This window comes from Cervus elaphus, unplaced genomic scaffold (assembly GCF_910594005.1).
Source record: "Cervus elaphus unplaced genomic scaffold, mCerEla1.1, whole genome shotgun sequence".
NCBI classification, from domain to species: Eukaryota; Metazoa; Chordata; class Mammalia; order Artiodactyla; family Cervidae; genus Cervus; species Cervus elaphus.
This window is the reverse complement of record NW_025316782.1, coordinates 3,061,837-3,350,194: the sequence shown is the minus strand read 5'-3', so window position 1 is coordinate 3,350,194 and position 288,358 is coordinate 3,061,837.

The window sequence follows — 288,358 nt, the reverse complement described above, 5'->3', positions numbered from 1 at the left end:
AGGCCCGATTCCCCTGCACTGCATGCACAGCAATTCCGTCTTGCACATCACACATGAAAGGAGCCTTGATTTCCTTGATGGCCCTCCAGAGAAACCCCAAGAACACTGTTTCAAGGCTAGAGGGATCCTGAGGTCACTGTAGCAACACGAAAGAGCTCCGTGGGCCAAAAATCAACTCGAGATGAGAGGTTAGTCCCTGGCTTCGACTCCAGAGGAATACCACCTTACCACAAGCACCTCAAGAGGAGGCTTCTCTCAGCTCTAGGTATGTGAGAGGGACCCTGAGTTTGCGGCCTCAAGTGGAATGGACACCGCGATGCCCTGACGCGAAATAAGGCCGGATATCCCTGCAGTGACTTGAATGCAGGCTCGTCTTGCATCTCCCAAGATGAAAGGATGTCTGAATCCCCTGTGGAGACCACAGAGAAAGACCTAGTTCCCCACCTCATCGCGACCGGAGGCCTCACATCCTTTGAAAACTCCAGAGGTACGCGGAGATCAGTGCCTCCAAAGGAGACGATGCCTGACTCCTTGTGAAACTTGATAGGAGTCCCAGGATTCCTGTGGCACGTGGAAAGGGACCCTTGGTCTCCCGCCTCAGCTGGAGAGGCGTCCCAATTGCCTTGCCAAGCCTCGAGGAGAATCCCGAGTTGTGTCTCGCAACTAGGCAAGAGTCCTGACGAGGCTGAACACACACGTGTGTGGAAGGGCCATCCCCGTCGTAACTCGAGAATATACCCCAGGTTCCCGCCGCAACTCGAGAAACACCATGAGACTTCCCCCTCGCCGCGAGATGAGGCCCGATTCCCCTGCACTGCGTGCAGAGCAATTCTGTGTTGCACATCACACATGAAAGGAGCCTTGATTTCCTTCATGGCACTCCAGAGAAACCCCAAGAACACTGTTTCAAGGCTAGAGGGATCCTGAGGTCACTGTAGCAACACGAAAGAGCTCCGTGGACCAAAAATCAACTCGAGATGAGAGGTTAGTCCCTGGCTTCGACTCCAGAGGAATACCACCTTACCACAAGCACCTCAAGAGGAGGCTTCTCTGAGCTCGAGGTATGTGAGAGGGACCCTGAGTTTGCGGCCTCAAGTGGAATGGACACCGCGATGCCCTGACTCGAAATAAGGCCGGATATCCCTGCAGTGACTGGAATGCAGGCTCGTCTTGCATCTCCCAAGACGAAAGGGTGTCTGAATCCCCTGTGGAGACCACAGAGAAAGACCTAGTTCCCCACCTCATCGCGACAGGAGGCCTCAAATCCTTTGAAAACTCCAGAGGTACGCGGAGATCAGTGCCTCCAAAGGAGACGATGCCTGACTCCTCGTGAAACTTGATAGGAGACTCAGGATTCCTGTGGCACGTGGAAAGGGACCCTTGGTCTTCCGTCTCAGCTGGAGAGGCGTCCCAATTGCCCTGCAAAGCCTCGAGGAGAATCCCGAGTTGTCCCTCGCAACTAGGCAGGAGTCCTGACATGGCTGAACACACACGTGTGTGGAAGGGCCATCCCCGTCGTAACTCGAGAATATACCCCAGGTTCCCGCCGCAACTCGAGAAAAACCATGAGACTTCCCCCTCGCCGCGAGATGAGGCCCGATTCCACTGCACTGCGTGCAGAGCAATTCCGTGTTGCACATCACACATGAAAGGAGCCTTGATTTCCTTGATGGCACTCCAGAGAAACCCCAAGAACACTGTTTCAAGGCTAGAGGGATCCTGAGGTCACTGTAGCAACACGAAAGAGCTCCGTGGACCAAGAATCAACACGAGATGAGAGGTTAGTCCCTGGCTTCGACTCCTCAGGAATACCACCTTACCACAAGCACCTCAAGAAGAGGCTTCTCTCAGCTCTAGGTATGTGAGAGGGATCCTGAGTTTGCGGCCTCAAGTGGAATGGACACCGCGATGCCCTGACTCGAAATAAGGCCGGATATCCCTGCAGTGACTTGAATGCAGGCTCGTCTTGCATCTCCCAAGAAGAAAGGATGTCTGAATCCCCTGTGGAGACCACAGAGAAAGACCTAGTTCCCCACCTCATCGCGACCGGAGACCTCACATCCTTTGAAAACTCCAGAGGTACGCGGAGATCAGTGCCTCCAAAGGAGACGATGCCTGACTCCTCGTGAAACTTGATAGGAGTCCCAGGATTCTTGTGGCACGTGGAAAGGGACCCTTGGTCTCCCGCCTCAGCTGGAGAGGCGTTCCAATTGCCCTGCCAAGCCTCGAGGAGAATCCCGAGTTGTCCCTCGCAACTAGGCAGGAGTCCTGACGTCGCTGAAGAAACATGTGGGTGGAAGGGCCATCCCCGTCGTAACTCGAGAATATACCCCAGATTCCCGCCGCAACTCGAGAAAAACCATGAGACTTCCGCCTCGATGCGAGATGAGGCCCGATTCCCCTGTACTGCGTGCAGAGCAATTCCGTCTTGCACATCACACATGAAAGGAGCCTTGATTTCCTTGATGGCACTCCAGAGAAACCCCAAGAACACTGTTTCAAGGATAGAGGGATCCTGAGGTCACTGTAGCAACACGAAAGAACTCTGTGGACCAAAAATCAACTCGAAAAGAGAGGTTAGTCCCTGGATTCGTCTCCAGAGGCATACCACCTTACCACAAGCACCTCAAGAGGAGGCTTCTCTCAGCTCTAGGTATGTGAGAGGGACCCTGAGTTTGCGGCCTCAAGTGGAATGGACACCGCGATGCCCTGACTCGAAATAAGGCCGGATATCCCTGCAGTGACTTCAATGCAGGCTCGTCTTGCATCTCCCAGGACGAAAGAATGTCTGAATCCCCTGTGGAAAGCACAGAGAAAGACTTAGTTCCCCACCTCATCGCGACCGATAGCCTCACATCCTTTGAAAACTCCAGAGGTACACGGAGATCAGTGCCTCCAAAGGAGACGATGCCTGACTCCTCGTGAAACTTGATAGGAGTCCCAGGATTCCTGTGGCACTTGGAAAGGGACCCTTGGTCTCCCGCCTCAGCTGGAGAGGCGTCCCAATTGCCCTGCCAAGCCTCGAGGAGAATCCAGAGTTGTCCCTCGCAACTAGGCAGGAGTCCTGACATGGCTGAACAAACACGTGTGTGGAAGGGCCATCCCCGTCGTAACTCGAGAATATACCCCAGGTTCCCGCCGCAACTCGAGAAAAACCATGAGACTTCCCCCTCGCCGCGAGATGAGGCCCGATTCCCCTGCACTGTGTGCAGAGCAATTCCGTCTTGCACATCACACATGAAAGGAGCCTTGATTTCCTTGATGGCACTCCAGAGAAACCCCAAGAACACTGTTTCAAGGCTAGAGGGATCCTGAGGTCACTGTAGCAACACGAAAGAGCTCCGTGGGCCAAAAATCAACTCGAGATGAGAGGTTAGTCCCTGGCTTCGACTCCAGAGGAATACCACCTTACCACAAGCACCTCAAGAGGAGGCTTCTCTCAGCTCTAGGTATGTGAGAGGGACCCTGAGTTTGCGGCCTCAAGTGGAATGGACACCGCGATGCCCTGACGCGAAATAAGCCTGGATATCCCTGCAGTGACTTGAATGCAGGCTCGTCTTGCATCTCCCAAGACGAAAGGGTGTCTGAATCCCCTGTGGAGACCACAGAGAAAGACCTAGTTCCCCACCTCATCGCGACAGGAGGCCTCAAATCCTTTGAAAACTCCAGAGGTATGCGGAGATCAGTGCCTCCAAAGGAGACGATGCCTGACTCCTCGTGAAACTTGATAGGAGACCCAGGATTCCTGTGGCACGTGGAAAGGGACCCTTGGTCTCCCGTCTCAGATGGAGAGGCGTCCCAATTGCCCTGCAAAGCCTCGAGGAGAATCCTGAGTTGTCCCTCGCAACTAGGCAGGAGTCCTGACATGGCTGAACACACACGTGTGTGGAAGGGCCATCCCCGTCATAACTCGAGAATATACCCCAGGTTCCCGCCGCAACTCGAGAAAAACCATGAGACTTCCCCCTCGCCGCGAGATGAGGCCCGATTCCCCTGCACTGCGTGCAGAGCAATTCCGTGTTGCACATCACACATGAAAGGAGCCTTGATTTCCTTGATGGCACTCCAGAGAAACCCCAAGAACACTGTTTCAAGGATAGAGGGATCCTGAGGTCACTGTAGCAACACGATAGAGCTCCGTGGACCAAAAATCAGCTCGAGATGAGAGGTTAGTCCCTGGCTACGACTCCAGAGGAATACCACCTTACCACAAGCACCTCAAGAGGAGGCTTCTCTCAGCTCTAGGTATGTGAGAGGGACCCTGAGTTTGCGGCCTCAAGTGGAATGGACACCGCGATGCCCTGACTCGAAATAAGGCCGGATATCCCTGCAGTGACTTGAATGCAGGCTCGTCTTGCATCTCCCAAGAAGAAAGGATGTCTGAATCCCCTGTGGAGACCACAGAGAAACACCTAGTTCCCCACCTCATCGCGACCGGAGGCCTCACATCCTTTGAAAACTCCAGAGGTACGCGGAGATCAGTGCCTCCAAAGGAGACGATGCCTGACTCCTCGTGAAACTTGATAGGAGTCCCAGGATTCTTGTGGCACGTGGAAAGGGACCCTTGGTCTCCCGCCTCAGCTGGAGAGGCGTTCCAATTGCCCTGCCAAGCCTCGAGGAGAATCCCGAGTTGTCCCTCGCAACTAGGCATTAGTCCTGACGTCGCTGAACAAACACGTGGGTGGAAGGGCCATCCCCGTCGTAACTCGAGAATATACCCCAGGTTCCCGCCGCAACTCGAGAAAAACCATGAGACTTCCCCCTCGATGCGAGATGAGGCCCGATTCCCCTGTACTGCGTGCAGAGCAATTCCGTGTTGCACATCACACATGAAAGGAGCCTTGATTTCCTTGATGGCACTCCAGAGAAACCCCAAGAACACTGTTTCAAGGATAGAGGGATCCTGAGGTCACTGTAGCAACAGGAAAGAACTCTGTGGACCAAAAATCAACTCGAAAAGAGAGGTTAGTCCCTGGATTCGTCTCCAGAGGAATACCACCTTACCACAAGCACCTCAAGAGGAGGCTTCTCTCAGCTCTAGGTATGTGAGAGGGACCCTGAGTTTGCGGCCTCAAGTGGAATGGACACCGCGATGCCCTGACTCGAAATAAGGCCGGATATCCCTGCAGTGACTTCAATGCTTGCTCGTCTTGCATCTCCCAGGACGAAAGGATGTCTGAATCCCCTGTGGAAAGCACAGAGAAAGACTTAGTTCCCCACCTCATCGCGACCGATAGCCTCACATCCTTTGAAAACTCCAGAGGTACGCAGAGATCAGTGCCTCCAAAGGAGACGATGCCTGACTCCTCGTGAAACTTGATAGGAGTCCCAGGATTCCTGTGGCACTTGGAAAGGGACCCTTGGTCTCCCGCCTCAGCTGGAGAGGCGTCCCAATTGCCCTGCCAAGCCTCGAGGAGAATCCCGAGTTGTCCCTCGCAACTAGGCAGGAGTCCTGACGTCGCTGAAGAAACACGTGGGTGGAAGGGCCATCCCCGATGTAACTCGAGAATATACCCCAGGTTCCCGCCGCAACTCGAGAAAAACCATGAGACTTCCCCCTCGCCGCGAGATGAGGCCCGATTCCCCTGCACTGCGTGCAGAGCAATTCCGTGTTGCACATCACACATGAAAGGAGCCTTGATTTCCTTGATGGCACTCCAGAGAAACCCCAAGAACACTGTTTCAAGGCTAGAGGGATCCTGAGGTCACTGGAGCAACACGAAAGAGCTCCGAGGACCAAGAATCAACACGAGATGAGAGGTTAGTCCCTGGCTTCGACTCCAGAGGAATACCACCTTACCACAAGCACCTCAAGAGGAGGCTTCTCTCAGCTCTAGGTATGTGAGAGGGACCCTGAGTTTGCGGCCTCAAGTGGAATGGACACCGCGATGCCCTGACTCGAAATAAGGCCGGATATCCCTGCAGTGACTTGAATGCAGGCTCGTCTTGCATCTCCCAAGAAGAAAGGATGTCTGAATCCCCTGTGGAGACCACAGAGAAACACCTAGTTCCCCACCTCATCGCGACCGGAGGCCTCACATCCTTTGAAAACTCCAGAGGTACGCGGAGATCAGTGCCTCCAAAGGAGACGATGCCTGACTCCTCGTGAAACTTGATAGGAGTCCCAGGATTCTTGTGGCACGTGGAAAGGGACCCTTGGTCTCCCGCCTCAGCTGGAGAGGCGTTCCAATTGCCCTGCCAAGCCTCGAGGAGAATCCCGAGTTGTCCCTCGCAACTAGGCAGGAGTCCTGACGTCGCTGAACAAACACGTGGGTGGAAGGGCCATCCCCGTCGTAACTCGAGAATATACCCCAGGTTCCCGCCGCAACTCGAGAAAAACCATGAGACTTCCCCCTCGATGCGAGATGAGGCCCGATTCCCCTGTACTGCGTGCAGAGCAATTCCGTGTTGCACATCACACATGAAAGGAGCCTTGATTTCCTTGATGGCACTCCAGAGAAACCCCAAGAACACTGTTTCAAGGATAGAGGGATCCTGAGGTCACTGTAGCAACAGGAAAGAACTCTGTGGACCAAAAATCAACTCGAAACGAGAGGTTAGTCCCTGGATTCGTCTCCAGAGGAATACCACCTTACCACAAGCACCTCAAGAGGAGGCTTCTCTCAGCTCTAGGTTTGTGAGAGGGACCCTGAGTTTGCGGCCTCAAGTGGAATGGACACCGCGATGCCCTGACTCGAAATAAGGCCGGATATCCCTGCAGTGACTTCAATGCAGGCTCGTCTTGCATCTCCCAGGACGAAAGGATGTCTGAATCCCCTGTGGAAAGCACAAAGAAAGACTTAGTTCCCCACCTCATCGCGACCGATAGCCTCACATCCTTTGAAAACTCCAGAGGTATGCGGAGATCAGTGCCTCCAAAGGAGACGATGCCTGACTCCTCGTGAAACTTGATAGGAGTCCCAGGATTCCTGTGGCACTTGGAAAGGGACCCTTGGTCTCCCGCCTCAGCTGGAGAGGCGTCCCAATTGCCCTGCCAAGCCTCGAGGAGAATCCAGAGTTGTCCCTCGCAACTAGGCAGGAGTCCTGACGTCGCTGAAGAAACACGTGGGTGGAAGGGCGATCCCCGATGTAACTCGAGAATATACCCCAGGTTCCCGCCGCAACTCGAGAAAAACCATGAGACTTCCCATTCGCCGCGAGATGAGGCCCGATTCCCCTGCACTGCGTGCAGAGCAATTCCGTGTTGCACATCACACATGAAAGGAGCCTTGATTTCCTTGATGGCACTCCAGAGAAACCCCAAGAACACTGTTTCAAGGCTAGAGGGATCCTGAGGTCACTGTAGCAACACGAAAGAGCTCCGAGGACCAAGAATCAACACGAGATGAGAGGTTAGTCCCTGGCTTCGACTCCAGAGGAATACCACCTTACCACAAGCACCTCAAGAGGAGGCTTCTCTCAGCTCTAGGTATGTGAGAGGGACCCTGAGTTTGCGGCCTCAAGTGGAATGGACACCGCGATGCCCTGACGCGAAATAAGGCTGGATATCCCTGCAGTGACTTGAATGCAGGCTCGTCTTGCATCTCCCAAGAAGAATGGATGTCTGAATCCCCTGTGGAGACCACAGAGAAACACCTAGTTCCCCACCTCATCGCGACCGGAGGCCTCACATCCTTTGAAAACTTCAGAGGTACGCGGAGATCAGTGCCTCCAAAGGAGACGATGCCTGACTCCTCGTGAAACTTGATAGGAGTCCCAGGATTCCTGTGGCACGTGGAAAGGGACCCTTGGTCTCCCGCCTCAGCTGGAGAGGCGTTCCAATTGCCCTGCCAAGCCTCGAGGAGAATCCCGAGCTGTGTCTCGCAACTAGGCAGGAGTCCTGACGTGGCTGAACAAACACGTGTGTGGAAGGGCCATCCCCGTCGTAACTCGAGAATATACCCCAGGTTCCCGCCGCAACTCGAGAAAAACCATGAGACTTCCCCCTCGATGCGAGATGAGGCCCGATTCCCCTGTACTGCGTGCAGAGCAATTCCGTGTTGCACATCACACATGAAAGGAGCCTTGATTTCCTTGATGGCACTCCAGAGAAACCCCAAGAACACTGTTTCAAGGCTAGAGGGATCCTGAGGTCACTGTAGCAACACGAAAGAACTCTGTGGACCAAAAATCAACTCGAAAAGAGAGGTTAGTCCCTGGATTCGTCTCCAGAGGAATACCACCTTACCACAAGCACCTCAAGAGGAGGCTTCTCTCAGCTCTAGGTATGTGAGAGGGACCCTGAGTTTGCGGCCTCAAGTGGAATGGACACTGCGATGCCCTGACTCGAAATAAGGCCGGATATCCCTGCAGTGACTTCAATGCAGGCTCGTCTTGCATCTCCCAGGACGAAAGGATGTCTGAATCCCCTGTGGAGACCACAGAGAAAGACCTAGTTCCCCACCTCATCGCGACCGGAGGCCTCACATCCTTTGAAAACTCCAGAGGTACGCGGAGATCAGTGCCTCCAAAGGAGACGATGCCTGACTCCTCGTGAAACTTGATAGGAGTCCCAGGATTCCTGTGGCATGTGGAAAGGGACCCTTGGTCTCCCGCCTCAGCTGGAGAGGCGTCCCAATTGCCTTGCCAAGCCTCGAGGAGAATCCCGAGTTGTGTCTCGCAACTAGGCAAGAGTCCTGACGTGGCTGAACAAACACGTGTGTGGAAGGGCCATCCCCGTCGTAACTCGAGAATATACCCCAGGTTCCCGCCGCAACTCGAGAAAAACCATGAGACTTCCCCCTCGCCGCGAGATGAGGCCCGATTCCCCTGCACTGCGTGCAGAGCAATTCTGTGTTGCACATCACACATGAAAGGAGCCTTGATTTCCTTCATGGCACTCCAGAGAAACCCCAAGAACACTGTTTCAAGGCTAGAGGGATCCTGAGGTCACTGTAGCAGCACGAAAGAGCTCCGTGGACCAAAAATCAACTCGAGATGAGAGGTTAGTCCCTGGCTTCGACTCCAGAGGAATACCACCTTACCACAAGCACCTCAAGAGGAGGCTTCTCTCAGCTCTAGGTATGTGAGAGGGACCCTGAGTTTGCGGCCTCAAGTGGAATGGACACCGCGATGCCCTGACTCGAAATAAGGCCGGATATCCCTGCAGTGACTTGAATGCAGGATCGTCTTGCATCTCCCAAGATGAAAGGATGTCTGAATCCCCTGTGGAGACCACAGAGAAAGACATAGTTCCCCACCTCATCGCGACCGGAGGCCTCACATCCTTTGAAAACTCCAGAGGTACGCGGAGATCAGTGCCTCCAAAGGAGACGATGCCTGACTCCTCGTGAAACTTGATAGGAGTCCCAGGATTCCTGTGGCACGTGGAAAGGGACCCTTGGTCTCCCGCCTCAGCTGGAGAGGCGTCCCAATTGCCTTGCCAAGCCTCGAGGAGAATCCCGAGTTGTGTCTTGCAACTAGGCAAGAGTCCTGACGTGGCTGAAGAAACCCGTGTGTGGAAGGGCCATCCCCGTCGTAACTCGAGAATATACCGCAGGTTCCCGCCGCAACTCGAGAAAAACCATGAGACTTCCCCCTCGCCGCGAGATGAGGCCCGATTCCCCTGCACTGCGTGCAGAGCAATTCCGTGTTGCACATCACACATGAAAGGAGCCTTGATTTCCTTGATGGCACTCCAGAGAAACCCCAAGAACACTGTTTCAAGGCTAGAGGGATCCTGAGGTCACTGTAGCAACACGAAAGGGCTCCGTGGACCAAAAATCAACTCGAGATGAGAGGATAGTCCCTGGCTTCGACTCCAGAGGAATACCACCTTACCACAAGCACCTTAAGAGGAGGCTTCTCTCAGCTCTAGGTATGTGAGAGGGACCCTGAGTTTGCGGCCTCAAGTGGAATGGACACCGCGATGCCCTGACTCGAAATAAGGCCGGATATCCCTGCAGTGACTTCAATGCAGGCTCGTCTTGCATCTCCCAAGACGAAAGGGTGTCTGAATCCCCTGTGGAGACCACAGAGAAAGACCTAGTTCCCCACCTCATCGCGACAGGAGGCCTCAAATCCTTTGAAAACTCCAGAGGTATGCGGAGATCAGTGCCTCCAAAGGAGACGATGCCTGACTCCTTGTGAAACTTGATAGGAGACCCAGGATTCCTGTGGCACGTGGAAAGGGACCCTTGGTCTCCCGTCTCAGATGTAGAGGCGTCCCAATTGCCCTGCAAAGCCTCGAGGAGAATCCTGAGTTGTCCCTCGCAACTAGGCAGGAGTCCTGACATGGCTGAACACACACGTGTGTGGAAGGGCCATCCCCGTCGTAACTCGAGAATATACCCCAGGTTCCCGCCGCAACTCGAGAAAAACCATGAGACTTCCCCCTCGCCGCGAGATGAGGCCCGATTCCCCTGCACTGCGTGCAGAGCAATTCCGTGTTGCACATCACACAGGAAAGGAGCCTTGATTTCCTTGATGGCACTCCAGAGAAACCCCAAGAACACTGTTTCAAGGCTAGAGGGATCCTGAGGTCACTGTAGCAACACGAAAGAGCTCCGTGGACCAAAAATCAGCTCGAGATGAGAGGTTAGTACCTGGCTTCGACTCCAGAGGAATACCACCTTACCACAAGCACCTCAAGAGGAGGCTTCTCTCAGCTCTAGGTATGTGAGAGGGACCCTGAGTTTGCGGCCTCAAGTGGAATGGGCACCGCGATGCCCTGACTCGAAATAAGGCCGGATATCCCTGCAGTGACTTGAATGCAGGCTCGTCTTGCATCTCCCAAGAAGAAAGGATGTCTGAATCCCCTGTGGAGACCACAGAGAAAGACCTAGTTCCCCACCTCATCGCGACCGGAGGCCTCACATCCTTTGAAAACTCCAGAGGTACGCGGAGATCAGTGCCTCCAAAGGAGACGATGCCTGACTCCTCGTGAAACTTGATAGGAGTCCCAGGATTCTTGTGGCACGTGGAAAGGGACCCTTGGTCTCCCGCCTCAGCTGGAGAGGCGTTCCAATTGCCCTGCCAAGCCTCGAGGAGAATCCCGAGTTGTCCCTCGCAACTAGGCAGGAGTCCTGACGTCGCTGAACAAACACGTGGGTGGAAGGGCCATCCCCGTCGTAACTCGAGAATATACCCCAGGTTCCCGCCGCAACTCGAGAAAAACCATGAGACTTCCCCCTCGATGCGAGATGAGGCCCGATTCCCCTGTACTGCGTGCAGAGCAATTCCGTCTTGCACATCACACATGAAAGGAGCCTTGATTTCCTTGATGGCACTCCAGAGAAACCCCAAGAACACTGTTTCAAGGATAGAGGGATCCTGAGGTCACTGTAGCAACAGGAAAGAACTCTGTGGACCAAAAATCAACTCGAAACGAGAGGTTAGTCCCTGGATTCGTCTCCAGAGGAATACCACCTTACCACAAGCACCTCAAGAGGAGGCTTCTCTCAGCTCTAGGTTTGTGAGAGGGACCCTGAGTTTGCGGCCTCAAGTGGAATGGACACCGCGATGCCCTGACTCGAAATAAGGCCGGATATCCCTGCAGTGACTTCAATGCAGGCTCGTCTTGCATCTCCCAGGACGAAAGGATGTCTGAATCCCCTGTGGAAAGCACAGAGAAAGACTTAGTTCCCCACCTCATCGCGACCGATAGCCTCACATCCTTTGAAAACTCCAGAGGTATGCGGAGATCAGTGCCTCCAAAGGAGACGATGCCTGACTCCTCGTGAAACTTGATAGGAGTCCCAGGATTCCTGTGGCACTTGGAAAGGGACCCTTGGTCTCCCGCCTCAGCTGGAGAGGCGTCCCAATTGCCCTGCCAAGCCTCGAGGAGAATCCAGAGTTGTCCCTCGCAACTAGGCAGGAGTCCTGACGTCGCTGAAGAAACACGTGGGTGGAAGGGCGATCCCCGATGTAACTCGAGAATATACCCCAGGTTCCCGCCGCAACTCGAGAAAAACCATGAGACTTCCCATTCGCCGCGAGATGAGGCCCGATTCCCCTGCACTGCGTGCAGAGCAATTCCGTGTTGCACATCACACATGAAAGGAGCCTTGATTTCCTTGATGGCACTCCAGAGAAACCCCAAGAACACTGTTTCAAGGCTAGAGGGATCCTGAGGTCACTGTAGCAACACGAAAGAGCTCCGAGGACCAAGAATCAACACGAGATGAGAGGTTAGTCCCTGGCTTCGACTCCAGAGGAATACCACCTTACCACAAGCACCTCAAGAGGAGGCTTCTCTCAGCTCTAGGTATGTGAGAGGGACCCTGAGTTTGCGGCCTCAAGTGGAATGGACACCGCGATGCCCTGACGCGAAATAAGGCTGGATATCCCTGCAGTGACTTGAATGCAGGCTCGTCTTGCATCTCCCAAGAAGAATGGATGTCTGAATCTCCTGTGGAGACCACAGAGAAACACCTAGTTCCCCACCTCATCGCGACCGGAGGCCTCACATCCTTTGAAAACTTCAGAGGTACGCGGAGATCAGTGCCTCCAAAGGAGACGATGCCTGACTCCTCGTGAAACTTGATAGGAGTCCCAGGATTCCTGTGGCACGTGGAAAGGGACCCTTGGTCTCCCGCCTCAGCTGGAGAGGCGTTCCAATTGCCCTGCCAAGCCTCGAGGAGAATCCCGAGCTGTGTCTCGCAACTAGGCAGGAGTCCTGACGTGGCTGAACAAACACGTGTGTGGAAGGGCCATCCCCGTCGTAACTCGAGAATATACCCCAGGTTCCCGCCGCAACTCGAGAAAAACCATGAGACTTCCCCCTCGATGCGAGATGAGGCCCGATTCCCCTGTACTGCGTGCAGAGCAATTCCGTGTTGCACATCACACATGAAAGGAGCCTTGATTTCCTTGATGGCACTCCAGAGAAACCCCAAGAACACTGTTTCAAGGCTAGAGGGATCCTGAGGTCACTGTAGCAACACGAAAGAACTCTGTGGACCAAAAATCAACTCGAAAAGAGAGGTTAGTCCCTGGATTCGTCTCCAGAGGAATACCACCTTACCACAAGCACCTCAAGAGGAGGCTTCTCTCAGCTCTAGGTATGTGAGAGGGACCCTGAGTTTGCGGCCTCAAGTGGAATGGACACCGCGATGCCCTGACTCGAAATAAGGCCGGATATCCCTGCAGTGACTTCAATGCAGGCTCGTCTTGCATCTCCCAAGAAGAAAGGATGTCTGAATCCCCTGTGGAGACCACAGAGAAAGACCTAGTTCCCCACCTCATCGCGACCGGAGGCCTCACATCCTTTGAAAACTCCAGAGGTACGCGGAGATCAGTGCCTCCAAAGGAGACGATGCCTGACTCCTCGTGAAACTTGATAGGAGTCCCAGGATTCCTGTGGCACGTGGAAAGGGACCCTTGGTCTCCCGCCTCAGCTGGAGAGGCGTCCCAATTGCCTTGCCAAGCCTCGAGGAGAATCCCGAGTTGTGTCTTGCAACTAGGCAAGAGTCCTGACGTGGCTGAAGAAACCCGTGTGTGGAAGGGCCATCCCCGTCGTAACTCGAGAATATACCGCAGGTTCCCGCCGCAACTCGAGAAAAACCATGAGACTTCCCCCTCGATGCGAGATGAGGCCCGATTCCCCTGTACTGCGTGCAGAGCAATTCCGTCTTGCACATCACACATGAAAGGAGCCTTGATTTCCTTGATGGCACTCCAGAGAAACCCCAAGAACACTGTTTCAAGGCTAGAGGGATCCTGAGGTCACTGTAGCAACACGAAAGAACTCTGTGGACCAAAAATCAACTCGAAAAGAGAGGTTAGTCCCTGGATTTGTCTCCAGAGGAATACCACCTTACCACAAGCACCTCAAGAGGAGGCTTCTCTCAGCTCTAGGTATGTGAGAGGGACCCTGAGTTTGCGGCCTCAAGTGGAATGGACACCGCGATGCCCTGACTCGAAATAAGGCCGGATATCCCTGCAGTGACTTCAATGCAGGCTCGTCTTGCATCTCCCAAGAAGAAAGGATGTCTGAATCCCCTGTGGAGACCACAGAGAAAGACCTAGTTCCCCACCTCATCGCGACCGGAGGCCTCACATCCTTTGAAAACTCCAGAGGTACGCGGAGATCAGTGCCTCCAAAGGAGACGATGCCTGACTCCTCGTGAAACTTGATAGGAGTCCCAGGATTCCTGTGGCACGTGGAAAGGGACCCTTGGTCTCCCGCCTCAGCTGGAGAGGCGTCCCAATTGCCTTGCCAAGCCTCGAGGAGAATCCCGAGTTGTGTCTTGCAACTAGGCAAGAGTCCTGACGTGGCTGAAGAAACCCGTGTGTGGAAGGGCCATCCCCGTCGTAACTCGAGAATATACCGCAGGTTCCCGCCGCAACTCGAGAAAAACCATGAGACTTCCCCCTCGCCGCGAGATGAGGCCCGATTCCCCTGCACTGCGTGCAGAGCAATTCCGTGTTGCACATCACACATGAAAGGAGCCTTGATTTCCTTGATGGCACTCCAGAGAAACCCCAAGAACACTGTTTCAAGGCTAGAGGGATCCTGAGGTCAGTGTAGCAACACGAAAGAGCTCCGTGGACCAAAAATCAACTCGAGATGAGAGGATAGTCCCTGGCTTCGACTCCAGAGGAATACCACCTTACCACAAGCACCTTAAGAGGAGGCTTCTCTCAGCTCTAGGTATGTGAGAGGGACCCTGAGTTTGCGGCCTCAAGTGGAATGGACACCGCGATGCCCTGACTCGAAATAAGGCCGGATATCCCTGCAGTGACTGGAATGCAGGCTCGTCTTGCATCTCCCAAGACGAAAGAGTGTCTGAATCCCCTGTGGAGACCACAGAGAAAGACCTAGTTCCCCACCTCATCGCGACCGGAGGCCTCAAATCCTTTGAAAACTCCAGAGGTATGCGGAGATCAGTGCCTCCAAAGGAGACGATGCCTGACTCCTCGTGAAACTTGATAGGAGACCCAGGATTCCTGTGGCACGTGGAAAGGGACCCTTGGTCTCCCGTCTCAGATGTAGAGGCGTCCCAATTGCCCTGCAAATCCTCGAGGAGAATCCTGAGTTGTCCCTCGCAACTAGGCAGGAGTCCTGACATGGCTGAACACACACGTGTGTGGAAGGGCCATCCCCGTCGTAACTCGAGAATATACCCCAGGTTCCCGCCGCAACTCGAGAAAAACCATGAGACTTCCCCCTCGCCGCGAGATGAGGCCCGATTCCCCTGCACTGCGTGCAGAGCAATTCTGTGTTGCACATCACACATGAAAGGAGCCTTGATTTCCTTGATGGCACTCCAGAGAAACCCCAAGAACACTGTTTCAAGGATAGAGGGATCCTGAGGTCACTGTAGCAACACGATAGAGCTCCGTGGACCAAAAATCAGCTCGAGATGAGAGGTTAGTACCTGGCTTCGACTCCAGAGGAATACCACCTTACCACAAGCACCTCAAGAGGAGGCTTCTCTCAGCTCTAGGTATGTGAGAGGGACCCTGAGTTTGCGGCCTCAAGTGGAATGGGCACCGCGATGCCCTGACTCGAAATAAGGCCGGATATCCCTGCAGTGACTTGAATGCAGGCTCGTCTTGCATCTCCCAAGAAGAAAGGATGTCTGAATCCCCTGTGGAGACCACAGAGAAAGACCTAGTTCCCCACCTCATCGCGACCGGAGGCCTCACATCCTTTGAAAACTCCAGAGGTACGCGGAGATCAGTGCCTCCAAAGGAGACGATGCCTGACTCCTCGTGAAACTTGATAGGAGTCCCAGGATTCTTGTGGCACGTGGAAAGGGACCCTTGGTCTCCCGCCTCAGCTGGAGAGGCGTTCCAATTGCCCTGCCAAGCCTCGAGGAGAATCCCGAGTTGTCCCTCGCAACTAGGCAGGAGTCCTGACGTCGCTGAACAAACACGTGGGTGGAAGGGCCATCCCCGTCGTAACTCGAGAATATACCCCAGGTTCCCGCCACAACTCGAGAAAAACCATGAGACTTCCCCCTCGATGCGAGATGAGGCCCGATTCCCCTGTACTGCGTGCAGAGCAATTCCGTCTTGCACATCACACATGAAAGGAGCCTTGATTTCCTTGATGGCACTCCAGAGAAACCCCAAGAACACTGTTTCAAGGATAGAGGGATCCTGAGGTCACTGTAGCAACAGGAAAGAACTCTGTGGACCAAAAATCAACTCGAAAAGAGAGGTTAGTCCCTGGATTCGTCTCCAGAGGAATACCACCTTACCACAAGCACCTCAAGAGGAGGCTTCTCTCAGCTCTAGGTATGTGAGAGGGACCCTGAGTTTGCGGCCTCAAGTGGAATGGACACCGCGATGCCCTGACTCGAAATAAGGCCGGATATCCCTGCAGTGACTTCAATGCAGGCTCGTCTTGCATCTCCCAGGACGAAAGGATGTCTGAATCCCCTGTGGAAAGCACAGAGAAAGACTTAGTTCCCCACCTCATCGCGACCGATAGCCTCACATCCTTTGAAAACTCCAGAGGTATGCAGAGATCAGTGCCTCCAAAGGAGACGATGCCTGACTCCTCGTGAAACTTGATAGGAGTCCCAGGATTCCTGTGGCACTTGGAAAGGGACCCTTGGTCTCCCGCCTCAGCTGGAGAGGTGTCCCAATTGCCCTGCCAAGCCTAGAGGAGAATCCCGAGTTGTCCCTCGCAACTAGGCAGGAGTCCTGACGTCGCTGAAGAAACACGTGGGTGGAAGGGCCATCCCCGATGTAACTCGAGAATATACCCCAGGTTCCCGCCGCAACTCGAGAAAAACCATGAGACTTCCCCCTCGCCGCGAGATGAGGCCCGATTCCCCTGCACTGCGTGCAGAGCAATTCCGTGTTGCACATCACACATGAAAGGAGCCTTGATTTCCTTGATGGCACTCCAGAGAAACCCCAAGAACACTGTTTCAAGGCTAGAGGGATCCTGAGGTCACTGTAGCAACACGAAAGAGCTCCGAGGACCAAGAATCAACACGAGATGAGAGGTTAGTCCCTGGCTTCGACTCCAGAGGAATACCACCTTACCACAAGCACCTCAAGAGGAGGCTTCTCTCAGCTCTAGGTATGTGAGAGGGACCCTGAGTTTGCGGCCTCAAGTGGAATGGACACCGCGATGCCCTGACGCGAAATAAGGCTGGATATCCCTGCAGTGACTTGAATGCAGGCTCGTCTTGCATCTCCCAAGAAGAATGGATGTCTGAATCCCCTGTGGAGACCACAGAGAAACACCTAGTTCCCCACCTCATCGCGACCGGAGGCCTCACATCCTTTGAAAACTTCAGAGGTACGCGGAGATCAGTGCCTCCAAAGGAGACGATGCCTGACTCCTCGTGAAACTTGATAGGAGTCCCAGGATTCCTGTGGCACTTGGAAAGGGACCCTTGGTCTCCCGCCTCAGCTGGAGAGGCATTCCAATTGCCCTGCCAAGCCTCGAGGAGAATCCCGAGCTGTGTCTCGCAACTAGGCAGGAGTCCTGACGTGGCTGAACAAACACGTGTGTGGAAGGGCCATCCCCGTCGTAACTCGAGAATATACCCCAGGTTCCCGCCGCAACTCGAGAAAAACCATGAGACTTCCCCCTCGATGCGAGATGAGGCCCGATTCCCCTGTACTGCGTGCAGAGCAATTCCGTCTTGCACATCACACATGAAAGGAGCCTTGATTTCCTTGATGGCACTCCAGAGAAACCCCAAGAACACTGTTTCAAGGCTAGAGGGATCCTGAGGTCACTGTAGCAACACGAAAGAACACGGTGGACCAAAAATCAACTCGAAAAGAGAGGTTAGTCCCTGGATTCGTCTCCAGAGGAATACCACCTTACCACAAGCACCTCAAGAGGAGGCTTCTCTCAGCTCTAGGTATGTGAGAGGGACCCTGAGTTTGCGGCCTCAAGTGGAATGGACACCGCGATGCCCTGACTCGAAATAAGGCCGGATATCCCTGCAGTGACTGGAATGCAGGCTCGTCTTGCATCTCCCAAGACGAAAGGGTGTCTGAATCCCCTGTGGAGACCACAGAGAAAGACCTAGTTCCCCACCTCATCGCGACAGGAGGCCTCAAATCCTTTGAAAACACCAGAGATATGCGGAGATCAGTGCCTCCAAAGGAGACGATGCCTGACTCCTCGTGAAACTTGATAGGAGACCCAGGATTCCTGTGGCACGTGGAAAGGGACCCTTGGTCTCCCGTCTCAGCTGGAGAGGCGTCCCAATTGCCCTGCACAGCCTCGAGGAGAATCCTGAGTTGTCCCTCGCAACTAGGCAGGAGTCCTGACATGGCTGAACACACACGTGTGTGGAAGGGCCATCCCCGTCGTAACTCAAGAATATACCCCAGGTTCCCGCCGCAACTCGAGAAAAACCATGAGACTTCCCCCTCGCCGCGAGATGAGGCCCGATTCCCCTGCACTGCGTGCAGAGCAATTCCGTGTTGCACATCACACATGAAAGGAGCCTTGATTTCCTTGATGGCACTCCAGAGAAACCCCAAGAACACTGTTTCAAGGCTAGAGGGATCCTGAGGTCACTGTAGCAACACGAAAGAGCTCCGTGGACCAAGAATCAACACGAGATGAGAGGTTAGTCCCTGGCTTCGACTCCTGAGGAATACCACCTTACCACAAGCACCTCAAGAGGAGGCTTCTCTCAGCTCTAGGTATGTGAGAGGGATCCTGAATTTGCGGCCTCAAGTGGAATGGACACCGCGATGCCCTGACTCGAAATAAGGCCGGATATCCCTGCAGTGACTTCAATGCAGGCTCGTCTTGCATCTCCCAGGACGAAAGGATGTCTGAATCCCCTGTGGAAAGCACAGAGAAAGACTTAGTTCCCCACCTCATCGCGACCGATAGCCTCACATCCTTTGAAAACTCCAGAGGTACGCGGAGATCAGTGCCTCCAAAGGAGACGATGCCTGACTCCTCGTGAAACTTGATAGGAGTCCCAGGATTCCTGTGTCATGTGGAAAGGGACCCTTGGTCTCCCGCCTCAGCTGGAGAGGCGTCCCAATTGCCTTGCCAAGCCTCGAGGAGAATCCCGAGTTGTGTCTCGCAACTAGGCAAGAGTCCTGACGTGGCTGAACAAACACGTGTGTGGAAGGGCCATCCCCGTCGTAACTCGAGAATATACCCCAGGTTCCCGCCGCAACTCGAGAAAAACCATGAGACTTCCCCCTCGCCGCGAGATGAGGCCCGATTCCCCTGCACTGCGTGCAGAGCAATTCTGTGTTGCACATCACACATGAAAGGAGCCTTGATTTCCTTCATGGCACTCCAGAGAAACCCCAAGAACACTGTTTCAAGGCTAGAGGGATCCTGAGGTCACTGTAGCAGCACGATAGAGCTCCGTGGACCAAAAATCAACTCGAGATGAGAGGTTAGTCCCTGGCTTCGACTCCAGAGGAATACCACCTTACCACAAGCACCTCAAGAGGAGGCTTCTCTCAGCTCTAGGTATGTGAGAGGGACCCTGAGTTTGCGGCCTCAAGTGGAATGGACACCGCGATGCCCTGACTCGAAATAAGGCCGGATATCCCTGCAGTGACTGGAATGCAGGCTCGTCTTGCATCTCCCAAGACGAAAGGGTGTCTGAATCCCCTGTGGAGACCACAGAGAAAGACCTAGTTCCCCACCTCATCGCGACAGGAGGCCTCAAATCCTTTGAAAACTCCAGAGGTATGCGGAGATCAGTGCCTCCAAAGGAGACGATGCCTGACTCCTCGTGAAACTTGATAGGAGACCCAGGATTCCTGTGGCACGTGGAAAGGGACCCTTGGTCTCCCGTCTCAGCTGGAGAGGCGTCCCAATTGCCCTGCACAGCCTCGAGGAGAATCCCGAGTTGTCCCTCGCAACTAGGCAGGAGTCCTGACATGGCTGAACACACACGTGTGTGGAAGGGCCATCCCCGTCGTAACTCAAGAATATACCCCAGGTTCCCGCCGCAACTCGAGAAAAACCATGAGACTTCCCCCTCGCCGCGAGATGAGGCCCGATTCCCCTGCACTGCGTGCAGAGCAATTCCGTGTTGCACATCACACATGAAAGGAGCCTTGATTTCCTTGATGGCACTCCAGAGAAACCCCAAGAACAGTGTTTCAAGGCTAGAGGGATCCTGAGGTCACTGTAGCAACACGAAAGAGCTCCGTGGACCAAGAATCAACACGAGATGAGAGGTTAGTCCCTGGCTTCGACTCCTGAGGAATACCACCTTACCACAAGCACCTCAAGAGGAGGCTTCTCTCAGCTCTAGGTATGTGAGAGGGATCCTGAATTTGCGGCCTCAAGTGGAATGGACACCGCGATGCCCTGACTCGAAATAAGGCCGGATATCCCTGCAGTGACTTCAATGCAGGCTCGTCTTGCATCTCCCAGGACGAAAGGATGTCTGAATCCCCTGTGGAAAGCACAGAGAAAGACTTAGTTCCCCACCTCATCGCGACCGATAGCCTCACATCCTTTGAAAACTCCAGAGGTACGCGGAGATCAGTGCCTCCAAAGGAGACGATGCCTGACTCCTCGTGAAACTTGATAGGAGTCCCAGGATTCCTGTGGCACGTGGAAAGGGACCCTTGGTCTCCCGCCTCTGCTGGAGAGGCCTCCCAATTGCCCTGCCATGCCTCGAGGAGAATCCAGAGTTGTCCCTCGCAACTAGGCAGGAGTCCTGACGTCGCTGAAGAAACACGTGTGTGGAAGGGCCATCCCCGTCGTAACTCGAGAATATACCCCAGGTTCCAGCCACAACTCGAGAAAAACCATGAGACTTCCCCCTCGATGCGAGATGAGGCCCGATTCCCCTGTACTGCGTGCAGAGCAATTCCGTCTTGCACATCACACATGAAAGGAGCCTTGATTTCCTTGATGGCACTCCAGAGAAACCCCAAGAACACTGTTTCAAGGATAGAGGGATCCTGAGGTCACTGTAGCAACAGGAAAGAACTCTGTGGACCAAATATCAACTCGAAAAGAGAGGTTAGTCCCTGGATTCGTCTCCAGAGGAATACCACCTTACCACAAGCACCTCAAGAGGAGGCTTCTCTCAGCTCTAGGTATGTGAGAGGGACCCTAAGTTTGCGGCCTCAAGTGGAATGGACACCGCGATGCCCTGACTCGAAATAAGGCCGGATATCCCTGCAGTGACTGGAATGCAGGCTCGTCTTGCATCTCCCAAGACGAAAGGGTGTCTGAATCCCCTGTGGAGACCACAGAGAAAGACCTAGTTCCCCACCTCATCGCGACAGGCGGCCTCAAATCCTTTGAAAACTCCAGAGGTATGCGGAGATCAGTGCCTCCAAAGGAGACGATGCCTGACTCCTCGTGAAACTTGATAGGAGACCCAGGATTCCTGTGGCACTTGGAAAGGGACCCTTGGTCTCCCGTCTCAGCTGGAGAGGCATCCCAATTGCCCTGCAAAGCCTCGAGGAGAATCCCGAGTTGTCCCTCGCAACTAGGCAGGAGTCCTGACATGGATGAACACACACGTGTGTGGAAGGGCCATCCCCGTCGTAACTCGAGAATATACCCCAGGTTCCCGCCGCAACTCGAGAAAAACCATGAGACTTCCCCCTCGCCGCGAGATGAGGCCCGATTCCCCTGCACTGCGTGCAGAGCAATTCCGTGTTGCACATGACACATGAAAGGAGCCTTGATTTCCTTGATGGCACTCCAGGGAAACCCCAAGAACACTGTTTCAAGGCTAGAGGGATCCTGAGGTCACTGTAGCAACACGAAAGAGCTCCGTGGACCAAGAATCAATACGAGATGAGAGGTTAGTCCCTGGCTTCGACTCCAGAGGAATACCACCTTACCACAAGCACCTCAAGAGGAGGCTTCTCTCAGCTCTAGGTATGTGAGAGGGACCCCGAGTTTGCGGCTTGAAGTGGAATGGACACCGCGATGCCCTGACGCGAAATAAGGCTGGATATCCCTGCAGTGACTTGAATGCAGGCTCGTCTTGCATCTCCCAAGAAGAAAGGATGTCTGAATCCCCTGTGGAGACCACAGAGAAACACCTAGTTCCCCACCTCATCGCGACCGGAGGCCTCACATCCTTTGAAAACTCCAGAGGTACGCGGAGATCAGTGCCTCCAAAGGAGACGATGCCTGACTCCTCGTGAAACTTGATAGGAGTCCCAGGATTCCTGTGGCACGTGGAAAGGGACCCTTGGTCTCCCGCCTCAGCTGGAGAGGCGTTCCAATTGCCCTGCCAAGCCTCGAGGAGAATCCCGAGTTGTCCCTCGCAACTAGGCAGGAGTCCTGACGTGGCTGAACAAACACGTGTGTGGAAGGGCCATCCCCGTCGTAACTGGAGAATATACCCCAGGTTCTCGCTGCAACTCGAGAAAAACCATGAGAATTCCCCCTCGATGCGAGATGAGGCCCGATTCCCCTGTACTGCGTGCAGAGCAATTCCGTCTTGCACATCACACATGAAAGGAGCCTTGATTTCCTTGATGGCACTCCAGAGAAACCCCAAGAACACTGTTTCAAGGCTAGAGGGATCCTGAGGTCACTGTAGCAACACGAAAGAACTCTGTGGACCAAAAATCAACTCGAAAAGAGAGGTTAGTCCCTGGATTCGTCTCCAGAGGAATACCACCTTACCACAAGCACCTCAAGAGGAGGCTTCTCTCAGCTCTAGGTATGTGAGAGGGATCCTGAGTTTGCGGCCTCAAGTGGAATGGACACCGCGATGCCCTGACTCGAAATAAGGCCGGATATCCCTGCAGTGACTGGAATGCAGGCTCGTCTTGCATCTCCCAGGACGAAAGGATGTCTGAATCCCCTGTGGAAAGCACAGAGAAAGACTTAGTTCCCCACCTCATCGCGACCGATAGCCTCACATCCTTTGAAAACTCCAGAGGTACGCGGAGATCAGTGCCTCCAAAGGAGACGATGCCTGACTCCTCGTGAAACTTGATAGGAGTCCCAGGATTCCTGTGGCACGTGGAAAGGGACCCTTGGTCTCCCGCCTCAGCTGGAGAGGCGTCCCAATTGCCTTGCCAAGCCTCGAGGAGAAATCCGAGTTGTGTCTCGCAACTAGGCAAGAGTCCTGACGAGGCTGAACACACACGTGTGTGGAAGGGCCATCCCCATCGTAACTCGAGAATATACCCCAGGTTCCCGCCGCAACTCGAGAAAAACCATGAGACTTCCCCCTCGCCGCGAGATGAGGCCCGATTCCCCTGCACTGCGTGCAGAGCAATTCTGTGTTGCACATCACACATGAAAGGAGCCTTGATTTCCTTCATGGCACTCCAGAGAAACCCCAAGAACACTGTTTCAAGGCTAGAGGGATCCTGAGGTCACTGTAGTAACACGAAAGAGCTCCGTGGACCAAAAATCAACTCGAGATGAGAGGTTAGTCCCTGGCTTCGACTCCAGAGGAATACCACCTTACCACAAGCACCTCAAGAGGAGGCTTCTCTCAGCTCGAGGTATGTGAGAGGGACCCTGAGTTTGCGCCCTCAAGTGGAATGGACACCGCGATGCCCTGACTCGAAATAAGGCCGGATATCCCTGCAGTGACTGGAATGCAGGCTCGTCTTGCATCTCCCAAGACGAAAGGGTGTCTGAATCCCCTGTGGAGACCACAGAGAAAGACCTAGTTCCCCACCTCATCGCGGCAGGAGGCCTCAAATCCTTTGAAAACTCCAGAGGTATGCGGAGATCAGTGCCTCCAAAGGAGACGATGCCTGACTCCTCGTGAAACTTGATAGGAGTCCCAGGATTCCTGTGGCACTTGGAAAGGGACCCTTGGTCTCCCGCCTCAGCTGGAGAGGCGTCCCAATTGCCCTGCCAAGCCTCGAGGAGAATCCAGAGTTGTCCCTCGCAACTAGGCAGGAGTCCTGACGTCGCTGAAGAAACACGTGGGTGGAAGGGCCATCCCCGTCGTAACTCGAGAATATACCGCAGGTTCCCGCCGCAACTCGAGAAAAACCATGAGACTTCCCCCTCGCCGCGAGATGAGGCCCGATTCCCCTGCACTGCGTGCAGAGCAATTCCGTGTTGCACATCACACATGAAAGGAGCCTTGATTTCCTTGATGGCACTCCAGAGAAACCCCAAGAACACTGTTTCAAGGCTAGAGGGATCCTGAGGTCACTGTAGAAACACGAAAGAGCTCCGTGGAACAAGAATCAACACGAGATGAGAGGTTAGTCCCTGGCTTCGACTCCAGAGGAATACCACCTTACCACAAGCACCTCAAGAGGAGGCTTCTCTCAGCTCTAGGTATGTGAGAGGGACCCTGAGTTTGCGGCCTCAAGTGGAATGGACACCGCGATGCCCTGACGCGAAATAAGGCTGGATATCCCTGCAGTGACTTGAATGCAGGCTCGTCTTGCATCTCCCAAGAAGAATAGATGTCTGAATCCCCTGTGGAGACCACAGAGAAACACCTAGTTCCCCACCTCATCGCGACCGGAGGCCTCACATCCTTTGAAAACTCCAGAGGTACGCGGAGATCAGTGCCTCCAAAGGAGACGATGCCTGACTCCTCGTGAAACTTGATAGGAGTCCCAGGATTCCTGTGGCACGTGGAAAGGGACCCTTGGTCTCCCGCCTCAGCTGGAGAGGCGTTCCAATTGCCCTGCCAAGCCTCGAGGAGAATCCCGAGTTGTCCCTCGCAACTAGGCAGGAGTCCTGACGTCGCTGAACAAACACGTGTGTGGAAGGGCCATCCCCGTCGTAACTCGAGAATATAGCCCAGGTTCCCGCCGCAACTCGAGAGAAACCATGAGACTTCCCCCTCGATGGGAGATGAGGCCCGATTCCCCTGTACTGCGTGCAGAGCAATTCCGTCTTGCACATCACACATGAAAGGAGCCTTGATTTCCTTGATGGCACTCCAGAGAAACCCCAAGAACACTGTTTCAAGGCTAGAGGGATCCTGAGGTCACTGTAGCAACACGAAAGAACTCTGTGGACCAAAAATCAACTCGAAAAGAGAGGTTAGTCCCTGGATTCGTCTCCAGAGGAATACCACCTTACCACAAGCACCTCAAGAGGAGGCTTCTCTCAGCTCTAGGTATGTGAGAGGGACCCTGAGTTTGCGGCCTCAAGTGGAATGGACACCGCGATGCCCTGACTCGAAATAAGGCCGGATATCCCTGCAGTGACTTCAATGCAGGCTCGTCTTGCATCTCCCAAGAAGAAAGGATGTCTGAATCCCCTGTGGAGACCACAGAGAAAAACCTAGTTCCCCACCTCATCGCGACAGGAGGCCTCACATCCTTTGAAAACTCCAGAGGTACGCGGAGATCAGTGCCTCCAAAGGAGACGATGCCTGACTCCTCGTGAAACTTGATAGGAGTCCTAGGATTCCTGTGGCATGTGGAAAGGGACCCTTGGTTTCCCGCCTCAGCTGGAGAGGCGTCCCAATTGCCTTGCCAAGCCTCGAGGAGAATCCTGAGTTGTGTCTCGCAACTAGGCAAGAGTCCTGACGTGGCTGAACAAACACGTGTGTGGAAGGGCCATCCCCGTCGTAACTCGAGAATATACCCCAGGTTCCCGCCGCAACTCGAGAAAAACCATGAGACTTCCCCCTCGCCGCGAGATGAGGCCCGATTCCCCTGCACTGCGTGCAGAGCAATTCTGTGTTGCACATCACACATGAAAGGAGCCTTGATTTCCTTCATGGCACTCCAGAGAAACCCCAAGAACACTGTTTCAAGGCTAGAGGGATCCTGAGGTCACTGTAGCAGCACGAAAGAGCTCCGTGGACCAAAAATCAACTCGAGATGAGAGGTTAGTCCCTGGCTTCGGCTTCAGAGGAATACCACCTTACCACAAGCACCTCAAGAGGAGGCTTCTCTCAGCTCTAGGTATGTGAGAGGGACCCTGAGTTTGCGGCCTCAAGTGGAATGGACACCGCGATGCCCTGACTCGAAATAAGGCCGGATATCCCTGCAGTGACTGGAATGCAGGCTCGTCTTGTATCTCCCAAGACGAAAGGGTGTCTGAATCCCCTGTGGAGACCACAGAGAAAGACCTAGTTCCCCACCACATCGCGACAGGAGGCCTCAAATCCTTTGAAAACTCCAGAGGTATGCGGAGATCAGTGCCTCCAAAGGAGACGATGCCTGACTCCTCGTGAAACTTGATAGGAGACCCAGGATTCCTGTGGCACGTGGAAAGGGACCCTTGGTCTCCCGTCTCAGCTGGAGAGGCGTCCCAATTGCCCTGCACAGCCTCGAGGAGAATCCCGAGTTGTCCCTCGCAACTAGGCAGGAGTCCTGACATGGCTGAACACACACGTGTGTGGAAGGGCCATCCCCGTCGTAACTCGAGAATATACCCCAGGATCCCGCCGCAACTCGAGAAAAACCATGAGACTTCCCCCTCGCCGCGAGATGAGGCCCGATTCCCCTGCACTGCGTGCAGAGCAATTCCGTGTTGCACATCACACATGAAAGGAGCCTTGATTTCCTTGATGGCACTCCAGAGAAACCCCAAGAACACTGTTTCAAGGCTAGAGGGATCCTGAGGTCACTGTAGCAACACGAAAGAGCTCCGTGGACCAAGAATCAACACGAGATGAGAGGTTAGTCCCTGGCTTCGACTCCTGAGGAATACCACCTTACCACAAGCACCTCAAGAGGAGGCTTCTCTCAGCTCTAGGTATGTGAGAGGGATCCTGAATTTGCGGCCTCAAGTGGAATGGACACTGCGATGCCCTGACTCGAAATAAGGCCGGATATCCCTGCAGTGACTTCAATGCAGGCTCGTCTTGCATCTCCCAGGACGAAAGGATGTCTGAATCCCCTGTGGAAAGCACAGAGAAAGACTTAGTTCCCCACCTCATCGCGACCAATAGCCTCACATCCTTTGAAAACTCCAGAGGTACGCGGAGATCAGTGCCTCCAAAGGAGACGATGCCTGACTCCTCGTGAAACTTGATAGGAGTCCCAGGATTCCTGTGGCAGTTGGAAAGGGACCCTTGGTCTCCCGCCTCAGCTGGAGAGGCGTCCCAATTGCCCTGCCAAGCCTCGAGGAGAATCCAGAGTTGTCCCTCGCAATTAGGCAGGAGTCCTGACGTCGCTGAAGAAACACGTGGGTGGAAGGGCCATCCCCGTCGTAACTCGAGAATATACCCCAGGTTCCCGCCGCAACTCGAGAAAAACCATGAGACTTCCCCCTCGCCGCGAGATGAGGCCCGATTCCCCTGCACTGCGTGCAGAGCAATTCCGTGTTGCACATCACACATGAAAGGAGCCTTGATTTCCTTGATGGCACTCCAGAGAAACCCCAAGAACACTGTTTCAAGGCTAGAGGGATCCTGAGGTCACTGTAGAAACACGAAAGAGCTCCGTGGAACAAGAATCAACACGAGATGAGAGGTTAGTCCCTGGCTTCGACTCCAGAGGAATACCACCTTACCACAAGCACCTCAAGAGGAGGCTTCTCTCAGCTCTAGGTATGTGAGAGGGACCCTGAGTTTGCGGCCTCAAGTGGAATGGACACCGCGATGCCCTGACGCGAAATAAGGCTGAATATCCCTGCAGTGACTTGAATGCAGGCTCGTCTTGCATCTCCCAAGAAGAATAGATGTCTGAATCCCCTGTGGAGACCACAGAGAAACACCTAGTTCCCCACCTCATCGCGACCGGAGGCCTCACATCCTTTGAAAACTCCAGAGGTACGCGGAGATCAGTGCCTCCAAAGGAGACGATGCCTGACTCCTCGTGAAACTTGATAGGAGTCCCAGGATTCCTGTGGCACGTGGAAAGGGACCCTTGGTCTCCCGCCTCAGCTGGAGAGGCGTTCCAATTGCCCTGCCAAGCCTCGAGGAGAATCCCGAGTTGTCCCTCGCAACTAGGCAGGAGTCCTGACGTGGCTGAACAAACACGTGTGTGGAAGGGCCATCCCCGTCGTAACTCGAGAATATAGCCCAGGTTCCCGCCGCAACTCGAGAGAAACCATGAGACTTCCCCCTCGATGGGAGATGAGGCCCGATTCCCCTGTACTGCGTGCAGAGCAATTCCGTCTTGCACATCACACATGAAAGGAGCCTTGATTTCCTTGATGGCACTCCAGAGAAACCCCAAGAACACTGTTTCAAGGCTAGAGGGATCCTGAGGTCACTGTAGCAACACGAAAGAACTCTGTGGACCAAAAATCAACTCGAAAAGAGAGGTTAGTCCCTGGATTCGTCTCCAGAGGAATACCACCTTACCACAAGCACCTCAAGAGGAGGCTTCTCTCAGCTCTAGGTATGTGAGAGGGACCCTGAGTTTGCGGCCTCAAGTGGAATGGACACCGCGATGCCCTGACTCGAAATAAGGCCGGATATCCCTGCAGTGACTTCAATGCAGGCTCGTCTTGCATCTCCCAAGAAGAAAGGATGTCTGAATCCCCTGTGGAGACCACAGAGAAAAACCTAGTTCCCCACCTCATCGCGACAGGAGGCCTCACATCCTTTGAAAACTCCAGAGGTACGCGGAGATCAGTGCCTCCAAAGGAGACGATGCCTGACTCCTCGTGAAACTTGATAGGAGTCCTAGGATTCCTGTGGCATGTGGAAAGGGACCCTTGGTTTCCCGCCTCAGCTGGAGAGGCGTCCCAATTGCCTTGCCAAGCCTCGAGGAGAATCCTGAGTTGTGTCTCGCAACTAGGCAAGAGTCCTGACGTGGCTGAACAAACACGTGTGTGGAAGGGCCATCCCCGTCGTAACTCGAGAATATACCCCAGGTTCCCGCCGCAACTCGAGAAAAACCATGAGACTTCCCCCTCGCCGCGAGATGAGGCCCGATTCCCCTGCACTGCGTGGAGAGCAATTCTGTGTTGCACATCACACATGAAAGGAGCCTTGATTTCCTTCATGGCACTCCAGAGAAACCCCAAGAACACTGTTTCAAGGCTAGAGGGATCCTGAGGTCACTGTAGCAGCACGAAAGAGCTCCGTGGACCAAAAATCAACTCGAGATGAGAGGTTAGTCCCTGGCTTCGGCTCCAGAGGAATACCACCTTACCACAAGCACCTCAAGAGGAGGCTTCTCTCAGCTCTAGGTATGTGAGAGGGACCCTGAGTTTGCGGCCTCAAGTGGAATGGACACCGCGATGCCCTGACTCGAAATAAGGCCGGATATCCCTGCAGTGACTGGAATGCAGGCTCGTCTTGTATCTCCCAAGACGAAAGGGTGTCTGAATCCCCTGTGGAGACCACAGAGAAAGACCTAGTTCCCCACCACATCGCGACAGGAGGCCTCAAATCCTTTGAAAACTCCAGAGGTATGCGGAGATCAGTGCCTCCAAAGGAGACGATGCCTGACTCCTCGTGAAACTTGATAGGAGACCCAGGATTCCTGTGGCACGTGGAAAGGGACCCTTGGTCTCCCGTCTCAGCTGGAGAGGCGTCCCAATTGCCCTGCACAGCCTCGAGGAGAATCCCGAGTTGTCCCTCGCAACTAGGCAGGAGTCCTGACATGGCTGAACACACACGTGTCTGGAAGGGCCATCCCCGTCGTAACTCGAGAATATACCCCAGGATCCCGCCGCAACTCGAGAAAAACCATGAGACTTCCCCCTCGCCGCGAGATGAGGCCCGATTCCCCTGCACTGCGTGCAGAGCAATTCCGTGTTGCACATCACACATGAAAGGAGCCTTGATTTCCTTGATGGCACTCCAGAGAAACCCCAAGAACACTGTTTCAAGGCTAGAGGGATCCTGAGGTCACTGTAGCAACACGAAAGAGCTCCGTGGACCAAGAATCAACACGAGATGAGAGGTTAGTCCCTGGCTTCGACTCCTGAGGAATACCACCTTACCACAAGCACCTCAAGAGGAGGCTTCTCTCAGCTCTAGGTATGTGAGAGGGATCCTGAATTTGCGGCCTCAAGTGGAATGGACACTGCGATGCCCTGACTCGAAATAAGGCCGGATATCCCTGCAGTGACTTCAATGCAGGCTCGTCTTGCATCTCCCAGGACGAAAGGATGTCTGAATCCCCTGTGGAAAGCACAGAGAAAGACTTAGTTCCCCACCTCATCGCGACCAATAGCCTCACATCCTTTGAAAACTCCAGAGGTACGCGGAGATCAGTGCCTCCAAAGGAGACGATGCCTGACTCCTCGTGAAACTTGATAGGAGTCCCAGGATTCCTGTGGCACTTGGAAAGGGACCCTTGGTCTCCCGCCTCAGCTGGAGAGGCGTCCCAATTGCCCTGCCATGCCTCGAGGAGAATCCAGAGTTGTCCCTCGCAACTAGGCAGGAGTCCTGACGTGGCTGAACACACACGTGTGTGGAAGGGCCATCCCCGTCGTAACTCGAGAATATACCCCAGGTTCCCGCCACAAGTCGAGAAAAACCATGAGACTTCCCCCTCGATGTGAGATGAGGCCCGATTCCCCTGTACTGCGTGCAGAGCAATTCCGTCTTGCACATCACACATGAAAGGAGCCTTGATTTCCTTGATGGCACTCCAGAGAAACCCCAAGAACACTGTTTCAAGGATAGAGGGATCCTGAGGTCACTGTAGCAACACGAAAGAACTCTGTGGACCAAAAATCAACTCGAAAAGAGAGGTTAGTCCCTGGATTCGTCTCCAGAGGAATACCACCTTACCACAAGCACCTCAAGAGGAGCCTTCTCTCAGCTCTAGGTATGTGAGAGGGACCCTGAGTTTGCGGCCTCAAGTGGAATGGACACCGCGATGCCCTGACGCGAAATAAGGCTGGATATCCCTGCAGTGACTTGAATGCAGGCTCGTCTTGCATCTCCCAAGATGAAAGGATGTCTGAATCCCCTGTGGAGACCACAGAGAAAGACCTAGTTCCCCACCTCATCGCGACCGGAGGCCTCACATCCTTTGAAAACTCCAGAGGTACGCGGAGATCAGTGCCTCCAAAAGAGACGATGCCTGACTCCTCGTGAAACTTGATAGGAGTCCCAGGATTCCTGTGGCACGTGGAAAGGGACCCTTGGTCTCCCGCCTCAGCTGGAGAGGCGTCCCAATTGCCTTGCCCAGCCTCGAGGAGAATCACGAGTTGTGTCTCGCAACTAGGCAAGAGTCCTGACGTGGCTGAACAAACACATGTGTGGAAGGGCCATCCCCGTCGTAACTCGAGAATATACCCCAGGTTCCCGCCGCAACTTGAGAAAAACCATGAGACTTCCCCCTCGCCGCGAGATGAGGCCCGATTCCCCTGCACTGCGTGCAGAGCAATTCTGTGTTGCACATCACACATGAAAGGAGCCTTGATTTCCTTCATGGCACTCCAGAGAAACCCCAAGAACACTGTTTCAAGGCTAGAGGGATCCTGAGGTCACTGTAGCAACATGAAAGAGCTCCGTGGACCAAAAATCAACTCGAGATGAGAGGTTAGTCCCTGGCTTCGACTCCAGAGGAATACCACCTTACCACAAGCACCTCAAGAGGAGGCTTCTCTCAGCTCTAGGTATGTGAGAGGGACCCTGAGTTTGCGGCCTCAAGTGGAATGGACACCGCGATGCCCTGACTCGAAATAAGGCCGGATATCCCTGCAGTGACTTCAATGCAGGCTCGTCTTGCATCTCCCAAGACGAAAGGGTGTCTGAATCCACTGTGGAGGCCACAGAGAAAGACCTAGTTCCCCACCTCACCGCGACCGGAGTCCTCAAATCCTTTGAAAACTCCAGAGGTATGCGGAGATCAGTGCCTCCAAAGGAGACGATGCCTGACTCCTCGTGAAACTTGATAGGAGACCCAGGATTCCTGTGGCACGTGGAAAGGGACCCTTGGTCTCCCGCCTCAGCTGGAGAGGCGTCCCAATTGCCCTGCAAAGCCTCGAGGAGAATCCCGAGTTGTCCCTCGCAACTAGGCAGGAGTCCTGACATGGCTGAACACACACGTGTGTGGAAGGGCCATCCCCGTCGTAACTCGAGAATATACCCCAGGTTCCCGCCGCAACTCGAGAAAAACCATGAGACTTCCCCCTCGCCGCGAGATGAGGCCCGATTCCCCTGCACTGCGTGCAGAGCAATTCCGTCTTGCACATCACACATGAAAGGAGCCTTGATTTCCTTGATGGCACTCCAGAGAAACCCCAAGAACACTGTTTCAAGGCTAGAGGGATCCTGAGGTCACTGTAGCAACACGAAAGAGCTCCGTGGACAAAGAATCAACACGAGATGAGAGGTTAGTCCCTGGCTTCGACTCCTCAGGAATACCACCTTACCACAAGCACCTCAAGAGGAGGCTTCTCTCAGCTCTAGGTATGTGAGAGGGATCCTGAGTTTGCGGCCTCAAGTGGAATGGACACCGCGATGCCCTGACTCGAAATAAGGCCGGATATCCCTGCAGTGACTTGAATGAAGGCTCATCTTGCATCTCCCAAGAAGAAAGGATGTCTGAATCCCCTCTGGAGACCACAGAGAAACACCTAGTTCCCCACCTCATCGCGAGCGGAGGCCTCACATCCTTTGTAAACTCCAGAGGTACGCGGAGATCAGTGCCTCCAAAGGAGACGATGCCTGACTCCTCGTGAAACTTGATAGGAGTCCCAGGATTCCTGTGGCACTTGGAAAGGGACCCTTGGTCTCCCGCCTCAGCTGGAGAGGCGTCCCAATTGCCCTGCCAAGCCTCGAGGAGAATCCAGAGTTGTCCCTCGCAACTAGGCAGGAGTCCTGACGTGGCTGATCAAACACGTGGGTGGAAGGGCCATCCCCGTCGTAACTCGAGAATATACCCCAGGTTCCCGCCGCAACTCGAGAAAAAACATTAGACTTCCCCCTCGATGCGAGATGAGGCCCGATTTCCCTGTACTGCGTGCAGAGCAATTCCGTCTTGCACATCACACATGAAAGGCGCCTTGATTTCCTTGATGGCACTCCAGAGAAACCCCAAGAACACTGTTTCAAGGATAGAGGGATCCTGAGGTCACTGTAGCAACACGAAAGAACTCTGTGGACCAAAAATCAACTCGAAAAGAGAGGTTAGTCCCTGGATTCGTCTCCAGAGGAATACCACCTTACCACAAGCACCTCAAGAGGAGGCTTCTCTCAGCTCTAGGTATGTGAGAGGGACCCTGAGTTTGCGGCCTCAAGTGGAATGGACACCGCGATGCCCTGACTCGAAATAAGGCCGGATATCCCTGCAGTGACTTCAATGCAGGCTCGTCTTGCATCTCCCAGGACGAAAGGATGTCTGAATCCCCTGTGGAAAGCACAGAGAAAGACTTAGTTCTCCACCTCATCGCGACCGATAGCCTCACATCCTTTGAAAACTCCAGAGGTACGCGGAGATCAGTGCCTCCAAAGGAGACGATGCCTGACTCCTCGTGAAACTTGATAGGAGTCCCAGGATTCCTGTGGCACTTGGAAAGGGACCCTTGGTCACCCGTCTCAGCTGGAGAGGCGTCCCAATTGCCCTGCCAAGCCTCGAGGAGAATCCAGAGTTGTCCCTCGCAACTAGGCAGGAGTCCTGACGTCGCTGAAGAAACACGTGGGTGGAAGGGCCATCCCCGTCGTAACTCGAGAATATACCCCAGGTTCCCGCCGCAACTCGAGAAAAACCATGAGACTTCCCCCTCGCCGCGAGATGAGGCCCGATTCCCCTGCACTGCGTGCAGAGCAATTCCGTGTTGCACATCACACATGAAAGGAGCCTTGATTTCCTTGATGGCACTCCAGAGAAACCCCAAGAACACTGTTTCAAGGCTAGAGGGATCCTGAGGTCACTGTAGCAACAAGAAAGAGCTCCGTGGGCCAAAAATCAACTCGAGATGAGAGGTTAGTCCCTGGCTTCGACTCCAGAGGAATACCACCTTACCACAAGCACCTCAAGAGGAGGCTTCTCTCAGCTCTAGGTATGTGAGAGGGACCCTGAGTTTGCGGCCTCAAGTGGAATGGACACCGCGATGCCCTGACTCGAAATAAGGCCGGATATCCCTGCAGTGACTGGAATGCAGGCTCGTCTTGCATCTCCCAAGACGAAAGGGTGTCTGAATCCCCTGTGGAGGCCACAGAGAAAGACCTAGTTCCCCACCTCACCGCGACCGGAGGCCTCAAATTCTTTGAAAACTCCAGAGGTATGCGGAGATCAGTGCCTCCAAAGGAGACGATGCCTGACTCCTCGTGAAACTTGATAGGAGACCCAGGATTCCTGTGGCACGTGGAAAGGGACCCTTGGTCTCCCGTCTCAGCTGGAGAGGCGTCCCAATTGCCCTGCAAAGCCTCGAGGAGAATCCCGAGTTGTCCCTCGCAACTAGGCAGGAGTCCTGACATGGCTGAACACACACGTGTGTGGAAGGGCCATCCCCGGCGTAACTCGAGAATATACCCCAGGTTCCCGCCGCAACTCGAGAAAAACCATGAGACTTCCCCCTCGCCGCGAGATGAGGCCCGATTCCCCTGCACTGCGTGCAGAGCAATTCTGTGTTGCACATCACACATGATAGGAGCCTTGATTTCCTTCATGGCACTCCAGAGAAACCCCAAGAACACTGTTTCAAGGCTAGAGGGATCCTGAGGTCACTGTAGCAACACGAAAGAACTCCGTGGACCAAAAATCAACTCGAGATGAGAGGTTAGTCCCTGGCTTCGACTCCAGAGGAATACCACCTTACACAAGCACCTCAAAAGGAGGCTTCTCTCAGCTCTAGGTATGTGAGAGGGACCCTGAGTTTGCGGCCTCAAGTGGAATGGACACCGCGATGCCCTGACTCGAAATAAGGCCGGATATCCCTGCAGTGACTGGAATGCAGGCTCGTCTTGCATCTCCCAAGACGAAAGGGTGTCTGAATCCCCTGTGGAGACCACAGAGAAAGACCTAGTTCCCCACCTCATCGCGACAGGATGCCTCAAATCCTTTGAAAACTCCAGAGGTATGCGGAGATCAGTGCCTCCAAAGGAGACGATGCCTGACTCCTCGTGAAACTTGATAGGAGACCCAGGATTCCTGTGGCACGTGGAAAGGGACCCTTGGTCTCCCGTCTCAGCTGGAGAGGCGTCCCAATTGCCCTGCAAAGCCTCGAGGAGAAACCCGAGTTGTCCCTCGCAACTAGGCAGGAGTCCTGACATGGCTGAACACACACGTGTGTGGAAGGGCCATCCCCGTCGTAACTCGAGAATATACCCCAGGTTCCCGCCGCAACTCGAGAAAAACCATGAGACTTCCCCCTCGCCGCGAGATGAGGCCCGATTCCCCTGCACTGCGTGCAGAGCAATTCCGTGTTGCACATCACACATGAAAGGAGCCTTGATTTCCTTGATGGCACTCCAGAGAAACCCCAAGAACACTGTTTCAAGGCTAGAGGGATCCTGAGGTCACTGTAGCAACACGAAAGAGCTCTGTGGACCAAGAATCAACACGAGATGAGAGGTTAGTCCCTGGCTTCGACTCCTCAGGAATACCACCTTACCACAAGCACCTCAAGAGGAGGCTTCTCTCAGCTCTATGTATGTGAGAGGGATCCTGAGTTTGCGGCCTCAAGTGGAATGGACACCGCGATGCCCTGACGCGAAATAAGGCGGGTATCCCTGCAGTGACTTGAATGCAGGCTCGTCTTGCATCTCCCAAGAAGAAAGGATGTCTGAATCCCCTGTGAAGACCACAGAGAAACACCTAGTTCCCCACCTCATCGCGACCGGAGGCCTCACATACTTTGAAAACTCCAGAGGTACGCGGAGATCAGTGCCTCCAAAGGAGACGATGCCTGACTCCTCGTGAAACTTGATAGGAGTCCCAGGATTCTTGTGGCACGTGGAAAGGCACCCTTGGTCTCCCGCCTCAGCTGGAGAGGCGTTCCAATTGCCCTGCCAAGCCTCGAGGAGAATCCCGAATTGTCCCTCGCAACTAGGCAGGAGTCCTGACGTCGCTGAAGAAACACGTGGGTGGAAGGGCCATCCCCGTCGTAACTCGAGAATATACCGCAGGTTCCCGCCGCAACTCGAGAAAAACCATGAGACTTCCCCCTCGATGCGAGATGAGGCCCGATTCCCCTGTACTGCATGCAGAGCAATTCCGTCTTGCACATCACACATGAAAGGAGCCTTGATTTCCTTGATGGCACTCCAGAGAAACCCCAAGAACACTGTTTCAAGGATAGAGGGATCCTGAGGTCACTGTAGCAACACGAAAGAGCTCCGTGCGCCAAAAATCAACTCGAGATGAGAGGTTAGTCCCTGGCTTCGACTCCTGAGGAATACCACCTTACCACAAGCACCTCAAGAGGAGGCTTCTCTCAGCTCTAGGTATGTGAGAGGGACCCTGAGTTTGCGGCCTCAAGTGGAATGGACACCGCGATGCCCTGACTCGAAATAAGGCCGGATATCCCTGCAGTGTCTTGAATGCAGGCTCGTCTTGCATCTCCCAAGATGATAGGATGTCTGAATCCCCTGTGGAGACCACAGAGAAAGACCTAGTTCCCCACATCATCGCGACCGGAGGCCTCACATCCTTTGAAAACTCCAGAGGTACGCGGAGATCAGTGCCTCCAAAGGAGACGATGCCTGACTCCTCGTGAAACTTGATAGGAGTCCCAGGATTCTTGTGGCACGTGGAAAGGGACTCTTGGTCTCCCGCCTCAGCTGGAGAGGCGTTCCAATTGCCCTGCCAAGCCTCGAGGAGAATCCCGAGTTGTCCCTCGCAACTAGGCAGGAGTCCTGACGTGGCTGAACAAACACGTGTGTGGAAGGGCCATCCCCGTCGTAACTCGAGAATATACCCCAGGTTCCCGCCGCAACTCGATAAAAACCATGAGACTTCCCCCTCGCCGCGAGATGAGGCCCGATTCCCCTGTACTGCGTGCAGAGCAATTCTGTGTTGCACATCACACATGAAAGGAGCCTTGATTTCCTTGATGGCACTCCAGAGAAACCCCAAGAACACTGTTTCAAGGCTAGAGGGATCCTGAGGTCACTGTAGCAACACGAAAGAGCTCCGTGGGCCAAAAATCAACTCGAGATGAGAGGTTAGTCCCTGGCTTCGACTCCAGAGGAATACCACCTTACCACAAGCACCTCAAGAGGAGGCTTCTCTCAGCTCTAGGTATGTGAGAGGGACCCTGAGTTTGCGGCCTCAAGTGGAATGGACACCGCGATGCCCTGACGCGAAATAAGGCTGGATATCCCTGCAGTGACTTGAATGCAGGCTCATCTTGCATCTCCCAAGATGAAAGGATGTCTGAATCCCCTGTGGAGACCACAGAGAAAGACCTAGTTCCCCACCTCATCGCGACCGGAGGCCTCACATCCTTTGAAAACTCCAGAGGTACGCGGAAATCAGTGCCTCCAAAGAGACGATGCCTGACTCCTCGTGAAAATTGATAGGAGTCCCAGGATTCCTGTGGCACGTGGAAAGGGACCCTTGGTCTCCCGCCTCAGCTGGAGAGGCGTCCCAATTGCCTTGCCAAGCCTCGTGGAGAATCCCGAGTTGTGTCTCGCAACTAGGCAAGAGTCCTGACGTGGCTGAACAAAAACGTGTGTGGAAGGGCCATCCCCGACGTAACTCGAGAATATACCCCAGGTTCCCGCCGCAACTCGAGAAAAACCATGAGACTTCCCCCTTGCCGCGAGATGAGGCCCGATTCCCCTGCACTGCGTGCAGAGCAATTCTGTGTTGCACATCACACATGAAAGGAGCCTTGATTTCCTTCATGGCACTCCAGAGAAACCCCAAGAACACTGTTTCAAGGCTAGAGGGATCCTGAGGTCACTGTAGCAACACGAAAGAGCTCCGTGGACCAAAAATCAACTCGAGATGAGAGGTTAGTCCCTGGCTTCGACTCCAGAGAAATACCACCTTACCACAAGCACCTCAAGAGGAGGCTTCTCTCAGCTCTAGGTATGTGAGAGGGACCCTGAGTTTGCGGCCTCAAGTGGAATGGACACCGCGATGCCCTGACTCGAAATAAGGCCGGATATCCCTGCAGTGACTTGAATGCAGGCTCGTCTTGCATCTCCCAAGACGAAAGGGTGTCTGAATCCCCTGTGGAGACCACAGAGAAAGACCTAGTTCCCCACCTCATCGCGACAGGAGGCCTCAAATCCTTTGAAAACTCCAGAGGTACGCGGAGATCAGTGCCTCCAAAGGAGACGATGCCTGACTCCTCGTGAAACTTGATAGAAGTCCCAGGATTCTTGTGGCACGTGGAAAGGGACCCTTGGTCTCCCGCCTCAGCTGGAGAGGCGTTCCAATTGCCCTGCCAAGCCTCGAGGAGAATCCCGAGTTGTCCCTCGCAACTAGACAGGAGTCCTGACGTGGCTGAACAAACACGTGGGTGGAAGGGCCATCCCCGTCGTAACTCGAGAATATACCCCAGGGTCCCGCCGCAACTCGAGAAAAACCATGAGACTTTCCCCTCGATGCGAGATGAGGCCCGATTCCCCTGTACTGCGTGCAGAGCAATTCCGTCTTGCACATCACACATGAAAGGAGCCTTGATTTCCTTGATTGGCACTCCAGAGAAACCCCAAGAACACTGTTTCAAGGATAGAGGGATCCTGAGGTCACTGTAGCAACACGAAAGAACTCTGTGGACCAAAAATCAAATCGAAAAGAGAGGTTAGTCCCTGGATTCGTCTCAAGAGGAATACCACCTTACCACAAGCACCTCAAGAGGAGGCTTCTCTCAGCTCTAGGTATGTGAGAGGGACCCTGAGTTTGCGGCCTCAAGTGGAATGGACACCGCGATGCCCTGACTCGAAATAAGGCCGGATATCCCTGCAGTGACTGGAATGCAGGCTCGTCTTGCATCTCCCAAGACGAAAGGGTGTCTGAATCCCCTGTGGAGACCACAGAGAAAGACCTAGTTCCCCACCTCATCGCGACAGGAGGCCTCAAATCCTTTGAAAACTCCAGAGGTATGCGGAGATCAGTGCCTCCAAAGGAGACGATGCCTGACTCCTCGTGAAACTTGATAGGAGACCCAGGATTCCTGTGGCCCGTGGAAAGGGACGCTTGGTGTCCCGTCTCAGCTGGAGAGGCGTTCTAATTGCCCTGCCAAGCCTCGAGGAGAATCCCGAGTTGTCCCTCGCAACTAGGCAGGAGTCCTGACGTGGCTGAACACACACGTGTGTGGAAGGGCCATCCCCGTCGTAACTCGAGAATATACCCCAGGTTCCCGCCGCAACTCGAGAAAAACCATGAGACTTCCCCCTCGATGCGAGATGAGGCCCGATTCCCCTGTACTGCGTGCAGAGCAATTCCGTCTTGCAGATCACACATGAAAGGAGCCTTGATTTCCTTGATTGGCACTCCAGAGAAACCCCAAGAACACTGTTTCAAGGATAGAGGGATCCTGAGGTCACTGTAGCAACACGAAAGAACTCTGTGGACCAAAAATCAACTCGAAAAGAGAGGTTAGTCCCTGGATTCGTCTCTAGAGGAATACCACCTTACCACAAGCACCCCAAGAGGAGGCTTCTCTCAGCTCTAGGTATGTGAGAGGGACCCTGAGTTTGCGGCCTCAAGTGGAATGGACACCGCGATGCCCTGACTCGAAATAAGGCCGGATATCCCTACAGTGACTGGAATGCAGGCTCGTCTTGCATCTCCCAAGACGAAAGGGTGTCTGAATCCCCTGTGGAGACCACAGAGAAAGACCTAGTTCCCCACCTCATCGCGACAGGAGGCCTCAAATCCTTTGAAAACTCCAGAGGTATGCGGAGATCAGTGCCTCCAAAGGAGACGATGCCTGACTCCTCGTGAAACTTGATAGGAGACCCAGGATTCCTGTGGCCCGTGGAAAGGGACGCTTGGTGTCCCGTCTCAGCTGGAGAGGCGTCCCAATTGCCCTGCAAAGCCTCGAGGAGAATCCCGAGTTGTCCGTCGCAACTAGGCAGGAGTCCTGACATGGCTGAACACACACGTGTGTGGAAGGGCCATCCCCGGCGTAACTCGAGAATATACCCCAGGTTCCCGCCGCAACTCAAGAAAAACCATGAGACTTCCCCCTCGATGCGAGATGAGGCCCGATTCCCCTGTACTGCGTGCAGAGCAATTCCGTCTTGCACATCACACATGAAAGGAGCCTTGATTTCCTTGATGGCACTCCAGAGAAACCCCAAGAACACTGTTTCAAGGCTAGAGGGATCCTGAGGTCACTGTAGCAACACGAAAGAACTCTGTGGACCAAAAATCAACTCGAAAAGAGAGGTTAGTCCCTGGATTCGTCTCCAGAGGAATACCACCTTACCACAAGCACCTCAAGAGGAGGCTTCTCTCAGCTCTAGGTATGTGAGAGGGATCCTGAGTTTGCGGCCTCAAGTGGAATGGACACCGCGATGCCCTGACTCGAAATAAGGCCGGATATCCCTGCAGTGACTTCAATGCAGGCTCGTCTTGCATCTCCCAAGAAGAAAGGATGTCTGAATCCCCTGTGGAAAGCACAGAGAAAGACTTAGTTCCCCACCTCATTGCGACCGATAGCCTCACATCCTTTGAAAACTCCAGAGGTACGCGGAGATCAGTGCCTCCAAAGGAGAGGATGCCTGACTCCTCGTGAAACTTGATAGGAGTCCCAGGATTCTTGTGGCACGTGGAAAGGGACCCTTGGTCTCCCGCCTCAGCTGGAGAGGCGTTCCAATTGCCCTGCCAAGCCTCGAGGAGAATCCCGAGTTGTCCCTCGCAACTAGGCAAGAGTCCTGACGTGGCTGAACAAACACGTGTGTGGAAGGGCCATCCCCGTCGTAACTCGAGAATATACCCCAGGTTCCCGCCGCAACTCGAGAAAAACCATGAGACTTCCCCCTCGATGCGAGATGAGGCCCGATTCCCCTGCACTGCGTGCAGAGCAATTCCGTGTTGCACATCACACATGAAAGGAGCCTTGATTTCCTTGATGGCACTCCAGAGAAACCCCAAGAACACTGTTTCAAGGCTAGAGGGATCCTGAGGTCACTGTAGCAACACGAAAGAGCTCCGTGGGCCAAAAATCAACTCGAGATGAGAGGTTAGTCCCTGGCTTCGACTCCAGAGGAATACCACCTTACCACAAGCACCTCAAGAGGAGGCTTCTCTCAGCTCTAGGTATGTGAGAGGGACCCTGAGTTTGCCCCCTCAAGTGGAATGGACACCGCGATGACTTGTCGCGAAATAAGGCTGGATATTCCTGCAGTGACTTGAATGCAGGCTCGTCTTGCATCTCCCAAGATGAAAGGATGTCTGAATCCCCTGTGGAGACCACAGAGAAAGACCTAGTTCCCCACCTCATCGCGACCGGAGGCCTCACATCCTTTGAAAACTCCAGAGGTACGCGGAGATCAGTGCCTCCAAAGGAGACGATGCCTGACTCCTCGTGAAACTTGATAGGAGTCCCAGGATTCCTGTGGAACTTGGAAAGGGACCCTTGGTCTCCCGCCTCAGCTGGAGAGGCGTCCCAATTGCCCTGCCAAGCCTCGAGGAGAATCCAGAGTTGTCCCTCGCAACTAGGCAGGAGTCCTGACGTCGCTGAAGAAACACGTGGGTGGAAGGGCCATCCCCGTCGTAACTCGAAAATATACCCCAGGTTCCCGCCGCAACTCGAGAAAAACCATGAGACTTCCCCCTCGCCGCGAGATGAGGCCCGATTCCCCTGCACTGCGTGCAGAGCAATTCCGTCTTGCACATCACACATGAAAGGAGCCTTGATTTCCTTCATGGCACTCCAGAGAAACCCCAAGAACACTGTTTCAAGGCTAGAGGGATCCTGAGGTCACTGTAGCAACACGAAAGAGCTCCGTGGACCAAAAATCAACTCTAGATGAGAGGTTAGTCCCTGGCTTCGACTCCAGAGGAATACCACCTTACCACAAGCACCTCAAGAGGAGGCTTCTCTCAGCTCTAGGTATGTGAGAGGGACCCTGAGTTTGCGGCCTCAAGTGGAATGGACACCGCGATGCCCTGACGCGAAATAAGGCTGGATATCCCTGCAGTGACTTGAATGCAGGCTCGTCTTGCATCTCCCAAGATGAAAGGATGTCTGAATCCCCTGTGGAGACCACAGAGAAAGTCCTAGTTCCCCACCTCATCGCGACCGGAGGCCTCACATCCTTTGAAAACTCCAGAGGTACGCGGAGATCAGTGCCTCCAAAGGAGACGATGCCTGACTCCTCGTGAAACTTGATAGGAGTCCCAGGATTCCTGTGGCACGTGGAAAGGGACCCTTGGTCTCCCGCCTCAGCTGGAGAGGCGTCCCAATTGCCTTGCCAAGCCTCGAGGAGAATCCTGAGTTGTGTCTCGCAACTAGGCAAGAGTCCTGACGTGGCTGAACAAACACGTGTGTGGAAGGGCCATCCCCGTCGTAACTCGAGAATATACCCCTGGTTCCCGCCGCAACTCGAGAAAAACCATGAGACTTCCCCCTCGCCGCGAGATGAGGCCCGATTCCCCTGCACTGCGTGCAGAGCAATTCTGTGTTGCACATCACACATGAAAGGAGCCTTGATTTCCTTCATGGCACTCCAGAGAAACCCCAAGAACACTGTTTCAAGGCTAGAGGGATCCTGAGGTCACTGTAGCAGCACGAAAGAGCTCCGTGGACCAAAAATCAACTCGAGATGAGAGGTTAGTCCCTGGCTTCGGCTCCAGAGGAATACCACCTTACCACAAGCACCTCAAGAGGAGGCTTCTCTCAGCTCTAGGTATGTGAGAGGGACCCTGAGTTTGCGGCCTCAAGTGGAATGGACACCGCGATGCCCTGACTCGAAATAAGGCCGGATATCCCTGCAGTGACTGGAATGCAGGCTCGTCTTGTATCTCCCAAGACGAAAGGGTGTCTGAATCCCCTGTGGAGACCACAGAGAAAGACCTAGTTCCCCACCACATCGCGACAGGAGGCCTCAAATCCTTTGAAAACTCCAGAGGTATGCGGAGATCAGTGCCTCCAAAGGAGACGATGCCTGACTCCTCGTGAAACTTGATAGGAGACCCAGGATTCCTGTGGCACGTGGAAAGGGACCCTTGGTCTCCCGTCTCAGCTGGAGAGGCGTCCCAATTGCCCTGCACAGCCTCGAGGAGAATCCCGAGTTGTCCCTCGCAACTAGGCAGGAGTCCTGACATGGCTGAACACACACGTGTGTGGAAGGGCCATCCCCGTCGTAACTCGAGAATATACCCCAGGATCCCGCCGCAACTCGAGAAAAACCATGAGACTTCCCCCTCGCCGCGAGATGAGGCCCGATTCCCCTGCACTGCGTGCAGAGCAATTCCGTGTTGCACATCACACATGAAAGGAGCCTTGATTTCCTTCATGGCACTCCAGAGAAACCCCAAGAACACTGTTTCAAGGCTAGAGGGATCCTGAGGTCACTGTAGCAACACGAAAGAGCTCCGTGGACCAAGAATCAACACGAGATGAGAGGTTAGTCCCTGGCTTCGACTCCTGAGGAATACCACCTTACCACAAGCACCTCAAGAGGAGGCTTCTCTCAGCTCTAGGTATGTGAGAGGGATCCTGAATTTGCGGCCTCAAGTGGAATGGACACTGCGATGCCCTGACTCGAAATAAGGCCGGATATTCCTGCAGTGACTTCAATGCAGGCTCGTCTTGCATCTCCCAGGACGAAAGGATGTCTGAATCCCCTGTGGAAAGCACAGAGAAAGACTTAGTTCCCCACCTCATCGCGACCAATAGCCTCACATCCTTTGAAAACTCCAGAGGTACGCGGAGATCAGTGCCTCCAAAGGAGACGATGCCTGACTCCTCGTGAAACTTGATAGGAGTCCCAGGATTCCTGTGGCACTTGGAAAGGGACCCTTGGTCTCCCGCCTCAGCTGGAGAGGCGTCCCAATTGCCCTGCCATGCCTCGAGGAGAATCCAGAGTTGTCCCTCGCAACTAGGCAGGAGTCCTGACGTGGCTGAACACACACGTGTGTGGAAGGGCCATCCCCGTCGTAACTCGAGAATATACCCCAGGTTCCCGCCACAACTCGAGAAAAACCATGAGACTTCCCCCTCGATGTGAGATGAGGCCCGATTCCCCTGTACTGCGTGCAGAGCAATTCCGTCTTGCACATCACACATGAAAGGAGCCTTGATTTCCTTGATGGCACTCCAGAGAAACCCCAAGAACACTGTTTCAAGGATAGAGGGATCCTGAGGTCACTGTAGCAACACGAAAGAACTCTGTGGACCAAAAATCAACTCGAAAAGAGAGGTTAGTCCCTGGATTCCTCTCCAGAGGAATACCACCTTACCACAAGCACCTCAAGAGGAGGCTTCTCTCAGCTCTAGGTATGTGAGAGGGACCCTGAGTTTGCGGCCTCAAGTGGAATGGACACCGCGATGCCCTGACTCGAAATAAGGCCGGATATCCCTGCAGTGACTTCAATGCAGGCCCGTCTTGCATCTCCCAGGACGAAAGGATGTCTGAATCCCCTGTGGAAAGCACAGAGAAAGACTTAGTTCCCCACCTCATCGCGACCGATAGCCTCACATCCTTTGAAAACTCCAGAGGTACGCGGAGATCAGTGCCTCCAAAGGAGACGATGCCTGACTCCTCGTGAAACTTGATAGGAGTCCCAGGATTCCTGTGGCACTTGGAAAGGGACCCTTGGTCTCCCGCCTCAGCTGGAGAGGCGTCCCAATTGCCCTGCCAAGCCTCGAGGAGAATCCAGAGTTGTCCCTCGCAACTACGCAGGAGTCCTGACGTCGCTGAAGAAACACGTGGGTGGAAGGGCCATCCCCGTCGTAACTCGAGAATATACCCCAGGTTCCCGCCGCAACTCGAGAAAAACCATGAGACTTCCCCCTCGCCGCGAGATGAGGCCCGATTCCCCTGCACTGCGTGCAGAGCAATTCCGTGTTGCACATCACACATGAAAGGAGCCTTGATTTCCTTGATGGCACTCCAGAGAAACCCCAAGAACACTGTTTCAAGGCTAGAGGGATCCTGAGGTCACTGTAGCAACACGAAAGAGCTCCGTGGACCAAGAATCAACACGAGATGAGAGGTTAGTCCCTGGCTTCGACTCCAGAGGAATACCACCTTACCACAAGCACCTCAAGAGGAGGCTTCTCTCAGCTCTAGGTATGTGAGAGGGACCCTGAGTTTGCGGCCTGAAGTGGAATGGACACCGCGATGCCCTGACGCGAAATAAGGCTGGATATCCCTGCAGTGACTTGAATGCAGGCTCGTCTTGCATGTCCCAAGAAGAAAGGATGTCTGAATCTCCTGTGGAGACCACAGAGAAACACCTAGTTCCCCACCTCATCGCGACCGGAGGCCTCACATCCTTTGAAAACTCCAGAGGTACGCGGAGATCAGTGCCTCCAAAGGAGACGATGCCTGACTCCTCGTGAAACTTGATAGGAGTCCCAGGATTCCTGTGGCACGTGGAAAGGGACCCTTGGTCTCCCGCCTCAGCTGGAGAGGCGTTCCAATTGCCCTGCCAAGCCTCGAGGAGAATCCCGAGTTTTCCCTCGCAACTAGGCAGGAGTCCTGACGTGGCTGAACAAACACGTGTGTGGAAGGGCCATCCCCGTCGTAACTCGAGAATATTCCCAAGGTTCCGGCTGCAACTCGAGAAAAACCATGAGACTTCCCCCTCGATGCGAGATGAGGCCCGATTCCCCTGTACTGCGTGCAGAGCAATTCCGTCTTGCACATCACACATGAAAGGAGCCTTGATTTCCTTGATGGCACTCCAGAGAAACCCCAAGAACACTGTTTCAAGGCTAGAGGGATCCTGAGGTCACTGTAGCAACACGAAAGAACTCTGTGGACCAAAAATCAACTGGAAAAGAGAGGTTAGTCCCTGGATTCGTCTCCAGAGGAATACCACCTTACCACAAGCACCTCAAGAGGAGGCTTCTCTCAGCTCTAGGTATGTGAGAGGGATCCTGAGTTTGCGGCCTCAAGTGGAATGGACACCGCGATGCCCTGACTCGAAATAAGGCCGGATATCCCTGCAGTGACTGGAATGCAGGCTCGTCTTGCATCTCCCAGGACGAAAGGATGTCTGAATCCCCTGTGGAAAGCACAGAGAAAGACTTAGTTCCCCACCTCATCGCGACCGATAGCCTCACATCCTTTGAAAACTCCAGAGGTACGCGGAGATCAGTGCCTCCAAAGGAGACGATGCCTGACTCCTCGTGAAACTTGATAGGAGTCCCAGGATTCCTGTGGCACTTGGAAAGGGACCCTTGGTCTCCCGCCTCAGCTGGAGAGGCGTCCCAATTGCCCTGCCAAGCCTCGAGGAGAATCCAGAGTTGTCCCTCGCAACTAGGCAGGAGTCCTGACGTCGCTGAAGAAACACGTGGGTGGAAGGGCCATCCCCGTCGTAACTCGAGAATATACCCCAGGTTCCCGCCGCAACTCGAGAAAAACCATGAGACTTCCCCCTCGATGCGAGATGAGGCCCGATTCCCCTGCACTGCGTGCAGAGCAATTCCGTGTTGCACATCACACATGAAAGGAGCCTTGATTTCCTTGATGGCACTCCAGAGAAACCCCAAGAACACTGTTTCAAGGCTAGAGGGATCCTGAGGTCACTGTAGCAACACGAAAGAGCTCCGTGGGCCAAAAATCAACTCGAGATGAGAGGTTAGTCCCTGGCTTCGACTCCAGAGGAATACCACCTTACCACAAGCACCTCAAGAGGAGGCTTCTCTCAGCTCTAGGTATGTGAGAGGGACCCTGAGTTTGCGGCCTCAAGTGGAATGGACACCGCGATGCCCTGACGCGAAATAAGGCTGGATATCCCTGCAGTGACTTGAATGCAGGCTCGTCTTGCATCTCCCAAGATGAAAGGATGTCTGAATCCCCTGTGGAGACCACAGAGAAAGACCTAGTTCCCCACCTCATCGCGACCGGAGGCCTCACATCCTTTGAAAACTCCAGAGGTACGCGGAGATCAGTGCCTCCAAAAGAGACGATGCCTGACTCCTCGTGAAACTTGATAGGAGTCCCAGGATTAGTGTGGCACGTGGAAAGGGACCCTTGGTCTCCCGTCTCAGCTGGAGAGGCGTCCCAATTGCCTTGCCCAGCCTCGAGGAGAATCACGAGTTGTGTCTCGCAACTAGGCAAGAGTCCTGACGTGGCTGAACAAACACATGTGTGGAAGGGCCATCCCCGTCGTAACTCGAGAATATACCCCAGGTTCCCGCCGCAACTTGAGAAAAACCATGAGACTTCCCCCTCGCCGCGAGATGAGGCCCGATTCCCCTGCACTGCGTGCAGAGCAATTCTGTGTTGCACATCACACATGAAAGGAGCCTTGATTTCCTTCATGGCACTCCAGAAAAACCCCAAGAACACTGTTTCAAGGCTAGAGGGATCCTGAGGTCACTGTAGCAACATGAAAGAGCTCCGTGGACCAAAAATCAACTCGAGATGAGAGGTTAGTCCCTGGCTTCGACTCCAGAGGAATACCACCTTACCACAAGCACCTCAAGAGGAGGCTTCTCTCAGCTCTAGGTATGTGAGAGGGACCCTGAGTTTGCGGCCTCAAGTGGAATGGACACCGCGATGCCCTGACTCGAAATAAGGCCGGATATCCCTGCAGTGACTGGAATGCAGGCTCGTCTTGCATCTCCCAAGACGAAAGGGTGTCTGAATCCCCTGTGGAGGCCACAGAGAAAGACCTAGTTCCCCACCTCACCGCGACCGGAGTCCTCAAATCGTTTGAAAACTCCAGAGGTATGCGGAGATCAGTGCCTCCAAAGGAGACGATGCCTGACTCCTCGTGAAACTTGATAGGAGACCCAGGATTCCTGTGGCACGTGGAAAGGGACCCTTGGTCTCCCGCCTCAGCTGGAGAGGCGTCCCAATTGCCCTGCAAAGCCTCGAGGAGAATCCCGAGTTGTCCCTCGCAACTAGGCAGGAGTCCTGACATGGCTGAACACACACGTGTGTGGAAGGGCCATCCCCGTCGTAACTCGAGAATATACCCCAGGTTCCCGCCGCAACTCGAGAAAAACCATGAGACTTCCCCCTCGCCGCGAGATGAGGCCCGATTCCCCTGCACTGCGTGCAGAGCAATTCCGTCTTGCACATCACACATGAAAGGAGCCTTGATTTCCTTGATGGCACTCCAGAGAAACCCCAAGAACACTGTTTCAAGGCTAGAGGGATCCTGAGGTCACTGTAGCAACAGGAAAGAGCTCCGTGGACAAAGAATCAACACGAGATGAGAGGTTAGTCCCTGGCTTCGACTCCTCAGGAATACCACCTTACCACAAGCACCTCAAGAGGAGGCTTCTCTCAGCTCTAGGTATGTGAGAGGGATCCTGAGTTTGCGGCCTCAAGTGGAATGGACACCGCGATGCCCTGACTCGAAATAAGGCCGGATATCCCTGCAGTGACTTGAATGAAGGCTCATCTTGCATCTCCCAAGAAGAAAGGATGTCTGAATCCCCTCTGGAGACCACAGAGAAACACCTAGTTCCCCACCTCATCGCGACCGGAGGCCTCACATCCTTTGTAAACTCCAGAGGTACGCGGAGATCAGTGCCTCCAAAGGAGAGGATGCCTGACTCCTCGTGAAACTTGGTAGGAGTCCCAGGATTCTTGTGGCACGTGGAAAGGGACCCTTGGTCTCCCGCCTCAGCTGGAGAGGCGTTCCAATTGCCCTGCCAAGCCTCGAGGAGAATCCCGAGTTGTCCCTCTCAACTAGGCAGGAGTCCTGACGTGGCTGAACAAACACGTGGGTGGAAGGGCCATCCCCGTCGTAACTCGAGAATATACCCCAGGTTCCCGCCGCAACTCGAGAAAACCATGAGACTTCCCCCTCGATGCGAGATGAGACCCGATTCCCCTGTACTGCGTGCAGAGCAATTCCGTCTTGCACATCACACATGAAAGGAGCCTTGATTTTCTTGATGGCACTCCAGAGAAACCCCAAGAACACTGTTTCAAGGATAGAGGGATCCTGAGGTCACTGTAGCAACACGAAAGAACTCTGTGGACCAAAAATCAACTCGAAAAGAGAGGTTAGTCCCTGGATTCGTCTCCAGAGGAATACCACCTTACCACAAGCACCTCAAGAGGAGCCTTCTCTCAGCTCTAGGTATGTGAGAGGGACCCTGAGTTTGCGGCCTCAAGTGGAATGGACACCGCGATGCCCTGACTCGAAATAAGGCCGGATATCCCTGCAGTGACTGGAATGCAGGCTCGTCTTGCATCTCCCAAGATGAAAGGGTGTCTGAGTCCCCTGTGGAGACCACAGAGAAAGACCTAGTTCCCCACCTCTTCGCGACAGGAGGCCTCAAATCCTTTGAAAACTCCAGAGGTATGCGGAGATCAGTGCCTCCAAAGGAGACGATGCCTGACTCCTCGTGAAACTTGATAGGAGACCCAGGATTCCTGTGGCACGTGGAAAGGGACCCTTGGTCTCCCGTCTCAGCTGGAGAGGCGTCCCAATTGCCCTGCAAAGCCTCGAGGAGAATCCCGAGTTGTCCCTCGCAACTAGGCAGGAGTCCTGACATGGCTGAACACACACGTGTGTGGAAGGGCCATCCCCGTCGTAACTCGAGAATATACCCCAGGTTCCCGCCGCAACTCGAGAAAAACCATGAGACTTCCCCCTCGCCGCGAGATGAGGCCCGATTCCCCTGCACTGCGTGCAGAGCAATTCCGTGTTGCACATCACACATGAAAGGAGCCTTGATTTCCTTGATGGCACTCCAGAGAAACCCCAAGAACACTGTTTCAAGGATAGAGGGATCCTGTGGTCACTGTAGCAACACGAAAGAACTCTGTGGACCAAAAATCAACTCGAAAAGAGACGTTAGTCCCTGGCTTCGTCTCCAGAGGAATACCACCTTACCACAAGCACCTCAAGAGGAGGCTTCTCTCAGCTCTAGGTATGTGAGAGGGACCCTGAGTTTGCGGCCTCAAGTGGAATGGACACCGCGATGCCCTGACTCGAAATAAGGCCGGATATTCCTGCAGTGACTTCAATGCAGGCTCGTCTTGCATCTCCCAGGACGAAAGGATGTCTGAATCCCCTGTGGAAAGCACAGAGAAAGACTTAGTTCCCCACCTCATCGCGACCGATAGCCTCACATCCTTTGAAAACTCCAGAGGTATGAGGAGATCAGTGCCTCCAAAGGAGACGATGCCTGACTCCTCGTGAAACTTGATAGGAGTCCCAGGATTCCTGTGGCACTTGGAAAGGGACCCTTGGTCTCCCGCCTCAGCTGGAGAGGCGTCCCAATTGCCCTGCCAAGCCTCGAGGAGAATCCAGAGTTGTCCCTCGCAACTAGGCAGGAGTCCAGACGTGGCTGATCAAACACGTGGGTGGAAGGGCCATCCCCGTCGTAACTCGAGAATATACCCCAGGTTCCCGCCGCAACTCGAGAAAAAACATTAGACTTCCCCCTCGATGCGAGATGAGGCCCGATTTCCCTGTACTGCGTGCAGAGCAATTCCGTCTTGCACATCACACATGAAAGGCGCCTTGATTTCCTTGATGGCACTCCAGAGAAACCCCAAGAACACTGTTTCAAGGATAGAGGGATCCTGAGGTCACTGTAGCAACACGAAAGAACTCTGTGGACCAAAAATCAACTCGAAAAGAGAGGTTAGTCCCTGGATTCGTCTCCAGAGGAATACCACCTTACCACAAGCACCTCAAGAGGAGGCTTCTCTCAGCTCTAGGTATGTGAGAGGGACCCTGAGTTTGCGGCCTCAAGTGGAATGGACACCGCGATGCCCTGACTCGAAATAAGGCCGGATATCCCTGCAGTGACTTCAATGCAGGCTCGTCTTGCATCTCCCAGGACGAAAGGATGTCTGAATCCCCTGTGGAAAGCACAGAGAAAGACTTAGTTCCCCACCTCATCGCGACCGATAGCCTCACATCCTTTGAAAACTCCAGAGGTACGCGGAGATCAGTGCCTCCAAAGGAGACGATGCCTGACTCCTCGTGAAACTTGATAGGAGTCCCAGGATTCCTGTGGCACTTGGAAAGGGACCCTTGGTCACCCGCCTCAGCTGGAGAGGCGTCCCAATTGCCCTGCCAAGCCTCGAGGAGAATCCAGAGTTGTCCCTCGCAACTAGGCAGGAGTCCTGACGTCGCTGAAGAAACACGTGGGTGGAAGGGCCATCCCCGTCGTAACTCGAGAATATACCCCAGGTTCCCGCTGCAACTCGAGAAAAACCATGAGACTTCCCCCTCGCCGCGAGATGAGGCCCGATTCCCCTGCACTGCGTGCAGAGCAATTCCGTGTTGCACATCACACATGAAAGGAGCCTTGATTTCCTTGATGGCACTCCAGAGAAACCCCAAGAACACTGTTTCAAGGCTAGAGGGATCCTGAGGTCACTGTAGCAACAAGAAAGAGCTCCGTGGGCCAAAAATCAACTCGAGATGAGAGGTTAGTCCCTGGCTTCGACTCCAGAGGAATACCACCTTACCACAAGCACCTCAAGAGGAGGCTTCTCTCAGCTCTAGGTATGTGAGAGGGACCCTGAGTTTGCGGCCTCAAGTGGAATGGACACCGCGATGCCCTGACTCGAAATAAGGCCGGATATCCCTGCAGTGACTGGAATGCAGGCTCGTCTTGCATCTCCCAAGACGAAAGGGTGTCTGAATCCCCTGTGGAGGCCACAGAGAAAGACCTAGTTCCCCACCTCACCGCGACCGGAGGCCTCAAATTCTTTGAAAACTCCAGAGGTATGCGGAGATCAGTGCCTCCAAAGGAGACGATGCCTGACTCCTCGTGAAACTTGATAGGAGACCCAGGATTCCTGTGGCACGAGGAAAGGGACCCTTGGTCTCCCGTCTCAGCTGGAGAGGCGTCCCAATTGCCCTGCAAAGCCTCGAGGAGAATCCCGAGTTGTCCCTCGCAACTAGGCAGGAGTCCTGACATGGCTGAACACACACGTGTGTGGAAGGGCCATCCCCGTCGTAACTCGAGAATATACCCCAGGTTCCCGCCGCAACTCGAGAAAAACCATGAGACTTCCCCCTCGCCGCGAGATGAGGCCCGATTCCCCTGCACTGCGTGCAGAGCAATTCTGTGTTGCACATCACACATGATAGGAGCCTTGATTTCCTTCATGGCACTCCAGAGAAACCCCAAGAACACTGTTTCAAGGCTAGAGGGATCCTGAGGTCACTGTAGCAACACGAAAGAACTCCGTGGACCAAAAATCAACTCGAGATGAGAGGTTAGTCCCTGGCTTCGACTCCAGAGGAATACCACCTTACACAAGCACCTCAAAAGGAGGCTTCTCTCAGCTCTAGGTATGTGAGAGGGACCCTGAGTTTGCGGCCTCAAGTGGAATGGACACCGCGATGCCCTGACTCGAAATAAGGCCGGATATCCCTGCAGTGACTGGAATGCAGGCTCGTCTTGCATCTCCCAAGACGAAAGGGTGTCTGAATCCCCTGTGGAGACCACAGAGAAAGACCTAGTTCCCCACCTCATCGCGACAGGATGCCTCAAATCCTTTGAAAACTCCAGAGGTATGCGGAGATCAGTGCCTCCAAAGGAGACGATGCCTGACTCCTCGTGAAACTTGATAGGAGACCCAGGATTCCTGTGGCACGTGGAAAGGGACCCTTGGTCTCCCGTCTCAGCTGGAGAGGCGTCCCAATTGCCCTGCAAAGCCTCGAGGAGAATCCCGAGTTGTCCCTCGCAACTAGGCAGGAGTCCTGACGTGGCTGAACACACACGTGTGTGGAAGGGCCATCCCCGTCGTAACTCGAGAATATACCCCAGGTTCCCGCCGCAACTCGAGAAAAACCATGAGACTTCCCCCTCGCCGCGAGATGAGGCCCGATTCCCCTGCACTGCGTGCAGAGCAATTCCGTGTTGCACATCACACATGAAAGGAGCCTTGATTTCCTTGATGGCACTCCAGAGAAACCCCAAGAACACTGTTTCAAGGCTAGAGGGATCCTGTGGTCACTATAGCAACACGAAAGAGCTCCGTGGACCAAGAATCAACACGAGATGAGAGGTTAGTCCCTGGCTTCGACTCCTGAGGAATACCACCTTACCACAAGCACCTCAAGAGGAGGCTTCTCTCAGCTCTAGGTATGTGAGAGGGACCCTGAGTTTGCGGCCTCAAGTGGAATGGACACCGCGATGCCCTGACTCGAAATAAGGCTGGATATTCCTGCAGTGACTTCAATGCAGGCTCGTCTTGCATCTCCCAGGATGAAAGGATGTCTGAATCCCGTGTGGAAAGCACAGAGAAAGACTTAGTTCCCCACCTCATCGCGACCGATAGCCTCACATCCTTTGAAAACTCCAGAGGTACGCGGAGATCAGTGCCTCCAAAGGAGACGATGCCTGACTCCTCGTGAAACCTGATAGGAGTCCCAGGATTCCTGTGGCACGTGGAAAGGGACCGTTGGTCTCCCGCCTCAGCTGGATAGGCGTCCCAATTGCCTTGCCAAGCCTCGAGGAGAATCCCGAGTTGTCCCTCGCAACTAGGCAGGAGTCCTGACGTGGCTGAACACACACGTGGGTGGAAGGCCCATCCCCGTCGTAACTCGAGAATATACCCCAGGTTCCCGCCGCAACTCGAGAAAAACCATGAGAGTTCGCCCTCGATGCGAGATGAGGCCCGATTCCCCTGCACTGCGTGCAGAGCAATTCCGTGTTGCACATCACACATGAAAGGAGCCTTGATTTCCTTGATGGCACTCCAGAGAAACCCCAAGAACACTGTTTCAAGGCTAGAGGGATCCTGAGGTCACTGTAGCAACACGAAAGAGCTCTGTGGACCAAGAATCAACACGAGATGAGAGGTTAGTCCCTGGCTTCAACTCCTCAGGAATACCACCTTACCACAAGCACCTCAAGAGGAGGCTTCTCTCAGCTCTATGTATGTGAGAGGGATCCTGAGTTTGCGGCCTCAAGTGGAATGGACACCGCGATGCCCTGACGCGAAATAAGGCGGGTATCCCTGCAGTGACTTGAATGCAGGCTCGTCTTGCATCTCCCAAGAAGAAAGGATGTCTGAATCCCCTGTGAAGACCACAGAGAAACACCTAGTTGCCCACCTCATCGCGACCGGAGGCCTCACATCCTTTGAAAACTCCAGAGGTACGCGGAGATCAGTGCCTCCAAAGGAGACGATGCCTGACTCCTCGTGAAACTTGATAGGAGTCCCAGGATTCTTGTGGCACGTGGAAAGGCACCCTTGGTCTCCCGCCTCAGCTGGAGAGGCGTTCCAATTGCCCTGCCAAGCCTCGAGGAGAATCCCGAATTGTCCCTCGCAACTAGGCAGGAGTCCTGACGTGGCTGAACAAACACGTGGGTGGAAGGGCCATCCCCGTCGTAACTCGAGAATATACCCCAGGTTCCCGCCGCAACTCGAGAAAAACCATGAGACTTCCCCCTCGATGCGAGATGAGGCCCGATTCCCCTGTACTGCATGCAGAGCAATTCCGTCTTGCACATCACACATGAAAGGAGCCTTGATTTCCTTGATGGCACTCCAGAGAAACCCCAAGAACACTGTTTCAAGGATAGAGGGATCCTGAGGTCACTGTAGCAACACGAAAGAGCTCCGTGCGCCAAAAATCAACTCGAGATGAGAGGTTAGTCCCTGGCTTCGACTCCAGAGGAATACCACCTTACCACAAGCACCTCAAGAGGAGGCTTCTCTCAGCTCTAGGTATGTGAGAGGGACCCTGAGTTTGCGGCCTCAAGTGGAATGGACACCGCGATGCCCTGACTCGAAATAAGGCCGGATATCCCTGCAGTGTCTTGAATGCAGGCTCGTCTTGCATCTCCCAAGATGATAGGATGTCTGAATCCCCTGTGGAGACCACAGAGAAAGACCTAGTTCCCCACATCATCGCGACCGGAGGCCTCACATCCTTTGAAAACTCCAGAGGTACGCGGAGATCAGTGCCTCCAAAGGAGACGATGCCTGACTCCTCGTGAAACTTGATAGGAGTCCCAGGATTCTTGTGGCACGTGGAAAGGGACTCTTGGTCTCCCGCCTCAGCTGGAGAGGCGTTCCAATGGCCCTGCCAAGCCTCGAGGAGAATCCCGAGTTGTCCCTCGCAACTAGGCAGGAGTCCTGACGTGGCTGAACAAACACGTGTGTGGAAGGGCCATCCCCGTCGTAACTCGAGAATATACCCCAGGTTCCCGCCGCAACTCGAGAAAAACCATGAGACTTCCCCCTCGCCGCGAGATGAGGCCCGATTCCCCTGTACTGCGTGCAGAGCAATTCTGTGTTGCACATCACACATGAAAGGAGCCTTGATTTCCTTGATGGCACTCCAGAGAAACCCCAGAACACTGTTTCAAGGCTAGAGGGATCCTGAGGTCACTGTAGCAACACGAAAGAGCTCCGTGGGCCAAAAATCAACTCGAGATGAGAGGTTAGTCCCTGGCTTCGACTCCAGAGGAATACCACCTTACCACAAGCACCTCAAGAGGAGGCTTCTCTCAGCTCTAGGTATGTGAGAGGGACCCTGAGTTTGCGGCCTCAAGTGGAATGGACACCGCGATGCCCTGACGCGAAATAAGGCTGGATATCCCTGCAGTGACTTGAATGCAGGCTCATCTTGCATCTCCCAAGATGAAAGGATGTCTGAATCCCCTGTGGAGACCACAGAGAAAGACCTAGTTCCCCACCTCATCGCGACCGGAGGCCTCACATCCTTTGAAAACTCCAGAGGTACGCGGAAATCAGTGCCTCCAAAGAGACGATGCCTGACTCCTCGTGAAACTTGATAGGAGTCCCAGGATTCCTGTGGCACGTGGAAAGGGACCGTTGGTCTCCCGCCTCAGCTGGATAGGCGTCCCAATTGCCTTGCCAAGCCTCGAGGAGAATCCCGAGTTGTCCCTCGCAACTAGGCAGGAGTCCTGACGTGGCTGAACACACACGTGGGTGGAAGGCCCATCCCCGTCGTAACTCGAGAATATACCCCAGGTTCCCGCCGCAACTCGAGAAAAACCATGAGAGTTCGCCCTCGATGCGAGATGAGGCCCGATTCCCCTGCACTGCGTGCAGAGCAATTCCGTGTTGCACATCACACATGAAAGGAGCCTTGATTTCCTTGATGGCACTCCAGAGAAACCCCAAGAACACTGTTTCAAGGCTAGAGGGATCCTGAGGTCACTGTAGCAACACGAAAGAGCTCTGTGGACCAAGAATCAACACGAGATGAGAGGTTAGTCCCTGGCTTCAACTCCTCAGGAATACCACCTTACCACAAGCACCTCAAGAGGAGGCTTCTCTCAGCTCTATGTATGTGAGAGGGATCCTGAGTTTGCGGCCTCAAGTGGAATGGACACCGCGATGCCCTGACGCGAAATAAGGCGGGTATCCCTGCAGTGACTTGAATGCAGGCTCGTCTTGCATCTCCCAAGAAGAAAGGATGTCTGAATCCCCTGTGAAGACCACAGAGAAACACCTAGTTGCCCACCTCATCGCGACCGGAGGCCTCACATCCTTTGAAAACTCCAGAGGTACGCGGAGATCAGTGCCTCCAAAGGAGACGATGCCTGACTCCTCGTGAAACTTGATAGGAGTCCCAGGATTCTTGTGGCACGTGGAAAGGCACCCTTGGTCTCCCGCCTCAGCTGGAGAGGCGTTCCAATTGCCCTGCCAAGCCTCGAGGAGAATCCCGAATTGTCCCTCGCAACTAGGCAGGAGTCCTGACGTGGCTGAACAAACACGTGGGTGGAAGGGCCATCCCCGTCGTAACTCGAGAATATACCCCAGGTTCCCGCCGCAACTCGAGAAAAACCATGAGACTTCCCCCTCGATGCGAGATGAGGCCCGATTCCCCTGTACTGCATGCAGAGCAATTCCGTCTTGCACATCACACATGAAAGGAGCCTTGATTTCCTTGATGGCACTCCAGAGAAACCCCAAGAACACTGTTTCAAGGATAGAGGGATCCTGAGGTCACTGTAGCAACACGAAAGAGCTCCGTGCGCCAAAAATCAACTCGAGATGAGAGGTTAGTCCCTGGCTTCGACTCCAGAGGAATACCACCTTACCACAAGCACCTCAAGAGGAGGCTTCTCTCAGCTCTAGGTATGTGAGAGGGACCCTGAGTTTGCGGCCTCAAGTGGAATGGACACCGCGATGCCCTGACTCGAAATAAGGCCGGATATCCCTGCAGTGTCTTGAATGCAGGCTCGTCTTGCATCTCCCAAGATGATAGGATGTCTGAATCCCCTGTGGAGACCACAGAGAAAGACCTAGTTCCCCACATCATCGCGACCGGAGGCCTCACATCCTTTGAAAACTCCAGAGGTACGCGGAGATCAGTGCCTCCAAAGGAGACGATGCCTGACTCCTCGTGAAACTTGATAGGAGTCCCAGGATTCTTGTGGCACGTGGAAAGGGACTCTTGGTCTCCCGCCTCAGCTGGAGAGGCGTTCCAATGGCCCTGCCAAGCCTCGAGGAGAATCCCGAGTTGTCCCTCGCAACTAGGCAGGAGTCCTGACGTGGCTGAACAAACACGTGTGTGGAAGGGCCATCCCCGTCGTAACTCGAGAATATACCCCAGGTTCCCGCCGCAACTCGAGAAAAACCATGAGACTTCCCCCTCGCCGCGAGATGAGGCCCGATTCCCCTGTACTGCGTGCAGAGCAATTCTGTGTTGCACATCACACATGAAAGGAGCCTTGATTTCCTTGATGGCACTCCAGAGAAACCCCAGAACACTGTTTCAAGGCTAGAGGGATCCTGAGGTCACTGTAGCAACACGAAAGAGCTCCGTGGGCCAAAAATCAACTCGAGATGAGAGGTTAGTCCCTGGCTTCGACTCCAGAGGAATACCACCTTACCACAAGCACCTCAAGAGGAGGCTTCTCTCAGCTCTAGGTATGTGAGAGGGACCCTGAGTTTGCGGCCTCAAGTGGAATGGACACCGCGATGCCCTGACGCGAAATAAGGCTGGATATCCCTGCAGTGACTTGAATGCAGGCTCATCTTGCATCTCCCAAGATGAAAGGATGTCTGAATCCCCTGTGGAGACCACAGAGAAAGACCTAGTTCCCCACCTCATCGCGACCGGAGGCCTCACATCCTTTGAAAACTCCAGAGGTACGCGGAAATCAGTGCCTCCAAAGAGACGATGCCTGACTCCTCGTGAAAATTGATAGGAGTCCCAGGATTCCTGTGGCACGTGGAAAGGGACCCTTGGTCTCCCGCCTCAGCTGGAGAGGCGTCCCAATTGCCTTGCCAAGCCTCGTGGAGAATCCCGAGTTGTGTCTCGCAACTAGGCAAGAGTCCTGACGTGGCTGAACAAAAACGTGTGTGGAAGGGCCATCCCCGACGTAACTCGAGAATATACCCCAGGTTCCCGCCGCAACTCGAGAAAAACCATGAGACTTCCCCCTTGCCGCGAGATGAGGCCCGATTCCCCTGCACTGCGTGCAGAGCAATTCTGTGTTGCACATCACACATGAAAGGAGCCTTGATTTCCTTCATGGCACTCCAGAGAAACCCCAAGAACACTGTTTCAAGGCTAGAGGGATCCTGAGGTCACTGTAGCAACACGAAAGAGCTCCGTGGACCAAAAATCAACTCGAGATGAGAGGTTAGTCCCTGGCTTCGACTCCAGAGAAATACCACCTTACCACAAGCACCTCAAGAGGAGGCTTCTCTCAGCTCTAGGTATGTGAGAGGGACCCTGAGTTTGCGGCCTCAAGTGGAATGGACACCGCGATGCCCTGACTCGAAATAAGGCCGGATATCCCTGCAGTGACTTGAATGCAGGCTCGTCTTGCATCTCCCAAGACGAAAGGGTGTCTGAATCCCCTGTGGAGACCACAGAGAAAGACCTAGTTCCCCACCTCATCGCGACAGGAGGCCTCAAATCCTTTGAAAACTCCAGAGGTACGCGGAGATCAGTGCCTCCAAAGGAGACGATGCCTGACTCCTCGTGAAACTTGATAGAAGTCCCAGGATTCTTGTGGCACGTGGAAAGGGACCCTTGGTCTCCCGCCTCAGCTGGAGAGGCGTTCCAATTGCCCTGCCAAGCCTCGAGGAGAATCACGAGTTGTCCCTCGCAACTAGGCAGGAGTCCTGACGTGGCTGAACAAACACGTGGGTGGAAGGGCCATCCCCGTCGTAACTCGAGAATATACCCCAGGGTCCCGCCGCAACTCGAGAAAAACCATGAGACTTCCCCCTCGATGCGAGATGAGGCCCGATTCCCCTGTACTGCGTGCAGAGCAATTCCGTCTTGCACATCACAAATGAAAGGAGCCTTGATTTCCTTGATTGGCACTCCAGAGAAACCCCAAGAACACTGTTTCAAGGCTAGAGGGATCCTGAGGTCACTGTAGCAACACGAAAGAACTCTGTGGACCAAAAATCAAATCGAAAAGAGAGGTTAGTCCCTGGATTCGTCTCAAGAGGAATACCACCTTACCACAAGCACCTCAAGAGGAGGCTTCTCTCAGCTCTAGGTATGTGAGAGGGACCCTGAGTTTGCGGCCTCAAGTGGAATGGACACCGCGATGCCCTGACTCGAAATAAGGCCGGATATCCCTGCAGTGACTTGAATGCAGGCTCGTCTTGCATCTCCCAAGACGAAAGGGTGTCTGAATCCCCTGTGGAGACCACAGAGAAAGACCTAGTTCCCCACCTCTTCGCGACAGGAGGCCTCAAATCCTTTGAAAACTCCAGAGGTATGCGGAGATCAGTGCCTCCAAAGGAGACGATGCCTGACTCCTCGTGAAACTTGATAGGAGACCCAGGATTCCTGTGGCCCGTGGAAAGGGACGCTTGGTGTCCCGTCTCAGCTGGAGAGGCGTCCCAATTGCCCTGCAAAGCCTCGAGGAGAATCCCGAGTTGTCCGTCGCAACTAGGCAGGAGTCCTGACATGGCTGAACACACACGTGTGTGGAAGGGCCATCCCCGTCGTAACTCGAGAATATACCCAAGGTTCCCGCTGCAACTCGAGAAAAACCATGAGACTTCCCCCTCGCCGCGAGATGAGGCCCGATTCCCCTGCACTGCGTGCAGAGCAATTCCGTGTTGCACATCACACATGAAAGGAGCCTTGATTTCCTTGATGGCACTCCAGAGAAACCCCAAGAACACTGTTTCAAGGCTAGAGGGATCCTGAGGTCACTGTAGCAACACGAAAGAGCTCCGTGGACCAAGAATCAACACGAGATGAGAGGTTAGTCCCTGGCTTCGACTCCTGAGGAATACCACCTTACCACAAGCACCTCAAGAGGAGGCTTCTCTCAGCTCTAGGTATGTGAGAGGGATCCTGAGTTTGCGGCCTCAAGTGGAATGGACTCCGCGATGGCCTGACTCGAAATAAGGCCGGATATCCCTGCAGTGACTTGAATGCAGGCTCGTCTTGCATCTGCCAAGAAGAAAGGATGTCTGAATCCCCTGTGGAGACCACAGAGAAACACCTAGTTGCCCACCTCATCGCGACCGGAGGCCTCACATCCTTTGAAAACTCCAGAGGTACGCGCAGATCAGTGCCTCCAAAGGAGACGATGCCTGACTGCTCGTGAAACTTGATAGGAGTCCCAGGATTCTTGTGGCACGTGGAAAGGGACCCTTGGTCTCCCGCCTCAGCTGGAGAGGCGTTCTAATTGCCCTGCCAAGCCTCGAGGAGAATCCCGAGTTGTCCCTCGCAACTAGGCAGGAGTCCTGACGTGGCTGAACAAACACGTGGGTGGAAGGGCCATCCCCATCGTAACTCGAGAATATACCCCAGGTTCCCGCCGCAACTCAAGAAAAACCATGAGACTTCCCCCTCGATGCGAGATGAGGCCCGATTCCCCTGTACTGCGTGCAGAGCAATTCCGTCTTGCACATCACACATGAAAGGAGCCTTGATTTCCTTGATGGCACTCCAGAGAAACCCCAAGAACACTGTTTCAAGGATAGAGGGATCCTGAGGTCACTGTAGCAACACGAAAGAACTCTGTGGACCAAAAATCAACTCGAAAAGAGAGGTTAGTCCCTGGATTCGTCTCCAGAGGAATACCACCTTACCACAAGCACCTCAAGAGGAGGCTTCTCTCAGCTCTAGGTATGTGAGAGGGATCCTGAGTTTGCGGCCTCAAGTGGAATGGACACCGCGATGCCCTGACTCGAAATAAGGCCGGATATCCCTGCAGTGACTTCAATGCAGGCTCGTCTTGCATCTCCCAAGAAGAAAGGATGTCTGAATCCCCTGTGGAAAGCACAGAGAAAGACTTAGCTCCCCACCTCATTGCGACCGATAGCCTCACATCCTTTGAAAACTCCAGAGGTACGCGGAGATCAGTGCCTCCAAAGGAGAGGATGCCTGACTCCTCGTGAAACTTGATAGGAGTCCCAGGATTCTTGTGGCACGTGGAAAGGGACCCTTGGTCTCCCGCCTCAGCTGGAGAGGCGTTCCAATTGCCCTGCCAAGCCTCGAGGAGAATCCCGAGTTGTCCCTCGCAACTAGGCAAGAGTCCTGACGTGGCTGAACAAACATGTGTGTGGAAGGGCCATCCCCGTCGTAACTCGAGAATATACCCCAGGTTCCCGCCGCAACTCGAGAAAAACCATGAGACTTCCCCCTCGATGCGAGATGAGGCCCGATTCCCCTGCACTGCGTGCAGAGCAATTCCGTGTTGCACATCACACATGAAAGGAGCCTTGATTTCCTTGATGGCACTCCAGAGAAACCCCAAGAACACTGTTTCAAGGCTAGAGGGATCCTGAGGTCACTGTAGCAACACGAAAGAGCTCCGTGGGCCAAAAATCAACTCGAGATGAGAGGTTAGTCCCTGGCTTCGACTCCAGAGGAATACCACCTTACCACAAGCACCTCAAGAGGAGGCTTCTCTCAGCTCTAGGTATGTGAGAGGGACCCTGAGTTTGCCCCCTCAAGTGGAATGGACACCGCGATGACTTGTCGCGAAATAAGGCTGGATATTCCTGCAGTGACTTGAATGCAGGCTCATCTTGCATCTCCCAAGATGAAAGGATGTCTGAATCCCCTGTGGAGACCACAGAGAAAGACCTAGTTCCCCACCTCATCGCGACCGGAGGCCTCACATCCTTTGAAAACTCCAGAGGTACGCGGAGATCAGTGCCTCCAAAGGAGACGATGCCTGACTCCTCGTGAAACTTGATAGGAGTCAGAGGATTCCTGTGGAACTTGGAAAGGGACCCTTGGTCTCCCGCCTCAGCTGGAGAGGCGTCCCAATTGCCCTGCCAAGCCTCGAGGAGAATCCAGAGTTGTCCCTCGCAACTAGGCAGGAGTCCTGACGTCGCTGAAGAAACACGTGGGTGGAAGGGCCATCCCCGTCGTAACTCGAAAATATACCCCAGGTTCCCGCCGCAACTCGAGAAAAACCATGAGACTTCCCCCTCGCCGCGAGATGAGGCCCGATTCCCCTGCACTGCGTGCAGAGCAATTCCGTCTTGCACATCACACATGAAAGGAGCCTTGATTTCCTTCATGGCACTCCAGAGAAACCCCAAGAACACTGTTTCAAGGCTAGAGGGATCCTGAGGTCACTGTAGCAACACGAAAGAGCTCCGTGGACCAAAAATCAACTCTAGATGAGAGGTTAGTCCCTGGCTTCGACTCCAGAGGAATACCACCTTACCACAAGCACCTCAAGAGGAGGCTTCTCTCAGCTCTAGGTATGTGAGAGGGACCCTGAGTTTGCGGCCTCAAGTGGAATGGACACCGCGATGCCCTGACGCGAAATAAGGCTGGATATCCCTGCAGTGACTTGAATGCAGGCTCGTCTTGCATCTCCCAAGATGAAAGGATGTCTGAATCCCCTGTGGAGACCACAGAGAAAGTCCTAGTTCCCCACCTCATCGCGACCGGAGACCTCACATCCTTTGAAAACTCCAGAGGTACGCGGAGATCAGTGCCTCCAAAGGAGACGATGCCTGACTCCTCGTGAAACTTGATAGGAGTCCCAGGATTCCTGTGGCACGTGGAAAGGGACCCTTGGTCTCCCGCCTCAGCTGGAGAGGCGTCCCAATTGCCTTGCCAAGCCTCGAGGAGAATCCTGAGTTGTGTCTCGCAACTAGGCAAGAGTCCTGACGTGGCTGAACAAACACGTGTGTGGAAGGGCCATCCCCGTCATAACTCGAGAATATACCCCAGGTTCCCGCCGCAACTCGAGAAAAACCATGAGACTTCCCCCTCGCCGCGAGATGAGGCCCGATTCCCCTGCACTGCGTGCACAGCAATTCTGTGTTGCACATCACACATGAAAGGAGCCTTGATTTCCTTGATGGCACTCCAGAGAAACCCCAAGAACACTGTTTCAAGGCTAGAGGGATCCTGAGGTCACTGTAGCAACAAGAAAGAGCTCCGTGGACCAAAAATCAACTCGAGATGAGAGGTTAGTCCCTGGCTTCGACTCCAGAGGAATACCACCTTACCACAAGCACCTCAAGAGGAGGCTTCTCTCAGCTCTAGGTATGTGAGAGGACCCTGAGTTTGCGGCCTCAAGTGGAATGGACACCGCGATGCCCTGACGTGAAATAAGGCTGGATATCCCTGCAGTGACTTGAATGCAGGCTCGTCTTGCATCTCCCAAGATGAAAGGATGTCTGAATCCCCTGTGGAGACCACAGAGAAAGACCTAGTTCCCCACCTCATCGCGACCGGAGGCCTCACATCCTTTGAAAACTCCAGAGGTACGCGGAGATCAGTGCCTCCAAAGGAGACGATGCCTGACTCCTCGTGAAACTTGATAGAAGTCCCAGGATTCTTGTGGCACGTGGAAAGGGACCCTTGGTCTCCCGCCTCAGCTGGAGAGGCGTCCCAATTGCCCTGCCAAGCCTCGAGGATAATCTAGAGTTGTCCCTCGCAACTAGGCAGGAGTCCTGACGTCGCTGAAGAAACACGTGGCTGGAAGGGCCATCCCCGTTGTAACTCGAGAATATACCCCAGGTTCCCGCCGCAACTCGAGAAAAACCATGAGACTTCCCCCTCGCCGCGAGATGAGGCCCGATTCCCCTGCACTGCGTGCAGAGCAATTCCGTCTTGCACATCACACATGAAAGGAGCCTTGATTTCCTTGATGGCACTCCAGAAAAACCCCAAGAACACTGTTTCAAGGATAGAGGGATCCTGAGGTCACTGTAGCAACAGGAAAGAACTCCGTGGGCCAAAAATCAACTCGAGATGAGAGGTTAGTCCCTGGCTTCGACTCCAGAGGAATACCACCTTACCACAAGCACCTCAAGAGGAGGCTTCTCTCAGCTCTAGGTATGTGAGAGGGACCCTGAGTTTGCGGCCTTAAGTGGAATGGACACCGCGATGCCCTGACTCGAAATAAGGCCGGATATCCCTGCAGTGTCTTCAATGCAGGCTCGTCTTGCATCTCCCAGGACGAAAGGATGTCTGAATCCCCTGTGGAAATCATAGAGAAAGACTTAGTTCCCCACCTCATCGCGACCGACAGCCTCACATCCTTTGAAAACTCCAGAGGTATGCGGAGATCAGTGCCTCCAAAGGAGACGATGCCTGACTCCTCGTGAAACTTGATAGGAGTCCCAGGATTCCTGTGGCACTTGGAAAGGGACCCTTGGTCTCCCGCCTCAGCTGGAGAGGCGTCCCAATTGCCCTGCCAAGCCTCGAGGAGAATCCCGAGTTGTCCCTCGCAACTAGGCAGGAGTCCTGACGTCGCTGAAGAAACACGTGTGTGGAAGGGCCATCCCCGTCGTAACTCGAGAATATACCCCAGGTTCCCGCCGCAACTCGAGAAAAACCATGAGACTTCCCCCTCGCCGCGAGATGAGGCCCGATTCACCTGCACTGCGTGCAGAGCAATTCCGTGTTGCACATCACACATGAAAGGAGCCTTGATTTCCTTGATGGCACTCCAGAGAAACCCCAAGAACACTGTTTCAAGGCTAGAGGGATCCTGAGGTCACTGTAGCAACACTAAAGAGCTCCGAGGGCCAAAAATCAACTCGAGATGAGAGGTTAGTCCCTGGCTTCGACTCCAGAACAATACCACCTTACCACAAGCACCTCAAGAGTAGGCTTCTCTCAGCTCTAGGTATGTGAGAGGGACCCTGAGTTTGCGGCCTCAAGTGGAATGGACACCGCGATGCCCTGACTCGAAATAAGGCCGGATATCCCTGCAGTGACTTCAATGCAGGCTCGTCTTGCATCTCCCAAGAAGAAAGGATGTCTGAATCCCCTGTGGAGACCACAGAGAAAGACCTAGTTCCCCACCTCATCGCGACCGGAGGCCTCACATCCTTTGAAAACTCCAGAGGTACGCGGAGATCACTGCCTCCAAAGGAGACGATGCCTGACTCCTCGTGAAACTTGATAGGAGTCCCAGGATTCCTTTGGCACGTGGAAAGGGACCCTTGGTCTCCCGCCTCAGCTGGAGAGACATTCCAATTGCCCTGCCAAGCCTCGAGGAGAATCCCGAATTGTCCCTCGCAACTAGGCAGGAGTCCTGACGTGGCTGAACAAACACGTGGGTGGAAGGGCCATCCCCGTCGTAACTCGAGAATATACCCCAGGTTCCCGCCGCAACTCGAGAAAAACCATGAGACTTCCCCCTCGATGCGAGATGAGGCCCGATTCCCCTGTACTGCGTGCAGAGCAATTCCGTCTTGCGCATCACACATGAAAGGAGCCTTGATTTCCTTGATGGCATTCCAGAGAAAACCCAAGAACAATGTTTCAAGGATAGAGTGATCCTGAGGTCACTGTAGCAATACGAAAGTACTCTGTGGACCAAACATCAACTCGAAAAGAGAGGTTAGTCCCTGGCTTCGTCTCCAGAGGAATACCACCTTACCACAAGCACCTCAAGAGGAGGCTTCTCTCAGCTCTAGGTATGTGAGAGGGACCCTGAGTTTGCGGCCTCAGGTGGAATGGACACCGCGATGCCCTGACTCGAAATAAGGCCGGATATCCCTGCAGTGACTTTAATGCAGGCTCGTCTTGCATCTCCCAGGACGAAAGGATGTCTGAATCCCCTGTGGAAAGCACAGAGAAAGACTTAGTTCCCCACCTCATCGCGACCGATAGCCTCACATCCTTTGAAAACTCCAGAGGTACGCGGAGATCAGTGCCTCCAAAGGAGACGATGCCTGACTCCTCGTGAAACTTGATAGGAGTCCCAGGATTCCTGTGGCACTTGGAAAGGGACATTGGGTCTCCCGCCTCAGCTGGAGAGGCGTCCCAATTGCCCTGCCAAGCCTCGAGGAGAATCCAGAGTTGTCCCTCGCAACTAGGCAGGAGTCCTGACGTCGCTGAAGAAACACGTGGGTGGAAGGGCCATCCCCGTCGTAACTCGAGAATATATCCCAGGTTCCCGCCGCAACTCGAGAAAAACCATGAGACTTCCCCCTCGCCGCGAGATGAGGCCCGATTCACCTGCACTGCGTGCAGAGCAATTCCGTGTTGCACATCACACATGAAAGGAGCCTTGATTTCCTTGATGGCACTCCAGAGAAACCCCAAGAACACTGTTTCAATGCTAGAGGGATTCTGAGGTCACTGTAGCAACACGAAAGAGCTCCGTGGGCCAAAATTCAACTCGAGATGAGAGGTTAGTCCCTGGCTTCGACTCCAGAGGAATACCACCTTACCACAAGCACCTCAAGAGGAGGCTTCTCTCAGCTCTAGGTATGTGAGAGGGACCCTGAGTTTGCGGCCTCAAGTGGAATGGACCCCGCGATGCCCTGACGCGAAATAAGGCTGGATATCCCTGCAGTGACTTGAATGCAGGCTCGTCTTGCATCTCCCAAGATGAAAGGATGTCTGAATCCCCTGTGGAGACCACAGAGAAACACCTAGTTCCCCACCTCATCGTGACCGGAGGCCTCACATCCTTTGAAAACTCCAGAGGTACGCGGAGATCAGTGCCTCCAAAGGAGACGATGCCTGACTCCTCGTGAAACTTGATAGGAGTCCCAGGATTCTTGTGGCACGTGGAAAGGGACCCTTGGTCTCCCGCCTCAGCTGGAGAGGCGTCCCAATTGCCCTGCCAAGCCTCGAGGAGAATCCCGAGTTGTCCCTCGCAACTAGGCAGGAGTCCTGACGTGGCTGAACAAACACTTGGGTGGAAGGGCCATCCCCGTCGTAACTCGAGAATATACCCCAGGTTCCCGCCGCAACTCGAGAAAAACCATGAGACTTCCCCCTCGCCGCGAGATGAGGCCCGATTCCCCTGTACTGCGTGCAGAGCAATTTTGTCTTGCACATCACACATGAAAGGAGCCTTGATTTCCTTGATGGCACTCCAGAGAAACCCCAAGAACACTGTTTCAAGGCTAGAGGGATCCTGAGGTCACTGTAGCAACACGAAAGAACTCTGTGGACCAAAAATCAACTCGAAAAGAGGGGTTAGTCCCTGGATTCGTCTCCAGAGGAATACCACCTTACCACAAGCACCTCAAGAGGAGGCTTCTCTCAGCTCTAGGTATGTGAGAGGGACCCTGAGTTTGCGGCCTCAAGTGGAATGGACACCGCGATGCCCTGACTCGAAATAAGGCCGGATATCCCTGCAGTGACTGGAATGCAGGCTCGTCTTGCATCTCCCAGGACGAAAGGATGTCTGAATCCCCTGTGGAGACCACAGAGAAAGACCTAGTTCCCCACCTCATCGCGACCGGAGGCCTCACATCCTTTGAAAACTCCAGAGGTACGCGGAGATCAGTGCCTCCAAAGGAGACGATGCCTGACTCCTCGTGAAACTTGATAGGAGACCCAGGATTCCTGTGGCACCTGGAAAGGGACCCTTGGTCTCCCGCCTCAGCTGGAGAGGCGTCCCAATTGCCTTGCCAAGCCTCGAGGAGAATTCCGAGTTGTGTCTCGCAACTAGGCAAGAGTCCTGACGTGGCTGAACACACACGTGTGTGGAAGGGCCATCCCCGTCGTAACTCGAGAATATACCCCAGGTTCCCGCCGCAACTCGAGAAAAACCATGAAACTTCCCCCTCGCCGCGAGATGAGGCCCGATTCCCCTGCACTGCGTGCAGAGCAATTCTGTGTTGCACATCACACATGAAAGGAGCCTTGATTTCCTTCATGGCACTCCAGAGAAACCCCAAGAACACTGTTTCAAGGATAGAGGGATCCTGAGGTCACTGTAGCAACACGAAAGAGCTTCGTGGACCAAAAATCAACTCAAGATGAGAGGTTAGTCCCTGGCTTCGACTCCAGAGAAATACCACCTTACCACAAGCACCTCAAGAGGAGGCTTCTCTCAGCTCTAGGTATGTGAGAGGGACCCTGAGTTTGCGGCCTCAAGTGGAATGGACACCGCGATGCCCTGACTCGAAATAAGGCCGGATATCCCTGCAGTGACTTCAATGCAGGCTCGTCTTGCATCTCCCAAGACGAAAGGGTGTCTGAATCCCCTGTGGAGACCACAGAGAAAGACCTAGTTCCCCACCTCATCGCGACAGGAGGCCTCAAATCCTTTGAAAACTCCAGAGGTATGCGGAGATCAGTGCCTCCAAAGGAGACGATGCCTGACTCCTCGTGAAACTTGATAGGAGACCCAGGATTCCTGTGGCACGTGGAAAGGGACCCTTGGTCTCCCGTCTCAGCTGGAGAGGCGTCCCAATTGCCCTGCCAAGCCTCGAGGAGAATACCGAGTTGTCCCTCGCAACTAGGCAGGAGTCCTGACATGGCTGAACACACACGTGTGTGGAAGGGCCATCCCCGTCGTAACTCGAGAATATACCCCAGGTTCCCGCCGCAACTCGAGAAAAACCATGAGACTTCCCCCTCGCCGCGAGATGAGGCCCGATTCCCCTGCACTGCGTGCAGAGCAATTCCGTGTTGCACGTCACACATGAAAGGAGCCTTGATTTCCTTGATGGCACTCCAGAGAAACCCCAAGAACACTGTTTCAAGGATAGAGGGATCCTGAGGTCACTGTAGCAACACGAAAGAACTCCGTGGACCAAGAATCAACACGAGATGAGAGGTTAGTCCCTGGTTTTGAATCCTGAGGAATACCACCGTACCACAAGCACCGCAAGAGGAGGCTTCTCTCAGCTCTAGGAATGTGAGAGGGACCCTGAGTTTGCGGCCTCAAGTGGAATGGACACCGCGATGCCCTGACTCGAAATAAGGCCGGATATCCCTGCAGTGACTTCAATGCAGGCTCGTCTTGCATCTCCCAGGACGAAAGGATGTCTGAATCCCCTGTGGAAAGCACAGAGAAAGACTTAGTTCCCCACCTCATCGCGACCGATAGCCTCACATCCTTTGAAAACTCCAGAGGTACGCGGAGATCAGTGCCTCCAAAGGAGACGATGCCTGACTCCTCGTGAAACTTGATAGGAGTCCCAGGATTCCTGTGGCACTTGGAAAGGGACCCTTGGTCTCCCGCCTCAGCTGGAGAGGCGTCCCAATTGCCCTGCCAAGCCTCGAGGAGAATCCAGAGTTGTCCCTCGCAACTAGGCAGGAGTCCTGACGTCGCTGAAGAAACACGTGGGTGGAAGGGCCATCCCCGTCGTAACTCGAGAATATACCCCAGGTTCCCGCCGCAACTCGAGAAAAACCATGAGACTTCCCCCTCGCCGCGAGATGAGGCCCGATTCCCCTGCACTGCGTGCAGAGCAATTCCGTGTTGCACATCACACATGAAAGGAGCCTTGATTTCCTTGATGGCACTCCAGAGAAACCCCAAGAACACTGTTTCAAGGATAGAGGGATCCTGAGGTCACTGTAGCAACACGAAAGAGCTCCGTGGGCCAAAAATCAACTCGAGATGAGAGGTTAGTCCCTGGCTTCGACTCCAGAGGAATACCACCTTACCACAAGCACCTCAAGAGGAGGCTTCTCTCAGCTCTAGGTATGTGAGAGGGACCCTGAGTTTGCGGCCTCAAGTGGAATGGACACCGCGATGCCCTGACTCGAAATAAGGCCGGATATCCCTGCAGTGACTGGAATGCAGGTTCGTCTTGCATCTCCCAAAAGAAAGGGTGTCTGAATCCCCTGTGGAGACCACAGAGAAAGACCTAGTTCCCCACCTCATCGCGACAGGAGGCCTCAAATCCTTTGAAAACTCCAGAGGTATGCGGAGATCAGTGCCTCCAAAGGAGACGATGCCTGACTCCTCGTGAAACTTGATAGGAGACCCAGGATTCCTGTGGCACGTGGAAAGGGACCCTTGGTCTCCCGTCTCAGCTGGAGAGGCGTCCCAATTGCCCTGCAAAGCCTCGAGGAGAATCCCGAGTTGTCCCTCGCAACTAGGCAGGAGTCCTGACATGGCTGAACACTCACGTGTGTGGAAGGGCCATCCCCGTCGTAACTCGAGAATATACCCCAGGTTCCCGCCGCAACTCGAGAAAAACCATGAGACTTCCCCCTCGCCGCGAGATGAGGCCCGATTCCCCTGCACTGCGTGCAGAGCAATTCCGTGTTGCACATCACACATGAAAGGAGCCTTGATTTCCTTGATGGCACTCCAGAGAAACCCCAAGAACACTGTTTCAAGGCTAGAGGGATCCTGAGGTCACTGTAGCAACACGAAAGAGCTCCGTGGACCAAGAATCAACTCGAAATGAGAGGTTAGTCCCTGGCTTCGACTCCTGAGGAATACCACCTTACCACAAGCACCTCAAGAGGAGGCTTCTCTCAGCTCTAGGTATGTGAGAGGGATCCTGAGTTTGCGGCCTCAAGTGGAATGGACACCGCGATGCCCTGACTCGAAATAAGGCCGGATATCCCTGCAGTGACTTGAATGCAGGCTCGTCTTGCATCTCCCAAGAAGAAAGGATGTCTGAATCCCCTGTGGAGACCACAGAGAAAGACCTAGTTCCCCACCTCATCGCGACCGGAGGCCTCACATCCTTTGAAAACTCCAGAGGTACGCGGAGATCAGTGCCTCCAAAGGAGACGATGCCTGACTCCTCGTGAAACTTGATAGGAGTCCCAGGATTCTTGTGGCACGTGGAAAGGGACCCTTGGTCTCCCGCCTCAGCTGGAGAGGCGTTCCAATTGCCCTGCCAAGCCTCGAGGAGAATCCCGAGTTGTCCCTCGCAACTAGGCAGGAGTCCTGACGTGGCTGAACAAACACGTGGGTGGAAGGGCCATCCCCGTCGAAACTCGAGAGTATACCCCAGGTTCCCGCCGCAACTCGAGAAAAACCATGAGACTTCCCCCTCGATGCGAGATGAGGCCCGATTCCCCTGTACTGCGTGCAGAGCAATTCCGTCTTGCACATCACACATGAAAGGAGCCTTGATTTCCTTGATGGCACTCCAGAGAAACCCCAAGAACACTGTTTCAAGGATAGAGGGATCCTGAGGTCACTGTAGCAACACGAAAAAACTCTGTGGACCAAAAATCAACTGGAAAAGAGAGATTAGTCCCTGGATTCCTCTCCAGAGGAATACCACCTTACCACAAGCACCTCAAGAGGAGGCTTCTCTCAGCTCTAGGTATGTGAGAGGGACCCTGAGTTTGCGGCCTCAAGTGGAATGGACACCGTGATGCCCTGACTCGAAATAAGGCCGGATATCCCTGCAGTGACTTCAATGCAGGCTCGTCTTGCATCTCCCAGGACGAAAGGATGTCTGAATCCCCTGTGGAAAGCACAGAGAAGACTTAGTTCCCCACCTCATCGCGACCGATAGCCTCACATCCTTTGAAAACTCCAGAGGTACGCGGAGATCAGTGCCTCCAAAGGAGACGATGCCTGACTCCTCGTGAAACTTGATAGGAGTCCCAGGATTCCTGTGGCACTTGGAAAGGGACCCTTGGTCTCCCGCCTCAGCTGGAGAGGCGTCCCAATTGCCCTGCCAAGCCTCGAGGAGAATCCAGAGTTGTCCCTCGCAACTAGGCAGGAGTCCTGACGTCGCTGAAGAAACACGTGGCTGGAAGGGCCATCCCCGTTGTAACTCGAGAATATACCCCAGGTTCCCGCCGCAACTCGAGAAAAACCATGAGACTTCCCCCTCGCCGCGAGATGAGGCCCGATTCCCCTGCACTGCGTGCAGAGCAATTCCGTGTTGCACATCACACATGAAAGGAGCCTTGATTTCCTTGATGGCACTCCAGAAAAACCCCAAGAAGACTGTTTCAAGGATAGAGGGATCCTGAAGTCACTGTAGCAACAGGAAAGAACTCCGTGGGCCAAAAATCAACTCGAGATGAGAGGTTAGTCCCTGGCTTCGACTCCAGAGGAATACCACCTTACCACAAGCACCTCAAGAGGAGGCTTCTCTCAGCTCTAGGTATGTGAGAGGGACCCTGAGTTTGCGGCCTTAAGTGGAATGGACACCGCGATGCCCTGACTCGAAATAAGGCCGGATATCCCTGCAGTGTCTTCAATGCAGGCTCGTCTTGCATCTCCCAGGACGAAAGGATGTCTGAATCCCCTGTGGAAAGCATAGAGAAAGACTTAGTTCCCCACCTCATCGCGACCGACAGCCTCACATCCTTTGAAAACTCCAGAGGTATGCGGAGATCAGTGCCTCCAAAGGAGACGATGCCTGACTCCTCGTGAAACTTGATAGGAGTCCCAGGATTCCTGTGGCACTTGGAAAGGGACCCTTGGTCTCCCGCCTCAGCTGGAGAGGCGTCCCAATTGCCCTGCCAAGCCTCGAGGAGAATCCCGAGTTGTCCCTCGCAACTAGGCAGGAGTCCTGACGTCGCTGAAGAAACACGTGTGTGGAAGGGCCATCCCCGTCGTAACTCGAGAATATACCCCAGGTTCCCGCCGCAACTCGAGAAAAACCATGAGACTTCGCCCTCGCCGCGAGATGAGGCCCGATTCACCTGCACTGCGTGCAGAGCAATTCCGTGTTGCACATCACACATGAAAGGAGCCTTGATTTCCTTGATGGCACTCCAGAGAAACCCCAAGAACACTGTTTCAAGGCTAGAGGGATCCTGAGGTCACTGTAGCAACACTAAAGAGCTCCGAGGGCCAAAAATCAACTCGAGATGAGAGGTTAGTCCCTGGCTTCGACTCCAGAACAATACCACCTTACCACAAGCACCTCAAGAGTAGGCTTCTCTCAGCTCTAGGTATGTGAGAGGGACCCTGAGTTTGCGGCCTCAAGTGGAATGGACACCGCGATGCCCTGACTCGAAATAAGGCCGGATATCCCTGCAGTGACTTCAATGCAGGCTCGTCTTGCATCTCCCAAGAAGAAAGGATGTCTGAATCCCCTGTGGAGACCACAGAGAAAGACCTAGTTCCCCACCTCATCGCGACCGGAGGCCTCACATCCTTTGAAAACTCCAGAGGTACGCGGAGATCACTGCCTCCAAAGGAGACGATGCCTGACTCCTCGTGAAACTTGATAGGAGTCCCAGGATTCCTTTGGCACGTGGAAAGGGACCCTTGGTCTCCCGCCTCAGCTGGAGAGACATTCCAATTGCCCTGCCAAGCCTCGAGGAGAATCCCGAATTGTCCCTCGCAACTAGGCAGGAGTCCTGACGTGGCTGAACAAACACGTGGGTGGAAGGGCCATCCCCGTCGTAACTCGAGAATATACCCCAGGTTCCCGCCGCAACTCAAGAAAAACCATGAGACTTCCCCCTCGATGCGAGATGAGGCCCGATTCCCCTGTACTGCGTGCAGAGCAATTCCGTCTTGCGCATCACACATGAAAGGAGCCTTGATTTCCTTGATGGCATTCCAGAGAAAACCCAAGAACAATGTTTCAAGGATAGAGTGATCCTGAGGTCACTGAAGCAATACGAAAGTACTCTGTGGACCAAACATCAACTCGAAAAGAGAGGTTAGTCCCTGGCTTCGTCTCCAGAGGAATACCACCTTACCACAAGCACCTCAAGAGGAGGCTTCTCTCAGCTCTAGGTATGTGAGAGGGACCCTGAGTTTGCGGCCTCAAGTGGAATGGACACCGCGATGCCCTGACTCGAAATAAGGCCGGATATCCCTGCAGTGACTTTAATGCAGGCTCGTCTTGCATCTCCCAGGACGAAAGGATGTCTGAATCCCCTGTGGAAAGCACAGAGAAAGACTTAGTTCCCCACCTCATCGCGACCGATAGCCTCACATCCTTTGAAAACTCCAGAGGTACGCGGAGATCAGTGCCTCCAAAGGAGACGATGCCTGACTCCTCGTGAAACTTGATAGGAGTCCCAGGATTCCTGTGGCACTTGGAAAGGGACATTGGGTCTCCCGCCTCAGCTGGAGAGGCGTCCCAATTGCCCTGCCAAGCCTCGAGGAGAATCCAGAGTTGTCCCTCGCAACTAGGCAGGAGTCCTGACGTCGCTGAAGAAACACGTGTGTGGAAGGGCCATCCCTGTCGTAACTCGAGAATAAACCCCAGGTTCCCGCCGCAACTCGAGAAAAACCATGAAACTTCCCCCTCGCCGCGAGATGAGGCCCGATTCCCCTGCACTGCGTGCAGAGCAATTCTGTGTTGCACATCACACATGAAAGAAGCCTTGATTTCCTTCATGGCACTCCAGAGAAACCCCAAGAACACTGTTTCAAGGATAGAGGGATCCTGAGGTCACTGTAGCAACACGAAAGAGCTCCGTGGACCAAAAATCAACTCAAGATGAGAGGTTAGTCCCTGGCTTCGACTCCAGAGAAATACCACCTTACCACAAGCACCTCAAGAGGAGGCTTCTCTCAGCTCTAGGTATGTGAGAGGGACCCTGAGATTGCGGCCTCAAGTGGAATGGACACCGCGATGCCCTGACTCGAAATAAGGCCGGATATCCCTGCAGTGACTGGAATGCAGGCTCGTCTTGCATCTCCCAAGACGAAAGGGTGTCTGAATCCCCTGTGGAGACCACAGAGAAAGACCTAGTTCCCCACCTCATCGCGACAGGAGGCCTCAAATCCTTTGAAAACTCCAGAGGTATGCGGAGATCAGTGCCTCCAAAGGAGACGATGCCTGACTCCTCGTGAAACTTGATAGGAGACCCAGGATTCCTGTGGCACGTGGAAAGGGACCCTTGGTCTCCCGTCTCAGCTGGAGAGGCGTCCCAATTGCCCTGCCAAGCCTCGAGGAGAATACCGAGTTGTCCCTCGCAACTAGGCAGGAGTCCTGACATGGCTGAACACACACGTGTGTGGAAGGGCCATCCCCGTCGTAACTCGAGAATATACCCCAGGTTCCCGCCGCAACTCGAGAAAAACCATGAGACTTCCCCCTCGCCGCGAGATGAGGCCCGATTCCCCTGCACTGCGTGCAGAGCAATTCCGTGTTGCACGTCACACATGAAAGGAGCCTTGATTTCCTTGATGGCACTCCAGAGAAACCCCAAGAACACTGTTTCAAGGATAGAGGGATCCTGAGGTCACTGTAGTAACACGAAAGAACTCCGTGGACCAAGAATCAACACGAGATGAGAGGTTAGTCCCTGGTTTTGAATCCTGAGGAATACCACCGTACCACAAGCACCTCAAGAGGAGGCTTCTCTCAGCTCTAGGAATGTGAGAGGGACCCTGAGTTTGCGGCCTCAAGTGGAATGGACAACGCGATGCCCTGACTCGAAATAAGGCCGGATATCCCTGCAGTGACTTCAATGCAGGCTCGTCTTGCATCTCCCAGGACGAAAGGATGTCTGAATCCCCTGTGGAAAGCACAGAGAAAGACTTAGTTCCCCACCTCATCGCGACCGATAGCCTCACATCCTTTGAAAACTCCAGAGGTACGCGGAGATCAGTGCCTCCAAAGGAGACGATGCCTGACTCCTCGTGAAACTTGATAGGAGTCCCAGGATTCCTGTGGCACTTGGAAAGGGACCCTTGGTCTCCCGCCTCAGCTGGAGAGGCGTCCCAATTGCCCTGCCAAGCCTCGAGGAGAATCCAGAGTTGTCCCTCGCAACTAGGCAGGAGTCCTGACGTCGCTGAAGAAACACGTGGGTGGAAGGGCCATCCCCGTCGTAACTCGAGAATATACCCCAGGTTCCCGCCGCAACTCGAGAAAAACCATGAGACTTCCCCCTCGCCGCGAGATGAGGCCCGATTCCCCTGCACTGCGTGCAGAGCAATTCCGTGTTGCACATCACACATGAAAGGAGCCTTGATTTCCTTGATGGCACTCCAGAGAAACCCCAAGAACACTGTTTCAAGGCTAGAGGGATCCTGAGGTCACTGTAGCAACACGAAAGAGCTCCGTGGGCCAAAAATCAACTCGAGATGAGAGGTTAGTCCCTGGCTTCGACTCCAGAGGAATACCACCTTACCACAAGCACCTCAAGAGGAGGCTTCTCTCAGCTCTCGGTATGTGAGAGGGACCCTGAGTTTGCGGCCTCAAGTGGAATGGACACCGCGATGCCCTGACGCGAAATAAGGCTGGATATCCCTGCAGTGACTTGAATGCAGGCTCGTCTTGCATCTCCCAAGATGAAAGGATGTCTGAATCCCCTGTGGAGACCACAGAGAAAGACCTAGTTCCCCACCTCATCGCGACCAGAGGCCTCACATCCTTTGAAAACTCCAGAGGTACGCGGAGATCAGTGCCTCCAAAGGAGACGATGCCTGACTCCTCGTGAAACTTGATAGGAGTCCCAGGATTCCTGTGGCACGTGGAAAGGGATCCTTGGTCTCCCGCCTCAGCTGGAGAGGCGTCCCACTTGCCTTGCCAAGCCTCGAGGAGAATCCTGAGTTGTGTCTCGCAACTAGGCAAGAGTCCTGACGTGGCTGAACAAACACGTGTGTGGAAGGGCCATCCCCATCGTAACTCGAGAATATACCCCAGGTTCCCGCCGCAACTCGAGAAAAACCATGAGACTTCCCCCTCGCCGCGAGATGAGGCCCGATTCCCCTGCACTGCGTGCAGAGCAATTCTGTGTTGCACATCACACATGAAAGGAGCCTTGATTTCCTTCATGGCACTCCAGAGAAACCCCAAGAACACTGTTTCAAGGCTAGAGGGATCCTGAGGTCACTGTGGCAACACGAAAGAGCTCCGTGGACCAAGAATAAACACGAGATGAGAGGTTAGTCCCTGGCTTCGACTCCTGAGGAATACCACCTTACCACAAGCACCTCAAGAGGAGGCGTCTCTCAGCTCTAGGTATGTGAGAGGGATCCTGAGTTTGCGGCCTCCCGTGGAATGGACACCGCGATGCCCTGACTCGAAATAAGGCCGGATATCCCTGCAGTGACTGGAATGCAGGCTCGTCTTGCATCTCCCAAGAAGAAAGGATGTCTGAATCCCCTGTGGAGACCACAGAGAAAGACCTAGTTCCCCACCTCATCGCGACCGGAGGCCTCACATCCTTTGAAAACTCCAGAGGTACGCGGAGATCAGTGCCTCCAAAGGAGACGATGCCTGACTCCTCGTGAAACTTGATAGGAGTCCCAGGATTCTTGTGGCACGTGGAAAGGGACCCTTGGTCTCCCGCCTCAGCTGGAGAGGCGTTCCAATTGCCCTGCGAAGCCTCGAGGAGAATCCCGAGTTGTCCCTCGCAACTAGGCAGGAGTCCTGACGTGGCTGAACAGACACGTGGGTGGAAGGGCCATCCCCGTCGTAACTCAAGAATATATCCCAGGTTCCCGCCGCAACTCGAGAAAAACCATGAGACTTCCCCCTCGCCGCGAGATGAGGCCCGATTCCCCTGTACTGCGTGCAGAGCAATTCCGTCTTGCACATCACACATGAAAGGAGCCTTGATTTCCTTGATGGCACTCCAGAGAAACCCCACGAACACTGTTTCAAGGCTTGAGGGATCCTGAGGTCACTGTAGCAACACGAAAGAACTCTGTGGACCAAAAATCAACTCGAAAAGAGAGGTTAGTCCCTGGATTCGTCTCCAGAGGAATACCACCTTACCACAAGCACCTCAAGAGGAGGCTTCTCTCAGCTCTAGGTATGTGAGAGGGACCCTGAGTTTGCGGCCTCAAGTGGAATGGACACCGCGATGCCCTGACTCGAAATAAGGCCGGATATCCCTGCAGTGACTTCAATGCAGGCTCGTCTTGCATCTCCCAGGACGAAAGGATGTCTGAATCCCCTGTGGAAAGCACAGAGAAAGACTTAGTTCCCCACCTCATCGCGACCGATAGCCTCACATCCTTTGAAAACTCCAGAGGTACGCGGAGATCAGTGCCTCCAAAGGAGACGATGCCTGACTCCTCGTGAAACTTGATAGGAGTCCCAGGATTCCTGTGGCACTTGGAAAGGGACACTTGGTCTCCCGCCTCAGCTGGAGAGGCGTCCCAATTGCCCTGCCAAGCCTCGAGGAGAATCCAGAGTTGTCCCTCGCAACTAGGCAGGAGTCCTGACGTCGCTGAAGAAACACGTGGGTGGAAGGGCCATCCCCGTCGTAACTCGAGAATATACCCCAGGTTCCCGCCGCAACTCGAGAAAAACCATGAGACTTCGCCCTCGCCGCGAGATGAGGCCCGATTCCCCTGCACTGCGTGCAGAGCAATTCCGTGTTGCACATCACACATGAAAGGAGCCTTGATTTCCTTCATGGCACTCCAGAGAAACCCCAAGAACACTGTTTCAAGGCTAGAGGGATCCTGAGGTCACTGTAGCAACACGAAAGAGCTCCGTGGGCCAAAAGTCAACTCGAGATGAGAGGTTAGTCCCTGGCTTCGACTCCAGAGGAATACCACCTTACCACAAGCACCTCAAGAGGAGGCTTCTCTCAGCTCTAGGTTTGTGAGAGGGACCCTGAGTTTGCGGCCTCAAGTGGAATGGACACCGCGATGCCCTGAGGCGAAATAAGGCTGGATATCCCTGCAGTGACTTGAATGCAGGCTCGTCTTGCATTTCCCAAGATGAAAGGATGTCTGAATCCCCTGTGGAGACCACAGAGAAAGACCTAGTTCCCCACCTCATCGCGACCGGAGGCCTCACATCCTTTGAAAACTCCAGAGGTACGCGGAGATCAGTGCCTGCAAAGGAGACGATGCCTGACTCCTCGTGAAACTTGATAGGAGTCCCAGGATTCCTGTGGCACTTGGAAAGGGACCCTTGGTCTCCCGCCTCAGCTGGAGAGGCGTCCCAATTGCCCTGCCAAGCCTCGAGGAGAATCCCGAGTTGTCCCTCGCAACTAGGCAGGAGTCCTGACGTCGCTGAAGAAACACGTGGGTGGAAGGGCCATCCCCGTCGTAACTCGAGAATATTCCCCAGGTTCCCGCCGCAACTCGAGAAAAACCATGAGACTTCCCCCTCGCCGCGAGATGAGGCCCGATTCCCCTGCACTGCGTGCAGAGCAATTCCGTGTTGAACATCACACATGAAAGGACCCTTGATTTCCTTCATGGCACTCCAGAGAAACCCCAAGAACACTGTTTCAAGGCTAGAGGGATCCTGAGGTCACTGTAGCAACACGAAAGAGGTCCGTGGGCCAAAAATCAACTCGAGATGAGAGGTTAGTCCCTGGCTTCGACTCCAGAGGAATACCACCTTACCACAAGCACCTCAAGAGGAGGCTTCTCTCAGCTCTAGGTATGTGATTGGGACCCTGAGTTTGCGGCCTCAAGTGGAATGGACACCGCGATGCCCTGACGCGAAATAAGGCTGGATATCCCTGCAGTGACTTGAATGCAGGCTCGTCTTGCATCTCCCAAGATGAAAGGATGTCTGAATCCCCTGTGGAGACCACAGAGAAACACCTAGTTCCCCACCTCATCGCGACAGGAGGCCTCACATCCTTTGAAAACTCCAGAGGTACGCGGAGATCAGTGCCTCCAAAGAGACGATGCCTGACTCCTCGTGAAACTTGATAGGAGTCCCAGGATTCCTGTGGCACGTGGAAAGGGACCCTTGGTCTCGCGCCTCAGCTGTAGAGGCGTCCCAATTGCCTTGCCAAGCCTCGAGGAGAATCCCGAGTTGTGTCTCGCAACTAGGCAAGAGTCCTGACGTGGCTGAACAAACACGTGTGTGGAAGGGCCATCCCCGTCGTAACTCGAGAATATACCCCAGGTTCCCGCCGCAACTCGAGAAAAACCATGAGACTTCACCCTCGCCGCGAGACGAGGCCCGATTCCCCCGCACTGCGTGCAGAGCAATTCCGTCTTGCACATCACACGTGAAAGGAGCCTTGATTTCCTTCATGGCACTCCAGAGAAACCCCAAGAACACTGTTTCAAGGCTAGAGGGATCCTGAGGTCACTGTAGCAACAAGAAAGAGCTCCGTGGACCAAAAATCAACTCGAGATGAGAGGTTAGTCCCTGGCTTCGACTCCAGAGGAATACCACCTTACCACAAGCACCTCAAGAGGAGGCTTCTCTCACCTCTAGGTATGTGAGAGGGACCCTGAGATTGCGACCTCAAGTGGAATGGACACCGCGATGCCCTGACTCGAAATAAGGCCGGATATTCCAGCAGTGACTGGAATGCAGGCTCGTCTTGCATCTCCCAAGACGAAAGGGTGTCTGAATCCCCTGTGGAGACCACAGAGAAAGACCTAGTTCCCCACCTCATCGCGACAGGAGGCCTCAAATCCTTTGAAAACTCCAGAGGTATGCGGAGATCAGTGCCTCCAAAGGAGACGATGCCTGACTCCTCGTGAAACTTGATAGGAGACCCAGGATTCCTGTGGCACGTGGAAAGGGACCCTTGGTCTCCCGTCTCAGCTGGAGAGGCGTCCCAATTGCCCTGCAAAGCCTCGAGGAGAATCCCGAGTTGTCCCTCGCAACTAGGCAGGAGTCCTGACATGGCTGAACACACACGTGTGTGGAAGGGCCATCCCCGTCGTAACTCGAGAATATACCCCAGGTTCCCGCCACAACTCGAGAAAAACCATGAGACTTCCCCCTCGCCGCGAGATGAGGCCCGATTCCCCTGCACTGCGTGCAGAGCAATTCCGTGTTGCACATCACACATGAAAGGAGCCTTGATTTCCTTGATGGCACTCCAGAGAAACCCCAAGAACACTGTTTCAAGGCTAGAGGGATCCTGAGGTCACTGTAGCAACACGAAAGAGCTCCGTGGACCAAGAATCAACACGAGATGAGAGGTTAGTCCCTGGCTTCGACTCCAGAGGAATACCACCTTACCACAAGCACCTCAAGAGGAGGCTTCTCTCAGCTCTAGGTATGTGAGAGGGATCCTGAGTTTGCGGCCTCAAGTGGAATGGACACCGCGATGCCCTGACGCGAAATAAGGCCGGATATCCCTGCAGTGACTTGAATGCAGGCTCGTCTTGCATCTCCCAAGAAGAAAGGATGTCTGAATCCCCTGTGGAGACCTCCGAGAAATACCTCGTTCCCCACCTCATCGCGACCGGAGGCCTCACATCCTTTGAAAACTCCAGAGGTACGCGGAGATCAGTGCCTCCAAAGGAGACGATGCCTGACTCCTCGTGAAACTTGATAGGAGTCCCAGGATTCTTGTGGCACGTGGAAAGGGACCCTTGGTCTCTCGCCTCAGCTGGAGAGGCGTTCCAATTGCCCTGCCAAGCCTCGAGGAGAATCCCGAGTTTTCCCTCGCAACTAGGCAGGAGTCCTGACGTGGCTGAACAAACACGTGGGTGGAAGGGCCATCCCCGTCGTAACTCGAGAATATACCCCAGGTTCCCGCCGCAACTCGAGAAAAACCATGAGACTTCCCCCTCGATGCGAGATGAGGCCCGATTCCCCTGTAATGTGTGCAGAGCAATTCCGTCTTGCACATCACACATGAAAGGAGCCTTGATTTCCTTGATGGCACTCCAGAGAAACCCCAAGAACACTGTTTCAAGGCTAGAGGGATCCTGAGGTCACTGTAGCAACACGAAAGAACTCTGTGGACCAAAAATCAACTCGAAAAGAGAGGTTAGTCCCTGGATTCGTCTCCAGAGGAATACCACCTTACCACAAGCACTTCAAGAGGAGGCTTCTCTCAGCTCTAGGTATGTGAGAGGGACCCTGAGTGTGTGGCCTCGAGTGAAATGGACACCGCGTTGCCCTGACTCGAAATAAGGCCGGATATCCCTGCAGTGACTTCAATGCAGGCTCGTCTTGCATCTCCCAGGACGAAAGGATGTCTGAATCCTCTGTGGAAAGCACAGAGAAAGACTTAGTTTCCCACCTCATCGCGACCGACAGCCTCACATCCTTTGAAAACTCCAGAGGTACGCGGAGATCAGTGCCTCCAAAGGAGACGATGCCTGACTCCTCGTGAAACTTGATAGGAGTCCCAGGATTCCTGTGGCACTTGGAAAGGGACACTTGGTCTCCCGCCTCAGCTGGAGAGGCGTCCCAATTGCCCTGCCAAGCCTCGAGGAGAATCCAGAGTTGTCCCTCGCAACTAGGCAGGAGTCCTGACGTCGCTGAAGAAACACGTGGGTGGAAGGGCCATCCCCGTCGTAACTCGAGAATATACCCCAGGTTCCCGCCGCAACTCGAGAAAAACCATGAGACTTCCCCCTCGCCGCGAGATGAGGCCCGATTCCCCTGCACTGCGTGCAGAGCAATTCCGTGTTGCACATCACACATGAAAGGAGCCTTGATTTCCTTGATGGCACTCCAGAGAAACCCCAAGAACACTGTTTCAAGGCTAGAGGGATCCTGAGGTCACTGTAGCAACACGAAAGAGCTCCGTGGGCCAAAAATCAACTCGAGATGAGAGGTTAGTCCCTGGCTTCGACTCCAGAGGAATACCACCTTACCACAAGCACCTCAAGAGGAGGCTTCTCTCAGCTCTAGGTATGAGAGAGGGACCCTGAGTTTGCGGCCTCAAGTGGAATGGACACCGCGATGCCCTGACTCGAAATAAGGCCGGATATCCCTGCAGTGACTTCAATGCAGGCTCGTCTTGCATCTCCCAGGACGAAAGGATGTCTGAATCCCCTGTGGAAAGCACAGAGAAAGACTTAGTTCCCCACCTCATCGCGACCGATAGCCTCACATCCTTTGAAAACTCCAGAGGTACGCGGAGATCAGTGCCTCCAAAGGAGACGATGCCTGACTCCTCGTGAAACTTGATAGGAGTCCCAGGATTCTTGTGGCACGTGGAAAGGGACCCTTGGTCTCCCGCCTCAGCTGGAGAGGCGTCCCAATTGCCCTGCCAAGCCTCGAGGAGAATCCCGAGTTGTCCCTCGCAACTAGGCAGGAGTCCTGTCGTGGCTGAACAAACACTTGGGTGGAAGGGCCATCCCCGTCTTAACTCCAGAATATACCCCAGGTTCCCGCCGCAACTCGAGAAAAACCATGAGACTTCCCCCTCGATGCGAGATGAGGCCCGATTTCCCTGCACTGCGTGCAGAGCAATTCCGTCTTGCACATCACACATGAAAGGAGCCTTGATTTCCTTGATGGCACTCCAGAGAAACCCCAAGAACACTGTTTCAAGGATAGAGGGATCCTGAGGTCACTGTAGCAACACGAAAGAACTCTGTGGACCAAAAATCAACTCGAAAAGAGGGGTTAGTCCCTGGATTCGTCTCCAGAGGAATACCACCTTACCACAAGCACCTCAAGAGGAGGCTTCTCTCAGCTCTAGGTATGTGAGAGGGACCCTGAGTTCGCGGCCTCAAGTGGAATGGACACCGCGATGCCCTGACTCGAAATAAGGCCGGATATCCCTGCAGTGACTGGAATGCAGGCTCGTCTTGCATCTCCCAGGACGAAAGGATGTCTGAATCCCCTGTGGAGACCACAGAGAAAGACCTAGTTCCCCACCTCATCGCGACCGGAGGCCTCACATCCTTTGAAAACTCCAGAGGTACGCGGAGATCAGTGCCTCCAAAGGAGACGATGCCTGACTCCTCGTGAAACTTGATAGGAGTCCCAGGATTCCTGTGGCACGTGGAAAGGGATCCTTGGTCTCCCGCCTCAGCTGGAGATGCGTCCCAATTGCCTTGCCAAGCCTCGAGGAGAATTCCGAGTTGTGTCTCGCAACTAGGCAAGAGTCCTGACGTGGCTGAACAAACACGTGTGTGGAAGGGCCATCCCCGTCGTAACTCGAGAATATACCCCAGGTTCCCGCCGCAACTCGAGAAAAACCATGAGACTTCCCCCTCGCCGCGAGATGAGGCCCGATTCCCCTGCACTGCGTGCAGAGCAATTCTGTGTTGCACATCACACATGAAAGGAGCCTTGATTTCCTTCATGGCACTCCAGAGAAACCCCAAGAACACTGTTTCAAGGATAGAGGGATCCTGAGGTCACTGTAGCAACACGAAAGAGCTCCGTGGACCAAAAATCAACTCGAGATGAGAGGTTAGTCCCTGGCTTCGACTCCAGAGGAATACCACCTTACCACAAGCACCTCAAGAGGAGGCTTCTCTCAGCTCTAGGTATGTGAGAGGGACCCTGAGTTTGCGGCCTCAAGTGGAATGGACACTGCGATGCCCTGACTCGAAATAAGGCCGGATATCCCTGCAGTGACTGGAATGCAGGCTCGTCTTGCATCTCCTAAGACGAAAGGGTGTCTGAATCCCCTGTGGAGACCACAGAGAAAGACCTAGTTCCCCACCTCATCGCGACAGGAGGCCTCAAATCCTTTGAAAACTCCAGAGGTATGCGGAGATCAGTGCCTCCAAAGGAGACGATGCCTGACTCCTCGTGAAACTTGATAGGAGACCCAGGAGTCCTGTGGCACGTGGAAAGGGACCCTTGGTCTCCCGTCTCAGCTGGAGAGGCGTCCTAATTGCCCTGCAAAGCCTCGAGGAGAATACCGAGTTGTCCCTCGCAACTAGGCAGGAGTCCTGACATGGCTGAACACACACGTGTGTGGAAGGGCCATCCCCGTCGTAACTCGAGAATATACCCCAGGTTCCCGCCGCAACTCGAGAAAAACCATGAGACTTCCCCCTCGCCGCGAGATGAGGCCCGATTCCCCTGCACTGCGTGCAGAGCAATTCCGTGTTGCACATCACACATGAAAGGAGCCTTGATTTCCTTGATGGCACTCCAGAGAAACCCCAAGAACACTGTTTCAAGGCTAGAGGGATCCTGAGGTCACTGTAGCAACACGAAAGAGCTCCGTGGACCAAGAATCAACACGAGATGAGAGGTTAGTCCCTGGCTTCGACTCCTGAGGAATACCACCGTACCACAAGCACCTCAAGAGGAGGCTTCTCTCAGCTCTAGGAATGTGAGAGGGACCCTGAGTTTGCGGCCTCAAGTGGAATGGACACCGCGATGCCCTGACTCGAAATAAGGCCGGATATCCCTGCAGTGACTTCAATGCAGGCTCGTCTTGCATCTCCCAGGACGAAAGGATGTCTGAATCCCCTGTGGAAAGCACAGAGAAAGACTTAGTTCCCCACCTCATCGCGACCGATAGCCTCACATCCTTTGAAAACTCCAGAGGTACGCGGAGATCAGTGCCTCCAAAGGAGACGATGCCTGACTCCTCGTGAAACTTGATAGGAGTCCCAGGATTCCTGTGGCACTTGGAAAGGGACCATTGGTCTCCCGCCTCAGCTGGAGAGGCGTCCCAATTGCCCTGCCAAGCCTCGAGGAGAATCCAGAGTTGTCCCTCGCAACTAGGCAGGAGTCCTGACGTCGCTGAAGAAACACGTGTGTGGAAGGGCCATCCCCGTCGTAACTCGAGAATATACCCCAGGTTCCCGCCGCAACTCGAGAAAAACCATGAGACTTCCCCCTCGCCGCGAGATGAGGCCCGATTCCCCTGCACTGCGTGCAGAGCAATTCCGTGTTGCACATCACACATTAAAGGAGCCTTGATTTCCTTGATGGCACTCCAGAGAAACCCCAAGAACACTGTTTCAAGGCTAGAGGGATCCTGAGGTCACTGTAGCAACACGAAAGAGCTCCGTGGGCCAAAAATCAACTCGAGATGAGAGGTTAGTCCCTGGCTTCGACTCCAGAGGAATACCACCTTACCACAAGCACCTCAAGAGGAGGCTTCTCTCAGCTCTCGGTATGTGAGAGGGACCCTGAGTTTGCGGCCTCAAGTGGAATGGACACCGCGATGCCCTGACGCGAAATAAGGCTGGATATCCCTGCAGTGACTTGAATGCAGGCTCGTCTTGCATCTCCCAAGATGAAAGGATGTCTGAATCCCCTGTGGAGACCACAGAGAAAGACCTAGTTCCCCACCTCATCGCGACCGGAGGCCTCACATCCTTTGAAAACTCCAGAGGTACGCGGAGATCAGTGCCTCCAAAGGAGACGATGCCTGACTCCTCGTGAAACTTGATAGGAGTCCCAGGATTCCTGTGGCACGTGGAAAGGGACACTTGGTCTCCCGCCTCAGCTGGAGAGGCGTCCCAATTGCCTTGCCAAGCCTCGAGGAGAATCCTGAGTTGTGTCTCGCAACTAGGCAAGAGTCCTGACGTGGCTGAACAAACACGTGTGTGGAAGGGCCATCCCCGTCGTAACTCGAGAATACACCCCAGGTTCCCGCCGCAACTCGAGAAAAACCATGAGACTTCCCCCTCGATGCGAGATGAGGCCCGATTCCCCTGTACTGCGTGCAGAGCAATTCCGTCTTGCACATCACACATGAAAGGAGCCTTGATTTCCTTGATGGCACTCCAGAGAAACCCCAAGAACACTGTTTCAAGGATAGAGGGATCCTGAGGTCACTGTAGCAACACGAAAGAACTCTGTGGACCAAAAATCAACCCGAAAAGAGGGGTTAGTCGCTGGATTCGTCTCCAGAGGAATACCACCTTACCACAAGCACCTCAAGAGGAGGCTTCTCTCAGCTCTAGGTATGTGAGAGGGACCCTGAGTTCGCGGCCTCAAGTGGAATGGACACCGCGATGCCCTGACTCGAAATAAGGCCGGATATCCCTGCAGTGACTGGAATGCAGGCTCGTCTTGCATCTCCCAGGACGAAAGGATGTCTGAATCCCCTGTGGAGACCACAGAGAAAGACCTAGTTCCCCACCTCATCGCGACCGGAGGCCTCACATCCTTTGAAAACTCCAGAGGTACGCGGAGATCAGTGCCTCCAAAGGAGACGATGCCTGACTCCTCGTGAAACTTGATAGGAGTCCCAGGATTCCTGTGGCACGTGGAAAGGGATCCTTGGTCTCCCGCCTCAGCTGGAGATGCGTCCCAATTGCCTTGCCAAGCCTCGAGGAGAATTCCGAGTTGTGTCTCGCAACTAGGCAAGAGTCCTGACGTGGCTGAACAAACACGTGTGTGGAAGGGCCATCCCCGTCGTAACTCGAGAATATACCCCAGGTTCCCGCCGCAACTCGAGAAAAACCATGAGACTTCCCCCTCGCCGCGAGATGAGGCCCGATTCCCCTGCACTGCATGCAGAGCAATTCTGTGTTGCACATCACACATGAAAGGAGCCTTGATTTCCTTCATGGCACTCCAGAGAAACCCCAAGAACACTGTTTCAAGGATAGAGGGATCCTGAGGTCACTGTAGCAACAAGAAAGAGCTCCGTGGACCAAAAATCAACTCGAGATGAGAGGTTAGTCCCTGGCTTCGACTCCAGAGGAATACCACCTTACCACAAGCACCTCAAGAGGAGGCTTCTCTCAGCTCTAGGTATGTGAGAGGGACCCTGAGTTTGCGGCCTCAAGTGGAATGGACACTGCGATGCCCTGACTCGAAATAAGGCCGGATATCCCTGCAGTGACTGGAATGCAGGCTCGTCTTGCATCTCCCAAGACGAAAGGGTGTCTGAATCCCCTGTGGAGACCACAGAGAAAGACCTAGTTCCCCACCTCATCGCGACAGGAGGCCTCAAATCCTTTGAAAACTCCAGAGGTATGCGGAGATCAGTGCCTCCAAAGGAGACGATGCCTGACTCCTCGTGAAACTTGATAGGAGACCCAGGAGTCCTGTGGCACGTGGAAAGGGACCCTTGGTCTCCCGTCTCAGCTGGAGAGGCGTCCCAATTGCCCTGGCAAGCCTCGAGGAGAATACCGAGTTGTCCCTCGCAACTAGGCAGGAGTCCTGACATGGCTGAACACACACGTGTGTGGAAGGGCCATCCCCGTCGTAACTCGAGAATATACCCCAGGTTCCCGCCGCAACTCGAGAAAAACCATGAGACTTCCCCCTCGCCGCGAAATGAGGCCCGATTCCCCTGCACTGCGTGCAGAGCAATTCCGTGTTGCACATCACACATGAAAGGAGCCTTGATTTCCTTGATGGCACTCCAGAGAAACCCCAAGAACACTGTTTCAAGGCTAGAGGGATCCTGAGGTCACTGTAGCAACACGAAAGAGCTCCGTGGACCAAGAATCAACACGAGATGAGAGGTTAGTCCCTGGCTTCGACTCCTGAGGAATACCACCGTACCACAAGCACCTCAAGAGGAGGCTTCTCTCAGCTCTAGGAATGTGAGAGGGACCCTGAGTTTGCGGCCTCAAGTGGAATGGACACCGCGATGCCCTGACTCGAAATAAGGCCGGATATCCCTGCAGTGACTTCAATGCAGGCTCGTCTTGCATCTCCCAGGACGAAAGGATGTCTGAATCCCCTGTGGAAAGCACAGAGAAAGACTTAGTTCCCCACCTCATCGCGACCGATAGCCTCACATCCTTTGAAAACTCCAGAGGTACGCGGAGATCAGTGCCTCCAAAGGAGACGATGCCTGACTCCTCGTGAAACTTGATAGGAGTCCCAGGATTCCTGTGGCACTTGGAAAGGGACCATTGGTCTCCCGCCTCAGCTGGAGAGGCGTCCCAATTGCCCTGCCAAGCCTCGAGGAGAATCCAGAGTTGTCCCTCGCAACTAGGCAGGAGTCCTGACGTCGCTGAAGAAACACGTGTGTGGAAGGGCCATCCCCGTCGTAACTCGAGAATATACCCCAGGTTCCCGCCGCAACTCGAGAAAAACCATGAGACTTCCCCCTCGCCGCGAGATGAGGCCCGATTCCCCTGCACTGCGTGCAGAGCAATTCCGTGTTGCACATCACACATGAAAGGAGCCTTGATTTCCTTGATGGCACTCCAGAGAAACCCCAAGAACACTGTTTCAAGGCTAGAGGGATCCTGAGGTCACTGTAGCAACACGAAAGAGCTCCGTGGGCCAAAAATCAACTCGAGATGAGAGGTTAGTCCCTGGCTTCGACTCCAGAGGAATACCACCTTACCACAAGCACCTCAAGAGGAGGCTTCTCTCAGCTCTCGGTATGTGAGAGGGACCCTGAGTTTGCGGCCTCAAGTGGAATGGACACCGCGATGCCCTGACGCGAAATAAGGCTGGATATCCCTGCAGTGACTTGAATGCAGGCTCGTCTTGCATCTCCCAAGATGAAAGGATGTCTGAATCCCCTGTGGAGACCACAGAGAAAGACCTAGTTCCCCACCTCATCGCGACCAGAGGCCTCACATCCTTTGAAAACTCCAGAGGTACGCGGAGATCAGTGCCTCCAAAGGAGACGATGCCTGACTCCTCGTGAAACTTGATAGGAGTCCCAGGATTCCTGTGGCACGTGGAAAGGGACACTTGGTCTCCCGCCTCAGCTGGAGAGGCGTCCCAATTGCCTTGCCAAGCCTCGAGGAGAATCCTGAGTTGTGTCTCGCAACTAGGCAAGAGTTCTGACGTGGCTGAACAAACACGTGTGTGGAAGGGCCATCCCCGTCGTAACTCGAGAATATACCCCAGGTTCCCGCCGCAACTCGAGAAAAACCATGAGACTTCCCCCTCGCCGCGAGATGAGGCCCGATTCCCCTGCACTGCGTGCAGAGCAATTCTGTGTTGCACATCACACATGAAAGGAGCCTTGATTTCCTTCATGGCACTCCAGAGAAACCCCAAGAACACTGTTTCAAGGCTAGAGGGATCCTGAGGTCACTGTAGCAACACGAAAGAGCTCCGTGGACCAAGAATAAACACGAGATGAGAGGTTAGTCCCTGGCTTCGACTCCTGAGGAATACCACCTTACCACAAGCACCTCAAGAGGAGGCGTCTCTAAGCTCTAGGTATGTGAGAGGGATCCTGAGTTTGCGGCCTCCCGTGGAATGGACACCGCGATGCCCTGACTCGAAATAAGGCCGGATATCCCTGCAGTGACTTGAATGCAGGCTCGTCTTACATCTCCCAAGAAGAAAGGATGTCTGAATCCCCTGTGGAGACCACAGAGAAAGACCTAGTTCCCCACCTCATCGCGACCGGAGGCCTCACATCCTTTGAAAACTCCAGAGGTACGCGGAGATCAGTGCCTCCAAAGGAGACGATGCCTGACTCCTCGTGAAACTTGATAGGAGTCCCAGGATTCTTGTGGCACGTGGAAAGGGACCCTTGGTCTCCCGCCTCAGCTGGAGAGGCGTTCCAATTGCCCTGCGAAGCCTCGAGGAGAATCCCGAGTTGTCGCTCGCAACTAGGCAGGAGTCCTGACGTCGCTGAACAGACACGTGGGTGGAAGGGCCATCCCCGTCGTAACTCGAGAATATATCCCAGGTTCCCGCCGCAACTCGAGAAAAACCATGAGACTTCCCCCTCGCCGCGAGATGAGGCCCCATTCCCCTGTACTGCGTGCAGAGCAATTCCGTCTTGCACATCACACATGAAAGGAGCCTTGATTTCCTTGATGGCACTCCAGAGAAACCCCAAGAACACTGTTTCAAGGATAGAGGGATCCTGAGGTCACTGTAGCAACACGAAAGAACTCTGTGGACCAAAAATCAACTCGAAAAGAGAGGTTAGTCCCTGGATTCGTCTCCAGAGGAATACCACCTTACCACAAGCACCTCAAGAGGAGGCTTCTCTCAGCTCTAGGTATGTGAGAGGGACCCTGAGTTTGCGGCCTCAAGTGGAATGGACACCGCGATGCCCTGACTCGAAATAAGGCCGGATATCCCTGCAGCGACTTCAATGCAGGCTCGTCTTGCATCTCCCAGGACGAAAGGATGTCTGAATCCCCTGTGGAAAGCACAGAGAAAGACTTAGTTCCCCACCTCATCGCGACCGATAGCCTCACATCCTTTGAAAACTCCAGAGGTACGCGGAGATCAGTGCCTCCAAAGGAGACGATGCCTGACTCCTCGTGAAACTTGATAGGAGTCCCAGGATTCCTGTGGCACTTGGAAAGGGACACTTGGTCTCCCGCCTCAGCTGGAGAGGCGTCCCAATTGCCCTGCCAAGCCTCGAGGAGAATCCAGAGTTGTCCCTCGCAACTAGGCAGGAGTCCTGACGTCGCTGAAGAAACACGTGGGTGGAAGGGCCATCCCCGTCGTAACTCGAGATTATACCCCAGGTTCCCGCCGGAACTCGAGAAAAACCATGAGACTTCCCCCTCGCCGCGAGATGAGGCCCGATTCCCCTGCACTGCGTGCAGAGCAATTCCGTGTTGCACATCACACATGAAAGGAGCCTTGATTTCCTTGATGGCACTCCAGAGAAACCCCAAGAACACTGTTTCAAGGCTAGAGGGATCCTGAGGTCACTGTAGCAACACGAAAGAGCTCCGTGGGCCAAAAGTCAACTCGAGATGAGAGGTTAGTCCCTGGCTTCGACTCCAGAGGAATACCACCTTACCACAAGCACCTCAAGAGGAGGCTTCTCTCAGCTCTAGGTTTGTGAGAGGGACCCTGAGTTTGCGGCCTCAAGTGGAATGGACACCGCGATGCCCTGACTCGAAATAAGGCTGGATATCCCTGCAGTGACTTGAATGCAGGCTCGTCTTGCATTTCCCAAGATGAAAGGATGTCTGAATCCCCTGTGGAGACCACAGAGAAAGACCTAGTTCCCCACCTCATCGCGACCGGAGGCCTCACATCCTTTGAAAACTCCAGAGGTACGCGGAGATCAGTGCCTCCAAAGGAGACGATGCCTGACTCCTCGTGAAACTTGATAGGAGTCCCAGGATTCCTGTGGCACGTGGAAAGGGACCCTTGGTCTCCCGCCTCAGCTGGAGAGGCGTCCCAATTGCCTTGCCAAGCCTCGAGGAGAATTCCGAGTTGTGTCTCGCAACTAGGCGAGAGTCCTGACGTGGCTGAACAAACACGTGTGTGGAAGGGCCATCCCCGTCGTAACTCGAGAATATACCCCAGGTTCCCGCCGCAACTCGAGAAAAACCATGAGACTTCCCCCTCGCCGCGAGATGAGGCCCGATTCCCCTGCACTGCGTGCAGAGCAATTCCGTGTTGCACATCACACATGAAAGGAGCCTTGATTTCCTTGATGGCACTCCAGAGAAACCCCAAGAACACTGTTTCAAGGCTAGAGGGATCCTGAGGTCACTGTAGCAACACGAAAGAGCTCCGTGGACCAAAAATCAACTCGAGATGAGAGGTTAGTCCCTGGCTTCGACTCCAGAGGAATACCACCTTACCACAAGCACCTCAAGAGGAGGCTTCTCTCAGCTCTAGGTATGAGAGAGGGACCCTGAGTTTGCGGCCTCAAGTGGAATGGACACCGCGATGCCCTGACTCGAAATAAGGCCGGATATCCCTGCAGTGACTTCAATGCAGGCTCGTCTTGCATCTCCCAGGACGAAAGGATGTCTGAATCCCCTGTGGAAAGCACAGAGAAAGACTTAGTTCCCCACCTCATCGCGACCGATAGCCTCACATCCTTTGAAAACTCCAGAGGTACGCGGAGATCAGTGCCTCCAAAGGAGACGATGCCTGACTCCTCGTGAAACTTGATAGGAGTCCCAGGATTCTTGTGGCACGTGGAAAGGGACCCTTGGTCTCCCGCCTCAGCTGGAGAGGCGTCCCAATTGCCCTGCAAAGCCTCGAGGAGAATCCCGAGTTGTCCCTCGCAACTAGGCAGGAGTCCTGTCGTGGCTGAACAAACACGTGTGTGGAAGGGCCATATCCGTCGTAACTCGAGAATATACCCCAGGTTCCCGCCGCAACTCGAGAAAAACCATGAGACTTCCCCCTCGATGCGAGATGAGGCCCGATTCCCCTGTACTGCGTGCAGAGCAATTCCGTCTTGCACATCACACATGAAAGGAGCCTTGATTTCCTTGATGGCACTCCAGAGAAACCCCAAGAACACTGTTTCAAGGCTAGAGGGATCCTGAGGTCACTGTAGCAACACGAAAGAACTCTGTGGACCAAAAATCAACTCGAAAAGAGGGGTTAGTCCCTGGATTCGTCTCCAGAGGAATACCACCTTACCACAAGCACCTCAAGAGGAGGCTTCTCTCAGCTCTAGGTATGTGAGAGGGACCCTGAGTTCGCGGCCTCAAGTGGAATGGACACCGTGATGCCCTGACTCGAAATAAGGCCGGATATCCCTGCAGTGACTGGAATGCAGGCTCGTCTTGCATCTCCCAGGACGAAAGGATGTCTGAATCCCCTGTGGAGACCACAGAGAAAGACCTAGTTCCCCACCTCATCGCGACCGGAGGCCTCACATCCTTTGAAAACTCCAGAGGTACGCGGAGATCAGTGCCTCCAAAGGAGACGATGCCTGACTCCTCGTGAAACTTGATAGGAGTCCCAGGATTCCTGTGGCACGTGGAAAGGGATCCTTGGTCTCCCGCCTCAGCTGGAGATGCGTCCCAATTGCCTTGCCAAGCCTCGAGGAGAATTCCGAGTTGTGTCTCGCAACTAGGCAAGAGTCCTGACGTGGCTGAACAAACACGAGTGTGGAAGGGCCATCCCCGTCGTAACTCGAAAATATACCCCAGGTTCCCGCCGCAATTCGAGAAAAACCATGAGACTTCCCCCTCGCCGCGAGATGAGGCCCGATTCCCCTGCACTGCGTGCAGAGCAATTCTGTGTTGCACATCACACATGAAAGGAGCCTTGATTTCCTTCATGGCACTCCAGAGAAACCCCAAGAACGCTGTTTCAAGGATAGAGGGATCCTGAGGTCACTGTAGCAACACGAAAGAGCTCCGTGGACCAAAAATCAACTCGAGATGAGAGGTTAGTCCCTGGCTTCGACTCCAGAGGAATACCACCTTACCACAAGCACCTCAAGAGGAGGCTTCTCTCAGCTCTAGGTATGTGAGAGGGACCCTGAGTTTGCGGCCTCAAGTGCAATGGACACTGCGATGCCCTGACTCGAAATAAGGCCGGATATCCCTGCAGTGACTGGAATGCAGGCTCGTCTTGCATCTCCCAAGACGAAAGGGTGTCTGAATCCCCTGTGGAGACCACAGAGAAAGACCTAGTTTCCCACCTCATCCCGACAGGAGGCCTCAAATCCTTTGAAAACTCCAGAGGTATGCGGAGATCAGTGCCTCCAAAGGAGACGATGCCTGACTCCTCGTGAAACTTGATAGGAGACCCAGGAGTCCTGTGGCACGTGGAAAGGGACCCTTGGTCTCCCGTCTCAGCTGGAGAGGCGTCCCAATTGCCCTGCCAAGCCTCGAGGAGAATACCGAGTTGTCCCTCGCAACTAGGCAGGAGTCCTGACATGGCTGAACACACACGTGTGTGGAAGGGCCATCCCCGTCGTAACTCGAGAATATACCCCAGGTTCCCGCCGCAACTCGAGAAAAACCATGAGACTTCCCCCTCGCCGCGAGATGAGGCCCGATTCCCCTGCACTGCGTGCAGAGCAATTCCGTGTTGCACATCACACATGAAAGGAGCCTTGATTTCCTTGATGGCACTCCAGAGAAACCCCAAGAACACTGTTTCAAGGCTAGAGGGATCCTGAGGTCACTGTAGCAACACGAAAGAGCTCCGTGGACCAAGAATCAACACGAGATGAGAGGTTAGTCCCTGGCTTCGACTCCTGAGGAATACCACCGTACCACAAGCACCTCAAGAGGAGGCTTCTCTCAGCTCTAGGAATGTGAGAGGGACCCTGAGTTTGCGGCCTCAAGTGGAATGGACACCGCGATGCCCTGACTCGAAATAAGGCCGGATATCCCTGCAGTGACTTGAATGCAGGCTCGTCTTGCATCTCCCAGGACGAAAGGATGTCTGAATCCCCTGTGGAAAGCACAGAGAAAGACTTAGTTCCCCACCTCATCGCGACCGATAGCCTCACATCCTTTGAAAACTCCAGAGGTACGCGGAGATCAGTGCCTCCAAAGGAGACGATGCCTGACTCCTCGTGAAACTTGATAGGAGTCCCAGGATTCCTGTGGCACTTGGGAAGGGACCCTTGGTCTCCCGCCTCAGCTGGAGAGGCGTCCCAATTGCCCTGCCAAGCCTCGAGGAGAATCCAGAGTTGTCCCTCGCAACTAGGCAGGAGTCCTGACGTCGCTGAAGAAACACGTGTGTGGAAGGGCCATCCCCGTCGTAACTCGAGAATATACCCCAGGTTCCCGCCGCAACTCGAGAAAAACCATGAGACTTCCCCCTCGCCGCGAGATGAGGCCCGATTCCCCTGCACTGCGTGCAGAGCAATTCTGTGTTGCACATCACACATGAAAGGAGCCTTGATTTCCTTGATGGCACTCCAGAGAAACCCCAAGAACACTGTTTCAAGGCTAGAGGGATCCTGAGGTCACTGTAGCAACACGAAAGAGCTCCGTGGACCAAGAATAAACACGAGATGAGAGGTTAGTCCCTGGCTTCGACTCCTGAGGAATACCACCTTACCACAAGCACCTCAAGAGGAGGCGTCTCTCAGCTCTAGGTATGTGAGAGGGATCCTGAGTTTGCGGCCTCCCGTGGAATGGACACCGCGATGCCCTGACTCGAAATAAGGCCGGATATCCCTGCAGTGACTTGAATGCAGGCTCGTCTTGCATCTCCCAAGAAGAAAGGATGTCTGAATCCCCTGTGGAGACCACAGAGAAAGACCTAGTTCCCCACCTCATCGCGACCGGAGGCCTCACATCCTTTGAAAACTCCAGAGGTACGCGGAGATCAGTGCCTCCAAAGGAGACGATGCCTGACTCCTCGTGAAACTTGATAGGAGTCCCAGGATTCTTGTGGCACGTGGAAAGGGACCCTTGGTCTCCCGCCTCAGCTGGAGAGGCGTTCCAATTGCCCTGCGAAGCCTCGAGGAGAATCCCGAGTTGTCCCTCGCAACTAGGCAGGAGTCCTGACGTGGCTGAACAGACACGTGGGTGGAAGGGCCATCCCCGTCGTAACTCGAGAATATACCCCAGGTTCCCGCCGCAACTCGAGAAAAACCATGAGACTTCCCCCTCGCCGCGAGATGAGGCCCGATTCCCCTGCACTGCGTGCAGAGCAATTCCGTGTTGCACATCACACATGAAAGGAGCCTTGATTTCCTTGATGGCACTCCAGAGAAACCCCAAGAACACTGTTTCAAGGCTAGAGGGATCCTGAGGTCACTGTAGCAACACGAAAGAGCTCCGTGGGCCAAAAATCAACTCGAGATGAGAGGTTAGTCCCTGGCTTCGACTCCAGAGGAATACCACCTTACCACAAGCACCTCAAGAGGAGGCTTCTCTCAGCTCTAGGTATGAGAGAGGGACCCTGAGTTTGCGGCCTCAAGTGGAATGGACACCGCGATGCCCTGACTCGAAATAAGGCCGGATATCCCTGCAGTGACTTCAATGCAGGCTCGTCTTGCATCTCCCAGGATGAAAGGATGTCTGAATCCCCTGTGGAAAGCACAGAGAAAGACTTAGTTCCCCACCTCATCGCGACCGATAGCCTCACATCCTTTGAAAACTCCAGAGGTACGCGGAGATCAGTGCCTCCAAAGGAGACGATGCCTGACTCCTCGTGAAACTTGATAGGAGTCCCAGGATTCTTGTGGCACGTGGAAAGGGACCCTTGGTCTCCCGCCTCAGCTGGAGAGGCGTCCCAATTGCCCTGCAAAGCCTCGAGGAGAATCCCGAGTTGTCCCTCGCAACTAGGCAGGAGTCCTGTCGTGGCTGAACAAACACTTGGGTGGAAGGGCCATCCCCGTCTTAACTCCAGAATATACCCCAGGTTCCCGCCGCAACTCGAGAAAAACCATGAGACTTCCCCCTCGATGCGAGATGAGGCCCGATTCCCCTGTACTGCGTGCAGAGCAATTCCGTCTTGCACATCACACATGAAAGGAGCCTTGATTTCCTTGATGGCACTCCAGAGAAACCCCAAGAACACTGTTTCAAGGCTAGAGGGATCCTGAGGTCACTGTAGCAACACGAAAGAACTCTGTGGACCAAAAATCAACTCGAAAAGAGGGGTTAGTCCCTGGATTCGTCTCCAGAGGAATACCACCTTACCACAAGCACCTCAAGAGGAGGCTTCTCTCAGCTCTAGGTATGTGAGAGGGACCCTGAGTTCGCGGCCTCAAGTGGAATGGACACCGTGATGCCCTGACTCGAAATAAGGCCGGATATCCCTGCAGTGACTGGAATGCAGGCTCGTCTTGCATCTCCCAGGACGAAAGGATGTCTGAATCCCCTGTGGAGACCACAGAGAAAGACCTAGTTCCCCACCTCATCGCGACCGGAGGCCTCACATCCTTTGAAAACTCCAGAGGTACGCGGAGATCAGTGCCTCCAAAGGAGACGATGCCTGACTCCTCGTGAAACTTGATAGGAGTCCCAGGATTCCTGTGGCACGTGGAAAGGGATCCTTGGTCTCCCGCCTCAGCTGGAGATGCGTCCCAATTGCCTTGCCAAGCCTCGAGGAGAATTCCGAGTTGTGTCTCGCAACTAGGCAAGAGTCCTGACGTGGCTGAACAAACACGTGTGTGGAAGGGCCATCCCCGTCGTAACTCGAGAATATACCCCAGGTTCCCGCTGCAACTCGAGAAAAACCATGAGACTTCCCCCTCGCCGCGAGATGAGGCCCGATTCCCCTGCACTGCGTGCAGAGCAATTCTGTGTTGCACATCACACATGAAAGGAGCCTTGATTTCCTTCATGGCACTCCAGAGAAACCCCAAGAACGCTGTTTCAAGGATAGAGGGATCCTGAGGTCACTGTAGCAACACGAAAGAGCTCCGTGGACCAAAAATCAACTCGAGATGAGAGGTTAGTCCCTGGCTTCGACTCCAGAGGAATACCACCTTACCACAAGCACCTCAAGAGGAGGCTTCTCTCAGCTCTAGGTATGTGAGAGGGACCCTGAGTTTGCGGCCTCAAGTGCAATGGACACTGCGATGCCCTGACTCGAAATAAGGCCGGATATCCCTGCAGTGACTGGAATGCAGGCTCGTCTTGCATCTCCCAAGACGAAAGGGTGTCTGAATCCCCTGTGGAGACCACAGAGAAAGACCTAGTTTCCCACCTCATCCCGACAGGAGGCCTCAAATCCTTTGAAAACTCCAGAGGTATGCGGAGATCAGTGCCTCCAAAGGAGACGATGCCTGACTCCTCGTGAAACTTGATAGGAGACCCAGGAGTCCTGTGGCACGTGGAAAGGGACCCTTGGTCTCCCGTCTCAGCTGGAGAGGCGTCCCAATTGCCCTGCCAAGCCTCGAGGAGAATACCGAGTTGTCCCTCGCAACTAGGCAGGAGTCCTGACATGGCTGAACACACACGTGTGTGGAAGGGCCATCCCCGTCGTAACTCGAGAATATACCCCAGGTTCCCGCCGCAACTCGAGAAAAACCATGAGACTTCCCCCTCGCCGCGAGATGAGGCCCGATTCCCCTGCACTGCGTGCAGAGCAATTCCGTGTTGCACATCACACATGAAAGGAGCCTTGATTTCCTTGATGGCACTCCAGAGAAACCCCAAGAACACTGTTTCAAGGCTAGAGGGATCCTGAGGTCACTGTAGCAACACGAAAGAGCTCCGTGGACCAAGAATCAACACGAGATGAGAGGTTAGTCCCTGGCTTCGACTCCTGAGGAATACCACCGTACCACAAGCACCTCAAGAGGAGGCTTCTCTCAGCTCTAGGAATGTGAGAGGGACCCTGAGTTTGCGGCCTCAAGTGGAATGGACACCGCGATGCCCTGACTCGAAATAAGGCCGGATATCCCTGCAGTGACTTCAATGCAGGCTCGTCTTGCATCTCCCAGGACGAAAGGATGTCTGAATCCCCTGTGGAAAGCACAGAGAAAGACTTAGTTCCCCACCTCATCGCGACCGATAGCCTCACATCCTTTGAAAACTCCAGAGGTACGCGGAGATCAGTGCCTCCAAAGGAGACGATGCCTGACTCCTCGTGAAACTTGATAGGAGTCCCAGGATTCCTGTGGCACTTGGGAAGGGACCCTTGGTCTCCCGCCTCAGCTGGAGAGGCGTCCCAATTGCCCTGCCAAGCCTCGAGGAGAATCCAGAGTTGTCCCTCGCAACTAGGCAGGAGTCCTGACGTCGATGAAGAAACACGTGTGTGGAAGGGCCATCCCCGTCGTAACTCGAGAATATACCCCAGGTTCCCGCCGCAACTCGAGAAAAACCATGAGACTTCCCCCTCGCCGCGAGATGAGGCCCGATTCCCCTGCACTGCATGCAGAGCAATTCTGTGTTGCACATCACACATGAAAGGAGCCTTGATTTCCTTCATGGCACTCCAGAGAAACCCCAAGAACACTGTTTCAAGGCTAGAGGGATCCTGAGGTCACTGTAGCAACACGAAAGAGCTCCGTGGACCAAGAATAAACACGAGATGAGAGGTTAGTCCCTGGCTTCGACTCCTGAGGAATACCACCTTACCACAAGCACCTCAAGAGGAGGCGTCTCTCAGCTCTAGGTATGTGAGAGGGATCCTGAGTTTGCGGCCTCCCGTGGAATGGACACCGCGATGCCCTGACTCGAAATAAGGCCGGATATCCCTGCAGTGACTTGAATGCAGGCTCGTCTTGCATCTCCCAAGAAGAAAGGATGTCTGAATCCCCTGTGGAGACCACAGAGAAAGACCTAGTTCCCCACCTCATCGCGACCGGAGGCCTCACATCCTTTGAAAACTCCAGAGGTACGCGGAGATCAGTGCCTCCAAAGGAGACGATGCCTGACTCCTCGTGAAACTTGATAGGAGTCCCAGGATTCTTGTGGCACGTGGAAAGGGACCCTTGGTCTCCCGCCTCAGCTGGAGAGGCGTTCCAATTGCCCTGCGAAGCCTCGAGGAGAATCCCGAGTTGTCCCTCGCAACTAGGCAGGAGTCCTGACGTGGCTGAACAGACACGTGGGTGGAAGGGCCATCCCCGTCGTAACTCGAGAATATATCCCAGGTTCCCGCCGCAACTCGAGAAAAACCATGGGACTTCCCCCTCGCCGCGAGATGAGGCCCCATTCCCCTGTACTGCGTGCAGAGCAATTCCGTCTTGCACATCACACATGAAAGGAGCCTTGATTTCCTTCATGGCACTCCAGAGAAACCCCAAGAACACTGTTTCAAGGATAGAGGGATCCTGAGGTCACTGTAGCAACACGAAAGAACTCTGTGGACCAAAAATCAACTCGAAAAGAGAGGTTAGTCCCTGGATTCGTCTCCAGAGGAATACCACCTTACCACAAGCACCTCAAGAGGAGGCTTCTCTCAGCTCTAGGTATGTGAGAGGGACCCTGAGTTTGCGGCCTCAAGTGGAATGGACACCGCGATGCCCTGACTCGAAATAAGGCCGGATATCCCTGCAGCGACTTCAATGCAGGCTCGTCTTGCATCTCCCAGGACGAAAGGATGTCTGAATCCCCTGTGGAAAGCACAGAGAAAGACTTAGTTCCCCAACTCATCGCGACCGATAGCCTCACATCCTTTGAAAACTCCAGAGGTACGCGGAGATCAGTGCCTCCAAAGGAGACGATGCCTGACTCCTCGTGAAACTTGATAGGAGTCCCAGGATTCCTGTGGCACTTGGAAAGGGACACTTGGTCTCCCGCCTCAGCTGGAGAGGCGTCCCAATTGCCCTGCCAAGCCTCGAGGAGAATCCAGAGTTGTCCCTCGCAACTAGGCAGGAGTCCTGACGTCGCTGAAGAAACACGTGGGTGGAAGGGCCATCCCCGTCGTAACTCGAGATTATACCCCAGGTTCCCGCCGCAACTCGAGAAAAACCATGAGACTTCCCCCCGCCGCGAGATGAGGCCCGATTCCCCTGCACTGCGTGCAGAGCAATTCCGTGTTGCACATCACACATGAAAGGAGCCTTGATTTCCTTGATGGCACTCCAGAGAAACCCCAAGAACACTGTTTCAAGGCTAGAGGGATCCTGAGGTCACTGTAGCAACACGAAAGAGCTCCGTGGACCAAAAATCAACTCGAGATGAGAGGTTAGTCCCTGGCTTCGACTCCAGAGGAATACCACCTTACCACAAGCACCTCAAGAGGAGGCTTCTCTCAGCTCTAGGTATGTGAGAGGGACCCTGAGTTTGCGGCCTCAAGTGGAATGGACACCGCGATGCCCTGACTTGAAATAAGGCCGGATATCCCTGCAGTGACTTCAATGCAGGCTCGTCTTGCATCTCCCAGGATGAAAGGATGTCTGAATCCCCTGTGGAAAGCACAGAGAAAGACTTAGTTCCCCACCTCATCGCGACCGGAGGCCTCACATCCTTTGAAAACTCCAGAGGTACGCGGAGATCAGTGCCTCCAAAGGAGACGATGCCTGACTCCTCGTGAAACTTGATAGGAGTCCCAGGATTCCTGTGGCACTTGGAAAGGGACACTTGGTCTCCCGCCTCAGCTGGAGAGGCATCCCAATTGCCCTGCCAAGCCTCGAGGAGAATCCAGAGTTGTCCCTCGCAACTAGGCAGGAGTCCTGACGTCGCTGAAGAAACACGTGGGTGGAAGGGCCATCCCCGTCGTAACTCGAGATTATACCCCAGGTTCCCGCCGCAACTCGAGAAAAACCATGAGACTTCCCCCTCGCCGCGAGATGAGGCCCGATTCCCCTGCACTGCGTGCAGAGCAATTCCGTGTTGCACATCACACATGAAAGGAGCCTTGATTTCCTTGATGGCACTCCAGAGAAACCCCAAGAACACTGTTTCAAGGCTAGAGGGATCCTGAGGTCACTGTAGCAACACGAAAGAGCTCCGTGGGCCAAAAGTCAACTCGAGATGAGAGGTTAGTCCCTGGATTCGACTCCAGAGGAAGACCACCTTACCACAAGCACCTCAAGAGGAGGCTTCTCTCAGCTCTAGGTTTGTGAGAGGGACCCTGAGTTTGCGGCCTCAAGTGGAATGGACACCGCGATGCCCTGACGCGAAATAAGGCTGGATATCCCTGCAGTGACTTGAATGCAGGCTCGTCTTGCATTTCCCAAGATGAAAGGATGTCTGAATCCCCTGTGGAGACCACAGAGAAAGACCTAGTTCCCCACCTCATCGCGACCGGAGGCCTCACATCCTTTGAAAACTCCAGAGGTACGCGGAGATCAGTGCCTCCAAAGGAGACGATGCCTGACTCCTCGTGAAACTTGATAGGAGTCCCAGGATTCCTGTGGCACGTGGAAAGGGACCCTTGGTCTCCCGCCTCAGCTGGAGAGGCGTCCCAATTGCCTTGCCAAGCCTCGAGGAGAATTCCGAGTTGTGTCTCGCAACTAGGCAAGAGTCCTGACGTGGCTGAACAAACACGTGTGTGGAAGGGCCATCCCCGTCGTAACTCGAGAATATACCCCAGGTTCCCGCCGCAACTCGAGAAAAACCATGAGACTTCCCCCTCGCCGCGAGATGAGGCCCGATTCCCCTGCACTGCGTGCAGAGCAATTCTGTGTTGCACATCACACATGAAAGGAGCCTTGATTTCCTTCATGGCACTCCAGAGAAACCCCAAGAACACTGTTTCAAGGCTAGAGGGATCCTGAGGTCACTGTAGCAACACGAAAGAGCTCCGTGGACCAAAAATCAACTCGAGATGAGAGGTTAGTCCCTGGCTTCGACTCCAGAGGAATACCACCTTACCACAAGCACCTCAAGAGGAGGCTTCTCTCAGCTCTAGGTATGTGAGAGGGACCCTGAGTTTGCGGCCTCAAGTGGAATGGACACCGCGATGCCCTGACTTGAAATAAGGCCGGATATCCCTGCAGTGACTTCAATGCAGGCTCGTCTTGCATCTCCCAGGACGAAAGGATGTCTGAATCCCCTGTGGAAAGCACAGAGAAAGACTTAGTTCCCCACCTCATCGCGACTGGAGGCCTCACATCCTTTGAAAACTCCAGAGGTACGCGGAGATCAGTGCCTCCAAAGGAGACGATGCCTGACTCCTCGTGAAACTTGATAGAAGTCCCAGGATTCTTGTGGCACGTGGAAAGGGACCCTTGGTCTCCCGCCTCAGCTGGAGAGGCGTTCCAATTGCCCTGCGAAGCCTCGAGGAGAATCCCGAGTTGTCCCTCGCAACTAGGCAGGAGTCCTGACGTGGCTGAACAGACACGTGGGTGGAAGGGCCATCCCCGTCGTAACTCGAGAATATATCCCAGGTTCCCGCCGCAACTCGAGAAAAACCATGAGACTTCCCCCTCGCCGCGAGATGAGGCCCCATTCCCCTGTACTGCGTGCAGAGCAATTCCGTCTTGCACATCACACATGAAAGGAGCCTTGATTTCCTTGATGGCACTCCAGAGAAACCCCAAGAACACTGTTTCAAGGATAGAGGGATCCTGAGGTCACTGTAGCAACACGAAAGAACTCTGTGGACCAAAAATCAACTCGAAAAGAGAGGTTAGTCCCTGGATTCGTCTCCAGAGGAATACCACCTTACCACAAGCACCTCAAGAGGAGGCTTCTCTCAGCTCTAGGTATGTGAGAGGGACCCTGAGTTTGCGCCCTCAAGTGGAATGGACACCGCGATGCCCTGACTCGAAATAAGGCCGGATATCCCTGCAGCGACTTCAATGCAGGCTCGTCTTGCATCTCCCAGGACGAAAGGATGTCTGAATCCCCTGTGGAAAGCACAGAGAAAGACTTAGTTCCCCACCTCATCGCGACCGATAGCCTCACATCCTTTGAAAACTCCAGAGGTACGCGGAGATCAGTGCCTCCAAAGGAGACGATGCCTGACTCCTCGTGAAACTTGATAGGAGTCCCAGGATTCCTGTGGCACTTGGAAAGGGACACTTGGTCTCCCGCCTCAGCTGGAGAGGCGTCCCAATTGCCCTGCCAAGCCTCGAGGAGAATCCAGAGTTGTCCCTCGCAACTAGGCAGGAGTCCTGACGTCGCTGAAGAAACACGTGGGTGGAAGGGCCATCCCCGTCGTAACTCGAGATTATACCCCAGTTTCCCGCCGCAACTCGAGAAAAACCATGAGACTTCCCCCTCGCCGCGAGATGAGGCCCGATTCCCCTGCACTGCGTGCAGAGCAATTCTGTGTTGCACATCACACATGAAAGGAGCCTTGATTTCCTTGATGGCACTCCAGAGAAACCCCAAGAACACTGTTTCAAGGCTAGAGGGATCCTGAGGTCACTGTAGCAACACGAAAGAGCTCCGTGGGCCAAAAGTCAACTCGAGATGAGAGGTTAGTCCCTGGCTTCGACTCCAGAGGAATACCACCTTACCACAAGCACCTCAAGAGGAGGCTTCTCTCAGCTCTAGGTTTGTGAGAGGGACCCTGAGTTTGCGGCCTCAAGTGGAATGGACACCGCGATGCCCTGACGCGAAATAAGGCTGGATATCCCTGCAGTGACTTGAATGCAGGCTCGTCTTGCATTTCCCAAGATGAAAGGATGTCTGAATCCCCTGTGGAGACCACAGAGAAAGACCTAGTTCCCCACCTCATCGCGACCGGAGGCCTCACATCCTTTGAAAACTCCAGAGGTACGCGGAGATCAGTGCCTCCAAAGGAGACGATGCCTGACTCCTCGTGAAACTTGATAGGAGTCCCAGGATTCCTGTGGCACGTGGAAAGGGACCCTTGGTCTCCCGCCTCAGCTGGAGAGGCGTCCCAATTGCCTTGCCAAGCCTCGAGGAGAATTCCGAGTTGTGTCTCGCAACTAGGCAAGAGTCCTGACGTGGCTGAACAAACACGTGTGTGGAAGGGCCATCCCCGTCGTAACTCGAGAATATACCCCAGGTTCCCGCCGCAACTCGAGAAAAACCATGAGACTTCCCCCTCGCCGCAAGATGAGGCCCGATTCCCCTGCACTGCGTGCAGAGCAATTCTGTGTTGCACATCACACATGAAAGGAGCCTTGATTTCCTTCATGGCACTCCAGAGAAACCCCAAGAACACTGTTTCAAGGCTAGAGGGATCCTGAGGTCACTGTAGCAACACGAAAGAGCTCCGTGGACCAAAAATCAACTCGAGATGAGAGGTTAGTCCCTGGCTTCGACTCCAGAGGAATACCACCTTACCACAAGCACCTCAAGAGGAGGCTTCTCTCAGCTCTAGGTATGTGAGAGGGACCCTGAGTTTGCGGCCTCAAGTGGAATGGACACCGCGATGCCCTGACTTGAAATAAGGCCGGATATCCCTGCAGTGACTTCAATGCAGGCTCGTCTTGCATCTCCCAGGATGAAAGGATGTCTGAATCCCCTGTGGAAAGCACAGAGAAAGACTTAGTTCCCCACTTCATCGCGACCGGAGGCCTCACATCCTTTGAAAACTCCAGAGGTACGCGGAGATCAGTGCCTCCAAAGGAGACGATGCCTGACTCCTCGTGAAACTTGATAGGAGTCCCAGGATTCCTGTGGCACTTGGAAAGGGACACTTGGTCTCCCGCCTCAGCTGGAGAGGCGTCCCAATTGCCCTGCCAAGCCTCGAGGAGAATCCAGAGTTGTCCCTCGCAACTAGGCAGGAGTCCTGACGTCGCTGAAGAAACACGTGGGTGGAAGGGCCATCCCCGTCGTAACTCGAGATTATACCCCAGGTTCCCGCCGCAACTCGAGAAAAACCATGAGACTTCCCCCTCGCCGCGAGATGAGGCCCGATTCCCCTGCACTGCGTGCAGAGCAATTCCGTGTTGCACATCACACATGAAAGGAGCCTTGATTTCCTTGATGGCACTCCAGAGAAACCCCAAGAACACTGTTTCAAGGCTAGAGGGATCCTGAGGTCACTGTAGCAACACGAAAGAGCTCCGTGGGCCAAAAGTCAACTCGAGATGAGAGGTTAGTCCCTGGATTCGACTCCAGAGGAAGACCACCTTACCACAAGCATCTCAAGAGGAGGCTTCTCTCAGCTCTAGGTTTGTGAGAGGGACCCTGAGTTTGCGGCCTCAAGTGGAATGGACACCGCGATGCCCTGACGCGAAATAAGGCTGGATATCCCTGCAGTGACTTGAATGCAGGCTCGTCTTGCATTTCCCAAGATGAAAGGATGTCTGAATCCCCTGTGGAGACCACAGAGAAAGACCTAGTTCCCCACCTCATCGCGACCGGAGGCCTCACATCCTTTGAAAACTCCAGAGGTACGCGGAGATCAGTGCCTCCAAAGGAGACGATGCCTGACTCCTCGTGAAACTTGATAGGAGTCCCAGGATTCCTGTGGCACGTGGAAAGGGACCCTTGGTCTCCCGCCTCAGCTGGAGAGGCGTCCCAATTGCCTTGCCAAGCCTCGAGGAGAATTCCGAGTTGTGTCTCGCAACTAGGCAAGAGTCCTGACGTGGCTGAACAAACACGTGTGTGGAAGGGCCATCCCCGTCGTAACTCGAGAATATACCCCAGGTTCCCGCCGCAACTCGAGAAAAACCATGAGACTTCCCCCTCGCCGCGAGATGAGGCCCGATTCCCCTGCACTGCGTGCAGAGCAATTCTGTGTTGCACATCACACATGAAAGGAGCCTTGATTTCCTTCATGGCACTCCAGAGAAACCCCAAGAACACTGTTTCAAGGCTAGAGGGATCCTGAGGTCACTGTAGCAACACGAAAGAGCTCCGTGGACCAAAAATCAACTCGAGATGAGAGGTTAGTCCCTGGCTTCGACTCCAGAGGAATACCACCTTACCACAAGCACCTCAAGAGGAGGCTTCTCTCAGCTCTAGGTATGTGAGAGGGACCCTGAGTTTGCGGCCTCAAGTGGAATGGACACCGCGATGCCCTGACTTGAAATAAGGCCGGATATCCCTGCAGTGACTTCAATGCAGGCTCGTCTTGCATCTCCCAGGACGAAAGGATGTCTGAATCCCCTGTGGAAAGCACAGAGAAAGACTTAGTTCCCCACCTCATCGCGACTGGAGGCCTCACATCCTTTGAAAACTCCAGAGGTACGCGGAGATCAGTGCCTCCACAGGAGACGATGCCTGACTCCTCGTGAAACTTGATAGAAGTCCCAGGATTCTTGTGGCACGTGGAAAGGGACCCTTGGTCTCCCGCCTCAGCTGGAGAGGCGTTCCAATTGCCCTGCGAAGCCTCGAGGAGAATCACGAGTTGTCCCTCGCAACTAGGCAGGAGTCCTGACGTGGCTGAACAGACACGTGGGTGGAAGGGCCATCCCCGTCGTAACTCGAGAATATATCCCAGGTTCCCGCCGCAACTCGAGAAAAACCATGAGACTTCCCCCTCGCCGCGAGATGAGGCCCCATTCCCCTGTACTGCGTGCAGAGCAATTCCGTCTTGCACATCACACATGAAAGGAGCCTTGATTTCCTTGATGGCACTGCAGAGAAACCCCAAGAACACTGTTTCAAGGATAGAGGGATCCTGAGGTCACTGTAGCAACACGAAAGAACTCTGTGGACCAAAAATCAACTCGAAAAGAGAGGTTAGTCCCTGGATTCGTCTCCAGAGGAATACCACCTTACCACAAGCACCTCAAGAGGAGGCTTCTCTCAGCTCTAGGTATGTGAGAGGGACCCTGAGTTTGCGGCCTCAAGTGGAATGGACACCGCGATGCCCTGACTCGAAATAAGGCCGGATATCCCTGCAGCGACTTCAATGCAGGCTCGTCTTGCATCTCCCAGGACGAAAGGATGTCTGAATCCCCTGTGGAAAGCACAGAGAAAGACTTAGTTCCCCACCTCATCGCGACCGATAGCCTCACATCCTTTGAAAACTCCAGAGGTACGCGGAGATCAGTGCCTCCAAAGGAGACGATGCCTGACTCCTCGTGAAACTTGATAGGAGTCCCAGGATTCCTGTGGCACTTGGAAAGGGACACTTGGTCTCCCGCCTCAGCTGGAGAGGCGTCCCAATTGCCCTGCCAAGCCTCGAGGAGAATCCAGAGTTGTCCCTCGCAACTAGGCAGGAGTCCTGACGTGGCTGAACAAACACGTGGGTGGAAGGGCCATCCCCGTCGTAACTCGAGATTATACCCCAGGTTCCCTCCGCAACTCGAGAAAAACCATGAGACTTCCCCCTCGCCGCGAGATGAGGCCCGATTCCCCTGCACTGCGTGCAGAGCAATTCCGTGTTGCACATCACACATGAAAGGAGCCTTGATTTCCTTGATGGCACTCCAGAGAAACCCCAAGAACACTGTTTCAAGGCTAGAGGGATCCTGAGGTCACTGTAGCAACACGAAAGAGCTCCGTGGGCCAAAAGTCAACTCGAGATGAGAGGTTAGTCCCTGGATTCGACTCCAGAGGAAGACCACCTTACCACAAGCACCTCAAGAGGAGGCTTCTCTCAGCTCTAGGTTTGTGAGAGGGACCCTGAGTTTGCGGCCTCAAGTGGAATGGACACCGCGATGCCCTGACGCGAAATAAGGCTGGATATCCCTGCAGTGACTTGAATGCAGGCTCGTCTTGCATTTCCCAAGATGAAAGGATGTCTGAATCCCCTGTGGAGACCACAGAGAAAGACCTAGTTCCCCACCTCATCGCGACCGGAGGCCTCACATCCTTTGAAAACTCCAGAGGTACGCGGAGATCAGTGCCTCCAAAGGAGACGATGCCTGACTCCTCGTGAAACTTGATAGGAGTCCCAGGATTCCTGTGGCACGTGGAAAGGGACCCTTGGTCTCCCGCCTCAGCTGAAGAGGCGTCCCAATTGCCTTGCCAAGCCTCGAGGAGAATTCCGAGTTGTGTCTCGCAACTAGGCAAGAGTCCTGACGTGGCTGAACAAACACGTGTGTGGAAGGGCCATCCCCGTCGTAACTCGAGAATATACCCCAGGTTCCCGCCGCAACTCGAGAAAAACCATGAGACTTCCCCCTCGCCGCGAGATGAGGCCCGATTCCCCTGCACTGCGTGCAGAGCAATTCCGTGTTGCACATCACACATGAAAGGAGCCTTGATTTCCTTGATGGCACTCCAGAGAAACCCCAAGAACACTGTTTCAAGGCTAGAGGGATCCTGAGGTCACTGTAGCAACACGAAAGAGCTCCGTGGACCAAAAATCAACTCGAGATGAGAGGTTAGTCCCTGGCTTCGACTCCAGAGGAATACCACCTTACCACAAGCACCTCAAGAGGAGGCTTCTCTCAGCTCTAGGTATGAGAGAGGGACCCTGAGTTTGCGGCCTCAAGTGGAATGGACACCGCGATGCCCTGACTCGAAATAAGGCCGGATATCCCTGCAGTGACTTCAATGCAGGCTCGTCTTGCATCTCCCAGGACGAAAGGATGTCTGAATCCCCTGTGGAGACCACAGAGAAAGACCTAGTTCCCCACCTCATCGCGACCGGAGGCCTCACATCCTTTGAAAACTCCAGAGGTACGCGGAGATCAGTGCCTCCAAAGGAGACGATGCCTGACTCCTCGTGAAACTTGATAGGAGTCCCAGGATTCTTGTGGCACGTGGAAAGGGACCCTTGGTCTCCCGCCTCAGCTGGAGAGGCGTTCCAATTGCCCTGCGAAGCCTCGAGGAGAATCCCGAGTTGTCCCTCGCAACTAGGCAGGAGTCCTGACGTGGCTGAACAGACACGTGGGTGGAAGGGCCATCCCCGTCGTAACTCGAGAATATATCCCAGGTTCCCGCCGCAACTCGAGAAAAACCATGAGACTTCCCCCTCGCCGCGAGATGAGGCCCCATTCCCCTGTACTGCGTGCAGAGCAATTCCGTCTTGCACATCACACATGAAAGGAGCCTTGATTTCCTTGATGGCACTCCAGAGAAACCCCAAGAACACTGTTTCAAGGATAGAGGGATCCTGAGGTCACTGTAGCAACACGAAAGAACTCTGTGGACCAAAAATCAACTCGAAAAGAGAGGTTAGTCCCTGGATTCGTCTCCAGAGGAATACCACCTTACCACAAGCACCTCAAGAGGAGGCTTCTCTCAGCTCTAGGTATGTGAGAGGGACCCTGAGTTTGCGGCCTCAAGTGGAATGGACACCGCGATGCCCTGACTCGAAATAAGGCCGGATATCCCTGCAGCGACTTCAATGCAGGCTCGTCTTGCATCTCCCAGGACGAAAGGATGTCTGAATCCCCTGTGGAAAGCACAGAGAAAGACTTAGTTCCCCACCTCATCGCGACCGATAGCCTCACATCCTTTGAAAATTCCAGAGGTACGCGGAGATCAGTGCCTCCAAAGGAGACGATGCCTGACTCCTCGTGAAACTTGATAGGAGTCCCAGGATTCCTGTGGCACTTGGAAAGGGACCCTTGGACTCCCGCCTCAGCTGGAGAGGCGTCCCAATTGCCCTGCCAAGCCTCGAGGAGAATCCAGAGTTGTCCCTCGCAACTAAGCAGGAGTCCTGACGTGGCTGAACAAACACGTGTGTGGAAGGGCCATCCCCGTCGTAACTCGAGAATATACCCCAGGTTCCCGCCGCAACTCGAGAAAAACCATGAGCCTTCCCCCTCGCCGCGAGATGAGGCCCGATTCCCCTGCACTGCGTGCAGAGCAATTCCGTGTTGCACATCACACATGAAAGGAGCCTTGATTTCCTTGATGGCACTCCAGAGAAAACCCAAGAACACTGTTTCAAGGATAGAGGGATCCTGAGGTCACTGTAGCAACACGAAAGAGCTCCGAGGGCCAAAAATCAACTCGAGATGAGAGGTTAGTCCCTGGCTTCGACTCCAGAGGAATACCACCTTACCACAAGCACCTCAAGAGGAGGCTTCTCTCAGCTCTAGGTATGTGAGAGGGACCCTGAGTTTGCGGCCTCAAGTGAAATGGACACCGCGATGCCCTGACTCGAAATAAGGCCGGATATCCCTGCAGTGACTTCAATGCAGGCTCGTCTTGCATCTCCCAAGAAGAAAGGATGTCTGAATCCCCTGTGGAGACCACAGAGAAAGACCTAGTTCCCCACCTCATCGCGACCGGAGGCCTCACATCCTTTGAAAACTCCAGAGGTACGCGGAGATCACTACCTCCAAAGGAGACGATGCCTGACTCCTCGTGAAACTTGATAGGAGTCCCAGGATTCTTGTGGCACGTGGAAAGGGACACTTGGTCTCCCGCCTCAGCTGGAGAGACATTCCAATTGCCCTGCCAAGCCTCGAGGAGAATCCCGAGTTGTCCCTCGCAACTAGGCAGGAGTCCTGACGTGGCTGAACAAACACGTGTGTGGAAGGGCCATCCCCGTCGTAACTCGAGAATATACCCCAGGTTCCCGCCGCAACTCGAGAAAAACCATGAGACTTCCCCCTCGCCGCGAGATGAAGCCCGATTCCTCTGCACTGCGTGCAGAGCAATTCTGTGTTGCACATCACACATGAAAGGAGGCTTGATTTCCTTCATGGCACTCCAGAGAAAACCCAAGAACACTGTTTCAAGGATAGAGGGATCCTGAGGTCACTGTAGCAACACGAAAGTACTCTGTGGACCAAAAATCAACTCGAAAAGAGAGGTTAGTCCCTGGCTTCGTCTCCAGAGGAATACCACCTTACCACAAGCACCTCAAGAGGAGGCTTCTCTCAGCTCTAGGTATGTGAGAGGGACCCTGAGTTTGCGGCCTCAAGTGGAATGGACACCGCGATGCCCTGACGCGAAATAAGGCTGGATATCCCTGCAGTGACTTCAATGCAGGCTCGTCTTGCATCTCCCAGGACGAAAGGATGTCTGAATCCCCTGTGGAGACCACAGAGAAAGACCTACTTCCCCACCTCATCGCGACCGGAGGCCTCACATCCTTTGAAAACTCCAGAGGTACGCGGAGATCAGTGCCTCCAAAGGAGACGATGCCTGACTCCTCGTGAAACTTGATAGGAGTCCCAGGATTCTTGTGGCACGTGGAAAGGGACCCTTGGTCTCCCGCCTCAGCTGGAGAGGCGTTCCAATTGCCCTGCCAAGCCTCGAGGAGACTCCCGAGTTGTCCCTCGCAACTAGGCAGGAGTCCTGACGTGGCTGAACAAACACGTGGGTGGAAGGGCCATCCCCGTCGTAACTCGAGAATATACCCCAGGTTCCCGCCGCAACTCGAGAAAAACCATGAGACTTCCCCCTCGCCGCGAGATGAGGCCCGATTCCCCTGTACTGCGTGCAGAGCAATTCCGTCTTGCACATCACACATGAAAGGAGCCTTGATTTCCTTGATGGCACTCCAGAGAAACCCCAAGAACACTGTTTCAAGGATAGAGGGATCCTGAGGTCACTGTAGCAACACGAAAGAACTCTGTGGACCAAAAATCAACTCGAAAAGAGAGGTTAGTCCCTGGATTCGTCTCCAGAGGAATACCACCTTACCACAAGCACCTCAAGAGGAGGCTTCTCTCAGCTCTAGGTATGTGAGAGGGACCCTGAGTTTGCGGCCTCAAGTGGAATGGACACCGCGATGCCCTGACGCGAAATAAGGCCGGATATCCCTGCAGTGACTGGAATGCAGGCTCGTCTTGCATCTCCCAGGACGAAAGGATGTCTGAATCCCCTGTGGAAAGCACAGAGAAAGACTTAGTTCCCCACCTCATCGCGACCGATAGACTCACATCCTTTGAAAACTCCAGAGGTACGCGGAGATCAGTGCCTCCAAAGGAGACGATGCCTGACTCCTCGTGAAAGTTGATAGGAGTCCCAGGATTCCTGTGGCACTTGGAAAGGGACCCTTGGTCTCCCGCCTCAGCTGGAGAGGCGTCCCAATTGCCCTGCCAAGCCTCGAGGAGAATCCAGAGTTGTCCCTCGCAACTAGGCAGGAGTCCTGACGTCGCTGAAGAAACACGTGGGTGGAAGGGCCATCCCCGTCGTAACTCGAGAATATACCCCAGGTTCCCGCCGCAACTCGAGAAAAACCATGAGACTTCCCCCTCGCCGCGAGATGAGGCCCGATTCCCCTGCACTGCGTGCAGAGCAATTCTGTGTTGCACATCACACATGAAAGGAGCCTTGATTTCCTTCATGGCACTCCAGAGAAATCCCAAGAACACTGTTTCAAGGATAGAGGGATCCTGAGGTCACTGTAGCAACACGAAAGTACTCTGTGGACCAAAAATCAACTCGAAAAGAGAGGTTAGTCCCTGGCTTCGTCTCCAGAGGAATACCACCTTACCACAAGCACCTCAAGAGGAGGCTTCTCTCAGCTCTAGGTATGTGAGCGGGACCCTGAGTTTGCGGCCTCAAGTGGAATGGACACCGCGATGCCCTGACGCGAAATAAGGCTGGATATCCCTGCAGTGACTTCAATGCAGGCTCGTCTTGCATCTCCCAGGACGAAAGGATGTCTGAATCCCCTGTGGAGACCACAGAGAAAGACCTAGTTCCCCACCTCATCGCGACCGGAGGCCTCACATCCTTTGAAAACTCCAGAGGTACGCGGAGATCAGTGCCTCCAAAGGAGACGATGCCTGACTCCTCGTGAAACTTGATAGGAGTCCCAGGATTCCTGTGGCACTTGGAAAGGGACACTTGGTCTCCCGCCTCAGCTGGAGAGGCATCCAAATTGCCCTGCCAAGCCTCGAGGAGAATCCAGAGTTGTCCCTCGCAACTAGGCAGGAGTCCTGACGTCGCTGAAGAAACACGTGGGTGGAAGGGCCATCCCCGTCGTAACTCGAAAATATACCCCAGGTTCCCGCCGCAACTCGAGAAAAACCATGAGACTTCCCCCTCGCCGCGAGATGAGGCCCGATTCCCCTGCACTGCGTGCAGAGCAATTCCGTGTTGCACATCACACATGAAAGGAGCCTTGATTTCCTTGATGACACTCCAGAGAAACCCCAAGAACACTGTTTCAAGGCTAGAGGGATCCTGAGGTCACTGTAGCAACACGAAAGTGCTCCGTGGGCCAAAAATCAACACGAGATGAGAGGTTAGTCCCTGGTTTCGACTCCAGAGGTATACCACCTTACCACAAGCACCTCAAGAGGAGGCTTCTCTCAGCTCTAGGTATGTGAGAGGGACCCTGAGTTTGCGGCCTCAAGTGGAATGGACACCGCGATGCCCTGACGCGAAATAAGGCTGGATATCCCTGCAGTGACTTGAATGCAGGCTCGTCTTGCATCTCCCAAGATGAAAGGATGTCTGAATCCCCTGTGGAGACCACAGAGAAAGACCTAGTTCCCCACCTCATCGCGACCGGAGGCCTCACATCCTTTGAAAACTCCAGAGGTACGCGGAGATCAGTGCCTCCAAAGGAGACGATGCCTGACTCCTCGTGAAACTTGATAGGAGTCCCAGGATTCCTGTGGCACGTGGAAAGGGACCCTTGGTCTCCCGCCTCAGCTGGAGAGGCGTCCCAATTGCCTTGCCAAGCTTCGAGGAGAATTCCGAGTTGTGTCTCGCAACTAGGCAAGAGTCCTGAGGTGGCTGAACAAACACGTGTGTGGAAGGGCCATCCCCGTCGTAACTCGAGAATATACCCCAGGTTCCCGCCGCAACTCGAGAAAAACCATGAGACTTCCCCCTCGCCGCGAGATGAGGCCCGATTCCCCTGCACTGCGTGCAGAGCAATTCTGTGTTGCACATCACACATGAAAGGAGCCTTGATTTCCTTCATGGCACTCCAGAGAAACCCCAAGAACACTGTTTCAAGGCTGGAGGGATCCTGAGGTCACTGTAGCAACACGAAAGAGCTCCGTGGACCAAAAATCAACTCGAGATGAGAGGTTAGTCCCTGGCTTCGACTCCAGAGGAATACCACCTTACCACAAGCACCTCAAGAGGAGGCTTCTCTCAGCTCTAGGTATGTGAGAGGGACCCTGAGTTTGCGGCCTCAAGTGGAATGGACACCGCGATGCCCTGACGCGAAATAAGGCCGGATATCCCTGCAGGGACTAGAATGCAGGCTCGTCTTGCATCTCCCAAGACGAAAGGGTGTCTGAATCCCCTGTGGAGACCACAGAGAAAGACCTAGTTCCCCACCTCATCGCGACAGGAGGCCTCAAATCCTTTGAAAACTCCAGGTGTATGCGGAGATCAGTGCCTCCAAAGGAGACGATGCCTGACTCCTCGTGAAACTTGATAGGAGATCCAGGATTCCTGTGGCACGTGGAAAGGGACCCTTGGTCTCCCGCCTCAGCTGGAGAGGCGTCCCAATTGCCCTGCAAAGCCTCGAGGAGAATCCCGAGTTGTCCCTCGCAACTAGGCAGGAGTCCTGACATGGCTGAACACACACGTGTGTGGAAGGGCCATCCCCGTCGTAACTCGAGAATATACCCCAGGTTCCCGCCGCAACTCGAGAAAAACCATGAGACTTCCCCCTCGCCGCAAGATGAGGCCCGATTCCCCTGCACTGCGTGCAGAGCAATTCTGTGTTGCACATCACACATGAAAGGAGCCTTGATTTCCTTCATGGCACTCCAGAGAAACCCCAAGAACACTGTTTCAAGGCTAGAGGGATCCTGAGGTCACTGTAGCAACACGAAAGAGCTCCGTGGACCAAGAATAAACACGAGATGAGAGGTTAGTCCCTGGCTTCGACTCCTGAGGAATACCACCTTACCACAAGCACCTCAAGAGGAGGCGTCTCTCAGCTCTAGGTATGTTAGAGGGATCCTGAGTTTGCGGCCTCACGTGGATTGGACACCGCGATGCCCTGACTCGAAATAAGGCCGGATATCCCTGCAGTGACTTGAATGCAGGCTCGTCTTGAATCTCCCAAGAAGAAAGGATGTCTGAGTCCCCTGTGGAGACCACAGAGAAAGACCTAGTTCCCCACCTCATCGCGACCAGAGGCCTCACATCCTTTGAAAACTCCAGAGGTACGCGGAGATCAGTGCCTCCAAAGGAGACGATGCCTGACTCCTCGTGAAACTTGATAGGAGTCCCAGGATTCTTGTGGCACGTGGAAAGGGACCCTTGGTCTCCCGCCTCAGCTGGAGAGGCGTTCCAATTGCCCTGCCAAGCCTCGAGGAGAATCCCGAGTTGTCCCTCGCAACTAGGCAGGAGTCCTGACGTGGCTGAACAAACACGTGGGTGGAAGGGCCATCCCCGTCGTAACTCGAGAATATACTCCAGGTTCCCGCCGCAACTCGAGAAAAACCATGAGACTTCCCCCTCACCGCGAGATGAGGCCCGATTCCCCTGTACTGCGTGCAGAGCAATTCCGTCTTGCACATCACACATGAAAGGAGCCTTGATTTCCTTGATGGCACTCCAGAGAAACCCCAAGAACACTGTTTCAAGGATAGAGGTATCCTGAGGTCACTGTAGCAACACGAAAGAACTCTGTGGACCAAAAATCAACTCGAAAAGAGAGGTTAGTCCCTGGATTCGTCTCCAGAGGAATACCACCTTACTACAAGCACCTCAAGAGGAGGCTTCTCTCAGCTCTAGGTATGTGAGAGGGACCCTGAGTTTGCGGCCTCAAGTGGAATGGACACCGCGATGCCCTGACGCGAAATAAGGCCGGATATCCCTGCAGTGACTGGAATGCAGGCTCGTCTTGCATCTCCCAGGACGAAAGGATGTCTGAATCCCCTGTGGAAAGCACAGAGAAAGACTTAGTTCCCCACCTCATCGCGACCGATAGACTCACATCCTTTGAAAACTCCAGAGGTACGCGGAGATCAGTGCCTCCAAAGGAGACGATGCCTGACTCCTCGTGAAAGTTGATAGGAGTCCCAGGATTCCTGTGGCACTTGGAAAGGGACCCTTGGTCTCCCGCCTCAGCTGGAGAGGCGTCCCAATTGCCCTGCCAAGCCTCGAGGAGAATCCAGAGTTGTCCCTCGCAACTAGGCAGGAGTCCTGACGTCGCTGCAGAAACACGTGGGTGGAAGGGCCATCCCCGTCGTAACTCGAGAATATACCCCAGGTTCCCGCCGCAACTCGAGAAAAACCATGAGACTTCCCCCTCGCCGCGAGATGAGGCCCGATTCCCCTGCACTGCGTGCAGAGCAATTCCGTGTTGCACATCACACATGAAAGGAGCCTTGATTTCCTTGATGGCACTCCAGAGAAACCCCAAGAACACTGTTTCAAGGCTAGAGGGATCCTGAGGTCACTGTAGCAACACGAAAGAGCTCCGTGGGCCAAAAATCAACTCGAGATGAGAGGTTAGTCCCTGGCTTCGACTCCAGAGGAATACCACCTTACCACAAGCACCTCAAGAGGAGGCTTCTCTCAGCTCTAGGTATGTGAGAGGGACCCTGAGTTTGCGGCCTCAAGTGGAATGGACACCGCGATGCCCTGACGCGAAATAAGGCTGGATATCCCTGCAGTGACTTGAATGCAGGCTCGTCTTGCATCTCCCAAGATGAAAGGATGTCTGAATCCCCTGTGGAGACCACAGAGAAAGACCTAGTTCCCCACCTCATCGCGACCGGAGGCCTCACATCCTTTGAAAACTCCAGAGGTACGCGGAGATCAGTGCCTCCAAAGGAGACGATGCCTGACTCCTCGTGAAACTTGATAGGAGTCCGAGGATTCCTGTGGCACGTGGAAAGGGACTCTTGGTCTCCCGCCTCAGCTGGAGAGGCGTCCCAATTGCCTTGCCAAGCCTCGAGGAGAATCCCGAGTTGTGTCTCGCAACTAGGCAAGAGTCCTGACGTGGCTGAACAAACACGTGTGTGGAAGGGCCATCCCCGTCGTAACTCGAGAATATACCCCAGGTTCCCGCCGCAACTCGAGAAAAACCATGAGACTTCCCCCTCGCCGCGAGATGAGGCCCGAATCCCCTGCACTGCGTGCAGAACAATTCTGTGTTGCACATCACACATGAAAGGAGCCTTGATTTCCTTGATGGCACTCCAGAGAAACCCCAAGAACACTGTTTCAAGGATAGAGGGATCCTGAGGTTACTGTAGCAACACGAAAGAGCTCCGTGGACCAAAAATCAACTCGAGATGAGAGGTTAGTCCCTGGCTTCGACTCCAGAGGAATACCACCTTACCACAAGCACCTCAAGAGGAGGCTTCTCTCAGCTCTAGGTATGTGAGAGGGACCCTGAGTTTGCGGCCTCAAGTGGAATGGACACCGCGATGCCCTGACTCGAAATAAGGCCGGATATCCCTGCAGTGACTTCAATGCAGGCTCGTCTTGCATCTCCCAGGACGAAAGGATGTCTGAATCCCCTGTGGAAAGCACAGAGAAAGACTTAGTTCCCCACCTCATCGCGACCGACAGCCTCACATCCTTTGAAAACTCCAGAGGTACGCGGAGATCAGTGCCTCCAAAGGAGACGATGCCTGACTCCTCGTGAAACTTGATAGGAGTCCCAGGATTCCTGTGGCACTTGGAAAGGGACCCTTGGTCTCCCGCCTCAGCTGGAGAGGCGTCCCAATTGCCCTGCCAAGCCTCGAGGAGAATCCAGAGTTGTCCCTCGCAACTAGGCAGGAGTCCTGACGTCGCTGAAGAAACACGTGTGTGGAAGGGCCATCCCCGTCGTAACTCAAGAATATACCCCAGGTTCCCGCCGCAACTCGAGAAAAACCATGAGACTTCCCCCTCGCCGCGAGATGAGGCCCGATTCCCCTGCACTGCGTGCAGAGCAATTCCGTGTTGCACATCACACATGAAAGGAGCCTTGATTTCCTTGATGGCACTCCAGAGAAACCCCAAGAACACTGTTTCAAGGCTAGAGGGATCCTGAGGTCACTGTAGCAACACGAAAGAGCTCCGAGGGCCAAAAATCAACTCGAGATGAGAGGTTAGTCCCTGGCTTCGACTCCAGAGGAATACCACCTTACCACAAGCACCTCAAGAGGAGGCTTCTCTCAGCTCTAGGTATGTGAGAGGGACCCTGAGTTTGCGGCCTCAAGTGGAATGGACACCGCGATGCCCTGACTCGAAATAAGGCCGGATATCCCTGCAGTGACTTCAATGCAGGCTCGTCTTGCATCTCCCAAGAAGAAAGGATGTCTGAATCCCCTGTGGAGACCACAGAGAAAGACCTAGTTCCCCACCTCATCGCGACCGGAGGCCTCACATCCTTTGAAAACTCCAGAGGTACGCGGAGATCAGTGCCTCCAAAGGAGACGATGCCTGACTCCTCGTGAAACTTGATAGGAGTCCCAGGATTCCTGTGGCACGTGGAAAGGGACCCTTGGTCTCCCGCCTCAGCTGGAGAGACATTCCAATTGCCCTGCCAAGCCTCGAGGAGAATCCCGAGTTGTCCCTCGCAACTAGGCAGGAGTCCTGACGTGGCTGAACAAACACGTGGGTGGAAGGGCCATCCCCGTCGTAACTCGAGAATATACCCCAGGTTCCCGCCGCAACTCGAGAAAAACCATGAGACTTCCCCCTCGATGCGAGATGAGGCCCAATTCCCCTGTACTGCGTGCAGAGCAATTCCGTCTTGCGCATCACACATGAAAGGAGCCTTGATTTCCTTCATGGCACTCCAGAGAAAACCCAAGAACACTGTTTCAAGGATAGAGGGATCCTGAGGTCACTGTAGCAACACGAAAGTACTCTGTGGACCAAAAATCAACTCGAAAAGAGAGGTTAGTCCCTGGCTTCGTCTCCAGAGGAATACCACCTTACCACAAGCACCTCAAGAGGAGGCTTCTCTCAGCTCTAGGTATGTGAGAGGGACCCTGAGTTTGCGGCCTCAAGTGGAATGGATACCGCGATGCCCTGACTCGAAATAAGGCCGGATATCCCTGCAGTGACTTGAATGCAGGCTCGTTTTGCATCTCCCAGGACGAAAGGTTGTCTGAATCCCCTGTGGACAGCACAGAGAAAGACTTAGTTCCCCACCTCATCGCGACCGATAGCCTCACATCCTTTGAAAACTCCAGAGGTACGCGGAGATCAGTGCCTCCAAAGGAGACGATGCCTGACTCCTCGTGAAACTTGATAGGAGTCCCAGGATTCCTGTGGCACTTGGAAAGGGACACTTGGTCTCCCGCCTCAGCTGGAGAGGCGTCCCAATTGCCCTGCCAAGCCTCGAGGAGAATCCAGAGTGGTCCCTCGCAACTAGGCAGGAGTCCTGACGTCGCTGAAGAAACACGTGGGTGGAAGGGCCATCCCCGTCGTAACTCGAGAATATATCCCAGGTTCCTGCCGCAACTCGAGAAAAACCATGAGACTTCCCCCTCGCCGCGAGATGAGGCCCGATTCCCCTGCACTGCGTGCAGAGCAATTCCGTGTTGTACATCACACATGAAAGGAGCCTTGATTTCCTTGATGGCACTCCAGAGAAACCCCAAGAACACTGTTTCAATGCTAGAGGGATCCTGAGGTCACTGTAGCAACACGAAAGAGCTCCGTGGGCCAAAAATCAACTCGAGATGAGAGGTTAGTCCCTGGCTTCGACTCCAGAGGAATACCACCTTACCACAAGCACCTCAAGAGGAGGCTTCTCTCAGCTCTAGGTATGTGAGAGGGACCCTGAGTTTGCGGCCTCAAGTGGAATGGACACCGCGATGCCCTGACGCGAAATAAGGCTGGATATCCCTGCAGTGACTTGAATGCAGGCTCGTCTTGCATCTCCCAAGATGAAAGGATGTCTGAATCCCCTGTGGAGACCACAGAGAAACACCTAGTTCCCCACCTCATCGTGACCGGAGGCCTCACATCCTTTGAAAACTCCAGAGGTACGCGGAGATCAGTGCCTCCAAAGGAGACGATGCCTGACTCCTCGTGAAACTTGATAGGAGTCCCAGGATTCTTGTGGCACGTGGAAAGGGACCCTTGGTCTCCCGCCTCAGCTGGAGAGGCGTCCCAATTGCCTTGCCAAGCCTCGAGGAGAATCCCGAGTTGTGTCTCGCAACTAGGCAAGAGTCCTGACATGGCTGAACAAACACGAGTGTGGAAGGGCCATCCCCGTCGTAACTCGAGAATATACCCCTGGTTCCCGCCGCAACTCGAGAAAAACCATGAAACTTCCCCCTCGCCGCGAGATGAGGCCCGATTCCCCTGCACTGTGTGCAGAGCAATTCCGTGTTGCACATCACACATGAAAGGAGCCTTGATTTCCTTGATGGCACTCCAGAGAAACCTCAAGAACACTGTTTCAAGGCTAGAGGGATCCTGAGGTCACTGTAGCAACACGAAAGAGCTCCGTGGACCAAAAATCAACTCGAGATGAGAGGTTAGTCCCTGGCTTCGACTCCAGAGGAATACCACCTTACCACAAGCACCTCAAGAGGAGGCTTCTCAACTCTAGGTATGTGAGAGGGACCCTGAGTTTGCAGCCTCAAGTGGAATGGACACCGCGATGCCCTGACTCGAAATAAGGCCGGATATCCCTGCAGTGACTGGAATGCAGGATCGTCTTGCATCTCCCAAGACGAAAGGGTGTCTGAATCCCCTGTGGAGACCACAGAGAAAGACCTAGTTCCCCACCTCATCGCGACAGGAGGCCTCAAATCCTTTGAAAACTCCAGAGGTATGCGGAGATCAGTGCCTCCAAAGGAGACGATGCCTGACTCCTCGTGAAACTTGATAGGAGACCCAGGATTCCTGTGGCACGTGGAAAGGGACCCTTGGTCTCCCGTCTCAGCTGGAGAGGCGTCCCAATTGCCCTGCAAAGCCTCGAGGAGAATCCCGAGTTGTCCCTCGCAACTAGGCAGGAGTCCTGACATGGCTGAACACACACGTGTGTGGAAGGGCCATCCCCGTCGTAACTCGAGAATATACCCCAGGTTCCCGCCGCAACTCGAGAAAAACCATGAGACTTCCCCCTCGCCGCGAGATGAGGCCCAATTCCCCTGCACTGCGTGCAGAGCAATTCCGTGTTGCACATCACACATGAAAGGAGCCTTGATTTCCTTGATGGCACTCCAGAGAAACCCGAAGAACACTGTTTCAAGGCTAGAGGGATCCTGAGGTCACTGTAGCAACAGGAAAGAGCTTCGTGGACCAAGAATCAACACGAGATGAGAGGTTAGTCCCTGGCTTCGACTCCTGAGGAATACCACCTTACCACAAGCACCTCAAGAAGAGGCTTCTCTCAGCTCTAGGTATGTGAGAGGGATCCTGAGTTTGCGGCCTCAAGTGGAATGGACACCGCGATGCCCTGACTCGAAATAAGGCCGGAAATCCCTGCAGTGACTTGAATGCAGGCTCGTCTTGCATCTCCCAAGAAGAAAGGATGTCTGAATCCCCTGTGGAAAGCACAGAGAAAGACTTAGTTCCCCACCTCATCGCGACCGATAGCCTCACATCCTTTGAAAACTCCAGAGGTACGCGGAGATCAGTGCCTCCAAAGGAAACGATGCCTGACTCCTCGTGAAACTTGATAGGAGTCCCAGGATTCCTGTGGCACTTGGAAAGGGACACTTGGTCTCCCGCCTCAGCTGGAGAGGCGTCCCAATTGCCCTGCCAAGCCTCGAGGAGAATCCAGAGTTGTCCCTCGCAACTAGGCAGGAGTCCTGACGTAACTGAACAAACACGTGTGTGGAAGGGCCATCCCCGTCGTAACTCGAGAATATACCCCCGGTTCCCGCCGCAACTCGAGAAAAACCATGAGACTTCCCCCTCGCCGCGAGATGAGGCCCGATTCCCCTGCACTGCGTGCAGAGCAATTCTGTGTTGCACATCACACGTGAAAGGAGCCTTGATTTCCTACATGGCACTCCAGAGAAACCCCAAGAACACTGTTTCAAGGCTAGAGGGATCCTGAGGTCACTGTAGCAACACGAAAGCGCTCCGTGGACCAAAAATCAACTCGAGATGAGAGGTTAGTCCCTGGCTTCGACTCCAGAACAATACCACCTTACCACAAGCACCTCAAGAGGAGGCTTCTCTCAGCTCTAGGTATGTGAGAGGGACCCTGAGTTTGCGGCCTCAAGTGGAATGGACACCGCGATGCCCTGACTCGAAATAAGGCCGGATATCCCTGCAGTGACTGGAATGCAGGCTCGTCTTGCATCTCCCAAGACGAAAGGGTGTCTGAATCCCCTGTGGAGACCACAGAGAAAGACCTAGTTCCCCACCTCATCGCGACAGGAGGCCTCAAATCCTTTGAAAACTCCAGAGGTATGCGGAGATCAGTGCCTCCAAAGGAGACGATGCCTGACTCCTCGTGAAACTTGATAGGAGACCCAGGATTCCTGTGGCATGTGGAAAGGGACCCTTGGTCTCCTGCCTCAGCTGGAGAGGCGTTCCAATTGCCCTGCCAAGCCTCGAGGGGAATCCCGAGTTGTCCCTCGCAATTAGGCAGGAGTCCTGACGTGGCTGAACAAACACGTGTGTGGAAGGGCCATCCCCGTCGTAACTCGAGAATATACCCCAGGTTCCCGCCGCAACTCGAGAAAAACCATGAGACTTCCCCCTCGCCGCGAGATGAGGCCCGATTCCCCTGCACTGCGTGCAGAGCAATTCTGTGTTGCACATCACACATGAAAGGAGCCTTGATTTCCTTCATGGCACTCCAGAGAAACCCCAAGAACACTGTTTCAAGGCTAGAGGGATCCTGAGGTCACTGTAGCAACACGAAAGCGCTCCGTGGACCAAAACTCAACTCGAGATGAGAGGTTAGTCCCTGGCTTCGACTCCAGAACAATACCACCTTACCACAAGCACCTCAAGAGGAGGCTTCTCTCAGCTCTAGGTATGTGAGAGGGACCCTGAGTTTGCGGCCTCAAGTGGAATGGACACCGCGATGCCCTGACTCGAAATAAGGCCGGATATCCCTGCAGTGACTGGAATGCAGGCTCGTCTTGCATCTCCCAAGACGAAAGGGTGTCTGAATCCCCTGTGGAGACCACAGAGAAAGACCTAGTTCCCCACCTCATCGCGACAGGAGGCCTCAAATCCTTTGAAAACTCCAGAGGTATGCGGAGATCAGTGCCTCCAAAGGAGACGATGCCTGACTCCTCGTGAAACTTGATAGGAGACCCAGGATTCCTGTGGCACGTGGAAAGGGAGCCTTGGTCTCCCGTCTCAGCTGGGGAGGCGTCCCAATTGCCCTGCAAAGCCTCGAGGAGAATCCCGAGTTGTCCCTCGCAACTAGGCAGGAGTCCTGACATGGCTGAACACACACGTGTGTGGAAGGGCCATCCCCGTCGTAACTCGAGAATATACCCCAGGTTCCCGCTGCAACTCGAGAAAAACCATGAGACTTCCCCCTCGCCGCGAGATGAGGCCCAATTCCCCTGCACTGCGTGCAGAGAAATTCCGTGTTGCACATCACACATGAAAGGAGCCTTGATTTCCTTGATGGCACTCCAGAGAAACCCCAAGAACACTGTTTCAAGGCTAGAGGGATCCTGAGGTCACTGTAGCAACAGGAAAGAGCTCCGTGGACCAAGAATCAACACGAGATGAGAGGTTAGTCCCTGACTTCGACTCCTGAGGAATACCACCTTACCACAAGCACCTCAAGAAGAGGCTTCTCTCAGCTCTAGGTATGTGAGAGGGATCCTGAGTTTGCGGCCTCAAGTGGAATGGACACCGCGATGCCCTGACTCGAAATAAGGCCGGATATCCCTGCAGTGACTTGAATGCAGGCTCGTCTTGCATCTCCCAAGAAGAAAGGATGTCTGAATCCCCTGTGGAGACCACAGAGAAACACCTAGTTCCCCAATTCATCGCGACCGGAGGCCTCCCATCCTTTGAAAACTACAGAGGTACGTGGAGATCAGTGCCTCCAAAGGAGACGATGCCTGACTCCTCGTGAAACTTGATAGGAGTCCCAGGATTCTTGTGGCACGTGGAAAGGGACCCTTGGTCTCCCGCCTCAGCTGGAGAGGCGTTCCAATTGCCCTGCCAAGCCTCGAGGAGAATCCCGAGTTGTCCCTCGCAACTAGGCAGGAGTCCTGACGTGGCTGAACAAACACGTGGGTGGAAGGGCCATCCCCGTCGTAACTCGAGAATATACCCCAGGTTCCCGCCGCAACTCGAGAAAAACCATGAGACTTCCCCCTCGCCGCGAGATGAGGCCCGATTCCCCTGTACTGCGTGCAGAGCAATTCCGTCTTGCACATCACACATGAAAGGAGCCTTGATTTCCTTGATGGCACTCCAGAGAAACCCCAAGAACACTGTTTCAAGGATAGAGGTATCCTGAGGTCACTGTAGCAACACGAAAGAACTCTGTGGACCAAAAATCAACTCGAAAAGAGAGGTTAGTCCCTGGATTCGTCTCCAGAGGAATACCACCTTACTACAAGCACCTCAAGAGGAGGCTTCTCTCAGCTCTAGGTATGTGAGAGGGACCCTGAGTTTGCGGCCTCAAGTGGAATGGACACCGCGATGCCCTGACGCGAAATAAGGCCGGATATCCCTGCAGTGACTGGAATGTAGGCTCGTCTTGCATCTCCCAGGACGAAAGGATGTCTGAATCCCCTGTGGAAAGCACAGAGAAAGACTTAGTTCCCCACCTCATCGCGACCGATAGACTCACATCCTTTGAAAACTCCAGAGGTACGCGGAGATCAGTGCCTCCAAAGGAGACGATACCTGACTCCTCGTGAAAGTTGATAGGAGTCCCAGGATTCCTGTGGCACTTGGAAAGGGACACTTGGTCTCCCGCCTCAGCTGGAGAGGCGTCCCAATTGCCCTGCCAAGCCTCGAGGAGAATCCAGAGTTGTCCCTCGCAACTAGGCAGGAGTCCTGACGTCGCTGAAGAAACACGTGGGTGGAAGGGCCATCCCCGTCGTAACTCGAGAATATACCCCCGGTTCCCGCCGCAACTCGAGAAAAACCATGAGACTTCCCCCTCGCCGCGAGATGAGGCCCGATTCCCCTGCACTGCGTGCAGAGCAATTCCGTGTTGCACATCACACATGAAAGGAGCCTTGATTTCCTTGATGGCACTCCAGAGAAACCCCAAGAACACTGTTTCAAGGCTAGAGGGATCCTGAGGTCACTGTAGCAACACGAAAGAGCTCCGTGGGCCAAAAATCAACTCGAGATGAGAGGTTAGTCCCTGGCTTCGACTCCAGAGGAATATCACCTTACCACAAGCACCTCAAGAGGAGGCTTCTCTCAGCTCTAGGTATGTGAGAGGGACCCTGAGTTTGCGGCCTCAAGTAGAATGGACACCGCGATGCCCTGACGCGAAATAAGGCTGGATATCTCTGCAGTGACTTGAATGCAGGCTCGTCTTGCATCTCCCAAGATGAAAGGATGTCTGAATCCCCTGTGGAGACCACAGAGAAAGACCTAGTTCCCCACCTCATCGCGACCGGAGGCCTCACATCCTTTGAAAACTCCAGAGGTACGCGGAGATCAGTGCCTCCAAAGGAGACGATGCCTGACTCCTCGTGAAACTTGATAGGAGTCCCAGGATTCCTGTGGCACGTGGAAAGGGACTCTTGGTCTCCCGCCTCAGCTGGAGAGGCGTCCCAATTGCCTTGCCAAGCCTCGAGGAGAATCCCGAGTTGTGTCTCGCAACTAGGCAAGAGTCCTGACGTGGCTGAACAAACACGTGTGTGAAAGGGCCATCCCCGTCGTAACTCGAGAATATACCCCAGGTTCCCGCCGCAACTCGAGAAAAACCATGAGACTTCCCCCTCGCCGCGAGATGAGGCCCGATTCCCCTGCACTGCGTGCAGAGCAATTCTGTGTTGCACATCACACATGAAAGGAGCCTTGATTTCCTTGATGGCACTCCAGAGAAACCCCAAGAACACTGTTTCAAGGATAGAGGGATCCTGAGGTCACCGTAGCAACAGGAAAGAGCTCCGTGGACCAAAAACCAACTCGAGATGAGAGGTTAGTCCCTGGCTTCGACTCCAGAGGAATACCACCTTACCACAAGCACCTCAAGAGGAGGCTTCTCTCAGCTCTAGGTATGTGAGAGGGACCCTGAGTTTGCGGCCTCAAGTGGAATGGACACCGCGATGCCCTGACTCGAAATAAGGCCGGATATCCCTGCAGTGACTTCAATGCAGGCTCGTCTTGCATCTCCCAGGACGAAAGGATGTCTGAATCCCCTGTGGAAAGCACAGAGAAAGACTTAGTTCCCCACCTCATCGCGACCGACAGCCTCACATCCTTTGAAAACTCCAGAGGTACGCGGAGATCAGTGCCTCCAAAGGAGACGATGCCTGACTCCTCGTGAAACTTGATAGGAGTCCCAGGATTCCTGTGGCACTTGGAAAGGGACCCTTAGTTTCCCGCCTCAGCTGGAGAGGCGTCCCAATTGCCCTGCCAAGCCTCGAGGAGAATCCCGAGTTGTCCCTCGCAACTAGGCAGGAGTCCTGACGTCGCTGAAGAAACACGTGTGTGGAAGGTCCATCCCCGTCGTAACTCGAGAATATACCCCAGGTTCCCGCCGCAACTCGAGAAAAACCATGAGACTTCCCCCTCGCCGCGAGATGAGGCCCGATTCCCCTGCACTGCGTGCAGAGCAATTCCGTTTTGCACATCACACATGAAAGGAGCCTTGATTTCCTTGATGGCACTCCAGAGAAACCCCAAGAACACTGTTTCAAGGCTAGAGGGATCCTGAGGTCACTGTAGCAACACGAAAGAGCTCCGAGGGCCAAAAATCAACTCGAGATGAGAGGTTAGTCCCTGGCTTCGACTCCAGAGGAATACCACCTTACCACAAGCACCTCAAGAGGAGGCTTCTCTCAGCTCTAGGTATGTGAGAGGGACCCTGAGTTTGCGGCCTCAAGTGGAATGGACACCGCGATGCCCTGACTCGAAATAAGGCCGGATATCCCTGCAGTGACTGGAATGCAGGCTCGTCTTGCATCTCCCAAGAAGAAAGGATGTCTGAATCCCCTGTGGAGACCACAGAGAAAGACCTAGTTCCCCACCTCATCGCGACCGGAGGCCTCACATCCTTTGAAAACTCCAGAGGTACGCGGAGATCAGTGCCTCCAAAGGAGACGATGCCTGACTCCTCGTGAAACTTGATAGGAGTCCCAGGATTCTTGTGGCACGTGGAAAGGGACCCTTGGTCTCCCGCCTCAGCTGGAGAGACATTCCAATTGCCCTGCCAAGCCTCGAGGAGAATCCCGAGTTGTCCCTCGCAACTAGGCAGGAGTCCTGACGTCGCTGAACAAACACGTGGGTGGAAGGGCCATCCCCGTCGTAACTCGAGAATATACCCCAGGTTCCCGCCGCAACTCGAGAAAAACCATGAGACTTCCCCCTCGATGCGAGATGAGGCCCGATTCCCCTGTACTGCGTGCAGAGCAATTCCGTCTTGCGCATCACACATGAAAGGAGCCTTGATTTCCTTGATGGCACTCCAGAGAAAACCCAAGAACACTGTTTCAAGGATAGAGGGATCCTGAGGTCACTGTAGCAACACGAAAGTACTCTGTGGACCAAAAATCAACTCGAAAAGAGAGGTTAGTCCCTGGCTTCGTCTCCAGAGGAATACCACCTTACCACAAGCACCTCAAGAGGAGGCTTCTCTCAGCTCTAGGTATGTGAGAGGGACCCTGAGTTTGCGGCCTCAAGTGGAATGGATACCGCGATGCCCTGACTTGAAATAAGGCCGGATATCCCTGCAGTGACTTGAATGCAGGCTCGTTTTGCATCTCCCAGGACGAAAGGTTGTCTGAATCCCCTGTGGACAGCACAGAGAAAGACTTAGTTCCCCACCTCATCGCGACCGATAGCCTCACATCCTTTGAAAACTCCAGAGGTACGCGGAGATCAGTGCCTCCAAAGGAGACGATGCCTGACTCCTCGTGAAACTTGATAGGAGTCCCAGGATTCCTGTGGCACTTGGAAAGGGACACTTGGTCTCCCGCCTCAGCTGGAGAGGCGTCCCAATTGCCCTGCCAAGCCTCGAGGAGAATCCAGAGTTGTCCCTCGCAACTAGGCAGGAGTCCTGACGTAACTGAACAAACACGTGTGTGGAAGGGCCATCCCCGTCGTAACTCGAGAATATACCCCAGGTTCCCGCCACAACTCGAGAAAAACCATGAGACTTCCCCCTCGCCACGAGATGAGGCCCGATTCCCCTGCACTGCGTGCAGAGCAATTCTGTGTTGCACATCACACATGAAAGGAGCCTTGATTTCCTTCATGGCACTCCAGAGAAACCCCAAGAACACTGTTTCAAGGCTAGAGGGATCCTGAGGTCACTGTAGCAACACGAAAGCGCTCCGTGGACCAAAAATCAACTCTAGATGAGAGGTTAGTCCCTGGCTTCGACTCCAGAACAATACCACCTTACCACAAGCACCTCAAGAGGAGGCTTCTCTCAGCTCTAGGTATGTGAGAGGGACCCTGAGTTTGCGGCCTCAAGTGGAATGGACACCGCGATGCCCTGACTCGAAATAAGGCCGGATATCCCTGCAGTGACTGGAATGCAGGCTCGTCTTGCATCTCCCAAGACGAAAGGGTGTCTGAATCCCCTGTGGAGACCACAGAGAAAGACCTAGTTCCCCACATCATCGCGACAGGAGGCCTCAAATCCTTTGAAAACTCCAGAGGTATGCGGAGATCAGTGCCTCCAAAGGAGACGATGCCTGACTCCTCGTGAAACTTGATAGGAGACCCAGGATTCCTGTGGCACGTGGAAAGGGACCCTTGGTCTCCTGCCTCAGCTGGAGAGGCGTTCCAATTGCCCTGCCAAGCCTCGAGGGGAATCCCGAGTTGTCCCTCGCAACTAGGCAGGAGTCCTGACGTGGCTGAACAAACACGTGAGTGGAAGGGCCATCCCCGTCGTAACTCGAGAATATACCCCAGGTTCCCGCCGCAACTCGAGAAAAACCATGAGACTTCCCCCTCGCCGCGAGATGAGGCCCGATTCCCCTGCACTGCGTGCAGAGCAATTCTGTGTTGCACATCACACATGAAAGGAGCCTTGATTTCCTTCATGGCACTCCAGAGAAACCCCAAGAACACTGTTTCAAGGCTAGAGGGATCCTGAGGTCACTGTAGCAACACGAAAGCGCTCCGTGGACCAAAACTCAACTCGAGATGAGAGGTTAGTCCCTGGCTTCGACTCCAGAACAATACCACCTTACCACAAGCACCTCAAGTGGAGGCTTCTCTCAGCTCTAGGTATGTGAGAGGGACCCTGAGTTTGCGGCCTCAAGTGGAATGGACACCGCGATGCCCTGACTCGAAATAAGGCCGGATATCCCTGCAGTGACTGGAATGCAGGCTCGTCTTGCATCTCCCAAGACGAAAGGGTGTCTGAATCCCCTGTGGAGACCACAGAGAAAGACCTAGTTCCCCACCTCATCGCGACAGGAGGCCTCAAATACTTTGAAAACTCCAGAGGTATGCGGAGATCAGTGCCTCCAAAGGAGACGATGCCTGACTCCTCGTGAAACTTGATAGGAGACTCAGGATTCCAGTGGCACGTGGAAAGGGACCCTTGGTCTCCCGTCTCAGCTGGGGAGGCGTCCCAATTGCCCTGCAAAGCCTCGAGGAGAATCCCGAGTTGTCCCTCGCAACAAGGCAGGAGTCCTGACATGGCTGAACACACACGTGTGTGGAAGGGCCATCCCCGTCGTAACTCGAGAATATACCCCAGGTTCCCGCCGCAACTCGAGAAAAACCATGAGACTTCCCCCTCGCCGCTAGATGAGGCCCAATTCCCCTGCACTGCGTGCAGAGCAATTCCGTGTTGCACATCACACATGAAAGGAGCCTTGATTTCCTTGATGGCACTCCAGAGAAACCCCAAGAACACTGTTTCAAGGCTAGAGGGATCCTGAGGTCACTGTAGCAACACGAAAGAGCTCCGTGGACCAAGAATCAACACGAGATGAGAGGTTAGTCCCTGACTTCGACTCCTGAGGAATACCACCTTACCACAAGCACCTCAAGAAGAGGCTTCTCTCAGCTCTTGGTATGTGAGAGGGATCCTGAGTTTGCGGCCTCAAGTGGAATGGACACCGCGATGCCCTGACTCGAAATAAGGCCGGATATCCCTGTAGTGACTTGAATGCAGGCTCGTCTTGCATCTCCCAAGAAGAAAGGATGTCTGAATCCCCTGTGGAGACCACAGAGAAACACCTAGTTCCCCAATTCATCGCGACCGGAGGCCTCCCATCCTTTGAAAACTACAGAGGTACGTGGAGATCAGTGCCTCCAAAGGAGACGATGCCTGACTCCTCGTGAAACTTGATAGGAGTCCCAGGATTCTTGTGGCACGTGGAAAGGGACCCTTGGTCTCCCGCCTCAGCTGGAGAGGCGTTCCAATTGCCCTGCCAAGCCTCGAGGAGAATACCGAGTTGTCCCTCGCAACCAAGCAGGAGTCCTGACGTGGCTGAACAAACACGTGGGTGGAAGGGCCATCCCCGTCGTAACTCGAGAATATACCCCACGTTCCCACCGCAACTCGAGAAAAACCATGAGACTTCCCCCTCGATGCGAGATGAGGCCCGATTCCCCTGTACTGCGTGCAGAGCAATTCCGTCTTGCACATCACACATGAAAGGAGCCTTGATTTCCTTGATGGCACTCCAGAGAAACCCCAAGAACACTGTTTCAAGGATAGAGGGATCCTGAGGTCACTGTAGCAACACGAAAGAACTCTGTGGACCAAAAATCAACTCGAAAAGAGAGGTTAGTCCCTGGATTCGTCTCCAGAGGAATACCACCTTACCACAAGCACCTCAAGAGGAGGCTTCTCTCAGCTCTAGGTATGTGAGAGGGACCCTGAGTTTGCGGCCTCAAGTGGAATGGACACCGCGATGCCCTGACTCGAAATAAGGCCGGATATCCCTGCAGTGACTTCAATGCAGGCTCGTCTTGCATCTCCCAGGACGAAAGGATGTCTGAATCCCCTGTGGAAAGCACAGAGAAAGACCTAGTTCCCCACCTCATCGCGACCGATAGCCTCACATCTTTTGAAAATTCCAGAGGTATGCGGAGATCAGTGCCTCCAAAGGAGACGATGCCTGACTCCTCGTGAAACTTGATAGGAGTCCCAGGATTCCTGTGGCACTTGGAAAGGGACACTTGGTCTCCCGCCTCAGCTGGAGAGGCGTCCCAATTTCCCTGCCAAGCCTCGAGGAGAATCCAGAGTTGTCCCTCGCAACTAGGCAGGATTCCTGACGTCGCTGAAGAAACACGTGGGTGGAAGGGCCATCCCCGTCGTAACTCGAGATTATACCCCAGGTTCCCGCCGCAACTCGAGAAAAACCATGAGACTTCCCCCTCGCCGCGAGATGAGGCCCAATTCCCCTGCACTGCGTGCAGAGCAATTCCGTGTTGCACATCACACATGAAAGGAGCCTTGATTTCCTTGATGGCACTCCAGAGAAACCCCAAGAACACTGTTTCAAGGCTAGAGGGATCCAGAGGTCACTGTAGCAACACGAAAGAGCTCCGTGGACCAAGAATCAACACGAGATGAGAGGTTAGTCCCTGGCTTCGACTCCTGAGGAATACCACCTTACCACAAGCACCTCAAGAGGAGGCTTCTCTCAGCTCTAGGTATGTGAGAGGGACCCTGAGTTTGCGGCCTCAAGTGGAATGGACACCGCGATGCCCTGACTCGAAATAAGGCCGGATATCCCTGCAGTGACTGGAATGCAGGCTCGTCTTGCATCTCCCAAGAAGAAAGGATGTCTGAATCCCCTGTGGAGACTACAGAGAAAGACCTAGTTCCCCACCTCATCGCGACCGGAGGCCTCACATCCTTTGAAAACTCCAGAGGTACGCGGAGATCAGTGCCTCCAAAGGAGACGATGCCTGACTCCTCGTGAAACTTGATAGGAGTCCCAGGATTCTTGTGGCACGTGGAAAGGGACCCTTGGTCTCCCGCCTCAGCTGGAGAGGCGTTCCAATTGCCCTGCCAAGTCTCGAGGAGAATCCCGAGTTGTCCCTCGCAACTAGGCAGGAGTCCTGACGTGGCTGAACAAACACGTGGGTGGAAGGGCCATCCTCGTCATAACTCGAGAATATACCCCAGGTTCCCGCCGCAACTCGAGAAAAACCATGAGACTTCCCCCTCGCTGCGAGATGAGGCCCGATTCCCCTGTACTGCGTGCAGAGCAATTCCGTCTTGCACATCACACATGAAAGGAGCCTTGATTTCCTTGATGGCACTCCAGAGAAACCCCAAGAACACTGTTTCAAGGATAGAGGGATCCTGAGGTCACTGTAGCAACACGAAAGAACTCTGTGGACCAAAAATCAACTCGAAAAGAGGGGTTAGTCCCTGGATTTGTCTCCAGAGGAATATCACCTTACCACAAGCACCTCAAGAGGAGGCTTCTCTCAGCTCTAGGTATGTGAGAGGGACCCTGAGTTTGCGGCCTGAAGTGGAATGGACACCGCGATGCCCTGACTCGAAATAAGGCCGGATATCCCTGCAGTGACTTCAATGCAGGCTCGTCTTGCATCTCCCAGGACGAAAGGATGTCTGAATCCCCTGTGGAAAGCACAGAGAAAGACTTAGTTCCCCACCTCATCGCGACCGATAGCCTCACATCCTTTGAAAACTCCAGAGGTACGCGGAGATCAGTGCCTCCAAAGGAGACGATGCCTGACTCCTCGTGAAACTTGATAGGAGTCCCAGGATTCCTGTGGCACTTGGAAAGGGACACTTGGTCTCCCGCCTCAGCTGGAGAGGCGTCCCAATTGCCCTGCCAAGCCTCGAGGAGAATCCAGAGTTGTCCCTCGCAACTAGGCAGGAGTCCTGACGTAACTGAACAAACACGTGTGTGGAAGGGCCATCCCAGTCGTAACTCGAGAATATACCCCAGGTTCCCGCCGCAACTCGAGAAAAACCATGAGACTTCCCCCTCGCCGCGAGATGAGGCCCGATTCCCCTGCACTGCGTGCAGAGCAATTCTGTGTTGCACATCACACATGAAAGGAGCCTTGATTTCCTTCATGGCACTCCAGAGAAACCCCAAGAACACTGTTTCAAGGCTAGAGGGATCCTGAGGTCACTGTAGCAACACGAAAGCGCTCGGTGGACCAAAAATCAACTCGAGATGAGAGGTGAGTCCCTGGCTTCGACTCCAGAACAATACCACCTTACCACAAGCACCTCAAGAGGAGGCTTCTCTCAGCTCTAGGTATGTGAGAGGGACCCTGAGTTTGCGGCCTCAAGTGGAATGGACACCGCGATGCCCTGACTCGAAATAAGGCCAGATATCCCTGCAGTGACTGGAATGCAGGCTCGTCTTGCATCTCCCAAGACGAAAGGGTGTCTGAATCCCCTGTGGAGACCACAGAGAAAGACCTAGTTCCCCACCTCATCGCGACAGGAGGCCTCAAATCCTTTGAAAACTCCAGAGGTATGCGGAGATCAGTGCCTCCAAAGGAGACGATGCCTGACTCCTCGTGAAACTTGATAGGAGACCCAGGATTCCTGTGGCACGTGGAAAGGGACCCTTGGTCTCCCGTCTCAGCTGGAGAGGCGTCCCAATTGCCCTGCAAAGCCTCGAGGAGAATCCCGAGTTGTCCCTCGCAACTAGGCAGGAGTCCTGACATGGCTGAACACACACGTGTGTGGAAGGGCCATCCCCGTCGTAACTCGAGAATATACCCCAGGTTCCCGCCGCAACTCGAGAAAAACCATGAGACTTCCCCCTCGCCGCGAGATGAGGCCCAATTCCCCTGCACTGCGTGCAGAGCAATTCCGTGTTGCACATCACACATGAAAGGAGCCTTGATTTCCTTGATGGCACTCCAGAGAAACCCCAAGAACACTGTTTCAAGGCTAGAGGGATCCTGAGGTCACTGTAGCAACACGAAAGAGCTCCGTGGACCAAGAATCAACACGAGATGAGAGGTTAGTCCCTGGCTTCGACTCCTGAGGAATACCACCTTACCACAAGCACCTCAAGAAGAGGCTTCTCTCAGCTCTAGGTATGTGAGAGGGATCCTGAGTTTGCGGCCTCAAGTGGAATGGACACCGCGATGCCCTGACTCGAAATAAGGCCGGATATCCCTGCAGTGACTTGAATGCAGGCTCGTCTTGCATCTCCCAAGAAGAAAGGATGTCTGAATCCCCTGTGGAGACCACAGAGAAACACCTAGTTCCCCACCTCATCGCGACCGGAGGCCTCCCATCCTTTGAAAACTACAGAGGTACGTGGAGATCAGTGCCTCCAAAGGAGACGATGCCTGACTCCTCGTGAAACTTGATAGGAGTCCCAGGATTCTTGTGGCACGTGGAAAGGGACCCTTGGTCTCCCGCCTCAGCTGGAGAGGCGTTCCAATTGCCCTGCCAAGCCTCGAGGAGAATACCGAGTTGTCCCTCGCAACCAAGCAGGAGTCCTGACGTGGCTGAACAAACACGTGGGTGGAAGGGCCATCCCCGTCGTAACTCGAGAATATACCCCATGTTCCCACCGCAACTCGAGAAAAACCATGAGACTTCCCCCTCGATGCGAGATGAGGCCCGATTCCCCTGTACTGCGTGCAGAACAATTCCGTCTTGCACATCACACATGAAAGGAGCCTTGATTTCCTTGATGGCACTCCAGAGAAACCCCAAGAACACTGTTTCAAGGATAGAGGGATCCTGAGGTCACTGTAGCAACACGAAAGAACTCTGTGGACCAAAAATCAACTCGAAAAGAGAGGTTAGTCCCTGGATTCGTCTCCAGAGGAATACCACCTTACCACAAGCACCTCAAGAGGAGGCTTCTCTCAGCTCTAGGTATGTGAGAGGGACCCTGAGTTTGCGGCCTCAAGTGGAATGGACACCGCGATGCCCTGACTCGAAATAAGGCCGGATATCCCTGCAGTGACTGGAATGCAGGCTCGTCTTGCATCTCCCAAGACGAAAGGGTGTCTGAATCCCCTGTGGAAACCACAGAGAAAGACCTAGTTCCCCACCTCATCGCGACAGGAGGCCTCAAATCCTTTGAAAACTCCAGAGGTATGCGGAGATCAGTGCCTCCAAAGGAGACGATGCCTGACTCCTCGTGAAACTTGATAGGAGACCCAGGATTCCTGTGGCACGTGGAAAGGGACCCTTGGTCTCACGTCTCAGCTGGAGAGGCGTCCCAATTGCCCTGCAAAGCCTCGAGGAGAATCCCGAGTTGTCCCTCGCAACTAGGCAGGAGTCCTGACATGGCTGAACACACACGTGTGTGGAAGGGCCATCCCCGTCGTAACTCGAGAATATACCCCAGGTTCCCGCCGCAACTCGAGAAAAACCATGAGACTTCCCACTCGCCGCGAGATGAGGCCCGATTCCCCTGCACTGCGTGCAGAGCAATTCCGTGTTGCACATCACACATGAAAGGAGCCTTGATTTCCTTGATGGCACTCCAGAGAAACCCCAAGAACACTGTTTCAAGGCTAGAGGGATCCTGAGGTCACTGTAGCAACACGAAAGAGCTCCGTGGACCAAGAATCAACACGAGATGAGAGGTTAGTCCCTGGCTTCGTCTCCTGAGGAATACCACCTTACCACAAGCACCTCAAGAAGAGGCTTCTCTCAGCTCTAGGTATGTGAGAGGGATCCTGAGTTTGCGGCCTCAAGTGGAATGGACACCGCGATGCCCTGACTCGAAATAAGGCCGGATATCCCTGCAGTGACTTGAATGCAGGCTCGTCTTGCATCTCCCAAGATGAAAGGATGTCTGAATCCCCTGTGGAGACCACAGAGAAAGACCTAGTTCCCCACCTCATCGCGACCGGAGGCCTCACATCCTTTGAAAACTCCAGAGGTACGCGGAGATCAGTGCCTCCAAAGGAGACGATGCCTGACTCCTCGTGAAACTTGATAGGAGTCCCAGGATTCTTGTGGCACGTGGAAAGGGACCCTTGGTCTCCCGCCTCAGCTGGAGAGGCGTTCCAATTGCCCTGCCAAGCCTCGAGGAGAATCCCGAGTTGTCCCTCGCAACTAGGCAGGAGTCCTGACGTGGCTGAACAAACAGGTGGGTGGAAGGGCCATCCCCGTCGTAACTCGAGAATATACCCCAGGTTCCGACCGCAACTCGAGAAAAACAATGAGACTTCCCCCTCGATGCGAGATGAGGCCCGATTCCCCTGTACTGCGTGCAGAGCAATTCCGTCTTGCACATCACACATGAAATGAGCCTTGATTTCCTTGATGGCACTCCAGAGAAACCCCAAGAACACTGTTTCAAGGATAGAGGGATCCTGAGGTCACTGTAGCAACACGAAAGAACTCTGTGGACCAAAAATCAACTCGAAAAGAGAGGTTAGTCCCTGGATTCGTCTCCAGAGGAATACCACCTTACCACAAGCACCTCAAGAGGAGGCTTCTCTCAGCTCTAGGTATGGGAGAGGGACCCTGAGTTTGCGGCCTCAAGTGGAATGGACACCGCAATGCCCTGACTCGAAATAAGGCCGGATATCCCTGCAGTGACTTCAATGCAGGCTCGTCTTGCATCTCCCAGGACGAAAGGATGTCTGAATCCCCTGTGGAAAGCACAGAGAAAGACTTAGTTCACCACCTCATCGCGACCGATAGCCTCACATCCTTTGAAAACTCCAGAGGTACGCGGAGATCAGTGCCTCCAAAGGAGACGATGCCTGACTCCTCGTGAAACTTGATAGGAGTCCCAGGATTCCTGTGGCACGTGGAAAGGGACCCTTGGTCTCACGTCTCAGCTGGAGAGGCGTCCCAATTGCCCTGCCAAGCCTCGAGGAGAATCCAGAGTTGTCCCTCGCAACTAGGCAGGAGTCCTGACGTCGCTGAAGAAACACGTGGGTGGAAGGGCCATCCCCGTCGAACCTCGAGAATATACCCCAGGTTCCCGCCGCAACTCGAGAAAAACCATGAGACTTCCCCCTCACCGCGAGATGAGGCCCGATTCCCCTGCACTGCGTGCAGAGCAATTCCGTGTTGCACATCACACATGAAAGGAGCCTTGATTTCCTTGATGGCACTCCAGAGAAACCCCAAGAACACTGTTTCAAGGCTAGACGGATCCTGAGGTCACTGTAGCAACACGAAAGAGCTCCATGGGCCAAAAATCAACTCGAGATGAGAGGTTATTCCCTGGCTTCGACTCCAGAGGAATACCACCTTACCACAAGCACCTCAAGAGGAGGCTTCTCTCAGCTCTAGGTATGTGAGAGGGACCCTGAGTTTGCGGCCTCAAGTGGAATGGACACCGCGATGCCCTGACGCGAAATAAGGCTGGATATCCCTGCAGTGACTTGAATGCAGGCTCGTCTTGCATCTCCCAAGATGAAAGGATGTCTGAATCCCCTGTGGAGACCACAGAGAAAGAGCTAGTTCCCCACCTCATCGCGACCGGAGGCCTCACATCCTTTGAAAACTCCAGAGGTACGCGGAGATCAGTGCCTCCAAAGGAGACGATGCCTGACTCCTCGTGAAACTTGATAGGAGTCCCAGGATTCCTGTGGCACGTGGAAAGGGACACTTGGTCTCCCGCCTCAGCTGTAGAGGCGTCCCAATTGCCTTGCCAAGCCTCGAGGAGAATCCCGAGTTGTGTCTCGCAACTAGGCAAGAGTCCTGACGTGGCTGAACAAACACGTGTGTGGAAGGGCCATCCCCGTCGTAACTCGAGAATATACCCCAGGTTCCCGCCGCAACTCGAGAAAAACCATGAGACTTCCCCCTCGCCGCGAGATGAGGCCCGATTCCCCTGCACTGCGTGCAGAGCAATTCTGTGTTGCACATCACACATGAAAGGAGCCTTGATTTCCTTCATGGCACTCCAGAGAAACCCCAAGAACACTGTTTCAAGGCTAGAGGGATCCTGAGGTCACTGTAGCAACACGAAAGAGCTCCGTGGACCAAAAATCAACTCGAGATGAGAGGTTAGTCCCTGGCTTCGACTCCAGAGGAATACCACCTTACCACAAGCACCTCAAGAGGAGGCTTCTCTCAGCTCTAGGTATGTGAGAGGGACCCTGAGTTTGCGGCCTCAAGTTGAATGGACACCACGATTCCCTGACTCGAAATAAGGCCGGATATCTCTGCAGTGACTGGAACGCAGGCTCGTCTTGCATCTCCCAAGACGAAAGGGTGTCTGAATCCCCTGTGGAGACCACAGAGAAAGACCTAGTTCCCCACCTCATCGCGACAGGAGGCCTCAAATCCTTTGAAAACTCCAGAGGTATGCGGAGATCAGTGCCTCCAAAGGAGACGATGCCTGACTCCTCGTGAAACTTGATAGGAGACCCAGGATTCCTGTGGCACGTGGAAAGGGACCCTTGGTCTCCCGTCTCAGCTGGAGAGGCGTCCCAATTGCCCTGCAAAGCCTCGAGGAGAATCCCGAGATGTCCCTCGCAACTAGGCAGGAGTCCTGACATGGCTGAACACACACGTGTGTGGAAGGGCCATCCCCGTCGTAACTCGAGAATATACCCCAGGTTCCCGCTGCAACTCGAGAAAAACCATGAGACTTCCCCCTCGCCGCGAGATGAGGCCCGATTCCCCTGCACTGTGTGCAGAGCAATTCCGTGTTGCACATCACACATGAAAGGAGCCTTGATTTCCTTGATGGCACTCCAGAGAAACCCCAACAACACTGTTTCAAGGCTAGAGGGATCCTGAGGTCACTGTAGCAACACGAAAGAGCTCCGTAGACCAAGAATCAACACGAGATGAGAGGTTAGTCCCTGGCTTCGACTCCTGAGGAATACCACCTTACCACAAGCACCTCAAGAGGAGGCTTCTCTCAGCTCTAGGTATGTGAGAGGGACCCTGAGTTTGCGGCCTCAAGTGGAATGGACACCGCGATGCCCTGACTCGAAATAAGGCCGGATATCCCTGCAGTGACTTCAATGCAGGCTCGTCTTGCATCTCCCAGAACGAAAGGATGTCTGAATCCCCTGTGGAAAGCACAGAGAAAGACTTAGTTCCCCTCCTCATCGCGACAGGAGGCCTCAAATCCTTTGAAAACTCCAGAGGTACGCGGAGATCAGTGCCTCCAAAGGAGACGATGCCTGACTCCTCGTGAAACTTGATAGGAGTCCCAGGATTCCTGTGGCACTTGGAAAGGGACACTTGGTCTCCCGCCTCAGCTGGAGAGGCGTCCCAATTGCCCTGCCAAGCCTCGAGGAGAATCCAGAGTTGTCCCTCGCAACTAGGCAGGAGTCCTGACGTCGCTGAAGAAACACGTGGGTGGAAGGGCCATCCCCGTCGTAACTCGAGAATATACCCCAGGTTCCCGCCGCAACTCGAGAAAAACCATGAGACTTCCCCCTCGCCGCGAGATGAGGCCTGATTCACCTGCACTGCGTGCAGAGCAATTCCGTGTTGCACATCACACATGAAAGGAGCCTTGATTTCCTTGATGGCACTCCAGAGAAATCCCAAGAACACTGTTTCAAGGATAGAGGGATCCTGAGGTCACTGTAGCAACACGAAAGAACTCTGTGGACCAAAAATCAACTTGAAAAGAGGAGTTAGTCCCTGGATTCGTCTCCAGAGGAATACTACCTTACCACAAGCACCTCAAGAGGAGGCTTCTCTCAGCTCTAGGTATGTGAGAGGGACCCTGAGTTTGCGGCCTCAAGTGGAATGGACACCGCGATGCCCTGACTCGAAATAAGGCCAGATATCCCTGCAGTGACTTCAATGCAGGCTCGTCTTGCATCTCCCAGAACGAAAGGATGTCTGAATCCCCTGTGGAAAGCACAGAGAAAGACGTAGTTCCCCTTCTCATCGCGACAGGAGGCCTCAAATCCTTTGAAAACTCCAGAGGTACGCGGAGATCAGTGCCTCCAAAGGAGACGATGCCTGACTCCTCGTGAAACTTGATAGGAGTCCCAGGATTCCTGTGGCACTTGGAAAGGGACACTTGGTCTCCCGCCTCAGCTGGAGAGGCGTCCCAATTGCCCTGCCAAGCCTCGAGGAGAATCCAGAGTTGTCCCTCGCAACTAGGCAGGAGTCCTGACGTCGCTGAAGAAACACGTGGGTGGAAGGGCCATCCCCGTCGTAACTCGAGAATATACCGCAGGTTCCCGCCGCAACTCGAGAAAAACCATGAGACTTCCCCCTCGCCGCGAGATGAGGCCCGATTCCCCTGCACTGCGTGCAGAGCAATTCCGTGTTGCACATCACACATGAAAGGAGCCTTGATTTCCTTGATGGCACTCCAGAGAAACCCCAAGAACACTGTTTCAAGGCTAGAGGGATCCTGAGGTCACTGTAGCAACACGAAAGAGCTTCGTGGGCCAAAAATCAACTCGAGATGAGAGGTTAGTCCCTGGCTTCGACTCCAGAGGAATACCACCTTACCACAAGCACCTCAAGAGGAGGCTTCTCTCAGCTCTAGGTATGTGAGAGGGACCCTGAGTTTGCGGCCTCCAGTGGAATGGACACCGCGATGCCCTGACGCGAAATAAGGCTGGATTTCCCTGCAGTGACTTGAATGCAGGCTCGTCTTGCATCTCCCAAGATGAAAGGATGTTTGAATCCCCTGTGGAGAGCACAGAGAAAGACCTAGTTCCCCACCTCATCGCGACCGGAGGCCTCACATCCTTTGAAAACTCCAGAGGTACGCGGAGATCAGTGCCTCCAAAGGAGACGATGCCTGACTCCTCGTGAAACTTGATAGGAGTCCCAGGATTCCTGTGGCACGTGGAAAGGGACCCTTGGTCTCCCACCTCAGCTGGAGAGGCGTCCCAATTGCCTTGCCAAGCCTCGAGGAGAATCCCGAGTTGTGTCTCGCAACTAGGCAAGAGTCCTGACGTGGCTGAACACACACGTGTGTGGAAGGGCCATCCCCGTCGTAACTCGACAATATACCCCAGGTTCCCGCCGCAACTCGAGAAAAACTATGAGACTTCCCCCTTGCCGTGAGATGAGGCCCGATTCCCCTGCACTGCATTCAGAGCTTTTCCGAGTTGCACATCAAACATGAAAGGAGCCTTCATTTTCTTGATGGCACTCCAGAGAAACCCCAAGAACACTGTTTCAAGGCTACAGGGATCCTGAGGTCACTGTAGCAACATGAAAGAGCTCCGTGGACCAAAAATCAACTCGAGATGAGAGGTTAGTCCCTGGCTTCGACTCCAGAGGAATACCACCTTACGACAAGCACCTCAAGAGGAGGCTTCTCTCAGCTCTAGGTATGTGAGAGGGACCCTCATTTTGCGGCTTCAAGTGGAATGGACACCGAGATGCCCTGACGTGAAATAAGGCCGGATATCACTGCAGTGACTTGAATGCAGGCTCGTCTTGCATCTCCCAAGACGAAAGGATGTCTGAATCCCCTGTGGAGACCACAGAGAAACACCTAGTTCCCCACCTCATCGCGACCGGAGGCCTCACATCCTTTGAAAAGTCCAGAGGTACGCGGAAATCAGTGCCTCCAAAGGAGACGATGCCTGACTCCTCGTGAAACTTGATAGGAGTCCCAGGATTCCTGTGGCACGTGGAAAGGGACCCTTGGTCTCCGCCTCAGCTGGAGAGGCGTTCCAATTGCCCTGCCAAGCGTCGAGGAGAATCCCGAGTTGTCCCTCGCAACTAGGCAGGAGTCCTGACGTCGCTGAACAAGCACGTGTGTGGAAGGGCCATCCCCGTCGTAACTCGAGAATATACCCCAGGTTCCCGCCGCAACTCGAAAAAAACCATGAGACTTCCCCCTCGCCGCGAGATGAGGCCCGATTCCCCTGCACTGCGTGCACAGCAATTCCGTGTTGCACATCACACATGAAAGGAGCCTTGATTTCCTTGATGGCACTCAAGAGAAATCCCAAGAACACTGTTTCAAGGCTAGAGGGATCCTGAGGTCACTGTAGCAACACGAAAGAGCTCCGTGGACCAAAAATCAACTCGAGATGAGAGGTTAGTCCCTGGCTTCGACTCCAGAGGAATATCACCTTACCACAAGCACCTCAAGAGGAGGCTTCTCTCAGCTCTAGGTATGTGAGAGGGACCCTGAGTTTGCGGCCTCAAGTGGAATGGACACCGCGATGCCCTGACTCGAAATAAGGCCGGATATCCCTGCAGTGACTTGAATGCAGGCTCGTCTTGCATCTCCCAAGACGAAAGGATGTCTGAATCCCCTTTGGAGACCACAGAGAAAGACCTAGTTCCCCAGCTCATCGCGACCGGAGGCCTCACATCCTTTGAAAACTCCAGAGGTACGCGGAGATCAGTGCCTCCAAAGGAGACAATGCCTGACTCCTCGTCAAACTTGATAGGAGTCCCAGGTTTCCTGTGGCACGTGGAAAGGGACACTTGGTCTCCCGCCTCAGCTGGAGAGGCGTTCCAATTGCCCTGCCAAGCCTCGAGGAGAATCCCGAGTTGTCCCTCGCAACTAGGCAGGAGTCCTGACGTCGCTGAATAAACACGTGGGTGGAAGGGCCATCCCTGTCATAACTCGAGAATATACCCCAGGTTCCCGCCGCAACTCGAGAAAAACCATGAGACTTCCCCCTCGCCGCAAAATGAGGCCCGATTCCCCTGCACTGCGTGCAGAGCAATTCCGTGTTGCACATCACACATGATAGGAGCCTTGATTTCCTTGATGGCACTCCAGAGAAACCCCAAGAACACTGTTTCAAGGCTAGAAGGATCCTGAGGTCACTGTAGCAACACGAAAGAGCTCCGTGGACCAAAAATCAACTCGAGATGAGAGGTTAGTCCCTGGCTTCGAGTCCAGAGGAACACGACCTTACCACAAGCACCTCAAGAGGAGACTTCTCTCAGCTCTAGGTATGTGAGAGGGACCCGGAGTTTGCGGCCTCAAGTGGAATGGACACGGCGATGCCGTGACTCGAAATAAGGCCGGATATCCCTGCAGCGACTTGAATGCATGTTCGTCTTGCATCTCCCAAGACGAAAGGATGTCTGAATCCCCTGTGGAGACCACAGAGAAAGACCTAGTTCCCCACCTCATCGCGACCGGAGGCCTCACATCCTTTGAAAACTTCAGAGGTACGCGGAGATCCTTGCCTCCAAAGGAGACGATGCCTGACTCCTCTTCAAACTTGAAAGGAGTCCCAGGATTCCTGTGGCACGTGGAAAGGGACACTTGGTCTCCCGCCTCAGCTGGAGAGGCGTCCCAATTGCCCTGCCAAGCCTCGAGGAGAATCCCGAGTTGTCCCTCGCAACTAGGCAGGAGTCATGACGTCGCTGAACAAACACGTGTGTGGAAGGGCCATCCCCGTCATAACTCGAGAATATACCCCAGGTTCCTGCCGCAACTCGAGAAAAACCATGAGACTTCCCCCTCACCGCGAGATGAGGCCCGATTCCCCTGCACTGCGTGCAGAGCAATTCCGTGTTGCACATCACACATGAAAGGAGCCTTGATTTCCTTGATGGCACTCCAGAGAAACCCCAAGAACACTGTTTCAAGGCTAGAGGGATCCTGAGGTTACTGTAGCCACACGAAAGAGCTCCGTGGACCAAAAATCAACTCGAGATGAGAGGTTAGTCCCTGGCTTCGACTCCAGAGGAATACCACCTTACCACAAGCACCTCAAGAGGAGGCTTCTCTCAGCTCTAGGTATGTGAGAGGGACCCTGAGTTTGCGGCCTCAAGTGGAATGGACACCGCGATGCCCTGACTCGCAATATGGCCGGATATCTCTGCAGCGACTTGAATGCAGGCTCGTCTTGCATCTCCCAAGACGAAAGGATGTCTGAATCCCCTGTGGAGACCACAGAGAAAGACCTAGTTCCCCACCTCATCGCGACCGGAGGCCTCACATCCTTTGTAAACTCCAGAGGTAGCCGCAGATCCTTGCCTCCAAAGGAGACGATGCCTGACTCCTCGTCAAACTTGATAGGAGTCCCAGGTTTCCTGTGGCCCGTGGAAAGGGACCCTTGGTCTCCCGCCTCAGCTGGAGAGGCGTTCCAATTGCCCTGCCAAGCCTCGAGGAGAATCCCGAGTTGTCCCTCGCAACTAGGCAGGAGTCCTGACGTCGCTGAACAAGCACGTGTGTGGAAGGGCCATCCCCGTCGTAACTCGAGAATATACCCCAGGTTCCCGCCGCAACTCGAGAAAAACCATGAGACTTCCCCCTCTCCGCGAGATGAGGCCCGATTCCCCTGCACTGCGTGCAGAGCAATTCCGTGTTGCACATCACACATGAAAGGAGCCTTGATTTCCTTGATGGCACTCCAGAGAAACCCCAAGAACACTGTATCAAGGCTAGAGGGATCCTGAGGTCACTGTAGCCACACGAAAGAGCTCCGTGGACCAAAAATCAACTCGAGATGAGAGGTTACTCCCTGGCTTCGACTCCAGAGAAATACCACCTTACCACAAGCACCTCAAGAGGAGGCTTCTCTCAGCTCTAGGTATGTGAGAGGGACCCTGAGTTTGTGGCCTCAAGTGGAATGGACACCGCGATGCCCTGACTCGAAATAAGGCCAGATATCCCTGCAGTGACTTGAATGCAGGCTCGTCTTGCATATCCCAAAACGAAAGGATATCTGAATCCCCTGTGGAGACCACAGAGAAAGACCTAGTTCCCCATCTCATCGCGACCGGAGGCCTCACATCCTTTGTAAACTCCAGAGGTACGCGGAGATCGTTGCCTCCAAAGGAGACGATGGCTGACTCCTCGTCAAACTTGATAGGAGTCCCAGGTTTCCTGTGGCACGTGGAAAGGGACACTTGGTCCCCCCGCTCAGCTGCAGAGGCATCCCAATTGCCCTGCCAAGCCTCGAGGAGAATCCCGAGTTGTCCGTCGCAACTAGGCAGGAGTCCTGACGTCGCTGAACAAGCACGCTGTGGAAGGGCCATCCCCGTCGTAACTCGAGAATATACCCCAGGTTCCCGCCGCAACTCGAGAAAAACCATGAGACTTCCCCCTCGCCGCGAGATGAGGCCCGATTCCCCTGCACTGCGTGCAAAGCAATTCCGTGTTGCACATCACACATGAAAGGAGCCTTGATTTCATTGATGGCACTCCAGAGAAACCCCAAGAACACTGTTTCAAGGCTAGAGGGATCCTGAGGTCACTGTAGCAACACGAAATAGCTCCGTGGACCAAAAATCAACTCGAGATGAGAGGTTAGTCCCTGGTTTCGACTCCAGAGGAATACCACCTTACCACAAGCACCTCAAAAGGAGGCTTCTCTCAGCTCTAGGTATGTGAGAGGGACCCTGAGTTTGCGGCCTCCCGTGGAATGGACACCGCGATGCCCTGACTCGAAATAAGGCCGGATATCCCTGCAGTGACTTGAATGCAGGCTCGTCTTGCATCTCCCAAGATGAAAGGATGTCTGAATCCCCTGTGGAGACCACAGAGAAAGACCTAGTTCCCGACCTCATGGCGACCGGAGGCCTCACATCCTTTGAAAACTCCAGAGGTACGCGGAGATCAGTGCCTCCAAAGGAGACGATGCCTGACTCCTCGTGAAACTTGATAGGAGTCCCAGGATTCCTGTGGCACGTGGTAAGGGACCCTTGGTCTCCCGCCTCAGCTGGAGAGGCGTCCCAATTGCCGTGCCAAGCCTCGAGGAGAATACCAAGTTGTCCCTCGCAACTAGGCAGGAGTCCTGCCGTCGCTGAACAAATACGTGGGTGGAAGGGCCATCCCCGTCGTAACGCGAGAATATACCCCAGGTTCCCGCCGCAACTCGAGAAAAGCCATGAGACTTCCCCCTCGCCGTGAGATGAGGCCCGATTCCCCTGCACTGCGTGCAGAGCAATTCCGTGTTGCACATCACATATGAAAGGAACCTTGATTTCCTTGATGGCACTCCAGAGAAACCCCAAGAACACTGTTTCAAGGCTAGAGGGATCCTGAGGTTACTGTAGCAACACGAAAGAGGTCCATGGACCAAAAATCAACTCGAGATGAGAGGTTAGTCCCTGGCTTCGACTCCAGAGGAATACCACCTTACCACAAGCACCTCAAGAGGAGGCTTCTCTCAGCTCTAGGTATGTGAGAGGGACCCTGATTTTGCGGACTCAAGTGGAATGGACACTGCGATGCCCTGACTCGAAATAAGGCCGGATATCCCTGCAGTGAATTGAATGCAGGCACGTCTTGCATCTCCCAAGATGAAAGGATGTCTGAAACCCCTGTGGAGACCACAGAGAAAGACCTAGTTCCCCACCTCATCGCGACCGGACGCCTCACATCCTTTGAAAATTCCAGAGGTACGCGGAGATCAGTGCCTCCAAAGGAGACGATGCCTGACTCCTCGTGAAACTTGATAGGAGTCCCAGGATTCCTGTGGCACGTGGAAAGGGACCCTTTGTCTCCCGCCTCAGATGGAGAGGCGTCCCAATTGCCCTGCCAAGCCTCGAGGAGAATCCCGAGTTGTCCCTCGCAACTAGGCAGGAGTACTGACGTCGCTGAAGAAACACGTGTGTGTAAGTTCCATCCCCGTCGTAACTCGAGAATATACCCCAGGTTCCCGCCGCAACTCGAGAAAAACCATGAGACTTCCCCCTCGCCGCGAGATGAGGCCCGATTCCCCTGCAATGCGTGCAGAGCAATTTCGTATTGCACATTACACATGAAAGGAGCCTTGATTTCCTTGATGGCACTCCAGAGAAACCCCAAGAACACTGTTTCAAGGCTAGAGGGATCCTGAGGTCACTGTAGCAACACGAAATAGCTCCGTGGACCAAAAATCAACTCGAGATGAGAGGTTAGTCCCTGGCTTCGACTCCTGAGGAATACCACCTTACCACAAGCACCTCAAGAGGAGGCTTCTCTCAGCTCTAGGTATGTGAGAGGGACCCTGAGTTTGCGGCCTCAAGTGGAATGGACACCGCGATGCTCTGACTCGAAATAAGACCGGATATCCCTGCAGTGACTTGAATGCAGGCTCGTCTTGCATCTCCCAAGGTGAAAGGATGTCTGAATCCCCTGTGGAGACCACAGGAAAAGACCTAGTTCCCCACCTCATCGCGAACGGAGGCCTCACATCCTTTGAAAACTCCAGAGGTACGCGGAGATCAGTGCCTCCAAAAGAGCCGATGCCTGACTCCTCGTGAAACTTGATAGGAGTCCCAGGATTCCTGTGGCACGTGGAAAGAGACCCTTGGTCTCCTGCCTCAGCTGGAATGGCGTCCCAATTTCCTTGCCAAGCCTCGAGGAGAATCCCGAGTTGTCCCTCGCAACTAGGCAGGAGTCCTGACATCGCTGAACAAACACGTGGGTGGAAGGGCCATCCCCGTCATAACATCAGAATATACCCTAGGTTCCCACCGCAACTCGAGAAAATCCATGAGACTTCCCCGTCGCCGCAAAATGAGGCCTGATATCCTGCACTGCGTGTAGAGCAATTCCGTGTTGCACATCACACATGAAAGGAGCCTTGATTTCCTTCATGGCACTCCAGAGAAACCCCAAGAACACTGTTTCCAGGCTAGAGGGATCCTGAGGTCACTGTAGCAACATGAAAGAGCTCCATGGACCAAAAATCAACTCGAGATGAGAGGTTAGTCCCTGGCTTCGACTCCTGAGGAATACCACCTTACCACAAGCACCTCAAGAGGAGGCTTCTCTCAGCTCTAGCTATGTGAGAGGGACCCTGAGTTTGCGGCCTCAAGTGGAATGGCCACCGCGATTCCCTGACGCGAAATAAGGCCGGATATCCCTGCAGTGACTTGAATGCAGGCTCGTCTTGCATCTCCCAAGACGAAAGGATGTCTGAATCCCCTGTGGAGACCACAGAGAAAGACCTAGTTCCCCACCTCATGGCGACCGGAGGCCTCACATCCTTTGAAAACTCCAGAGGTACGCGGAGATCAGTGCCTCCAAAGGAGACGATGCCTGACTCCTCGTGAAACTTGATAGGAGTCCCAGGATTCCTGTGGCACGTGGAAAGGGACCCTTGGTCTCCCGCCTCTGCTGAAGAGGCGTCCCAATTGCCCTGCCCAGCCTCGAGGAGAATCCCGAGTTGTCCCTCGCAACTAGGCAGGAGTCTTGACGTCGCTGAAGAAACACGTGGGTGAAGGGCAATCCCCGTCGTAACTCGAGAATATACCCCAGGTTCCCGCCGCCACTCGAGAAAAACCATGAGACTTCCCCCTCGCCGCGAGATGAGGCCCGATTCCCCTGCACTGCATGCAGAGCAATTCCGTGTTGCACATCAAACAAGAAAGGAGCCTTGATTTCCTTGATGGCACTCCAGAGAAACCCCAAGAACACTGTTTCAAGGCTAGAGGGATCCTGAAGTCACTGTAGCAACACGAAAGAGCTCCGTGGACCAAAAATCAACTCGAGATGAGAGGTTAGTCCCTGGCTTCGACTCCAGAGGAATACCACCTTACCACAAGCACCTCAAGAGGAGGCTTCTCTCAGCTCTAGGTATGTGAGGGGGACCCTGAGTTTGCGGCCTCAAGTGGAATGGAAACCGCGATGCCCTGACTCGAAATAAGGCCGGATATCCCTGCAGTGACTTGAATGCAGGCTCGTCTTGCATCTCCCAAGACGAAAGTATGTCTGAATCCCCTGTGGAGACCACAGAGAAAGACCTAGTTCCCCACCTCATGGCGACCGGAGGCCTCACATCCTTTGAAAACTCCAGAGGTACGCGGAGATCAGTGCCTCCAAAGGAGACGATGCCTGACTCCTCGTGAAACTTGATAGGAGTGCCAGGATTCCTGTGGCACGTGGAAAGGGACACTTGGTCTCCCGCCTCAGCTTGAGAGGCGTCCCAATTGCCCTGCCAAGCCTCGAGGAGAATCCCGAGTTGTCCCTCGCAACTAGGCAGGAGTCCTGACGTCGCTGAACAAACATGTGGGTGGAAGGGCCATCCCCGTCGTAACTCGAGAATATACCCCAGGTTCCCGCCGCAACTCGAGAAAAACCATGAGACTTCCCCCTCGCCACGAGATGAGGCCCGATTTCCCTGCACTGCGTGCAGAGCAATTCCGTGCTGCACATCACACATGACAGGACCCTTGATTTCCTTGATGGCACTCGAGAGAAACCCCAAGAACACTGTTTCAAGGCTAGAGGGATTCTGAGGTCACTGTAGCAACACGAAAGAGCTCCGTGGACCAAAAATCAACTCGAGAGGAGAGGTTAGTCCCTGGCTTCGACTCCAGAGGAATACCACCTTACCACAAGCACCTCAAGAGGAGGCTTCTCTCAGCTCTAGGTATGTGAGAGGGACCCTGAGTTTGCGGCCTCAAGTGGAATGGACACTGCGATGCCCTGACGCGAAATAAGGCCGGATATCCCTGCAGTGACTTGAATGCAGGCTCGTCTTGCATCTCCCAAGATGAAAGGATGTCTGAATCCCCTGTGGAGACCACAGAGAAACACCTAGTTCCCCACCTCATCGCGACCGGAGGCCTCACATCCTTTGAAAACTCCAGAGGTACGCGGAGATCAGTGCCTCCAAAGGAGACGATGCCTGACTCCTCGTGAAACTTGATAGGAGTCCCAGGATTCCTGTAGCACGTGGATAGGGGCCCTTGGTTTCCCGCCTCAGCTGGAGAGGCGTCCAAATTACCCTGCCAAGCCTCGAGGAGAATCCCGAGTTGTCCCTCGCAACTAGGCAGGAGTCCTGACGTCGCTGAAGAAACACGTGTGTGGAAGGGCCATCCCCGTCGTAACTCGAGAATATACCCCAGGTTCCCGCCGCAACTCGAGAAAAACCATGAGACTTCCCCCTCGCCGCGAGATGAGGCCCGATTCCGCTGCACTGCGTGCAGAGCATTTCCGTGTTGCACATCACACATGAAAGGAGCCTTGATTTCCTTGATGGCACTCCAGAGAAACCCCAAGAACACTGTTTCAAGACTAGAGGGATCCCGAGGTGACTGTAGCAACACGAAAGAGCTCCGTGGACCAAAAATCAACTCGAGATGAGAGGTTAGTCCCTGGCTTCGACTCCAGAGGAATACCACCTTACCACAAGCACCTCAAGAGGAGGCTTCTCTCAGCTCTAGCTATGTGAGAGGGACCCTGAGTTTGCAGCCTCAAGTGGAATGGACACCGCGATGCCCTGACTCGAAATAAGGCCGGATATCCCTGCAGTGACTTGAATGCAGGCTTGTCTTGCATCTCCAAGACGAAAGGATGTCTGAGTCCCCTGTGGAGACCACAGAGAAAGACATAGTTCCCCACCTCATTGCGACCGGAGGCCTTACATCCTTTGAAAACTCCAGAGGTACGCGGAGATCAGTGCCTCCAAAGGAGTCGATGCCTGACTCCTCGTGAAACTTGATAGGAGTCCCAAGATTCCTGTGACACGTGGAAAGGGACACTTGGTCTCCCCCCTCAGCTGGAGAGGCGTCCCAATTGCCCTGCCAAGCCTCGAGGAGAATCCCGAGTTGTCCCTCGCAACTAGGCAGGTGTCCTTACGTCGCTGAACAAACACGTGTGTGGAAGGGCCATCCCCGTCGTAACTCGAGAATATACCCCAGGTTCCCGCCGCAACTCGAGAAAAACCATGAGACTTCCCCCTCGCCGCGAGATGAGGCCCGATTCCCCTGCACTGCGTTCAGAGCAATTCTGTGTTGCACATCACGCATGAAAGGAGCCTTGATTTCCTTGATGGCACTCCAGAGAAACCCCAAGAACACTGTTTCAAGGCTAGAGGGACCTTGAAGTCACTGTAGCAACACGAAAGAGCTCCGTGGACCAAAAATCAACTTGAGATGAGAGGTTAGTCCCTGGCTTCGACTCCAGAGGAATACCACCTCACCAGAAGCAACTCAAGAGGAGGCTTCTCTCAGCTCTAGGTATGTGAGAGGGACCCTGAGTTTGCGGCCTCAAGTGGAATGGACACCGCGTTGCCCTGACTCGAAATAAGGCCGGATATCCCGGCAGTGACTTGAATGCAGGCTCGTCTTGCATCTCCCAAGACGAAAGGATGTCTGAATCCCCTGTGGAGACCACAGAGAAAGACCTAGTTCCCCACCTCATCGCGACCGGAGGCCTCACATCCCTTGAAAATTCCAGAGGTCCGCGGAGATCAGTGCCTCCAAAGGAGACGATGCCTGACTCCTCGTGAAACTTGATAGGAGACCCAGGATTCCTGTGGCACTTGGAAAGGGACACTTGGTCTCCCGCCTCGGCTTGAGAGGCGTCCCAATTGCCCTGCCAAGCCTCGAGGAGAATCCCGAGTTGTCCCTCGCAACTAGGCAGGAGTCCTGACGTCGCTGAAGAAACACGTGTGTGGAAGGGCCATTCCCGTCGTAACTCGAGAATATACCCCAGGTTCCCGCCGCAACTCGAGAAAAACGCTGAGATTTCCCCCTCACCGCGAGATGAGGCACGATTCCCCTGCACTGCATGCAGAGCAATTCCGTGTTGCACATCACACATGAAAGGAGCCTTGATTTCCTTGATGGCACTCCAGAGAAACCCCAAGAACACTGTTTCAAGGCTAGAGGGATCCTGAGGTCACTGTAGCAACACGAAAGAGCTCCGTGGACCAAAAATCAACTCGAGATGAGAGGTTAGTCCCTGGCTTCGACTCCAGAGGAATACCACCTTACCACAAGCACCTCAAGTGGAGGCTTCTCTCAGATCTAGGTATGTGAGAGGGACCCTGAGTTTGCGGCCTCAAGTGGAATGGACACCGCGATGCCCTGACTCGAAATACGGCCGAATATCCCTGCAGTGACTTGAATGCAGGCTCGTCTTGCATCTCCCAAGACGAAAGGATGTCTGAATCCCCTGTGGAGACCACAGAGAAAGACCTAGTTCCCCACCTCATGGCGACCGGAGGCCTCACATCCTTTGAAAACTCCAGAGGTACGCGGAGATCAGTGCCTCCAAAGGAGACGATGCCTGACTCCTCGTGAAACTTGATAGGAGTCCCAGGATTCCTGTGGCACGTGGAAAGGGACCCATGGTCTCCCGCCTCAGCTGGAGAGGCGTCCCAATTGCCCTGCCAAGCCTTGAGGAGAATCCCGAGTTGTCCCTCGCAACTAGGCAGGAGTCCTGACGTCGCTGAACAAACACGTGGGTGGAAGGGCCATCCCCGTTGTAACTCGAGAATATACCCCAGGTTCCCGCCGCAACTCGAGAAAAACCATGAGACTTCCCCCTCGCCGCGAGATGAGGCCCGATTCCCCTGCACTGCGTGCAGAGCAATTCCGTGTTGCACATCACAAATGAAAGGAGCCTTGATTTCCTTGATGGCACTCCAGAGAAACCCGAAGAACACTGTTTCAAGGCTAGAGGGATCCTGAGGTCACTGTAGCCACACGAAAGAGCTCCGTGGACCAAAAATCAACTCAAGATGACAGGTTAGTCCCTGGCTTCGACTCCAGAGGAATACCACCTTACCACAAGCACCTCAAGAGGAGGCTTCTCTCAGCTCTAGGTATGTGAGAGGGACCCTGAGTTTGCGGCCTCAAGTGGAATTGACACCGCGATGCCCTGACTCGAAATAAGGCCGGATATTCCTGCAGTGACTTGAATGCAGGCTCGTCTTGCATCTCCCAAGACGAAAGGATGACTGAATCCCCTGTGGAGACCACAGAGAAAGACCTAGTTCCCCACCTCATCGCGACCGGAGGCCTCACATCCTTTGAAAACTCCAGAGGTACGCGGAGATCAGTGCCTCCAAAGGAGACGATGCCTGACTCCTCGTGAAACTTGATAGGAGTCCCAGGATTCCTGTGGCACGTGGAAAGGGACCCTTGGTCTCCCGCCTCAGCTGGAGAGGCGTCCCAATTGCACTGCCAAGCCTCGAGGAGAATCCCGAGTTGTCCCTCCCAACTAGGCAGGAGTCCTGACGTCGCTGAAGAAACACGTGTGTGGAAGGGCCATCCCCATCGTAACTCGAGAATATACCCCAGGTTCCCGCCGCACCTCGAGGAAAACCATGAGACTTCCCCCTCGCCGCGAGATGAGGCCCGATTCCCCTGCACTGCGTGCAGAGCATTACCGTGTTGCACATCACACATGAAAGGAGCCTTGATTTCCTTGATGGCACTCCAGAGAAACCCCAAGAACACTTATTCCAGGCTAGAGGGATCCCGAGGTGACTGTAGCAACACGAAAGAGCTCCGTGGACCAAAAATCAACTCGAGATGAGAGGTTAGTCCCTGGCTTCGACTCCAGAGGAATACCACCTTTCCACAAGCACCTCAAGAGGAGGCTTCTCTCAGCTCTAGGTATGTGAGAGGGACCCTGATTTTGCGGCCTCAAGTGGAATGGACACTGCGATGCCCTGACCCGAAATAAGGCCGGATATCCCTGCAGTGACTTGAATGCAGGCTCGTCTTGCATCTCCCAAGATGAAAGGATGTCTGAATCCCCTGTGGAGACCACAGAGAAAGACCTAGTTCCCCACCTCATGGCGACCGGAGGCCTCACATCCTTTGAAAACTCCAGAGGTACGCGGAGATCAGTGCCTCCAAAGGAGACGATGCCTGACTCCTCGTGAAACTTGATAGGAGTCCCAGGATTCCTGTGGCACGTGGATAGGGGCCCTTGGTTTCCCGCCTCAGCTGGAGAGGCGTCCCAATTGCCCTGCCAAGCCTCGAGGAGAATCCCGAGTTGTCCCTCGCAACTAGGCAGGAGTCCTGACGTCGCTGAAGAAACACGTGTGTGGAAGGGCCATCCCCGTCGTAACTCGAGAATATACCCCAGGTTCCCGCCGCAACTCGAGAAAAACCATGAGACTTCCCCCTCGCCGAGAGATGAGGCCCGATTCCGCTGCACTGCGTGCAGAGCATTTCCGTGTTGCACATCACACATGAAAGGAGCCTTGATTTCCTTGATGGCACTCCAGAGAAACCCCAAGAACACTGTTTCAAGGCTAGAGGGATCCCGAGGTGACTGTAGCAACACGAAAGAGCTCCGTGGACCAAAAATCAACTCGAGATGAGAGGTTAGTCCCTGGCTTCGACTCCAGCGGAATACAACCTTACCACAAGCACCTCAAGAGGAGGCTTCTCTCAGCTCTAGGTATGTGAGAGGGACCCTGAGTTTGCGGCCTCAAGTGGAATGGACACCGCGATGCCCTGACTCGAAATAAGGCCGGATATCCCTGCAGTGACTTGAATGCAGACTTGTCCTGCATCTCCAAGACGAAAGGATGTCTGAGTCCCCTGTGGAGACCACAGAGAAAGACCTAGTTCCCCACCTCATCGCGACCGGAGGCCTCACATCCTTTGAAAACTCCACAGGTACCCGGAGATCAGTGCCTCCAAAGGAGACGATGCCTGACTCCTCGTGAAACTTGATAGGAGTCCCAGGATTCCTGTGGCACGTGGAAAGGGACCCTTGGTCTCCCGCCTCAGCTGGAGAGGCGTCCCAATTGCCCTGCAAAGCCTCGAGGAGAATCCCGAGTTGTCCCTAGCAACTAGGCAGGAGTCCTGACGTCGCTGAACAAACACGTGGTTGGAAGGACCATCCCCGTCGTAACTCGAGAATATACCCCAGGTTCCCGCCGCAACTCGAGAAAAACCATGAGACTTCCCCCTCGCCGTGAGATGAGGCCCGATTCCCCTGCACTGCATGCAGAGCAATTCCGAGTTGCACATTAAACATGAAAGGAGCCTTGATTTCCTTGATGGCCCTCCACAGAAAACCCAAGAACACTGTTTCAAGGCTAGAGGGATCCTGAGGTCACTGTAGCAAAATGAAAGAGCTCCGTGGACCAAAAATCCACTCGAGATGAGAGGTTAGTCCCTGGCTTCGACTCCAGAGGAATACCACCTTACCAAAAGCACCTCAAGAGGAGGCTTCGCTCAGCTCTAGGTATGTGAGAGGGACCCTGAGTTTGCGGCCTCAAGTGGAATGGACACCGCGTTGCCCTGACTCGAAATAAGGCCGGATATCCCGGCAGTGACTTGAATGCAGGCTCGTCTTGCATCTCCCAAGACGAAAGGATGTCTGAATCCCCTGTGGAGACCACAGAGAAAGACCTAGTTCCCCACCTCATCGCGACCGGAGGCCTCACATCCCTTGAAAATTCCAGAGGTCCGCGGAGATCAGTGCCTCCAAAGGAGACGATGCCTGACTCCTCGTGAAACTTGATAGGAGACCCAGGATTCCTGTGGCACTTGGAAAGGGACACTTGGTCTCCCGCCTCGGCTTGAGAGGCGTCCCAATTGCCCTGCCAAGCCTCGAGGAGAATCCCGAGTTGTCCCTCGCAACTAGGCAGGAGTCCTGACGTCGCTGAAGAAACACGTGTGTGGAAGGGCCATTCCTGTCGTAACTCGAGAATATACCCCAGGTTCCCGCCGCAACTCGAGAAAAACGCTGAGATTTCCCCCTCACCGCGAGATGAGGCACGATTCCCCTGCACTGCATGCAGAGCAATTCCGTGTTGCACATCACACATGAAAGGAGCCTTGATTTCCTTGATGGCACTCCAGAGAAACCCCAAGAACACTGTTTCAAGGCTAGAGGGATCCTGAGGTCACTGTAGCAACACGAAAGAGCTCCGTGGACCCTAAATCAACTCGAGATGAGAGGTTAGTCCCTGGCTTCGACTCCAGAGGAATACCACCTTACCACAAGCACCTCAAGTGGAGGCTTCTCTCAGATCTAGGTATGTGAGAGGGACCCTGAGTTTGCGGCCTCAAGTGGAATGGACACCGCGATGCCCTGACTCGAAATACGGCCGAATATCCCTGCAGTGACTTGAATGCAGGCTCGTCTTGCATCTCCCAAGACGAAAGGATGTCTGAATCCCCTGTGGAGACCACAGAGAAAGACCTAGTTCCCCACCTCATGGCGACCGGAGGCCTCACATCCTTTGAAAACTCCAGAGGTACGCGGAGATCAGTGCCTCCAAAGGAGACGATGCCTGACTCCTCGTGAAACTTGATAGGAGTCCCAGGATTCCTGTGGCACGTGGAAAGGGACCCATGGTCTCCCGCCTCAGCTGGAGAGGCGTCCCAATTGCCCTGCCAAGCCTTGAGGAGAATCCCGAGTTGTCCCTCGCAACTAGGCAGGAGTCCTGACGTCGCTGAACAAACACGTGGGTGGAAGGGCCATCCCCGTCGTAACTCGAGAATATACCCCAGGTTCCCGCCGCAACTCGAGAAAAACCATGAGACTTCCCCCTCGCCGCGAGATGAGGCCCGATTCCCCTGCACTGCGTGCAGAGCAATTCCGTGTTGCACATCACAAATGAAAGGAGCCTTGATTTCCTTGATGGCACTCCAGAGAAACCCCAAGAACACTGTTTCAAGGCTAGAGGGATCCTGAGGTCACTGTAGCCACACGAAAGAGCTCCGTGGACCAAAAATCAACTCAAGATGACAGGTTAGTCCCTGGCTTCGACTCCCGAGGAATACCACCTTACCACAAGCACCTCAAGAGGAGGCTTCTCTCAGCTCTAGGTATGTGAGAGGGACCCTGAGTTTGCGGCCTCAAGTGGAATTGACACCGCGATGCCCTGACTCGAAATAAGGCCGGATATTCCTGCAGTGACTTGAATGCAGGCTCGTCTTGCATCTCCCAAGACGAAAGGATGACTGAATCCCCTGTGGAGACCACAGAGAAAGACCTAGTTCCCCACCTCATCGCGACCGGAGGCCTCACATCCTTTGAAAACTCCAGAGGTACGCGGAGATCAGTGCCTCCAAAGGAGACGATGCCTGACTCCTCGTGAAACTTGATAGGAGTCCCAGGATTCCTGTGGCACGTGGAAAGGGACCCTTGGTCTCCCGCCTCAGCTGGAGAGGCGTCCCAATTGCACTGCCAAGCCTCGAGGAGAATCCCGAGTTGTCCCTCCCAACTAGGCAGGAGTCCTGACGTCGCTGAAGAAACACGTGTGTGGAAGGGCCATCCCCGTCGTAACTCGAGAATATACCCCAGGTTCCCGCCGCACCTCGAGGAAAACCATGAGACTTCCCCCTCGCCGCGAGATGAGGCCCGATTCCCCTGCACTGCGTGCAGAGCATTACCGTGTTGCACATCACACATGAAAGGAGCCTTGATTTCCTTGATGGCACTCCAGAGAAACCCCAAGAACACTTATTCCAGGCTAGAGGGATCCCGAGGTGACTGTAGCAACACGAAAGAGCTCCGTGGACCAAAAATCAACTCGAGATGAGAGGTTAGTCCCTGGCTTCGACTCCAGAGGAATACCACCTTTCCACAAGCACCTCAAGAGGAGGCTTCTCTCAGCTCTAGGTATGTGAGAGGGACCCTGATTTTGCGGCCTCAAGTGGAATGGACACTGCGATGCCCTGACCCGAAATAAGGCCGGATATCCCTGCAGTGACTTGAATGCAGGCTCGTCTTGCATCTCCCAAGATGAAAGGATGTCTGAATCCCCTGTGGAGACCACAGAGAAAGACCTAGTTCCCCACCTCATGGCGACCGGAGGCCTCACATCCTTTGAAAACTCCAGAGGTACGCGGAGATCAGTGCCTCCAAAGGAGACGATGCCTGACTCCTCGTGAAACTTGATAGGAGTCCCAGGATTCCTGTGGCACGTGGATAGGGGCCCTTGGTTTCCCGCCTCAGCTGGAGAGGCGTCCCAATTGCCCTGCCAAGCCTCGAGGAGAATCCCGAGTTGTCCCTCGCAACTAGGCAGGAGTCCTGACGTCGCTGAAGAAACACGTGTGTGGAAGGGCCATCCCCGTCGTAACTCGAGAATATACCCCAGGTTCCCGCCGCAACTCGAGAAAAACCATGAGACTTCCCCCTCGCCGAGAGATGAGGCCCGATTCCGCTGCACTGCGTGCAGAGCATTTCCGTGTTGCACATCACACATGAAAGGAGCCTTGATTTCCTTGATGGCACTCCAGAGAAACCCCAAGAACACTGTTTCAAGGCTAGAGGGATCCCGAGGTGACTGTAGCAACACGAAAGAGCTCCGTGGACCAAAAATCAACTCGAGATGAGAGGTTAGTCCCTGGCTTCGACTCCAGCGGAATACAACCTTACCACAAGCACCTCAAGAGGAGGCTTCTCTCAGCTCTAGGTATGTGAGAGGGACCCTGAGTTTGCGGCCTCAAGTGGAATGGACACCGCGATGCCCTGACTCGAAATAAGGCCGGATATCCCTGCAGTGACTTGAATGCAGACTTGTCCTGCATCTCCAAGACGAAAGGATGTCTGAGTCCCCTGTGGAGACCACAGAGAAAGACCTAGTTCCCCACCTCATGGCGACCGGAGGCCTCACATCCTTTGAAAACTCCACAGGTACCCGGAGATCAGTGCCTCCAAAGGAGACGATGCCTGACTCCTCGTGAAACTTGATAGGAGTCCCAGGATTCCTGTGGCACGTGGAAAGGGACCCTTGGTCTCCCGCCTCAGCTGGAGAGGCGTCCCAATTGCCCTGCAAAGCCTCGAGGAGAATCCCGAGTTGTCCCTCGCAACTAGGCAGGAGTCCTGACGTCGCTGAACAAACACGTGGTTGGAAGGACCATCCCCGTCGTAACTCGAGAATATACCCCAGGTTCCCGCCGCAACTCGAGAAAAACCATGAGACTTCCCCCTCGCCGTGAGATGAGGCCCGATTCCCCTGCACTGCATGCAGAGCAATTCCGAGTTGCACATTAAACATGAAAGGAGCCTTGATTTCCTTGATGGCCCTCCACAGAAAACCCAAGAACACTGTTTCAAGGCTAGAGGGATCCTGAGGTCACTGTAGCAAAATGAAAGAGCTCCGTGGACCAAAAATCCACTCGAGATGAGAGGTTAGTCCCTGGCTTCGACTCCAGAGGAATACCACCTTACCAAAAGCACCTCAAGAGGAGGCTTCGCTCAGCTCTAGGGATGTGAGAGGGACCCTGAGTTTGCAGCCTCAAGTGGAATCGACACTGCGATGCCCTGACGCGAAATAAGGCCGGATATCCCTGCAGTGACTTGAATGCAGGCTCGTCGTGCATCTCCCAAGATGAAAGGATGTCTGAATCCCCTGTGGAGACCACAGAGAAAGACCTAGTTCCCCACCTCATGGCGACCGGAGGCCTCACATCCTTTAAAAACTCCAGAGGTACGCGGAGATCAGTGCCTCCAAAGGAGACGATGCCTGACTCCTCGTGAAACTTTATAGGAGTCCCAGGATTCCTGGTTCACGTGGAAAGGGACCCTTGGTCTCCCACCTCAGATGGAGAGGCGTCCCAATTGCCCTGCCAAGCCTCGAGGAGAATCTCGAGTTTTCCCTCGCTACTAGGCAGGAGTCCTGACGTCGCTGAACAAACACGTGGGTGGAAGGGCCATCCTCATCGTAACTCGAGGATATACCCCAGGTTCCCGCCGCAACTTGAGAAAAACCATGAGACTTCCCCCTCGCCGCGAGATGAGGACCGATTCCCCTGCACTGCGTGCAGAACAATTCCGTGTTGCACATCACACATGAAAGGAGCCTTGATTTCCTTGATGGCACTCCAGAGAAACCCCAAGAACGCTGTTTCAAGACTAGAGGGACCCTGAGGTCACTATAGCAACATGAAAGAGCTCCGTGGCCCAAAAATCAACTCGAGATGAGAGGTTAGTCCCTGGCTTCGACTCCAGAGGAATACCACCTTACCACAAGCACCTCAAGAGGAGGCTTCTCTCAGCTCTAGCTATGTGAGAGGGACCCTGAGTTTGGGGCCTCAAGTGGAATGGACACCGCGATGCCCTGACTCGAAATAAGCCCGCATATTCCTGCAATGATTTGAATGCAGGCTCGTCTTGCATCTCCCAAGACCAAAGGATGTCTGAATCCCCTGTGTAGACCACAGAGAAAGACCTAGTTCCCCACCTCATCGCGACCGGAGGCCTCACATCCTTTGAAAACTTCAGAGGAACACGGAGATCAGTGCCTCCAAAGGAGACGATGCCTGACTCCTCGTGAAACTTGATAGGAGTCCCAGGATTCCTGTGGCACGTGGAAAGGGACCCTTGGTCTCCCGCCTCAGCTGGAGAGGCGTCCCAATTGCCCTGCCAAGCCTCGAGGAGAATCCCGAGTTGTCCCTCGCAACTAGGCAGGAGTCCTGACGTCGCTGAACAAACACGTGGGTGGAAGGGCCATTCCCGTCGTAACTCGAAAATATACCCCAGGTTCCCGCCGCAACTCGAGAAAAACCATGAGACTTCCCCCTCGCCGCGAGATGAGGCCCGATTCCCCTGCACTGCGTGCAGAGCAATTCCGTGTTGCACATCACACATGAAAGGAGCCTTGATTTCCTTGATGGCACTCCAGAGAAACCCCAAGAACACTGTATCAAGGCTAGAGGGATCCTGAGGTCACTGTAGCAACACGAAAGAGCTCCGTGGCCCAAAAATCAACTCGAGATGAGATGTTAGTCCCCGGCTTCGACTTTAGAGGAATACCACCTTACCACAAGCACCTCAAGAGGAGGCTTCTCTCAGGTCTAGCTATGTGAGAGCGACCCTGAGTTTGCGGCCCCAACTAGAATGGACAACGCGATGCCCTGACTCGAAATAAGGTCGGATATCCCTGCAGTGACTTGAATGCAGGCTCGTCTTGCATCTCCCAAGACGAAAGGATGTCTGAATCCCCTGTGTAGACCACCGAGAAAGACCTAGTTCCCCACCTCATCGCGAAAGGAGACCTCACATCCTTTGAAAACTCCAGAGGTACGCGGAGATCAGTGCCTCCAAAGGAGACGATGCCTGACTCCTCGTGAAACTTCTTAGGAGTCCCAGGATTCCTGTGGCACGTGGAAAGGGACCCTTGGTCTCCCGCCTCAGCTGGAGAGGCGTCCCAATTGCCCTGCCAAGCCTCGAGGAGAATCCCGAGTTGTCCCTCGCAACTAGGCAGGAGTCCTGATGTCGCTGAACAAACACGTGGGTGGAAGGGCCATCCCCGTCGTAACTCGAGAATACACCCCTGGTTCCCGCCGCAACTCGCAAAAAACCATGAGACTTCCCCCTCGCCGCGAGATGAGGCCCGATTCCCCTGCACTGCGTGCAGAGAAATTCCGTGTTGCACATCACACATGAAAGGAGCCTTGATTTCCTTGATGGCACTCCAGAGAAACCACAAGAACACTGTTTCAAGGCTAGAGGGATCCTGAGGTCACTGTAGCAACACGAAAGAGCTCCGTGGACCAAAAATCAACTCGAGATGACAGGTTAGTCCTTGGCTTCGACTCCAGAGGAACACCACCTTACCACAAGCACCTCAAGAGGAGGCTTCTCTCAGCTCTAAGTATGTGAGAGGGACCCTGAGCTTGCGGCCTTAAGTGGAACGGACACCGCGATGCCCTGGCTCGAAATAAGGCCGGATATCCCTGCAGTGACTTGAATGCAGGCTCGTCTTGCATCTCCCAAGATGAAAGGATGTCTGAATCCCCTGTGGAGACCACAGAGAAAGACCTAGTTCCCCACCTCATCGCGACCGGAGGCCTCACATCCTTTGAAAACTCCAGAGGTACGCGGAGATCAGTGCCTCCAAAGGAGTCGATGCCTGACTCCTCGTGAAACTTGATAGGAGTCCCAGGATTCCTGTGGCACGTGGAAAGGGTCCCTTGGTCTCCCGCCTCAGCTGGAGAGGCGTCCCAATTGCCTTGCCAAGCCTCGAGGAGAATCCCGAGTTGTCCCTCGCAACTAGGCAGGAGTCCTGCCGTCGCTGAACAAACACATGGGTGGAAGGGCCATCCCCGACGTAACTCGAGAATATACCCCAGGTTCCCGCCGCAACTCGAGAAAAACCATGAGACTTCCCCCTCGCCGCGAGATGAGGCCCGATTCCCCTGCACTGTGTGCAGAGCAATTCCGTGTTGCACATCACACATGAAAGGAGCCTTGATTTCCTTGATGGCACTCCAGAGAAACCCCAAGAACACTGTTTCAAGGCTAGAGGGATCCTGAGGTCACTGTACCCACACGAAAGAGCTCCGTGGCCCAAAAATCAACTCGAGATGTGAGGATAGTCCCTGGCTTCGACTCCAGAGGAAGACCACCTTAACACAAGCACCTCAAGAGGATGCTTCTCTCAGCTCTAGGTATGTGAGAGGGACCCTGAGTTTGCGGCCTCAAGTGGAATGGACACCGCGATGCCCTGACTCGAAATAAGGCCGGATAAACCTGCAGTGACTTCAATGCAGGCTCATCTTGCATCTCCCAGGACGAAAGGATGTCTGAATCCCCTGTGGAGACCACAGAGAAAGATCTAGTTCCCCACCTCATCACGACCGGAGTCCTCACATCCTTTGAAAACTCCAGAGGTATGCGGAGATCAGTGCCTCCAAAGGAGACGATGCCTGACTCCTCGTGAAACTTGATAGGAGTCCCAGGATTCCTGTGGCACATCGAAAGGGACACTTGGTCTCCCGCCTCAGCTGGAGAGGCGTCCCAATTGCCCTGCCAAGCCTCGAGGAGAATCCCGAGTTGTCCCTCGCAAATAGGCAGGTGTCCTGACGTCGCTGAACAAACACGTGGCTTGAAGGGCCATCCCCGTCATAACCCGAGAATATACCCCAGGTTCCCGCCGCAACTCGAGAAAAACCATGAGACTTCCCCCTCGCCCCGAGATGAGGCCGGATTCCCCTGCACTGCGTGCAGAGCAATTCCGTGTTGCACATCACACATGAAAGGAGTCTTAATTTCCTTGATGGCACTCCAGAGAAACCCAAAGAACACTGTTTCAAGGCTAGAGGGATCCTGAGGTCACTGTAGCAACACGAAAGAGCGCCGTGGACCAAGAATCAACTCTAGATGAGAGGTTAGTCCCTGGCTTCGACTCCAGAGGAATACCACCTTACCACAAGCACCTCAAGAGGAGGCTTCTCTCAGCTCTAGGTATGTGAGAGGTACCCTGATTTTGCGGCCTCAAGTGGAATGGACACTGCAATGCCCTGACGCGAAATAACGCCGGATATCCCTGCAGTGACTTGAATGCAGGCTCGTCTTGCATCTCCCAAGATGAAAGGATGTCTGAATCCCCTGTGGAGACCACAGAGAAAGACCTAATTTCCCACCTCATGGCGACCGAAGGCCTCACATCCTTTGAAAACTCCAGAGGTACGCGGAGATCAGTGCCTCCAAAGGAGACGATGCCTGACTCCTCGTGAAACTTGATAGGAGTCCCAGGACTCCTGTGGCACGTGGAAAGGGACACTTGGTCTCCCGCCTCAGATGGAGAGGCGTCCCAATTGCTCTGCCAAGCCTCGAGAAGAATCCCGAGTTGTCCCTCGCAACTAGGCAGGAGGTCTGACGTCGCTGAACAAACACGTGGTTGGAAGGGCCATCCCCGTCGTAACTCGAGAATATACCCCAGGTTCCCGCCGCAACTCGAGAAAAACCAAGAGACTTCCACCTCGCCGCGAGATGAGGCCCGATTCCCCTACACTGCGTGCAGAGCAATTCAGTGTTGCACATCACACATGAAAGGAGCCTTGATTTCCGTGATGGCACTCCAGAGAAACCCCAAGAACACTGTTTCAAGGCTAGAGGGATCCTGAGGTCACTGTAGCCACACGAAAGAACTCCGTGGCCCAAAAATCAACTCGAGATGAGAGGATAGTTCCTGGCTTTGACTCCATAGAAATACCACCTTACCACAAGCACCTCAAGAGGAGGCTTCTCTCAGCTCTAGGTATGTGAGAAGGACCCTGAGTTTGCGGCCTCAAGTGGAATGGACACCGCGATGCCCTGACTCGAAATAAGGCCGGATATCCCTGCAGTTACTTGAATGCAGGCTCGTCTTGCATCTCCCAAGACGAAAGGATGTCTGAATCCCCTGTGGAGACCACAGAGAAAGACCTAGTTCCCCACCTCATCGCGACCGGAGGCCTCACATCCTTTGAAAACTTCAGAGGTACGCGGAGATCAGTGCCTCCAAAGGAGACGATGCCTGACTCCTCGTGAAACTTGATAGGAGTCCCAGGAATCCTGTGCACGTGGAAAGGAACACTTGGTCTCCCGCCTCAGCTGGAGAGGCCTCCCAATTGCCCTGCCAAGCCTCCAGGAGAATGCCGAGTTGTCTGTCGCAACTAGGCAGGAGTCCTGAAGTCGCTGAACAAACACGTGGTTGGAAGCGCCATCCCCGTCGTAACTCGAGAATATACCCCAGGTTCCCGCCGCAAATCGAGAAAAACCATGAGACTTCCCCCTCACCCCGATATGAGGCCCGATTCCCCTGCACTGCGTGCAGAGCAATTCCGTGTTGCACATCACACATGAAAGGAGCCTTGATTTCCTTGATGGCACTCCAGAGAAACCCCAAGAACACTGTTTCAAGGCTAGAGGGATCCTGAGGTCACTGTAGCAACACGAAAGAGCTCCGTGGACCACAAATCAACTCGAGATGAGAGGTTAGTCCCCGGCTTTGACTCCAGAGGAATACCACCTCACCACAAGCACCTCAAGAGGAGGCTTCTCTCAGCTCTAGGTATGTGAGAGGGACCCTGAGTTTGCGGCCTCAAGTGGAATGGACACCGCGATGCCCTGACTCGAAATAAGGCCGGATATCCCTGCAGTTACTTGAATGCAGGCTCGTCTTGCATCTCCCAAGACGAAAGGATGTCTGAATCCCCTGTGGAGACCACAGAGAAAGACCTAGTTCCCCACCTCATCGCGACCGGAGGCCTCACATCCTTTGAAAACTTCAGAGGTACGCGGAGATCAGTGCCTCCAAAGGAGACGATGCCTGACTCCTCGTGAAACTTGATAGGAGTCCCAGGAATCCTGTGCACGTGGAAAGGAACACTTGGTCTCCCGCCTCAGCTGGAGAGGCCTCCCAATTGCCCTGCCAAGCCTCCAGGAGAATGCCGAGTTGTCTGTCGCAACTAGGCAGGAGTCCTGAAGTCGCTGAACAAACACGTGGTTGGAAGCGCCATCCCCGTCGTAACTCGAGAATATACCCCAGGTTCCCGCCGCAAATCGAGAAAAACCATGAGACTTCCCCCTCACCCCGATATGAGGCCCGATTCCCCTGCACTGCGTGCAGAGCAATTCCGTGTTGCACATCACACATGAAAGGAGCCTTGATTTCCTTGATGGCACTCCAGAGAAACCCCAAGAACACTGTTTCAAGGCTAGAGGGATCCTGAGGTCACTGTAGCAACACGAAAGAGCTCCGTGGACCACAAATCAACTCGAGATGAGAGGTTAGTCCCCGGCTTTGACTCCAGAGGAATACCACCTCACCACAAGCACCTCAAGAGGAGGCTTCTCTCAGCTCTAGGTATGTGAGAGGGACCCTGAGTTTGCGGCCTCAAGTGGAATGGACACCGCGATCCCCTGACTCGAAATACGGCCGCAAATCCCTGCAGTGACTTGAATGCAGGCTCGTCTTGCATCTCCCAAGACGAAAGGATGTCTGAATCCCCTGTGTAGACCACAGAGAAAGACCTAGTTCCCCACCTCATCACCAAAGGAGACCTCACATCCTTTGAAAACTCCAGAGGTACGCGGAGATCAGTGCCTCCAAAGGAGACGATGCCTGACTCCTCGTGAAACTTCTTAGGAGTCCCAGGATTCCTGTGGCACGTGGAAAGGGACCCTTGGTCTCCCGCCTCAGCTGGAGAGGCGTCCCAATTGCCCTGCCAAGCCTCGAGGAGAATCCCGAGTTGTCCCTCGCAACTAGGCAGGAGTCCTGACGTCGCTGAACAAACACGTGGGTGGAAGGGCCATCCCCATCGTAATTCGAGAATACACCCCTGGTTCCCGCCGCAACTCGCAAAAAACCATGAGACTTCCCCCTCGCCGCGAGATGAGGCCCGATTCCCCTGCACTGCGTGCAGAGAAATTCCGTGTTGCACATCACACATGAAAGGAGCCTTGATTTCCTTGATGGCACTCCAGAGAAACCCCAAGAACACTGTTTCAAGGATAGAGGGATCCTGAGGTCACTGTAGCAACACGAAAGAGCTCCGTGGACCAAAAATCAACTCGAGATGACAGGTTCGTCCTTGGCTTCGACTCCAGAGGAAAACCACCTTACCACAAGCACCTCAAGAGGAGGCTTCTCTCAGCTCTAAGTATGTGAGAGGGACCCTGAGCTTGCGGCCTTAAGTGGAACGGACACCGCGATGCCCTGACTCGAAATAAGGCCGGATATCCCTGCAGTGACTTGAATGCAGGCTCGTCTTGCATCTCCCAAGACGAAAGGATGTCTGAGTCCCCTGTGGAGACCACAGAGAAAGACCTAGTTCCCCACCTCATCGCGACCGGAGGCCTCACATCCTTTGAAAACTCCAGAGGTACGCGGAGATCAGTGCCTCCAAAGGAGTCGATGCCTGACTCCTCGTGAAACTTGATAGGAGTCCCAGGATTCCTGTGGCACGTGGAAAGGGTCCCTTGGTCTCCCGCCTCAGCTGGAGAGGCGTCCCAATTGCCCTGCCAAGCCTCGAGGAGAATCCAAGGTTGTCCCTCGCAACTAGGCAGGAGTCCTGACGTCGCTGAACAAACACGTGTGTGGAAGGGCCATCCCCGTCGTAACTCGAGAATATACCCCAGGTTCCCGCCGCAACTCGAGAAAAACCATGAGACTTCCCCCTCGCCCCGAGATGAGGCCGGATTCCCCTGCACTGCGTGCAGAGCAATTCCGTGTTGCACATCACACATGAAAGGAGTCTTAATTTCCTTGATGGCACTCCAGAGAAACCCAAAGAACACTGTTTCAAGGCTAGAGGGATCCTGAGGTCACTGTAGCAACACGAAAGAGCGCCGTGGACCAAGAATCAACTCGAGATGAGAGGTTAGTCCCTGGCTTCGACTCCAGAGGAATACCACCTTACCACAAGCACCTCAAGAGGAGGCTTCTCTCAGCTCCAGGTATGTGAGAGGGACCCTGATTTTGCGGCCTCAAGTGGAATGGACACTGCAATGCCCTGACGCGAAATAACGCCGGATATCCCTGCAGTGACTTGAATGCAGGCTCGTCTTGCATCTCCCAAGATGAAAGGATGTCTGAATCCCCTGTGGAGACCACAGAGAAAGACCTAATTTCCCACCTCATGGCGACCGAAGGCCTCACATCCTTTGAAAACTCCAGAGGTATGCGGAGATCAGTGCCTCCAAAGGAGACGATGCCTGACTCCTCGTGAAACTTGATAGGAGTCCCAGGACTCCTGTGGCACGTGGAAAGGGACACTTGGTCTCCCGCCTCAGCTGGAGAGGCGTCCCAATTGCCCTGCCAAGCCTCGAGGAGAATCCCGAGTTGTCCCTCGCAACTAGGCAGGAGTCCTGACGTCGCTGAACAAACACGTGGTTGGAAGGGCCATCCCCGTCGTAACTCGAGAATATACCCCAGGTTCCCGCCGCAACTCGAGAAAAACCAAGAGACTTCCACCTCGCCGCGAGATGAGGCCCGATTCCCCTACACTGCGTGCACAGCAATTCTGTGTTGCACATCACACATGAAAGGAGCCTTGATTTCCGTGATGGCACTCCAAAGAAACCCCAAGAACACTGTTTCAAGGCTAGAGGGATCCTGAGGTCACTGTAGCCACACGAAAGAACTCCGTGGCCCAAAAATCAACTCGAGATGAGAGGATAGTCCCTGGCTTCGACTCCAGAGGAATACCACCTTACCACAAGCACCTCAAGAGGAGGCTTCTCTCAGCTCTAGGTATGTGAGAAGGACCCTGAGTTTGCGGCCTCAAGTGGAATGGACACCGCGATGCCCTGACTCGAAATAAGGCCGGATATCCCTGCAGTTACTTGAATGCAGGCTCGTCTTGCATCTCCCATGACGAAAGGATGTCTGAATCCCCTGTGGAGACCACAGAGAAAGACCTAGTTCCCCACCTCATCGCGACCGGAGGCCTCACATCCTTTGAAAACTTCAGAGGTACGCGGAGATCAGTGCCTCCAAAGGAGACGATGCCTGACTCCTCGTGAAACTTGATAGGAGTCCCAGGATTCCTGTGCACGTGGAAAGGAACACTTGGTCTCCCGCCTCAGCTGGAGAGGCCTCCCAATTGCCCTGCCAAGCCTCCAGGAGAATCCCGAGTTGTCTGTCGCAACTAGGCAGGAGTCCTGAAGTCGCTGAACAAACACGTGGTTTGAAGCGCCATCCCCGTCGTAACTCGAGAATATACCCCAGGTTCCCGCCGCAACTCGAGAAAAACCATGAGACTTCCCCCTCGCCCCGAGATGAGGCCGGATTCCCCTGCACTGCGTGCAGAGCAATTCCGTGTTGCACATCACACATGAAAGGAGTCTTAATTTCCTTGATGGCACTCCAGAGAAACCCAAAGAACACTGTTTCAAGGCTAGAGGGATCCTGAGGTCACTGTAGCAACACGAAAGAGCGCCGTGGACCAAGAATCAACTCGAGATGAGAGGTTAGTCCCTGGCTTCGACTCCAGAGGAATACCACCTTACCACAAGCACCTCAAGAGGAGGCTTCTCTCAGCTCTAGGTATGTGAGAGGGACCCTGAGTTTGCGGCCTCAAGTGGAATGGACACCGCGATCCCCTGACTCGAAATACGGCCGCAAATCCCTGCAGTGACTTGAATGCAGGCTCGTCTTGCATCTCCCAAGACGAAAGGATGTCTGAATCCCCTGTGTAGACCACAGAGAAAGACCTAGTTCCCCACCTCATCACCAAAGGAGACCTCACATCCTTTGAAAACTCCAGAGGTACGCGGAGATCAGTGCATCCAAAGGAGACGATGCCTGACTCCTCGTGAAACTTCTTAGGAGTCCCAGGATTCCTGTGGCACGTGGAAAGGGACCCTTGGTCTCCCGCCTCAGCTGGAGAGGCGTCCCAATTGCCCTGCCAAGCCTCGAGGAGAATCCCGAGTTGTCCCTCGCAACTAGGCAGGAGTCCTGACGTCGCTGAACAAACACGTGGGTGGAAGGGCCATCCCCGACGTAACTCGAGAATATACCCCAGGTTCCCGCCGCAACTCGCAAAAAACCATGAGACTTCCCCCTCGCCGCGAGATGAGGCCCGATTCCCCTGCACTGCGTGCAGAGAAATTCCGTGTTGCACATCACACATGAAAGGAGCCTTGATTTCCTTGATGGCACTCCAGAGAAACCCCAAGAACACTGTTTCAAGGCTAGAGGGATCCTGAGGTCACTGTAGCAACACGAAAGAGCTCCGTGGACCAAAAATCAACTCGAGATGACAGGTTAGTCCTTGGCTTCGACTCCAGAGGAAAACCACCTTACCACAAGCACCTCAAGAGGAGGCTTCTCTCAACTCTAAGTATGTGAGAGGGACCCTGAGCTTGCGGCCTTAAGTGGAACGGACACCGCGATGCCCTGGCTCGAAATAAGGCCGGATATCCCTGCAGTGACTTGAATGCAGGCTCGTCTTGCATCTCCCAAGACGAAAGGATGTCTGAATCCCCTGTGGAGACCACAGAGAAAGACCTAGTTCCCCACCTCATCGCGACCGGAGGCCTCACATCCTTTGAAAACTCCAGAGGTACGCGGAGATCAGTGCCTCCAAAGGAGTCGATGCCTGACTCCTCGTGAAACTTGATAGGAGACCCAGGATTCCTGTGGCACGTGGAAAGGGTCCCTTGGTCTCCCGCCTCAGCTGGAGAGGCGTCCCAATTGCCCTGCCAAGCCTCGAGGAGAATCCAAAGTTGTCCCTCGCAACTAGGCAGAAGTCCTGACGTCGCTGAACAAACACGTGTGTGGAAGGGCCATCCCCGTCGTAACTCGAGAATATACCCCAGGTTCCCGCCGCAACTCGAGAAAAACCATGAGACTTCCCCCTCGCCGCGAGATGAGGCCCGATTGCCCTGCACTGCATGCAGAGCAATTCCGTCTTGCACATTACACATGAAAGGAGCCTTGATTTCCTTGATGGCACTCCAGAGAAACCCCAAGAACACTGTTTCAAGGCTAGAGGGATCCTGAGGTCACTGTAGCAAGACGAAAGAGCTCCGTGGACCACAAATCAACTCGAAATGAGAGGTTAGTCCCCCGCTTTGACTCCAGAGGAATACCACCTCACCACAAGCACCTCAAGAGGAGGCGTCTCTCAGCTCTAAGTATGTGAGAGGGACCCTGAGTTTGCGGCCTCAAGTGGAATGGACACCGCGATGCCCTGACTCGAAATACGGCCGGAAATCCCTGCAGTGACTTGAATACAGGCTCGTCTTGCCTTTCCCAAGACGAAAGGATGTCTGAATCCCCTGTGGAGACCACAGAGAAAGATCTAGTTCCCCACCTCATCACGACCGGAGGCCTCACATCCTTTGAAAACTCCAGAGGTATGCGGAGATCAGTGCCTCCAAAGGAGACGATGCCTGACTCCTCGTGAAACTTGATAGGAGTCCCAGGATTCCTGTGGCACATCGAAAGGGACACTTGGTCTCCCGCCTCAGCTGGAGAGGCGTCCCAATTGCCCTGCCAAGCCTCGAGGAGAATCCCGAGTTGTCCCTCGCAAATAGGCAGGAGTCCTGACGTCGCTGAACAAACACGTGGCTTGAAGGGCCATCCCCGTCATAACCCGAGAATATACCCCAGATTCCCGCCGCAACTCGAGAAAAACCATGAGACTTCCCCCTCGCCCCGAGATGAGGCCGGATTCCCCTGCACTGCGTGCAGAGCAATTCCGTGTTGCACATCACACATGAAAGGAGTCTTAATTTCCTTGATGGCACTCCAGAGAAACCCAAAGAACACTGTTTCAAGGCTAGAGGGATCCTGAGGTCACTGTAGCAACACGAAAGAGCGCCGTGGACCAAGAATCAACTCGAGATGAGAGGTTAGTCCCTGGCTTCGACTCCAGAGGAATACCACCTTACCACAAGCACCTCAAGAGGAGGCTTCTCTCAGCTCTAGGTATGTGAGAGGTACCCTGATTTTGCGGCCTCAAGTGGAATGGACACTGCAATGCCCTGACGCGAAATAACCCCGGATATCCCTGCAGTGACTTGAATGCAGGCTCGTCTTGCATCTCCCAAGATGAAAGGATGTCTGAATCCCCTGTGGAGACCACAGAGAAAGACCTAATTTCCCACCTCATGGCGACCGAAGGCCTCACATCCTTTGAAAACTCCAGAGGTATGCGGAGATCAGTGCCTCCAAAGGAGACGATGCCTGACTCCTCGTGAAACTTGATAGGAGTCCCAGGACTCCTGTGGCACGTGGAAAGGGACACTTGGTCTCCCGCCTCAGCTGGAGAGGCGTCCCAATTGCCCTGCCAAGCCTCGAGGAGAATCCCGAGTTGTCCCTCGCAACTAGGCAGGAGTCCTGACGTCGCTGAACAAACACGTGGTTGGAAGGGCCATCCCCGTCGTAACTCGAGAATATACCCCAGGTTCCCGCCGCAACTCGAGAAAAACCAAGAGACTTCCACCTCGCCGCGAGATGAGGCCCGATTCCCCTACACTGCGTGCACAGCAATTCAGTGTTGCACATCACACATGAAAGGAGCCTTGATTTCCGTGATGGCACTCCAAAGAAAACCCAAGAACACTGTTTCAAGCCTAGAGGGATCCTGAGGTCACTGTAGCCACACGAAAGAACTCCGTGGCCCAAAAATCAACTCGAGATGAGAGGATAGTCCCTGGCTTTGACTCCAGAGGAATACCACCTTACCACAAGCACCTCAAGAGGAGGCTTCTCTCAGCTCTAGGTATGTGAGAAGGACCCTGAGTTGGCGGCCTCAAGTGGAATGGACACCGCGATGCCCTGACTCGAAATAAGGCCGGATATCCCTACAGTTACTTGAATGCAGGCTCGTCTTGCATCTCCCATGACGAAAGGATGTCTGAATCCCCTGTGGAGACCACAGAGAAAGACCTAGTTCCCCACCTCATCGCGACCGGAGGCCTCACATCCTTTGAAAACTTCAGAGGTACGCGGAGATCAGTGCCTCCAAAGGAGACGATGCCTGACTCCTCGTGAAACTTGATAGGAGTCCCAGGATTCCTGTGCACGTGGAAAGGAACACTTGGTCTTCCGCCTCAGCTGGAGAGGCCTCCCAATTGCCCTGCCAAGCCTCCAGGAGAATCCCGAGTTGTCTGTCGCAACTAGGCAGGAGTCCTGAAGTCGCTGAACAAACACGTGGTTTGAAGCGCCATCCCCGTCGTAACTCGAGAATATACCCCAGGTTCCCGCCGCAACTCGAGAAAAACCATGAGACTTCCCCCTCACCCCGATATGAGGCCCGATTCCCCTGCACTGCGTGCAGAGCAATTCCGTGTTGCACATCACACATGAAAGGAGCCTTGATTTCCTTGATGGCACTCCAGAGAAACCCCAAGAACACTGTTTCAAGGCTAGAGGGATCCTGAGGTCACTGTAGCAACACGAAAGAGCTCCGTGGACCACAAATCAACTCGAGATGAGAGGTTAGTCCCCGGATTTGACTCCAGAGGAATACCACCTCACCACAAGCACCTCAAGAGGAGGCTTCTCTCAGCTCTAGGTATGTGAGAGGGACCCTGAGTTTGCGGCCTCAAGTGGAATGGACACCGCGATGCCCTGACTCGAAATACGGCCGGAAATCCCTGCAGTGACTTGAATGCAGGCTCGTCTTGCATCTCCCAAGACGAAAGGATGTCTGAATCCCCTGTGGAGACCACAGAGAAAGACCTAGTTCCCCACCTCATCGCGACCAGAGGCCTCACATCCTTTGAAAACTCCAGAGGTACACGGAGATCAGTGCCTCCAAAGGAGACGATGCCTGACTCCTCGTGAAACTTGATACGAGTCCCAGGATTCCTGTGGCACGTGGAAAGGGACCCTTGGTCTCCCGCCTCAGCTGGAGAGGCTTCCCAATTGCCCTGACAAGCCTCGAGGAGAATCAGGAGTTGTCCCTCGCAACTAGGCAGGAGTCCTACCATCTCTGAACAAACACATGGATGGAAGGGCCATCCCCGTCGTAACTCGAGAATATACTCCAGGTTCCCGCAGCAACTCGAGAAAAACCATGAGACTTCCCCCTCGCCGCGAGATGAGGCCCGATTCCCCTGCACTGCGTGCAGAGCAATTCCGTGTTGCACATCACACATGAAAGGAGCCTTGATTTCCTTGATGGCACTCCAGAGAAACCCCAAGAACACTGTTTCAAGGCTAGAGGGATCCTGAGGTCACTGTAGCAAAACGAAAGAGCTCCATGGACCAAAAATCAACTCGAGATGAGAGGTTAGTCCCTGGCTTCGACTCCAGAGGAATACCACCTTACCACAAGCACCTCAAGAGGAGGCTTCTCTCAGCTCTAGGTATGTGAGAGGGACCCTGATTTTGCGGCCTAAAGTGGAATGGACACCGCGATGCCCTGACTCGAAATAAGGCCGGATATCCCTGCAGTGACTTGATGCAGGCTCATCTTGCATCTCCCAAGATGAAAGGATGTCTGAATCCCCTGTGGAGACCACAGAGAAAGACCTAGTTCCCCACCTCATCGCGACCGGAGGCGTTACATCCTTTGAAAACTTCAGAGGTACGCGGAGATCAGTGCCTCCAAAGGAGACGATGCCTGACTCCTCGGGAAACTTGATAGGAGTCCCAGGATTCCTGTGGCACGTGGAAAGGGACCCTTGGTCTCCCGCCTCAGCTGGAGAGGCGACCCAATTGCCCTGCCAAGCCTCGAGGAGAATCCCAATTTATCCCTCGAAACTAGGCAGGAGTCCTGACGTCGCTGAACAAACACGTGTGTGGAAGGGCCATCCCCGTCGTAACTCGAGAATATACCACAGGTTCCCGCCGCAACTCGAGAAAAACCATGAGACTTTCCCCTCGCCGCGAGATGAGGCCCGATTGCCCCGCACTGCGTGCAGAGCAATTCCGTCTTGCACATCACACATGAAAGGAGCCTTGATTTCCTTGATGGCACTCCAGAGAAACCCCAAGAACACTGTTTCAAGGCTAGAGGGATCCTGAGATCACTGTAGCAACACGAAAGAGCTCCGTGGACCACAAATCAACTCGAGATGAGAGGTTAGTCCCTGGCTTTGACTGCAGAGGAATACCACCTCACCACAAGCACCTCAAGAGGAGGCTTCTCTCAGCTCTAGGTGTGTGAGAGGGACCCTGAGTTTGCGGCCTCAAGTGGAATGGACACCGCGATGCCCTGACTCGAAATTCGGCCGGAAATCCCTGCAGTGCCTTGAATGCAGGCTCGCCTTGCATCTCCCAAGACGAAAGGATTTCTGAATCCCCTGTGGAGACCACAGAGAAAGACCTAGTTCCCCACCTCATCGCCACCGGAGGCGTTACATCCTTTGAAAACTCCAGAGGTACGCGGAGATCAGTGCCTCCAAAGGAGACGATGCCTGACTCCTCGTGAAACTTGATAGGAGTCCCAGGATTCCTGTGGCACGTGGAAAGGGACCCTTGGTCTCCCGCCTCAGCTGGAGAGGCGTCCCAAATGCCCTGCCAAGCCTCGAGGAGAATCCCGAGTTATCCCTCGAAACTAGGCAGGAGTTCTGACGTCGCTGAACAAACACGTGGGTGGAAGGGCCATCCCCGTCGTAACTCGAGAATATACCCCAGGTTCCCGCCGCAACTCGAGAAAAACCATGAGACTTCCCCCTCGCCGCGAGATGAGGCCCGATTGCCCTGCACTGCGTGCAGAGCAATTTCGTCTTGCACATCACACATGAAAGGAGCCTTGATTTCCTTGATGGCACTCCAGAGAAACCCCAAGAACACTGTTTCAAGGCTAGAGGGATCCTGAGGTCACTGTAGCAAGACGAAAAAGCTCCGTGGACCACAAATCAACTCGAGATGAGAGGTTAGTCCCCGGCTTTGACTCCAGAGGAATACCACCTCACCACAAGCACCTCAAGAGGAGGCTTCTCTCAGCTCTAGGTATGTGAGAGGGACCCTGAGTTTGCGGCCTCAAGTGGAATGGACACCGCGATGCCCTGACTCGAAATACGGCCGGAAATCCCTGCAGTGACTTGAATGCAGGCTCGTCTTGCATCTCCCAAGACGAAAGGATGTCTGAATCCCCTGTGGAGACCACAGAGAAAGACCTAGTTCCCCACCTCATCGCGACCGGAGGCCTCACATCCTTTGAAAACTCCAGAGGTACAAGGAGATCAGTGCCTCCAAAGGAGACGATGCCTGACTCCTCGTGAAGCTTGATAGGAGTCCCAGGATTCCTGTGGCACGTGGAAAGGGACCCTTGGTCTCCCGCCTCAGCTGGAGAGGCGTCCCAATTGCCCTGCCAAGCCTCGAGGAGAATCTGGAGTTGTCCCTCGCAACTAGGCAGGAGTCCTGCCGTCGCTGAACAAACACATGGGTGGAATGGCCATCGCCGACGTAACTCGAGAATATACCCCAGGTTCCCGCCGCAACTGGAGAAAAACCATGAGACTTCCCCCTCGCAGCGAGATGAGGCCCGATTCCCCTGCACTGTGTGCAGAGCAATTCCGTGTTGCACATCACACATGAAAGGAGCCTTGATTTCCTTGATGGCACTCCAGAGAAACCCCAAGAACACTGTTTCAAGGCTAGAGGGATCCTGAGGTCACTGTACCCACACGAAAGAGCTCCGTGGCCCAAAAATCAACTCGAGATGAGAGGATAGTCCCTGGCTTCGACTCAAGAGGAAGACCACCTTGCCACAAGCACCTCAAGAGGAGGCTTCTCTCAGCTCTAGGTATGTGAGAGGGACCCTGAGTTTGCGGCCTCAAGTGGAATGGACACCGCGATGCCCTGACACGAAATAAGGCCGGATAAACCTGCAGTGACGTGAATGCAGGCTCGTCTTGCATCTCCCAGGACGAAAGGATGTCTGAATCCCCTGTGGAGACCACAGAGAAAGATCTAGTTCCCCACCTCATCACGACCGGAGGCCTCACATCCTTTGAAAATTCCAGAGGTATGCGGAGATCAGTGCCTCCAAAGGAGACGATGCCTGACTCCTCGTGAAACTTGATAGGAGTCCCAGGATTCCTGTGGCACATGGAAAGGGACACTTGGTCTCCCGCCTCAGCTGGAGAGGCGTCCCAATTGCCCTGCCAAGCCTCGAGGAGAATCCCGAGTTGTCCCTCGCAACTAGGCAGGAGTCCTGCCTTCGCTGAACAAACACGGGGTTGAAAGGGCCATCCCCGTCGTAACTCGAGAATATACCCCAGGTTTCCGCCGCAACTCGAAAAAACCATGAGACTTCCCCCTCGCCGCGAGATGAGGCCCGATTCCCCTGCACTGCGTGCAGAGCAATTCCGTGTTGCACATCACACATGAAATGAACCTTGATTTCCTTGATGGCACTCCAGAGAAACCCCAAGAACACTGTTTCAAGGCTAGAGGGATCCTGAGGTCACTGTAGCCACACGAAAGAGCTCCGTGGCCCAAAAATCAACACGAGATGAGAGGTTAGTCCCTGGTTTCGACTCCAGAGGAATACCACCTTACCACAAGCACCTCAAGAGGAGGCTTCTCTCAGCTCTAGGTATGTGAGAGGGACACTGAGTTTGCGGCCTCAAGTGGAATGGACACCGCGATGCCCTGACTCGAAATAAGGCCAGATATCCCTGCAGTGAATTGAATGCAGGCTCGTCTTGCATCTCCCAATATGAATGGATGTCTGAATCCCCTTTGGAGACCACAGAGAAAGACCTAGTTCCCCACCTAATCGCGACCGGAGGCCTCACATCCTTTGAAAACTCCAGAGGTACGCGGAGATCAGTGCCTCCAAAGGAGACGATGCCTGACTCCTCGTGAATCTTGATAGGAGTCCCAGGATTCCTGTGGCACGTGGAAAGGGACCCTAGGTCTCCCGCTTCAGCTGGAGAGGAGTCCCAATTGCCCTGCGAAGCCTCAAGGAGAATCCCGAGTTGTCCCTCGCAACTAGGCAGGAGTCCTGCCTTCGCTGAACAAACACGTGTGTGGAAGGGCCATCCGCGTCGTAACTCGAGAATATACCCCAGGTTCCCGTCGCAACTCGAAAAAAACCATGAGACTTCCCCCTCGCCCCGAGATGAAGCCTGATTCCCCTGCCCTGCGTGCAGAGCAATTCCGTGTTGCACATCACACATGAAAGGAGCCTTGATTTCCATGATGGCACTCCAGAGAAACCCCAAGAACACAGTTTCAAGGCGATAGGGATCCGAAGGTCACTGTAGCAACACGAAAGAGCTCCGTGGACCAAAAATCAACTCGAGATGAGAGGTTAGTCCCTGGCTTCGACTCCAGAGGAATACCACCTTACCACAAGCACCTCAAGAGGAGTCTTCTCTCAGCTCTAGCTATGTGATGAGTTTGCGGCCTCAAGTGGAATGGACACCGCGACGCCCTGACTCGAAATAAGGCCGGATATCCCTGCAGTGACTTGAATGCAGGCTGGTCTTGCATCTCCCAAGACGAATGGATGTCTGAATCCCCTGTGGAGACCACAGAGAAAGACCTAGTTCCCCACCTCATCGCGACCAGAGGCCTCACATCCTTTGAAAACTCCAGAGGTACGCGGAGATCAGTGCCTCCAAAGGAGTCGATGCCTGACTCCTCGTGAACCTTGATAGTAGTCCCAGGATTCCTGTGGCACGTGGAAAGGGACCCTTGGTCTCCCGCCTCAGCTGGAGAGGCGTCCCAATTGCCCTGCCAAGCCTCGAGGAGAATCCCGAGTTGTCCCTCGCAACTAGGCAGGAGTCCTGACGTCGCTGAACAAACACGTGTGTGGAAGGGCCATCCCCGTCGTAACTCGAGAATAAACCCCAGGTTCCCATCGCAACTCGGGGAAAACCATGAGACTTGCCCCTCGCCGCAAAATGAGGCCCGATACCATGCACTGCGTGCAGAGCAATTCCGTGTTGCACATCACACATGAAAGGAGCCTTGATTTCCTTTATGGCACTCCAGAGAAACCCCAAGAACACTGTTTCAAGGCTAGAGGCATCCTAAGGTCACTGTAGCCACACGAAAGAGCTCCGTGGACCAAAAATCAACTCGAGATGAGAGGTTAGTCCCTGGCTTCGAATCCAGAGGAATACCACCTTACCACAAGCACCTCAAGAGGAGGCTTTTCTCAGCTCTAGGTATGTGAGAGAGACTCTTAGTTTGCGGCCTCAAGTGGAATGGACACCGCGATGCCCTGACTCGAAATAAGGCCGGATATCTCTGCAGTGACTTGAATGCACGCTCGTCTTGCATCTCCCAAGACGAAAGGATGTCTGAATCCCCTGTGGAGACCACAGAGAAAACCTAGTTCCCCACCTCATCGCGACCGGAGGCCTCACATCCTTTGAAAACTCCAGAGGTAAGCGGAGATCAGTGCCTCCAAAGGAGACGATGCCTGACTCATCGTGAAGCTTGATAGGATTCCCAGAATTCCTGTGGCACATGGAAAGGGACCCTTGGTCTCCCGCCTCAGGTGAACAGGCGTCCCAATTGCCCTGCCAAGCCTCGAGGAGAATCCCGAGTTGTCCCTCGCAACTAGGCAGGAGTCCTGGCGTCGCTGAACAAACACGTGGGTGGAAGGGCCATCCTCGTCGTAACTCGAGAATATACCCCAGGTTCCCGCCGCAACTCGAGAAAAACCATGAGACTTCCCCCTCGCCACGAGATGAGACCCGATTCCCCTGCACTGCGTGCAGAGCAATACCGTGTTGCACATCACACATGAAAGGAGACTTGATTTCCTTGATGGCACTCCAGAGAAACCCCAAGAACACTGTTTCAAGGCTAGAGGGATCCTGAAGTCACTGTAGCAACACGAAAGAGCTCCGTGGACCAAAAATAGACTCGAGATGAGAGGTTAGTCCCTGGCTTCGACTCCAGAGGAATACCACCTTACCACAAGCACCTCAAGAGGAGGCTTCTCTCAGCTCTAGGTATGTGAGAGGGACCCTGAGTTTGCGGCCTCAAGTGGAATGGACACCGCGATGCCCTGACTCGAAATAAGGCCAGATATCCATGCAGTGACTTGAATGCAGGCTTGTCTTGCATCTACCAAGATGAAAGGATGTTTGAATCCCCTGTGGAGACCACAGAGAAAGACCTAGTTCCCCACCTCATCGCAACCTGAGGCCTCAAATTCTTTGAAAACTCCAGAGGTACGCGGAGATCAGTGCCTCCAAAAGGGACGATGCCTGACTCTTCATGAAACTTCATAGGAGTCCCAGGATTCCTGTGGCACGTGGAAAGGGACCCTTGGTCTCCCGCCTCAGCTGGAGAGGCGTCCCAATTGCCCTGCCAAGCCTCAAGGAGAACCCCGAGTTGTCCCTCGCAACTAGGCAGGAGTCCTGACGTCGCTGAACAAACACGTGTGTGGAAGGGCCATCCCCGTCGTAACTCGAGAATATACCCCAGGTTCCCGCCGCAAATTGAGAAAAACCATGAGACTTCCCCCTCGCCGCGAGATGAGGCCCGATTCCCCTGCACTGCGTGCAGAGCAATTCCGTGTTGCACATCACACATGAAAGGAGCCTTGATTTCCTTGATGGCACTCCAGAGAAACCCCAAGAACACTGTTTCAAGGCTAGAGGGATCCTGAGGTCACTGTAGCAACACGAAAGAGCTCCGTGGACCAAAACTCAACTCGAGATGAGAGGTTAGTCCCTGGCTTTGACTCCAGAGGAATACCACCTTACCACAAGCACCTCAAGAGGAGGCTTCTCTCAGCTCTAGGTATGTGAGAGGGACCCTGAGTTTGCGGCCTCAAGTGGAATGGACACTGCGATGCCCTGACTCGAAATAAGGCCGAATATCCCTGCAGTGACTTGAATGCAGGCTCGTCTTGCATCTCCCAAGATGAAAGGATGTCTGAATCCCCTGTGGAGACCACAGAGAAAGACCTAGTTCCCCACCTCATCGCGACCGGAGGCCTCACATCGTTTGAAAATTCCAGAGGTACACGGAGATCAGTGCCTCCAAAGGAGATGATGCCTGACTCCTCGTGAAACTTGATAGGAGTCCCAGGATTCCTGTGGCAAGTGAAAAGGGACCCTTGGTCTCCCGCCTCAGATGGAGAGGCGTCCCAATTGCCCTGCCAAGCCTCGAGGAGAATCCCGAGTTGTCCCTCGCAACTAGGCAGGAGTCCTGACGTCGCTGAACAAACACGTGGGTGGAAGGGCCATCCCCGTCGTAACTGGAGAATATACCCCAGGATCCCTCCGCAACTCGAGAAAAAACATGAGACTTTCCCCTCGCCGCGAGATGAGGCCCGATTTCCCTGCACTGCATGCAGAGCAATTCCGTGTTGCACATCACACATGAAAGGAGCCTTGATTTCCTTGATGGCACTCCAGAGAAACCCCAAGAACACTGTTTCAAGGCTAGAGGGATCCTGAGGTCACTGTAGCAACACGAAAGAGCTCCGTGGACCAAAAATCATCTTGAGATGAGAGGTTAGTTCCTGGCTTCGACTCCAGAGGAATACCACCTTACCACAAGCACCTCAAGAGGAGGCTTCTCTCAGCTCTAGGTGTGTGAGAGGGATCCTGAGATTGCGGCCTCAAGTGGAATGGACACCGCTATGCCCTGACTCGAAATAAGGCCGGATATCCCTGCAGTGACTAGAATGCAGGCTCGTCTTGCATCTCCCAAGACCAAAGGATGTCTGAATACCCTGTGGAGACCACAGAGAAAGACCTTGTTCCCCACCTCATCGCGACCGGAGGCCTCACATCCTTTTAAAACTCCAGAGGTACGCGGAGATCAGTGCCTCCAAAGGACACGATGCCTGACTTCTCGTGAAACTTGATAGGAGTCCCAGGACTCCTGTGGCACGTGGAAAGGGACACTTGGTCTCCCGCCTCAGATGGAGAGGCGTCCCAATTGCCCTGCCAAGCCTCGAGAAGAATCCCGAGTTGTCCCTCACAACCAGGCAGGAGTCCTGACGTGGCTGAACAAACACGTGGGTGGAAGGGCCATCCCCGTCATAACTCGAGAATATACCCCAGGTTCCCACCGCAACTCGAGAAAAACCATGAGACTTCCCCCTCGCCGCAAGATGAGGCCCGATAACCTGCACTGCGTGCAGAGCAATTCCGTGTTGCACATCACACATGAAAGGAGCCTTGATTTCCTTGATGGCACTCCAGAGAAACCCCAAGAACACTGTTTCAAGGCTAGAGGGATCCTGAGGTCACTGTAGCAACACGAAAGAGCTCGGTGGACCAAAAATCAACTCGAGAGGAGAGGTTAGTCCCTGGCTTCGACTCCAGAGGAATACCACCTTACCACAAGCACCTCAAGAGGAGTCTTCTCTCAGCTCTAGGTATGTGAGAGGGACCCTGAGTTTGCGGCCTCAAGTGGAATGGACACCGCGATGCCCTGACTCGAAATAACGCCGGATATCCCTGCAGTGACTTGAATGCAGGCTCGTCTTGCATCTCCCAAGAAGAAAGGATGTCTGAATCCCCTGTGGAGACCACAGAGAAAGACCTAGTTCCCCACCTCATCACGACCGGAGACCTCACATCCTTTGAAAGCTCCAGAGGTTCGCGGAGATCAGTGCCTCCAAAGGAGACGATGCCTGACTTCTCGTGAACCTTGATAGGAGTCCCAGGATTCCTGTGGCACGTGGAAAGGGACCCTTGGTCTCCCGCCTCAGCTGGAGAGGCGTCCCAATTGCCCTGCCAAGCCTCGAGGAGAATCCCGAATTGTCCCTCGCAACTAGCCAAGAGTCCTGACGTCGCTGAACAAACACGTGGTTGGAAGGGCCGTCCCCGTCGTAACTCGAGAATATACCCCAGGTTCCCGCCGCAACTCGAGAAAAACCATGAGACTTCCCCATCGCCGCGACATGAGGCCCGATTCCCCTGCACTGCGTGCAGAGCAATTCCGTGTTGCACATCACACATGAAAGGAGCCTTGATTTCCTTGATGGCACTCCAGAGAAATCCCAAGAACATTGTTTCAAGGCTAGAGGGATCGTGAGGTCCTGTAGCAACACGAAAGAGCTCCGTGGACCAAAAATCAACTCGAGATGAGAGGTGAGTCCCTGGCTTCGACTCCAGAGGAATACCACCTTACCGCAAGCACCTCAAGAGGAGGCTTCTCTCAGCTCTAGGTATGTGAGAGGGACCCTGAGTTTGCGGCCTCAAGTGGAATGGACACCGGGATGCCCTGACTCGAAATAAGGCCGGATATCCATGCAGTGACTTGAATGCAGGCTCGTCTTGCATCTCCCAAGACGAAAGAATGTCTGAATCCCCTGTGGAGACAACAGAGAAAGACCTAGTTCCCCACCTCATCGCGACCGGAGGCCTCACATCCTTTGAAAACTCCAGAGTTACGCGGAGATCAGTGCCTCCAAAGGTGATGATGCCTGACTCCTCGTGAAACTTGATAGGAGTCCCAGGATTCCTGTCGCACGTGGAAAGGGACCCTTGGTCTCCCGCCTCAGATGGAGAGGCGTCCCAATTGCCCTGCCAAGCCTCGAGGAGAATCCCGAGTTGTCCCTCGCAGCTAGGCAGGAGTGCTGAAGTCGCTGAACAAACACTTGGGTGGAAGGGCCATCCCCGTCATAACTTGAGAATATACCCCAGGTTCCCGCCGCAACTGGAGAAAAACCATGAGACTTCCCCTCGCCGCGAGATGAGCTCCGATTCCCCTGCACTGCGTGAAGAGCAATTCCGTGTTGCACATTAAACATGAAAGGAGCCTTGATTTCCTTGATGGCACTCCAGAGAAACCCCAAGAACACTGTTGCAAGGCTAGAGGGATCCTGAGGTCACTGTAGCAACACGAAAGAGCTCCGTGGACCAAAAATCAACTCGAGATGAGAGGTTAGTCCCTGGCTTCGACTCCAGAGGAATACCACCTTACCACAAGCACCTCAAGAGAAGGCTTCTCTCAGCTCTAGGTATGTGAGAGGGACCCTGATTTTGCGGCCTCAAGTGGAATGGACACTGCGATGCCCTGACGCGAAATAAGGCCGGATATCCCGGCAGTGACTTGAATGCAGGCTCGTCTTGCATTTCCCAAGATGAAAGGATGTCTGAATCCCCTGTGGAGACCACAGAGAAAGACCTAGTTTCCCACCTCATGGCGACCGGAGGCCTCACATTCTTTGAAAACTCCAGAGGTACGCAGAGATAAGTGCCTCCAAAGGAGACGATGCCTGACTCCTCGTGAAACTTTATAGGAGTCCCAGGATTCCTGTGGCACGTGGAAAGGGACCCTTGGTCTACTGCCTCAGCTGGAGAGGCGTCCCAGTTTCCCTGCCAAGCCTCGAGGAGAATCCCGAGTTGTCCCTCATAACTAGGCAGGAGTCCTGAGGTCGCTGAACAAACACGTGGGTGGAAGGGCCATCCCCGTCGTAACTCGAGAATATACCCCAGGTTCCCGTCGCAACTCGAGAAAAATCATGAGACTTCCCCCGCGCCGCGAGATGAGGCCCGATTCCCCTGCACTGCGTGCAGAGCCATTCCGTGTTGCACATCACACATGAAAGGAGCATTGATTTCCTTGATGGCACTTCAGAGAAACCCCAAGAACACTGTTTCAAGGATAGAGGGATCCTGAGGTCACTGTAGCAACACGAAAGAGCTCCGTGGACCAAGAATCAACTCAAGATGAGAGGTTAGTCCCTGGCTTCGACTCCAGAGGAATACCACCTTACCCCAAGCACCTCAAAAGGAGCCTTCTCTCAGCTCTAGGTATGTGAGAGGGACCCTGAGTTTGCAGCCTCAAGTGGAATGGACACCGCGATGACTTGACTCGAAATAAGGCCGGATATCCCTACAGTGATTTGAATGCAGGCTCGTCTTGCATCTCCCATGAAGAAAGTATATCTGAATCCCGTATGGAGCCCACAGAGAAAGACCTAGTTCCCCACCTCATGGCGACCGGAGGCCTCACATCCTTTGAAAACTCCAGAGGTACGCGGAGATCAGTGCCTCCAAAGGAGACGATGCCTGACTCCTCGTGAAACTTGATAGGAGTCCCAGGATTCCTGTGGCACGTGGAAAGGGACCCTTGGTCTCCCGCCTCACCTGGAGAGGCGTCCCAATTGCCCTGCCAAGCCTCGAGGAGAATCCCGAGTTGTCCCTCGCAACTAGGCAGGAGTCCTGACGTTGCTGAACAAACACGTGGGTGGAAGGGCCATCCCCATCGTAACTCGAGAATATACCCCAGGTTTCCACCGCAACTCGAGAAAAACCATGAGACTTCCCCCTCGCCGCGAGATGAGGCCCGATTCCCCTGCACTGCGTGCAGAGCAATTCCGTGTTGCACATCACACATGAAAGGAGCCTTGATTTCCTTGATGGCACTCCAGAGAAACCCCAGGAACACTGTTTCAAGGCTAGAAGGATCCTGAGGTCACTGTAGCAACACGAACGAGCTCCGTGGACGAAAATTCAACTCGAGATGAGAGGTTAGTCCCTGGCTTCGACTCCAGAGGAATACCACCTTACCACAAGCACCTCAAGAGGAGGCTTCTCTCAGCTTTAGGTATGTGAGAGGGACCCTGAGTTTGCGGCCTCAAGTGGAATGGACACCGCGATGCCCTGACTCGAAATAAGGCCGAATATTCCTGCACTGAATTGAATGCAGGCTCGTCTTGCATCTCCCAAGACGAAAGGATACCTGAATCCCCTGTGGAGACCACAGAGAAAGACCTAGTTCCCCACCTCATCGCGACCGGAGGCCTCACATCATTTGAAAACTCCAGAGCTACGAGAGATCACTGCCTCCAAAGGAGACGATTCGTGACTCCTCGTGAAACTTGATAGGAGTCCCAGGATTCCTGTGGCACGTGGAAAGGGACCCTTGGTCTCCCGCCTCAGCTGGAGAGGCGTCCCAATTGCCCTGCCAAGCCTCGAGGAGAATCCCGAGTTGTCCCTTGCAACTAGGCAGGAGTCCTGACGTCGCTGAACAAACACGTGTGTGGAAGGGCCATCCCCGTCTTAACACGAGAATATACCCCAGGTTCCCGCCGCAACTCGAGAAAAACCATGAGACTTCCCCCTCGCCGCAAAAAGAGGCCCGATTCCCCTGCACTGTGTGCAGAGCAATTCCGTGTTGCACATCACACATGAAAGGAGCATTGATTTCCTTGATGGCACTCCAGAGAAACCCCAAGAACACTGTTGCAAGGCTAGAGGGATCCTGAGGTCACTGTAGCAACACGAAAGAGCACCGTGGACCAAAAATCAACTCGAGATGAGAGGTTAGTCCCTGGCTTCGACTCCAGAGGAATACCACCTTACCACAAGCACCTCAAGAGGAGGCTTCTCTCAGCTCTAGGTATGTGAGAGGGACCCTGAGTTTGCAGCCTCAAGTGGAATGGACACCGCGATGCCCTGACTCGAAATAAGGCCGGATATCCCTGCAGTGACTTGAATGCAGGCTCGTCTTGCATCTCCCAAGATGAAAGGATGTCTGAATCCCCTGTGGAGACCACAGAGAAAGACCTAGTTCCCCACCTCATCGCGACCGGAGGCCTCTAATCCTTTGAAAACTCCAGAGGTACACGGAGATCAGTGCCTCCAAAGGAGACGATGCCTGACTCCTCTGAAACATGATAGGAGTTCCAGGATTCCTGTGGCACGTGGAAAGGGACCCTTGGTCTCCCGCCTCAGCTGGAGAGGCGTCCCCATTGCCTTGTCAAGCCTCGAGGAGAATCCCGAGTTGTCCCTCGCAACTAGGCAGGAGTCCTGCCGTCGCTGAACAAACACGTGGTTGGAAGGGCCATTCCCATCGTAACTCGAGAATATAGCCCAGGTTCCTGCCGCAACTCGAGAAAAACCATGAAAATTCCCCATCGCCTCTAGATGAGGCCCGATTCCCCTACACTGCGTGCAGAGCAATTCCGTGTTGCACATCACACATGAAAGGAGCCTTGATTTCCTTGATGGCACTCCAGAGAAACCCCAAGAACCCTGTTTCAAGGCTAGAGGGATCCTGAGGTCACTGTAGCAACACGAAAGAGCTCCATGGAGCAGAAATCAACTCCAGATGAGAGGTTAGTCCCTGGCTTCCACTCCAGAGGAATACCACCTTACCACAAGCACCTCAAGAGGAGGCTTCTCTCAACTCTAGGTATGTGAGAGGGACCCTGAGTTTGCGGCCTCAAGTGGAATGGACACCCCGATGCCCTGACTCGAAATAAGGTCGGATATCCCTGCAGTGACTTGAATGCAGGCTCGTCTTGCATCTCCCAAGACGAAAGGATGTCTGAATCCCCGGTGGAGACCACAGAGAAAGACCTAGTTCCCCACCTCATCGCGACCGGAGGCCTCACATCCTTTGAAAACTCCAGAGGTACGCGGAGATCAGTGCCTCCAAAGGAGACGATGCCTGACTCCTCGTGAAACTTGATAGGAGTCCCAGGATTCCTGTGGCACGTGGAAAGGGACTCTTGGTCTGCCGCCTCAGCTGGAGAGGCGTCCCATTTGCCCTGCCAAGCCTCGAGGAGAATCCCGAGTTGTCCCTCGCAACTAGGCAGGAGTCCTGCCGTCGCGGAACAAACACGTGTGTGGAAGGGCCATCCCCGTCGTAACTCGAGAATATACCCCAGCTTCCCGCCGCAACTCGAGAAAAACCATGAGACTTCCCCCTCGCCGCGAGATGAGGCCCGATTCCCCTGCACTGCGTGCAGAGCAATTCCGTGTTGCACATCACACATGAAAATATTCTTGATTTCCTTGATGGCACTCCAGAGAAACCCCAAGAACACTGTTTCAAGGCTAGCGGGATCCTGAGGTCACTGTAGCAACACGAAAGAGTTCCGTGGACCAAAAATCAACTCGAGATGAGAGGTTAGTCCCTGGCTTCGACTCCAGAGGAATACCACCTTACCACAAGCACCTGAAGAGGAGGCTTCTCTCAGCTCTAGCTATGTGCTGAGTTTGCGGTCTCAAGTGGAATGGAAACCACGATGCCCTGACTCGAAATAAGGCCGAATATCCCTGCAGTGACTTGAATGCTGGCTCGTCTTGCATCTTCCAAGATGAAAGGATGTCTGAATCCCCTGTGGAGACCACAGAAAAAGACCTAGTTCCCCACCTCATCAGGACCGGAGGCCTCACATCCTTTGAAAACTCCAGAGGTATGCGGAGATCAGTGCCTCCAAAGGAGACGAAGCCTGACTTTTTGTGAAACTTGATAGGAGTCCCAGGATTCCTGTGGCACGTGGAAAGGGACCCTTGGTCTCCCGCCTCAGCTGGAGAGGCGTCCCAATTGCCCTGCCAAGCCTCGAGGAGAATCCCGAGTTGTCCTTCACAACTAGGCAGGAGTCCTGCCGTCGCTGAACAAACACGTGTGTGGAAGGTCCATTCCCGTCGTAACTCGAGAATATACCCCAGGTTCCCGCCGCAGCTCGAGATAAACCATGAGACTTCCCCCACGCCGCGAGATGAGGCCGGATTCCCCTGCACTGTGTGCAGAGCAATTCCGTGTTGCACATCACACATGAAATTAGCCTTGATTTCCTTGATGGCACTCCAGAAAAACCCCAAGAACACTGTTTCAAGGCTAGAGGGATCCTGAGGTCACTGTAGCAATACGAAAGAGCTCCGTGGACCAAGAATCAACTCGAGATGAGAGGTTAGTCCCTGGATTCGACTCCAGAGGAAGACCACCTTACCACAAGCACCTCAAGAGGAGGCTTCTCTCAGCTCTAGATTTGTGAGAGGGAACCAGAGTTTGCGGCCTCAAGTGGAATGGACATTGCGATGCCCTGACGTGAAATAAGGCCGGATATCCCTGCAGTGACTTGAATGCAGGCTCGTCTTGCATCTCCCAAGACGAAAGAATGTCTGAATCCCCTGTGCAGACCACAGAGAAAGACCTAGTTCCCCACCTCATCGCGACCGGAGGCCTCACATCCTTTGAAAACTCCAGAGGTACGCGGAGATCAGTGCCTCCAAAGGAGACGATGCCTGACTCCTCGTGAAACTTGATAGGAGTCCCAGGATTCCTGTGGCACGTGGAAAGGGACCCTTGGTCTCCCGCCTCAGCTGGAGAGGCGTCCCAATTGCCCTGCCAAGCCTCGAGGAGAATCCCGAGTTGTCCCTCGCAACTAGGCAGGAGTCCTGACGTCGCTGAACAAACACGTGGGTGGAAGGGCCATCCCCGTCGTAACTCGAGAATATACCCCAGGTTCCCGCCGCAACTCGAGAGAAACCATGAGACTTCCCCCTCGCCGCGAGATGAGGCCCGATTTCCCGGCACTGCGTGCAGAGCAATTCCGTGTTGCACATCACACATGAAAAGATTCTTGATTTCCTTGATGGGACTCCAGAGAAACCCCAAGAACCCTGTTTCAAGGCTAGAGGGATCCTGAGGTCAGTGTAGCCACACGAAAGAGCTCCGTGGACCAAAAATCAACTCGAGATGAGAGGTTAGTCCCTGGCTTCGACTCCAGAGGAATACCACCTTACCACAAGCACCTCAAGAGGAGGCTTCTCTCAGCTCTATGTATGTGAGAGGGACCCTGAGTTTGCGGCCTCAAGTGGAAAGGACACCGCGATGCCCTGACTCGAAATAAGGCCGGATATCCCTGCAGTGACTTGAATGCAGGCTCGTCTTGAATCTCCCAAGATGAAAGGATGTCTGAATCCCCTGTGGAGACCACAGAGAAAGACCTAGTTCCCCACCTCATGGCGACCGGAGGCCTCAAATCCTTTGAAAACTCCAGAGGTACGCGGAGATCAGTGCCTCCAAAGGAGACGATGCCTGACTCCTCGTGAAACTTGATAGGAGTCCCAGGATTCCTGTGGCACGTGGAAAGGGACCCTTGGTCTCCCGCCTCAGCTGGAGAGGCGTCCCAATTGCCCTGCCAAGCCTCGAGGAGAATCCCGTGTTGTCCTTCGCAACTAGGCAGGAGTCCTGCCGTCGCTGAACAAACACGTGTGTGGAAGGGCCATCCCCGTCGTAACTCGAGAATATACCCCAGGTTCCCGCCGCAACTCGAGAGAAACCATGAGACTTCCCCCTCGCCGCGAGATGAGGCCCGATTTTCCTGCACTGAGTGCAGAGCAATTCCGTGTTGCACATCACACATGAAAAGATTCTTGATTTCCTTGATGGGACTCCAGAGAAACCCCAAGAACCCTGTTTCAAGGCTAGAGGGATCCTGAGGTCAGTGTAGCCACACGAAAGAGCTCCGTGGACCAAAAATCAACTCGAGATGAGAGGTTAGTCCCTGGCTTCGACTCCAGAGGAATACCACCTTACCACAAGCACCTCAAGAGGAGGCTTCTCTCAGCTCCAGGTATGTGAGAGGGACCCTGAGTTTGCGGCCTCAAGTGGAATGGACACTGCGATGCCCTGACGCGAAATAAGGCCAGATATCCCTGCAGTGACTTGAATGCAGGCTCGTCTTGCATCTCCCAAGACGAAAGGATGTCTGAATCCCCTGTGGAGACCACAGAGAAAGACCTAGTTCCCCACCTCATGGCGACCGAAGGCGTCACATCCTTTGAAAACTCCAGAGGTACGCGGAGATCAGTGCCTCCAAAGGAGACGATGCCTTACTCCTCGTGAAACTTGATAGGAGTACCAGGATTCCTGTGGCACGTGGAAAGGGACCCTTGGTCTCCCGCCTCAGCTGTAGAGGCGTCCCAATTGCCTTGCCAAGCCTCGAGGAGAATCCCGAGTTGTCCCTCGCAACTAGGCAGGAGTCCTGACGTCGCTGAACAAACACGTGTGTGGAAGGGCCATCCCCGTCGTAACTCGAGAATATACCCCAGGTTTCCGCCGCAACTCGAGAAAAACCATGAGACTTCCCCCTCACCCCGATATGAGGCCCGATTTCCCTGCACTGCGTGCAGAGCAATTCCGTGTTGCACATCACACATGAAAGGAGCCTTGATTTCCTTGATGGCACTCCAGAGAAACCCCAAGAACACTGTTTCAAGGCTAGCGGGATCCTGAGGTCACTGTAGCAACACGAAAGAGCTCCGTGGGCCAAAAATCAACTCGAGATGAGAGGTTAGTCCCTGGCTTCGACTCCAGAGGAATACCACCTTACCACAAGCACCTCAAGAGGAGGCTTCTCTCAGCTCTAGCTATGTGCTGAGTTTGCGGCCTCAAGTGGAATGGACACCACGATGCCCTGACTGGAAATAAGGCCGAAAATCCCTGCAGTGACTTGAATGCAGGCTCGTCTTGCATCTCCCAAGATGAAAGGATGTCTGAATCCCCTGTGGAGACCACAGAAAAAGACCTAGTTCCCCACCTCATCAGTACCGGAGACCTCACATCCTTTGAAAACTCCAGAGGTACGCGGAGATCAGTGCCTCCAAAGGAGACGAAGCCTGACTCCTCGTGAAACTTGATAGGAGTCCCAGGATTCCTGTGGCACGTGGAAAGGGACACTTGGTCTCCCGCCTCAGCTGGAGAGGCGTCCCAATTGCCCTGCCAAGCCTCGAGGAGAATCCCGAGTTGTCCTTCGCAACTAGGCAGGAGTCCTGCCATCGCTGAACAAACACGTGTGTGGAAGGGCCATCCCCGTCGTAACTCGAGAATATACCCCAGGTTCCCGCCGCAGCTCGAGATAAACCATGAGACTTCCCCCACGCCGCGAGATGAGGCCGGATTCCCCTGCACTGCGTGCAGAGCAATTCCGTGTTGCACATCACACATGAAAGGAGCCTTGATTTCCTTGATGGCACTCCAGAGAAACCCCAAGAACACTGTTTCAAGGCTAGAGGGATCCTGAGGTCACTGTAGCAACACGAAAGAGCTCCGTGGACCAAGAATCAACTCGAGATGAGAGGTTAGTCCCTGGATTCGACTCCAGAGGAATACCACCTTACCACAAGCACCTCAAGAGGAGGCTTCTCTCAGCTCTAGGTTTGTGAGAGGGAACCAGAGTTTGCGGCCTCAAGTGGAATGGACATTGCGATGCCCTGACGCGAAATAAGGCCGGATATCCCTGCAGTGACTTGAATGCAGGCTCGTCTTGCATCTCCCAAGACGAAAGGATGTCTGAATCCCCTGTGCAGACCACAGAGAAAGACCTAGTTCCCCACCTCATCGCAAAGGGAGGCCTCACATCCTTTGAAAACTCCAGAGGTACACGGAGATCAGTGCCTCCAAAGGAGACGATGCCTGACTCCTCGTGAAACTTGATAGGAGTCCCAGGATTTCTGTGGCACGTGGCAAGGGACACTTGGTTTCCCGCCTCAGCTGGAGAGGCGTCCCAATTGCCCTGCCAAGCCTCGAGGAGAATCCCGAGTTGTCCCTCGCAACTAGGCAGGAGTCCTGACGTCGCGGAACAAACACGTGTGTGGAAGGGCCATCCCCGTCGTAACTCGAGAATATACCCCAGGTTCCCGCCGCAACTCGAGAGAAACCATGAGACTTCCCCCTCGCCGCGAGATGAGGCCCGATTTCCCTGCACTGAGTGCAGAGCAATTCCGTGTTGCACATCACACATGAAAAGATTCTTGATTGCCTTGATGGGACTCCAGAGAAACCCCAAGAACCCTGTTTCAAGGCTAGAGGGATCCTGAGGTCAGTGTAGCCACACGAAAGAGCTCCGTGGACCAAAAATGAACTCGAGATGAGAGGTTAGTCCCTGGCTTCGACTCCAGAGGAATACCACCTTACCACAAGCACTTCAAGAGGAGGCTTCTCTCAGCTCTATGTATGTGAGAGGGACCCTGAGTGTGCGGCCTCAAGTGGAAAGGACACCGCGATGCCCTGACTCGAAATAAGGCCGGATATCCCTGCAGTGACTTGAATGCAGGCTCGTCTTGAATCTCCCAAGACGAAAGGATGTCTGAATCCCCTGTGGAGACCACAGAGAAAGACCTAGTTCCCCACCTCATCGCGACCGGAGGCCTCACATCCTTTGAAAACTCCAGAGGTATGCGGAGATAAGTGCCTCCAAAGGAGACGATGCCTGACTCCTCATGAAACTTGATAGGAGTCCCAGGATTCCTGTGGCACGTGGGAAGGGACCCTTGGTCTCCCGCCTCAGCTGTAGAGGCGTCCCAATTGCCCTGCCAAGCCTCGAGGAGAATCCCGAGTTGTCCCTCGCAACTAGGCAGGAGTCCTGCCGTCGCTGAACAGACACGTGTGTGGAAGGGCCATCCCAGTCGTAACTCGAGAATATACCCCAGGTTCCCGCCGCAACTCGAGAAAAACCATGAGACTTACAACTCGCCGCGAGATGAGGCCCGATTCCCCAGCACTGCATGCAGAGCAATTCCGTCTTGCACATCACACATGAAAGGAGCCTTGATTTCCTTGATGGCACTCCAGAGAAACCCCAAGAACACTGTTTCAAGGCTAGAGGGATCCTGAGGTCACTGTAGCAACACGAAAGAGCTCCGTGGACCAAGAATCAACTCGAGATGAGAGGTTAGTCCCTGTCTTCGACTCCAGAGGAATACCACCTTACCACAAGCACCTCAAGAGGAGGCTTCTCTCAGCTCCAGGTATGTGAGAGGGACCCTGAGTTTGCGGCCTCAAGTGGAATGGACACTGCGATGCCCTGACGCGAAATAAGGCCAGATATCCCTGCAGTGACTTGAATGCAGGCTCGTCTTGCATCTCCCAAGACGAAAGGATGTCTGAATCCCCTGTGGAGACCACAGAGAAAGACCTAGTTCCCCACTTCATGGCGACCGGAGGCCTCCCATCCTTTGAAAACTCCAGAGGTACGCGGAGATCAGTGCCTCCAAAGGAGACGATGCCTTACTCCTCGTGAAACTTGAGAGGAGACGCAGGATTCCTGTGGCACGTGGAAACGGACCCTTGGTCTCCCGCCTCAGCTGTAGAGGCGTCCCAATTGCCTTGCCAAGCCTCGAGGAGAATCCCGAGTTGTCCCTCGCAACTAGGCAGGAGTCCTGACGTCGCTGAACAAACACGTGGGTGGAAGGGCCATCCCCGTCGTAACTCGAGAATATACCCCAGGTTCCCGCCGCAACTCGAGAAAAACCATGAGACTTCCCCCTCGCCGCGAGATGAGGCCCGATTCCCCTGCACTGCGTGCAGAGCAATTCCGTGTTGCACATCACACATGAAAGGATCCTTGATTTCCTTGATGGCACTCCAGAGAAACCCCAAGAACACTGTTTCAAGGCTAGAGGGATCCTGAGGTCACTGTAGCAACACGAAAGAGCTCCGTGGACCAAAAATCAACTCGAGATGAGAGGTTAGTCCCTGGCTTCGACTCCAGAGGAATACCACCTTACCACAAGCACCTCAAGAGGAGGCTTCTCTCAGCTCTAGGTATGTGAGAGGGACCGTGATTTTGCGGTCTCAAGTGGAATGGACACCGCGATGCCCTGACTCGCAATAAGGCCGGACATCCCTGCAGTGACTTGAATGCAGGCTCGTCTTGCATCTCCCAAGATGAAAGGATGTCTGAATGCCCTGTGCAGACCACAGAGAAAGACCTAGTTCCCCACCTCATCGCGACCGGAGGCCTCATATCCTTTGAAAACTCCAGAGGTACGCGGAGATCAGTGCCTCCAAAGGAGACGATGCCTGACTCCTCGTGTAACTTGATAGGAGTCCCAGGATTCCTGTGGCACGTGGAAAGGGACACTTGGTCTCCCGCCTCAGCTGGAGAGGCGTCCCAATTACCCTGCCAAGCCTCGAGGAGAATCCCGAGTTGACTCTCGCAACTAGGCCGAAGTCCTGACGTCGCTGAACAAACACGTGTGTGGAAGGGCCATCCCCATCATAACTCGTGAATATACCCCAGGTTCCCGCCGCAACTCGAGAAAAACCATGAGACTTCCCCCTCGCCGCGAGATGAGGCCCGATTCCCCTGCACTGCGTGCAGAGCAATTCCGTGTTGCATATCACACATGAAAGGAGCCCTGATTTCCTTGATCGCACTCCAGGGAAACCCAAAGAACACTGTATAAAGGCTAGAGGGATTCTGAAGTCACTGTAGCAACAAGAAAGAGCTCCATGGACCAAAAATCAACTCGAGATGAGAGGTTATTCCCTGGCTTCGACTCCAGAGGAATACCACCTTACCACAAGCACCTCAAGAGGAGGCTTCTCTCAGCTCTAGCTATGTCAGAGGGACCCTGAGTTTGCGGCCTCAAGTGGAATGGACACCGCGATGCCCTGACTCGAAATAAGGCCGGATATCCCTGCAGTGACTTGAATGCAGGCTCGTCTTGCATCTCCCAAGATGAAAGAATGTCTGAATCCCCTGTGGAGACCACAGAGAAAGACCTAGTTCCCCACCTCATCGCGACCGGAGGCCTCACATCCTTTGAAAACTCCAGAGGTACGCGGAGATCAGTGCCTCCAAAGGAGACGATGCCTGACTCCTCGTGAAACTTGATAGGAGTCCCAGGATTCCTGTGGCCCGTGGAAAGGGACCCTTGGTCTCCCGCCTCAGCTGGAGAGGCGTCCCAATTGCCCTGCCAAGCCTCGAGGAGAATCGCGAATTGTCCCTTGCAACTAGGCAGGAGTCCTGACGTCGCTGAACAAACACGTGGGTAGAAGGGCCATCCTCGTCGTAACTCGAGAATATACCCCAGGTTCCCGCCGCAACTCGAGAAAAACCATGAGACTTCCCCCTCGCCGCGAGATGATGCCCGATTCCCCTGCACTGCGTGCAGAGCAATTCCGTGTTGCACATCACACATGAAAGGAGCCTTGATTTCCTTGATTGCACTCCAGAGAAACCCAAAGGACACTGTTTCAAGGCTAGAGGGATCCTGAGGTCACTGTAGCAACACGAAAGAGCTCCGTGGACCAAAAATCAACTCCGAGATGAGAGGTTAGTTCGTGGCTTCGACTGCAGAGGAATACCAGTTCACCACAAGCACCTCAAGAGGTGGCTTCTCTCAGCTCTAGCTATGCGAGAGGGACCCTGAGTTTGCGGCCTGAAGTGGAATGGACAATGCGATGCCCTGACTCGAAATAAGGCCGGATATCCCTGCAGTGACTTGAATGCAGGCTCATCTTGCATCTCCCAAGAAGAAAGGATGTCTGAATCCCCTGTGGAGATCACAGAGAAAGACCTAGTTCCCCACCTCATCGCGACCGGAGGCCTCACATCCTTTGAAAACTCCAGAGGGACGCGGAGATCAGTGCCTCCAAAGGAGACGATGCCTGACTCCTCGTGAAACTTGATAGGAGTCCCAGGATTCCTGTGGCACGTGGAAAGGGACCCTTGGTCTCCCGCCTCAGCTGGAGAGTCATCCCAATTGCCCTGCCAAGCCACGAGGAGAATCGCGAGTTGTCCCTCGCAACTAGGCAGGAGTCCTGACGTGGCTGAACAAACAAGTGGGTGGAAGGGCCATCCCCGTCGTAACTCGAGAATATACCCCAGGTTCTGGCCGCAACTCGAGAAAAACAATGAGTCTTCCCACTTGCCGCGAGATGAGGCTCGATTCCCCTGCACCGCATGCAGAGCAATTCCGTGTTGCACATCACACATGAAAGGAGCCTTGATTTCCTTGATGGCACTCCAGAGAAACACCAGGAACACTGTTTCAAGGCTAGAGGGATCCTGAGGTCACTGTAGCAACACGAAAGATCTCCGTGGCCCAAAGATCAACTCGAGATGAGAGGTTAGTCCCTTGCTTCGACTCCAGAGGAATACCACCTTACCACAAGCACCTCAAGAGGAGTCTTCTCTCAGCTATAGGTGTGTGAGAGGGATCCTGAGTTGGCGGCCTCAAGTGGAATGGCCACCGCGATGCCCTGACTCGAAATAAGGCCAGATATCCCTGCAGTGACTTGAATGCAGGCTCAGCTAGCATCTCCCAAGACGAAAGGATGTCTGAATCCCCTGTTGAGACCACAGAGAAAGACCTAGTTCCCCACCTCATCGCGACCGGAGGCCTCACATCCTTTGAAAACTCCAGAGGTACGCGGAGATCAGTGCCTCCAAAGGAGACGATGCCTGACTCCTCGTGAAACTTGATAGGAGTCCCAGGATTCCTGTGGCACGTGGAAAGGGATCCTTGGTCTCCCGCCTCAGCTGAAGAGGCGACCCAATTGCCCTGCCAAGCCTCGAGGAGAATCCCGAGTTGTCCCTCACAACCAGGCAGGAGTCATGACTTGGCTGAACAAACACGTGGATGCAAGGGCCATCCCCGTCATAACTCGAGAATATACCCCATGTTCCCACCGCAACTCGAGAAAAACCATGAGACTTCCCCCTCGCCGCAAGATGAGGCCCGATAACCTGCACTGCGTGCAGAGCAATTCCGTGTTGCACATCACACATGAAAGGAGCCTTGATTTCCTTGATGGCACTCCAGAGAAACCCCAAGAACACTGTTTCAAGGCTAGAGGGATCCTGAGGTCACTGTAGCAACACCAAAGAGCTCTGTGGACCAAAAATCAACTCGAGATGAGAGGTTAGTCCCTGGCTTCGACTCCAGAGGAATACCACCTTACCACAAGCACCTCAAGAGGAGGCTTCTCTCAGCTCTAGCTATGTGAGAGGGACCCTGATTTTGCGGCCTCAAGTGGAATGGACACCGCGATGCCCTGACTCGAAATAAGGCCGGATATCCCTGCAGTGACTTGAATGCAGGCTCGTCTTGCATCTCCCAAGATGAAAGGATGTCTGAATACCCAGTGGTGACCACAGAGATATACCTAGTTCCCCACCTCATCGCGACTGGAGGCCTCACATCCTTTGAAAACTCCAGAGGTACGCGGAGATCAGTGCCTCCAAAGGGGACCATGCCTGACTCCTCGTGAAACTTGATAGGAGTCCCAGGATTCCTGTGGCACGTGGAAAGGGACCCTTGGTCTCCCGCCTCAGCTGGAGAGGAATCCCAATTTTCCTGCCAAGCCTCGAGGAGAATCCCGAGTTGTCCCTCGCAACTAGGCAGGAGTCCTGACGTGGCTGAACAAACAAGTGGGTGGAAGGGCCATGCCCGTCGTAACTCGAGAATATACCCCAGGTTCCCGCTGCAACTCGAGATAAACCATGAGATTTCCCCTCGCCAGTAGATGAGGCCCGATTCCCCTGCACTGCGTGCAGAGCAATTCCGTGTTGCACATCACACATGAAAGGAGCCTTGATTTCCTTGATGGCACTCCAGAGAAACCCCAAGAACACTGTTTCAAGGCTAGAGGGATCCTGAGGTCACTGTAGCAACACGAAAGAGCTCCGTGGACCAAGAATCAACTCGAGATGAGAGGTTAGTCCCTGGATTCGACTCCAGAGGAATACCACCTTACGACAAGCACCTCAAGAGGAGGCTTCTCTCAGCTCTAGGTATGTGAGAGGGACCTTGATTTTGCGGCCTCACGTGGAATGGACACCGCGTGCCCTGACTCGAAATAAGGCCACATATGTCTGAAGTGACTTGAATGCCGGCTCGTCTTGCATCTCCCAAGATGAAAGGATGTTTGAATCCCCTGTGGAGACCACAGAGAAAGACCTAGTTCCCCACCTCATCGCGACCGGAGGCCTCACATCCTTTGAAAACTCCAGAGGTACGCGGAGATCAGTGCCTCCAAAGGGACGATGCCTGACTCCTCGTGAAACTTAATAGGAGTCCCAGGATTCCTGTGGCACGTGGAAAGGGACCCTTGGTCTCCCGCCTCAGCTGGAGAGGAATCCCAATTTTCCTGCCAAGCCTAGAGGAGAATCCCGAGTTGTCCCTCTCAACAAGGCAGGAGTCCTGACGTGGCTGAACCAACACGTGGGTGGAAGGGCCATCCCCGTCGTAACTCGAGAATATACCCCAGTTTCCCACCGCAACACGAGAAAAACCAAGAGACTTTCCCCATGCCGCAAAATGAGGCCCGATACGCTGCACTGCATGCAGAGCAATTCCGTGTTGCACATCACACATGAAAGGAGACTTGATTTCCTTGGTGGCACTCCAGAGAAACCCCAAGAACACTGTTTCAAGGCCAGAGGGATCCTGAGGTCACTGTAGCAACACGAAAGAGCTCCGTGGACCAAAAATCAACTCGAGATGAGAGGTTAGTCCCTGACTTCGACTCCAGAGGAATACCACCTTACCACAAGCACCTCAAGAGGAGGCTTCTCTCAGCTCTAGCTATGTGAGAGGGACCCTGAGTTTGCGGCCTCAAGTGGAATGGACACCGCTATGCCCTGACTCGAAATAACGCCGGATATCCCTGCAGTGACTTGAATGCAGGCTCGTCTTGCATCTCCCAAGACGAAAGGATGTTTGAATCCCCTGTGGAGACCACAGAGAAAGACCTAGTTCCCCACCTCATCACGACCGGAGGCCTCACATCCTTTGAAAACTCCAGAGGTACGCAGAGATCAGTGCCTCCAAAGGAGACGATGCCTGACTCCTCGTGAACCTTGATAGGAGTCCCAGGATTCCTGTGGCACGTGGAAAGGGACCCTTGGTCTCCCGCCTCAGCTGGAGAGGCGTCCCAATTGCCCTGCCAAGCCTCGAGGAGAATCCCGAATTGTCCCTCGCAACTAGCCATGAGTCCTGACGTCGCTGAACAAACACGTGGTTGGAAGGGCCATCCCCGTCGTAACTCGAGAATATACCCCAGGTTCCCGCCGCAGCTCGAGATAAGCCATGAGACTTCCCCCTCGCCGCGAGATGAGGCCCGATTCCCCTGCACTGCGTGCAGAGCAATTCCGTGTTGCACATCACACATGAAAGGAGCCTTGATTTCCTTGATGGCACTCCAGAGAAACCCCAAGAACATTGTTTCAAGGCTAGAGGGATCGTGAGGTCCTGTAGCATCACAAAAGAGCTCCGTGGACCAAAAATCAACTCGAGATGAGAGGTGAGTCCCTGGCTTCGACTCCAGAGGAATACCACCTTACCACAAGCGCCTCAAGAGGAGGCTTCTCTCAGCTGTAGGTATGTGAGAGGGACCCTGATTTTGCGGCCTCAAGTGGAATGGACACCGCGATGCCCTGACGCGAAATAAGGCCGGATATCCCTGCAGTGACTTGAATGCAGGCTCGTCTTGAATCTGCCAAGATGAAAGGATGTCTGAATCCCCTGTGGAGACCACAGAGAAAGACCTAGTTCCAAACCTCATCACGACCGGAGGCCTCACATCCTTTGAAAACTCCAGAGGTACGCGGAGATCAGTGCCTCCAAAGGAGACGATGCCTGACTCCTCGTGAAACTTGATAGGAGTCCCAGGATTCCTGTGGCACGTGGAAAGGGACCCTTGGTCTCCCGCCTCAGCTGGAGACGCGTCCCAATTGCCCTGCCAAGCCTCGAGGAGAATCCCGAGTTGTCCCTCGCAACTAAGCAGGAGTCCTGATGTGGCTGAACAAACACGTGGGTGGAAGGGCCATCCCCGTCGTAACTCGAGAATATACCCCAGGTTCCCGCCGCAACTCGAGAAAAACCATGAGACTTCCCCCTCGCCGCGAGATGAGGACTGATTTTCCTGCCCTGCGTGCAGAGCAATTCCGTGTTGCACATCACACATGAAAGGAGCCTTGATTTCCTTGATAGCACTCCAGAGAAACCCCAAGAACACTGTTTCAAGGCTAGAGGGATCCTGAGGTCACTGTAGCAACACGAAAGAGCTCCGTGGACCAAAAATCAACTCGAGATGAGAGGATAGTCCCTGGCTTTGACTCCAGAGGAATACAACCTTAACACAAGCACCTCAAGAGGAGGCTTCTCTCAGCTCTAGCTATGTGCTGAGTTTGCGGCCTCAAGTGGAATGGACACCGCGATGCCCTGACTCGAAATAAGGCCGGATATCCCTGCAGTGACTTGAATGCAGGCTCGTCTTGCATCTCCCAAGACGAAAGGATGTCTGAATCCCCTGTGGAGACCCCAGAGAAAGACCTAGTTCCCCACCTCATCGCGACCGGAGGCCTCACATCCTTTGAAAACTCCAGAGGTACGCGGAGATCAGTGCCTCCAAAGGAGACGATGCCTGACTCCTCGTGAAACTTGATAGGAGTCCCAGGATTCCTGTGGCACGTGGAAAGGGACCCTTGGTTTCCCGTCTCAGCTGGAGAGGCGTCCCAATTGCCCTGCAAAGCCTCGAGGAGAATCCCGAGTTGTCCTTCGCAACTAGGCAGGAGTCCTGACATGGCTGAACAAACACGTGTGTGGAAGGGCCATCCCCGTCGTAACTCGAGAATATACCCCAGGTTCCCGCCGCAACTCGGGAAAAACCATGAGACTTCCCACTCGCCGCAAAATGAGGCCCGATTCCCCTGCACTGCGTGCAGAGCAATTCCGTGTTGCGCATCACACATGAAAGGAGCCTTGATTTCCTTGATGGCACTGCAGAGAAACCCCAAGAACACTGTTCCAAGGCTCGAGGGATCCTCAGGTCACTGTAGCAAAATGAAAGAGCTCCGTGGACCAAAGATCAACTCGAGATGAGAGGTTAGTCTCTGGCTTCGACTCCAGAGGAACACCACCTTACCACAAGCACCTCAAGAGGTGGCTTCTCTCAGCTCTAGGTATGTGAGAGGGACCCTGATTTGGCGGACTCAAGTGGAATGAACACTGCGATGCCCTGACGCGGAATAAGGCCGGATATCCCTGCAGTGACTTGAATGCAGGCTCGTCTTGCATCTCCCAAGATGAAAGGGTGTCTGAATCCCCTGTGGAGACCACAGAGAAAGACCTAGTTCCCTTCGTCATCGCGACCGGAGGCCTCACATCCTTTGAAAACTCCAGAGGTACGCGGAGATCAGTGCCTCCAAAGGAGACGATGCCTGACTCCTCGTGAAACTTGATAGGAGTCCCAGGATTCCTGTGGCACGTGGAAAGGGACCCTTGGTCTCCCGCCTCAGCTGGAGAGGCATCCCAATTGCCTGCCAAGCCTCGAGGAGAATCCCGAGTTGTCCCTCGCAACTAGGCAGGAGTCCTGACATGGCTGAAGAAACACGTGGGTGGAAGGGCCATCTCAGTTGTAATTCGAGAATATACCCCAGTTTCCCGCCACAACTCGAGAGAAACCATGAGACTTCCCCCTCGCCGCGAGATGAGACCCGATTCCCCTGCACTGCGTGCAGAGCAATTCCGTGTTGCACATCACACATGAAAGGAGCCTTGATTTCCTTGGTGGCACTCCAGAGAAACCCCAAGAACACTGTTTCAAGGCTAGAGGGATCCTGAGGTCACTGTACCCACACGAAAGAGCTCCGTGGACAAAAAATCAACTCGAGGTGAGAGGTTAGTCCCTGGCTTCGACTCCAGAGGAATACCACCTTACCACAAGCACCTCAAGAGGAGGCTTCTCTCAGCTCTAGGTATGTGAGAGGGACCCTGAGTTTGCGGCCTCAAGTGGAATGGACACAGCGATGCCCTGACTCGAAATAAGGCCGGATATCCCTGCAGTGACTTGAATGCAGGCTCGTCTTGCATCTCCCAAGACGAAAGGATGTCTGAATCCCCTGTGGAGACCACAGAGAAAGACCTAGTTCCCTTCGTCATCGCGACCGGAGGCCTCACATCCTTTGAAAACTCCAGAGGTACGCGGAGATCAGTGCCTCCAAAGGAGACGATGCCTGACTCCTCGTGAAACTTGATAGGAGTCCCAGGATTCCTGTGGCACGTGGAAAGGGACTCTTGGTCTCCCGCCTCAGCTGGAGAGGAGTCCCAGTTGCCCTGCCAAGCCTCGAGGAGAATCCCGAGTTGTTCCTCGCAACTAGGCAGGAGTCCAGACGTGGCTGAACAAACACGTGGGTGGAAGGGCCATCCCCGTCGTAACTCGAGAATATACCCCTGGTTCCCTCCGCAACTCCAGAAAAACCATGAGACTTCCCCCTCGATGCGAGATGAGGCCAGATTACCCTACACTGCGTGCAGAGCAATTCCGTCTTGCACGTCACACATGAAAGGAGCCTTGATTTCCTTGATGGCACTCCAGAGAAACCCAAAGAACACTGTTTCAAGGATAGAGGGATCGTGAGGTCACTGTAGCAACACTAAAGTACTCTGTGGACCAAAAATCAACTCGAGAAGAGAGGTTAGTCCCTGGCTTCGACTCCAGAGGAATACCACCTTACCACAAGCACCTCAAGAGGAGGCTTCTCTCAGCTCTAGGTATGTGAGAGGAACCCTGAGTTTGCGGCCTCAAGTGGAATGGACACCGCGATGCCCTGACTCGAAATAAGGCCGGATATCCCTGCAGTGACTTCAATGCAGGCTCGTCTTGCATCTCCCAAGGCGAAAGGATGTCTGAATCCCCTGTGGAAAGCAGAGAGAAAGACTTAGTTCCCCACCTTATCGCGACCGGAGGCCTCACATCCTTTGAAAACTCCAGAGGGACGCGGAGATCAGTGCCTCCAAAGGAGACGATGCCTGACTCCTCGTGAAACTTGATAGGAGTCCCAGGATTCCTGTGGCACATGGAAAGGGACCCTTGGTCTCCCCACTCAGCTGGAGAGGCGTCCCAATTGCCCTGCCAAGCCTCGAGGAGAATCCCGAGTTTTCTCTCGCAACTAGGCTGGAGTCCTGCCGTCGCTGAACAAACACGTGTGTGGAAGGGCCATCCCCGTCGTAACTCGAGAATATACCCCAGGTTCCCGCCGCAACTCGAGAAAAAACATGAGACTTCCCCCTCGCCGCGAGATGAGGTCCGATTCCCCTGCACTGCGTGCACAGCAATTCCGTGTTGCACATCACACATGAAAGGAGCCTTGATTTCCTTGATGGCCCTCCAGAGAAACCCCAAGAACACTGTTTCAAGGCTAGAGGGATCATGAGGTCACTGTAGCAACACGAAAGAGCTCCGTGGACCAAAAATCAACTCGAGATGAGACGTTAGTCAATGGCTTCGACTCCAGAGGAATACCACCTTACCACAAGCACCTCAAGAGGAGGCTTCTCTCAGCTCTAGGTATGTGAGAGGGACCCTAAGTTTGCGGCCTCAAGTGGAATGGACACCGCGATGCCCTGACTCGAAATAAGGCCGGATATCCCTGCAGTGACTTGAATGCAGGCTCGTCTTGCATCTCCCAAGATGAAAGGATGTCTGAATCCCATGTGAAGACCACAGAAAAAGACCTAGTTCCCCACCTCATCACGACCGGAGGCCTCACATCCTTTGAAAACTCCAGAGGTACGTGGAGATCAGTGCCTCCAAAGGAGACGATGCCTGACTACTCGTGAAACTTGATAGGAGTCCCAGGATTCCTGTGGCACTTGGAAAGGGACACTTGGTCTCCCGCCTCAGCTGGAGAGGCGTCCCAATTGCCCTGCCAAGCCTCGAGGAGAATCCCGAGTTGTTCCTCGCAACTAGGCAGGAGTCCTGACGTCGCTGAACAAACACGTGGGTGGAAGGGCCATCCCCGTCGTAACTCGAGAATATACCCCAGGGTCCCGCCGCAACTCGAGAAAAACCATGAGACTTCCCCCTCGCCGCGAGATGAGGCCCGATTCCCCTGCACTGCGTGCAGAGCAATTCAGTGTTGCACATCACACATGAAAGGAGCCTTGATTTCCTTGATGGCACTCCAGAGAAACCCCAAGAACACTGTTTCAAGGCTAGAGGGATCCTGAGGTCACTGTAGCCACACAAAAGAGCTCCGTCGCCCAAAAATCAACTCGAGATGAGAGGTTAGTCCCTGGCTTCGACTCCAGAGGAATACCACCTTAACACAAGCACCTCAAGAGGAGGCTTATCTCAGCTCTAGGTATGTGAGAGGGACCCTGAGTTTGCGGCCTCAAGAGGAATGGACACCGTGATGCCCTGACTCGAAATAAGGCCGGATATCCCTGCAGTGACATGAATACAGGCTCGTCTTGCATCTCCCAAGATGAAAGGATGTCTGAATCCCCTGTGGAGACCTCAGAGAAATATGTAGTTCCCCACCTCATAGCGACTGGAGGCCTCAGATCCTTTGAAAACTCCAGAGATTTGCGGAGATCAGTGCCTCCAAAGGAGACGATGCCTGACTCCTCGTGAAACTTGATAGGAGTCCCAGGATTCCTGTGGCACGTGGAAAGGGACCCTTGGTTTCCCGTCTCAGCTGGAGAGGCGTCCCAATTGCCCTGCAAAGCCTCGAGGAGAATCCCGAGTTGTCCTTCGCAACTAGGCAGGAGTCCTGACATGGCTGAACAAACACGTGTGTGGAAGGGCCATCCCCGTCGTAACTCGAGAATATACCCCAGGTTCCCGCCGCAACTCCAGAAAAACCATGAGACTTCCCACTCGATGCGAGATGAGGCCAGATTACCCTACACTGCGTGCAGAGCAATTCCGTCTTGCACGTCACACATGAAAGGAGCCTTGATTTCCTTGATGGCACTCCAGAGAAACCCAAAGAACACTATTTCAAGGATAGAGGGATCGTGAGGTCACTGTAGCAACACTAAAGTACTCTGTGGACCAAAAATCAACTCGAGAAGAGAGGTTAGTCCCTGGCTTCGACTCCAGAGGAATACCACCTTACCACAAGCACCTAAAGAGGAGGCTTCTCTCAGCTCTAGGTATGTGAGAGGAACCCTGAGTTTGCGGCCTCAAGTGGAATGGACACCGCGATTCCCTGACTCGAAATAAGGCCGGATATCCCTGCAGTGACTTCAATGCAGGCTCGTCTTGCATCTCCCAAGGCGAAAGGATGTCTGAATCCCCTGTGGAAAGCAGAGAGAAAGACTTAGTTCCCCACCTTATCGCGACCGGAGGCCTCACATCCTTTGAAAACTCCAGAGGGACGCGGAGATCAGTGCCTCCAAAGGAGACGATGCCTGACTCCTCGTGAAACTTGATAGGAGTCCCAGGATTCCTGTGGCACATGGAAAGGGACCCTTGGTCTCCCCACTCAGCTGGAGAGGCGTCCCAATTGCCCTGCCAAGCCTCGAGGAGAATCCTGAGTTTTCTCTCGCAACTAGGCTGGAGTCCTGCCGTCGCTGAACAAACACGTGGGTGGAAGGGCCATCCCCGTCGTAACTCGAGAATATACCCCAGGTTCCCGCCGCAACTCGAGAAAAAACATGAGACTTCCCCCTCGCCGCGAGATGAGGTCCGATTCCCCTGCACTGCGTGCACAGCAATTCCGTGTTGCACATCACACATGAAAGGAGCCTTGATTTCCTTGATGGCCCTCCAGAGAAACCCCAAGAACACTGTTTCAAGGCTAGAGGGATCATGAGGTCACTGTAGCAACACGAAAGAGCTCCGTGGACCAAAAATCAACTCGAGATGAGACGTTAGTCAATGGCTTCGACTCCAGAGGAATACCACCTTACCACAAGCACCTCAAGAGGAGGCTTCTCTCAGCTCTAGGTATGTGAGAGGGACCCTGAGTTTGCGGCCTCAAGTGGAATGGACACCGCGATGCCCTGACTCGAAATAAGGCCGGATATCCCTGCAGTGACTTGAATGCAGGCTCGTCTTGCATCTCCCAAGATGAAAGGATGTCTGAATCCCATGTGAAGACCACAGAAAAAGACCTAGTTCCCCACCTCATCACGACCGGAGGCCTCACATCCTTTGAAAACTCCAGAGGTACGCGGAGATCAGTGCCTCCAAAGGAGACGATGCCTGACTCCTCGTGAAACTTGATAGGAGTCCCAGGATTCCTGTGGCACGTCGAAAGGGACACTTGGTCTCCCGCCTCAGCTGGAGAGGCGTCCCAATTGCCCTGCCAAGCCTCGAGGAGAATCCCGAGTTGTTCCTCGCAACTAGGCAGGAGTCCTGACGTCGCTGAACAAACACGTGGGTGGAAGGGCCATCCCCGTCGTAACTCGAGAATATACCCCAGGGTCCCGCCGCAACTCGAGAAAAACCATGAGACTTCCCCCTCGCCGCGAGATGAGGCCCGATTCCCCTGCACTGCGTGCAGAGCAATTCAGTGTTGCACATCACACATGAAAGGAGCCTTGATTTCCTTGATGGCACTCCAGAGAAACCCCAAGAACACTGTTTCAAGGCTAGAGGGATCCTGAGGTCACTGTAGCCACACAAAAGAGCTCCGTCGCCCAAAAATCAACTCGAGATGAGAGGTTAGTCCCTGGCTTCGACTCCAGAGGAATACCACCTTAACACAAGCACCTCAAGAGGAGGCTTATCTCAGCTCTAGGTATGTGAGAGGGACCCTGAGTTTGCGGCCTCAAGAGGAATGGACACCGTGATGCCCTGACTCGAAATAAGGCCGGATATCCCTGCAGTGACATGAATACAGGCTCGTCTTGCATCTCCCAAGATGAAAGGATGTCTGAATCCCCTGTGGAGACCTCAGAGAAATATGTAGTTCCCCACCTCATAGCGACTGGAGGCCTCAGATCCTTTGAAAACTCCAGAGATTTGCGGAGATCAGTGCCTCCAAAGGAGACGATGCCTGACTCCTCGTGAAACTTGATAGGAGTCCCAGGATTCCTGTGGCACGTGGAAAGGGACCCTTGGTTTCCCGTCTCAGCTGGAGAGGCGTCCCAATTGCCCTGCAAAGCCTCGAGGAGAATCCCGAGTTGTCCTTCGCAACTAGGCAGGAGTCCTGACATGGCTGAACAAACACGTGTGTGGAAGGGCCATCCCCGTCGTAACTCGAGAATATACCCCAGGTTCCCGCCGCAACTCGAGAAAAACCATGAGACTTCCCACTCGCCGCAAAATGAGGCCCGATTCCCCTGCACTGCGTGCAGAGCAATTCCGTGTTGCACATCACACATGAAAGGAGCCTTGATTTCCTTGATGGCACTCCAGAGAAACCCCAAGAACACTGTTTCAAGGCTCGAGGGATCCTCAGGTCACTGTAGCAACATGAAAGAGCTCCGTGGACCAAAAATCAACTCGAGATGAGAGGTTAGTCCCTGGCTTCGACTCCAGAGGAATACCACCTTACCACAAGCACCTCAAGAGGAGGCTTCTCTCAGCTCTAGGTATGTGAGAGGAACCCTGAGTTTGCGGCCTCAAGTGGAATGGACACCGCGATGCCCTGACTCGAAATAAGGCCGGATATCCCTGCAGTGACTTCAATGCAGGCTCGTCTTGCATCTCCCAAGGCGAAAGGATGTCTGAATCCCCTGTGGAAACCAGAGAGAAAGACTTAGTTCCCCACCTTATCGCGACCGGAGGCCTCACATCCTTTGAAAACTCCAGAGGGACGCGGAGATCAGTGCCTCCAAAGGAGACGATGCCTGACTCCTCGTGAAACTTGATAGGAGTCCCAGGATTCCTGTGGCACATGGAAAGGGACCCTTGGTCTCCCCACTCAGCTGGAGAGGCGTCCCAATTGCCCTGCCAAGCCTCGAGGAGAATCCCGAGTTTTCTCTCGCAACTAGGCTGGAGTCCTGCCGTCGCTGAACAAACACGTGTGTGGAAGGGCCATCCCCGTCGTAACTCGAGAATATACCCCAGGTTCCCGCCGCAACTCGAGAAAAAACATGAGACTTCCCCCTCGCCGCGAGATGAGGTCCGATTCCCCTGCACTGCGTGCACAGCAATTCCGTGTTGCACATCACACAAGAAAGGAGCCTTGATTTCCTTGATGGCCCTCCAGAGAAACCCCAAGAACACTGTTTCAAGGCTAGAGGGATCATGAGGTTACTGTAGCAACACGAAAGAGCTCCGTGGACCAAAAATCAACTCGAGATGAGACGTTAGTCAATGGCTTCGACTCCAGAGGAATACCACCTTACCACAAGCACCTCAAGAGGAGGCTTCTCTCAGCTCTAGGTATGTGAGAGGGACCCTGAGTTTGCGGCCTCAAGAGGAATGGACACCGTGATGCCCTGACTCGAAATAAGGCCGGATATCCCTGCAGTGACATGAATACAGGCTCGTCTTGCATCTCCCAAGATGAAAGGATGTCTGAATCCCCTGTGGAGACCTCAGAGAAATATGTAGTTCCCCACCTCATAGCGACTGGAGGCCTCAGATCCTTTGAAAACTCCAGAGATTTGCGGAGATCAGTGCCTCCAAAGGAGACGATGCCTGACTCCTCGTGAAACTTGATAGGAGTCCCAGGATTCCTGTGGCACGTGGAAAGGGACCCTTGGTTTCCCGTCTCAGCTGGAGAGGCGTCCCAATTGCCCTGCAAAGCCTCGAGGAGAATCCCGAGTTGTCCTTCGCAACTAGGCAGGAGTCCTGACATGGCTGAACAAACACGTGTGTGGAAGGGCCATCCCCGTCGTAACTCGAGAATATACCCCAGGTTCCCGCCGCAACTCGAGAAAAACCATGAGACTTCCCACTCGCCGCAAAATGAGGCCCGATTCCCCTGCACTGCGTGCAGAGCAATTCCGTGTTGCACATCACACATGAAAGGAGCCTTGATTTCCTTGATGGCACTCCAGAGAAACCCCAAGAACACTGTTTCAAGGCTCGAGGGATCCTCAGGTCACTGTAGCAACATGAAAGAGCTCCGTGGACCAAAAATCAACTCGAGATGAGAGGTTAGTCTCTGGCTTCGACTCCAGAGGAATACCACCTTACCACAAGCACCTCAAGAGGTGGCTTCTCTCAGCTCTAGGTATGTGAGAGGGACCCTGAGTTTGCGGACTCAAGTGGAATGGACACTGCGATGCCCTGACGCGGAATAAGGCCAGATATCCCTGCAGTGACTTGAATGCAGGCTCGTCTTGCATCTCCCAAGACGAAAGGATGTCTGAATCCCCTGTGGAGACCACAGAGAAAGACCTAGTTCCCTTCGTCATCGCGACCGGAGGCCTCACATCCTTTGAAAACTCCAGAGGTACGCGGAGATCAGTGCCTCCAAAGGAGACGATGCCTGACTCCTCGTGAAACTTGATAGGAGTCCCAGGATTCCTGTGGCACGTGGAAAGGGACCCTTGGTCTCCCGCCTCAGCTGGAGAGGAGTCCCAGTTGCCCTGCCAAGCCTCGAGGAGAATCCCGAGTTGTCCCTCGCAACTAGGCAGGAGTCCAGACGTGGCTGAACAAACACGTGGGTGGAAGGGCCATCCCCATCGTAACTCGAGAATATACCCCTGGTTCCCGCCGCAACTCGAGAAAAACCATGAGACTTCCCCCTCGATGCGAGATGAGGCCAGATTACCCTGTACTGCGTGCAGAGCAATTCCGTCTTGCACGTCACACATGAAAGGAGCCTTGATTTCCTTGATGGCACTCCAGAGAAACCCAAAGAACACTGTTTCAAGGATAGAGGGATCGTGAGGTCACTGTAGCAACACTAAAGTACTCTGTGGACCAAAAATCAACTCGAGAAGAGAGGTTAGTCCCTGGATTCGTCTCCAGAGGAATACCACCTTACCACAAGCACCTCAAGAGGAGGCTTCTCTCAGCTCTAGGTATGTGAGAGGAACCCTGAGTTTGCGGCCTCAAGTGGAATGGACACCGCGATGCCCTGACTCGAAATAAGGCCGGATATCCCTGCAGTGACTTCAATGCAGGCTCGTCTTGCATCTCCCAAGACGAAAGGATGTCTGAATCCCCTGTGGAAAGCAGAGAGAAAGACTTAGTTCCCCACCTTATCGCGACCGGAGGCCTCACATCCTTTGAAAACTCCAGAGGGACGCGGAGATCAGTGCCTCCAAAGGAGACGATGCCTGACTCCTCGTGAAACTTGATAGGAGTCCCAGGATTCCTGTGGCACATGGAAAGGGACCCTTGGTCTCCCCCCTCAGCTGGAGAGGCGTCCCAATTGCCTGCCAAGCCTCGAGGAGAATCCCGAGTTGTCCCTCGCAACTAGGCAGGAGTCCTGACATGGCTGAAGAAACACGTGGGTGGAAGGGCCATCCCAGTTGTAATTCGAGAATATACCCCAGTTTCCCGCCACAACTCGAGAGAAACCATGAGACTTCCCCCTCGCCGCGAGATGAGACCCGATTCCCCTGCACTACGTGCAGAGCAATTCCGTGTTGCACATCACACATGAAAGGAGCCTTGATTTCCTTGGTGGCACTCCAGAGAGACCCCAAGAACACTGTTTCAAGGCTAGAGGGATCCTGAGGTCACTGTAGCAACACGAAAGAGCTCCGTGGACCAAAAATCAACTCGAGGTGAGAGGTTAGTCCCTGGCTTCGACTCCAGAGGAATACCACCTTACCACAAGCACCTTAAGAGGAGGCTTCTCTCAGCTCTAGGTATGTGAGAGGGACCCTGAGTTTGCGGCCTCAAGTGGAATGGACACCGCGATGCCCTGACTCGAAATAAGGCCGGATATCCCTGCAGTGACTTGAATGCAGGCTCGTCTTGCATCTCCCAAGACGAAAGGATGTCTGAATCCCCTGTGGAGACCACAGAGAAAGACCTAGTTCTCCACCTCATCGCGACCGGTGGCCTCACATCCTTTGAAAACTCCAGAGGTACGCGAAGATCAGTGCCTCCAAAGGAGACGATGCCTGACTCCTCGTGAAACTTGATGGGAGTCCCGTGATTCCTGTGGCACGTGGACAGGGACACTTGGTCTCCCGCCTCAGCTGGAGAGTAGTCCCAATTGCCCTGCCATGCCTCGAGAAGAATCCCGAGTTGTCCCTCGCAACTAGGCAGGAGTCCTGACGTCGCTGAACAAACACGTGGGTGGAAGGGCCATCCCCGTCGTAACTCGAGAATATACCCCAGGTTCCCGCCGCAACTCGAGAAAAACCATGAGACTTCCCCCTCGCCGCGAGATGAGGCCCGATTCCCCTGCACTGCGTGCAGAGCAATTCCGTGTTGCACATCACACATGAAAGGAGCCTTGATTTCCTTGATGGCACTCCAGAGAAACCCCAAGAACACTGTTTCAAGGCTACAGGGATCCTGAGGTCACTGTAGCAACACGAAAGAGCTCCGTGGGCCAAAAATCAACTCGAGATGAGAGGTCAGTCCCTGCCTTCGACTCCAGAGGAATACCACCTTACCACAAGCACCTCAAGAGGAGGCTTCTCTCAGCTCTAGGTATGTGAGAGGGACCCTGAGTTTGCGGCGTCAAGTGGAATGGACACCGCAATGCCCTGACTCGAAATAAGTCCGGACATCCCTGCAGTGACTTGAATGCAGGCTCGTCTTGCATCTCCCAAGACGAAAGGATGTCTGAATCCCCTGTGGAGACCACAGAGAAAGACCTAGTTCCCCACCTCATCGCGACCGGAGGCCTCAAATCCTTTGAAAACTCCAGAGGTACGCGGAGATCAGTGCCTCCAAAAGGGACGATGCCTGACTCCTCGTGAAACTTGATAGGAGTCCCAGGATTCCTGTGGCACGTGGAAAGGGACCCTTGGTCTTCCGCCTCAGCTGGAGAGGCGTCCCAATTGCCCTGGCCAGCCCCGAGGAGAATCCCGAGTTGTCCCTCGCAACTAGGCAGGATTTACTGACGTTGCTGAACAAGCACGTGTGTGAAAGGGGCATCCCCGTAGTATCTCGAGAATATACCCCAGGTTCCCGCCGCAACTCGAGAAAAACCATGAGACTTCCCCCTCGCCGCGAGATGAGCTCCGATACCCCTGCACCGTGTGCAGAGCAATTCCGTGTTACACATCACACATGAAAGGAGACTTGATTTCCTTGATGGCACTCCAGAGAAACCCCAAAAACACTGTTTCAAGGCTAGAGGGATCCTGAGGTCACTGTAGCAACACGAAAGAGCTCCGTGGACCAAGAATGAACTCGAGATGAGAGGTTAGTCCCTGGCTTCGACTCCAGAGGAATACCACCTTACCACAAGCACCTCAAGAGGAGGCTTCTCTCAGCTCTAGCTATGCGAGAGGGACCCTGAGTTTGCGGCCTCAAATGGAATGGACACCGCGATGCCCTGACTCGAAATAAGGCCGGATATCCCTGCAGTGACTTGAATGCATGCTCGTCTTGCATCTCCCAAGACGAAAGGATGTCTGAATCCCCTGCGGAGACCACAGAAAAAGACGTAGTTCCCCACCTCATCGCGACCGGAGGCCTCACATCCTTTGAAAACTCCAGAGGTACGCGGAGATCAGTGCCTCCAAAGGAGACGATGCCTGACTCCTCGTGAAACTTGATAGGAGTCCCAGGATTCCTGTGGCACGTGGAAAGGGACCCTTGGTCTCCCCCCTCAGCTGGAGAGGCGTCCCAATTGCCCTGCCAAGCCTCGAGGAGAATCCCGAGTTGTCCCTCGCAACTAGGCAGGAGTCCTGACGTCGCTGAACAAACACGTGTGTGGAAGGGCCATCCCCGTCGTAACTCGAGAATATACCGCAGGTTCCCGCCGCAACTCGAGAAAAACCATGAGACTTCCCCCTCGCCGCGAGATGAGGCCCGATTCCCCTGCACTGCGTGCAGAGCAATTCCGTGTTGCACATCACACATGAAAGGAGCCTTGATTTCCTTGATGGCACTCCAGACAAACCCCAAGAACACTGTTTTAAGGCTAGGGGAATCCTGAGGTCAATGTAGCCACACGAAAGAGCTCCGTGGACCAAAAATCAACTCGAGATGAGAGGTTAGTCCCTGGCTTCGACTCCAGAGGAATACCACCTTACCACAAGCACCTCAAGAGGAGGCTTCTCTCAGCTCTAGCTATGTGAGAGGGACCCTGAGTTTGCGGCCTCAAGTGGAATGGACACCGCGAAGCCCTGGCTCGAAATAAGGCCGGATATCCCTGCAGTGACTTGAATGCAGGCTCGTCTTGCATCTCCCAAAACGAAAGCATGTCTGAATCCACGGTGCAGACCACAGAGAAAGACCTAGTTCCCCACCTCATCGCGACCGGAGGCCTCACATCCTTTGAAAACTCCAGAGGTACACGGAGATCAGTGCCTCCAAAGGAGACGATGCCTGACTCCTCGTGAAACTTGATAGGAGTCCCAGGATTCCTGTGGCACTTGGAAAGGGACCCTTGGTCTCCCGCCTCAGCTGGAGAGGCGTCCCAATTGCCCTGCCAAGCCTCGAGGAGAATCCCGAGTTGTCCCTCGCAACTAGGCAAGAGTCCTGCCGTCACTGAACAAACACGTGTGTGGAAGGGCCATCCCCGTCGTAACTCGAGAATATGCCCCAGGTTCCCGCCGCAACTCGAGAAAAACCATGAGACTTCCCCCTCGCCGCGAGATGAGGCCCGATTCCCCTGCACTGCGTGCAGAGCAATTCCGTGTTGCACATCACACATGAAAAGATTCTTGATTTCCTTGATGGCACTCCAGAGAAACCCAAGAACCCTGTTTCAAGTCTAGAGGGATCCTGAGGTCACTGTAGCCACACTAAAGAGCTCTGTGGACCAAAAATCAACTCGAGATGAGAGGTTAGTCCCTGGCTTCGCCTCCAGAGGAATACAACCTTACCACAAGCACCTCAAGAGGAGGCTACTCTCAGCTCTAGGTATGTGAGAGGGACCCTGAGTTTGCGGCCTCAAGTGGAATGGACACCGCGATGCCCTGACTCAAAGTAAGGCCGGATATCGTGCAGTGACTTGAATGCAGGCTCGTCTTGTATCTCCCAAGACGAAAGGATGTCTGAATCTCCTGTGGAGACCACAGAGAAAGACCTAGTTGCCCACCTCATCGCGACCGGAGGCCTCACATCCTTTGAAAACTCCAGAGGTACGCGGAGATCAGTGCCTCCAAAGGAGACGATGCCTGACTCCTCGTGAAACTTGATAGGAGTCCCAGGATTCCTGTGGCACGTGGAAAGGGACCCTTGGTCTCCCGCCTCAGCTGGAGAGGCGTCCCAATTGCCCTGCCAAGCCTCGAGGAGAATCCCGAGTTGTCCCTCGCAACTAGGCAGGAGTCCTGACGTTGCGGAACAAACACGTGGGTGGAAGGGCCATCCCCGTCGTAACTCGAGAATATACCCCAGGTTCCCACCGCAGCTCTAGATAAACCATGAGACTTCCCCCTCGCCGCGAGATGAGGCCCGATTCCCCTGCACTGCGTGCAGAGCAATTCCGTGTTGCACATCACACATGAAAGGAGCCTTGATTTCCTTGATGGCACTCCAGAGAAACCCCAAGAACACTGTTTCAAGGCTAGAGGGATCCTGAGGTCACTGTAGTAACATGAAAGAGCTCCGTGGACCAAGAATCAACTCGAGATGAGAGGTTAGTCCCTGGCTTCGACTCCAGAGGAATACCACCTTACCACAAGCACCTCAAGAGGAGGCTTCTCTCAGCTCTAGGTATGTCAGAGGGACCCTGAGTTTGCGGCCTCAAGTGGAATGGACACCGCGATGCCCTGACGTGAAATAAGGCCAGATATCCGTGCAGTGATTTGAATGCAGGCTCGTCTTGCATCTCCCAAGATGAAAGGATGTCCGAATCCCCTGTGGAGACCACAGAGAAAGACCTAGTTCCCCACCTCATGGCGACCGGAGGCCTCACATCCTTTGAAAACTCCAGAGGTACGCGGAGATCAGTGCCTCCAAAGGAGACGATGCCTGACTCCTCGTGAAACTTGATAGGAGTCCCAGGATTCCTGTGGCACGTGGAAAGGGACCCTTGGTCTCCCGCCTCAGCTGGAGAGGCGTCCCAATTGCCCTGCCAAGCCTCGAGGAGAATCCCGAGTTGTCCCTCGCAACTAGGCAGGAGTCCTGCAATCGCTGAACAAACACGTGTGTAGAAGGGCCATCCCCGTTGTAACGTGAGAATATACCCCAGGTTCCCGCCGCAACTCGAGATAAACAATGAGACTTCCCCCTCGCCGCGAGATGAGGCCTGATTCCCCTGCACTGCGTGCAGAGCAATTTCGTGTTGCACATCACACATGAAAGGAGCCTTGATTTCCTTGATGGCACTCCAGAGAAACCCCAAGAACACTGTTTCAAGGCTAGAGGGTTCCTGAGGTCACTGTAGCAACACGAAAGAGCTCCGGGGACCAGAAATCAACTCGAGATGAGAGGTTAGTCCCTGGCTTCGACTCCAGAGGAATACTACCTTACCACAAGCACCTCAAGAGGAGGATTCTCTTAGCTCTAGGTATGTGAGAGGGACCCTGAGTTTTCGGCCTCAAGTGGAATGGACACTGCGATGCCCTGACGCGAAATAAGGCCGGATATCCCTGCAGTGACTTGAATGCAGGCTCGTCTTGCATCTCCCAAAACGAAAGCATGTCTGAATCCACGGTGCAGACCACAGAGAAAGACCTAGTTCCCCACCTCATCGCGACCGGAGGCCTCATATCCTTTGAAAACTCCAGAGGTACGCGGAGATCAGTGCCTCCAAAGGAGACGATGCCTGACTCCTCGTGAAACTTGATAGGAGTCCCAGGATTCCTGTGGCACGTGGAAAGGGACCCTTGGTCTCCTGCCTCAGCTGGAGAGGCGTCCCAATTGCCCTGCCAAGCCTCGAGGAGAATCCCGAGTTGTCCCTCGCAACTAGGCAGGAGTCCTGCCGTCGATGAACAAACACGTGGGTGGAAGGGCCATCCCCGTCGTAACTCGAGAATATACCCCAGGTTCCCGCCGCAACTCGAGAAAAACCATGAGACTTCCCCCTCGCCGCGAGATGAGGCCCGATTCCCCTGCACTGCGTGCAGAGCAATTCCGTGTTGCACATCACACATGAAAGGAGCCTTGATTTCCTTGGTGGCACTCCAGACAAACCCCAAGAACACTGTTTCAAGGCTAGAGGGATCCTGAGGTCACTGTAGCAACACGAAAGAGCTCCGTGGACCAAAAATCAACTCGAGATGAGAGGTTAGTCCCTGGCTTCGACTCCAGAGGAATACCACCTTACCACAAGCACCTCAAGAGGAGGCTTCTCTCAGCTCTAGGTATGTGAGAGGGACCCTGAGTTTGCGGCCTCAAGTGGAATGGACACCACGATGCCCTGACGTGAAATAAGGCCGGATATCCCTGCAGTGACTTGAATGCAGGCTCATCTTGCATCTCCCAAGACGAAAGGATGTCTGAATCCCCTGTGGAGACCACAGAGAAAGAACTAGTTCCCCACCTCATCGCGACCTGAGGCCTCACATCCTTTGAAAACTTCAGAGGTACGCGGAGATCAGTGCCTCCAAAGGAGACGATGCCTGACTCCTCGTGAAACTTGATAGGAGTCCCATGATTCCTGTGGCACGTGGACAGGGACCCTTGGTCTCCCGCCTCAGCTGGAGAGGAGTCCCAATTGCCCTGCCATGCCTCGAGGAGAATCCCGAGTTGTCCCTCGCAACTAGGCAGGAGTCCTGACGTTGCGGAACAAACACGTGGGTGGAAGGGCCATCCCCGTCGTAACTCGAGAATATACCCCAGGTTCCCGCCGCAGCTCTAGATAAACCATGAGACTTCCCCCTCGCCGCGAGAAGAGGCCCGATTCCCCTGCACTGCGTGCAGAGCAATTCCGTGTTGCACATCACACATGAAAGGAGCCTTGATTTCCTTGATGGCACTCCAGAGAAACCCCAAGAACACTGTTTCAAGGCTAGAGGGATCCTGAGGTCACTGTAGTAACATGAAAGAGCTCCGTCGACCAAGAATCAACTCGAGATGAGAGGTTAGTCCCTGGCTTCGACTCCAGAGGAATACCACCTTACCACAAGCACCTCAAGAGGAGGCTTCTCTCAGCTCTAGGTATGTCAGAGGGACCCTGAGTTTGCGGCCTCAAGTGGAATGGACACCGCGATGCCCTGACGTGAAATAAGGCCAGATATCCGTGCAGTGACTTGAATGCAGGCTCGTCTTGCATCTCCCAAGATGAAAGGATGTCCGAATCCCCTGTGGAGACCACAGAGAAAGAACTAGTTCCCCACCTCATGGCGACCGGAGGCCTCACATCCTTTGAAAACTCCAGAGGTACGCGGAGATCAGTGCCTCCAAAGGAGACGATGCCTGACTCCTCGTGAAACTTGATAGGAGTCCCAGGATTCCTGTGGCACGTGGAAAGGGACCCTTGGTCTCCCCCCTCAGCTGGAGAGGCGTCCCAATTGCCCTGCCAAGCCTCGAGGAGAATCCCGAGTTGTCCCTCGCAACTAGGCAGGATTCCTGCCATCGCTGAACAAACACGTGTGTAGAAGGGCCATCCCCGTTGTAACGTGAGAATATACCCCAGGTTCCCGCCGCAACTCGAGATAAACAATGAGACTTCCCCCTCGCCGCGAGATGAGGCCTGATTCCCCTGCACTGCGTGCAGAGCAATTCCGTGTTGCACATCACACATGAAAGGAGCCTTGATTTCCTTGATGGCACTCCAGAGAAACCCCAAGAACACTGTTTCAAGGCTAGAGGGTTCCTGAGGTCACTGTAGCAACACGAAAGAGCTCCGGGGACCAGAAATCAACTCGAGATGAGAGGTTAGTCCCTGGCTTCGACTCCAGAGGAATACTACCTTACCACAAGCACCTCAAGAGGAGGATTCTCTCAGCTCTAGGTATGTGAGAGGGACCCTGAGTTTTCGGCCTCAAGTGGAATGGACACTGCGATGCCCTGACGCGAAATAAGGCCGGATATCCCTGCAGTGACTTGAATGCAGGCTCGTCTTGCATCTCCCAAAACGAAAGCATGTCTGAATCCACGGTGCAGACCACAGAGAAAGACCTAGTTCCCCACCTCATCGCGACCGGAGGCCTCATATCCTTTGAAAACTCCAGAGGTACGCGGAGATCAGTGCCTCCAAAGGAGACGATGCCTGACTCCTCGTGAAACTTGATAGGAGTCCCAGGATTCCTGTGGCACGTGGAAAGGGACCCTTGGTCTCCTGCCTCAGCTGGAGAGGCGTCCCAATTGCCCTGCCAAGCTTCGAGGAGAATCCCGAGTTGTCCCTCGCAACTAGGCAGGAGTCCTGCCGTCGCTGAACAAACACGTGGGTGGAAGGGCCATCCCCGTCGTAACTCGAGAATATACCCCAGGTTCCCGCCGCAACTCGAGAAAAACCATGAGACTTCCCCCTCGCCGCGAGATGAGGCCCGATTCCCCTGCACTGCGTGCAGAGCAATTCCGTGTTGCACATCACACATGAAAGGAGCCTTGATTTCCTTGGTGGCACTCCAGACAAACCCCAAGAACACTGTTTCAAGGCTAGAGGGATCCTGAGGTCACTGTAGCAACACGAAAGAGCTCCGTGGACCAAAAATCAACTCGAGGTGAGAGGTTAGTCCCTGGCTTCGACTCCAGAGGAATACCACCTTACCACAAGCACCTCAAGAGGAGGCTTCTCTCAGCTCTAGGTATGTGAGAGGGACCCTGAGTTTGCGGCCTCAAGTGGAATGGACACCACGATGCCCTGACTCGAAATAAGGCCGGATATCCCTGCAGTGACTTGAATGCAGGCTCATCTTGCATCTCCCAAGACGAAAGGATGTCTGAATCCCCTGTGGAGACCACAGAGAAAGAACTAGTTCCCCACCTCATCGCGACCTGAGGCCTCACATCCTTTGAAAACTCCAGAGGTACGCGGAGATCAGTGCCTCCAAAGGAGACGATGCCTGACTCCTCGTGAAACTTGATAGGAGTCCCATGATTCCTGTGGCACGTGGACAGGGACCCTTGGTCTCCCGCCTCAGCTGGAGAGGAGTCCCAATTGCCCTGCCATGCCTCGAGGAGAATCCCGAGTTGTCCCTCGCAACTAGGCAGGAGTCCTGACGTCGCTGAACAAACACGTGTGTGGAAGGGCCATCCCCGTCATAACTCGAGAATATACCCCAGGTTCCCGCCGCAACTCGAGAAAAACCATGAGACTTCCCCCTCGCCGCGATATGAGGCCCGATTCCCCTGCACTGCATGCAGAGCAATTCCGTGTGGCACATCACACATGAAGGGAGCCTTGATTTCCTTGATGGCACTCCAGAGAAACCCCAAGAACACTGTTTCAAGACTAGAGGGATCCTGAGGTCACTGTAGCAACACGAAAGAGCTCCGTGGGCCAAAAATCAACTCGAGATGAGAGGTTAGTCCCTGGCTTCGACTCCAGAGGAATACCACCTTACCACAAGCACCTCAAGAGGAGGCTTCTCTCAGCTCTAGGTATGTGAGAGGGACCCTGAGGTTGCTGCCTGAAGTGGAATGGACAACGCGATGCCCTGACTCGAAATAAGGCCGGATTTCCCTGCAGTGACTTGAATGCAGGCTCGTCTTGCATCTCCCAAAACGAAAGCATGTCTGAATCCACGGTGCAGACCACAGAGAAAGACCTAGTTCCCCACCTCATCGCGACCGGAGGCCTCATATCCTTTGACAACTCCAGAGGTACGCGGAGATCAGTGCCTCCAAAGGAGACGATGCCTGACTCCTCGTGAAACTTGATAGGAGTCCCAGGATTCCTGTGGCACGTGGAAAGGGACCCTTGGTCTCCCGCCTCAGCTGGAGAGGCGTCCCAATTGCCCTGCCAAGCCTCGAGGAGAATCCCGAGTTGTCCCTCGCAACTAGGCAGGAGTCCTGACGTCGCTGAACAAACACGTGGGTGGAAGGGCCATCCCCATCGTAACTCGAGAATATACCCCAGGTTCCCGCCGCAACTCGAGAAAAACCATGAGACTTCCCCCTCGCCGCGAGATGAGGCCCGATTCCCCTGCACTGCGTGCAGAGCAATTCCGTGTTGCACATCACACATGAAAGGAGCCTTGATTTCCTTGATGGCACTCCAGAGAAACCCCAAGAACACTGTTTCAAGGCTAGAGGGATCCTGAGGTTACTGTAGCAACACGAAAGATCTCCATGGACCAAGAATTAGCTCGAGATGAGAGGTTAGTCCCTGGCTTCGACTCCAGAGGAATACCACCTTACCACAAGCACCTCAAGAGGAGGCTTCTCTCAGCTCTAGGTATGTGAGAGGGACCCTGAGTTTGCGGCCTCAAGTGGAATGGACACCGCGATGCCCTGACTCGAAATAAGGCCGGATATCCCTGCAGTGACTTGAATGCAGGCTCGTCTTGCATCTCCCAAGACGAAAGGATGTCTGAATCCCCTGTGGAGACCACAGAGAAAGACCTACTTCGCCACCTCATCGCGACTGGAGGCCTCACATCCTTTGAAAACTCCAGAGGTACGCGGAGATCAGTGCCTCCAAAGGAGACGATGCCTGACTCCTCGTGAAACTTGATAGGAGTCCCAGGATTCCTGTGCACGTGGAAAGGGACACTTGGTCTCCCGCCTCAGCTGAAGAGGCGTCCAAATTGCCCTGCCAAGCCTTGAGGAGAATCCCGTGTTGTCCCTCGCAACTAGGCAGGAGTCCTGCCGTCGCTGAACAAACACGTGTGTGGAAGGGTCATCCCCGTCGTAACTCGAGAATATACCCCAGGTTCCTGCCGCAACTCGAGAAAATCCATGAGACTTCCCACTCGCCGCGAGATGAGGCCCGATTCCTCTGCACTGCGTGCAGAGCAATTCCGTGTTGCACATCACACATTAAAGGAGCCTTGATTTCCTTGATGGCACTCCAGAGAAACCCCAAGAACACTGTTTCAAGACTAGAGGGATCCTGAGGTCACTGTAGCAACAGGAAAGAGCTCCGTGGACCAAAAATCAACTCGAGATGAGAGGTTAGTCCCTGGCTTCGACTCCAGAGGAATACCACCTTACCACAAGCACCTCAAGAGGAGGCTTCTCTCAGCTCTAGGTATGTGAGAGGGACCCTGAGTTTGCGGCCTCAAGTGGAATGGACACCGCGATGCCCTGACTCGAAATAAGGCCGGATATCCCTGCAGTGATTGAATGCAGGCTCGTCTTGCATCTCCCAAGACGAAAGGATGTCTGAATCCCCTGTGGAGACCACAGAGAAAGACGTAGTACCCCACCTCATCGCGACCGGGGGCCTTACATCCTTTGAAAACTCCAGAGGTAGGCGGAGATCAGTGCCTCCAAAGGAGACGATGCCTGACTCCTCGTGAAACTTGATAGGAGTCCCAGGATTCCTGTGGCACGTCGAAAGGGACCCTTGGTCTCCCGCCTCGGCTGGCGAGGCGTACCAATTGCCCTGCCAAGCCTCGAGGAGAATCCCGAGTTGTCCCTCGCAACTAGGCAGGAGTCCTGCCATCGCTGAACAAACACGTGTGTAGAAGGGCCATCCCCTTCGTAACTCGAGAATATACCCCAGGTTCCCGCCGCAACTCGAGAAAAACCATGAGACTTCCCCCTCGCCGCGAGATGAGGCCCGATTCCCCTGCACTGCGTGCAGAGCAATTCCGTGTTGCACATCACACATGAAAGGAGCCTTGATTTCCTTGATGGCACTCCAGAGAAACCCCAAGAACACTGTTTCAAGGCTAGAGGGATCCTGAGGTTACTGTAGCAACACGAAAGATCTCCATGGACCAAGAATTAGCTCGAGATGAGAGGTTAGTCCCTGGCTTCGACTCCAGAGGAATACCACCTTACCACAAGCACCTCAAGAGGAGGCTTCTCTCAGCTCTAGGTATGTGAGAGGGACCCTGAGTTTGCGGCCTCAAGTGGAATGGACACCGCGATGCCCTGACTCGAAATAAGGCCGGATATCCCTGCAGTGACTTGAATGCAGGCTCGTCTTGCATCTCCCAAGACGAAAGGATGTCTGAATCCCCTGTGGAGACCACAGAGAAAGACCTACTTCGCCACCTCATCGCGACTGGAGGCCTCACATCCTTTGAAAACTCCAGAGGTACGCGGAGATCAGTGCCTCCAAAGGAGACGATGCCTGACTCCTCGTGAAACTTGATAGGAGTCCCAGGATTCCTGTGCACGTGGAAAGGGACACTTGGTCTCCCGCCTCAGCTGAAGAGGCGTCCAAATTGCCCTGCCAAGCCTTGAGGAGAATCCCGTGTTGTCCCTCGCAACTAGGCAGGAGTCCTGCCGTCGCTGAACAAACACGTGTGTGGAAGGGTCATCCCCGTCGTAACTCGAGAATATACCCCAGGTTCCTGCCGCAACTCGAGAAAATCCATGAGACTTCCCACTCGCCGCGAGATGAGGCCCGATTCCTCTGCACTGCGTGCAGAGCAATTCCGTGTTGCACATCACACATTAAAGGAGCCTTGATTTCCTTGATGGCACTCCAGAGAAACCCCAAGAACACTGTTTCAAGACTAGAGGGATCCTGAGGTCACTGTAGCAACAGGAAAGAGCTCCGTGGACCAAAAATCAACTCGAGATGAGAGTTTAGTCCCTGGCTTCGACTCCAGAGGAATACCACCTTACCACAAGCACCTCAAGAGGAGGCTTCTCTCAGCTCTAGGTATGTGAGAGGGACCCTGAGTTTGCGGCCTCAAGTGGAATGGACACCGCGATGCCCTGACTCGAAATAAGGCCGGATATCCCTGCAGTGATTGAATGCAGGCTCGTCTTGCATCTCCCAAGACGAAAGGATGTCTGAATCCCCTGTGGAGACCACAGAGAAAGACGTAGTACCCCACCTCATCGCGACCGGGGGCCTTACATCCTTTGAAAACTCCAGAGGTAGGCGGAGATCAGTGCCTCCAAAGGAGACGATGCCTGACTCCTCGTGAAACTTGATAGGAGTCCCAGGATTCCTGTGGCACGTCGAAAGGGACCCTTGGTCTCCCGCCTCGGCTGGCGAGGCGTACCAATTGCCCTGCCAAGCCTCGAGGAGAATCCCGAGTTGTCCCTCGCAACTAGGCAGGAGTCCTGCCATCGCTGAACAAACACGTGTGTAGAAGGGCCATCCCCTTCGTAACTCGAGAATATACCCCAGGTTCCCGCCGCAACTCGAGAAAAACCATGAGACTTCCCCCTCGCCGCGAGATGAGGCCTGATTCCCCTGCACTGCGTGCAGAGCAATTCCGTGTTGCACATCACACATGAAAGGAGCCTTGATTTCCTTGATGGCACTCCAGAGAAACCCCAAGAACACTATTTCAAGGCTAGAGGGATCCTGAGGTCACTGTAGCAACACGAAAGAGCTCCGTGGACCAAAAATCAACTCGAGATGAGAGGTTAGTCCCTGGCTTCGACTCCAGAGGAACACCACCTTACCACAAGCACCTCAAGAGGAGGCTTCTCACAGCTCTAGGTATGTGAGAGGGACCCTGATTTTGCGGACTCAAGTGGAATCGACACTGCGATGCCCTGACGCGAAATAAGGCCGGATATCCCTGCAGTGATTTGAATGCAGGCTCGTCTTGCATCTCCCAAGATGAAAATATATCTGAATCCCCTGTGGAGACCAGAGAGAAAGACCTAGTTCCCCACCTCATCGCGACCGGAGGCCTCACATCCTTTGAAAACTCCAGAGGTACGCGGAGATCAGTGCCTCCAAAGGAGACGATGCCTGACTCCTCCTGAAACTTGATAGGAGTCCCAGGATTCCTGTGGCACGTGGAAAGGGACACTTGGTCTCCCGCCTCAGCTGGAGAGGCGTCCCAATTGCCCTGCCAAGCCTCGAGGAGAATCCCGAGTTGTCCCTCACAACTAGGCAGGAGTCCTGACGTCGCTGAACAAACACGTGGCTGGAAGGGCCATCCTCGTCATAACTCGAGAATATACCCAAGGGTCCCGCCGCAACTCGAGAAAAACCATGAGACTTCCCCCTCGCAGCGAGATGAGGCTCGATTCTCCTGCACTGCATACAGAGCAATTCCGTGTTGCACATCAAACATGAAAGGAGCCTTGATTTCCTTGATGGCACTCCAGAGAAACCCCAAGAACACTGTTTCAAGGCTAGAGGGATCCTGAGGTTACTGTAGTAACACGAAAGAGCTCCGTGGACCAAAAATCAACTCGAGATGAGAGGTTAGTCCCTGGCTTCGACTCCAGAGGAATACCACCTTACCACAAGCACCTCAAGAGGAGGCTTCTCTCAGCTCTAGGTATGTGAGAGGGACCCTGATTTTGCGGACTCAAGTGGAATGGACACTGGGATGCCCTGACGCGAAATAAGGCCGGATATCCCTGCAGTGAATTGAATGCAGGCTCGTCTTGCATCTCCCAAGATGAAAGGATATCTGAATCCCCTGTGGAGACCAGAGAGAAAGACCTAGTTCCCCACCTCATCGCGACCGGAGGCCTCACATCGTTTGAAATCTTCAGAGGTCCGCGGAGATCAGTGCCTCCAAAGGAGACGATGCCTGACTCCTCGTGAAACTTGATAGGAGTCCCAGGATTCCTGTGGCACGTGGAAAGGGACCCTTGGTCTCCCGCCTCAGCTGGAGAGGCGTCCCAATTGCCCTGCCAAGCCGCGAGGAGAATCCCGAGTTGTCCCTCATAACTAGGCAGGAGTCCTGACGTCGCTGAAGAAACACGTGGCTGGAAGGGCCATCCCCATCGTAACTCGAGAATATACCCCAGGTTCCCGCCGCAACTCGAGAAAAACCATGAGACTTCCCTCTCGCCGCGAGATGAGGCCTGATTCCCCTGCCCTGCGTGCAGAGCAATTCCGTATTGCACATCACACATGAAAGGAGCCTTGATTTCCTTGATGGCACTCCAGAGAAACCCCAACAACACTGTTTCAAGGCTAGAGGGATCCTGAGGTCACTGTAGCAACACGAAAGAGCTACGTGGACCAAAAATGAACTCGAGATGAGAGGTTAGTCCCTGGCTTCGACTCCAGAGGAATACCACCTTACCTCAAGCACCTCAAGAGGAGGCTTCTCTCAGCACTAGCTATGTGCTGAGTTTGCGGCCTCAAGTGGAATGGACACCGCGATGCCCTGACTCGAAACAAGGCCGGATATCCCTGTAGTGACTTGAATGCAGGCTCGTCTTGCATCTCCCAAGATGAAAGGATGTCTGAATCCCCTGTGGAGACCACAGAAAAAGACCTAGTTCCCCACCTCATCGCGACCGGAGGCCTCACATCCTTTGAAAACTCCAGAGGTACGCGGAGATCAGTGCCTCCAAAGGAGACGATGCCTGACTCCTCGTGAAACTTGATAGGAGTCCCATGATTCCTGTGGCACGTGGACAGGGACCCTTGGTCTCCCGCCTCAGCTGGAGAGGAGTCCCAATTGCCCTGCCATGACTCGAGGAGAATCCCGAGTTGTCCCTCGCAATTAGGCAGGAGTCCTGACGTTGCGGAACAAACACGTGGGTGGAAGGGCCATCCCCGTCGTAACTCGAGAATATACCCCAGGTTCCCGCCGCAGCTCTAGATAAACCATGAGACTTCCCCCTCGCCGCGAGATGAGGCCCGATTCCCCTGCACTGCGTGCAGAGCAATTCCGTGTTGCACATCACACATGAAAGGAGCCTTGATTTCCTTGATGGCACTCCAGAGAAACCCCAAGAACACTGTTTCAAGGCTAGAGGGATCCTGAGGTCACTGTAGTAACATGAAAGAGCTCCGTGGACCAAGAATCAACTCGAGATGAGAGGTTAGTCCCTGGCTTCGACTCCAGAGGAATACCACCTTACCACAAGCACCTCAAGAGGAGGCTTCTCTCAGCTCTAGGTATGTCAGAGGGACCCTGAGTTCGCGGCCTCAAGTGGAATGGACACCGCGATGCCCTGACTCGAAATAAGGCCGGATATCCCTGCAGTGACTTGAATGCAGGCTCGTCTTGAATCTCCCAAGATGAAAGGATGTCTGAATCCCCTGTGGAGACCAGAGAGAAAGACCTAGTTCCCCACCTCATCGCGAGCGGAGGCGTCACATCCTTTGAAAACTCCAGAGGTACGGGGAGATCAGTGCCTCCAAAGGAGACGATGCCTGACTCCTCGTGAAACTTGATAGGAGTCCCAGGATTCCTGTGGCACGTGGAAAGGGACACTTGGTCTCCCGCCTCACCTGGAGAGACGTCCCAATTGCCCTGCCAAGCCTCGAGGAGAATCCCGAGTTGTCCCTCACAACTAGGCAGGAGTCCTGACGTCGCTGAACAAACACGTGGCTGGAAGGGCCATCCTCGTCATAACTCGAGAATATACCCAAGGGTCCCGCCGCAACTCGAGAAAAACCATGAGACTTCCCCCTCGCAGCGAGATGAGGCTCGATTCTCCTGCACTGCATGCAGAGCAATTCCGTGTTGCACATCAAACATGAAAGGAGCCTTGATTTCCTTGATGGCACTCCAGAGAAACCCCAAGAACACTGTTTCAAGGCTAGAGGGATCCTGAGGTTACTGTAGTAACACGAAAGAGCTCCGTGGACCAAAAATCAACTCGAGATGAGAGGTTAGTCCCTGGCTTCGACTCCAGAGGAATACCACCTTACCACAAGCACCTCAAGAGGAGGCTTCTCTCAGCTCTAGGTATGTGAGAGGGACCCTGATTTTGCGGACTCAAGTGGAATGGACACTGGGATGCCCTGACGCGAAATAAGGCCGGATATCCCTGCAGTGAATTGAATGCAGGCTCGTCTTGCATCTCCCAAGATGAAAGGATATCTGAATCCCCTGAGGAGACCAGATAGAAAGACCTAGTTCCCCACATCATCGCGACCGGAGGCCTCACACCGTTTGAAATCTTCAGAGGTCCGCGGAGATCAGTGCCTCCAAAGGAGACGATGCCTGACTCCTCGTGAAACTTGATAGGAGTCCCAGGATTCCTGTGGCACGTGGAAAGGGACCCTTGGTCTCCCGCCTCAGCTGGAGAGGCGTCCCAATTGCCCTGCCAAGCCGCGAGGAGAATCCCGAGTTGTCCCTCGCAACTAGGCAGGAGTCCTGACGTCGCTGAAGAAACACGTGGCTGGAAGGGCCATCCCCATCGTAACTCGAGAATATACCCCAGGTTCCCGCCGCAACTCGAGAAAAACCATGAGACTTCCCTCTCGCCGCGAGATGAGGCCTGATTCCCCTGCCCTGCGTGCAGAGCAATTCCGTATTGCACATCACACATGAAAGGAGCCTTGATTTCCTTGATGGCACTCCAGAGAAACCCCAACAACACTGTTTCAAGGCTAGAGGGATCCTGAGGTCACTGTAGCAACACGAAAGAGCTACGTGGACCAAAAATGAACTCGAGATGAGAGGTTAGTCCCTGGCTTCGACTCCAGAGGAATACCACCTTACCTCAAGCACCTCAAGAGGAGGCTTCTCTCAGCTCTAGCTATGTGCTGAGTTTGCGGCCTCAAGTGGAATGGACACCGCGATGCCCTGACTCGAAACAAGGCCGGATATCCCTGTAGTGACTTGAATGCAGGCTCGTCTTGCATCTCCCAAGATGAAAGGATGTCTGAGTCCCCTGTGGAGACCACAGAAAAAGACCTAGTTCCCCACCTCATCGCGACCGGAGGCCTCACATCCTTTGAAAACTCCAGAGGTACGCGGAGATCAGTGCCTCCAAAGGAGACGATGTCTGACTCCTCGTGAAACTTGATAGGAGTCTCAGGATTCCTGTGGCACGTGGAAAGGGACCCTTGGTCTCCCGCCTCAGCTGGAGAGGCGTCCCAATTGCCCTGCCAAGCCTCGAGGAGAATCCCGAGCTGTCCCTCGCAACTAGGCAGGAGTCTTGAAGTCGCTGAACAAACACGTGGCTGGAAGGGCCATCCCCGTCTTAACACGAGAATATACCCCAGGGTCCCGCCGCAACTCGAGAAAAACCACGAGACTTCCCCATCGCCGCGAGATGAGGCTCGATTCTCCTGCACTGCATGCAGAGCAATTCCGTGTTGCACATCAAACATGAAGGGAGACTTGATTTCCTTCATGGCACTCCAGAGAAACCCCAAGAACACTGTTTCAAGGCTAGAGGGATCCTGAGGTCACTGTAGCAACACGAAAGAGGTCCGTAGACCAAAAATCAACTCGAGATGAGAGGTTAGTCCCTGGCTTCGACTCCAAAGGAATACCACCTTACCACAAGCACTTCAAGAGGAGGCTTCTCTCAGCTCTAGCTATGTGAGAGGGACCCTGATTTTGCAGACTCAAGTGGAATGGACACTGCGATGCCCTGACGCGAAATAAGGCCGGATATCCCTGCAGTGAATTGAATGCAGGCCCGTCTTGCATCTCCCAAGATGAAAGGATATCTGAATCCCCTGTGAAGACCACAGAGAAAGACCTAGTTCCCCACCTCATCGCGACCGGAGGCCTCACATCCTTTGAAAACTCCAGAGGTACGCGGAGATCAGTGCCTCCAAAGGAGACGATGCCTGACTCCTCGTGAAACTTGATAGGAGTCCCAGGATTCCTGTGGCACGTGGAAAGGGAATCTTGGTCTCCCGCCTCAGCTGGAGAGGCGTCCCAATTGCCCTGCCAAGCCTCGAGGAGAATCCCGAGTTGTCCCTCGCAACTAGGCAGGAGTCCTGACGTCGCTGAACAAACACGTGGGTGGAAGGGCCATCCCCGTCGTAACTCGAGAATATACCCCAGGTTCCCTCCGCAACTCGAGAAAAACCATGAGACTTCCCCCTCGCCGCGAGATGAGGACTGATTCAACTGCCCTGCGTGCAGAGCAATTCCGTGTTGCACATCACACATGAAAGGAGCCTTGATTTCCTTGATGGCACTCCTGAGAAACCCCAAGAACACTGTTTCAAGGCTAGAGGGATCCTGAGGTCACTGTAGCCACACGAAAGAGCTCCATGGACCAAAAATCAACTCGAGATGAGAGGTTAGTCCCTGGCTTCGACTCCAGAGGAAAACCACCTTAACACAAGCACCTCAAGAGGAGGCTTCTCTCAGCTCTAGGTATGTGAGAGGGACCCTGAGTTTGCGGCCTCAAGTGGAATGGACACCGCGATGCCCTGACTCGAAATAAGGCCGGATATCCCTGCAATGACATGAATATAGGCTCGTCTTGCATCTCCCAAGATGAAAGGGTGTCTGAATCCCCTGTGGAGACCACAGAGAAAGACCTAGTTCCCCACCTCATCGCGACCGGAGGCCTTACATACTTTGAAAACTCCAGAGGTATGCGGAGATCAGTGCCTCCAAAGGAGACGATGCCTGACTCCTCGTGAAACTTGATAGGAGTCCCAGGATTCCTGTGGCACGTGGAAAGGGAATCTTGGTCTCCCGCCTCAGCTGGAGAGGCGTCCCAATTGCCCTGCCAAGCCTCGAGGAGAATCCCGAGTTGTCCCTCGCAACTAGGCAGGAGTCCTGACGTCGCTGAACAAACACGTGGGTGGAAGGGCCATCCCCGTCGTAACTCGAGAATATACCCCAGGTTCCCTCCGCAACTCGAGAAAAACCATGAGACTTCCCCCTCGCCGCGAGATGAGGACTGATTCAACTGCCCTGCGTGCAGAGCAATTCCGTGTTGCACATCACACATGAAAGGAGCCTTGATTTCCTTGATAGCACTCCAGAGAAACCCCAAGAACACTGTTTCAAGGCTAGAGGGATCCTGAGGTTACTGTAGCAACACGAAAGAGCTCCGTGGACCAAAAATCAACTCGAGATGAGACGTTAGTCAATGGCTTCGACTCCAGAGGAATACCACCTTACCACAAGCACCTCAAGAGGAGGCTTCTCTCAGCTCTAGGTATGTGAGAGGGACCCTGAGTTTGCGGCCTCAAGTGGAATGGACACCGCGATGCCCTGACTCGAAATAAGGCCGGATATCCCTGCAATGACATGAATATAGGCTCGTCTTGCATCTCCCAAGATGAAAGGGTGTCTGAATCCCCTGTGGAGACCACAGAGAAAGACCTAGTTCCCCACCTCATCGCGACCGGAGGCCTTACATACTTTGAAAACTCCAGAGGTACGCGGAGATCAGTGCCTCCAAAGGAGACGATGTCTGACTCCTCGTGAAACTTGATAGGAGTCCCAGGATTCCTGTGGAACGTGGAAAGGGAACCTTGGTCTCCCGCCTCAGCTGGAGAGGCGTCCCAATTGCTCTGCCAAGCCTCGAGGAGAATCCCGAGTTGTCCCTCGCAACTAGGCAGGAGTCCTGACGTCGCTGAACAAACACGTGGGTGGAAGGGCCATCCCCGTCGTAACTCGAGAATATACCCCAGGTTCCCGCCGCAACTCCAGAAAAACCATGAGACTTCCACCTCGCCGCGAGATGAGGCCCGATTCCCCTGCACTGCGTGCAGAGCAATTCCGTGTTGCATATCACACATGAAAGGAGCCTTGATTTCCTTGATGGCACTCCAGAGAAACCCCAAGAACACTGTTTCAAGGCTAGAGGGATCCTGAGGTCACTGTAGCAACACGAAAGAACTCCGTGGGCCAAAAATCAACTCGAGATGAGAGGTTCGTCCCTGGCTTCGACTCCAGAGGAATACCACCTTACCACAAGCACCTCAAGAGGAGGCTTCTCTCAGCTCTAGGTATGTGAGAGGGACCCTGAGTTTGCGGCCTCAAGTGGAATGGACACCGCGATGCCCTGACTCGAAATAAGGTCGGATATCCCTGCAGTGACTTGAATGCAGGCTCATCTTGCATCTCCCAAGACGAAAGCCTGTCTGAATCCCCTGTGGAGACCACAGAGAAAGACGTAGTTCCCCACCTCATCGCGACCGGAGGCCTCACATCCTTTGAAAACTCCAGAGGTACGCGGAGATCAGTGCCTCCAAAGGAGACGATGCCTGACTCCTCGTGAAACTTGATAGGAGTCCCAGGATTCCTGTGGCACATGGAAAGGGACCCTTGGTCTCCCGCCTCAGCTGGAAAGGCGTTCCTAATTGCCCTGCCAAGCCTCGAGGAGAATCCCGAGTTGTCCCTCGCAACTAGGCAGGAGTCCTGACGTCGCTGAACAAACACGTGGCTGGAAGGGCCATCCCCTTCATAACTCGAGAATATACCCCAGGGTCCCGCCTCACCTCGCGAAAAACCATGAGACTTCCCCCTCGCCACGAGATTAGGCTCGATTCTCCTGCACTGCATGCAGAGCAATTCCGTGTTGCACATCACACATGAAAGGAGCCTTGATTTCCTTGATGGCACTCCAGAGAAACCCCAAGAACACTGTTTCAAGGCTAGAGGGATCCTGAGGTTACTGTAGCAACACGAAAGAGGTTCGTGGACCAAAAATCAACTCGAGATGAGAGGTTAGTCCCTGGCTTCGACTCCAGAGGAATACCACCTTACCACAACCACCTCAAGAGGAGGCTTCTCTCAGCTCTAGCTATGTGCTGAGTTTGCGGCCTCAAAGGAATGGACACCGTGATGCCCTGACTCGAAATAAGGCCGGATATCCCTGCAGTGACTTGAATGCAGGCTCGTCTTGCATCTCCCAAGACGAAAGGATGTCTGAATCCCCTGTGGAGACCACAGAGAAAGACCTAGTTCCCCACCTCATCGCGACCGGAGTCCTCACGTCTCTGAAAACTCCAGAGGTACGCGGAGATCAGTGCCTCCAAAGGAGACGATTCCTGACTCCTCGTGAAACTTGATAGGAGTCCCAGGATTCCTGTGGCACGTGGAAAGGGACCCTTGGTCTCCCGCCTCAGCTGGAGAGGCGTCCCAATTGCCCTGCCAAACCTCGAGGAGAATCCCGTGTTGACCCTCGCAACTAGGCAGGAGTCCTGCCGTCGCTGAACAAACACGTGGGTGGAAGGGCCATCCCCGTCGTAATTCGAGAATATACCCCAGGTTCCCGCCGCACCTCGCGAAAAACCATGAGACTTCCCCCTCGCCGCGAGATGAGGCCCGATTCCCCTGCACTGCGTGAAGAGCAATTCCGTGATGCACATCACACATGAAAGGAGCCTTGATTTCCTTGATGGCACTCCAGAGAAACCCCAAGAACACTGTTTCAAGGCTAGAGGGATCCTGAGGTCACTGTAGCAACACGAAAGAGCTCTGTGGACCAAAAATCAACTCGAGGTGACAGGTTAGTCCCTGGCTTCGACTCCAGAGGAATACCACCTTACCACAAGCACCTCAAGAGGAGGCTTCTCTCAGCTCTAGGTATGTGAGAGGGACCCTGAGTTTGCGGCCTCAAGTGGAATGGACACCGCGATGCCCTGACTCGAAATAAGGCCGGATATCCCTGCAGTGACTTGAATGCAGGCTCGTCTTGCATCTCCCAAGACGAAAGGATGTCTGAATCCCCTGTGGAGACCACAGAGAAAGACCTAGTTCCCCACCTCATGGCGACCGGAGGCCTCACATCCTTTGAAAACTCCAGAGGTACGCGGAGATCAGTGCCTCCAAAGGAGACGATTCCTGACTCCTCGTGAAACTTGATAGGAGTCCCAGGATTCCGGTGGCACGTGGGAAGTGACCCTTGGTCTCCCGCCTCAGCTGGAGAGGCGACCCAATTGCCCTGCCAAGCCTCGAGGAGAATCCCGAGTTGTCCCTCGAAACTAGGCAGGAGTCCTGACGTCGCTGAACAAACACGTGGCTGGAAGGGCCATCCCCGTTGTAACTCGACAATATACCCCAGGTTCCCGCCGAAACTCGAGAAAAACCATGAGACTTCCCCCTCGCCGCGAGATGAGGACTGATTCCCCTGCACTGCGTGCAGAGCAATTCCGTGTTGCACATCACACATGAAAGGAGCCTTGATTTCCTTGATGGCACTCCAGAGAAACCCCAAGAACACTGTTTCAAGGCTAGAGTGATCCTGAGGTAACTGTAGCAACACGAAAGAGCTCCGTGGACCAAAAATCAACTCGAGATGAGAGGTTAGTCCCTGGCTTCGACTCCAGAGGAATACCACCTTACCACAAGCACCTCAAGAGGAGGCTTCTCTCAGCTCTAGGTATGTGAGAGGGACCCTGAGTTTGCGGCCTCAAGTGGAATGGACACCGCGATGCCCTGACTCGAAATAAGGTCGGATATCCCTGCAGTGACTTGAATGCAGGCTCATCTTGCATCTCCCAAGACGAAAGCCTGTCTGAATCCCCTGTGGAGACCACAGAGAAAGACGTAGTTCCCCACCTCATCGCGACCGGAGGCCTCACATCCTTTGAAAACTCCTGAGGTACGCGGAGATCAGTGCCTCCAAAGGAGACGATGCCTGACTCCTCGTGAAACTTGATAGGAGTCCCAGGATTCCTGTGGCACGTGGAAAGGGACCCTTGGTCTCCCGCCTCAGCTGGAGAGGCGTCCCAATTGCCCTGCCAAACCTCGAGGAGAATCCCGTGTTGTCCCTCGCAGCTAGGCAGGAGTCCTGCCGTTGCTGAACAAACACGTGGGTGGAAGGGCCATCCCCGTCGTAATTCGAGAATATACCCCAGGTTCCCGCCGCACCTCGCGAAAAATCATGAGACTTGCCCCTCGCCGCGAGATGAAGCCCGATTCCCCTGCACTGCGTGAATAGCAATTCCGTGATGCACATCACACATGAAAGGAGCCTTGATTTCCTTGGTGGCACTCCAGAGAAACCCCAAGAACACTGTTTCAAGGCTAGAGGGATCCTGAGGTCACTGTAGCAACACGAAAGAGCTCCGTGGACCAAAAATCAACTCGAGGTGAGAGGATAGTCCCTGGCTTCGACTCCAGAGGAATACCACCTTACCACAAGCACCTCAAGAGGAGGCTTCTCTCAGCTCTAGGTATGTGAGAGGGACCCTGAGTTTGCGGCCTCAAGTGGAATGGACACCGCGATGCCCTGACTCGAAATAAGGCCGGATATCCCTGCAGTGACTTGAATGCAGGCTCGTCTTGCATCTCCCAAGACGAAAGGATGTCTGAATCCCATGTGGAGACCACAGAGAAAGACCTAGTTCCCCACCTCATCGCGACCGGAGTCCTCACGTCTCTGAAAACTCCAGAGGTACGCGGAGATCAGTGCCTCCAAAGGAGACGATTCCTGACTCCTCGTGAAACTTGATAGGAGTCCCAGGATTCCGGTGGCACGTGGGAAGGGACCCTTTGTCTCCCGCCTCAGCTGGAGAGGCTTCCCAATTGCCCTGCCAAGCCTCGAGGAGAATCCCGAGTTGTCCCTCGAAACTAGGCAGGAGTCCTGACGTCGCTGAACAAACACGTGGCTGGAAGGGCCATCCCCGTCGTAACTCGAGAATATACCCCAGGTTCCCGCCGCAACTCGAGAAAAACCATGAGACTTCCCCCTCGCCGCGAGATGAGGCCCGATTCCCCTGCACTGCGTGCAGAGCAATTCCGTGTTGCACATCACACATGAAAGGAGCCTTGATTTCCTTGATGGCAATCCAGAGAAACCCCAAGAACACTGTTTCAAGGCTAGAGGGATCCTGAGGTCACTGTAGCAACACGAAAGAGCTCCGTGGACCAGAAATCAACTCGAGATGAGAGGTTAGTCCCTGGCTTCGACTCCAGAGGAATACCACCTTACCACAAGCACCTCAAGAGGAGGCTTCTTTCAGCTCTAGGTATGTGAGAGGGACCCTGAGTTTGCGGCCTCAAGTGGAATGGAGACCGCGATGCCCTGACTCGAAATAAGGCCGGATATCCCTGCAGTGACTTGAATGCAGGCTCGTCTTGCATCGCCCAAGGTGAAAGGATGTCTGAATCCCCTGTGGAGACAACAGAGAAAGACCTAGTTCCCCACCTCATCGCGACCGGAGGCCTCACATCCTTTGAAAACTCCTGAGGTACGCGGAAATCAGTGCCTCCAAAGGAGACGATGCCTGACTCCTCGTGAAACTTGATAGGAGTCCCAGGATTCCTGTGGCACGTGGAAAGGGACCCTTGGTCTCCCGCTTCAGCTGGAGAGCCGTCCCAATTGCCCTGCCAAGCCTCGAGGAGAATCCCGAGTTGTCCCTCGCAACTAGGCAGGAGTCCTGACGTCGCTGAACAAACACGTGTGTAGAAGGGCCATCCCCGTTGTAACTCGAGAATATAACCCTGGTTCCCGCCGCAACTCGAGAAAAACCATGAGACTTCCCCCTCGCCGCGAGATGAGGCCCGATTCCCCTGCACTGCGTGCAGAGCAATTCCGTGTTGCACATCACACATGAAAGGAGCCTTGATTTCCTTGATGGCACTCCAGAGAAACCCCAAGAACACTGTTTCAAGGCAAGAGGGATCCTGAGGTCACTGTAGCAACACGAAAGAGCTCCGTGGACCAAAAATCAACTCGAGATGAGAGGTTAGTCCCTGGCTTCGACTCCAGAGGAATACCACCTTACCACAAGCACCTCAAGAGGAGGCTTCTCTCAGCTCTAGGTATGTGAGAGGGACCCTGAGTTTGCGGCCTCAAGTGGAATGGACACCGCGATGCCCTGACTCGAAATAAGGCCGCATATCCCTGCAGTGACTTGAATGCAGGCTCGTCTTGCATCTCCCAAGACGAAAGGATGTCTGAATCCCCTGTGGAGACCACAGAGAAAGACCTAGTTCCCCACCTCATCGCGACCGGAGGCCTCACATCCTTTGAAAACTCCAGAGGTACGCGGAGATCAGTGCCTCCAAAGGAGACGATGCCTGACTCCTCGTGAAACTTGATAGGAGTCCCAGGATTCCTGTGGCACGTGGAAAGGGACCCTTGGTCTCCCGCCTCAGCTGGAGAGGCGTCCCAATTGCCCTGCCAAACCTCGAGGAGAATCCCGTGTTGTCCCTCGCAACTAGGCAGAAGTCCTGCCGTCGCTGAACAAACACGTGGGTGGAAGGGCCATCCCCGTCGTAACTCGAGAATATACCCCAGGTTCCCGCCGCATCTCGCGAAAAACCATGAGACTTCCCCCTCGCCGCGAGATGAGGCCCGATTCCCCTGCACTGCGTGAAGAGCAATTCCGTGATGCACATCACACATGAAAGGAGCCTTGATTTCCTTGATGGCACTCCAGAGAAACCCCAAGAACACTGTTTCAAGGCTAGAGGGATCCTGAGGTCACTGTAGCAACACGAAAGAGCTCTGTGGACCAAAAATCAACTCGAGGTGACAGGTTAGTCCCTGGCTTCGACTCCAGAGGAATACCACCTTACCACAAGCACCTCAAGAGGAGGCTTCTCTCAGCTCTAGGTATGTGAGAGGGACCCTGAGTTTGCGGCCTCAAGTGGAATGGACACCGCGATGCCCTGACTCGAAATAAGGCCGGATATCCCTGCAGTGACTTGAATGCAGGCTCGTCTTGCATCTCCCAAGACGAAAGGATGTCTGAATCCCATGTGAAGACCACAGAGAAAGACCTAGTTCCCCACCTCATCGCGACCGGAGTCCTCACGTCTCTGAAAACTCCAGAGGTACGCGGAGATCAGTGCCTCCAAAGGAGACGATTCCTGACTCCTTGTGAAACTTGATAGGAGTCCCAGGATTCCGGTGGCACGTGGGAAGGGACCCTTGGTCTCCCGCCTCAGCTGGAGAGGCGTCCCAATTGCCCTGCCAAGCCTCGAGGAGAATCCCGAGTTGTCCCTCGAAACTAGGCAGGAGTCCTGACGTCGCTGAACAAACACGTGGCTGGAAGGGCCATCCCCGTCGTAACTCGACAATATACCCCAGGTTCCCGCCGCAACTCGAGAAAAACCATGAGACTTCCCCCTCGCCATGAGATGAGGCCCGATTCCCCTGCACTGCGTGCAGAGCAATTCCGTGTTGCACATCACACATGAAAGGAGCCTTGATTTCCTTGATGGCACTCCAGAGAAACCCCAAGAACACTGTTTCAAGGCTAGAGGGATCCTGAGGTCACTGTAGCAAAACGAAAGAGCTCCATGGACCAAAAATCAACTTGAGATGAGAGGTTAGTCCCTGGCTTCGACTCCAGAGGAATACGACCTTACCACAAGCACCTCAAGAGGAGGCTTCTCTCAGCTCTAGGTATGTGAGAGGGACCCTGAGTTTGCGGCCTCAAGTGGAATGGACACCGCGATGCCCTGACTCGAAATAAGGCCGGATATCCCTGCAGTGACTTGAATGCAGGCTCGTCTTGCATCTCCCAAGACGAAAGGATGTCTGAATCCCCTGTGGAGACCACAGAGAAAGACCTAGTTCCCCACCTCATCGCGACCGGAGGCCTCACATCCTTTGAAAACTCCAGAGGTACGCGGAGATCAGTGCCTCCAAAGGAGACGATGCCTGACTCCTCGTGAAACTTGATAGGAGTCCCAGGATTCCTGTGGCACGTGGAAAGGGACCCTTGGTCTCCCGCCTCAGCTGGAGAGGCGTCCCAATTGCCCTGCCAAACCTCGAGGAGAATCCCGTGTTGTCCCTCGCAACTAGGCAGAAGTCCTGCCGTCGCTGAACAAACACGTGGGTGGAAGGGCCATCCCCGTCGTAATTCAAGAATATACCCCAGGTTCCCGCCGCATCTCGCGAAAAACCATGAGACTTCCCCCTCGCCGCGAGATGAGGCCCGATTCCCCTGCACTGCGTGAAGAGCAATTCCGTGATGCACATCACACATGAAAGGAGCCTTGATTTCCTTGATGGCACTCCAGAGAAACCCCAAGAACACTGTTTCAAGGCTAGAGGGATCCTGAGGTCACTGTAGCAACACGAAAGAGCTCTGTGGACCAAAAATCAACTCGAGGTGACAGGTTAGTCCCTGGCTTCGACTCCAGAGGAATACCACCTTACCACAAGCACCTCAAGAGGAGGCTTCTCTCAGCTCTAGGTATGTGAGAGGGACCCTGAGTTTGCGGCCTCAAGTGGAATGGACACCGCGATGCCCTGACTCGAAATAAGGCCGGATATCCCTGCAGTGACTTGAATGCAGGCTCGTCTTGCATCTCCCAAGACGAAAGGATGTCTGAATCCCATGTGAAGACCACAGAGAAAGACCTAGTTCCCCACCTCATCGCGACCGGAGTCCTCACGTCTCTGAAAACTCCAGAGGTACGCGGAGATCAGTGCCTCCAAAGGAGACGATTCCTGACTCCTCGTGAAACTTGATAGGAGTCCCAGGATTCCGGTGGCACGTGGGAAGGGACCCTTGGTCTCCCGCCTCAGCTGGAGAGGCGTCCCAATTGCCCTGCCAAGCCTCGAGGAGAATCCCGAGTTGTCCCTCGAAACTAGGCAGGAGTCCTGACGTCGCTGAACAAACACGTGGCTGGAAGGGCCATCCCCGTCGTAACTCGACAATATACCCCAGGTTCCCGCCGCAACTCGAGAAAAACCATGAGACTTCCCCCTCGCCATGAGATGAGGCCCGATTCCCCTGCACTGCGTGCAGAGCAATTCCGTGTTGCACATCACACATGAAAGGAGCCTTGATTTCCTTGATGGCACTCCAGAGAAACCCCAAGAACACTGTTTCAAGGCTAGAGGGATCCTGAGGTCACTGTAGCAAAACGAACGAGCTCCATGGACCAAAAATCAACTTGAGATGAGAGGTTAGTCCCTGGCTTCGACTCCAGAGGAATACGACCTTACCACAAGCACCTCAAGAGGAGGCTTCTCTCAGCTCTAGGTATGTGAGAGGGACCCTGAGTTTGCGGCCTCAAGTGGAATGGACACCGCGATGCCCTGACTCGAAATAAGGCCGGATATCCCTGCAGTGACTTGAATGCAGGCTCGTCTTGCATCTCCCAAGACGAAAGGATGTCTGAATCCCCTGTGGAGACCACAGAGAAAGACCTACTTTCCCAGCTCATCACGAACGGAGGCCTCACATCCTTTGAAAATTCCAGAGGTACGCGGAGATCAGTGCCTCCAAAGGAGACGATGCCTGACTCCTCGTGAAACTTGATAGGAGTCCCAGGATTCCTGTGCACGTGGAAAGGGCCCCTTGGTCTCCCGCCTCAGCTGGAGAGGCGTCCCAATTGCCCTGCCAAGCCTCGAGGAGAATCCCAGTTGTCCCTCGCAACTAGGAAGGAGTCCTGACGTCGCTGAACAAACACGTGGTTGGAAGGGCCATCCCCGTCGTAACTCGAGAATATACCCCAGGTTCCCGCCGCAACTCAAGAAAAACCATGAGACTTCCCCCTCGCTGCGATATGAGGTCCGATTCCCCTGCACTGCGTGCAGAGCAATTCCGTCTTGCACATCACACATGAAAGGAGCCTTGATTTCCTTGGTGGCACTCCAGAGAAACCCCAAGAACAGTGTTTCAAGGCTAGAGGGATCATGAGGTCGCTGTAGCAACACGAAAGAGCTCCGTGGACCAAAAATCAACTCGAAATGAGAGGTTACTCCCTGGCTTCGACTCCAGAGGAATACCACCTCACCACAAGCACCTCAAGAGGAGGCTTCTCTCAGCTCGAGGTATGTGAGAGGGACCCTGAGTTTGCGGCCTCAAGTGGAATGGACACCGCGATGCCCTGACTCGAAATAAGGCTGGATATCCCTGCAGTGACTTGAATGCAGGCTCGTCTTGCATCTCCCAAGACGAAAGGATGTCTGAATCCCCTGTGGAGACCACAGAGAAAGACCTAGTTCCCCACCTCATCGCGACCGGAGGCCTCACATCCTTTGAAAATTCCAGAGGTATGCGGAGATCAGTGCCTCCAAAGGAGACGATGCCTGACTCCTCGTGAAACTTGATAGGAGCCCCAGGATTCCTGTGGCACGTGGAAAGGGACCCTTGGTCTCCCGCCTCAGCTGGAGAGGCGTCCCAATTGCCCTGCCAAGCCTCGAGGAGAATCCCGAGTTGTCCCTCACAACTAGGCAGGAGTGCTGACTTCGCTGAACAAACACGTGGGTGGAAGGGCCATCCCCGTTGTAACTCGAGAATATACCCCAGGTTCCCGCCGCAACTCGAGAAAAACCATGAGACTTCCCCCTCGCCGCGAGATGAGGCAAGATTTCCCTACACTGCTTGCAGAGCAATTCCGTGTTGCACATCACACATGAAAGGAGCCTTGATTTCCTTGATGGCACTCCAGAGAAACCCCAAGAACACTGTTTCAAGGCTAGAGGGATCCTGAGGTCACTGTAGCAACACGAAAGAGCTCCGTGGACCAAAAATCAACTCGAGATGAGAGGTTAGTCCCTGGCTTCGACTCCAGAGGAATACCACCTTACCACAAGCACCTCAAGAGGAGGCTTCTCTCAGCTCCAGGTATGTGAGAGGGACCCTGAGTTTGCGGCCTCAAGTGGAATGGAGACCGCGATGCCCTGACTCGAAATAAGGCCGGATATCCCTGCAGTGACTTGAATGCAGGCTCGTCTTGCATCTCCCAAGACGAAAGGATGTCTGAATCCCCTGTGGAGACCACAGAGAAAGACCTAGTTCCCCACCTCATCACGACCGGAGGCCTCACATCCTTTGAAAATTCCAGAGGTATGCGGAGATCAGTGCCTACAAAGGAGACGATGCCTGACTCCTCGTGAAACTTGATAGGAGTCCAGGATTCCTGTGGCACGTGGAAAGGGACCCTTGGTCTCCTGCCTCAGCTGGAGAGGCGTCCCAATTGCCCTGCCAAGCCTCGAGGAGAATCCCGAGTTGTCCCTCGCAACTAGGCAGGAGTCCTGCCGTCGCTGAACTAACACGTATGTGGAAGGGCCACCCCCGTCGTAACTCGAGAATATACCCCAGGTTCCCGCCGCAACTCGAGAAAAACCATGAGACTTCGCCCTCGCCGCGAGATGAGGCCGGATTCCCCTGCACTGCGTGCAGAGCAATTCCGTGTTGCACATCACACATGAAAGGAGCCTTGATTTCCTTGATGGCACTCCAGAGAAACCCCAAGAACACTGTTTCAAGGTTGAGGGATCCTGAGGTCACTGTAGCAACACGAAAGAGCTCCGTGGACCAAAAATCAACTCGAGATGAGAGGTTAGTCCCTGGCTTCGACTCCAGAGGAATACCACCTTACCACAAGCACCTCAAGAGGAGGCTTCTCTCAGCTCTAGGTATGTGAGAGGGACCCTGAGTTTGCGGCCTCAAGTGGAATGGAGACCGCGATGCCCTGACTCGAAATAAGGCCGGATATCCCTGCAGTGACTTAAATGCAGGCTCGTCTTGCATCTCCCAAGACGAAAGGATGTCTGAATCCCCTGTGGAGACCACAGAAAAAGACCTAGTTCCCCACCTCATCGCGACCGGAGGCCTCACATCCTTTGAAAAATCCAGAGGTACGCGGAGATCAGTGCCACCAAAGGAGACGATGCCTGACTCCTCGTGAAACTTGATAGGAGTCCCAGGATTCCTGTGGCACGTGGAAAGGGACCCTTGGTCTCCTGCCTCAGCTGGAGAGGCGTCCCAATTGCCCTGCCAAGCCTCGAGGAGAATCCCGAGTTGTCCCTCGCAACTAGGCAGGAGTCCTGACGTCGCTGAACAAACACGTGGGTGGAAGGGCCATCCCCGTTGTAACTCGAGAATATACCCCAGGTTACCGCCGCAACTTGAGAAAAACCATGAGACTTCCCCCTCGCCGCGAGATGAGGCCCGATTCCCCTGCACTGCGTGCAGAGCAATTCCGTGTTGCACATCACTCATGAAAGGAGCCTTGATTTTCTTGATGGCACTCCAGAGAAAACCCAAGAACACTGTTTCAAGGCTAGAGGGATCCTGAGGTCACTGTAGCAACACAAAAGAGCTCCGTGGACCAAAAATCAACTCGAGATGAGAGGTTAGTCCCTGGCTTCGACTCCAGAGGAATACCACCTTACCACAAGCATCTCAAGAGGAGGCTTCTCTCAGCTCTAGCTATGTGAGAGGGACCCTGAGTTTGCGGCCTCAATTGGAATGGACACCGCGATGCCCTGACGCGAAATAAGGCCGGATATCCCTACAGTGACTTGAATGCAGGCTCGTATTGCATCTCCCAAGACGAAAGGATGTCTGAATCCCCTGTGGAGACCACAGAGAATGACCTAGTTCCCCACCTCATCGCGACCGGAGGCCTCACATCCTTTGAAAACTCCAGAGGTACGCGGAGATCAGTGCCTCCAAAGGAGACGATGACTGACTCCTCGTGAAACTTGATAGGAGTCCCAGGATTCCTGTGGCACGTGGAAAGGGACACTTGGTCTCCCGCCTCAGCTGGAGAGGCGTCCCAATTGCCCTGCCAAGCCTCGAGGAGAATCCCGAGTTGTCCCTCGCAACTAGGCAGGAGTCCTGACGTCGCTGAACAAACACGTGGGTGGAAGGGCCATCCCCGTCGTAACTCGAGAATATACCCCAGGTTCCCGCCGCAACTCGAGAAAAACCATGAGACTTCCCCCTCGCCGCGAGATGAGGCCCGATTCCCCTGCACTGCGTGCAGAGCAATTCCGTGTTGCACATCACACATGAAAGGAGCCTTGATTTCCTTGATGGCACTCCAAAGAAACCCCAAGAACACTGTTTCAAGGCTGGAGGGATCCTGAGGTCCCTGTAGCAGCACGAAAGAGCTCCGTGGACCAAAAATCAACTCGAGATGAGAGGTTAGTCCCTGGCTTCGACTCCAGAGGAATACCACCTTACCACAAGCACCTCAAGAGGAGGCTTCTCTCAGCTCTAGGTATGTGAGAGGGACCCTGAGTTTGCGGCCTCAAGTGGAATGGAGACCGCGATGCCCTGACTCGAAATAAGGCCGGATATCCCTGCAGTGACTTGAATGCAGGCTCGTCTTGCATCTCCCAAGACGAAAGGATGTCTGAATCCCCTGTGGAGACCACAGAGAAAGACCTAGTTCCCCACCTCATCACGACCGGAGGCCTCACATCCTTTGAAAATTCCAGAGGTATGCGGAGATCAGTGCCTACAAAGGAGACGATGCCTGACTCCTCGTGAAACTTGATAGGAGTCCAGGATTCCTGTGGCACGTGGAAAGGGACCCTTGGTCTCCTGCCTCAGCTGGAGAGGCGTCCTAATTGTCCTGCCAAGCCTCGAGGAGAATCCCGAGTTGTCCCTCGCAACTAGGCAGGAGTCCTGCCGTCGCTGAACTAACACGTATGTGGAAGGGCCACCCCCGTCGTAACTCGAGAATATACCCCAGGTTCCCGCCGCAACTCGAGAAAAACCATGAGACTTCGCCCTCGCCGCGAGATGAGGCCCGATTCCCCTGCACTGCGTGCAGAGCAATTCCGTGTTGCACATCACACATGAAAGGAGCCTTGATTTCCTTGATGGCACTCCAGAGAAACCCCAAGAACACTGTTTCAAGGTTGAGGGATCCTGAGGTCACTGTAGCAACACGAAAGAGCTCCGTGGACCAAAAATCAACTCGAGATGAGAGGTTAGTCCCTGGCTTCGACTCCAGAGGAATACTACCTTACCACAAGCACCTCAAGAGGAGGCTTCTCTCAGCTCTAGGTATGTGAGAGGGACCCTGAGTTTGCGGCCTCAAGTGGAATGGACACCGCGATGCCCTGACTCGAAATAAGGCCGGATATCCCTGCAGTGACTTGAATGCAGGCTCGTCTTGCATCTCCCAAGACCAAAGGATATCTGAATCCCCTGTGGAGACCACAGGGAAAGACCTAGTTCACCACCTCATCGCGACCGGAGGCCTCACATCCTTTGAAAACTCCAGAGGTACGCGCAGATCAGTGCCTCCAAAGGAGACGATGCCTGACTCCTCGTGAAACTTGATTGGAGTCCCAGTATTCCTGTGGCACGTGGAAAGGGACCCTTGGTCTCCTGCCTCAGCTGGAGAGGCGTCCCAATTGCCCTGCCAAGCCTCGAGGAGAATCCCGAGTTGTCCCTCGCAACTAGGCAGGAGTCCTGACGTCGCTGAACAAACACGTGGGTGGAAGGGCCATCCCAGTCGTAACTCGAGAATATACCCCAGGTTCCCGCCGCAACTCGAGAAAAACCATGAGACTTCCCACTCGCCGCGAGATGAGGCCCGATTCCCCTGCACTGCGTGCAGAGCAATTCCGTTTTGCACATCACACATGAAAGGAGCCTTGATTTCCTTGATGGCACTCCAGAGAAACCACAAGAACACTGTTTCAAGGCTAGAGGGATCCTGAGGTCACTGTAGCAACACGAAAGAGCTCCGTGGACTAAAAATCAACTCGAGATGAGAGGTTAGTCCCTGGCTTCGACTCCAGATGAATACCACCTTACCACAAGCACCGCAAGAGGAGGCTTCTCTCAGCTCTAGCTATGTGAGAGGGACCCTGAGTTTGCGGCCTCAAGTGGAATTGACACCGAGATTCCCTGACGCGAAATAAGGCCGGATATTCCTGCAGTGACTTGAATGCAGGCTCGTCTTGCATCTCCCAAGACGAAAGGATGTCTGAATCCCCTGTGGAGACCACAGAGAATGACCTAGTTCCCCACCTCATCGCGACCGGAGGCCTCACATCCTTTGAAAACTCCAGAGGTACGCGGAGATCAGTGCCTCTAAAGGAGACGATGCCCGACTCCTCGTGAAACTTGATAGGAGTCCCAGGATTCCTGTGGCACGTGGAAAGGGACCCTTGGTCTCCCGCCTCAGCTGGAGAGGCGTCCCAATTGCCCTGCCAAGCCTCGAGGAGAATCCCGAGTTGTCCCTCGCAACTAGGCAGGAGTCCTAACGTCGCTGAACAAACACGTGGGTGGAAGGGCCATCCCCGTCGTAACTCGAGAATATACCCCAGGTTCCCGCCGCAACTCGAGAAAAACCATGAGACTTCCCCCTCGCCGCGAGATGAGGCCCGATTCCCCTGCACTGCGTGCAGAGCAATTCCGTGTTGCACATCACACATGAAAGGAGCCTTGATTTCCTTGATGGCACTCCAAAGAAACCCCAAGAACACTGTTTCAAGGCTGGAGGGATCCTGAGGTCCCTGTAGCAGCACGAAAGAGCTCCGTGGACCAAAAATCAACTCGAGATGAGAGGTTAGTCCCTGGCTTCGACTCCAGAGGAATACCACCTTACCACAAGCACCTCAAGAGGAGGCTTCTCTCAGCTCTAGGTATGTGAGAGGGACCCTGAGTTTGCGGCCTCAAGTGGAATGGAGACCGCGATGCCCTGACTCGAAATAAGGCCGGATATCCCTGCAGTGACTTGAATGCAGGCTCGTCTTGCATCTCCCAAGACGAAAGGATGCCTGAATCCCCTGTGGAGACCACAGAGAAAGACCTAGTTCCCCACCTCATCACGACCGGAGGCCTCACATCCTTTGAAAATTCCAGAGGTATGCGGAGATCAGTGCCTACAAAGGAGACGATGCCTGACTCCTCGTGAAACTTGATAGGAGTCCAGGATTCCTGTGGCACGTGGAAAGGGACCCTTGGTCTCCTGCCTCAGCTGGAGAGGCGTCCCAATTGCCCTGCCAAGCCTCGAGGAGAATCCCGAGTTGTCCCTCGCAACTAGGCAGGAGTCCTGCCGTCGCTGAACTAACACGTATGTGGAAGGGCCACCCCCGTCGTAACTCGAGAATATACCCCAGGTTCCCGCCGCAACTCGAGAAAAACCATGAGACTTCGCCCTCGCCGCGAGATGAGGCCCGATTCCCCTGCACTGCGTGCAGAGCAATTCCGTGTTGCACATCACACATGAAAGGAGCCTTGATTTCCTTGATGGCACTCCAGAGAAACCCCAAGAACACTGTTTCAAGGTTGAGGGATCCTGAGGTCACTGTAGCAACACGAAAGAGCTCCGTGGACCAAAAATCAACTCGAGATGAGAGGTTAGTCCCTGGCTTCGACTCCAGAGGAATACCACCTTACCACAAGCACCTCAAGAGGAGGCTTCTCTCAGCTCTAGGTATGTGAGAGGGACCCTGAGTTTGCGGCCTCAAGTGGAATGGACACCGCGATGCCCTGACTCGAAATAAGGCCGGATATCCCTGCAGTGACTTGAATGCAGGCTCGTCTTGCATCTCCCAAGACGAAAGGATGTCTGAATCCCCTGTGGAGACCACAGAGAATGACCTAGTTCCCCACCTCATCGCGACCGGAGGCCTCACATCCTTTGAAAACTCCAGAGGTACGCGGAGATCAGTGCCTCCAAAGGAGACGATGCCTGACTCCTCGTGAAACTTGATAGGAGTCACAGGATTCCTGTGGCACGTGGAAAGGGACACTTGGTCTCCCGCCTCAGCTGGAGAGGCGTCCCAATTGCCCTGCCAAGCCTCGAGGAGAATCCCGAGTTGTCCCTCGCAACTAGGCAGGAGTCCTAACGTCGCTGAACAAACACGTGGGTGGAAGGGCCATCCCCGTCGTAACTCGAGAATATACCCCAGGTTCCCGCCGCAACTCGAGAAAAACCATGAGACTTCCCCCTCGCCGCGAGATGAGGCCCGATTCCCCTGCACTGCGTGCAGAGCAATTCCGTGTTGCACATCACACATGAAAGGAGCCTTGATTTCCTTGATGGCACTCCAGAGAAACCCCAAGAACACTGTTTCAAGGCTAGAGGGATCCTGAGGTCACTGTAGCAACACGAAAGAGCTCCGTGGACCAAAAATCAACTTGAGATGAGAGGTTAGTCCCTGGTTTCGACTCCAGAGGAATACCACCTTACCACAAGCACCTCAAGAGGAGGCTTCTCTCAGCTCTAGGTATGTGAGAGGGACCCTGAGTTTGCGGCCTCAAGTGGAATGGAGACCGCGATGCCCTGACTCGAAATAAGGCCGGATATCCCTGCAGTGACTTGAATGCAGGCTCGTCTTGCATCTCCCAAGACGAAAGGATATCTGAATCCCCTGTGGAGACCACAGAGAAAGACCTAGTTCCCCACCTCATCACGACCGGAGGCCTCACATCCTTTGAAAATTCCAGAGGTATGCGGAGATCAGTGCCTACAAAGGAGACGATGCCTGACTCCTCGTGAAACTTGATAGGAGTCCAGGATTCCTGTGGCACGTGGAAAGGGACTCTTGGTCTCCTGCCTCAGCTGGAGAGGCGTCCCAATTGCCCTGCCAAGCCTCGAGGAGAATCCCGAGTTGTCCCTCGCAACTAGGCAGGAGTCCTGCCGTCGCTGAACTAACACGTATGTGGAAGGGCCACCCCCGTCATAACTCGAGAATATACCCCAGGTTCCCGCCGCACCTCGAGAAAAACCATGAGACTTCGCCCTCGCCGCGAGATGAGGCCCGATTCCCCTGCACTGCGTGCAGAGCAATTCCGTGTTGCACATCACACATGAAAGGAGCCTTGATTTCCTTGATGGCACTCCAGAGAAACCCCAAGAACACTGTTTCAAGGTTGAGGGATCCTGAGGTCACTGTAGCAACACGAAAGAGCTCCGTGGACCAAAAATCAACTCGAGATGAGAGGTTAGTCCCTGGCTTCGACTCCAGAGGAATACCACCTTACCACAAGCACCTCAAGAGGAGGCTTCTCTCAGCTCTAAGTATGTGAGAGGGACCCTGAGTTTGCGGCCTCAAGTGGAATGGACACCGCGATGCCCTGACTCGAAATAAGGCCGGATATCCCTGCAGTGACTTGAATGCAGGCTCGTCTTGCATCTCCCAAGACGAAAGGATATCTGAATCCCCTGTGGAGACCACAGAGAAAGACCTAGTTCACCACCTCATCGCGACCGGAGGCCTCACATCCTTTGAAAACTCCAGAGGTACGCGCAGATCAGTGCCTCCAAAGGAGACGACGCCTGACTCCTCGTGAAACTTGATTGGAGTCCCAGTATTCCTGTGGCACGTGGAAAGGGACCCTTGGTCTCCCGCCTCAGCTGGAGAGGCGTCCCAATTGCCCTGCCAAGCCTCGAGGAGAATCCCGAGTTGTCCCTCGCAACTAGGCAGGAGTCCTGACGTCGCTGAACAAACACGTGGGTGGAAGGGCCATCCCAGTCGTAACTCGAGAATATACCCCAGGTTCCCGCCGCAACTCGAGAAAAACCATGAGACTTCCCACTCGCCGCGAGATTAGGCCCGATTCCCCTGCACTGCGTGCAGAGCAATTCCGTGTTGCACATCACACATGAAAGGAGCCTTGATTTCCTTGATGGCACTCCAGAGAAACCACAAGAACACTGTTTCAAGGCTAGAGGGATCCTGAGGTCACTGTAGCAACACGAAAGAGCTCCGTGGACCAAAAATCAACTTGAGATGAGAGGTTAGTCCCTGGTTTCGACTCCAGAGAAATACCACCTTACCACAAGCACCTCAAGAGGAGGCTTCTCTCAGCTCTAGCTATGTGAGAGGGACCCTGAGTTTGCGGCCTCAAGTGGAATGGAGACCGCGATGCCCTGACTCGAAATAAGGCCGGATATCCCTGCAGTGACTTGAATGCAGGCTCGTCTTGCATCTCCCAAGACGAAAGGATGTCTGAATCCCCTGTGGAGACCACAGAGAAAGACCTAGTTCCCCACCTCATCGCGACCGGAGGCCTCACATCCTTTGAAAACTCCAGAGGTACGCGGAGATCAGTGCCTCCAAAGGAGACGATGCCTGACTCCTCGTGAAACTTGATAGGAGTCCCAGGATTCCTGTGGCACGTGGAAAGGGACCCTTGGTCTCCCGCCTCAGCTGGAGAGGCGTTCCAATTGCCCTGCCAAGCCTCGAGTAGAATCCCGAGTTGTCCCTCGCAACTAGGCAGGAGTCCTGACGTCACTGAACAAACACGTGGGTGGAAGGGCCATCCCCGTCGTAACTCGAGAATATACCCCAGGTTCCCGCCGCAACTCGAGAAAAACCATGAGACTTCCCCCTCGCCGCGAGATGAGGCCCGATTCCCCTGCACTGCGTGCAGAGCAATTCCGTGTTGCACATCACACATGAAAGGAGCCTTGATTTCCTTGATGGCACTCCAGAGAAACCCCAAGAACACTGTTTTAAGGCTGGAGGGATCCTGAGGTCCCTGTAGCAGCACGAAAGAGCTCCGTGGACCATGAATCAACTCGAGATGAGAGGTTAGTCCCTGGCTTCGACTCCAGAGGAATACCACCTTACCACAAGCACCTCAAGAGGAGGCTTCTCTCAGCTCTAGGTATGTGAGAGGGACCCTGAGTTTGCGGCCTCAAGTGGAATGGACACCGCGATGCCCTGACTCGAAATAAGGCCGGATATCCCTGCAGTGACTTGAATGCAGGCTCGTCTTGTATCTCCCAAGACGAAAGGATATCTGAATCCCCTGTGGAGACCACAGAGAAAGACCTAGTTCACCACCTCATCGCGACCGGAGGCCTCACATCCTTTGAAAACTCCAGAGGTACGCGGAGATCAGTGCCTCCAAAGGAGACGATGCCTGACTCCTCGTGAAACTTGATTGGAGTCCCAGGATTCCTGTGGCACGTGGAAAGGGACCCTTGGTCTCCCGCCTCAGCTGGAGAGGCGTCCCAATTGCCCTGCCAAGCCTCGAGGAGAATCCCGAGTTGTAACTCGCAACTAGGCAGGAGTCCTGACGTCGCTGAACAAACACGTGGGTGGAAGGGCCATCCCCGTCGTAACTCGAGAATATACCCCAGGTTCCCGCCGCAACTCGAGAAAATCCATGAGACTTCCCACTCGCCGCGAGATGAGGCCCGATTCCCCTGCACTGCGTGCAGAGCAATTCCGTTTTGCACATCACACATGAAAAGAGCCTTGATTTCCTTGATGGCACTCCAGAGAAACCACAAGAACACTGTTTCAAGGCTAGAGGGATCCTGAGGTCACTGTAGCAACACGAAAGAGCTCCGTGGACTAAAAATCAACTCGAGATGAGAGGTTAGTCCCTGGCTTCGACTCCAGATGAATACCACCTTACCACAAGCACCTCAAGAGGAGGCTTCTCTCAGCTCTAGCTATGTGAGAGGGACCCTGAGTTTGCGGCCTCAAGTGGAATTGACACCGAGATTCCCTGACGCGAAATAAGGCCGGATATCCCTGCAGTGACTTGAATGCAGGCTCGTCTTGCATCTCCCAAGACGAAAGGATATCTGAATCCCCTGTGGAGACCACAGAGAATGACCTAGTTCCCCACCTCATCGCGACCGGAGGCCTCACATCCTTTGAAAACTCCAGAGGTACGCGGAGATCAGTGCTTCCAAAGGAGACGATGCCTGACTCCTCGTGAAACTTGATAGGAGTCACAGGATTCCTGTGGCACGTGGAAAGGGACACTTGGTCTCCCGCCTCAGCTGGAGAGGCGTCCCAATTGCCCTGCCAAGCCTCGAGGAGAATCCCGAGTTGTCCCTCGCAACTAGGCAGGAGTCCTGACGTCGCTGAACAAACACGTGGGTGGAAGGGCCATCCCCGTCGTAACTCGAGAATATACCCCAGGTTCCCGCCGCAACTCGAGAAAAACCATGAGACTTCCCCCTCGCCGCGAGATGAGGCCCGATTCCCCTGCACTGCGTGCAGAGCAATTCCGTGTTGCACATCACACATGAAAGGAGCCTTGATTTCCTTGATGGCACTCCAGAGAAACCCCAAGAACACTGTTTCAAGGCTAGAGGGATCCTGAGGTCACTGTAGCAACACGAAAGAGCTCCGTGGACCAAAAATCAACTTGAGATGAGAGGTTAGTCCCTGGCTTCGACTCCAGAGGAATACCACCTTACCACAAGCACCTCAAGAGGAGGCTTCTCTCAGCTCTAGGAATGTGAGAGGGACCCTGAGTTTGCGGCCTCAATTGGAATGGACACTGCAATGCCCTGACGCAAAATAAGGCCGGATATCCCTGCAGTGACTTGAATGCAGGCTCGTCTTGCATCTCCCAAGACGAAAGGATGTCTGAATCCCCTGTGGAGACCGCAGAGAAAGAACTAGTTCCCCACCTCATCGCGACCGGAGGCCTCACATCCTTTGAAAATTCCAGAGGTACGCGGAGATCAGTGCCTCGAAAGGAGACGATGCCTGACTCCTCGTGAAACTTGATAGGAGTCCCAGGATTCCTGTGGAACGTGGAAAGGGACACTTGGTCTCCCGCCTCAGCTGGAGAGGCGTCCCAATTGCCCTGCCAAGCCTCGAGGAGAATCCCGAGTTGTCCCTCGCAACTAGGCAGGAGTCTGACGTCGCTGAACAAACACGTGGGTGGAAGGGCCATCCCCGTCGTAACTCGAGAATATACTCCACGTTCCAATCGCAACTCGAGAAAAACCATTAGACTTCCCCCTCGCCACAAAATGAGGCCCGATACCCTGCACTGCGTGCAGAGCAATTCCGTGTTGCACATCACACATGAAAGGAGCCTTGATTTCCTTGATGGCACTCCAGAGAAACCCCAAGAACACTGTTTCAAGGCTAGAGGGATCCTGAGGTCACTGTAGCAACACGAAAGAGTTCCGTGGACCAAAAATCAACTTGAGATGAGAGGTTAGTCCCTGGCTTCGACTCCAGAGGAATACCACCTTACCACAAGCACCTCAAGAGGAGGCTTCTCGCAGCTCTAGGTATGTGAGAGGGACCCTGAGTTTGCGGCCTCAAGTGGAATGGACACCGCGATGCCCTGACTCGAAATAAGGCCGGATATCCCTGCAGTGACTTGAATGCAGGCTCGTCTTGCATCTCCTAAGACGAAAGGATGTCTGAATCCCCTGTGGAGACCACAGAGAAAGACCAAGTTCCCCACCTCATCGCGACCGGAGGCCTCACATCCTTTGAAAACTCCAGAGGTACGCGGAGATCAGTGCCTCCAAAGGAGACGATGCCTGACTCCTCGTGAAACTTGATAGGAGTCCCAGGATCCCTGTGGCACGTGGAAAGGGATCCTTGGTCTCCCGACTCAGCGGGAGAGTCGTCCCAATTGCCCTGCCAAGCCTCGAGGAGAATCCCGAGTTGTCCCTCGCAACTAGGCCGGAGTCCTGATGTGGCTGAACAAACACGTGGGAGGAAGGGCCATCCCCGACGTAACTCGAAAATATACCCCAGGTTCCCGCGGCAACTCGAGAAAAACCATGAGACTTCCCCCTCGCCGCGAGATGAGGCCCGATTCCCCTGCTCTGCGTGCAGAGCAATTCCGTGTTGTACATCATACATGAAATGAGCTTTGATTTCCTTAATGGCACTCCAGAGAAACACCAAGAACACTGTTTCAAGGCTACAGGGAGCATGAGGTCACTGTAGCAACACGAAAGAGCTCCGTGGACCAAAATTCAACTCGAGATGAGAGGTTAGTCCCTGGCTTCGACTCCAGAGGAATACCACCTTACCACAAGCACCTCAAGAGGAGGCTTCTCTCAGCTCTAGGTATGTGAGCGGGACCCTGAGTTTGCGGCCTCAAGTGGAATGGACACCGCGATGCCCTGACTCGAAATCAGGCCGGATATCCCTGCAGTGACTTGAATGCAGGCTCGTCTTGCATCTCCCAAGACGAAAGGATTTCTGAATCCCATGTGGAGACCACAGAGAAAGACCTAGTTCCCCACCTCATCGCGACCGGAGGCCTCACATCCCTTGAAAACTCCAGAGGTACGCGGAGATCAGTGCCTCCAAAGGAGACGATGCCTGACTCCTCGGGAAACTTGATAGGAGTCCCAGGATTCCTGTGGCACGTGGAAAGGGACCCTTGGTCTCCCGCCTCAGCTGGAGAGTCGTCCCAATTGCCCTGCCAAGCCTCGAGAAGAATCCCGAGTTGTCCCTCGCAACTAGGCAGGAGTCCTGCCGTCGCTGAACTAACACGTGTGTGGAAGGGCCATCCCCGTCTTAACTCGAGAATATACCGCAGGTTCCCGCCGCAACTCGAGAAAAACCATGAGACTTCCCCCTCGCCGCGAGATGAGGCCCGATTCCCCTGCACTGCGTGCAGAGCAATTCTGTGTTGCACAACACACATGAAAGGAGCCTTGATTTCCTTGATGGCACTCCAGAGAAACCCCAAGAACACTGTTTCAAGGTTGAGGGATCCTGAGGTCACTGTAGCAACACGAAAGAGCTCCGTGGACCAAAAATCAACTCGAGATGAGAGGTTATTCCCTGGCTTCGACTCCAGAGGAATACCACCTTACCACAAGCACCTCAAGAGGAGGCTTCTCTCAGCTCTATGTATGTGAGAGGGACCCTGAGTTTGCGGCCTCAAGTGGAATGGAGACCGCGATGCCCTGACTTGAAATAAGGCCGGATATCCCTGCAGTGACTTGAATGCAGGCTCGTCTTGCATCTCCCAAGATTAAAGGATGTCTGAATCCCCTGTGGAGACCACAGAGAATGACCTAGTTCCCCACCTCATCGCGACCGGAGGCCTCACATCCTTTGAAAACTCCAGAGGTACGCGGAGATCAGTGCCTCTAAAAGAGACGATGACTGACTCCTCGTGAAACTTGATAGGAGTCCCAGGATTCCTGTGGCACGTGGAAAGGGACACTTGGTCTCCCGCCTCAGCTGGAGAGGCGTCCCAATTGCCCTGCCAAGCCTCGAGGAGAATCCCGAGTTGTCCCTCGCAACTAGGCAGGAGTCTGACGTCGCTGAACAAACACGTGGGTGGAAGGGCCATCCCCGTCGTAACTCGAGAATATACCCCAGGTTACCATCGCAACTCGAGAAAAACCATTAGACTTCCCCCTCGCTGCAAAATGAGGTTCGATACCCTGCACTGCGTGCAGAGCAATTCCGTGTTGCACATCACACATGAAAGGAGCCTTGATTTCCTTGATGGCACTCCAGAGAAACCCCAAGAACACTGTTTCAAGGCTGGAGGGATCCTGAGCTCCCTGTAGCAGCACGAAAGAGCTCCGTGGACCATGAATCAACTCGAGATGAGAGATTAGTCCCTGGCTTCGACTCCAGAGGAATACCACCTTACCACAAGTACCTCATGAGGAGGCTTCTCTCAGCTCTAGGTATGTGAGAGGGACCCTGATTTTGCGGCCTCAATTGGAATGGACATTGCAATGCCCTGACGCAAAATAAGGCCGGATATCCCTGCAGTGACTGGAATGCAGGCTCGTCTTGCATCTCCCAAGACGAAAGGATGTCTGAATCCCCTGTGGAGACCGCAGAGAACGAACTAGTTCCCCACGTCATCGCGACCGGAGGCCTCACATCCTTTGAAAATTCCAGAGGTACGCGGAGATCAGTGCCTCCAAAGGAGACGATGCCTGACTCCTCGTGAAACTTGATAGGAGTCCCAGGATTCCTGTGGCACGTGTAAAGGGACCCTTGGTCTCCCGCCTCAGCTTGAGAGGCGTCCCAATTGCCCTGCCAAGCCTCGAGGAGAATCCCGAGTTGTCCCTCGCAACTAGGCAGGAGTCCTGACGTCGCTGAAGAAACACGTGGGTGGAAGGGCCATCCCCGTCGTAACTCGAGAATATACCCCAGGTTCCCGCCGCAACTCGAGAAAAACCATGAGACTTCCCCCTTGCCGCGAGATGAGGCCCGATTCCCCTGCACTGCGTGCAGAGCAATTCCATGTTGCACATCACACATGAAAGGAGCCTTGATTTCCTTGATGGCACTCCAGAGAAACCCCAAGAACACTGTTTCAAGGTTGAGGGATCCTGAGGTCACTGTAGCAACACGAAAGAGCTCCGTGCACCAAAAATCAACTCGAGATGAGAGGTTAGTCCCTGGCTTCGACTCCAGAGGAATACCACCTTACCACAAGCACCTCAAGAGGAGGCTTCTCTCAGCTCTAGGTATGTGAGAGGGACCCTGAGTTTGCGGCCACAAGTGGAATGGAGACCGCGATGCCCTGACTCGAAATCAGGCCGGATATCCCTGCAGTGACTTGAATGCAGGCTCGTCTTGCATCTCCCAAGATTAAAGGATGTCTGAATCCCCTGTGGAGACCACAGAGAATGACCTAGTTCCCAACCTCATCGCGACCGGAGGCCTCACATCCTTTGAAAACTCCAGAGGTACGCGGAGATCAGTGCCTCTAAAGGAGACGATGCCTGACTCCTCGTGAAACTTGATAGGAGTCCCAGGATTCCTGTGGCACGTGGAAAGGGACACTTGGTCTCCCGCCTCAGCTGGAGAGGCGTCCCAATTGCCCTGCCAAGCCTCGAGGAGAATCCCGAGTTGTCCCTCGCAACTAGGCAGGAGTCTGACGTCGCTGAACAAACACGTGGGTGGAAGGGCCATCCCCGTCGTAACTCGAGAATATACCCCAGGTTACCATCGCAACTCGAGAAAAACCATTAGACTTCCCCCTCGCTGCAAAATGAGGTCCGAACCCTGCACTGCGTGCAGAGCAATTCCGTGTTGCACATCACACATGAAAGGAGCCTTTATTTCCTTGATGGCACTCCAGAGAAACCCCAAGAACACTGTTTCAAGGTTGAGGGATCCTGAGGTCACTGTAGCAACACGAAAGAGCTCCGAGGACCAAAAATCACCTCGAGATGAGAGGTTAGTCCCTGGCTTCGACTCCAGAGGAATACCACCTTACCACAAGCACCTCAAGAGGAGGCTTCTCTCAGCTCTAGGTATGTGAGAGGGACCCTGAGTATGCGGCCTCAAGTGGAATGGAGACCGCGATGCCCTGACTCGAAATAAGGCCGGATATCCCTGCAGTGACTTGAATGCAGGCTCGTCTTGCATCTCCCAAGACAAAAGGATGTCTGAGTCCCCTGTGGAGACCACAGAGAAAGACCTAGTTCCCCACATAATGGCGACCGGAGGCCTCACATCCTTTGAAAATTCCAGAGGTACGCGGAGATCAGTGCCTCCAAAGGAGACGATGCCTGACTCCTCGTGAAACTTGATAGGAGTCCCAGGATTCCTGTGGCACGTGGAAAGGGACCCTTGGTCTCCCGCCTCAGCTGGAGAGGCGTCCCAATTGCCCTGCAAAGCCTCGAGGAGATTCCCGAGTTGTCCCTCGCAACTAGGCAGGAGTCCTGACGTCGCTGAACAAACACGTGGGTGGAAGGGCCATCCCAGTCGTAACTCGAGAATATACCCCAGATTCCAGCCGCAACTTGAGAAAAACCATGAGACTTCACCCTCGCCGCGAGATGAGGCCCGATTCCCCTGCACTGCGTGCAGAGCAATTCCGTGTTGCACATCACACATGAAAGGAGCCTTGATTTCCTTGATGGCACTCCAGAGAAACCCCAAGAACACTGTTTCAAGGTTGAGGGATCCTGAGGTCACTGTAGCAACATGAAAGAGCTCCGTGGACCAAAAATCAACTCGAGATGAGAGGTTAGTCCCTGGCTTCGACTCCAGAGGAATACCACCTCACCACAAGCACCTTAAGAGGAGACTTCTCTCAGATCTATGTATGTGAGAGGGACCCTGAGTTTGCGGCCTGAAGTGGAATGGAGACCGCGATGCCCTGACTCGAAATCAGGCCGGATATCCCTGCAGTGACTTGAATGCAGGCTCGTCTTGCATCTCCCAAGACGAAAGGATGTCTGAATCCCCTGTGGAGACCACAGAGAAAGACCTAGTTCCCCATCTCATCGCGACCGGAGGTCTCACATCCTTTGAAAACTCCAGAGGTACGCGGAGATCAGTGCCTCCAAAGGAGACGATGCCTGACTCCTCGTGAAACTTGATAGGAGTCCCAGGATTCCTGTGGCACGTGGAAAGGGACACTTGGTCTCCCGCCTCAGCTGGAGAGGCGTCCCAATTGCCCTGCCAAGCCTCGAGGAGAATTCCGAGTTGTCCCTCGCAACTAGGCAGGAGTCCTGACGTCGCTGAACAAACACGTGGGTGGAAGGGCCATCCCCGTCGTAACTCGAGAATATACCCCAGGTTACCATCGCAACTCGAGAAAAACCATTAGACTTCCCCCTCGCCGCAAAATGAGGTCCGATACCTTGCACTGCGTGCAGAGCAATTGCGTGTTGCACATCACACATGAAAGGAGCCGTGATTTCCTTGATGGCACTCCAGAGAAACCCCAAGAACACTGTTTCAAGGTTGAGGGATCCTGAGGTCACTGTAGCAACACGAAAGAGCTCCGTGGACCAAAAATCAACTCGAGATGAGAGGTTAGTCCCTGGCTTCGACTCCAGAGGAATACCACCTTACCACAAGCACCTCAAGAGGAGGCTTCTCTCAGCTCTAGGTATGTGAGAGGGACCCTGAGTTTACGGCCTCAAGTGGAATGGACACCGCGATGCCCTGACTCGAAATAAGGCCGGATATCCCTGCAGTGACTTGAATGCAGGCTCGTCTTGCATCTGCCAAGACGAAAGGATGTCTGAATCCCCTGTGGAGACCACGGACAAAGACCAAGTTCCCCACCTCATCGCGACCGGAGGCCTCACATCCTTTGAAAACTCCAGAGGTATGCGTAGATCAGTGACTTCAAAGGAGACGATGCCTGACTCCTCGTGAAACTTGATAGGAGTCCCAGGATTCCTGTGGCACGTGGAAAGGGATCCTTGGTTTCCCACCTCAGCTGGAGAGGCGTCCCAATTGCCCTGCCAAGCCTCGAGGAGAATCCCGAGTTGTCCCTCGCAACTAGGCAGGTGTCCTGACGTCGCTGAACAAACACGTGGGTGGAAGGGCCATCCCGATCGTAACTCGAGAATATACCCCAGGTTCCCGCCGAAACTCGAGAAAAACCATGAGACTTCCCCCTCGCCGCGAGATGAGGCCCGATTCCCCTGCACTGCGTGCAGAGCAATTCCGTGTTGCACATCACACATGAAAGGAGCCTTGATTTCCTTGATGGGACTCCAGAGAAACCCCAAGAATACTGTTTCAAGGCTAGAGGGATCCTGAGGTCACTGTAGCAACATGAAAGAGCTCCGTGGACCAAGAATCAACTCGAGATGAGAGGTTAGTCCCTGGCTTCGACTCCAGGGGAATACCACCTTACCACAAGCACCTCAAGAGGAGGCTTCTCTCAGCTCTAGGTATGTGAGAGGTACCCAGAGTTTGCGGCCTAAAGTGGAATGGACACCGCGATGCCCTGACTCGAAATAAGGCCGGATATCCCTGCAGTGACTTGAATGCAGGCTCGTCTTGCATCTCCCAAGACAAAAGGATGTCTGAATCCCCTGTGGAGACCACAGAGAAAGACCTAGTTCCCAACCTCATCGCGACCGGAGGCCTCACATCCTTTGAAAACTTCAGAAGTACGCAGAGATCAGTGCCTCCAAAGGAGACGATGCCTGACTCCTCGTGAAACTTGATAGGAGTCCCAGGATTCCTGTGCACGTGGAAAGGGACCCTTGGTCTCCCGCCTCAGCTGGAGAGGCGTCCCAATTGCCCTGCCAAGCCTCGAGGAGAATCCCGAGCTGTTCCTCTTAACTAGGCAGGGGTCTGACGTCGCTGAACAAACACGTGGGTGGAAGGGCCATCCCCGTCGTAACTCGAGAATATACCCCACGTTCCAATCGCAACTCGAGAAAAACCATTAGACTTCCCCCTCGCCGCAAAGTGAGGCCCGATACCCTGCACTGCGTGCAAAGCAATTCCGTGTTGCACATCACACATGAAAGGAGCCTTGATTTCCTTGATGGCACTCCAGAGAAACCCCAAGAACACTGTTTCAAGGCGAGAGGGATCCGGAGGTCACTGTAGCAACACGAAAGAGCTCCGAGGACCAAAAATCACCTCGAGATGAGAGGTTAGTCCCTGGCTTCGACTCCAGAGGAATACCACCTTACCACAAGCACCTCAAGAGGAGGCTTCTCTCAGCTCTAGGTATGTGAGAGGGACCCTGAGTATGCGGCCTCAAGTGGAATGGAGACCGCGATGCCCTGACTCGAAATAAGGCCGGATATCCCTGCAGTGACTTGAATGCAGGCTCGTCTTGCATCTCCCAAGACAAAAGGATGTCTGAGTCCCCTGTGGAGACCACAGAGAAAGACCTAGTTCCCCACATAATGGCGACCGGAGGCCTCACATCCTTTGAAAATTCCAGAGGTACGCGGAGATCAGTGCCTCCAAAGGAGACGATGCCTGACTCCTCGTGAAACTTGATAGGAGTCCCAGGATTACTGTGGCACGTGGAAAGGGACACTTGGTCTCCCGCCTCAGCTGGAGAGGCGTCCCAATTGCCCTGCAAAGCCTCGAGGAGATTCCCGAGTTGTCCCTCGCAACTAGGCAGGAGTCCTGACGTCGCTGAACAAACACGTGGGTGGAAGGGCCATCCCCGTCGTAACTCGAGAATATACCCCAGGTTACCATCGCAACTCGAGAAAAACCATTAGACTTCCCCCTCGCCGCAAAATGAGGTCCGATACCTTGCACTGCGTGCAGAGCAATTGCGTGTTGCACATCACACATGAAAGGAGCCGTGATTTCCTTGATGGCACTCCAGAGAAACCCCAAGAACACTGTTTCAAGGTTGAGGGATCCTGAGGTCACTGTAGCAACACGAAAGAGCTCCGTGGACCAAAAATCAACTCGAGATGAGAGGTTAGTCCCTGGCTTCGACTCCAGAGGAATACCACCTTACCACAAGCACCTCAAGAGGAGGCTTCTCTCAGCTCTAGGTATGTGAGAGGGACCCTGAGTTTACGGCCTCAAGTGGAATGGACACCGCGATGCCCTGACTCGAAATAAGGCCGGATATCCCTGCAGTGACTTGAATGCAGGCTCGTCTTGCATCTGCCAAGACGAAAGGATGTCTGAATCCCCTGTGGAGACCACGGACAAAGACCAAGTTCCCCACCTCATCGCGACCGGAGGCCTCACATCCTTTGAAAACTCCAGAGGTATGCGTAGATCAGTGACTTCAAAGGAGACGATGCCTGACTCCTCGTGAAACTTGATAGGAGTCCCAGGATTCCTGTGGCACGTGGAAAGGGATCCTTGGTTTCCCACCTCAGCTGGAGAGGCGTCCCAATTGCCCTGCCAAGCCTCGAGGAGAATCCCGAGTTGTCCCTCGCAACTAGGCAGGTGTCCTGACGTCGCTGAACAAACACGTGGGTGGAAGGGCCATCCCGATCGTAACTCGAGAATATACCCCAGGTTCCCGCCGAAACTCGAGAAAAACCATGAGACTTCCCCCTCGCCGCGAGATGAGGCCCGATTCCCCTGCACTGCGTGCAGAGCAATTCCGTGTTGCACATCACACATGAAAGGAGCCTTGATTTCCTTGATGGGACTCCAGAGAAACCCCAAGAATACTGTTTCAAGGCTAGAGGGATCCTGAGGTCACTGTAGCAACATGAAAGAGCTCCGTGGACCAAGAATCAACTCGAGATGAGAGGTTAGTCCCTGGCTTCGACTCCAGGGGAATACCACCTTACCACAAGCACCTCAAGAGGAGGCTTCTCTCAGCTCTAGGTATGTGAGAGGTACCCAGAGTTTGCGGCCTAAAGTGGAATGGACACCGCGATGCCCTGACTCGAAATAAGGCCGGATATCCCTGCAGTGACTTGAATGCAGGCTCGTCTTGCATCTCCCAAGACAAAAGGATGTCTGAATCCCCTGTGGAGACCACAGAGAAAGACCTAGTTCCCAACCTCATCGCGACCGGAGGCCTCACATCCTTTGAAAACTTCAGAAGTACGCAGAGATCAGTGCCTCCAAAGGAGACGATGCCTGACTCCTCGTGAAACTTGATAGGAGTCCCAGGATTCCTGTGCACGTGGAAAGGGACCCTTGGTCTCCCGCCTCAGCTGGAGAGGCGTCCCAATTGCCCTGCCAAGCCTCGAGGAGAATCCCGAGCTGTTCCCCTTAACTAGGCAGGGGTCTGACGTCGCTGAACAAACACGTGGGTGGAAGGGCCATCCCCGTCGTAACTCGAGAATATACCCCACGTTCCAATCGCAACTCGAGAAAAACCATTAGACTTCCCCCTCGCCGCAAAGTGAGGCCCGATACCCTGCACTGCGTGCAAAGCAATTCCGTGTTGCACATCACACATGAAAGGAGCCTTGATTTCCTTGATGGCACTCCAGAGAAACCCCAAGAACACTGTTTCAAGGCGAGAGGGATCCGGAGGTCACTGTAGCAACACGAAAGAGCTCCGAGGACCAAAAATCACCTCGAGATGAGAGGTTAGTCCCTGGCTTCGACTCCAGAGGAATACCACCTTACCACAAGCACCTCAAGAGGAGGCTTCTCTCAGCTCTAGGTATGTGAGAGGGACCCTGAGTATGCGGCCTCAAGTGGAATGGAGACCGCGATGCCCTGACTCGAAATAAGGCCGGATATCCCTGCAGTGACTTGAATGCAGGCTCGTCTTGCATCTCCCAAGACAAAAGGATGTCTGAGTCCCCTGTGGAGACCACAGAGAAAGACCTAGTTCCCCACATAATGGCGACCGGAGGCCTCACATCCTTTGAAAATTCCAGAGGTACGCGGAGATCAGTGCCTCCAAAGGAGACGATGCCTGACTCCTCGTGAAACTTGATAGGAGTCCCAGGATTACTGTGGCACGTGGAAAGGGACCCTTGGTCTCCCGCCTCAGCTGGAGAGGCGTCCCAATTGCCCTGCAAAGCCTCGAGGAGATTCCCGAGTTGTCCCTCGCAACTAGGCAGGAGTCCTGACGTCGCTGAACAAACACGTGGGTGGAAGGGCCATCCCAGTCGTAACTCGAGAATATACCCCAGATTCCAGCCGCAACTTGAGAAAAACCATGAGACTTCACCCTCGCCGCGAGATGAGGCCCGATTCCCCTGCACTGCGTGCAGAGCAATTCCGTGTTGCACATCACACATGAAAGGAGCCTTGATTTCCTTGATGGCACTCCAGAGAAACCCCAAGAACACTGTTTCAAGGTTGAGGGATCCTGAGGTCACTGTAGCAACATGAAAGAGCTCCGTGGACCAAAAATCAACTCGAGATGAGAGGTTAGTCCCTGGCTTCGACTCCAGAGGAATACCACCTCACCACAAGCACCTTAAGAGGAGACTTCTCTCAGATCTATGTATGTGAGAGGGACCCTGAGTTTGCGGCCTGAAGTGGAATGGAGACCGCGATGCCCTGACTCGAAATCAGGCCGGATATCCCTGCAGTGACTTAAATGCAGGCTCGTCTTGCATCTCCCAAGACGAAAGGATGTCTGAATCCCCTGTGGAGACCACAGAGAAAGACCTAGTTCCCCATCTCATCGCGACCGGAGGTCTCACATCCTTTGAAAACTCCAGAGGTACGCGGAGATCAGTGTCTCCAAAGGAGACGATGCCTGACTCCTCGTGAAACTTGATAGGAGTCCCAGGATTCCTGTGGCACGTGGAAAGGGACACTTGGTCTCCCGCCTCAGCTGGAGAGGCGTCCCAATTGCCCTGCCAAGCCTCGAGGAGAATTCCGAGTTGTCCCTCGCAACTAGGCAGGAGTCCTGACGTCGCTGAACAAACACGTGGGTGGAAGGGCCATCCCCGTCGTAACTCGAGAATATACCCCAGGTTACCATCGCAACTCGAGAAAAACCATTAGACTTCCCCCTCGCCGCAAAATGAGGTCCGATACCTTGCACTGCGTGCAGAGCAATTGCGTGTTGCACATCACACATGAAAGGAGCCGTGATTTCCTTGATGGCACTCCAGAGAAACCCCAAGAACACTGTTTCAAGGTTGAGGGATCCTGAGGTCACTGTAGCAACACGAAAGAGCTCCGTGGACCAAAAATCAACTCGAGATGAGAGGTTAGTCCCTGGCTTCGACTCCAGAGGAATACCACCTTACCACAAGCACCTCAAGAGGAGGCTTCTCTCAGCTCTAGGTATGTGAGAGGGACCCTGAGTTTACGGCCTCAAGTGGAATGGACACCGCGATGCCCTGACTCGAAATAAGGCCGGATATCCCTGCAGTGACTTGAATGCAGGCTCGTCTTGCATCTGCCAAGACGAAAGGATGTCTGAATCCCCTGTGGAGACCACGGACAAAGACCAAGTTCCCCACCTCATCGCGACCGGAGGCCTCACATCCTTTGAAAACTCCAGAGGTATGCGTAGATCAGTGACTTCAAAGGAGACGATGCCTGACTCCTCGTGAAACTTGATAGGAGTCCCAGGATTCCTGTGGCACGTGGAAAGGGATCCTTGGTTTCCCACCTCAGCTGGAGAGGCGTCCCAATTGCCCTGCCAAGCCTCGAGGAGAATCCCGAGTTGTCCCTCGCAACTAGGCAGGTGTCCTGACGTCGCTGAACAAACACGTGGGTGGAAGGGCCATCCCGATCGTAACTCGAGAATATACCCCAGGTTCCCGCCGAAACTCGAGAAAAACCATGAGACTTCCCCCTCGCCGCGAGATGAGGCCCGATTCCCCTGCACTGCGTGCAGAGCAATTCCGTGTTGCACATCACACATGAAAGGAGCCTTGATTTCCTTGATGGGACTCCAGAGAAACCCCAAGAATACTGTTTCAAGGCTAGAGGGATCCTGAGGTCACTGTAGCAACATGAAAGAGCTCCGTGGACCAAGAATCAACTCGAGATGAGAGGTTAGTCCCTGGCTTCGACTCCAGGGGAATACCACCTTACCACAAGCACCTCAAGAGGAGGCTTCTCTCAGCTCTAGGTATGTGAGAGGTACCCAGAGTTTGCGGCCTAAAGTGGAATGGACACCGCGATGCCCTGACTCGAAATAAGGCCGGATATCCCTGCAGTGACTTGAATGCAGGCTCGTCTTGCATCTCCCAAGACAAAAGGATGTCTGAATCCCCTGTGGAGACCACAGAGAAAGACCTAGTTCCCAACCTCATCGCGACCGGAGGCCTCACATCCTTTGAAAACTTCAGAAGTACGCAGAGATCAGTGCCTCCAAAGGAGACGATGCCTGACTCCTCGTGAAACTTGATAGGAGTCCCAGGATTCCTGTGCACGTGGAAAGGGACCCTTGGTCTCCCGCCTCAGCTGGAGAGGCGTCCCAATTGCCCTGCCAAGCCTCGAGGAGAATCCCGAGCTGTTCCTCTTAACTAGGCAGGGGTCTGACGTCGCTGAACAAACACGTGGGTGGAAGGGCCATCCCCGTCGTAACTCGAGAATATACCCCACGTTCCAATCGCAACTCGAGAAAAACCATTAGACTTCCCCCTCGCCGCAAAGTGAGGCCCGATACCCTGCACTGCGTGCAAAGCAATTCCGTGTTGCACATCACACATGAAAGGAGCCTTGACTTCCTTGATGGCACTCCAGAGAAACCCCAAGAACACTGTTTCAAGGCGAGAGGGATCCGGAGGTCACTGTAGCAACACGAAAGAGCTCCGTGGACCAAAAATCAACTCGAGATGAGAGGTTAGTCCCTGGCTTCGACTCCAGAGGAATACCACCTTACCACAAGCACCTCAAGAGGAGGCTTCTCTCAGCTCTAGGTATGTGAGAGGGACCCTGAGTTTGCGGCCTCAAGTGGAATGGAAACCGCGATGCCCTGACTCGAAATAAGGCCGGATATCCCTGCAGTGACTTGAATGCAGGCTCGTCTTGCATCTCCCAAGACGAAAGGATGTCTGAATCCCCTGTGGAGACCACAGAGAAAGACCTAGTTCCCCACCTCATCGCGACCGGAGGCCTCACATCCTTTGAAAACTCCAGAGGTACTCGGAGATCAGTGCCTCCAAAGTAGACGATGCCTGACTCCTCGTGAAACTTGATAGAAGTCCCAGGATTCCTGTGGCACGTGGAAAGGGACCCTTGGTCTCCCGCCACAGCTGGAGAGGCGTCCCAATTGCCCTGCCAAGCCTCAAGGAGAATCCCGAGTTGTCCCTCGCAACTAGGCAGGAGTCCTGACTTCGCTGAACAAACACGTCTGTGGAAGGGCCATCCCCGTCGTAACTCGAGAATATACCCCAGGTTCCCGCCGCAACTCGAGAAAAACCATGAGACTTCCCCCTCGCCGCGAGATGAGGCCCGATTCCCCTGCACGGCATGCAGAGTAATTCCGTGTTGCACATCACACATGAAAGGAGACTTGATTTCCTTGATGGCACTCCAGAGAAACCCCAAGAACACTGTTTCAAGGCTAGAGGGATCCTGAGGTCACTGTAGCAACACGAAAGAGGTCCGGGGACCCAGAATCAACTCGAGATGAGAGGTTAGTCCCTGGCTTCGACTCCAGAGGAATACCACCTTACCACAAGCACCTCAAGAGGAGGCTTCTCTCAGCTTTAGGTATGTGAGAGGGACCCTGAGTTTGCGGCCTCAAGTGGAATGGACACCGCGATGCCCTGGCTCGAAATAAGGCTGGATATCCCTGCAGTGACTTGAATGCAGGCTCGTCTTGCATCTCCCAAGATGAAAGGATGTCTGAATCCCCTGTGGAGACCACAGAGAAAGACCTAGTTCCCCACCTCATCGCGACTGGAGGCCTCACATCCTTTGAAAACTCCAGAGGTACGCGGAGATCAGTGCCTCCAAAGGAGACGATGCCTGACTCCTCGTGAAACTTGATAGGAGTCACAGGATTCCTGAGGCACGTGGAAAGGGACCCTTGGTCTCCCGCCTCAGCTGGAGAGGCGTCCCAATTGCCCTGCCAAGCCTCGAGGAGAATCCCGAGTTGTCCCTCGCAACTAGGCAGGAGTCCTGACGTCGCTGAAGAAACACGTGTGTGGAAGGGCCATCCCCGTCGTAACTCGAGAATATACCGCAGGTTCACGCCGCAACTCGAGATAAACCATGAGACTTCCCCCTCGCCGCGAGATGAGGCCCGATTCCCCTGCACTGCGTGCAGAGAAATTCCGTGTTGCACATCACACATGAAAGGAGCCTTGATTTCCTTGATGGCACTCCAGAGAAACCCCAAGAACACTGTTTCAAGGCTAGAGGGATCCTGAGGTCACTGTAGTAACACGAAAGAGCTCCGTGGACCAAAAATCAACTCGAGATGAGAGGTTACTCCCTGGCTTCGACTCCAGGGGAATACCACCTTACCACAAGCACCTCAAGAGGAGGCTTCTCTCAGCTCTAGGTATGTGAGAGGGACCCTAAGTTTGCGGCCTCAAGTGGAATGGACACTGCAATGCCCTGACGGGAAATAAGGCCGTATATCCCTGCAGTGACTTGAATGCAGGCTCGTCTTGCATCTCCCAAGATGAACGGATGTCTGAATCCCCTGTGGAGACCACAGAGAAAGACCTACTTCCCCACCTCATCGCGACCGGAGGCCTCACATCCTTTGAAAACTCCAGAGGTACGCGGAGATCAGTGCCTCTAAAGGAGACGATGCCTGTCTCCTCGTGAAACTTGATAGGAGTCCCAGGATTCCTGTGGCACCTGGAAAGGGACCCTTGGTCTCCCGCCTCAGCTGGAGAGGCGTCCCAATTGCCCTGCCAAGCCTCGAGGAGAATCCCGAGTTGTTCCTCTTGACTAGGCAGGAGGCTGACGTCGCTGAACAAACACGTGGGTGGAAGGGCCATCCTCGTCGTCACTCGAGAATATACCCCAGGTTCCAATCGCAACTCGAGAAAAACCATTAGACTTCCCCCTCGCCGCAAAATGAGGCCCGATACCCTGCACTGCGTGCAGAGCAATTCCGTGTTGCACATCACACATGAAAGGAGCCTTGATTTCCTTGATGGCACTCCAGAGAAACCGAAAGAACACTGTTTCAAGGCGAGAGGGATCCGGAGGTCACTGTAGCAACACGAAGGAGCTCCGTGGACCAAAAATCAACTCGAGATGAGAGGTTAGTCCCTGGCTTCGACTCCAGAGGAATACGACCTTACCACAAGCACCTCAAGAGGAGGCTTTTCTCAGCTCTAGCTATGTGCTGAGTTTGCGGCCTCAAGTGGAATGGACACCGCGATGCCCTGAGTCGAAATAAGGCCGGTTATCCCTGCAGTGACTTGAATGCAGGCTCGTCTTGCATCTCCCAAGACGAAAGGATGTCCGAATCCCCTGTGGAGACCACAGAAAAAGACCTAGTTCCCCACCTCATCGCGACCGGAGGCCTCACATCCTTTGAAAAACAGAGGTACGCGGAGATCAGTGCTTCCAAAGAAGACGATGCCTGACTCCTCGTGTAACTTGATAGGAGTCCCAGGATTCCTGTGGCACGTGGAAAGGGACCCTTGGTCTCCCGCCTCAGCTGGAGAGGCGTCCCAATTGCCCTGCCAAGCCTCGAGGAGAATCCCGAGTTGTCCCACGCAACTAGGCAGGAGTCCTGCCGTCGTTGAACAAACACGTGGGTGGAAGGGCCATCCTCGTCGTAACTCGAGAATATACCCCAGGTTCCTGCCGCAACTCGAGAAAAACCATGAGACTTCCCCCTCGCCGCGAGATGAGGCCCGATTCCCCTGCACTGCGTGCAGAGCAATTCCGTGTTGCACATCACACATGAAAGGAGCCTTGATTTCCTTGATGGCACTCCAGAGAAACCCCAACAACACTGTTTCAAGGCTAGAGGGATCCTGAGGTCACTGTAGCAACACGAAAGAGCTCCGTGGACCAAGAATCAACTCGAGATGAGAGGTTAGTCCCTGGCTTCGACTCCAGGGGAATACCACCTTACCACAAGCACCTCAAGAGGAGGCTTCTCTCAGCTCTAGGTATGTGAGAGGGACCCAGAGTTTGCGGCCTGAAGTGGAATGGACACCGCGATGCCCTGGCTCGAAATAAGGCCGGATATCCCTGCAGTGACTTGAATGCAGGCTCGTCTTGCATCTCCCAAGACAAAAGGATGTCTGAGTCCCCTGTGGAGAGCACAGAGAAAGACCTAGTTCCCCACCTCATCGCGACCGGAGGCCTCACATCCTTTGAAAACTTCAGAGGTACGCGGAGATCAGTGCCTCCAAAGGAGACGATGCCTGACTCCTCGTGAAACTTGATAGGAGTCCCAGGATTCCTGTGCACGTGGAAAGGGACCCTTGGTCTCCCGCCTCAGCTGGAGAGGCGTCCCAATTGCCCTGCCAAGCCTCGAGGAGAATCCCGAGTTGTCCCTCGCAACTAGGCAGGAGTCCTGCCGTCGCTGAACAAACACGTGTGTGGAAGGGCCATCCACGTCGTAACTCGAGAATATACCCTAGGTTCCCGCCGCAACTCGAGAAAAACCATGAGACTTCCCCCTCGCCGCGAGATGAGGCCCGATTCCCCTGCACTGCCTGCAGAGCAATTCCGTGTTGCACATCACACAGGAAAGGAGCCTTGATTTCCTTGATGGCACTCCAGAGAAACCCCAAGAACACTGTTTCAAGGTTGAGGGATCCTGAGGTCACTGTAGCAACACGAAAGAGCTCCGAGGACCAAAAATCACCTCGAGATGAGAGGTTAGTCCCTGGCTTCGACTCCAGAGGAATACCACCTTACCACAAGCACCTCAAGAGGAGGCTTCTCTCAGCTCTAGGTATGTGAGAGGGACCCTGAGTATGCGGCCTCAAGTGGAATGGAGACCGCGATGCCCTGACTCGAAATAAGGCCGGATATCCCTGCAGTGACTTGAATGCAGGCTCGTCTTGCATCTCCCAAGACAAAAGGATGTCTGAGTCCCCTGTGGAGACCACAGAGAAAGACCTAGTTCCCCACATAATGGCGACCGGAGGCCTCACATCCTTTGAAAATTCCAGAGGTACGCGGAGATCAGTGCCTCCAAAGGAGACGATGCCTGACTCCTCGTGAAACTTGATAGGAGTCCCAGGATTCCTGTGGCACGTGGAAAGGGACACTTGGTCTCCCGCCTCAGCTGGAGAGGCGTCCCAATTGCCCTGCCAAGCCTCGAGGAGAATCCCGAGTTGTCCCTCGCAACTAGGCAGGTGTCCTGACATCGCTGAACAAACACGTGGGTGGAAGGGCCATCCCGATCGTAACTCGAGAATATACCCCAGGTTCCCGCCGAAACTCGAGAAAAACCATGAGACTTCCCCCTCGCCGCGAGATGAGGCCCGATTCCCCTGCACTGCGTGCAGAGCAATTCCGTGTTGCACATCACACATGAAAGGAGCCTTGATTTCCTTGATGGGACTCCAGAGAAACCCCAAGAATACTGTTTCAAGGCTAGAGGGATCCTGAGGTCACTGTAGCAACATGAAAGAGCTCCGTGGACCAAGAATCAACTCGAGATGAGAGGTTAGTCCCTGGCTTCGACTCCAGGGGAATACCACCTTACCACAAGCACCTCAAGAGGAGGCTTCTCTCAGCTCTAGGTATGTGAGAGGTACCCAGAGTTTGCGGCCTAAAGTGGAATGGACACCGCGATGCCCTGACTCGAAATAAGGCCGGATATCCCTGCAGTGACTTGAATGCAGGCTCGTCTTGCATCTCCCAAGACAAAAGGATGTCTGAATCCCCTGTGGAGACCACAGAGAAAGACCTAGTTCCCAACCTCATCGCGACCGGAGGCCTCACATCCTTTGAAAACTTCAGAAGTACGCAGAGATCAGTGCCTCCAAAGGAGACGATGCCTGACTCCTCGTGAAACTTGATAGGAGTCCCAGGATTCCTGTGCACGTGGAAAGGGACCCTTGGTCTCCCGCCTCAGCTGGAGAGGCGTCCCAATTGCCCTGCCAAGCCTCGAGGAGAATCCCGAGCTCTTCCTCTTAACTAGGCAGGGGTCTGACGTCGCTGAACAAACACGTGGGTGGAAGGGCCATCCCCGTCGTAACTCGAGAATATACCCCACGTTCCAATCGCAACTCGAGAAAAACCATTAGACTTCCCCCTCGCCGCAAAGTGAGGCCCGATACCCTGCACTGCGTGCAAAGCAATTCCGTGTTGCACATCACACATGAAAGGAGCCTTGATTTCCTTGATGGCACTCCAGAGAAACCCCAAGAACACTGTTTCAAGGCGAGAGGGATCCGGAGGTCACTGTAGCAACACGAAAGAGCTCCGAGGACCAAAAATCACCTCGAGATGAGAGGTTAGTCCCTGGCTTCGACTCCAGAGGAATACCACCTTACCACAAGCACCTCAAGAGGAGGCTTCTCTCAGCTCTAGGTATGTGAGAGGGACCCTGAGTATGCGGCCTCAAGTGGAATGGAGACCGCGATGCCCTGACTCGAAATAAGGCCGGATATCCCTGCAGTGACTTGAATGCAGGCTCGTCTTGCATCTCCCAAGACAAAAGGATGTCTGAGTCCCCTGTGGAGACCACAGAGAAAGACCTAGTTCCCCACATAATGGCGACCGGAGGCCTCACATCCTTTGAAAATTCCAGAGGTACGCGGAGATCAGTGCCTCCAAAGGAGACGATGCCTGACTCCTCGTGAAACTTGATAGGAGTCCCAGGATTCCTGTGGCACGTGGAAAGGGACCCTTGGTCTCCCGCCTCAGCTGGAGAGGCGTCCCAATTGCCCTGCAAAGCCTCGAGGAGATTCCCGAGTTGTCCCTCGCAACTAGGCAGGAGTCCTGACGTCGCTGAACAAACACGTGGGTGGAAGGGCCATCCCAGTCGTAACTCGAGAATATACCCCAGATTCCAGCCGCAACTTGAGAAAAACCATGAGACTTCACCCTCGCCGCGAGATGAGGCCCGATTCCCCTGCACTGCGTGCAGAGCAATTCCGTGTTGCACATCACACATGAAAGGAGCCTTGATTTCCTTGATGGCACTCCAGAGAAACCCCAAGAACACTGTTTCAAGGTTGAGGGATCCTGAGGTCACTGTAGCAACATGAAAGAGCTCCGAGGACCAAAAATCACCTCGAGATGAGAGGTTAGTCCCTGGCTTCGACTCCAGAGGAATACCACCTCACCACAAGCACCTTAAGAGGAGACTTCTCTCAGATCTATGTATGTGAGAGGGACCCTGAGTTTGCGGCCTGAAGTGGAATGGAGACCGCGATGCCCTGACTCGAAATCAGGCCGGATATCCCTGCAGTGACTTAAATGCAGGCTCGTCTTGCATCTCCCAAGACGAAAGGATGTCTGAATCCCCTGTGGAGACCACAGAGAAAGACCTAGTTCCCCATCTCATCGCGACCGGAGGTCTCACATCCTTTGAAAACTCCAGAGGTACGCGGAGATCAGTGCCTCCAAAGGAGACGATGCCTGACTCCTCGTGAAACTTGATAGGAGTCCCAGGATTCCTGTGGCACGTGGAAAGGGACACTTGGTCTCCCGCCTCAGCTGGAGAGGCGTCCCAATTGCCCTGCCAAGCCTCGAGGAGAATTCCGAGTTGTCCCTCGCAACTAGGCAGGAGTCCTGACGTCGCTGAACAAACACGTGGGTGGAAGGGCCATCCCCGTCGTAACTCGAGAATATACCCCAGGTTACCATCGCAACTCGAGAAAAACCATTAGACTTCCCCCTCGCCGCAAAATGAGGTCCGATACCTTGCACTGCGTGCAGAGCAATTGCGTGTTGCACATCACACATGAAAGGAGCCGTGATTTCCTTGATGGCACTCCAGAGAAACCCCAAGAACACTGTTTCAAGGTTGAGGGATCCTGAGGTCACTGTAGCAACACGAAAGAGCTCCGTGGACCAAAAATCAACTCGAGATGAGAGGTTAGTCCCTGGCTTCGACTCCAGAGGAATACCACCTTACCACAAGCACCTCAAGAGGAGGCTTCTCTCAGCTCTAGGTATGTGAGAGGGACCCTGAGTTTACGGCCTCAAGTGGAATGGACACCGCGATGCCCTGACTCGAAATAAGGCCGGATATCCCTGCAGTGACTTGAATGCAGGCTCGTCTTGCATCTGCCAAGACGAAAGGATGTCTGAATCCCCTGTGGAGACCACGGACAAAGACCAAGTTCCCCACCTCATCGCGACCGGAGGCCTCACATCCTTTGAAAACTCCAGAGGTATGCGTAGATCAGTGACTTCAAAGGAGACGATGCCTGACTCCTCGTGAAACTTGATAGGAGTCCCAGGATTCCTGTGGCACGTGGAAAGGGATCCTTGGTTTCCCACCTCAGCTGGAGAGGCGTCCCAATTGCCCTGCCAAGCCTCGAGGAGAATCCCGAGTTGTCCCTCGCAACTAGGCAGGTGTCCTGACGTCGCTGAACAAACACGTGGGTGGAAGGGCCATCCCGATCGTAACTCGAGAATATACCCCAGGTTCCCGCCGAAACTCGAGAAAAACCATGAGACTTCCCCCTCGCCGCGAGATGAGGCCCGATTCCCCTGCACTGCGTGCAGAGCAATTCCGTGTTGCACATCACACATGAAAGGAGCCTTGATTTCCTTGATGGGACTCCAGAGAAACCCCAAGAATACTGTTTCAAGGCTAGAGGGATCCTGAGGTCACTGTAGCAACATGAAAGAGCTCCGTGGACCAAGAATCAACTCGAGATGAGAGGTTAGTCCCTGGCTTCGACTCCAGGGGAATACCACCTTACCACAAGCACCTCAAGAGGAGGCTTCTCTCAGCTCTAGGTATGTGAGAGGTACCCAGAGTTTGCGGCCTAAAGTGGAATGGACACCGCGATGCCCTGACTCGAAATAAGGCCGGATATCCCTGCAGTGACTTGAATGCAGGCTCGTCTTGCATCTCCCAAGACAAAAGGATGTCTGAATCCCCTGTGGAGACCACAGAGAAAGACCTAGTTCCCAACCTCATCGCGACCGGAGGCCTCACATCCTTTGAAAACTTCAGAAGTACGCAGAGATCAGTGCCTCCAAAGGAGACGATGCCTGACTCCTCGTGAAACTTGATAGGAGTCCCAGGATTCCTGTGCACGTGGAAAGGGACCCTTGGTCTCCCGCCTCAGCTGGAGAGGCGTCCCAATTGCCCTGCCAAGCCTCGAGGAGAATCCCGAGCTGTTCCTCTTAACTAGGCAGGGGTCTGACGTCGATGAACAAACACGTGGGTGGAAGGGCCATCCCCGTCGTAACTCGAGAATATACCCCACGTTCCAATCGCAACTCGAGAAAAACCATTAGACTTCCCCCTCGCCGCAAAGTGAGGCCCGATACCCTGCACTGCGTGCAAAGCAATTCCGTGTTGCACATCACACATGAAAGGAGCCTTGACTTCCTTGATGGCACTCCAGAGAAACCCCAAGAACACTGTTTCAAGGCGAGAGGGATCCGGAGGTCACTGTAGCAACACGAAAGAGCTCCGTGGACCAAATATCAACTCGAGATGAGAGGTTAGTCCCTGGCTTCGACTCCAGAGGAATACCACCTTACCACAAGCACCTCAAGAGGAGGCTTCTCTCAGCTCTAGGTATGTGAGAGGGACCCTGAGTTTGCGGCCTCAAGTGGAATGGAAACCGCGATGCCCTGACTCGAAATAAGGCCGGATATCCCTGCAGTGACTTGAATGCAGGCTCGTCTTGCATCTCCCAAGACGAAAGGATGTCTGAATCCCCTGTGGAGACCACAGAGAAAGACCTAGTTCCCCACCTCATCGCGACCGGAGGCCTCACATCCTTTGAAAACTCCAGAGGTACTCGGAGATCAGTGCCTCCAAAGTAGACGATGCCTGACTCCTCGTGAAACTTGATAGAAGTCCCAGGATTCCTGTGGCACGTGGAAAGGGACCCTTGGTCTCCCGCCACAGCTGGAGAGGCGTCCCAATTGCCCTGCCAAGCCTCGAGGAGAATCCCGAGTTGTCCCTCGCAACTAGGCAGGAGTCCTGACTTCGCTGAACAAACACGTCTGTGGAAGGGCCATCCCCGTCGTAACTCGAGAATATACCCCAGGTTCCCGCCGCAACTCGAGAAAAACCATGAGACTTCCCCCTCGCCGCGAGATGAGGCCCGATTCCCCTGCACGGCATGCAGAGTAATTCCGTGTTGCACATCACACATGAAAGGAGACTTGATTTCCTTGATGGCACTCCAGAGAAACCCCAAGAACACTGTTTCAAGGCTAGAGGGATCCTGAGGTCACTGTAGCAACACGAAAGAGGTCCGGGGACCCAGAATCAACTCGAGATGAGAGGTTAGTCCCTGGCTTCGACTCCAGAGGAATACCACCTTACCACAAGCACCTCAAGAGGAGGCTTCTCTCAGCTTTAGGTATGTGAGAGGGACCCTGAGTTTGCGGCCTCAAGTGGAATGGACACCGCGATGCCCTGGCTCGAAATAAGGCTGGATATCCCTGCAGTGACTTGAATGCAGGCTCGTCTTGCATCTCCCAAGACGAAAGGATGTCTGAATCCCCTGTGGAGACCACAGAGAAAGACCTAGTTCCCCACCTCATCGCGACTGGAGGCCTCACATCCTTTGAAAACTCCAGAGGTACGCGGAGATCAGTGCCTCCAAAGGAGACGATGCCTGACTCCTCGTGAAACTTGATAGGAGTCACAGGATTCCTGAGGCACGTGGAAAGGGACCCTTGGCCTCCCGCCTCAGCTGGAGAGGCGTCCCAATTGCCCTGCCAAGCCTCGAGGAGAATCCCGAGTTGTCCCTCGCAACTAGGCAGGAGTCCTGACGTCGCTGAAGAAACACGTGTGTGGAAGGGCCATCCCCGTCGTAACTCGAGAATATACCGCAGGTTCCCGCCGCAACTCGAGATAAACCATGAGACTTCCCCCTCGCCGCGAGATGAGGCCCGATTCCCCTGCACTGCGTGCAGAGAAATTCCGTGTTGCACATCACACATGAAAGGAGCCTTGATTTCCTTGATGGCACTCCAGAGAAACCCCAAGAACACTGTTGCAAGGCTAGAGGGATCCTGAGGTCACTGTAGTAACACGAAAGAACTCCGTGGACCAAAAATCAACTCGAGATGAGAGGTTACTCCCTGGCTTCGACTCCAGGGGAATACCACCTTACCACAAGCACCTCAAGAGGAGGCTTCTCTCAGCTCTAGGTATGTGAGAGGGACCCTAAGTTTGCGGCCTCAAGTGGAATGGACACTGCAATGCCCTGACGGGAAATAAGGCCGTATATCCCTGCAGTGACTTGAATGCAGGCTCGTCTTGCATCTCCCAAGATGAACGGATGTCTGAATCCCCTGTGGAGACCACAGAGAAAGACCTACTTCCCCACCTCATCGCGACCGGAGGCCTCACATCCTTTGAAAACTCCAGAGGTACGCGGAGATCAGTGCCTCTAAAGGAGACGATGCCTGTCTCCTCGTGAAACTTGATAGGAGTCCCAGGATTCCTGTGGCACCTGGAAAGGGACCCTTGGTCTCCCGCCTCAGCTGGAGAGGCGTCCCAATTGCCCTGCCAAGCCTCGAGGAGAATCCCGAGTTGTTCCTCTTGACTAGGCAGGAGGCTGACGTCGCTGAACAAACACGTGGGTGGAAGGGCCATCCTCGTCGTCACTCGAGAATATACCCCAGGTTCCAATCGCAACTCGAGAAAAACCATTAGACTTCCCCCTCGCCGCAAAATGAGGCCCGATACCCTGCACTGCGTGCAAAGCAATTCCGTGTTGCACATCACACATGAAAGGAGCCTTGATTTCCTTGATGGCACTCCAGAGAAACCCCAAGAACACTGTTTCAAGGCGAGAGGGATCCGGAGGTCACTGTAGCAACACGAAGGAGCTCCGTGGACCAAAAATCAACTCGAGATGAGAGGTTAGTCCCTGGCTTCGACTCCAGAGGAATACGACCTTACCACAAGCACCTCAAGAGGAGGCTTTTCTCAGCTCTAGCTATGTGCTGAGTTTGCGGCCTCAAGTGGAATGGACACCGCGATGCCCTGAGTCGAAATAAGGCCGGTTATCCCTGCAGTGACTTGAATGCAGGCTCGTCTTGCATCTCCCAAGACGAAAGGATGTCTGAGTCCCCTGTGGAGACCACAGAAAAAGACCTAGTTCCCCACCTCATCGCGACCGGAGGCCTCACATCCTTTGAAAACTACAGAGGTACGCGGAGATCAGTGCTTCCAAAGAAGACGATGCCTGACTCCTCGTGTAACTTGATAGGAGTCCCAGGATTCCTGTGGCACGTGGAAAGGGACCCTTGGTCTCCCGCCTCAGCTGGAGAGGCGTCCCAATTGCCCTGCCAAGCCTCGAGGAGAATCCCGAGTTGTCCCACGCAACTAGGCAGGAGTCCTGCCGTCGTTGAACAAACACGTGGGTGGAAGGGCCATCCTCGTCGTAACTCGAGAATATACCCCAGGTTCCTGCCGCAACTCGAGAAAAACCATGAGACTTCCCCCTCGCCGCGAGATGAGGCCCGATTCCCCTGCACTGCGTGCAGAGCAATTCCGTGTTGCACATCACACATGAAAGGAGCCTTGATTTCCTTGATGGCACTCCAGAGAAACCCCAACAACACTGTTTCAAGGCTAGAGGGATCCTGAGGTCACTGTAGCAACATGAAAGAGCTCCGTGGACCAAGAATCAACTCGAGATGAGAGGTTAGTCCCTGGCTTCGACTCCAGGGGAATACCACCTTACCACAAGCACCTCAAGAGGAGGCTTCTCTCAGCTCTAGGTATGTGAGAGGGACCCAGAGTTTGCGGCCTGAAGTGGAATGGACACCGCGATGCCCTGGCTCGAAATAAGGCCGGATATCCCTGCAGTGACTTGAATGCAGGCTCGTCTTGCATCTCCCAAGACAAAAGGATGTCTGAGTCCCCTGTGGAGAGCACAGAGAAAGACCTAGTTCCCCACCTCATCGCGACCGGAGGCCTCACATCCTTTGAAAACTTCAGAGGTACGCGGAGATCAGTGCCTCCAAAGGAGACGATGCCTGACTCCTCGTGAAACTTGATAGGAGTCCCAGGATTCCTGTGCACGTGGAAAGGGACCCTTGGTCTCCCGCCTCAGCTGGAGAGGCGTCCCAATTGCCCTGCCAAGCCTCGAGGAGAATCCCGAGTTGTCCCTCGCAACTAGGCAGGAGTCCTGCCGTCGCTGAACAAACACGTGTGTGGAAGGGCCATCCACGTCGTAACTCGAGAATATACCCTAGGTTCCCGCCGCAACTCGAGAAAAACCATGAGACTTCCCCCTCGCCGCGAGATGAGGCCCGATTCCCCTGCACTGCCTGCAGAGCAATTCCGTGTTGCACATCACACAGGAAAGGAGCCTTGATTTCCTTGATGGCACTCCAGAGAAACCCCAAGAACACTCTTTCAAGGCTAGAGGGATCCTGAGGTCACTGTAGCAACACGAAAGAGCTCCGTGGACCACAAATCAACTCGAGATGAGAGGTTAGTCCCTGGCTTCGACTCCAGAGGAATACCACCTTACCACAAGCACATCAAGAGGAGGCTTCTCTCAGCTCTAGGTATGTGAGAGGGACCCTGAGTTTGCGGCCTCAAGTGGAATGGACACCACGATGCCCTGACTCGAAATAAGGCCGGATATCCCTGCAGTGACTTGAATGCAGGCTCGTCTTGCATCTCCCAAGATGAAAGGATGTCTGAATCCCCTGTGGAGACAACAGAGAAAGACCTAGTTCCCCACCTCATCGCGACCGGAGGCCTCATATCCTTTGACAACTCCAGAGGTACGCGGAGATCAGTGCCTCCAAAGGAGACGATGCCTGACTCCTCGTGAAACTTGATAGGAGTCCCAGGATTCCTGTGGCACGTGGAAAGGGACCCTTGTCTCCCGCCTCAGCTGGAGAGGCATCCCAATGGCCCTGCCAAGCCTCGAGGAGAATCCCGAGTTGTCCCTCGCAACTAGGCAGGATTCCTGACGTCGCTGAACAAACACGTGGGTGGAAGGGCCATCCCCGTCGTAACTCGAGAATATACCCCAGGTTCCCCCCGCAACTCGAGAAAAACCATGAGACTTCCCCCTTGCCGAGAGATGAGGCCTGATTCCCCTGCACTGCGTGCAGAGCAATTCCGTGTTGCACATCACACATGAAAGGAGCCTTGATTTCCTTGATGGCACTCCAGAGAAACCCCAAGAACACTGTTTCAAGGCTAGAGGGATCCTGAGGTCACTGTAGCAACATGAAAGAGCTCCGTGGACCAAGAATCAACTCGAGATGAGAGGTTAGTCCCTGGCTTTGACTCCAGGGGAATACCACCTTACCACAAGCACCTCAAGAGGAGGCTTCTCTCAGCTCTAGGTATGTGAGAGGGACCCAGAGTTTGCGGCCTGAAGTGGTATGGATACCGCGATGCCCTGGCTCGAAATAAGGCCGGATATCCCTGCAGTGACTTGAATGCAGGTTCGTCTTGCATCTCCCAAGACAAAAGGATGTCTGAATCCCCTGTGGAGACCACAGAGAAAGACCTAGTTCCCCACCTCATGGCAACCGGAGGCCTCACATCCTTTGAAAACTCCAGAGGTACGCGGAGATTAGTGCCTCCAAAGGAGACGATGCCTGACTCCTCGTGAAACTTGATAGGAGTCCCAGGATTCCTGTGGCACGTGGAAAGGAACCCTTGGTCTCCCGCCTCAGCTGGAGAGGCGTCCCAATTACCCTGCCAAGCCTCGAGGAGTATCCCGAGTTGTCCCTCGCAACTAGGCAGGAGTCCTGACTTCTCTGAACAAACACGTGTGTGGAAGGGCCATCCCCGTTGTAACTCGAGAATATACCGCAGGTTCCCGCCGCAACTCGAGAAAAACCATGAGACTTCCCCCTCGCCGTGAGATGAGGCCCGATTCCCCTGCACTGCGTGCAGAGCAATTCCGTGTTGCACATCACACATGAAAGGAGCCTTGATTTCCTTGGTGGCACGACAGAGAAACCCCAAGAACACTGTTTCAAGGCTAGAGGGATCCCGAGGTCTCTGTAGCAACACGAAAGAGCTCCGTGGACCAAAAATCAACTCGAGATTAGAGGTTAGTCCCTGGCTTCGACTCCAGAGTAACACCACCTTACCACAAGCACTTCAAGAGGAGGCTTCTCTCAGCTCTAGGTATGTGAGAGGGACCCTGAGTTTGCGGCCTCAAGTGGAATGGACACCGCGATGCCCTGACGCGAAATAAGGCCGGATATCCCTGCAGTGACTTGAATGCAGGCTCGTCTTGCATTTCCCAAGATGAAAGGATGTCTGAATCCCCTGTGGTGACCACAGAGAAAGACCTAGTTCCCCACCTCATCGCGACCGGAGGCCTCACATCCTTTGAAAATTCAAGAGGTACGCGGAGATCAGTGCCTCCAAAGAAGACGATGCCTGACTCCTCGTGAAACTTGATAGGAGTCCCAGGATTCCTGTGGCACGTGGAAAGGGACACTTGGTCTCCCGCCTCAGCTGGAGAGGCGTCCCAATTGCCCTGCCAAGCCTCGAGGAGAATCCCGAGTTGTCCCTCGCAACTAGGCACGAGTCCTGACGTCGCTGAACAAACACGTGGGTGGAAGGGCCATCCTCGTCGTAACTCGAGAATATACCCCAGGTTCCCGCCGCAACTCGAGAAAAACCATGAGACTTCCCCCTCGCCGCGAGATGAGGCCCGATTCCCCTGCACTGCGTGCAGAGCAATTCCGCGTTTCACATCACACATGAAAGGAGCCTTGATTTCCTTGATGGCACTCCAGAAAAACCCCAAGAACACTGTTTCAAGGTTGAGGGATCCTGAGGTCACTGTAGCAACACGAAAGAGCTCCGTGGACCAAAAATCAACTCGAGATGAGAGGTTAGTCCCTGGCTTCGACTCCAGAGGAATACCACCTTACCACAAGCACCTCAAGAGGAGGCTTCTCTCAGCTCTATGTATGTGAGAGGGACCCTGAGTTTGCGGCCTCAAGTGGAATGGAGACCGCGATGCCCTGACTCGAAATAAGGCCGGTTATCCCTGCAGTGACTTGAATGCAGGCTCGTCTTGCATCTCCCAAGACGAAAGGATGTCTGAATCCCCTGTGGAGACCACAGAGAAAGACCTAGTTCCCCACCTCATCGCGACCGGAGGCCTCACATTCTTTGAAAACTCCAGAGGTACGCGGAGATCAGTGCCTCCAAAGGAGACGATGCCTGACTCCTCGTGAAACTTGATAGGAGTCCTAGGATTCCTGTGGCACGTGGAAAGGGACCCTTGGTCTCCCGCCTCAGCTGGAGAGGCGTCCCAATTGCCCTGCCAAGCCTCGAGGAGAATCCCGAGTTGTCCCTCGCAACTAGGCAGGAGTCCTGACGTCGCTGAAAAAACACGTGGGTTGAAGGTCCATCCCCATCGTAACTCGAGAATATACCCCAGGTTCCCGCCGCAACTCGAGAAAAACCATGAGACTTCCCCCTCGCCGCGAGATGAGGCCCGATTCCCCTGCACTGCGTGCAGAGCAATTCCGTGTTGCACATCACACATGAAAGGAGCCTTGATTTCTTTGATGGCACTCCAGAGAAACCCCAAGAACACTGCTTCAAGGTTGAGGGATCCTGAGGTCACTGTAGCAACACGAAAGAGATCCGTGGACCAAAAATCAACTCGAGATGAGAGGTTAGTCCCTGGCTTCGACTCCAGAGGAATACCACCTTACCACAAGCACCTCAAGAGGAGGCTTCTCTCAGCTCTAGGTATGTGAGAGGAACCCTGAGTTTGCGGCCTCAAGTGGAATGGAGACCGCGATGCCCTGACTCGAAATAAGGCCGGATATCCCTGCAGTGACTTGAATGCAGGCTTGTCTTTCATCTCCCAAGACGAAAGGATGTCTGAATATCCTGTGGAGACCACAGAGAAAGACCTAGTTCCCCACCTCATCGCGACCGGAGGCCTCACATCCTTTGAAAACTCCAGAGGTACGCGGAGATCAGTGCCTCCAAAGGAGACGATGCCTGACTCCTCGTGAAACTTGATAGGAGTCCCAGGATTCCTGTGGCACGTGGAAAGGGACCCTTGGTTTCCCACATCAGCTGGAGAGGCATCCCAATTGCCCTGCCAAGCCTGGAGGAGAATCCCGAGTTGTCCCTGGCAACTAGGCAGGAGTCCTGACGTCGCTGAACAAACACGTGGGTGGAAGGGCCATCCCCGTCGTAACTCGAGAATATACCCCAGGTTCCCGCCGCAACTCGAGAAAAACCATGAGACTTCCCCCTCGCCGCGAGATGAGGCCCGATTCCCCTGCACTGCGTGCAGAGCAATTCCGTGTTGCACATCACACATGAAAGGAGCCTTGATTTCCTTGATGGCACTCCAGAGAAACCCCAAGAACACTGTTTCAAGGCTGGAGGGATCCTGAGGTCACTGTAGCAACACGAAAGAGCTCCGTGGACCAAAAATTAACTCGAGATGAGAGGTTTGTCCCTGGCTTCGACTCCAGAGGAATACCACCTTACCACAAGCACCTCAAGAGGAGGCTTCTCTCAGCTCTAGCTATGTGAGAGGGACCCTGAGTTTGCGGCCTCAAGTGGAATGGACACCGCGATTCCCTGACGCGAAATAAGGCCGGATATCCCTGCAGTGACTTGAATGCAGGCTCGTCTTGCATCTCCCAAGACGAAAGAATGTCTGAATCCCCTGTTGTGACCACAGAGAATGACCTAGTTCCCCACCTCATCGCGACCGGAGGCCTCACATCCTTTGAAAACTCCAGAGGTACGTGGAGATCAGTGCCTCCAAAGGAGACGAAGCCTGACTCCTCGTGAAACTTGATAGGAGTCACAGGATTCCTGTGGCACGTGGAAAGGGGCACTTGGTCTCCTGCATCAGCTGTAGAGGTCTCCCAATTGCCCTGCCAAGCCTCGAGGAGAATCCCGAGTTGTCCTTCGCAACTAGGCACGAGTCCTGACATCGCTGAACAAACACGTGGGTGGAAGGGCCATCCCCGTCGTAACTCGAGAATATACCCCAGGTTCCCGCCGCAACTCGAGAAAAACCATGAGACTTCCCCCTCGCCGCGAGATGAGGCCCGATTCCCCTGCACTGCGTGCAGAGCAATTCCGTGTTGCACATCACACATGAAAGGAGCCTTGATTTCCTTGATGGCACTCCAGAGAAACCCCAATAACACTGTTTCAAGGCTAGTGGGATCCTGAGGTCCCTGTAGCAACACGAAAGAGCTCCGTGGACCAACAATCAACTCGAGATGAGAGGTTAGTCCCTGGCTTCGACTCCAGAGGAATACCACCTTACCACAAGCACCTCAAGAGGAGGCTTCTCTCAGCTCTAGCTATGTGAGAGGGACCCTGAGTTTGCGGCCTCAAATGGAATGGACACCGCGATTCCCTGACGCAAAATAAGGCCGGATATCCCTGCAGTGACTTGAATGCAGGCTCGTCTTGCATCTGCCAAGACGAAAGGATGTCTGAATCCCCTGTGGTGACCACAGAGAAAGACCTAGTTCCCCACCTCATCGCGACCGGAGGCCTCACATCCTTTGAAATCTCCAGAGGTACGTGGAGATCAGTGCCTCCAAAGGAGACGATGCCTGTCTCCTCGTGAAACTTGATAGGAGTCACAGGATTCCTGTGGCACTTTGAAAGGGACACTTGGTCTCCTGCCTCAGCTGGAGAGGCGTCCCAATTGCCCTGCCAAGCCTCGAGGAGAATCCCGAGTTGTCCCTCGCAACTAGGCAGGAGTCCTGACGTCGCTGAACAAACACGTGGGTGGAAGGGCCATCCCCGTCGTAACTCGAGAATATACCCCAGGTTCCCGCCGCAACTCGAGAAAAACCATGAGACTTCCCCCTCGCCGCGAGATGAGGCCCGATTCCCCTGCACTGCGTGCAGAGCAATTCCGTGTTGCACATCACACATGAAAGGAGCCTTGATTTCCTTGATGGCACTCCAGAGAAACCCCAAGAACACTTTTTCAAGGTTGAGGGATCCTGAGGTCACTGTAGCAACACGAAAGAGCTCCGTGGACCAAAAATCAACTCGAGATGTGAGGTTAGTCCCTGGCTTCGACTCCAGAGAAATACCACCTTACCACAAGCACCTCAAGAGGAGGCTTCTCTCAGCTCTAGGTATGTGAGAGGGACCCTGAGTTTGCGGCCTCAAGTGGAATGGAGACCGCGATGCCCTGACTTGAAATAAGGCCGGATATCCCTGCAGTGACTTGAATGCAGGCTCGTCTTGCATCTCCCAAGATGAAAGGATGTCTGAGTCCCCTGTGGAGACCACAGAGAAAGACCTAGTTCCCCACCTCATCGCGACCGGAGGCCTCACATCCTTTGAAAACTCCAGAGGTACGCGGAGATCAGTGCCTCCAAAGGAGACGATGCCTGACTCCTCGTGAAACTTGATAGGAGTCCCAGGATTCCTGTGGCACGTGGAAAGGGACCCTTGGTCTCCCGCCTCAGCTGGAGAGGCGTCCCAATTGCCCTGCCAAGCCTCGAGGAGAATCCCGAGTTGTCCCTCGCAACTAGGCAGGAGTCCTGCCGTCGCTGAACAAACACGTGGGTGGAAGGGCCATCCCCGTCGTAACTCGAGAATATACCCCAGGTTCCCGCCGCAACTCGAGAAAAACCATGAGACTTCCCCCTCGCCGCGAGATGAGGCCCGATTCCCCTGCACTGCGTGCAGAGCAATTCCGTGTTGCACATCACACATGAAAGGAGCCTTGATTTCCTTGATGGCACTCCAGAGAAACCCCAAGAACACTGTTTCAAGGCTGGAGGGATCCTGAGGTCCCTGTAGCAGCACGAAAGAGCTCCGTGGACCATGAATCAACTCGAGATGAGAGGTTAGTCCCTGGCTTCGACTCCAGAGGAATACCATCTTACCACAAGCACCTCAAGAGGAGGCTTCTCTCAGCTCGAGGTATGTGAGAGGGACCCTGAGTTTGCGGCCTCAAGTGGAATGGAGACCGCGATGCCCTGACTCGAAATAAGGCCGGATATCCCTGCAGTGACTTGAATGCAGGCTCGTCTTGCATCTCCCAAGACGAAAGGATGTCTGAATCCCCTGTGGAGACCGCAGAGAAAGAACTAGTTCCCCACCTCATCGCGACCGGAGGCCTCACATCCTTTGAAAATTCCAGAGGTACGCGGAGATCAGTGCCTCCAAAGGAGACGATGCCTGACTCCTCGTGAAACTTGATAGGAGTCCCAGGATTCCTGTGGCACGTGGAAAGGGACACTTGGTCTCCCGCCTCAGCTGGAGAGGCGTCCCAATTGCCCTGCCAAGCCTCGAGGAGAATCCCGAGTTGTCCATCGCAACTAGGCAGGAGTCTGACGTCGCTGAACAAACACGTGGGTGGAAGGGCCATCCCCGTCGTAACTCGAGAATATACCCCACGTTCCAATCGCAACTCGAGAAAAACCATTAGACTTCCCCCTAGCCACAAAATGAGGCCCGATACCCTGCACTGCGTGCAGTGCAATTCCGTGTTGCACATCACACATGAAAGGAGCCTTGATTTCCTTGATGGCACTCCAGAGAAACCCCAAGAACACTGTTTCAAGGTTGAGGGATCCTGAGGTCCCTGTAGCAGCACGAAAGAGCTCCGTGGACCATGAATCAACTCGAGATGAGAGGTTAGTCCCTGGCTTCGACTCTAGAGGATTACCACCTTATCACAAGCACCTCAAGAGGAGGCTTCTCTCAGCTCTATGTATGTGAGAGGGACCCTGAGTTTGCGGCCTCAAGTGTAATGGACACCGTGATGCCCTGACGCGAAATAAGGCCGGATATCCCTGCAGTGACTTGAATGCAGGCTCGTTTGCATCTCCCAAGAGGAAAGGATGTCTGAATCCCCTGTGGAGACCACAGAGAAACACCTAGTTCCCCACCTCATCGCGACCGGAGGCCTCACATCCTTTGAAAACTCCAGAGGTACGCGGAGATCAGTGCCTCCAAAGGAGACGATGCCTGACTCCTCGTGAAACTTGATAGGAGTCCCAGGATTCCTGTGGCACGTGGAAAAGGACCCTTGGTCTCCCGCCTCAGCTGGAGAGGCGTCCCAATTGCCCTGCCAAGCCTCGAGGAGATTCCCGAGTTGTCCCTCGCACTAGGCAGGAGTCCTCACGTCGCTGAACAAACACGTGGGTGGAAGGGCCATCCCCGTCGTAACTCGAGAATATACACCAGGTTCCCGCCGCAACTCGAGAAAAACCATGAGACTTCCCCCTCGCCGCGAGATGAGGCCCGATTCCCCTGCACTGCGTGCAGAGCAATTCCGTGTTGCACATCACACATGAAAGGAGCCTTGATTTCCTTGATGGCACTCCAGAGAAACCCCAAGAACACTGTTTCAAGGCTGGAGGGATCCTGAGGTCCCTGTAGCAGCACGAAAGAGCTCCGTGGACCATGAATCAACTCGAGATGAGAGGTTAGTCCCTGGCTTCGACTCCAGAGGAATACCACCTTACCACAAGCACCTCAAGAGGAGGCTTCTCTCAGCTCTATGTATGTGAGAGGGACCCTGAGTTTGCGGCCTAAAGTGGAATGCAGACCGCGATGCCCTGACTCGAAATAAGGCCGGATATCCCTGCAGTGACTTGAATGCAGGCTCGTCTTGCATCTCCGAAGACGAAAGGATGTTTGAATCCTCTGTGGAGACCACAGAGAAAGACCTAGTTCCCCACCTCATCGCGACCGGAGGCCTCACATCCTTTGAAAACTCCAGAGGTACGCGGAGATCAGTGCCTCCAAAGGAGACGATGCCTGAATTCTCGTGAAACTTGATAGGAGTCCCAGGATTCCTGTGGCACGTGGAAAGGGACACTTGGTCTCCCGCCTCAGCTGGAGAGGCGTCCCAATTGCCCTGCCAAGCTTCGAGGAGAATCCCGAGTTGTCCCTCGCAACTAGGCAGGAGTCCTGACGTCGCTGAACAATCACGTGGGTGGAAGGGCCATCCCCGTCGTAACTCGAGAATATACCCCAGGTTCCCGCCGCAACTCGAGAAAAACCATGAGACTTCCCCCTCGCCGCGAGATGAGGCCCGATTCCCCTGCACTGTGTGCAGAGCAATTCCGTGTTGCACATCACACATGAAAGGAGCCTTGATTTCCTTGATGGCACTCCAGAGAAACCCCAAGAACACTGTTTCAAGGCTAGAGGGATCCTGAGGTCACTGTAGCAACACGAAAGAGCTCCGTGGACCAAAAATTAACTCGAGATGAGAGGTTTGTCCCTGGCTTCGACTCCAGAGGAATACCACCTTACCACAAGCACCTCAAGAGGAGGCTTCTCTCAGCTCTAGCTATGTGAGAGGGACCCTGAGTTTGCGGCCTCAAGTGGAATGGACACCGCGATTCCCTGACGCGAAATAAGGCCGGATATCCCTGCAGTGACTTGAATGCAGGCTCGTCTTGCATCTCCCAAGAGGAAAGAATGTCTGAATCCCCTGTGGTGACCACAGAGAATGACCTAGTTCCCCACCTCATCGCGACCGGAGGCCTCACATCCTTTGAAAACTCCAGAGGTACGTGGAGATCAGTGCCTCCAAAGGAGACGATGCCTGACTCCTTGTGAAACTTGATAGGAGTCACAGGATTCCTGTGGCACGTGGAAAGGGACACTTGGTCTCCTGCATCAGCTGTAGAGGTGTCCCAATTGCCCTGCCAAGCCTCGAGGAGAATCCCGAGTTGTCCCTCGCAACTAGGCAGGAGTCCTGACGTCGCTGAACAAACACGTGGGTGGAAGGGCCATCCCCGTCGTAACTCGAGAATATACCCCAGGTTCCCGCCCCAACTCGAGAAAAACCATGAGACTTCCCCCTCGCCACGAGATGAGGCCCGATTCCCCTGCACTGCGTGCAGAGCAATTCCGTGTTGCACATCACACATGAAAGGAGCCTTGATTTCCTTGATGGCACTCCAGAGAAACCCCAAGAACACTGTTTCAAGGTTGAGGGATCCTGAGGTCCCTGTAGCAGCACGAAAGAGCTCCGTGGACCATGAATCAACTCGAGATGAGAGGTTAGTCCCTGGCTTCGACTCTAGAGGATTACCACCTTATCACAAGCACCTCAAGAGGAGGCTTCTCTCAGCTCTATGTATGTGAGAGGGACCCTGAGTTTGCGGCCTCAAGTGGAATGGACACCGTGATGCCCTGACGCGAAATAAGGCCGGATATCCCTGCAGTGACTTGAATGCAGGCTCGTCTTGCATCTCCCAAAACGAAAGGATGTCTGAATCCCCTGTGGAGACCACAGAGAAAGACCTAGTTCCCCACCTCATCGCGACCGGAGGCCTCACATCCTTTGAAAACTCCAGAGGTACGCGGAAATCAGTGCCTCCAAAGGAGACGATGCCTGACTCCTCGTGAAACTTGATAGGAGTCCCAGGATTCCTGTGGCACGTGGAAAAGGACCCTTGGTCTCCCGCCTCAGCTGGAGAGGCGTCCCAATTGCCCTGCCAAGCCTCGAGGAAAATCCCGAGTTGTCCCTTGCAACTAGGCAGGAGTCCTGACCACGCTGAACAAACACGTGGGTGGAAGGGCCATCCCCGTCGTAACTCGAGAATATACCGCAGGTTCCCGCCGCAACTCAAGAAAAACCATGAAACTTCCCCCTCGCCGCGAGATGAGGCCCGATTCCCCTGCACTGCGTGCAGAGCAATTCCGTGTTGCACATCACACATGAAAGGAGCCTTGATTTCCTTGATGGCACTCCAGAGAAACCCCAAGAACACTGTTTCAAGGTTGAGGGATCCTGAGGTCACTGTAGCAACACGAAAGCGCTCCGTGGACCAAAAATCGACTCGAGATGAGAGGTTAGTCCCTGGCTTCGACTCCAGAGAAATACCACCTTACCACAAGCACCTCAAGAGGAGGCTTCTCTCAGCTCTAGGTATGTGAGAGGGACCCTGAGTTTGCGGCCTCAAGTGGAATGGAGACCGCGATGCCCTGACTTAAAATAAGGCCGGATATCCCTGCAGTGACTTGAATGCAGGCTCGTCTTGCATCTCCCAAGACGAAAGGATGTCTGAATCCCCTGTGGAGACCACAGAGAAAGACCTAGTTCCCTACCTCATCGCGACCGGAGGCCTCACATCCTTTGAAAACTCCAGAGGTACGCGGAGATCAGTGCCTCCAAAGGAGACGATGCCTGACTCCTCGTGAAACTTGATAGGAGTCCCAGGATTCCTGTGGCACGTGGAAAGGGACCCTTGGTCTCCCGCATCAGCTGGAGAGGCGTCCCAATTGCCCTGCCAAGCCTCGAGGAGAATCCCGAGTTGTCCCTCGCAACTAGGCAGGAGTCCTGCCGTCGCTGAACAAACACGTGGGTGGAAGGGCCATCCCCGTCGTAACTCGAGAATATACCCCAGGTTCCCGCCGCAACTCGAGAAAAACCATGAGACTTCCCCCTCGCTGCGAGATGAGGCCCGATTCCCCTGCACTGCGTGCAGAGCAATTCCGTGTTGCACATCACACATGAAAGGAGCCTTGATTTCCTTGATGGCACTCCAGAGAAACCCCAAGAACACTGTTTCAAGGCTGGAGGGATCCTGAGGTCCCTGTAGCAGCACGAAAGAGCTCCGTGGACCATGAATCAACTCGAGATGAGAGGTTAGTCCCTGGCTTCGACTCCAGAGGAATACCACCTTACCACAAGCACCTCAAGAGGAGGCTTCTCTCAGCTCTAGGTATGTGAGAGGGACCCTGAGTTTGCGGCCTCAAGTGGAATGGAGACCGCGATGCCCTGACTCGAAATAAGGCCGGATATCCCTGCAGTGACTTGAATGCAGGCTCATCTTCCATCTCCGAAGACGAAAGGATGTTTGAATCCTCTGTGGAGACCACAGAGAAAGACCTAGTTCCCCTCCTTATCGCGACCGGAGGCCTCACATCCTTTGAAAACTCCAGAGGTACGCGGAGATCAGTGCCTCCAAAGGAGACGATGCCTGACTCCTCGTGAAACTTGATTGGAGTCCCAGGATTCCTGTGGCACGTGGAAAGGGACACTTGGTCTCCCGCCTCAGCTGGAGAGGCGTCCCAATTGCCCTGCCAAGCCTCGAGGAGAATCCCGAGTTGTAACTCGCAACTAGGCAGGAGTCCTGACGTCGCTGAACAAACACGTGGGTGGAAGGGCCATCCCAGTCGTAACTCGAGAATATACCCCAGGTTCCCGCCGCAACTCGAGAAAAACCATGAGACTTCCCACTCGCCGCGAGATGAGGCCCGATTCCCCTGCACTGCGTGCAGAGCAATTCCGTTTTGCACATCACACATGAAAAGAGCCTTGATTTCCTTGATGGCACTCCAGAGAAACCCCAAGAACACTGTTTCAAGGCTAGAGGGATCCTGAGGTCACTGTAGCAACACGAAAGAGCTCCGTGGACTAAAAATCAACTCGAGATGAGAGGTTAGTCCCTGGCTTCGACTCCAGAGGAATACCACCTTACCACAAGCACCTCAAGAGGAGGCTTCTCTCAGCTCTAGCTATGTGAGAGGGACCCTGAGTTTACGGCCTCAATTGGAATGGACACTGCAATGCCCTGACGCAAAATAAGGCCGGATATCCCTGCAGTGACTTGAATGCAGGCTCGTCTTGCATCTCCCAAGACGAAAGGATGTCTGAATCCCCTGTGGAGACCGCAGAGAAAGAACTAGTTCCCCACCTCATCGCGACCGGAGCCCTCACATCCTTTGAAAACTTCAGAGGTATGCGGAGATCAGTGCCTCCAAAGGAGACGATGCCTGACTCCTCGTGAAACTTGATAGGAGTCCCAGGATTCCTGTGGCACGTGGAATGGGACACTTGGTCTCCCGCCTCAGCTGGAGAGGCGTCCCAATTGCCCTGCCAAGCCTCGAGGAGAATCCCGAGTTGTCCTTCGCAACTAGGCAGGAGTCCTGACGTCGCTGAACAAACACGTGGGTGGAAGGGCCATCCCCGTCGTAACTCGAGAATGTACCCCACGTTCCAATCGCAACTCGAGAAAAACCATTAGACTTCCCCCTCGCCACAAAATGAGGCCCGATACCCTGCACTGCGTGCAGAGCAATTCCGTGTTGCACATCACACATGAAAGGAGCCTTGATTTCCTTGATGGCACTCCAGAGAAACCCCAAGAACACTGTTTCAAGGCTAGAGGGATCCTGAGGTCACTGTAGCAACACGAAAGAGCTCCGTGGACCAAAAATCAACTCGAGATGAGAGGTTAGTCCCTGGCTTCGACTCCAGAGGAATACCACCTTACCACAAGCATCTCAAGAGGAGGCTTCTCTCAGCTCTAGCTATGTGAGAGGGACCCTGAGTTTGCGGCCTCAATTGGAATGGACACCGCGATGCCCTGACGCGAAATAAGGCTGGATATCCCTGCAGTGACTTGAATGCAGGCTCGTATTGCATCTCCCAAGACGAAAGGATGTCTGAA